Source organism: Falco peregrinus, chromosome 18 (assembly GCF_023634155.1).
Source record: "Falco peregrinus isolate bFalPer1 chromosome 18, bFalPer1.pri, whole genome shotgun sequence".
NCBI lineage: Eukaryota > Metazoa > Chordata > Aves > Falconiformes > Falconidae > Falco > Falco peregrinus.
The window spans coordinates 1,741,147-2,020,311 of NC_073738.1; the positions used below are offsets into that span (position 1 = coordinate 1,741,147).

Below are 279,165 nucleotides of genomic sequence, written 5' to 3' on the forward strand. Positions count from 1 at the left end.
CAGCACCCTGCCACGCGGAGTGGAAAACTGCCGACCATTTCCCACTGGATTTATCTGAAAAAAGAGCCCTGCATGTTCCAAAAGCCGTCGGCCAGCTCGTCTCCCACCTGCACAAAGCATCTCTGGGCTGGCTGGAGGCACCCGCGGGCTCCCCGGGGGTGTCCGAGCACCTGCTCCACACCCCAAGCATCCTCAGCAGGATGCTCCCCCCGTGCATTCAGTGCAAGGGCTGCAGTGATGTTCCCAGCCCTGCGCTGGTATCGGTGCCTGGTGATGATGGGGGGCTGCCACCCGGCAAGCCAGACCGGCACGTCGCGCTCTGGGCTCCCCAAAACTGGTGGCTCTGAGGGTGGAGCGACTTTGGTAAAACACGGAGCACGCGTGGGTGTGGGAAACCATTGTGTTCGCTGGCACCGGAGAGCTGCGGTGGTGGGATTCTGCATTGGTGCCATCTCTTGCCGTAGGGTCGAGCTCAGCGTGGCAGGATGAGGGCGAAAGGCTGCGAGTCCCCGCACAGCCGTGTCCCCTGCCCCGGCTGTGGCTGCGACGAGCGGAGCGGGGTACAGGGGAAAGCTGTGACCAGAGAGCCCAAAGCTCTGTAAGTCCCTGCGCCAGAGCCCGTCCCTGCTCAGTGCATCTGTAATTGTGCTGAGTCCGGCTCAGCACCCCCGCAGCACCCCCAGCTCCTGGGTGCTCACGGCAGGGAGGCTGCGCATCCGCTATCTGGACTCGGCTGTGGCAGGAGAGCCCCGTGTCCTGCTGGGTGAGGGTACAGGGGTGATGCCGCCGTAGCCGCGCAGCACCCGGGTTTCCCACTGGGGTGAGGGATGCTCCTGGCCGCAGGCAGCGCGGGACCCTCCAGCCGCCGCACGGACCATGTGCTGCCACCACGTGCGAAGCCACCTGCTCCGCTGGCAGCAGCACCTCAGTGGCGTCAGGGAGGAGAGCTGCAAAATCCAGGTCCCCTCGGCTGGCAAGTTTTTATTCCAGAGTGGTGACACCAGCTCAAGGGCCCTGCTGAGCCCCCATCCCCCTGTGCCACCCCCACGGGTGGGAAACTGCCGCGTTCGGCAAGTGCCGGCGGTGCCAGACAGGAACCGGGAGCCACCGCAGCCCCGAGCGGGGGGGTGCCGAGGCCACAGCATCACCTCCGAGGCTAGAAAATCAAACTGCTGGTTGTTTTTTTCCACCACCCCCACCAAGGCTGCAGGAAAACCCGGGTTTCTCCTCTCCCCATGGGGCCGCAGCACTCTGGGGGCAGCCGGGCATGTCCCCCGGCTCGCCTCGGGTGCCCATCGCCAAAAAGATGCTACATCCCAAACCCCGGCGCTGGGAGAAGAGCCCCAGCTCCTGCTCCCAGGAATAGTTCTGCACGGCCCCGCTATCCTCGGGCGCCGGGGTGGCACATATGGCTGATGACACACTGCTGTCACCTCCGGCTCCCCCGAGGAGGAACCGGGTGCTTGTCACCCACCGAGCGCCATGCACCCACGCAGTCTCGCCGAGCCACCGTGGCGGGGGAAGAATGCTGGCAGGAGGAGACGCGGCAGGCTCTGGAAAAATGAAGCAGCAAAAAAAAAAAAAAAAAAAAAAAAGTAAGAAAAACAAAAATAAAGCTTTATTTTTTAATTTTTTTTTTTAAGAAGGTAAATAAATCAGTCCTACCGATTCGTTAGTAATCGATCCTTTCCAAATGATATTACCGAGGGGGCGCGGGGTCGGTGTCACGGTGGGATAAAGGCATCGCGGTGGGGATGCAGGTGAGCGTGGAAGCACCGGGTCCTTCACCGGGTGCGACTGACAAACCGACAAAATGAAGTTAATAAAGGAACTGGCTTTGGAGCTGGAATTTCAGGATCACATTAAACACGCACTTTGCAGTTCTAGTGCTGAAATGGCACTGGGAGGAAGGAGGAAAAAAAAAAATCAAATCAATTATTTATTCCGTTAATTAAATCTGCCAAGCAGTGAAACCAGCTCTTAAAAAATAAAACAAGTCTATAAAATCGGTACTTGGCGCTCCTTCTGCAGCCGGCAGAAGGACCAAGGGTGACGGGCACGGGCTGCGGAGCGGGTCCCACTCCCCACTTGGCACGGGCGAAGCCTGCCCCGCTGCAGTCGCTCTCCACAACCGGTTCCTTGAAACAAAATAATAAAAAAAAAAACCCAACCCCAAAAAGCCCCAAAACAAACAGGACAGACACAAGGTTTGTTTCCACTACTGTCTCAGTGTACTTTATTCTCCTGCTGTCTACAGCTGAACAGCCACACAGGACAGAAACAGGTAGCACTGAGGAATGATCAGATTTCTTCCCTCCACGCCCCCTCCCCAACTTCAGGAATGGCTTTTTCTTTTTTTTATATTTTTTTTTTTTAGGAAATCCCACCCCACCTCGAGAAACAAAATAAAAAGAAAAGGCATTACTAGAAACGTGACCCAGGCGCCTCTCCCTAGTCCGTGCTCCAGAGCTGGCTGGCTCTCCCAGTTCACAGAGCTCCTCCTCTCCTCTAAACACCTGGGATTTTTTATTTTATTTTTTTTTTTTTGTACACTGGTTCAAAGTCGGCACTTCGACTGCAATCTGAACCCAGCACTGAAAGGCACATATCTGATACCCTGTACAAGAGCTATTGTGGATGCTGCAGTGCAGATGGGCAACGAAAGTGGATTCCATTTGTCATGGATCCTAGGATCAGACCGGGAAAAGGAAATCGGGGAATAAAGCAGATCCTTGCCTGCTTTTTAGAAAAGGAAAAAAAAAAAAGAAAAAAAAAAAAAAAGAAAAAAAAAAAGAAAAATGGAAAAAAAATACTGGCTAAGGTTTTCTACTCTCCCTCCCACAAGCAGCTTTTAAAAATGCCCATGTTAAACTGCAGATTCAAATGCTGGTAATATCAACAGCTGCATTAATAAAAATGAAATGAAAAATAGTCTCAAAACCCTGCACCACCTCCGTTTTTTCTTGGCTTATTGCTGACAATCTAGGATAAGCAAGGGACCGTTCCTCAAAAGCAAAAGTCTCATTTAAGAGGAAATGAGAGATTCTGATCCTTCATGTGAAAATAAAGACGTTGCATGACTGGGGAAGCAGCAAACAGCCAATTAATTTCCGAGTTGCCCATCAGACTGTTACTACTCTATTGAAAAATAATAATAAAAAAAAATTAATGGGTTCCCCTTTTACTGGAAAGACCAAGAATACAAAAAGGAAGTATTGGGGAATGTTTGACACCATTTTATTAATCTTCAACTGCAGTGGAAAAATATAACCTTTTACAAGTGCCGTCTTGTGTAAGCTCAAGTCAGTATATATATATTTTATATAAATTTATTTTTTCCTTTTTTTTTGTTTTTGAAGTGCAGCAAGAGACCAATACCACATTAAATTTGATCAAATAAAGAGCACAAAAGGCCAAGCAGTTTCCAAATGGCATTTTATCAGATTTTGTTTGAACATTGAATTTATCCTCATTTTGCAATCCAAAATATTACCTGAAGTTTTATTTTGTTTTTCAACTCTTTGGCACAATTTTTGTGGGTGTTCGGGCTGCTACAGTACAAGTCAGGAGAGATCTTTCCCTTTGCGTTCTCACTGCCAATTCGGAGCACTTAATGTTTGTTTGTGTTTGTTTGAAGCCTGAAATCTTGTTAGACAATTTATTTCTATTCCCTCTAACGCAAGAGTTTTGTTTTTCCCCCATTTCTACATTCACAGTTGAACAATATTAAGGAAGGAAAGGCGCTTTGATGAAACGAGATCATGAAAAGCGTCACTCAGAACGGGAGCTCTGAACATTCGTCAGTGTTTCCCTAAAATAAAAAGCCCTAAAGAGCGACTTTCCTTTTTTTTTTTTTTTTCTTCTTTTTTTTTTTCTCTTTTTTTTTTTTTTTTTCCTCTTTTCTTTTTTACATCTCTTACGCTGCATCAGTAGACTGAACTTCGGTTAGTTTATGAAATGCAACAGCTAACCCTTTTTTATTATTATTTTTTTTTTTTTTTTCTCGGGAAAAGATAAACTGCAATGACTTGAAGTTGAGAATGTGGATACCGCCTCATTCACACACACTCACTCCTAGACTGAAAATCCTTCACCCCCTCCTTTTATCCCATGCACCGACAGCATCGTGTGGCAAAGGTGACGGCAGGCGGCTGGAGACCCCGGCTCCGTCTCTCTCTCCAGCAGCCAACACCAGACCTCAGCCCAAGAGCACCACAGCTGAACCCAGTTTTCCTCTCCTCCAAACCGGCCGCTCCCCCCTTCTGCGCCGGCCACGACGGAGAAGCCAGTCCTGGTCTGTCGGAAGAAGAGACTCGCTCGTGACTCGGCCAGGGATCGCTCGCTCCCTCTTCCCGACGGTGGCCGACGGCAGGTTCCCTGCGCAGGTCAGTGCTGCTGCTGGGGCTGTGGCGGGATTTTCAATGTGGTGTGTTTCAAGCCTCACTCACTCATCCTCTCATTCCCAAACATTCAGCATCCGTGCACACTCCTCACTTCCGGGTTTTTTCAAAAGATTGGAGATTTCCAGTGGGGGTCTCGGGTGTCATCCCAATGGTAACAGATCTGCAAGCAGAAAGGGCTCATCAAACAAGAACCCCAACACCAGGAAAGCCCACGCTGGGGAGGTCGGACTAGCAGAGAGTGGGGAAAAATTGACTTTGCAGAAGAGAAAGAACAGGGGCACCGAGGAGTTTCTCGGGAGGGGGCGAGGAAGCTAGAGCAGACACACCATCACACTCCCCCCCCCCCCCCCACCATCTGCTCTTTTCAAAGGGCGCTTCGGCAGAACCACAGAGCATCTCAGGTGGGAAGGGACCCCTAAGGACCACCCTGCCTCCGCCCAGGGCTGGCTCGAACTAAACCGTAAGGCTGAGAGCATCACCCCGGCGCTCCCTGGACTGCAGGTAGGACCGAGGAGCCGAGGCTTGGACTCCAGCGTGCCTGGAGGAGCGCAGGACGCGCAAGGGCGACGCACCACCCGGTGCCAGCCGCCCTCCCCTGGGCTGCCCAAAGCCAAGCGCCTTCGCCGCCTCCCTGGGGCTGGTGTTTGTTCTGATCGACGGGGCTTGTTTACAGCAAAATAAACCCGACCCAACCTTCTAGAGAACAAGGCTTTTGTGCGGCGGCTCTCCTAGGCTCAGGAGTTTAGCCGATTTTATAATTACGCCACATGAAAAGGTGGGTGGGTGTGTAAAAAGAGGTGGGTGTCATCCCTTACCAAGCTTGATTCTTCAGTTTTCTCAGTTCTTTAGTTGCCCAGGTAGCAAGGGTTTTTGTTTTGTTCGTCTTGGATCTTCTTCCTTCAGTTAGCAGTTCATGTATCATGGGTCTAGCTTCTACTAATTTCAGTACATCTTTTCCAAACGCTGTACACAAATCCCTGAAGAAGAAAGAGAGGCTTTGAGGCTGAGCACCACAAACAGATGTGCCAGCACCACTCCGATCGGCTCTTGCTAGCAAAAAGAAATCTGACTCACAGCTAATGTCCTTTTTAAAATGCTGCATATGGTCACTAATTTCAGCAGGAGGAGAGCTGAACAGTTCTCTGAAATTGTGACTAACCGGAGACATTCAATCTCCTGTCCAAAGACCGATGTCCCCAGTGTTGCCCGTCAGCTCTTCCTAAATTCAATAGAAAAGATTAAAACACCCTGACCCGAGTTCCTCCGCACCCAGGGCATCGAGGGTGGGGTGTTTTGTTTTTAAGCCCAGGTCATCCTGGAAAAACCCTAGATCTGGCCGGGATTCCTGGAACACACGTCCAACTTTCACTCCTACCTACTGGTTCTCACCCTGTCAGCTGAAGGACCCTCACCCTGCGTGACCGCTTCACACCTTGGGTTAAACATCCAACACCAGACGGTAAAAAAACTCCAACCTGATGTTAAACGCTTCAGACAGTCATAAAAACGCAGCCTCAAACATTTAAGGCAGTTGTACAAAGATTTTTTTTTTTTATCTACCTAACGAGCCTGCTGTCGGTTGAAATCAGATCAGGATGCTTACCCTATGAGTCCGGCAGCACACGCCACTACTCCGTCGGTGTGATCCTCATCTCCAGCGATGTGGTCGATGTAAGACAGAATAAATTCTACTCTGGGCTGCACCAGCATCACGTCCGCTGAAAGCAAAGAGCTTTGTCAGAGCGGGGTGAAACACGGCTCATGCCCTTCAAAAGGGACCCCAGCCCACCCCTGGGCAGGCAGGATCGGACCCTAGGCAGGCTCTTGGAGACGGGGAGGGGAAAAACTGCCAGAGGAAGAGGAATCGTAAGCGAAGGGCTCTAAACCCACTCCCTGCTCACAGCAGCGGAACATTCACACCCACACGGATGGGAATACACGAGGATGTGCCCATGGACGTGACAACAACCGTGAAGCAGCTCGTCCAAGCAGAGTTCTTCCTACCTCCCTTTGTCATTTTGGGCACAGAGCCGACACGGCAGCACAGGCTACTCACGATGGACGTTTTCTTGGTCTCCTTTCAGTCCCTGGATGATGCCGGTGTAAGCTTCCAGGCAGCCCTCCCTCAACTCGTTCAGGTAATCCACCATGTCGTAGTCGGACTGGGAAGGCAACGGGAGAGCATCCTGCAGCAACGCCCCGGCGGCGCAGGCACAGCCCTCCCTCGTCCGGGATTTTCACGGAGCGTGCCCCGGCGGCTTACCTTATCGACCTGCGCCTGGGAGGCCTGCTGCAGGGTGTTCAGCACGACGTCTAGGTACTTCTTAAATTCTCCTCCGATGGCAAGGGCGATATCGCCAAACACCGAGAGGATCTGAGGCTTCACAGACCGATGAACGTTTTCGTTCTGGAAGAGATTTCAGCGCCCTCCAGTTGGACTTCTTTTGAAGCGGGAGGGGGGGAAGCTAATACATCAAGACACGGACTTGAAGTGTAAATCCTTACCCCCAATAAATCTGGATTCCATTCAAATAGTAAGCAAAAAAGTTGTCAAACACAAGATCTTCAGAGCATGCCTAACACTTCTGCTTCTCCCACCTCCCACTTTCTTCTCAGCGTGCAAGCCAACTGTTACTAACTGGCTAATGAGAAGGTAAACACTCACCCCCAAGTTCTCCAGGAGCAGCTGCATAACCTCGTCGCAAAAAGGCAAGATGTTGGATTGCAGGGCTCGGCACAAGTCACCCACCAGGCCCACCGCAGCCAGACAAACCTGCAAACAGAACAGCAAGAGAGACACCCACCCAGTGAGTCAGGCCTCCACGCTCCATCCTCAACAGCTTATTAAAGCACCAAGCAATGGTGCAGCCATCGCACCACCAAGAACAACCACCCTCATCTCATCTAGCTGACGAGTCCCTGCTTCGTTTGTGTCACACAGCTGCAAAGAGCTTCAGCCAAGGGGGAGGGCAGGAGATCCAGCCGCCAAAGCGACAGGTCCCCGCTCTGAACAAACGCTGCCAAACGCAGCAGCCGGGCGGTCTGAACACCCACCCCTCGCCGAGTGCCGTGCCTTGGCCTTCTAAAGGAACCACAGCACCGGCAGCCACCTCTTCCCTCACCGAGGCCAACTAATATGCAGCCACCGTGAAAACCGAGGTGTCACGACGAAAGCCTTCCACTAATTAAACAGAGCAGAGACTGAATTTGCGCATGTGGCCAGTAATTAGAGAAAAGTCTAGGGGGCTCCGGGTTTGGTTTCATCACCAGAAGCTGTGGTGTCTCACGGATGCACCTGCTGAACCCAGCACCTGGGAGCAGAGAAGGATTTAGATGTTGTGAGCACGGGGCTGCCTGGTTTGACCTCTACCTGGTACTCGGCATAGTTCTTCAGTCCGATGCCAAGGAACGGTTTGAAGGCATCCATGTACTTCAGAAACTCTCCACCTAAGACTGTGCAGGGAAAATATTCTAGTTAGAAGAAAATCCCGACCTGTGACATATTTGCTGGAGTTCCACAGGACAGAAGCCCACCATTCCATCCCACCCAAACCCGGTACCCGCACCATCCACAGAAGCACAAGAAATTAATTCTCCACTAGACATCACGCGATGACTGAGCGTTAGTGAAACGTGTCCATCTGGACTAAACGTTTGAGATGAAATTGCTCGATTCCTTGCAGGCCTCTGAAGGCAGACACCCCCCTCCTGCGCTCAGAAAGGACGTTGAGATCTTCCCAGCTGTGCAGACCCGGGAGAGGGATGTGGCAGCACACTTCTGACAGCGCCCGGCATGGTTACGTTGCACCCAGCTGAAAACTCTACGCCTTTTCACACGGCTTTATGGCCACAGCATCTAACATCTTCCTTCTGGAAAGAGCTGCTCGACCTCGTTAGAGCCGCGCAGGTCACGCCCGGCGCTCTGCGGGATGTTTCCATTTAGGCAATATCCAAAGTAAAATACTTCAGCTCCCCTCCGCCAGCTCCTACCTCCTCAAGTCACTTGCATTGCCAAGACCACGCACGCAGCCTTACCTATCCCAAAGCGAAAAGGCTTGTGTCCCAAGAGGATACACAACTTTCACATTTACTTGCTGGTGGGCTCACAACGATCCCACCCAGCCTCCTCATTCCCTTCCCAGCTTCCTCAGGCAATCCCCCTGAAGGCTGCCCGGGTACCCACCACGGGCTGGCTCTCCGGCACGTGCTACTGTTGGCAGGAGCCAACTCCAAAATGCCAAAATTAAGCTCTGCCACAATTACAAGGTGCTCCGTGTCCTCAGCAATCAGGCACGGAATTGTCCAAGGCCAGGCTGGATGCGGCTTGGAGAAACCTGGTCTAGCAGCAGGTGCCCCTGCCCAGGGCAGGGGGCTGGAAGCAGGTGGGCTTTAAGGTCCCTTCTGCCCCCAACCATCCTGCGATTCTACCAGAAACGGGTCCTGTCACCTGCCCAGAGCCCCGCAGGCTAGCCAGGGTAACAGCCTCAGGAAAAAAGGAGGATTCAAAGCAGCATCTCTACAAACTCATCTCCCTGAAGGCCATTTCCAAATCACGCACGGCTTTCATCGGACAAGGCAGGAGCGTCAGGCAACGAGCTGACGTACAGCCTTCCAGCGGCGCCTCAGCTTTCACACGTGCGTCCCTAGAGCTCCGGATGACGCCACTGCCACCAGCCTCTAAACCTGAACCACCGAGCTCAAACTGCCTGGACCACCACAGCCCAAACTGGACTTCCTTTGCCTAGCCCAACCCACTCCAACGCCCACCACTGCTGCTGTGACTTCTTCTAGGCAAGAACGACGACTATAAATCCACCGCTGACCAAACTGCCGTGGGTCACAGGCAGCGGCGAGCACTAATCGTTAAGATAACGTTGAATCCGTCCTGCAGCACCACGAGGAGACCAGGTCCCCGTCGGGCTTGGCCCTGCGCAGTGTTTTTTCCTGGCAGAATTTGCATCGTAGCTACATCATGAACCACAACCGACCCATCCGATCACCGACCGCAGCCTAGCCCAGCCAGCCAGCCTCGGCTCCACAGACGTGGCGAGACGTGTGGTCACAACTGTTCCTCAAGGAAAACCAGGATAATGTTTTTCAACGTGTTTTCAAGCGGAGAAGGCAGCGAGGCAGCTCTGCCTCGCCCCGCGGCACAATACTGACCTTCCACCAGGGTGCTGACTGCCATCAAGGCATCCTCCTGCACGCCCCCCGAGCCCGCTGTGCTCTGGAACATTCTCAGCAGAGATGCCATCACCACATCCGAGATCTGCAAAGCATCCTGGTGCTGGACCTTCCGGAGGACATTCTAAGTGGGAAAGGAGAAAAAAAAAAAAAAAAAAAAAAAGTATTGTCATCGCTTCCATCTATGCGAGGCTGGCTCACGCCTTTACATCCCCTGCGCTAGCTCCGAACACTCGTGACCACGTCGGGCTGCTAAAAGCGAAGCTGCTGTTTGAACTCTGTGGCTGCAAAAATATGCTTTGTCAGTGCAAGCGCAGAGTCCCATTCATTTTAGCCGCATTCAATTTTCCAGCTACAGAACAAGCTGAATCCACCTTTCCTGCTGCATAGGCTATTCTCCAGGCTTTCCATTTCTAAGCTGGCATTAAATGCGACCAGCCCAAATTTGGCCCCATTAAAAAAAAAAAAAAAAAAAAAAAAGCCCTTTTCCATCGCAGCAACGTGACTGCGATCTCCGGCTGCCAAGTATGGGTTGCACATAAGCTTTGCTTCTAAACCACGGAATTAAAACTTCAGAAATGCTGCTTGTTCAACTCCGACATAAGCGTGTCCTTACCGCTAACTGCAGTCAAACCTCTCCCAGCCAGGATGAATGGAGAATAAATTAACATACTACCAACGCAAAATACGTTTACAGGAACATGTTTAGCACCGAAAAGCAAAACTGATTTCTGGAGAGAGCAGAGGCAGTTCTTACACTTAGACACAAGCAGAGCAGGCTGGTGAGCCCACATGTGCTCTCTGTTACAGAGCAGAAGGACCACAGCAGCATCCCCAGGTGAGTTTATCCCGAGCTTAACCTACGCTCTGCTCCCACGGCACAGCTCTGACCATCCCCTTCCAGCATGTGAACTAGAGAACACAGCTCTGACGGATCCCGATTTCAAATAAATTTGCATTTCCTATGAAACGAGAAAGACTGATTGCTTAACCTGCGGAGGAAAATAATGATTTCAAGTCTGCTTCTTCGAACTGAGTCACTCCGAAGAGATTGACTTTGACTGTTTAAATAATTGGTCTTGATTTTCTCATTCCTTTTAAAGATTAACAAATGTTTTTCCTCTGGTGGATGTTCAGAATTTTATTTCCAGCAGAAGAGGAAAAAGTTATGTAACAAAATAGTATATTTGACTATGTAACACCAAAAAGAGTCTCTCTGCTGGCTTCCGCCGAGTGGTACTTAAGGATCTGCTGCAACTAATGGAAATACTGACGGTTCGGATTTTGCAATAATGAAAAACCACAACGTTTACAAATTAGAACTAGCAGTTTAATTCCACCTGTCCTACGCTTCCGACAGGCAAACAACGCCGTCCTGAAAGGATCAGTGATCACGCTGGGCCAAAAGGAGATTCCAGTATGGAAGCCTCCGTGTTAAAGCCCATGGAAAGGCAGATTATTCCCATCTACCCATTATTTGATAAATTATCCCCAAAACTGGCGAGTGGAAGGAACTGCTGATGCCGTGGGCTTTTGAATGAGGAGGATGGAGTTACCGGTGTCTCAAAACAACCTGGAGACAACCCCCCGGAGACCTCCTAACCTCGCTGAAGAGGACAGGAAGCAAACCCAGATACAAACCGGCTGTTGTCACCTGTGGGCGAGGAAAAGGCTCTTGCGCCTGGGCTACGAGGAACGGCAGGGAACCGCAGCGAACAGGCACCCCCACCCCACCCCCAAAGGGATAAATCTGATAGAGGGAAGTGCTCTGCCCTGCTTTTATTTCAGGTTACACAGCGCTCCGGTTACACCTCCAGAAGAAAACACTCCTTTCTTCCCCGAGCTGCGCTGACGCTGAACCTGCGTCTTATCAGAGTTTTAAAGCTCGTCACCGTTAATAAGCTAGGCATGACAGCACAGGAGCACCCCTCCTGCAGCGCAGACAGGAAAGCCTCAGCATCAGACACCACGTGAGTTCAGAAAAGGCGAGCTGAGGACTCGCCTGAGCAGTTTGGGGGGCCAAAACCCCCCAAAGTGGCTGTTTTGTAGGAGTAAGGGGAGGAACTGCAATGCACTGGCACTCCGAGTCACAGGGGCCCTTCATTACCAGATGTTTAATTTCAAGGGCACTCAGTGCATTTTAATTAGTGCCGTTTTAAATAAGAACACCAACCACAAGAGGCAGATGAACAAATTAAAGCCATTATGGAGTTTTTTCGTCTGTGCCAACCAAAGTGATTGTTCAGCCTGTAGCCACCTAAGAGCCAATCTGAAGGCATATACAATCTCTACCATGCTGCATATGGTGTTCTTTATCCATATTGCCCTAAATTTCCCGAGTCCTGTTCCACTGAAGCCTTCTGAACCTTGCATCACCTCCTACACATCAGCTGGGACACAAGATCCAATTTTCTTACGCAGAGCTCGTCAACAGGACCACGACTGCGTCCCCAGGGGCATAGAAACGTCTCGAAAAAAATCACCTCTCGCCCATACCCACGAGTGCAGGAGATGGGAACTTACCTGTAGAGTAGCACAAAGAAGAGACTGAAGATCATTGAACTGGATTCTGTCAGAAGTGCTCTGGATATGAGACTGAAAAAGAACAAAATGCCGCACGTGAAAAGCCTGCACCATGGTCCGTGCAAGCCCAGCAGATTTTGATGGCACTAAGAGTTCCAGAGATTCAATTCTGAATGTTTCTTCCAATTTAAGACAAGAAGTGCTGTTCGGAAACTTATCTACCTATCGATATAAAAAAACCAAAATACCACCTTATACCATACTATACGCAGTCAGCACCAAAACTTTTTTTTTTTTTTTTTTTTTTTTTTTTTAACCCCCCTACACCAGATAAAGCCACCACCACACCTGAGTTTCCTCAACCTCCTCACCGTAACGGGGGTTTACAACCCCGTTGCCTTACCTCCATCTGCAGCACTTGCTGAAGTCGTTCCATAATGACCAGAGTTGTCTTTTGGACAGCAGGGTAACAGTCCTTGGCACTGTTTTTCACTATTTCCATCAGAGATTCATATGCAGAACTCCTCAAGTTATTCTGGTGTCCATCAGGCCTGTAACAGAAGGAATACATTTGCAGCTCCCAGTGCTCAAGCTTGCTTAGAAACAGAGATTTTATTTTTTTTTTAGTAAATCGGTAACAGCTAGATTTTAGTGTTGTGACAAGCAGAAGCACTTGCACGCCTGTATTCCAAGACTTGAAAGTAAATGAAATTTGTGAAGCCACTTTTGGAACATTTTTTTTTTTTTTTTCCATTTGCTGTTAATAATGACTTCCAGGATCTTCAGGCATCGGCAGCAAGTGCAGGAAGAGAAAAAAAAAAGCCTCAAAGCCACCTCTCCCCCGCCTGGGAGGAGATGGTCTCGGGAGGTGAGCAGCATACATTACACACCGCCATCCCTCCCAGCCGTCAGCGAGGGTGTCAAATTTGAAATAAAGACAGCTGAAATCTGCGCTAAGATGACTGATGGGCTTCAGAGCCTTGAGCTAGACACCACGCTGCTGGTCGGATGTAAATTAGACGGGAAGAGTTTAGACTTTGAACCGTTCAGACAGGGACACCGCGTAAGGAGAAGGAGTCCTGCAGCAAAAGGCTTCAACAGGCGCCTGGACTGATCCAAGGATTGAACTCCGAGCTGTCAAGATGTATCCTGCCTCGAAGGTCGCATAAAACTTCAGTATTACCTTTAGTTTTTGCAGCTGCAGAACTGAGATAAGTATTTTGCCTCATCTCTTTACGCTTCAGTTTAGTTGGGCAAAGGAGGGTACCCAGCCTAACCGGGTCCTCATCTCCTCCGGGAGCAGCCGGTGCTGATGGGGTGGATGTGACGCTACAGCAACAGCCACGGCGCGGAGCAAGCACAGTAAAACAACTGGACGATACGGTTTGGATCGTCCTAATTATGTCTTGCTGCAATTCTGATTATCCAGCGGCCTCCTAAGCCAACCTGGAAGAGGCTCTGACTAAATGTGCGTAGCCTTCAACTGTGCTCAGAGGCTTCGAAGTGCAACAGGGAAGGGGCACTCCTGGAGAAACCCCGGACCTATTAAAGCAGGTAGGGACAAACCACCGAGAACTCATCCCGTGTGAACGGCTCCCTTCCCAGGGATTAGCATTCAATATGCCACATGATCCCAAAAAAGCCCGGTTCTGATAAAACACCATTCAGATCTAAGCTGCAAGAGCACCAAGAGCCTGAAGTAATAATAATAACAATTAAAAAAAAATAAATAAAAGCATCTTTGCAGAGCTGAAGCCAGGCAGTTTTGTATTACCTATCTGCAGTCTCCAGAAGTTTCTGAACTATTAGCTCAAACGAAGAGGATAAGCAATAGGTTGCTGGTTCTTCCTGATCATCAGCTACATCTGCAGCTTCATAGGCAGCTTCAGCAAGACTAGAGAACGCCTGAAACACAGAAGCACCGTCGCGATTACCCAGCTGAGTTCACCCCAAAAACACACGATCCAGCCGCTTTCTAACAAAACCACCCCAAAGAAACCCCCCAAACACACGCAGGCTTAACAGCTCCCGTCACCAACAGCTAACTGCCCAGGGCACAGGACTTGGTGCAACGGTGGCCAAATTTTCCCAGATTTCCGAGGTAACGTTAACGGCGAGGCAGCGTTCCTGGTCTCGATAACTGGTAGCTGCCAGGATCAAACGGGGTCAGGGGCAGACTGACTGGACCTCACGGGGTACGGACAGCAGACCCTACCCCCTCCCCAGCATCATCACCCTCCCAAGTTAAAATCCCGGTTTGGACAGGGCTGCGGATTGCTCCGCTTCCCGACTGCGGAGCACTCGTAACTGCTCGGAGACAGCTCAGAGGAGCTGAAAGCCTCCTGACTTTCATTTCAGTCTAAAAAACACATCGCAGTCGTCCTCTTCAGAAGACAAAAGCCACAGCTACGTGGACTTTTGCCAGGATCGACGGATTGGGGAAAAGCTTCTGCGCTGACTAGAAGCCTTCAAACCTCTGGAATATGAAGAGAACAAATTCTCTCATTTCTCAAACTTGTTTTGACACGCAAATACTCATCTCTAGCTCAATTCTTACTGAGCAGCTCTCGTAAAAGGCAGTAAGGGACACAGCCTCTTCACAGCGAAAAATCAGCTCTGCTACTCGGTAGTAGACGTGTATCGTGATGACGATGGGAGTGAAGTTAGCAACCCAGCCCGAGGGACTGCAGCTCTCCAAGTGTACCAAACCAAACCCTCCTGCTCCTCAGCTCGGCCCTGGAACCACTGCAGACACGGGCTTTGGTGATGGAAAACGAGGTGTCTCGTCTCTCCCTTAAGATGAAGCGAACAACCCAGCCGCCCCCAAGAAAAAAAGCTAAACCCCAGCGTGCCTGTTCTGAACAGCCATCGCACCAGTTCGCATAGAATTCTCAAACTGAGGGCAGCTTCTACGCCCAGCGAACATGAGCAGTTTCCTCCTTAAAAAAAAATTAAAAATCCGTTTTTCCCCTTTACTCTTTCCTACCAGAGCCACAAAGCAGCCCCCAGATAATTCACTGTTAACCACACTTGCGCGTGCTGGGTGACCGAGCCATGAGTCACCTCTGCCATCCATTTCAGCGTGCATTACACATCCGCGTGTGTATTCACGGATGGGAAGATGAGCTGCATTCCCCTCGGTGCTCGAAACTTCTCTCGGGTCCAGCAGCCGCCTTACCCAGCAGACGTTGGAGGCCACCCTGGGCTCCGCGCTCAGACCCTCCATCAGACACTGCAGCAGTGGAGCGAGGTAAATGTCATTGATGGCAGCTTCGGGAAGCATCTCACAAATCCTGCCCACGGTCCAAGCAGTCGTGTCTCGAACCACAACGCTGGGGTCCTTCATTAATTCTATTAAAGTCGGCATTGCCTGGAACGGAACCGCAGACAGGAGAAAGATGAGATCACGCGCGATATCTGGAAATATGAATTTGCTGCTGTTTCTGGGTTTAGCATATCCCCTTTGAGCTACCGACGGATGGGACAGTCTTGATCCAGTTGAGCTGTTGTTCTGGTATTTTAAGATTCATCAGGTTATTTCCCAGGGGTAAGACTTGAGAACTGAGGCACACGGAGTCAGGCATCCCGTCGCTGCGGATCAGAGCTCCATAACCAAACCACCCACCCTAAGCCTGCCAAATCTCTCTAAAGCATGATCAAAAGGTGGATCCTTTTGCTTTCCATTAAGAACAGCAACGTGCAAAGCAGGCGCCCTCCAAAGAAAGCAGAAAGTTTTCGCTCTACAAGCCTCCAAGGGAACGCAATAAATCTTACCTGTATGACTAGTGGTTTGAGCTGGTTAGGCTCTGGTCCTTCCAAAATGCACCCAAAAGCCATCACAGCCGCATCTCTGTATCGCCAATCTGGATTTTTAATGTGTTCTTTAATAAAGGGCAGCACGTGAGGAACAATGTCGTCTTCGCAGCAGGTCGCCAGAAGCATGAGGCAGACACCCGCCGCTTTGCAGGGATTCCAGTCGTCATCATCGTCGTTTTCATCCTAGGAGGAGAGCACCCCTGGTCAGTCTTGGGGAAAATATCCCTTCCCAATCACAGGCAGCAGCATCCTGCTGGATCTACTGCTCCCTTATTACCAAGTGCTATATTTAGAAATTAATTCCGGTCTGGAAGTGCTAGCTACATCTCCGGCAACCCGAGTTACTCGCATCAGCCACACCTCATCCAGCCCGGCGTGAGGCTGCTCGCGCTTTTGTGACGCACCGACGCACCTACAGCAGCCTCATGCATCTTCCAGATCTGCTCCTCTCCCATCGAGGTTGGGATTTTGTTCCTTTGATCCATGCCACCGCCTGGCGCAGCAGCCCACTGTACCGGTTAAATAGCTCATTTCCCCGGGTGTTAGCTCAGCCACTTACCAAATTCCTTTTGAAGCTGTGTACCTGCCTTCTCTTATCTGTTTTATCTTTCCCCTTTTAACAAGCACTTCAGAACCTCCTGCAATTTAATCTCCGCATCCGAGCGGACAGGGAAACAATTCCCTGGACTCTAAACAACAAAAACAGGGAAACAATTCCCTGGATTCACTGAGAGGACCGTGCGTTTTCCCAGTTCATTGCAAGAAGACAAATGAACTCCATCCTGTATGGCTTAATTAACAGTTTTATTTTATAATTAGACCTGCTGTAGCAAGCGATTCCATTAATTTTGATTAGACTGTGAAACACAGTCCAAATAAGTCCCTGTGAAGGGTTTAACGGGCACTAAATAAACACGGGCCTCACCGTTCAAGAAGTAAAGCCAAAGAATTCCAGAAATTGGATCTCAAATGACGCAGAGAGTGCACGTCGGTTTTAATTTCACAAAGGTTTCATTAGGAATACAGATAACTACCAAACCCCTCCGGAAACCATAAATACAAGCATTTGTTAACAGTATTCAGCACGAAAACGACCCTGCCCGCAGTCTCAGCCCTAAAAAACGATGCATCGCTCGGTCGGTGGTGCGTGATGTGATGCCTTGGGGCAGACTGAGGACCACCACTACAGATGCTCTTCAAAAACGACCCAAGGGGACCTAAAGCACCTTTGGGACCAAGGAGTCACCTATGCAAGGGAGCAACGGCCTCCACTGACAATTTCTTCCTCCGCGCAACAGCAGCATCGCTGCCCCAGAACTTGCCAGCAGGCGCAGGAGGTGGTTTTGGTGGACACGCAGTGGGGATTTCGCAACTCACCTGTTTCGTTAACGTTTGTGTTAGAATCGGGACCAAATACTGTAGCGCTCCCTTCGCGTAAAATTTGCTAGTGTGCTCTGGAGGCCTTCCTTGCTCTGCTGCCTAGAAATAAAAGGTTACAAAATGATGCTCAGTGGCTACATAGGCCCGAGGTCTGAATTACCAACTCCAGTAGATGCAAATTTGTCTTCTGCACACTTTCCTCCCCAGCACAAACCTTACATTATCGTAAGACACGGGAACCTCAAGGACACCCTGCACCCATGCCAGTTAGATATTCCATCAGCAAGTTCAATTTGGCATTCCATACACGTAGAGAGCCCCTCCTCACATGGTACAAATATAAATATTTTCAGTTTGAAGTTATGTATAATTAACAAATGACCCCAAGCAGAAGCAGCAAAAGGTTTGCAGCACATAAACTAGACCTACGTGCTGCCGCCTGTCCTTTTATCCTTGCTATCCTTACTCTTTTGGGCATTCAACATAAATATATATTTAGCCCCTTTTAAAGATGGATATGATTCATCTAGAGCCCTTCAAAGTTTAAGCTATTATTGATCTCTACAGCTAATTTATGCAAACAGCATCTGCATGCAGAACAAGACCCCAAATTCCTCTCCAGCCCCATCCATTGTATGGGATGATTACTTTCATCCTATAATTTTATACTTATAAATAATGTATTATCTAGAATGCGATCAATCTTTTTGCGCACTGGAGTAGGACCAAGTCCCTCGTGCCTGTAACAGACCCCGTATTTCTTACATGTTGGTGTAACAGAGTCTGCCAGGCCTCCAGGAGAGCAGGTAGCTCAAGGAACGCTCTCCGTTCTGTGCGGTACGTATATCTCCATTCAAGATGCTGTCTTAATGAAGCAACAGCTCAAAGATCTTCAGGATACCGAGAACCTTCTGGTATTATACTATGCCTAGTACACACGCTTAATGCACGTTTGGGTTAACCTCACAGAAGCAGCTCGAGTTGACTTTTGAAGGCTAAAATGGAATCAGGTAGCTGTCAGGTACCGTTTGCAGAAAGCTAGCACTCGGGTGTCACAGCGTGTTCTCATCAAACCTGTCAGAGAAGCTTTATCTCCAGTAGTTTCAATTCCCAGCTAGGCTGGCAGTAAAACCGTTTTGCTCACTTAAAAAGGCAGCTCGTAATCTAGTGAGCAAAAGGGGCTGTATTCAAGCTACACGAAGAACTTTGTCAGGCTGCAGAGCCTACAGAATAAAGAGTCCTTCAAGGGAACGCCAAATGGCAGCCCCTGCGCAACGTTGGCTACGAGCTTTGTGTCTTGTCACCCCCAGCAGAACCCTGGCTCCGACAGCCGCCGGGACCCTGGTGAGCAGCTACAAACCCAGGCGGGTGGGCTTCCCGCAGCTGGGGGCTCAGCTTCTGTCACAGCCATGCGTCACGTCGCATCGGAGTGGCGCACGGTGCCCCGTCACGGACCCAGGCGTGCCGCACGGGGGGCTCTGATGGGCTCTCCCACACCATTCCACTTGGGAGAGCAGCAGGACTTCTGCATGTGGCTCGGCATTCCCAAAGAGAAGCTCACGGGCGTTTGGAGCTCACCTCAGACGCCTCTATAGCCAGGTCCATCTCCTCATCGCAGACGTTTGACCAGAACTCTATCCCCTGGAGAGCCACCTCATCTATGTCACTTTTCATTGCTTCGATAGTTATCTTGAGAAACACGAAAGCAAGGAGGGGGAAGAGAAGGACATTGAACAAGTTATTTCTCCTGAAACACGTGCCCCAACTGACAGGAGATTCAAGATTGCCTAAAATTGGATGCCACGTTAGTTATTGTTCCAAAAACAATCTCCTCATCTCGAGGTTTACCAGCCACCAGCACCCCAGGAGGGCTGCAGAGCCAGTCAAGCAACCTGCACCGTCCTGACTTTGGGAGTCTCAAGTCTGAAACCCCGATGTTGGTTTTATGGATTTTGCTAGGAGAGGGATTCACAGCGTGCAGTCGCAGCCGAAGAAAGAAGAACAAACCAGGATCGAAAGAAACTTTTCCTCTGACATTAGGACAAAGGAGTACGGGGAGATCAGGCAACCGCACACGAGAAACCCGAATACTCACAGCAAAAAGCGCAGGACCCATGTACGTCTCCATATACTGATAATAAAGGGACATTATCTTCACCAAATTCTGTAAGGCAGCCACTCGTACCTGCCAGAGTAGAAAATGGATCAAAGACGTGACCTTTCCGAGCGCTTTCAAAACCAAGCAGCTGAATAACCCAGCCTTCCTGCTGATTTAGTTTCCTCCTTACCTAGTAAGGTCTTTCATACGTGACTTAAACCCTCCTAGTAGTTTACTGCTTCTAACTTTACAACCCATTTTGTTTGAGCACTTACATGTGCACCAACGGTTTAACAGAATTACTGTTTATTTCAGGTAACGCTTTTCAACTGTTTGTTGATGCTGGAGGTTCTAGCCTGGATCCCCAGAAAGCTGCAGCGGCAAATCAAGCATTTAATTTCACTCACCCTCGTATCTGGACACTGCGTTGCTTCACAGACTACTTGCATAATAAAGTGCCTTTCAGACTAGAAGAAGAAATAAAAGAACGTTAGAACTGCCTTACAAAAATCATTAGAAGTCTTTGCAAGTCCTCCTGTGGAGGGTGGACTTTGAGCCTGGACTAAGACAATCGCTCATGCAGCATTTCTAAAGATCAAGGAACGGTACAGGTACTATTCACTGCAGTATTTTAAATAATTTCTTCTCCAAGAGGAGAATCCCAAGCTTCCATTTTAAAAAGCCTTAGATAGATACAGCAGACCTAAAGACACCAGCTTTTTGGGGGGAGAAGAGAAAGCCCTGCTGTTTCCTGAAGTATTTCAGGAATTGTTCAAGAAACCTCAAAGCTCAGTCAGGACATAAATTCCTTGCGGGGCCGTACCTGGATACTTGCATTTGGGTAGGAAGGAACAGACTTGGGCCCAGGTTCTTTACGGTCCTGCAGCCCCACAGAAATCCACTCCGAATGGATCGTGCACCTCCCACCTCAAACTCTGAAAGACTCTAGCGGATCCCCATCAACCTCCACTGAACAGTTGACCAGGGAAAGGTGTCATTAAAAGACCTTCTTAGCTGAAGGCTCAACATTAATTCCATCTTCCCCACGCTCTCCCTGGTAGAGACCCAGAGGATAGACTTAATCCAAGAAAAAAAAAAAAAAAAAAAAATCTATTGATTTGTCTGTTCTGAAAAGACCCTGGTTCTGAGGCCCCTGCTCTGAAGACTCTTGCAGGCCTTCCTCCCCCAGCGATTTTCAGAGGCAAAGTTAAATCTGGATTGCTGCCACACCACTCGAAAGAAAGTGCTGATCCAAGCTTGTGCTCTTACAGCAGCATTAGGGTTGAGTTTGATTAGGAAGCAGAGCGTCTCATAGGCTAAACTCTAAGGTCAGTTCAAATTTAACCAAAAAAAACCAAAAAACCCCAACTCAACGACGCTCCCTTTCCATTGATGAATCTCTGAAGATTCCCACAGCATTTCTTCACCACCACAAGAACATCCCGGCTTTACAGAAATGAATCCAAGTCTCAGTTGCAACAGAATTATGCATCAAAACTCAGCGTGGTGCATGATTTCTCATCATAGACCGTGGATTCAACCCTGGAGTTTTAGGTCAAGAATCGGGACCCCCTCACCTCTTTGTCAAAGTTTGCTTTGGTGAATTCCAAAGAGTTCAGGAGTGCGTTAGTAGCTGCTAGCTTCACATTGTTGCTGGGCTCTTCCTTTCTCATTCCCTGGATGATGGCTGTCAGGATCTCATTGGATTTGTCCTGAAGCTGCTCTGGATCCTAAAAGAAGCGTTGATCGAGTTATTTGCCAGCTGAATAGCCTTCTCCACATTTTAAAGCACTAAGTTGGATCCTGAAATCTACAAGTCGAAGTTTTAAGACGTTAAGGCCAAGAAGCTCTTTGTTCACTGGCAGGACCAGAAGACAACTGCAAGGAATTCGTACACCATTCCACCTCTACAGGTTCTGGGACAGGGAAGAGGAGACTGAACTGAGCGCAAACACTCCAGACACTCAAGGTGTCCATGCCAAATCAATGCCACTGTCCCAAATAACAGCCAACAAGCTCTAGACTGCTTGACTTCATTCCATCAGGAAGGTAAAACACACGTGACTGATTTCCAGCTCCTTTATACGCTGGGCAGAAGCCCATGCCAGCAGTTGTGGTTGAGATTTTTATTGGTAAAGTTGCCAATTTTTTTAGATCTAGGGCAAAACCACATTGCTGGGACCAGCAGCAAGGACAGGGAACTGTTAAGCATGTATGGCTTCAAGAATAAAGCTGGGAACATAAGACTAAAGATTAATTTTTCTTGGTGGTGAATTTAAAGACCGCGAGATGCCCAAATAACAGTGTTGTTACATCAGGATTTATGCAGCAGTAGGTTCCCAAACTCCCGTCACAAACTGTATCACAACGTGACTAACAAACGACAAAGCTCCAAGAGATCTTGGTTACAAAACACCCAACCAGCAAGCCAGGGTATCCAAAACTCTGGAGGCCAAGGATACAAACCACCCGAAGAAACACGGAACACGCGCTCACGCCTTGCCCAGACTGGCTACAAACAACCTGGAGCTCTCCCCACACACAGCTGGGGAGCTCCTCTTTTATTCCATCCGCCCTTCCACGAAGCAACCACCCCCTCCCCTCAGTAAAACCAGTCCCCTGCAGCCTGATGAAAGCACCAAACCGAATGTTTCTCTTTCTACCTCACTACGCCGGAGGTTCAACCAGCGACACATACGTTCTCCCAGGCATTCAGTGGCACCAACAAAGCAGCAGCCACTTCTGTTTTCCAGTGGTCAGGCAGCGCACAGGGTTTTTGCACGGAATCTACACAAGACACTTGATGCAACTCAGGGCGATGCTGCAAGCTACGCTGATAGAACCGCGAGACCTTTTGCAGAAGGTGCCTCAGAGCTCAACATTCCTGCCCGCGCATCAAAAATTCCTAAATTACGAATAGAGGGAGTCCCCACGCAAGACGAGGGGAGCTGTCGGGCTTCCCCAACACAAAAAGGAATCAAATGATTATCACTCATCACATTTGACACAAGTGGACGTTCAGCTGAAGTTTTACAACAGCAGCCCTCATCGTCACACGGCCGCAGCGACGTATAGATTTAAATCTGCACCTTATGGAAGGTGACCTGGATTTCAGCTGCGAAAGCGGGTCAGTCCGTTCAGACACCATCCCCGCGCGTTTACTGCCCATCGCTCTGCCAGCACAGAGGCATCCTCCGGAGAAACATTAAAGGACAGCCAGAGGGAAGCATCAGAGCCTACGGGGCGTAGAGGTGGGAGAAAGGGAAGGCTGGAAGAGAGAACTGTGCTGGGGAGAGGCTGGGCCAGCACTTAAAACGTGCTCAGGATAATACTTAAAACGTGCCCACCATAACACGTAAAATGTACTCACGATATCCTGACAGATGTATCCAATGGCCTCCAACGTCGACTCTTTCATGTGCTCCGTACTGTGCTGGTTCGTAACGTTCGCTACCAACTGGGGAATGAGTTCAGGCCACTGATTCATGGGGATCTCTGCGCAGGCGATGCCGGCCACACACTGCGAGGCTGAGCTGGGCCGGTACGTTTCTGTCCCCAACGTTTGCAAAACCTGCGGGACAGATCAGCAGGCAACGGTTTGATGTCAGTGACCGAAGGGAAACGGGCGCTGCCTCCCCACCGAAGCCTTCGCTCGGTGTTACCCAAACATGACCCCTCCCCAGTAAAGCAATTTGGTTTTCTGCTTTCTCCTGCTGCAAACACAGCCGTGACCACGGGCAAATCATCTCTGAAATGAACGTGGCCACGGCTGCCCCTTTCAGGAAGCCAGATACAGCTGTGCCATCACACGTCCTTCTACCACATCCTTTAAATCCCGGACACAATGCTACACGCCGTAGCGCACAACGATGACTCACCCAACAATTCCTCCCTGCTCATACTACAAAGCAAAATTGCGAAAGCTAAACAAACTATGGTTTAAAAATCCCCCTCCTCAAATACCGGGCTGTTTATGCCAAGATAATCTGAATAGGGCTGAATAATTTCCTTTCATTTTAATAGCAATCAATTAGAAGAATGGTATTTTTTGGGGGTATTCTTCAATAACTGTTACTTAAAAATATGGAGGGGCGTGCATTTTTCAGCACTGCCAGTTATACGCCTTCATTTTCCATATATCCACTTAAATACCGTACTCCTATTGTTTCTTGACAGAAAACAGTAATGAACTGGTTTTGTTAGCACCAGTACCCACCACCACAGCTCCCATTCACAGTGTAAGTTGCCCCTTCGCTATCACCACCATGCTTGCCCCACCTCCTTCTGCTAGCTGCAGATTCTATCAACAGAAAAAATATATGTAAAGTGTGCAGCCAACTCATATCTCTTTACAGAATGCTGCACACCTTTGCTCCCCACCAGCCAAAACCCAGCAAGGCACCACTTCTGCCATCGCAAATCCTGAACGTCAGCTATCCAACAGCACAGGATTCATCAGGCAAATTCCCCAGCTGCGTGAAAATTCAAGAATATCATTTCCCCTTTACAACTTGCAAATGTTTGACCCTATTCTACTCGTAGAATTTGCTAGGTCTCATGTAAACACGTGTGTTCGGACACAGAGCACGCCTCAATGACGTTAACGTGGATTGTGAAACAGCTGGGGAAGCTGTTTGAGTGTAGGAAGAAGCCAACCCCAGCCCAGCTGCCATCACCCCATGGGGAAGCCGTGCCCATCAGCTCCCACAGCTGCACAACTATTCGGAGGCTCCTTGTAAAAGCCTTTATAGGTGTGGACTGAAAAGCAGCAGCCTCGTACCCGCTGCCATGCTTTTACCCCGATACATGCACAGAGGAAACAAGCCACGAGCACCAAAGCGCCCAAGCAAGTGCAGGTGATGCTGCTTGTGTCAGAAAAGGGAGCAGCCAGCAGAAGACCCCTCGGGTGGGAAAGGATGGGCGCGACGTTCATCGCTCACCGCCCCCCCGTGAGCAAGCGACAGGCGAAGAACCTGAAATCACAAAACTTACGTAGTTCTTTACTTCCCTGCGGGCGTTGGCGTCGATGGCGAGCCATCTCTGTTGGTACTGAGCCTTGATGTCGGGGTCCTTGGATGTCAGGGAGTTCTTGATCTGCAAGCCGGCCGCCACGCGGGCAACCTGGCTGTTGCCGGGATTTGCCAGCACTCTGGACAGTTCCACCAGGAAGGTCGGCTGGGGAGAGAGCAGGGCTCAGCGCCCACCCCCCTGTCCCACCCGCAAGGGGACAACCCCCTCCCCAGCCACCCATCGAAGAGCCCGTGACCCACGGGGAGCTCCTTCTCCACCAGCCCGACAGCAAAGCGCCGCCGCCGCGCAAGGATGGCGGCTCTATCCCAAGATTACGGGCGTTAAGCTCCTAATTAGAACCGCTGGAAGGCAACGTAAGTAGGCACTGACTTTGCTGGGTCTTTTTTAGCTTATTCGAGAGACTGTTACCTTCCGTGCTCCTGCCTGCTTTAAGGATTCCTTTAAATAAACTGCTGGGGTCATATGCCAAGATATGTATTTTCTGGATGGATATCAAGCGTGGCAAAGGGTAACTCTCTGCCACCTACTTCCTCGCTTCACAGCGAACACCCAAACCACCATCCAAGTGAAGTCAGATGCTCCTCTGGCGTGTTACAAATAGGTTTGCAGGATGACAAACTCCCTTTTCTGCATTCAGAGGTGCACAGACATAGATGAAGACGGCTCCCCGCAAAAAACGGGTCCACAGGGATAAAAATACCTGACATCCATGCCACTTGCTTTTGGTGCGAGCTAGTGAGAAATGCCTCCGCATTTAAACCCCTTCCCGATTTGACAGCTTTACATTTCAGAGGCTTCCGCTGGGTACAAGGCACAGCTAAAGTTTCAGCAGCGAAGCATTTCCATTTCGCTGGCCCTGGGAAGCGTCTTGCCGAATAAGAAAACCTTTCTAGGAAATAGTGGAAACAGCTGCACCGCTTTCAAAGCCATCTCACACCAAGCAGGAACACAGTTTTCCTGAAAACGTTTAACATATAGTCAGACGTAACCCACGTCTATAGCCTCTGTAACAACTTCAGACACATAACAAAGCTTTTAGGGCACCAAAAAGCCCTTCCTAAAGCTAACTCCAAGCCTTTCCTAAAGCTAACTCCAAGCCCTTCCTAAAGCTAATTTAACTTTCAAAAGCCCAGCACCCTGCACTCTGCGTATTTTGGAAAAGCTGGGCTTGATCATTGAAAAAAATTTTTACTTGGGCTATCCATTGCTCTTCAACATGGAAATTGCAGAATTTGGAAACAAAAATTGCAGGACCACTTGAAGTGATGGGTGTAGGCTGTTAAAGACACTGATATTTTAATGCAATAGATAAAACCCTACAAATATACCACATGAAGCCACTTCCCAGCCATCAGGATTGCTCACGTTTTATACACCGATTTTAATGAAAGTGGGGAACCATTCAAAAAAAGTTCACAGGACAAGATAAAAATGTTGCTGCCACCTTTGAGAAGAAAACTGTACTAAAACGCAAAGGTGAAGAAGCGTCCTTGGATTTCTCACTCATAAATTAGCAATAAATAAATTAAAAAAAAAAAAAAAAAAAAAAAAGAGTGTCTTTTCATGGAGCTTTAAGAATAATTTTAGCTAAAACAAGAGAAGCACCACATTAAGGCTTCCAGCCTTGAGACTCAAAGCAGATGCAGATGCGTACGACCTCAGCTCCCACACCCACAGAAGTGTCAATGAAAATCTCAGAAAAGGGTCTAAATTAACAACGGGGAGGAGGAGGAGGATGACGAGGAAGAACAAGCTGCTCTGCAGACGCACCTCCATCAGCTGGGAGGTCGCTCACAGGCCTGGGCGCAGAACCTCTGGCTTGACCCCGTACCTCCTACCCCTTCCCACCCACCACAGACCCGGGGGGGGGTGGGGGGTGGGGGTGGGGAGCAGCCCCCAGCCCCACACCCTGACCCTCCTGCCTCATCCTCCTGCAGCGCCAAGCCCCTGAGCACCCCTGCCACCTGCGGGGAGCCCCTCAGCCCCTGCCCTTCCCGAGGTGGGACCGTCCCACATCCCACCAGGTCACATGCAGGTCCCAGCACAAGTTCCGCTGGCTGCCCCGACCTGCCTCTCGCCAGGCTGCAAGTCTAAATGAAATTAGTGCATCCTTCCTGCAGAAATTAGTGCATCCCTCGACTCAGGATGATGAGCAGCCCGAGCACATCGCCCCGAAACTTCACATGCACAGATCCAGGGGGCTTGTTGGGGGGGGGTGGGGGGGGTGGGGTGGGAATTGTGAGATGTAAGAAGCAGCAATTTAGGGAATTTTGACTCAAACCCCAGGTTTAGCACAAAGGCTCCATCAAACCTGATACCAGGGGACATGGCACACCCCTGAAAGCGGAGCAATAGGAATAAAGGCGCCGTGACCCCCCCCAGCCCCGCGGAGGATGCCCGTGCTGCTGGCCATGGAAAGGTGAGTGGGAGACCCCCATGTCCCCTGCACCAAACCCAGCCCTGGGGCAGCTGCAGCACCATCACACCTTGACTAAGCAAAAATCTCCCTGGATCCCTGCGAGCTCAGCGCCACCACCACCCCCACCCCCCCAAACCCCGGGGGCACCGGGGGGAATGGGTTGGTTCCCCCCCCATTATTTTTTTTTTTTTTTGCTTTTTGGGGTTTTTAATTTTTTTTTTCATTTTTTTTTTCAATTTTATTTTAAAGCGGGTGACGAGGAGCACCGCATGCCCAGCGGCTGCCCAGCAGGACCCCCGCCTCGGGCTGCGCGCCCCCCCCCCCTTCCCCTCCCCGCCCGCCGCCCCTGACCTCCCCTGACCCCCCCCCCCTCCCCGGGCCGGCGGGGCTCCGGGGCCACCCCCACCCCCCAGCGGCTCCGGGGGGAGGCAGCCGAGCCCGGGAGCGGGGCCGGGGGGCGGCAGGGCCGGGGGGCGCGGCAGGGCCGGGCGGCGCCCGGGGCAGCGATGGCCGCGGCCGCACATGGCCCGCGGCCGCTCCCGCAGCCGGCACCGCCCACCCGCCCGCCCGGCGCCGCGTTCCTATTGGCTGGGAGGGGAGGAGGACGCGTTGCTATTGGCCAGGCGCGGCGGCCGGGCGCGGGCAGGGTAGGCTGCGCTCCATGGCGGTTCGGCCTGGCCGGGCGGGGCGGGGGGGGGGGAGGGGGAGGGGAGCGCCCGCCACCGGCCCCGGCCCCTGCCCCAGCCCCGCCGTCCCCGGCCCGGCCCCACCGCCCCCGGCCGCTCACCAGGTTCTCGATGGCCGCCTGCTCCAGGAACTTCTGCGCCGCCTCGAGCTCGGATCGGTCTGCGGTGGGGGGGGGGGGAGGGGAACCGGCGTCAGTCAGCGGGAGCGCAGGGCCCGGCCCTCAGGCCCCAACGGTAGCACCGCGGCCCGGCCCGCTCCCCACTCCGGCCCCGGTCCCTCCCGCCCCCGGCCCGGCCGCCCCGCCGCCTCCCCGCCGCCCACGCCCTGCCGGGGCCTCAACCGCCGCCTCAGGGGTACGCGGCCCCCGCCCCGCCCGGTCTGGCCTACCCGCCCCCCTCCGCCGGCCGCCGCCGCGCCCTACCCGGCGAGACCGTCTTCTCCAGGATGGTGATGAGCTCCATGGCGGCGGCGTGGCGGCTCCGGCGCCGGCGGCGGGAGGCGGGAGGGAGGGGAAGGGAGGGGGGGGGGGGGAGCGGGGCGGGCCGGAGGAGGGGAGGGAGGGGAAGGGAAGAAAGCCGGGCCTGCCCTGCAGACGCGGGAGGGGTGCGCGGCAGCGGCCTGGCGGGGCGGGGGCGGCGGCGGCGGCGGCTCCTGCTGCTGCGGGTGGCGGAGGGAGAAAAAGGGGCCGCGCGAACTAGGAGGGCGCGCGCGCGCACACCGAGCGGGGCGGACGGCGGAGGGATACCATCCGCTGCCCGCCGCCCCGCGCCGCCGCGCTCATTGGCTGACGGCACCTAGAGCCGCTCGCTCTGATTGGTGGATAGGACCGGGGAGCGGCTATTGGCGGGGAGCGGAGGAGGAAGGACGGGGATGGGGCTTCCGGCGGCGCGCGCGGTGATTGGGCGGTGCCGGGAAGGGCGCCCCGGCGGCGGCCACGTGGGGGCCGCGCTGCGGGCGGGGGCGGCCCCGGGCCCCGGGCCTGGGCACCGCGCTGTCCCCCCATCCCACTCCCCCGGCCCGCCGCGGGGGGGCCGCGTGCTGGGCCCTAGCCGGGAGCGTGGAGCCCCGGGAGGGACCCGGCCCTGCCGGGTTTAACGCTCCGCCGTGTAACGGAGCGGGGGGGGAGTAACGGCGTCCCGCAGGAACCGGCGCTGCGCGGTGGGGACGGGACACCGGTGACAGCTTCCGCCCCCCCTGCGAGGCCCCGGTGGCTGCGGCGGTACCGCCGGCAGCGTCCCGCGTTTGTGTGTATGCGGGGACCCCCTGGGGCGGCGGGGACCCCCGGCTCCCCCGGTCTGGCCCGAGCAAAGGGGGGCGCACAGCTGCACCCCCGGGGCTGGGGAGGCTGGAGCCAAAGCCAGAGGGTGGGGGGGTGGCTGTTGAGTGAAAACTTGGGGGGCAAATAAAGGAAAAATGAAAAACTGGGGGGCTGGGGGGGAAGGAAAAAGGAAAAGCTTGGGGGGGAGGGGGGGAAAGGGGGGGGGGCAGAACAAAAGTGTAGCTGAATAATTAAAGGCACGTAAAGACAGTCTGTGTGAGTGGCAGGGCTCTAGCTTGCTCATCAGGAGAAAGCAATTAGTAACACAATCAGGCTGCTTTGTGGGACTAAATGAATACCAGGGCCACGGGGGAAGGGAATGACCTGGCAGGCCCGGGTGGGGGCCAGCAGCTGGGGGGCCGGGGGGCTCCGCTCTCCTGGGCAGCCACGCTTCCCCGATTCCTCATCATGGTTCCCTGGGAAAGGGCCGCACTCCAGAAAGGGGATGGGGTCAAATGCAGCTGCCTCCGAGCAGGGAAATGTGGGGAAGGGGGGACGAGGACGTGTAGCTGGCGGCAGCTGTAGAAAACTGAGTTACAAATACTTGGGAATAGTTGATGTTACCGGTGTCACGGCCTGTCCTGCCGGCCGTGTTCTGCACCGTGTGGCACACGCGGAGCCAATCCTGCGGCCCAAGTTTCTGTTACAAACAACCGCATTTATCAACCGGCTGTGAGAAGGGTCCAAGACACGAGAAAAGTACCGGACGCGTGAGCACCACGGCACCTGCCAGCCTCCAGGTGCTCCGTGACCTTCTCCAGCCCAGGACACGCAGAGCTGGAGCAGCTTCCAGAGGCCGGCGTCGCCACCGTTGCCTCTCCCTGTGGGCTGAAGTCCTGGGCAGGCTTCCCTCTCCACCTGGAAGATGGGGAAAAGCAGTCGTAACTCCTCCTGGATGGCTCCAGGTCTCCCTGTCTGCTGCTGCTCCCCCCCCCCCAAACACAAGCTGCTGCTGCAGAGCCAGGCAACTGCTGGCTCTCGAGGACTAGTCCTAGGAAACGGGCTTACCCATGGCCACACAACACAAAAAATTCATTGTTCCCCTAAAAAAAAATTCCGGTTACAGGGACAGATGAGCACTGTGGTGCTCAGGAGACCCAGCTGCTGTCCCTACCTTTGCCAGCTGCCTGCAGGAGAACTGGGAAAACTGATTTTGTCTGTCTGTGCCCCGAGCCTCAGATTATAAAACAGGGACATACCCGGATCAGCGTCTTTTGTAAAGCGCTTTGCGATCTCGGGGTGAGGAGCACCTAGCATCGCGCTGGCAGGTTTAATGCAGTTACAAGCTGGGCTAAAAAACGGCTGCACGTAGGGATGTGATGTCTGTTTGCCCTGCTCCATCACCTCGTTGCGTGTTCTTGGGGCGTTTCGGCCATTCCAGCTGGAAAAACAAGGCTGAAACCGACCGACCTCGTGAAGGTGGATGGGGACTGATGCGCTGGGGGCTACAAAGCTTGGAGATCTCCGTGGTGAGACGGGGAGGGAGTGCGGGATGCGGAGGCATGGCCAGGAGGAGAAGGGTGCTGCTCCATGGGAAACCTGCACCAGCAGGGAAGTCAGGCCGGGCAGCGTTGTAAACGCTTCACATCACTGACTCGTTTAAGACCAATTTCTATTTACAGCTTGACTCGACGGAACAGAACGGGCGCGTTATTCAGCCCGAAGGAATGGAGCTCGCTTTGCCTGCAGCCTCTTCCCCGCTCTGTAGACAGCGCGCCTCTGCCAGCAGATCAAAGCCAGCTCATTGAGCAGCATTTGGGTTGCAATGGGGTGACATTCCCTCTCTTGCAGCTGTTCCCCAGAGGGAAGGAGGGACAAGGCAGGAGCCTCGTGCAGCTGCAGCTTGCTGCTGGGGTTAGCTGAACGCCGTCCTGCTTCTCCGTTCCCCTCCCCACCCCTGAGCTCCAGGACACGACCCAGAAGCGTCCGGTGCTTCACCCAACGCACTTCCACTGACCGTTACAACCCTTCCACGTTGCTGACCAGGATGACTTTCCTTAGGGGACTGCTCCCAGAGGAAAGCCAAGGATGGAGAGAAGGATTAAAGAATTTTGTACAAATCTGGCCTCAATAGCAACAAAAGCCTGAAAACCCAGTGTAAAATCAGGGTAAGTGACTGTGGAATCGGTTCCCCCTGGTAGTGCTCGGGCTGGAGCTGTAAACTCGAGCTAGATGCGCTGATTGTCTCACTGCCGTAAATGGCACACTCAGCATTCACATTACAGAGGCTTGTATCATCTCCTGCCTTCAGAAAGTGCCTACAGAAACGGGGAGAGAAATGCTGAAAAGCTGCTGACTCTAGAGACGGGGTACTTGGTGTTATTTCAGTAAATGCAAATGGTTAGAACCAGAACTAGGTGGCCAGGTCTCCCCGAGTCTACCGAGGATGCTCGGTACCTTCAGGTTTCTCAGCAAATCCTACGTCAGTTCCAAGGGACAGGAGCTAGTTGTGATTCTGTGTATATCCAGAGCTTGGACTTCAGTGGAAACCACCCTAAATCAAGCAGAGTTTAGGTGATGCCAGGTTTAAGAAAGGAATCCAGAATCAGATTGTCTACACGAACAACCACGTGGAGTGAAAGGACGAGGCATGCGCCAGGTGCAGCCCTTCCTCTGTGGGGAGCAACATTAAAGGCTGCGTTAACGCTCCACGTTTCTCTACCCCCAAAGAGAGCAGCGTGGTGGATTTCTGTGTGCTCCATCTCACCCTGCTGGAGCAGCCCCAAGGCTGGCTTGCGTGCTGCATGGAGAAGATGCATTTTCCTAAGTCAGGTGATGAAATCCAGTTTTGAAAAAAAAAAAAACAAACCAACCCCAAAAACCTGGATGAAATCCAGCCGGCACAGATGACTAAGTTACACAAGGCTGAGCAGAGACACTCACCTGGTTTTCCTTGCTTACAGGGAATGATTTCAAAGCACTTTGGTTACGTTCAGCCTTAAAATAACCTCACTTTTCTTTCTTGGTTTGGATTCCTGCAAAAGAAAAAGTTAATGAGTCCACAACATCAACCTAGTGAAAAAGATTACAGCGGAGCACAGCACGCCGTCCTCTTTGGCTCCGAGTTTTGGCACATACGTGTATTTTCCCCACACATTTTCACTTGAACATGAGTAATTTTAACCTGAAACCGCAAATTTAGCACAGTGAGTTGAGCTCTCCCATAATGAAAGTCTGGAAGAGCCCAACCGGAGCTCACCGAGCCAGCCACTGCTCAGCCTGATTTTGGATGGTTTGATCCTGCTTGGACCTTCCTTCACCAGGGTGGAAGGATGCTCGTGTTGACATCGTCACCGAGGGATGAGCCACGTGCCATCCTCCTCCACTAACCAGAATCCCTGTGGTCACAGAAGAGGGTTTTGCTCACGTTGGTATCAATCCTACAGCTGCTGTGAGCTTTGTTCCGCTCCTGGTGGCCGAGGCTCATTTATCTGTCACCTGCCACGGAGCATTTTTACTCGTGCAGGTATTTTGCGTTGCTTAAGGTACCTTTAACAGAACCTGGGTGTAAAGTCTCTGAAACACAGCGATAGAATGGCTAAGCACAGCGACAGTCGGTGGTGGGTAACACCGAGACCTCACTGCACCTCATGACCCTGCACAGAAACAAGTAGGTACATGTTAGAGAAGGATTTGGCAAGTAAAGTTTAGGGGTTTGCTCATTTTTTGACTGGTTTCTTTTTGCTGTACACCATTTAGCTTTACTGTAATTTAAAATATGGAGCACATTCTAAATACAAATGTATTTGGAAAAAGTCTGGCATTTGGGCAAGCAAATATGTCCTTCCAGATGCTGCAGTTCCACTTACGCTAGATAAAATTTTGGTCCGAAATCTGGGTATTTTTGGAGAGTAAACTGGATTCCGAAACTTTCTTTCCCAGCTAATTCCACATCTGCCTAGCAAGCTCATGCCTTTTTCCCTGACAGATTAAATATTATTCTATCCTGCGTGTAAGAGTCTTGCAAATATCAAAGCAATGACTATATATAGGAATGTATGTTTTTGTTATTGCAAAACTTGCCTTTTCCGAATTGCTTCGGAGAGTTCACACATGCAGTTGTTATTTTTTAAATGGAGGCGACACTTGCCGAGCAAACCCGGCTGTGTCAGTGGCAGGACTGGATCTGGCGTCAGTGACGGCAGGGCAGGAGGCCACTCGTCCTCCACCCACTGTAAGCATTCCTAAAACCAATTCAAAAAACTCCATTTCCAGTTGACGTGAAGCTCAGCGTTCTGGTGTCGTGGGGCCAAACGCAGCATGGGTGCCTGACCGTACCGGCTCAGTACCGAACTGGCTTTGTACCAGCTTCCAGCCACAACCAACATCAACTAGATTTTAACTACTTGCATGATTTTTACTGCCCCTAAGGAAAGCGAACACACGAATGTGCTGAGATTTCCTTAAAACTCAGGTTCAATTATCTAAAGCTGATGGGATAGAAAAAAACCGGACACATCTCAAACGGCAGATCTGCCTAGGCAAGGCGGCTACATCTAACCGTGACCGATAAAAGGCGATTAGGGAGGCTTTTTTAAAAAAGGACAGGTAAAAAACAAACTATCCCCCAACAGTCTGCAGCAGGGAGTTTTTTCAGAAATGATCTTAAAATACAGATTAACCCTTTAATCTCAAGGCTGAAGGAACATTACACAAATCGCTCACGCATCCTCTGCTTGAGGACAAGTAATTTAAATGGCTTTGATATATTTTTCTTCATAAACTACTGCCTCGGTTCACATGTGAGTGGGAAGCAGCCCCTGCAGCAAGGGCAGACCTGAAATTCAAGTGAGCAGCTTTGGCACAGCACTAAGGCAGCTCGCTAGGCAGAAGCCTGACTTCAAACACGGATTGATACAGCTGAGTTGCACCATTCCACCTGAGCAGGGATCGAGCTCCTACTTCTTTAAAAGAGGCATCTTTACGGCAAGGTAGCACCTTGGGCACAGCACGGCCAAGCCGTCTGCACCAGAAATCAACAGCGAGGTCTGCAAGAAGTGCTGTTCCCGTACATCTACCTGAAACTGTAAAGAGAAGGGCAAGGCAACAGCAACACACGCCATTTATTGTGGAACAACTCTTCCGCCTCCTAGGCGGGGGGGATGCTCACTGATGAAAGCTTTTTGTGGTTTTGTTGGAGGAGGGATAGGGAGGCAGACAGGCAGCCAAAGGACAAGGTTACTTGTAAATGCCAAGCCTGGAGCCAGGTAGTAGCGCTGTTATCAGAAAGGTAAGTTAAAGCAGCAACAAATCATAAAGTATCTCAAGTTGGAAGGGACCCTTAAGGATCATCGAGCCCAACTCCCCGCTCCTCGCAGGACTGCCTAAAAGGAAACCATGTGATGAAAAGCATCATCCAGACAGTCCTTGAACTCTGACAGGCTTGGTGCCCCAACCGCCTCCCTGGGAGCCTGTTCCAGGGACTAGAAAGAATACGTCAGGGTTTCTTCAGATGTGTTTCACCTGCACAGATACAGCAGAGTCCTCGTTAAGAGCCGGCTTCTGTATCCTTTCAGGTATCCCTGATGCAGGTGCAGTGTCCAGCACACAACTGCCCCAGTGAATACACTCAGTTCTTACGGGCAATATCCTCACTAATCATCATGTGAGCCCCGTTTCATCTCTTTCCTCATCCACAATAACTCTTGCTGTTCTTGTCCTGACCCTCTCCTGAGCATCAGTTTGTCTCCAATGGAAAAAAAAAAAAATTATTTCCTATTAAGTGGACAAATCCCAAACTTACTTTCACGAAGAATTAAAATCTACTTTCTTTGCATGCAGAAGAGACTAGGACTAGTCAGTCTGCCGAGACTATTCAGTTTGCTCAGTGACCACAAGCTTGTTATTTTTGTCACTCTCCTTCAACTGCTTGCATGTCATTTGCATTGTTTAAAGTCAAAACAAGATCACCTCAACTTGCAGCTACAGTACTTCTCATTTCATACATCACCAGTCATGCTGGAATCACAACTTTGCATGTTATTTTGTCAATGTGCAAGAAGCAGAAGAGAAACCAGCTTACTCTTCCGAAATTACATTGGATCTGCAGTGCTGACAGCAGGAAAAAACAGCAGTCAAGTTAACAGATATGACTCGGGACAAACAGAATTCCTGTTTCGATCTCGTTTCTGACCATGTAGCCACACTAGCCCAAGGGATACCAACCAGTGCGATAATATTCAGGAGCACTGCACCTCCACTTACTATAAACCTGCCCAAACTTGCCCATTTCTGGTGTGTAGCCCTGCCCTGGCTCGTCGTGGTTGGCATCAGCAGCATTTGCACAATACTATTCCCTCTTGCAGAGTCCCTCAACTTTTCAAGTGTTTAACAGAAATTTGTTTACTCACAGGGTTTCCCCCCCCACTTTCCTTTCCCTTCCTTTCCAAATTCTGCCCTGGTTAGTTCTTTAGCGCTTGACTACAATCTTTATTCAGATTACACAAGATCTACTTACGATCAGTACGGTATGTGCTCATTCAGCTGCCCTAAGACCTAGCACTGATAGCAGAAGAGGAGAAGGCTGAGAACAAGGGTTTCCTTGGGGCTGTTAAAGACACCATCGACATGTGACCTCCGCTGTTCCCTCAGAGGTTTAGGTCCTTTGAAAGCAGCAACACTCTTTCAGGCTTCAAACAGAACACAAGATCAGGACATGAATTTCACATTGACATTTTTATTAACGCCAACTGTTTTAATTTTTTTTTTTTTTTTTTTTAAACAATAGCACAAAAATGTTTCAGGGAAGCAGTCTGACAGTTAGTCTGATGACCTTCTGAAATACAGTTAAGCCACACCAAATACGAATTCCTGTTAAAGGAAAAAAAAATAAAATATATGGAACTCCAACCTTTGTATTAGAGGGTGTTGTGTCTGGTTAGTAGACCACGCTGCTTTGTGAAGTAAATGATGGCACACAGCTTAGACTTCATCATCACGCCAGTCATCACTAATTTAAGGCTTCTGAATCAAATTACCATCAACATCACAGAAAGGAACGAAAAGCTAGTGTTGCTACGGCCATGAGGAGATTGAACAAGCTGGATCTTTTAGACAAGTAACGGTGTCTTGAACAGAAGAGACCTGCCCTAACAGCAGCCAGGAGAACCAGTCACACAGTAATCATCTCCTCATTTGCATGCATTTTGAGGGTGCAATTTAGTAAGAAAAAAAAAAATTGCATGTATCTTTCTCTTATTTAATGTGGCTATGAAAGATGTTTCCTTACAATTCCGTTATCTCTAAGAAGGACATCAGCAAGTAGAACCAAGGAGAAAAACCGAAGAGCAACAGAACATTTTTCTTTTTGCTGAGAGGTAACACAAAAGGGAGGGAACCTACTATCCTTGGATTGGGGGGGGGTTGCAGGAACATCTCCCCAAAACCTCGCACTTCGAATGATGCACAGACTCTATGTTATACCAGCTACCTGCCTTTCCAACTGACCTGTTCCACACAACGCTCAGAGGCATTAACCCATTCCTGCCCCAGATTCTCCACAAAATTCCACTGACCTAGAAACCACTGGTTTCCTTTTTTTGGGGAGGGCTGGGGGAGGGTGTAAAAAACAGAACATCTGTCAATAAGAGTGTCAGGAGGGGGGTGTTAAATATTTTAACCACTGACAAGGCTTGAGGAAGTTTCACAGTTTTGTTATGCTCTATTTTATTACTATCATATTTACAGATTTTTTTCTCTCTTTTTTTTCTGTTTTTTGCTGAATTGCTGATAATTTTAATAGAATTTAAATCTGGAGTGTGAGCAGGAACCAGTTAACTACATTCATTGTCCAATCCCCATTGGTTTGAGAAAAAGACTCCAAATTCTTGGCATATGAATCAGCTGTTGGGTAGCTCCTCCCTCTCCCCATGAGGCGGCAGCAGGACTGCAGCAGTGGCATGCACAGATTCACACCATGGCTGGTGGGGCCTTGCGCTGCAGAAAATATTGGTGGATGTTCTCGGCGTCCCGCTTCAGCCAAGCTGCATTCAGCAGAATATTTTCACAGCACTGCTGGACAGTGCGTTCTGCCGATGGAGCTGGGTGACTCTCAAAGAAGGCCTGTATAAAAAGCACACAACCATCCATAAGGGTATAAACAGGCATAGACAGAATTACAGCTTTTAAGTCCCCAAATTCCCTAGGTCATATAGAAATGCTTTGGTGAATTACGTTCCTTATCTGACTCTAGCTCATGCTATCTGTTCCCACCACCATCACAGGCTCTGAAAGATTTGCAAGGTGCTTGCCGAGTTGGCAAGACGTGTAATCCCAAGTTGGGAACAGCAAAATGCCTCCGTTTCTCTGCTAAAGGAAAGCCACGGTAGCATTTCTACAAACCAGCCCAAACGCTGCCTCCTGTCCCATCTTGTCCTTGCTGCCAGGGACAGCAAGCAGCACTGGGAGAGATGAATTCAGTCCCTCACAGGGAGGCAAACAAACGAGCAGCAAATCAAGTGTGTATTTCTGGATACTTGGAAGAAGACACTAACGGAAGCCCAAGGCCATTTTGCAAAAGCATTTGTCCAGGTATCAGATTTCTTAGCATTCTACCTCGGCCTCTTGCCAAGCTGCATAATGACCTCCAAGCACCGGCAGCACTCAAGAGTTTTGCTGAATAGTCTCACATTTCTTCCTCCAGAATCAACAGTATTGATCCCTGCGAAGAAACTGCACCAGAGGCTGCCGTGACTCTGCACTTTACAACTGGGGAAAGGGTAGAGTAAAGCTGGCACAGCCGAGACTCATCCCCTACTTCCCTCAAGCAGGCTTTTCCCAGTATTTGGCAGATCACCTCACACTAATGCACACTACAAGGTGACATCGAGACTCAGACACAGTAAGTACTCTAGCTAAAAGCTAGGTGTACCATCTCAAGAAGTTCTCTTGGAAAGTACTTATGATTTAGTTATGGATGATTGTTCTGGTAAATGTTTTGTAGTGTTCTCTAAGAAAAAAAAAAGTATAGTGCAAGATTTCTCTGTAAAATCACTTATGCTACTGAATCGTTTCTAACAAGACATCACTAGATGATAAAAAACAATAGATAGAGCTCATGGCTCAGCCTATCTTTGAAATAAGAATTCCTCCTGAGCATTTCCCTAACCAGAAAGTGGTAATTAAGTTTCACTTAAGAAAGTGGTATTTTTAAGTTTCTTCTTCCAAGAAGGAGTCTCTGTAGAAGTGCGGGCAATGACTAAATAAAATCTACACACATTCTCAAAACTCTACCAAGACCAGTGCCTGCACTCCCAGGTCAGAGGGGATGCTCGACTCCGGTGATGAAATCGCATCACCTTGAGCCACCAACTTCAAGACAGGCTCTCTGCAAACCCATTAATTTGCCTTGTGTCAAAGCCTTGCTCTTAGTACACAGAACAAATGACCACATAAAATGTGGACCTCTGGTACGGAATTTAGCCAAAATCCGCCACGTTCATTCCCCCAGGGTGTCCCTGGGTGCTAGCGCCGACAGCCCCAAATGTGCCCTGTCAGTCTGGGGAGAAAGAAAGTGGTGCTGTAAGGCTCAGCTTACTATGGAAGTTGTAACTGCTATCAATTTTGCTACATTTATCTTTAAAGGCTGTCTTTTGGGGAGTCTCAACACCACCGCTACAGACTGTGCTGGATTTTATTAAAGTTTAAAATGACTGTTTAAAACTAACGAAACTGATATCACTAGAAGCTGCACATTACTTTGTGAAAATGCTAATTTAAGGTATTTCAGTAAAATAACTCAACCTAAAGCAGTGCAACTAGAGGACTAGGCAACAGTCAAAAGAGTCAGAGACAGAGCCATACTTCAAAACCAAAAACCGCACAGAAACTCATGGCCCTTCCATCAGGTGCTCACAGTCTAGAGCACACAGTGGTTGTCAGAGATGAGGTTAATTGCTTCTTTAATTGAAATTTCTTACCTTAACTTCTGCAGCCATTTTATCATTTGCAAATCCATCCACTGTTAGCTGAAGGAAAAAAAATATTGACGAAGGGTAAGCATTTAGCATTTCAAATGTAACAGTTTAGTTTTGATCATGTAGGTGAATGGGACTTTTCTCACAGCTGTACATACCTTTATTAGTCTGGATATTAAGAATCCACCTTGGTATCGATTATAAAGTTCCTCCCAATTGTCCCTAACAAATTTCCAAGCAGCTTTCCTCCCCTGCTTGCTGCCTCCAGCTACTCCACCAATAACAGATACCGTGTCCTGGGGACGTACCTCTTCCTGAAGAGGAAAATGTAGACAAGCATTCAAGACTGTTACAACAAATACAGCATGTTGTCTTTATGCATTTCTGCACCTAATCTGTCAACAATAGCTTTTCTTTTCCTCACATACTTTTAAGATACAGCTCAGATTTAATCGTTAAGACTATTTCTGCTATTCTAGCACATTATATGCACACAGGGCTCTATCCCCGAGTGCTCTGAACGCACTTATTCTCCCAAGGTAAGGAAGCAGCAGCTTTTCCAATAACTTACTGAAAGTGCAAAGGTGAGAACTTTTTGAATCAGTTCTGGCTGAGAGATGGCTCCAAGAACTCGTTCAATTCTGTTCTTCTCCTCCTGCATATCTGCTTGCTTGTGAAGCTTCAAAGCCAAAGTGAATAATATTAGTGCATGGTATTAAACGCTGACTTCTTAACCTAGCACTACTGACCTTGCTGTATATGCTAGAGCTGCTAGGTTAGCCTTCAAGCCTAGGACGTGACAAATTGAACTTGTTCATGAATCATCCTGCACAGCTAACCGCGTTACGGACCTCATTACACGTACATCATCAGGAAGTACCATTAGTAATAAACTGATCTTCACCGCTGTTTATGTAAGGTCAAGTAGGACCGTGCCTCCGAGGAATGAAAAATAATCCTAAAATGAGAGATGCCACTAGGTGGCAATTTCACACTACACATGGACCAAGGAACAACGTAAAGAAGCCCTAGTGTTCACATCTTCTGCAAAACATTGGATTGAGCCTGCTTGCAGATAAACTACACCTTAAAGGAACTTGCAGGGTGGACTATTTAGCTTTTCATGGCATAAGCTGGCAGTGTTAACAACAGAGCGCGCACTCACCTTCAGCATAGTGTCTAAAGTAGTACTATCTCCATGCTTCAAAATAGTTACATATACCTAAGACAGAGCATAAACAAGGAAGGTCCTTCAAAAAAACCACACTTCTAGAAACGCAACAATCAATTTCTACATATTTGGGTTAGATTTCAGACAAGTGAGCAGATCTGGAAGACACCAGCACTGATCCCTTTATGTTTTGAGACTGGATTTGAGAGATGCATCAACTCCTTTACCTCTTCCCCAGTTTCAGCAAAATTTTGGTAATGTCAACCACAGCAAAACACCAGAACAAGAAATCTTTGTGCCACGCAACACCTAGCTAGTAAGTACTTCACATACACTCCATCCACATCCACCATAGTTAGAGTTTGTGCTCTGCAGGACCAAGCTGACGCCTGCAGAGCTCTCCCACAATCCCTGCAGTTTACCACGGTGCTTTTAAACCTGGAGGATGTAAGCTGGTCATGGATGGATGTAAATGATTAGAAGTCAGCTCGGGTTTGGCACTGCACTTCAAGTAGTCTTCAAAACCCCAAAAGCAACATCATCTAGAGACCAGAGTTGTTCTGTGGCAGTCAGCATGGGTACAACTGAACTTGTTAGTCATAACTAAGTATTGGCCAGGTCAGATGAGGCTTACTTGCTTCAAGAAACACAGGGATGTTTCTACCATGCTCCACAGTATCACTTGCTTCATAACTGGACTTATCCAAGCTCCCACCACCTCTGCCAAAACCAGCTGGTCTCATACCTTGGCACTGGTTTCCTCTAGCTTCCCTATTCTTAGAAAGAGGGGTTCAATGGACTCTTGGAAAGAAAAAAAGAGTTTGATGCACACAGTGCCAAGTGGGGGACAGTCTTTTCGGAATTAAAATTTACAATAACCTACAGGACTCCTCAGATCAGCGGACAGAATATGTTTTCCTTCTACATGGTCCTTAAATCGGCGTCGAGCTTCTTCTAACGTTGCCTTGTGCCCAGCTTTTCCTAGTTTGCCCAGGACCAGACCCCTCAGAAGGGCATCTAGATGACCTAATGAGTGAGTAGGAGGAAAAAAAAAAAAATTATTTGGAGACACAATTCAACAATTAAGTGCTCTTCCACCTAGAGTGATCAGGGCAGAGGTGTATAACAATCCTTCCACATGCTTGAGGATATCTAAAGGCCTTTTCTCACTCTCATTGGTGCCAGCTGGAGAATACATTGATATTTTTATTTTACGGTGAGAGTCAGGATATGATTCCAGCCCAAACACAACAGGCTAGGCCTGTAACCTGAGCCAAGTCAGTAATATTAACCTTTTGCATCTACAACAGGGCTGACTAGGACAAGTAAACATGCACGTACATGGCTTTCCATCCTTGTAGTCTAAGAAGTTTCATGCACTCCAACAGATGCAAAGCTAAAGCAAAGAATTTTTATCAGTCAGTGATCAGGTAGGGAAATGTTTTACCATTTTAACTTCTGCCTGATAACAGAGGTTTGTTTTGGGGCTTTGTGTTCGAAAGTTTTTAAGTATAAAAATACCCCTGCACGCCTACTTCAGACTCCTCTTCCTCCCTTCTCTCCCCTTTCCCAAAATCTTGATGGCTTATTTACACATGAGTTTTCGAAAACCACTACAGGATTTCACAGCAGAAGTTTCCTACCCTCTCCAGGTTTGGGGTCCCATCCCAGTCTCTCCCCTATTGGTGAAAAGACATCTTTCACGAACACCTGGATTTCCTCATAGAAGTCTGTGTGGGACAAGAGAGTTGAGAGAATTCCCAGGTTACAGCTGAGGTCGCTCCACACAGTATAATTGGGCTCATTCACAAAAGCTTCCATGACTTTTAGAACCTCTACAGTGCTAATGATTCCAGCTCGGGCCTGGGAGAGGAAAAGACACAGATTAATCTTACTACCAAATAGAATTAAGACATTTAATAGCTCATCACATTATTTTACAGTCTTCCCTGTTCAGTTTGCACAGCCTGCATATAAACTCTATTTTCCCTGTCGTGGGGTTCTGTGGAGGTGAGTTAACGCTAGTCAAAGCACCTTAGCCGTCTGCTCCATGGCACACAATGCTTTTTATACACAGGTAAGCACTTTACAAGGAGACAGCTATGTCATTATAAGGACATTTTGCAAACAAGAAACAGACAAGGAGATTAAGTCACTTAAAACTGCAGCAATGCTTGCAAGAAAAAGCAAACCCCCAGAGTTATTCTCAGCCAGATACTACACCCACCAAAACCTTATTTTAACTAAACACTGTAAAGATTTAGAGATTTAGGGTTTGCTCTTTGCTAAATGGAGAGTATAAAACTGCAGAAGTCATTTTTGCTTGCTGCTTCCCATTAATTGATAGTAGTACTGCCTTTCCACCTCTGCCAGAAAAATTTTGTATTAACTGCTCCACAGCATCATAAAAAACACTTCTATGCTTAATGCAGTTGATAACACCGACAGTATCGGTTGATAACACCTACAGTAGGTATTCTCCAACCAGAATGCTTAGGCTTTTGTTAATCTGGAACCAGACCAGTAATTTACGATACCGAAAATGTGGTGAAGATCAGTTGTCACTAGCTAAGCTATATTCACTTGTGATAAAAACATGATTAAAACTGACACTGCCCCGATCCTCATTCCTAGGGTGATGGCTCCCAACTTGTAATATTCTTGCCCATTGCTCTTGACTTACTGAATTTCCTGTTTTCTCCAGCGTTTGTATTATTCTGGCAAATTAGGAGTCTAACACAATATACCTGCATGTATTATTTGCTCGTTTTTCTGTCCGATTAGTCTTGCAGTGTTTGGGAAATGACTTAGGGTACAGTTTCAAACCCCTTCAACTAAGCCACGACAAGAGTTACAACCTTTAAAGCTAGAGAGGCAGGGTATCAAACCCACATTTTGTAGTTTCCATATACTTGCCAACTAGCAAGAATAAGAAAGTACAATCTGAACTACAGAGTACAGTAACTAATTGTTCAGAGCTAGCAACACTTTGCTTTTTAAAAGTAAGAAACCCCAACAGCCACCTCCTCCAGTGGAGGACAGTTACAACAAGCCCAATGGAATAAAGCACACGGTGCTGATAGCATTTGATAAGTGTCATTGAGGGGATCATTAAAATATCCTTATTTTGACGAGGTGCAAGAAAGCAAGTTCTCAAAACAATTTTGTCAAAACCCCTATAGTATAATACACCCCTACAGAGAACAGTGCAGCAGGAGTTATAGGCAGACTGCTTCCATAGGATTTAAGTCTTGTAATACAAGTTAGAACTTGTCAAGCTAATTAATAGCTAGATGTATGCAGTAATCCCAATGGCACTTTGCCTCCAGAAACTGAGACTGACTCTTCAGACACCAATTTCTGCGGTTACTGTAGCTTTCATTACCAGGCAAACAGCAAAGAGTTGCTTACCAGAGAGAACAGATCGTTCTGCAGGCCAAGCCTGTCCACAGGGGGTAGGGAGAGGTCTTTGATCGCTGGTATTAAACTCTCCAGCATGTCAGGGCTATACTGAGTACGGTAAAACCCTACAGTTCCAAGGTTTAACTGAAAAGTACCAAAAGGGTAAACAATTAAAGGTAAAGAACAAATAAGGAAATGCTTTTTCATTTTTTGTACCACTAGAAATTTCTCAAAGCACTGGAGGTCAGAGAAGTCAGTCATTATCATTTACATAAAAAGAAAAAACGAATCATAACTAAAGGAGAAAGACTATAAAGATTGCAAAGAGGAAATGCTCACTAAGAGGTACAGAAGGTGAGAGAACGCTGGCATAAGGAAACAGAGGCTAGAGTTAAAAGTAGGAGCAAGGAGAAAAAAGGGGTAAATCCTAACTGACCTAAGGGTAATCATGCACCAGGAAGATAAAATGCAGGAGACTGCAGGTGCCAGAATCTTAACTTTCATAACCTCTCTCCCACAGCCTGCTCCATTCGATTTTGACAGAACCTTTTTCTTAAGAAAGGAGAAGCACCTCTGCCCAAGGTAAACGCAATTCAAGGCCAGTAAGCTCAACAACCTACACTAGCTACATGCTACTGCCTACTAGCATTTAAGTGTAGATGGTCAAATAGTGTGGCTGGCTGAACAACAGTACCTGGCATAAACCAAACACACTGCTGAGCTCATCAGGAAGTCACTCCCTGTGCTGCTGCTATGATTTTGAGCAGTCCAACTGCCAGTCCTCAGGTCTATGGCACTGAAAAACCTCACAGACTGATGACTTTGCAGCCAGCAGTCCCACAAATTCACCTTGGACTGAGCTGAACTGTTGCCTTCGCAGGCAGAAATACCAAACTTTACCCTCATTCAGACAGGGCATTTTCAGAATTGTTCATTTCATGCCCCTCTATTACCAGGGAGGACCCAGACAGAGAGAATATCCAGGCACAACAGCTGGAATCCCCACATTAGTTAAACGAGAAGATTCGATTAATATACAGAGAGACTAACTCTTATTTCATGGAGTCACCTCTCGGCATACAGTTCCAGCTTAGAAATTACTCTCAACCTCAGTAGTTCACACAGCAATAGTCCCAGCCAGTTACCATCTTTCAGTTTTTAAATTCAGGTTGACTGGTGTCTGCACAGGACCTCAACAATAAATTTTTTGCCTACAGATTTATACTTGTCTGGCAATAGCCAGTAGAAAACCTTAACCTACATATAATGAAAGATAAACAGGCCTATTTTTGCTCAGGATGGACTTTAACTAAACTGTGGTTACTATGGGATACCAAAAAAGCCACCACATTTCAACTCAAAAGCTGCCTCTAATTGCACACTGTTTTTCTGGGCTCGGACTCCTAAAAGGTTCAAGTTTACATTGTCTAGACTACTCTTGGAAGGCAAAGGATTACACTAAGCAAGCATTGCAAAGAGGAGCCAATATTCAATAGCATCACAGAGAGGCCCCTCCGTAAGAAATACAAGACTGCACGGGGATGGGAGGGGGGTGGGCCATGGGGGGAAAAACTAAAAAGGAAAAGAGGAAAATGAAACGCAAGGGAATGTTACAGTGACAATCAAATGTATTCCCAGTAACATGTTCTCCTTTGTGACAACTCACCTTCACCCACTGGTCTGGTTTGATGTCTTTCAAAACCAGGGTGAGCTCTGGTTTGTCCATCAATATTTGCATTTTGGCACAGGTGGGGTCATCACTTGTACAAATACTTATGGGAACCATCCACATGGGGAAATCCTCCCCTAAAAGAAGAAACAATAAAAAGGAAGGCCTAAGGAAAAAAAAAGTATGCACATAACACTGAGAAACTTTGCCTGGTGTTCAAACAAGTTTCAGCAGCAGTTTAAGCAAGGCTACTTAAATTTACATCTAAAAAGGCACACATCTGAAGGAAAATGGCAGTTCTAGAGTTAAAAACCAAGAATCTCTAAATCACTTTTCAAGCCAAAACATTTTCGTTTCTAAAAGCATGGAAGGTGGGTGGAATCTGCATCTTAAGACAGAGCTGGCTTCCATATGAGGCATTTTTATTTCAGCACTGCTATAAACCCAGCAGCTTACATTGCTCCTCAAATGGCAGCACTGGCTTTAAACTGGACATCAGAAGAGAAGCATCTCAGGATGAAAACTGAACCAAAGATTGCAGAGGATGCCATTCTCCCACGCGAAGAGAACACAGAAACCACATGTGTGAGAGCATTCAACCTTAGATTTTCTAAAGGTTTAACAAATACTTAAACACCTGAGCCTAAGCAGAGCACCTGCCTGCTCTGCAGTACAGCTGTTTCATCTCTCAAAATTGCTGCTGTTGCATAAAAAGTAATACACACTCCATTCCTGGTCTTAGCATTCATCTTACCAGTATATGGTCCACTGGCACAGAATTTCTTCTGAACTAACTTCAACACTTTGTCATCTTCTTGCTGAGGACGGACAAAAAGAGAGAAAAAAGAAAGAGAGAAAGGAATTATCAGAACATCTAATCTCAGCTTCTGTATATCACAATACATTCATGTGCCCTCTGTTAAGCCGAGTAACTTGTACTCTCCTCCAGAAAAAGGAGCTACCTCAAGAATAATTCAAATGCATTAATCACTGTTACATGCCCTATTTCTCACTTGAATTTGTTGTCTGACTTCAGCCTCCAGCCAGTAATCCTCACTCACCCTGCAATCCTGTAGAATAAGCATAATTAAACTGGACGGAGAATCAAAACATGTGGCATGGGGAGCTATGTCAGATATTCCCTCCCCCCAACACACATTTCACACACAAAGAGCAAACGGGCTATGTCAGCAAACTCAAAGCACACGATCTAGAGCGCTTGTGGAATAACTCCATATCACTTTGCGCGGTTCCTCAAGCAAGCTGCACTTCTCCCCCCTTCAGAAACAGCATCGTCACTAAACAAAGCAACCCACTGTACTGCCTCCTGATCAAAAAGAATCTTTTAAATAATTGGATACTACTAAATTGGATCCCGTAACACAGTTAAAGGCAGAACTTTTGATGTCATGTCCTGGAAAAGACACAGTTATATTTACCTGCTCGGCTTCCACATAAATGAGCGGAAATCCCATTTGTTTGGTCCATGTATTCATCACAGCAGCAATAGGTTTACCACTCGCCTTTTCCAGGCTTTCCCAGAGATCCTCTGCAGGAGAAAAGTCTGACTAAGGACTCCCAGAGTCTTGACATGTCAGACGCGATTAAGGACACTACATGGGCACCAGAGGGTGGGAGGCTGTATTGTTACTCCAGTTTGCCCTTCACATTTTGGGTTGTGTTTTTATGGGATTGTAACAGATAACAGGCAAGAAAAAGAGTTGGAACTGCTCATAGGGGAGAAAGGGGAGAAGAAAGCTTCTTTACTAACAAAACCCGCAATCAATAAACATTGTGATACAGTATAATGAAAGTGAACATTAAATAATCAAAATGGTAAATAGAAGAATCTTTTTCCTTAAGTTTTTCATATGTTATGCCCAAGGAGCTGACTGAACCACATGGACTGTTTTGGCTGATAGAGCAGAGTGTTCCACATTTATGCCTGATAGGCAAAAAAGGTTTAAGTAAAGAAAGCGCTGTGAGATGTTAGACAAGACTTTGAACTGTTTAATCACACATGCGATCAATACTGCAACAGGAAGCTTGCAAGAGGCTTACTTGGCAAATCAACATACTCTATTTCTAAATTAGATTACTACGCAGACATGGTTATCAACGGTAAAAGCAGTCCTTTCAGATTACCTCAGCCACATACTCCTGAGACAGAGAACCCCTAGAGGATGCTGAATTCTGGCTGTGCAGGGGACACATTGTATGAAACTGGAAACAAGCCAATTCTTTCCTTGCACCTCAGTTATCTCAGATGGAAAAACAGCTGTTTAACAATCCATCACTTCAGCACTAAAGAGTTTGTCCCTGGAAATCACTTTTCTTAAAAGCATATAATAACCACCAGTTACCTGTAGCGGCATTCTTCTGCTGGTATTTCGTTAAATATAAATTCATTCCTTTCCGGAAGTCCTGGGAACATACAATTGAACATGTAATAGCACCAAAACAGAGGTCTTTTCTATCGTCCCTCCACACTGCATTTATATTCAAGAATCTGCCAGGGTGCCTTAGGATCAATATGTACATCTGTAACTCCTTCCACATTTTCCCCAGTACCTAATTTCTCCTAGGTAAGTTCAAATAGAGCCCAAATGCAAATTGGAGAAAAGTTTTCAAAACAGAGAATAAACAGGTTTCATTTCTTTTTAAAAGTAGTCTTTTTAACTGTAAAAAGATGTGACAATCTACATTCGGCTTTTTAACAACAATCTTTTTACCTCGTCACCAATGTAGTCATGCAGCATTCGGATTACAGATGCACCCTTGCTGTAAGAAATAGCGTCGAATATTTCATCTACTTCGGAGGGATGGCCAACACTAACCTGTGGTAAACAGGATAATTAACAGTGAGAACCATTTAAGCTGCCATAAGATTTTGATTTTGCTCGTTCTAGTGTTGAAGTTCTTTCACTGAAGAAAGCGCATGCATATCCATCACTAAATTGTCTTCGTGGAATCTCTGCACCCAGTCAATTAATCTTATTCACATATGGCTGGGTTAGGACCGGTTTATAGGTCAAACATACTTCCACCTTCTCTTCATCACCTAACTACTGCTTGTCTCTAAAGCTGTAAGCCCAGCTAGATCCTATTGATTTCTGAACGGTCTGCATCACACTCACAGTTCTGGGAGCACAACGCAGAAAACACCTAAGGTGGCCTCAGACGGAAACCAGTACAAGCCCAGCAAGGTTTGGTAGCTCAGGCTCTGGGCTATGCTGCACTTTGGTTTATGTTGCTGAGCGCTGAAGTCAGTCAGTTGCTACACTTCACTGTGCTCAAGGGCCAGAAAACTACCCACTTTGATCAGAAACCAAACCAAAACACAAATAATGATGACTTTTGATCACAACCTTGCCCTTTCAAGTCAGTAGAGCAGAAAAACTCCAGAAGGAGCCATCATTAGATCCTCAAACCTCACTTCTGAAATACTAATTCAAGTAGAGGAAAATCCAGAAAGTGTAAATGCAACCTTAGGTTTTCCTTTACATCATGAATGACTCCAAAGTTTCCTTTTTTTCTTAATAGGAAAAAACCTTACACACAGCTAACAGAAAAAAAAAAAAAAAGGAGACAATCAATAGCAAAACCAGAACTAACTTCAATAGGATGACTGTTGTCTAAGGCATCAAGCTCTTGAGCTCGTGTATAATCAGCAGAAACAAACTGAGTCCAGATATCGTATTCTGGGAAACAGTGATCTACACATAGGTACTCAATCCAGGAGGCAAATCCTTCATTCAGCCAAAGATGGGTCCACCATTCCTGGAAAGATAAGAAAGCAGAATAAAGAACAAAATTCCAACAGTTTCATTTAATTAATGATACATTTGCACCAAAGAGAAGCTGGTAACGGCCTAGTTTAGTACAAATCAGAGAAACAGGCAACACCTGTAAGCACAAATTCCTCTCTATAAAGAAGTCATGGGCCTAAGAAGAATAATCAGCACCCAGTGACTGCATTCCCCTTGTCTTAAGTTTTAGAAACTCCGCATGGAGGAGAACTGCATCAGGTAGAAAGGAAATTCCTGGCGACTAGACTAGAGGTCTGAGCAGAGCCACTGAGGGAACAGCCATGAACGTTACCTAGATTAGGGAAAAGTGTCAGTGACATGCAAGGCTACAGTTCAGTCCAGCAGCAACTGTGGGCAACACAGCAACAGTCTCTTTCCCAAACTGAACAGCAGCACCTGCTATTTTGTTTGGTTTGAGGTTTCTTTTTTCACTAAAGAGTATGCTTACATAAAGACAAAAACCTGGCATCTGAACAAGTGTTCTAGATTACGGAAACCTGAAGTCTAGTAAACAGTTAAAAGTTTTTTCTCACCAGCCAGAGGTGGGCTTGTTTTTTTTAAGATAAGAATGTCACACTGACATTGAAATTCTTCCTTTCACTTCTAATATTTAATGAAGTAGGAGAGGTAAGGAAACGAGCTATGGATACTGAGGACGAAAACACCCTTTTCCGTAACTGCACCTACCATTCTTTAAATGTGAATGGGGTGGTTAACTCAGAAGCATGGCTATGACGATATAGGCCCTTTAAGCAGATGAAACCAAATATGATGCAGCATCAGTCCAGTAAGCTGCCCCACAAAGTACTGTTCCTACTATGAATGAAACATTTACCCCAGGGAGGGCGGAATTTCCATGAGGAAAGCTCTGCACAGATAAGCCCCACTTCAGGGTGGAGACTATCCAATTTTCTTCAAGATTTCTGATTGCATCTGTTTCCAAAACAAGGTTCCAATACTTGCAAATTGGTACCAAAGGATTAATACAATTGCAAAACAGATTCTTGGGCAATTAGGATGGACCTCGACATCTTTTCACCTCCCCACTTTTCTCCCGTATTCCTCTGGCAACCTAACTTTTCATATTTCACAGTTGCATCAAAAATTCTCAGAAGAAAATTTTTGGAAGACTTAGAACTTCAAAAGGAAAATAAAAAGCTAATTCCATATAAATTTTAGACATTCTTTAGCTTACTAACACAGTTCTCAACGGTCAAAAGGACCACGAATGGTTCATGGGTCACTAATGGTCTCTAAGGCACTTGCTGGCATCCTACAGTGCTCTCTAGTCACATGATGCTGGCTCTCTTTGCTTCCAGCTGCTCAACTGTACTAAAAGCTAAAAATACACTAATAATACCTTTGTGTTTAAATATTGTGTTGCTCTCACATGGAAGCTACTTGTGCTACCACATACAGGAATGGACACAGTTGACTAGATTTTAAGAGGCATGGTGCTATAGCAAAATTTGACAAACTTTGCTTAGCGTTGTAATTAGTATTTACACTGTGTTCTTTCTTCCATCCAATCACACTTAATTTTAAGCAGCCAAAAAGCCAGAACAATGCAGATCTGGGGCTCCAGAGGCCATGCTTTTTTTTTACTAAACACACTGGTTTCTTGCAATACAAGAAAATACCTAACCTGTGAAATATTTGGATTCAAGCATCTGTTTGCAGGGTTTTGGCAAAAGGAATGTCCGATCTAATTAACAGAGTAAGCTGAAGCCATTTGTTAACAGCAGAAGCTCTGACAGATAAAAGTTTCAGATTTTAGCACTAAACAGAATTTATTTAAAGATTTCAGTCCTGCTGTCTCACATACACTTTTATCCCCACCAAAATGACTTAAATATCAAACTATTCAGACAGCTAGATCCAAAGAAATTCATATGAGTTCCTACTGAGCAACTTTTCAGCTACTGGCCCAGAACAATTTGCCATGTTGGTACTGGTACTGTTACACCTGCTTGGTATAAAAGCCTGATGAATGAATCATGCCTACCTGAAAGGAAAAGAGTGGATTATTCCTTCTAAGTAATCTAACTAGCCAAAATCCTTTCCATGGAACACCTGCTCAACTCTAACTAGGGTTATACTCAAACAACCAAACATTACTTCACACAGAAAATATCTAGGAATACTTCTAAAGAACATACTAGTAAAGAAGGAAGTGGTAATAAAGCACTGTTTAAATATTTATGTATTTTTATGTTAAAGATAGCATGCCTGCTACTAAGGGGCACTTAAACACACACATGATATGAAGCACATGTCAAAGAAAACCAGGCAAACTTTTAATGGTTAGATACCATGGTCACAAGGTTTCCAAACCACTGATGAGCAAGTTCATGTCCCACCACCAGAGCAACCCACTGGCGAGATGAAGAACAGGAATTTTTGGGGTCAATGAGCAATGCAGTCTCCCTGTATTTAAGAGAGAAAAATAACTGAACAGAGCGGTACATGCCTAAGGAAAAAAACACAATCAAAAGTAGGTTAAGTTACCTAAGCAAGCTAAAAAGTGATCAGTACAACTGAAAAAAACCAAAAGCTATTTCAGTTTAGACATTACATTATTTGGTAAGTTCCACAGCTGTTGGAAGGCTTTGGAGCAATAATTCCTTACGGCATGCAAGAAGACAAGTGCAAAAACCCAGGCAGGAACAAGAAAGTTTATCCTTTATTTATAAAATAGCTCACCTACATAATCTAGGAACCTTAACTGTAACTCCCTTTGCACTGCACGATGTATGCACAGCAAGTCTTCTCTGCCTCCCTCATCCCCAAAGGAATTCCAACTCTTCCAAGTGCACAAGCAGCCGCGCTACACTCGCCACTGCAGATGTGCAAGGTTCTCCACACAGGGCACACATCCACACACGCAAGTGCTCCCTAGGTCAGGCCCACAACCTTCCGCTACAGAGACCCCTGTCACGATCAGGACTTAGTGGGTCAGTCAGAAAGAACTTCTGGACTGCTGCAACTCAAAAGGGGAAAAAAAATGTCTCAAAACATGGATGGTGCCTGCAGATTATGCCAACCTTCTGTCCCCAAAGGGATAAAGCAAGCGTGCCAAGCTAAGCATAGGGGGGGGGGGGGGGGGGGGGGGGGGGGGAGGAAAATTAACAGCGCAATTAAGAAAGGCTTCCAAAAATTCTACTCATCAAGGACAAATATTTTTTTTTTCCACAGGGAGTAAAATATCAGATTTCATCAGGATTGCAATAAGCAGACAAGTAGATTTGAAACCTAGGCTCAAATTTCCATTTCATTTTTTTAAGGCCAAATTTAGCAGAAGAAATTCAAACTATTTCAGGATTTAAAGTCCAAAGCTTGCAAGACCAACGTTGTACAAAATGAAGGAAAATCATTCTAACAATGAGCACAGATAATGTAATAATATCAAGCAAAAGTACAAAAGCTTGATCAGATGAAGAAAAAAATAACTGAAAAGGAAGGCAAGTTAATATTTTTGATTTACTCACATCCACATGGTTATACTGTGGCTGCTATATTTACCAACTTGCCTACAACATTAAAATAAGAAACTCTTTCGCTGTGTCAGTAAGTTAATAACTTCTACGGGGGAAAAAGGGACCAAGAAAATTCTCTTGTAGAACAGGCACTGCTGCCAGACACTTAAAAAAATCTCACGCTCTTGGACAGTAGTCGTAATAGCTCATTCTTGCCCTCCTAAGATTTGTACAATAACGCACGCTGCTGCAGAAGTCAAAATTATCCAAACCGAAGCAAGAGTTGAAGGTATTTACTCAGTCTTATTTGGGATGATACCCAGTAATTACAGCTCCCTAAAACTAATCCAATTACTTCCAAGAATTAGTGAACAAAGAGGGGGAAAGACAGTATTTTAACAGCATACCTATAAGTAACAAGGCCCCAGTTCTCCATGGCACCTTTATAAAATAAATACAAAGGTTTATTGATATTGATACACACCTCTTCCTAAATGTTTAAAATTCAAATAAAATACAGTTCATCAACAAAGTGAGTTACTTTACCAGCAGCAAAGTCTGCAATAGCTATGAGATCAATTTTAGGAAGAGGGTAAGGAACATTGAAGTAGTCCTTATAAAAAGGCAGAGTTTTAGCAGCAACCTGTAAGAAATAAGAGGAAAAATGTTAACTTGGAACAACTGACAAAACTTGAAAATTTATGACTGACACGAGCCTAAGAAAGCTGCATACACAGGATTTCTTCCGGAAGTCCCATTCCCAGCATCCAGAGCACAAGTCCGGAAGACTCCCATGCTCTTTTTCTCCCAGGCTGTAGCCTACCCTTCAGTACTTCTCATCGTCTTTGGACCAAAGTCTACATCACCAAAGCACAACTGACTTAAACCATATTATTTTTGTTACTATAGACATCAGTTTGTCCACAGCTGAAATTCTGTTTCATAGCAAGCCCAGTCTCTCCGAGCCATTAAAGCAAAAAACCAACCAGTCCCACAAGCTTTGCATGGATTTAAGGTGACTGCAGAGTGGAGAGCACCATGTCCAGCTGTCAGAGATCACTACAGCCATAATGAAGTGACACTGAGTGCATTTACCTCTAACGCAAACTTTCCTTGTTCTGCTTTGCCAACAGGAGTGTAAACGCGCACTAAGACTCCGTCGAGGGACCTGGCCTCTACAAAGTCATATTCTCCCACCACAAATGCTACGAGATACGTTGACATTACAGGGGTGCGAGCAAACTTCACTTCCACCAGATTTTCATCGTCTGGGTACGGCTTCCGGTCAATGACATTCTTTTAACATGAAAGGGAATTTGTTAGTTTCATGGAAGTGAAACTGCATTACGTAATACATTTGGCTAACTAGTCCATCATTATGAGTCACGCATTTAAAATGAAAGGACTTCTTTTACCATTTTAAAACACGGATCACAATGTAGTTCCCCTCCTAACTAAAAATGCTCTGTCACGCATGGAGGTGCACTTTTCTAAGTTATATTCCGTTACTGCAAAAGCATCTGAACACATCAGCTATCGACTACTGTCCTCCAAAGAGAGTATTACCCACACCCCAACAAGGCACCAGGCTTTCACTTTAAATTCTGAAACAGAAACCATAACCACGTGGTCAGTGGACAAGGCTAGACTTTACAGGTAACTATGAAAGTTAGCTACTAGAATTAATTAAATAAATACATAAATTTTTAAAAGGCTCTTTTTAAACAGACTTGTTCTTCCTCAGTAACATTACACTAGAAATATGTGCACCATATATAAAGTAGCAACCTGAAAATGCCCACTTGCATTTGTGGCAGAGGTACTTAGACTTGCACATTTTATCCCAGTTCTGCTCAGAAATTCTCTAGAGCAGAAAAAAAGCTTATTTATCTCAAGTGCTTATGTAGCTATAACAGCTATGTAAACACAAAGGCTTATTTTTTTTCCAGTCACTCTTAATCAAGCAGCACGTGGCTTGACATATGCTAAGACTTTTTTTTTTTTTTTAAACCACCACCATGGTTTGTACAACCTGTTTAGGTTTTGTGCTAACATCTGACAAAACGATTTCATATTTTTAAAAGTTTTTCAATTTATTGCAGCTTAGTAATAACTAACAAGACAGCCTATATTCCTAATTCTGTCTGTTACCGAGACACACTATTAACTACTAAACAATCAGCTCATGTTACTGTGGTTTTATTTAAAACACTGTTCACTTGCACATCAAAAACTTACCATATTTGACAAAGCTACTCTGTCTTTAGGAACCACCAAAGAAATATCAAAAGTTGCCTTAATAGCAGGCTCATCCCAGCAAGGGAAAGCTCTGCGAGCATCAGTAGCCTGAAGGAAATAAAAGCATTAAAGAAAGAAATCACAAGAGATTGTGGCAATAAAACACACACAAAAATTCAGCATATTTTACAGGCAAGGAGTTGGGGTGAACGATGGCTAGTGACTGGTACAGTTGCTTCACTGACACTCTTGACCTCCATCAGAGCATTTTAGTCTTACTTATTTCACTCTTGGTTAGGAAAAAAAAAAAAAGCAGATGAAAAGCACTCTGTGCTCTGATGGAATTCTACAGTCTGAGCAAAATTTAGCAGAGTCATGACAGGGGCAAAGCTCAGTCATGTGAAAGCAGAGAGGGCACCCAGGCGTTCACAGACCATACAACACAAGACCACCTATTTACATTCCGTCAGTAGACTGCACCCAAGAAATGTTCTATTTGTACTAGGCAAGTACTCCATGTTTTTATGTAACCAGGCAGATAACTATGAAATTACAATATGGTATAAAATTCTGTCATTAGGTCCAGGCTTTACATAATACTCGAGACAGAATCTGGCTCACATTTTGGATGTCATTAAGACACTGCGATAAAGGCAGAGTGCCCTACTGAAAAAATTAATATACTTCACAAGGGAAAGTTATACAGAGGTATTTGACCACATCTAAATAAACAGCTGTTCTTAAACATTGCAACTATTGTATATACATGATGCATCACACATCACCATGATTCTTGGTCAGAATTTACTGACCTTGAAGTTGCAATGTAAAGGCTGCTTTTAGTATTACCCATCCACACCAACAGCAAGAAGCAAAAAAATATGGATTTTTGAAATTCACCCAGAGGGTATAGCTAAAGCTAGGAAATTGTGTCTTTGCTTCTTGTAAGCGTAACTCCTGTATTAAGGATGGCATTCCCTGAAAACAAAAATATAGCCCATACCTCAAACTGCGTGACAGCAGCATAGCGTGTGTCTCCAGTAGGGGTGGTATATTTACTTCGGTAAAAACCTTTCATTTTATCATTCAGCTCCCCTACAAAGTCTATCTTTAGCGTCCCTGTCCCTGTAATAGAAACAGATGGGACATTGTTATTTGCACGTGCCAGACAGAACATTTATTTGGTCTGGACCTTCAGGTCAGGCTACTCAGCTGGCCCACTGCCCTTCTGAAATAAGATGTCCCTTCAACTCACCTCGCCAGCCCCCCTCAAACCCCTTCACACTCCTCACACAAAATAAGCTCCAGCGGAGCAACGCAGGCAAAGCCAGACTCACCACAGTGTTTTAGCCTTGATCGGAGATCAGGGCTGCTGCAGTACTCATTCTCATCTTCTAAACACAATGCAATAACTGGGAGAGACCTACCTTAAGCTATTTGAGAAGTCTGATTCTACAATCCTTACCTTTGAGTAAGGTTTGCAAAAATATATCAGATGGCTACTATGTAAGAACAGCATCCTATGAAATCTACTACAAAAGCCAAGATGGAGCACTGGCTGCATTCAAGCCCCTAAGTCAATTAGTCTCAGGATTTATTCTGCCCTCCATGTCTCAGTGCAAAAGGGGAAACCCAATCTTGATCAGAGAGGCAGGATGCCAATATTCCACAGAATTAAACACGGAAGTTTTATCACCCTAGAGTCTTTATATTTGTATTTGTCAACATGAAATAAAACCGCTTTATTCAAACTGAGGAGATGAGTTTCCATAACAAACTCAGAGCAAAAACCTGTAGCAGTTTGCAAAGAATTAGTACATTCACACCTAGGAAAACATTGCAGTAATTCAGATTAGCTCATTCTTGGTAAGAGGAAAACAGATCATCAGTAGCTAACATAAACAGCTTCTGAACCTAACTCCCAAGAGCAGGTAAATAATTAGAGTCACTTCAGGTGCTGGAAGGAAACATCACCATTAGGGAAACAACATTTTCAATTCCAGAGGCTCACACAAAGTGCCTTATAGTGGACAGACTCCCTAGGGAGCACTACATTTGCAGCCAGAAACTTCAGGGAAGACAGAGCTGTCCTACCCTCCAGCTTTTTCAAATGCAAACATCTTAAACACATGGTGGAAGCCAGCAGAAAGCAGGAAAATAGCTCTTACCTTTCTGAAGAGTACTGGGAAAGGAGAGAGTAACCTTTTCATCTTCATTTTGATAGTTGAACCCTGTGGCATGTACCTCTGAAACAGAAACACAGACTACTTTGTTCAAAATAAGCCACAGAGATGTTTTTGTAACTCATGAACATTTAAAATTAACTGACTTAGCTGAATCTAACAACATGCTGTAGTTACTGAATAAATCAATGAAGATTTTGAATAACACAGAATGATATAAATGCAAAAGAAACACGACCCATTGCCAGAGTTCCATGTTCTGTTATCTTGCTTCAGACAAATCAATCTACCACATTTACACCAGATGATACAGCCAGACTCAAAGCACCACCTCCATGCTCCCTCCACCTCCACCGCACCTCCCGTCCATCAGAATGCTGCACTCGCACGTGGCAGGGAAGTCATCTGCTGCACTCAGTAATGAAAACTGTACTGTTAAACTGTAAGTTTACTGTAAGAACAATGTCCTGTACAACACCAGCAACGCTGGTAACAACTCCTACAATCCTGACAAATGGTAAAGTATTGCACAAAACTCCCCCTTAATATTAAATGCTTACATCAGTGCAGCAGGATTGTTATTGATTAGTCCAAACAGGATACTTATGATTTAACTAATTTGTGGATCTCACTTTGAAAAGCACACTAATATCCACAGCAAGGTGGGTTTGTTTGGTTTTAACCACAAAGAAAAACACAAAGTTGATTTTTTATTTAAAATTTGTCCTCAAAACCAGGGACCTACCTTGAAGTTCATATACCATTCCCCAAGAGCATCTAAAATCAACCAGAATATTAAGCAGTATGGCATTTACACAGCATTGGATCTATTTGTAGATGCAAACATCCGAACTAGGAGGCCAAGCTAGATAGATGAGGGGAGGGAACTGGTACACAGGAATTAAACTGTCCTACAGCCTAGAGTAAGTGGAGCCAAGGGGAACACCCGGTGTTGCTTCTTCCTTCCCAATTCATCCAGCCCCACTCGCCGCATCCGAGGTGATGCACATCCATGCTCCTTCAACCAAAAGAAATATCTAAAATAGCTACGTAGGACCTCACTTTGCAACTTCTGCTACCTATGCCACTCTATACTCTACCACCACAACAACCAACTATTTTTAAGAAATGCAAATCCACACCAAAACAAACAAGCAATGCTTTCTACCACATGTCAGCATCCTGCACTACCAAACTTGGTACACCTGGACACAACAATTCATTTTCCGCTGCAGACATACTGATGAATAATTCTAGATTTATAAATACAAGAAACGTTTGGCAGTTCAGTATCATTTTGAAAGACACAGGAAATGCATTCCCAGTACCAGCTACCTGTCCCATCCCACTTACACCACGCAAATCGAAGGGAACACACACCTAGGATATGGAAATGCTAGCAAGAGTCTAGCAACCTTTTTGGGTGCTTTCAAAATTGACCCATGAAGAAAGATTCAGTAAATAGTCTCAGTTATCTACTGAACAAGACACTAGTTTCAAATGTCACAGAAAAAAGGACAAAAAAGAATAATGGAAAGTGCTGCGATACAGAGATAAACGTCTTAAAAGAGAAATGTACCACTATGTCAACTTCTTTATTACCAGGAATTCTGAATGACAAAGTTTATTTGAAGCAACAATTTAATTTACAGAATGACCCGCCTTCCACACTGAAGTATCATGACAAGAATCCAGGTATTCTGTTTCAGAGGCAGCCTAAGCACACTCACAGGATGTTCAGCTAACTTGTTGCATATGCAACAAAAGTAACTGGAAACAATTTGGTGTTTTTTTTAATAAAATTTAAAATGCTATTTATTCTGGAATAGTATGATTTCAGCCTTCAGTCAGACTAAATACCAACCTCTGCTCACAGAGAACATAAATGCAAAAACTGCATGAATGCATTAGTCTTAACTACTGGTTTCACAGTGCTCTGCTCAGCATTTAATCAGAGTTAACCACCATGCTAGGGTATGCAATACATAAATCCTTACAATAAAACAATTCTAGCTGGGGGCAGGGAGGGAAACATACAGAAACAAATTGAAGAAAAAAACCAACTTTACAGGATCAAGTAGAACTTTAGACTACTGGTCTGTACTGAGAAGTTCCAAGGATTTAAAAAAATAAGAGAGATGAGATAGACCATTTAAACAGAATACACGCCAAGGATATCAGAGTGCCAGCAAGTGTTGGACAACAAGCAACACAAAGTAAAGGTTTAGTTTTCTTCTTATAACTCTGGGGAATACTGAGGCAGAAAAGGAGATGTTATAAGAAAGCTCGAGAGAAGATATTCAGGGGAGCAATGTTAACGTACAACATATGAGCCTGAAAGCGGGCTTCCCAGCAACAGAGAGCAGGGTTGATTGCCGACTACATCGTTTGGATCCAATGAATTTTGACCCTGGCTATCTTTAGAGTTCAACAGACAGCAAACCTGTTGTTCTGCAACAGCATGTGAGTGACCTCGGTCTGAGGGAAGGACGGGCTGAATACCTGTCAGAAATTTATGTTAGCCTGCCTGGGAGGAATCCCACTGCTGGACAACCTGCAGATGCTGAGCTGTCAGCCTGTGGTCAGAGGCTAAATGAAAACCTGAGAAATGTCTGATAAAGATCAGTACAAGAATGCAGAAACACTTCCCCCCACGTACTTTAAAATGACCACAGCAAACCAAAACCATTTTTATCTTTTTACAACTTCTAATGGAAACAGCCTGATACCAAAGACAAACACCACCATGACTTCAAGATCATAGTTCTAACCTACTGAAACTGAGAAATACAGAAGAATGCATGTTATGCAGATCTTCTGCCAAAGGTTGACAATGAATATCAAATTTCGCCCTCCGCCTCTCCCAAATGTGAAGTCCTCCTAAGTGTATTTGAATTTGTAGCTCTGCTACTTTATAACCTTTTTAACTTGTACTAGGAAAACCATAGGAAAGATACTGGTAAATGTTACCAGTGCTAGAAGGAGGTGAAGACTTTCAGGTGTTTTCTTCCTCTGCTTGCAACAGCCTGAGAAAACATATTACCACATTGCAGAAAGCAACCTTGTTTCCAAAGAGCTTCTCAACCTTAATTTGACAGTGTTAGATCCCAATTACGCTAACATTAGAAACAAGGTTTAAGCAAGTTACAACTTAAATAGGCTGGAAGCAGCCATCTCAAGAGCAATGCTGTGCTTCCCAGCACATGCTCATCACAATCTCCACTAAAGGAGGCCGAAGAGTCTGGTCTTAGCCCGTGACTGCCCCACTTGCCGCGACAGCTAGCTTCTGAGGCACCTTCAAAGCAACGGCAAGAGCACACCTCAGACAAAAGGTAACAACTCATTTACAGCTTCACAAGACGTGTACTCACTGGGGACTTGGTGTCTAGAAGAGTGTCTTTCCATGCTCATCTCCAGCAATTTTTTGCAATTCTAAAAGCAGCTGCTTATATATCAATTTCCAAAACAGCAGAATATAAATGAAAGAGTCAAAGTTATATTATTTTTTTTAACTGACTATTCAGTGCCAATAATTTAATCCAGACCAAAAGAACCATGGAAAGCCATCAACAATACTTTTTGTTAGAGCTTAAGAGAACTGCTTATAACAAAGATGTAATTGCAGTAAAAGGCTGTCTGAATTCCTAACAGCATTGAATACAAAAGCTCCTGAAGAGAACAACACAATTTTGGCAGCCTACTAACTTTGGAGATTTTGGCACTGCAAGGTTGGAAGTTAATCACTAGCACATTAGTACGCAGTCTGGACCAAGTCGCACGAGAAAATAAAAAGCTGCTAGTGCTCCATGTCTTTGGGAAAAAAAATGCACAAAAATCAGATCTAGCAAGCCTCCCAAACTCAGAGCACTGCATATCAAACTTTACAACAGCATTTTAACTAAATTACAGTCCTTCTACAGAGTACTACTTGAAATTGCACAATAATCAGACTGATACATCAATTAATGATCCAAATTTCTGTATTACATGCTTATGAGCGTGGATCCTAGCCAGAGGTTTTAGGAGTTGTCAGATGTGCATGTATTTCAAAGTAAAGACAAAGCCCAATGCAAGAAATGGAATTTTTTTCAAGTAGCCCTCATTCCGTGGCATGGAGAAGTCACAGGCAATTAAGGTATGGTGGCTCAATGAACTTGCATTCATCAACTGAGCTGCAGTGACTGTGTGCACTCTGCCTGCTCTATCTGCAAATGAAACACGTTAGCTTAAAACACCTACACGTTGATATAGCAATACCTTGTCCTCCTTCAGCATTAGCCACTGAACTATGCTGATGAAATTCCTGAGAATGCTAATGCTTTCGAGCCCTTTCACATCTTTTCATGTGTTTCAAACCAGCAGTTGTAAAATCCTTTAAAGAAGTCAGAAGTGCTCTCACACATCAGATATTCCCAACCTGTCCATGCCAAGGCAGCCCAGGCCTCCTTAAAAAAACGTACTGTCAAAAAATCTGTCACATCAAGTCCTCTCCAGAAGAAAGGATGAGGACGAGCTTTTCTACAACAAAGAAAGGTTTCACAACTGACTTAAATCTAGTCTGCTACAGGCACAGACAGTAGTCTCATTTTTCACATCTGGCCCCAGCTGCATGTCCCCATTCCCTTCCTTCCATTGGCACTCAGATACAATCATCAGGATCAGGAAGATTATCACTCTCCAAGCTGCTGCCTTCTTCCCCCCCACCCTTGTAGAGGCAGTTTTCAGCCCGTGCAGTTTCCTGATCCACATGGCTGCTCAATAGTGAAAATGTGAATGCCAACAGGAGGAAGGGAGGGAGGACACGCGTCATTGTCCCTTTCCATGGCAGCATGATTTCAGACTGCCTGACGATCACCGTGGAATGGGAGTGCTCCCAGGCCAAGGGAAAGCACTGCTTAGACACACTTTGGTCACACTGCTTAGCTTTCCATAAGCATTACTGACCTTTTCTTGTTGTTTTTAAGCATCAGTGAGACTCTGGTATAACTAGCATCCAGCACTACCATCCAAGCATGTCCCTACCATACTATGAAGGAAAAGACTAAAATAATGAGTTCCGGCCTTAAAATCTTTTAAAGGTTGAAGTACAGATCAAAGTTCACTCGACTACATATGCTAAACAAACACCACTATGGTTGCTTGTAATTTTCTATGCAAAATTGCCAATCACAACCCTCCAAGCAACTCTAAATTTAAAGAAGCTGCTTCAGATCCCCCAGTATCTGAAAAGCTTCCCAAACTAAAGACAATGTAATTCACTGATTATGACTCTATCACTATTTCACAGGTCCTTAAAAGAGAAATTTACAGGAAGCTCAAACTACTTAGCATTCAGAAAGCACGAAACTCAATCCCCTAAAACTGAATTTAAGAACCAACTCGCTTAGGAATGCCTTTTCAGTTCTTCATTTAGCTGAGCAAAGTCAACTACTTGGACAAAACATAGTAGAGCACGTGCACACCTAAACACTAAGGCTGCACTCAAAACATTTGACTACAAATGCTTAAAAACTAGCTGGAAAAAACAAAAACAATTGCTCATTATAATTAGAGGGAGGAGTCAGGCATAAACGCAGCAACGGAAAACTCAGCCTTTTGAGTAGCTTTGTTCCATTACAGCATACCTGGCACAAACAGCAAATCCACAACCTCCAGTTACAACCACTACACCAGTTTTACAACGAAAAAGAGAATCTTTCTACTCCAAATCACTGCGTAAGCAATCTCTCCTAGTTTATTATTCACTATTATTTAATTGTGAATTACGCAGCAAATTTTTCTTTACTTTGACTTTAAAACTTCAGAGATCCTCCCTCAGCTTCCTGTCAAATATTGGGCAATAATCTGATTTCCTGGCAAATCTGCATTAAAATTCCAAATACCAAGTTCTACCCTCTGTTGTATCCATCTTTAGAAGAGTGAATGTGAGGGGAGGGAAAACACAGCCCACAGTTTTAGCTAAGATTTCTGTTGTACAAGCCACAGCGCAGTAGGCACTCAAGACTAACAAGAATTACTAGGAAAAGAACAAACTATCTGCACAAAAGTCAACAAATTACTCCATAAACAAGGTGAAAGGTATCTGTTGAACAAGGAGGTCTCTTTTACACAGCTGCTTTTTGGAACAGAACTACACTTGAAAGAACGTAAGTGACCGATTATCTTTTGTCTCACATTTACAGACAAGTGTGAGGCAAATTCTTCCTCACTGAGGTACAGAACTAAAAGAGGTAACGATTCTTCACCAGAGCCTTTAAAGGAGAAAGCATCACTCACTTCTCACCCGTTTTCAAAGATACTATATCGGTAATTGGTACGAGGCTCACCTAAGTAACTAAATCCAAGTGATCTGGCCGATATTTCTGTTAGTTCATTGGGCTGTGTTTCGTGCTCTGTTTTTGAGACCAGTTATACAATTACCATCCAAAAGCTGTGCACAATAGAAGCATTAGTAAGACTGACTTGATCTGTATCAACAGGTGCCAGCAAATAGTCTGCCAATTTCATGCAATTTTACTTCCAAAGCCATTATACTAGTTGGCAGTTTACCAAACTGAAAGATGTTTTAACCCCATGAAGCCTGAGTATAATTATAATAAACACGCAACAAAACTGTGCCTCAAGTATTTACAACACAACAGTTGAGAGGTGAATGTCTATACTATAGCCAGAGTGCTGTACTCGTGTTCCTCTGTGTCCAGAGTGCCACATTCACAGCTATCTGAAAAATCTGAATGAAGGAATTTAAGCCACAGAAACTCAGTTCCCATGTACTTGGTTTTAAGTCTCCATGAAGCTTTACTATTAATTAATTTATTATTAATTTACTATTTGAGGTTACAAGGAGAGTATATCACTGTTAAAGAATAGAAAAACAGACCCCTATGACAGGGAAATTAGCTCTGAAAACAAAGATAACACACTGAAATAGAGATTATCTCTATTTTATTTATTTTTCCTGATTTGACTTGAAAGAGACTGTATTCCTAGGTACCTTTTCCATTTATTTTCATTTTTTCAATGTCAATGACAAAATAAAAAATTAATAGGTGGTTTGGGCCTATGGCACAGTAGTAGATGGCACAGACTCCAAGCACACTCTGCTATTAGCATAACTCTCGTTATCGCCTCATTACTCAGTATAAGAAATAGCTCCAAAGAGCGCTTAGCAACACAGTGCATCCAATCAACTAAAGATCACTAACGGCAGCAGGACTGGAGCACCAGGGTACAACCCAGGAGCCCGAATCCAGCACATAGGAAACAGCGCTCTATTCTTTCACTATCGAAAGTCGGTGGCCAGGCTCCAGGCTCTTGGGTAATTCTCTTCTCTGCCGCCCTCTCTCGCTGCGACTGCGCTTCCTGCAGTGAGCTCTACTTTTCCACAACACACCCACCGAACGCTGCTTCCTTAGGACAGAGCTCCCCAACCATCCAAGCACCGCTCAGCTGCTCTCAACTGCACTTAAGCAGCCCCCTGGTTTCTTTAATACTAAATTAAAAGTAAAAGAGGTCAAACCAATTTAAATGCCAAGACTCACTGCAGGTGTTCCACTTGTCACATAAGAATCTATTAGCCGTAGGAGAACGTCACTGCAAAAAGAACTGAAATTGTCCCTACCAAAGAAAATAAAGATTATTTTTTTTCTTCTTCAGGTGTTCAAACACAGCCCTTGTCTCAAACTTTACTCAGTTGTTACATAAGCATACTAGAGGAGTCTGAAGCCAATCAAAGGAACGCTTTTCTCCTATCATCAAGATCACGCTTTTAATTCACAATCATGGTTTTAAAGTGCTCCATGACATCACTGTGGCATTTTCCGCACAGAAAGGGAAGCTCCGCAGAGCCTTTTGTCATCTGAAGGACTTAAGAAACAGTCATATGCAGCAGACCAAATAGCTACTGTACTTGAAATAGCAAAGGCTCCATAAAAACCAGAAAGGATTTGCACATTATTAGACCATTACTCTGTTTCAGGAGCTTATTTTTCATGCCTCAACCACTTCATGCTTCAGCTGCTAAAACTTTTTTTGTATCTGCCAGACCTCCTCAAAATATAAATGGAGAAGATGTCAATGACTGTAACTATGTGTTACGAACAGGTACTGCTTCTTCAATTTCTCCAGTAACTTTCACCCTTTGACTGAACTGGATCCAAGTCGTCTCCTCTACACAATCACCTTTTTCAGTGGTGCCCTACACTCTGAACATCTTGCTACATGTCAATTGTCTTCTGTACTTTTGCAAATCCTTCCCTCTCAGTGAGTATTTCCTACTGCAGGCCATTACTGATGCATTCCTTATCTAAGCCCTTGTCACAGATTTTGTCAATATTACAAAGTCCATAGGTACAGATCATGTTCTCCCAGAGTTATCTGGTATCAAGATAATCATGTAAAAACAGTCAGACATCCTTATGCCTACAACGCTCAGGCATGATGGAGTAGAACACAGACTTCATGGAACCTTCAGGTGACTTTTTAAAATCTAATGAAAATGGTAGTGATGAGAAGAGCATGAAGGTTAGTTTTGGCTTCTAGGGGTAGGTTAGCTTACCACACTATTATGTAATTTTGCAATCAAAGTTGTTAACTGTTGGCAACAGCACCTCATGTCAGAAATGAAGCGGATTAACACATAAAAACTCCAACAAAAAAGCAATCCTACCTTCATCTCCTTCTGGCGCATAGGAAGCTGTAATAATGTCAATGTCAGCACAGTTCATCACAATTTGGTTGGTTGCCTGTTTCACCTGGAAGAGAAATTTGACAAGCATTAAGAAGAAATAGTGTTCCCTACCCCCTTGAGCTCCCTTCCCACCTCCCTTTAATCTGAAGAGCCCTCCACCATCAAGTGTTTGCAATAAAATTTAGGCCTCAAGAGCGGTAAAAAAAGAAAACTATATTCCACCGACTGCTCTCGTTTGTTCCGAACACGCATACTTGAATCATGTTCAAGTCATCTAGGCCTACTTATCAACACTGTAAATTATTTAAGGGAATGAACTGCCTGTTAAAAATTGGTATGAAAGCTTGACAATAGGGCCCTTGTACATGCCTGGGAATCCAAGACCAATAAAAATAGAGAGCCTGTAAGCTTCCTTTTTGAGATGACCTACAGGAGACTATAGTAAAAGCCTCTGAATGCAAACTTGCATCATTCAGAGATGATCAGAAATACAGCCTATGGTACTGTGTTCTAAACTGTCGACTCTATAAGAACTTCTTAGGTTAAAAACATCTGCCAAGAAATTTGCCTTTACATTTTCCTGAAAGCTTTCCTTCTGCCAGCTCTTGGCTACACACACTTTGCTTTATTTAACAAGTGGCCAGCTCCCAGCGTAGTAATAAACTGTCTCGCTGTGCCAGATTTCTATTTGGATGCAAGCGCTTGAATACAGAGGAATTCAAATTAAATATCAATTAATTACAAAGGGGTAAAATATTTGGGAATTAAACTAGGAATTATTTAGAAACTTATGGCTGAAACCACTAGAATCATCACACTGGATTGAGCTGGTAATCCTGCTAGTCCAGGATACAATTTTTGGCAGTAGACAACACCAGTTCCTTAAATAAAGGAGCAAGAATTTCTATAACAGCCAACTGAAGTTTAACATATGCACAAAGGAACTGCTTCCTACCCCAGACAGTAAGTTCCTTAGAGTAGAAAGACATATCCCTTCCTTGGTTTTTCACTATTGTAAGTTTAAAATGCTTTATTAATGCCCGTACCCATCACTATCCATGTTTGAACACAGTAGCAGCCAACCGGACCTCTCTGTGATGGAAACTGGCTCCCACAAATGAAGAGCTTTGCCCTGTCACACAATCAGCAAATTGCTCTGCATGCGTGCAACAGCTCACCATTCAAACATCTGAATGTAAATGCATTTATCACAAGTAAAGCCAAAATAATAAGCTAAAGTGTCATAGTTGAAGTGGATACTTATCCCTCCACCATAAAGGAGCCAGTATCTACGCCAGATGAGTAAATGGAAGCAGATATTCAGTCCTAAGCCGTTCTGCCTAGGCTTGCTGAAGGAATGGTTCCTTAGTCATTGTGTACATAAAAGCCAAACTGAAGTCCAGTCAGTGATAAGAGAGGCTTAAGAAATTTAAATGTACAACTTAATAGGCTTACCCACATCATAAGAACAGTGCATCTAGTCTAATAATCTGTTAACCAAAGGGCTAATACCAGATACTCCAAGGAAAGCCAACCCCCATGGTGGATGGCTAACAAGACAAACCTAACTCAGAAGTTTCATTCTAACCTCAGCCACCAACTTCACTTCTGAAGCAAATCCTTAAACAGAACTGTTTGTATAATAAATATTAGGTAAGGGCTTATACTTTTTGACAAGCATAACTATTAGTGAACCTTTCCAAATCCTGCCTGTCAGTCACCCTGCAGCAGGGTGTCTTACAGACCAGTACAGAAGAGCTGCCTTGTTTTCACCACGTTGCCTCTTTATAGTAATAAAACCAAAACAATGTTACCTAATAAATTTAACCTGATTCTAAAAACAACATGCTTGCAAAGCATAAAAGAAGCAAGTGTAACAGCAGGAGTGACACAGGTTAGATTTCTAGTAAAAGATTCACAATCTGAAAAAATATTTTTTTTCCCCCCTCTAATCTGGTGTGCATGAAACTAAAGGATTACAACATTTCCCAAAACCTAAGATCAAAGCCCAGCAGTTTTCATCACAATATTAGGGTTTGGGGTTTTTCAAGGTCTTCTAAAACACAGAAAAATCAGAACGAGAAAGGCTTTTTATAAATGTCTCAGAGACCTTTATTCAATCTACAAATCCAAATCTCTCTGGATTAAGAATTCAAGATGCATAAAGAACTGTCCAAATTGCAGACAATACTGGGTTTAACAATAGGATTGGTCTTTAAAAAACAACCTCTTCTGAGGACAGAAGAATTTTCGGCACTGTGCCTGCAAAATAAGAAAGTTTAGGTTTAAGCAGGGACAACTTCAGAGGCTCCTTAGAAAGGCAATTACCTATTTTTAGATTTTTTTTCCCTACCTGCTACAAATATCAAGCTGGCTTTACAAAACAGAGCAACAAACTAGAAAACATTTAAAAGGCCTGAGTGAACCAGTAGCCTTAAAACTGCTTATCCTCCAACTCCCAAAAAACAAAGGGCAAAATTCAGTGTGCAGATATGACTACTGACAGTGTACTGGCACACCACACTTAAGAGGCTCTCAATTTAATTCAGTGTGGAAAAAAAGAAAAAAAGTGTTTTCATGTTGGTACATAGGCTCTAGCATGAGCCTCCTTCCTCTGATCCACTAAAAGTAATGACGGTGCAGATACACCTGTAAGAACAAAACCAAAACAAAACTATAAACCAGCCAGCACACTTAACTTAAAACCATTTTATCTCACAAGAACTGACAGCCTCATGCTTACAAGACCACGTACATCATGAAGATGCATGTGTGTGTTTTACTGTAAGCGATACCTTGAAACTGCTTTTACATTGCTGCTAATACTATGTTTTGGAAGACAGATATTCCGCTCATGCAGTGCTTTTCATGAATGCAATCATATTAAAAGGCAAAAAAGCATCTCACTGCATAAGGTATGACCAACTACATACAAAGTTGTCAATATGCAAACTGTCACCCTGCTTCACCTTGCTCTATAATATAATAAATTTACTCTTCGACAAGAGGTGGTTAATCAAGGCCACAGCAAGCTACAAATGACCACAATGAAAGTAGTTTTGCCATAAGGCTGACACGCTTAAATCAGCAGATGAACTAAGACCAATATCCGGAATGAAGGAACGTTTCAAAACTTTAAACCTGCTGCTTTTAATGAAACTCTGGTAACATTAATGAGAATTCAAATACCTATTAGATTAGCCAGACATAGATACTACAAGCAGGTCTGCCCTGTAATAAAACTGCAGACCTTGAAGATGTTTTAACTGTGTCAGTAACCTGCCGTTAGACAAGACAACACACACTTCCCCACGCCCTACGTATCCACATTTGTGCTCAGCACTTGTTTCTGGGAAGGAAAAAATCTCACCCAATAGGGGATAACAGCTTAAGTTCCTGCAAGAAGTTTTCCAAGGTAACATCATTTGACAGAAGAGCTAAAAAGGCTAATTATTTGGCTCTGCCAAATAGGACTCAAAGATGATGTAAAGCTTTTGATTTTCACCAGTTATCACAGCAGGAAAGGACTTGATGGAAAAAGCTTTATAGGATGTTAGAAACAAGAATTTGAAGAGCTTCAGTAGAATGTCAGCCTACCTGAAATACAGAATGAGGTGCACCAAAAGACATCTCCTATAGTCAAAACTAATTCTCTAGAGCCATTTATAAGACTAGATATTCAAAATCTTGTCACTCGGCTTCAGAGTCCTTTTCTAAATGTGGCATTATAACAAGAATGTATGCGTTTAGCATTTTTTACTCCACACAACTAAAATTACCTCAGTTATGTCCTAGGATGTATCTTTTTAAGAATTCAAAACTTCAGTGAGAAAAGGAATAAGGAGTTTTATTAATCTGCACCTTGAGCAAATTATGGTAACCAAGCAGCAAAATTACCAATGCCACGACTAATTGGCCCACTGGAAAAAAATCGCTTCATTCCAAAGAGCATGCAGCTAACATTCATAGGCAGCAGTCACACATACTTCAGAGGTGTCAAATTCACACAGACAAGCAAATCCCTTCGTAACTATGATCAATGCAATCATCTCAGCCTTATGAATTACAGAACTGCAAGAAGCCTTTCTGTGGGGGAGAAGAGCAAAGGCATCCCTATTTTTTTCAAACTGGTGGCATAAGGATACACCAAGAGAGCCCTAAGCTCCTGATTTTGAAGTGCCAGGCTTGGACACTCAGCATGCACCTTTAACACTCAAATTCAGATTTAATTTCATGTGCTGAAAATGTAAGTTGCAATGGTGGATAACATGACCATGTAGTTACACTAGATGACTTCACCCTCCACGCAGGAGATACTGAGCACAAATACTACACCCATTAAGCTTAATTTTTCAAGCTTTACATGCAAGAGTGTCACAATTAACCTTTAACTGGCATGCAGCAGGATCAGAAGACTACATATTCTTCAGTCTAGCAGATACTGCATAATTAACCTATAAAAAGCAACAGATACAGGTTAAACATTGCTAAATATAACAGAGTATCCTTCAGACATTAAAGAGACTGCAAAAAGATATTTAAAACAGCCATTTACATCAGGTTGTAAATTCTTTAACGATAGGTTGCTTTGCAACCAAGGAACACCTCACTGTAGGGTTCAATGAAAGAAATGAATCACCCCACCAACACTCTCCAAAGAAGGTAGTTTACCTAGAGGTAAATACCAGGAAGTTAGAAGACAGCCATGCACCTTCCTGAAACTCTGCAGCACTACACCCTGTGCTGGACAGGTGATCGTTTGGAGCCGCAACAGCGCTAAAAACATTCATTTAGAAGCTTAAAAGAACCGTTGAACTTTGGGAGCCAAATGATTGTTTCTGTTGCTAGTTACTCATGTTTGCCTTTCCAGTACGATGCTGAAGAACATGAACAGCCCCACATCCCCTCTTTGTTCCAGCCCTCCATTAGGCCTCCCAGGAGTCAAAAACAGAATGGAAAAAAAGTTGACCTAGACACTGAGTAATATGAGTGCACTGCACTGATAACCAGACCCTGAGAATCCGGGTTATAATAATTAAATCTCAAGCTAACAGAAGAATAAAGTGGATGAACTATTTAAAAAAAAAAAAATCTGAATTGTGCTCATTCAGAAACATACACACACACCCAACAAATCAACAGTTTTAAATGCTAGAATATGACATAACTGGCAGAGTGAACACAGGATTGTGAGCAGGCAACTCTTTCAGCTCCCGATCTGCTACTGACATGTAGTATCCAATTCTCCCACAACCACGTTTTGTCCTAGTTGTGATAAGGGTTCTTTGTGAAATAGTTCATTTAAGGACTTTTGGGGTTTTTATCGTGAAAAATGGCAGTTATATACTATCAGTTTGCATGATTGTTACACAACTCTACAGACTTCAAAAATATTTATATGACAATTATTTACATCATTTAAAAGTCTTGAGTAACTGGACCAAACTTAATACGCAGGTTACCAGATACATAACAAGCGTGGTTTCAAAAGGCTCTGAAATTGCACTATTAAGACAGAAGATTCAGTATCGTTCCTTTATCAAGGAACAACAAATACTAAACAGAGGGGCCAATTCCCTAACCTGAAAACCAGAAGTGCCACAATAAACTACAAACACGTAACATTTCTTTTTAAGGCTTTGAAATCAACCTGGTCACTGCTGACACCGAAGCAACAGCCTCGTCTCTTGAATCATAAATGGTTTTATCCTCTGAAGCTTATTTGAAGCTGCTATATAAGCATAATATTCTTTATTGTGGCATAAAGACAAAATGTTTTGTTAAGTTATTTATACTTACAAAAGCCAACACAAGTGTACTGCCCCAAAGGCAAGACTAGAAGGTTCCTTAAAATTTCTTCAGGCCTTGGTGCTCAAGTCAAAAGACTCACCAAAATTCTACACAGAGGGCTGCCTAATCCTATTTAATGGCTGAGAGTGAGAAACACAAACTGACTGATCAAGGGTTTATTTGCAATACCTTGACTAAATATCACAGCCTTCGCTAACTCCAGTTTGCTATTAAAGATGCAAAATAAGAAAGCAAACAAATACTTTTGATGTACATAATGAAAAGTTTTCCTAATTCTGTGATTAATCATTATTTATTCCGGTGTCAGAGTTCAAGTACTCACACCACAGGTCAGAAAGCATCACTGATTTAAGTACTTGGTGCGGATTATCGCTTGCCCAGCCATTATTATACTGGAATGGAGCAGAGGGACTAATAATTCTTGATTGGTTATAAAAAGCAATACCTGGATCTTCCAGAGGAGGCAGTGCATGCATTTCCCTACCCAAAATCTGGAAAATTCAAATTGTCTTAAAATAAAATCACTTTCACCTTGATGACTGTACAATGCATGCCAAAGCTCTCACATGTGCTGAAAACAGAATGCCTCTGATGAGCTGCACTCCACCTTATTACAAGGTGCTAGCAGAAATGGCCAACAGGTCCTTAATTAACCAACCGGATCTAAAAGCACACAAATGATTTATTTTCTGGATTTAATTCCAGCTCAATAAGAACATGCTAACATTTACTAGTTTTCTGCTAGATAAGCCATTCCCTTGTCCAAAAAGTATCCTGTCTACCTAGTACTGTAGGTGAGCTGGTTATTCTTCTCTCCATTAAGGTGCAGAATAGCCACCCTCTAATTTTCTGGAATGTGCCTTTAGCATGCTTTGGACACTGGCAGCCACAGTAAACTTCTCCAGAAACTCGAGACAAGCATGAGAACACTCACCCCACACACCTTCCTGCACCTCTCCTGTACTTGCTTGCATGCAGCTGGGATGTGGCCTCATGATTTTTCAGTCTATGGTTGGTAGAAGTTATTTAAAAACAAAGATAGATACTTTAGATATGTTTTAAAAACCTCGCCCTACATTTTTTTGAATTCTCTCTACCCTGGGAACATCAGATCAGCTCACCACGATGTGAACAAGAGTTTTTTACAACCTTGAACCTGACAGATCAGTGTTCTTCCTTAACACATGCCCTCAGCTGGTAGGAAAGTCCAGGATTTCGCATTGTCAGGTGGTATCCATTGCTCTAGGAATTCATTGAGCAATCCCCTGAACAGCAAACAATATTAAAAACACCTCCACAGGACTAGTATCTGCAAACCGAGTACCAGCTCCACAAGAAGCCTCCAAATGCTCGTTGTTGCTCGATTTAACCTAAGTTTTCAAGGCTGCTGTTCAATACTACTCTCTCCTCAGCAGCAATGCTGGCTTAAAAAGCCACCGCTCCCCTCCCCCCGAGTGTTATTTTTAACCTGGATGATTTCAGTGATCCCATTTACAGCACAGCCCCACAGCTGTAACAGGACTGAGGACCAGCAGCTTGGGTGCGAAGACAGGAATAGGTGGCTAGGATTAATGGAAGAGATTGGGAATTTCTCAAGCTAGCATTTTCAGCCAGGCTGATGCACTGTCAGGCTGAGACCCCAAAGACAGCAGCAGCCCGAGGACTTGAGCTACAACAAAATCCACAAGGCAATTTACGTTTTCAGTATTTCTTCCACATGACACAAACTTACTCATCTCGGTCATCTTCCTCCAGGTCCCAAAAGTCACAAGGTTCACTATCATCCACAGCCTTTTGCCCTCCCCAGCTTCCACAGACACCAGATGCCCAGTGAGGGACTCACTGCTGTCTGCTCCTGTGCTTCAGATTCAGCAGTGTTAGCACCCTGATCTTACCTCATTTTCAAAGCAGGTTTTAACCACCTCTTTAGACCAGAATTTCAATCTGTACACATCTCAGCATTCAAAATCTCCCTCAAACATTTTTGAGCTCTCAATACAGTCATCCCATTTTAAGGAAGAAGCCCAGTAAGCCCTTACAATTCCCTATCTCTTTCAAACCACGGCACAACGAAAACCGTGAAAGCAAATTTAGGAGATCTTGGCAGAGCAGCCTGAGAATGACTATGGGACTTCAGGGCTTTCATCAAACATTCTGGCTTTGAAGCACGAACATGGGGAAGCTTTTGCCTTTCGGAAAGGGCAGAAGACCTGGTGTTTTAAGTTTGTACACCCCTTAGCAGTGGGAAGGGTGTGCAACACTCCAAGAGCCTCTTGCTTCACTGATTTGAAGCTTTTCATGACACTGAGGCCTACCAGCTTACGGTACTACACCGGGGGGAGTCCTCATTTAATTGTATTTGGGGTAGTTTGCCTTTCCAGCAAAATCCCGAGCCGCCTGAGTGGCTGGGTATGGATAAAAGCAGCATGCTGGAAGCTGGAATCAGGAACAGGCTGCTCGCTGGGGCTCTGGGGGAAGCCGGGGATCCCAACGAGGCAGCTACCCGTGCCTCCAGACGGCTCCGTGCTTAACCTACATACAGACTTCGGCTAACGGGGCCGTCCGGGCGGGGGGCGGCCCGGGCACCGCCGGCGCAGCCCCAGGGGGAGCGGCGGGGCCCGCGGCGGCGGGGCGAGGCCCCCGGCCCTTCCCAGGCCGCTCCCGCGGCTCCTGGGGGCCGGAGCGGGGCAGGGCGCGGCCCGCGAGCTGCCCTCTCCCCCTCCCCACCGCCCGGCCCCGGCCCGGGGGGGATGTATACGTACAGATGTATAGCCTGAATGGGAAGGGAGGGCGGAGACCGCGGCGGGGGGGGGGCGCCCGGCCCCCAGCGGCCTCCCTGCACCTGCCTGGCCGGCTCCACCGCGCCGAGGGCCGGGCCCCGGCGGGCTGGCGTGGGCGAGGGGCGCTCAGGGCCTGGCGGACAGGAGGGGACGGGGAATGAGGGGGATCGGGCTCCCTCGGGGGGCGGGCTCGGCGGCGGGCGGCGCGGGCTGAGGGAAGGGGCTCCCTCAGTGTGTGTGTGTGTGGGGGGGCCTCAGTGTGTGTGGGGGGGGGTGGGGGGGTGGTCCCTCAGTGTGTGTGTGGGGGGGTGGGGGGGTGGTCCCTCAGTGTGTGTGTGTGGGGGGGGGGGTCCCTCAGTGTGTGTGTGGGGGGGGGGGGGTCCCTCAGTGTGTGTGTGGGGGGGGGGGGTCCCTCAGTGTGTGTGTGTGGGGGGGGGGTCCCTCAGTGTGTGTGGGGGGGGGGGTCCCTCAGTGTGTGTGGGGGGGGGGGTCCCTCAGTGTGTGTGTGGGGGGGGGGGTCCCTCAGTGTGTGTGTGTGGGGGGGGGGGTGGTCCCTCAGTGTGTGTGTGTGGGGGGGTCCCTCAGTGTGTGTGTGTGTGGGGGGGGGGTCCCTCAGTGTGTGTGTGGGGGGGGGGTCCCTCAGTGTGTGTGTGGGGGTGTGGGGGTGGTCCCTCAGTGTGTGTGTGGGGGGGGGGGGTCCCTCAGTGTGTGTGTGTGGGGGGGGTCCCTCAGTGTGTGTGTGGGGGGGGGGGTCCCTCAGTGTGTGTGTGGGGGGGGGGGGTCCCTCAGTGTGTGTGTGTGTGTGGGGGTGGTCCCTCAGTGTGTGTGTGTGTGTGGGGGGGTCCCTCAGTGTGTGTGTGTGTGGGGGGTGTCCCTCAGTGTGTGTGGGGGGGGGGGTCCCTCAGTGTGTGTGGGGGGGGGGGTCCCTCAGTGTGTGGGGGGGGGGGGGTCCCTCAGTGTGTGTGGGGGGGGGGGGTCCCTCAGTGGGGGCGGGTGGGGTGGGGGGGGAGGCTCTCAGTGTGTGTGTGTGTGGGGGGGGGCTCCCTCGGGGGGATGGGGGGCTCCACTCGGGGGGGGCGGCTCCCTCGGGGCGGGGGGGGGGGGGGGGGGGGGGGGCGGGGAGGAGGGCTCCCTCAGGGCCCGGCGGCGAGCGGAGCGGGCTGAGGTAAGGGGCTCCCTCAGGGCCCGGCGGCGCTCCCTCAGGGCCCGGCGGCGGGCGGCGCGGGCTGAGGGGCCGGGCCGGGGCCCTACCTGCACGGCGGCCTCCAGCTTGCCCTCGAAGGTGAAGTCGATGAGGTCGGGCTTGAGGCAGAGTCCGTAGTTGAGGGGGGACACGTCGGCGGGCAGCCGCTCGAAGGGCCGCTTCTCCGGCATGGCGAGGCGGCGGCAGGGGGTGCGGGGCTGCGCCCCCCCGCGGCGGGGCGGCGGGGGAGGGAGCGGCGAGGGGCGGGAGCGGGAAGGTTTCCTGCCGGCGGCGCGGCGGCCCTGCACCGGCACACCGAGAGAGCGGGCGGGCGGGCGAGCGGCGGCAGCGGCGGCGGAGGAGGAGGAGGAGGGAGGGGCGGGGGCGCGCGCGCGCTCCCGGCACGAGGTGGCCGGTGAGGGGAGGGGGGGGGGGGGAGTGAGAGAGAGGAGGAACGGCGCGTGCGCGTGCGCGCGGCGGCGGCGCCACGCGGCCGCGCACGTAGAAAGCGGCGCGAGCGCGTTGCGTAAGCGGCGCGGGGGACTGCGCGTGCGCCCCGCCCCGCCCCGCCCCGCGCGGCCGGTGGTGCGGGGAGCGGGGAGAGCGCGGCGCCTGGGCGCGTGCACCGAACGGGGCCCCGGGGCGGCGGGGGGGCGGGCGGGGCTGGTGTCATTGAGAGGGTGTCGTGTCATACCGTGCGCTCCAGTAACGGGGCACCCCGGTAACGGGTACCCCAGCTGGGGGAGGTCTTGGCACCCGCACCCCAGTAACGGGGCACCAGGCCTGGGAGGTCACAGCAGGGTGCACCCCGGTAATGGGGGCTCCTGGTGCACGTGTTGCAGAGGAGGTGGGCACGGTGTACCGGGCCACGGGGGGCTGGCACCGTGCACCCCCGTAACGGGGCCCCTCTGCCCGGGGGGGGCTGGCACGGTGCACCCCGTTAACGGGAGCTCGCAGTGCACCCCATTAAGGTGCTCCGCAGGGGGCAAGAAGCTGGGGGGGGCTCCCGGTGCCCCACGGTGGGGGGGTCCATCCCGGAGCCAGGACCCTCGCTCAGGCCTGGGGCACAGCGGGGCAGCCCCCCCCCCCCGGGCCTCACACAGCACCCATGGGTGCAGCTGGGGCTGGGAGGCCCTCGGAGGCTGCTTGGCCCCGTGTCCTCCGGGATACGCCATTGCCACTGGGTGCCATCGTGCCGGTGGCAGCTCCGGCGGTGCCAGGGCCGCACGTGCGGAATTCCGGCACATCCCAGGCGCTGCCGCTGGCTCCCGGCCACCCCTGGTGCGGGGGACTGTGGGCGGGGGGGGTGTCTGTCTCTTCACCCCGATAACAAGCAACATGATGAGGAAACGGCCTCGCATCACACCGCGGGAGGTTTATATCAGATATTAGGAAAAAAATATTACTTTTTTTTCATGGAAAGGACTGCCAAGCCCTGGCACCAGCTGCCCAGGGAGGCAGTGGAGTCGCCATCCCTGGAGGTGTTTAAAAACCGGGTGGATGCGGAGCGGAGCGCCGCGGTTTGGGAATGGGCTGGGCAGTGCTGGGAGAGTAGTTGGACTTGATGATCTCCAAGGTCTTTCCCAACCTAAACAGCTCTCTCATTCTGTATGGTTGGTTTTTTTAATTTTCCCTAGTGCTGAGCACCTGGCAAGTACCCTGTGTGCGCACCGGGTTTTTCCCAGCTTGCCCATCACCCTGTCCCATCCTGGGAGCACCCGCTGGGCACTGTGCAGCATCTGGCCCTTGGATCTGGAGGACACGGGTCACTTTCTCCCTGGCTTCGGTCACATCTGCGCTCCCCAGCTCCAGGTAAGGCAGCCGCTGCGCACGGAGCGTGGGGTATCGCTAACCTCCAGCCTTAAAAAATCATGGGATCAGCTGAAACCTCCCAGAATTTGCAGTAAAGATACAACAACGTGCGGATGTGGAGTAGAGACAAGGTGTCCTCTACTCCAGGCTTGCTTCACCTGCCCGGACAGCTGCGTGGCGTTGCTTTTCTCCCTACTCCAGGCTAACAGCCACCTTCCTCCTCCTCCCCGTGCACGAACTGCAGCACCAAGGTGCAACCTGGGTGTTGTGGGGCTCCCAGTAGAACCTTCCTGGCCAGGCTGGTGTTCTCCTCAGCCAAAAAACCTTGGAAGCGCATGAGCAGGATGAGGTTTCTCTGCCATTTCCCATGGCCAAGCAGCCCACCCTGGGGTCCCCTGGGGTCCCCGTGCTGCAGAGCATCACTGAGGCTTGTGGAAGATGCTATGTAAGGAATCTGTCTTAAAAAGTGATGTACACAATACAGCCAGAGTATTTACAGGGTAATAGATGTCCCAAGTGGGTGATGTCAGATGGCTGTTTGGGTTTGTGACAAACACCAGCAGGAAGTTTAAAAATGCTTCATAAAGACTTTATATGGGGGAAAAGAAAAAAAAAGGGCGAAAAAAACTGAATTCCTCTGGAAGAGGGGAGCTGGCGGCCACAGTGGCTTTCCCTGCATCCAGCCCTGCTCTCTGCCCTGGGATCTGCCATGGCAATGTGAGATCCCGCAACTCAGTTGCTGCCTCCTGCCTGGCTCTGTGGTGCCGGGCACGGACCTGGCTCAATCCCGGACCCCTGAAGGGACGCACCCTGCATCCATGTGTGCCACAGCCTCCCTCGTTTCAAGAAGGACATGCAGCTCGCAGAGGCAGGAAGGATCATTCATCACCTTCCACCGCTACAGGCTGTGATTGCTCCTTTTTTTTTTCTCCCCCCTGCCCCAACTCCCCGAAGAGATTTTATTTTTTCTAAAAGTGGTACCTTGCTGTTTAGAACACAAGTTAGCGCCAAGCGAGAGAGGGATTTGCTGAGACCCAGAACAGCGCAGAGAAAGTACAGACCGCTCTTAGCGCGTTGTTATAAAAACCAAATGGGTGATGAGCCTGGGTTCAGCTGGGGCTTCTGCGGGGCCGCATTGTGCTGGAGAGCCCGGAGGAGAGAAAGGGAGACAAGGAAACAGCCAGAGCCACGCGGGGGGTTCAGGCAGCTGCCGCCCTCCCCTTGCTCCTGCCGCTGTCCCCTCCCAGTGCCTTGGTAGGGCACGAAGCCCCGTGGGGCACACAGACCAGCCGTGGGGTGTTGGCTCTGCGGGGGAACACGTCGGTGCTGGGACGTAGGGATGGAGAAAGTTTTGTGGTTGCTGCGGCGAGCTCACGCCTGCGATGCTGGTGGGATGCTAGGGCGAAAGTCCCGTCACCCCGCAGCGAGGGAAGGTCTAAAACGGGGACCCCACGGTTCAGCCCACACTGGGGGGACCCTCCGTGCGTGGTTTGCAGCCAGGTTAGATGGGGCAGAGCTCAGCCCGGCCGTGCCACCCTGGGGATACTCTGAAGCCACCGTGGCAAGAAGCCCAGCCACGCTGGGAGCCCTGCTGGAGCAAAAAGCCGTTCACCTCCTGCCTTGCTCCCGCTTTCCATGCCCGGGCACAGCTAGTGGCCACGGGGGGCTCTCCCCAGCAGAGCCACCGGGCGGGCAGCAAGGTCAGGGGCAGGATAAACCTATTCCTGGAGCAGAGCTGCTCGCAGTGCAGGAGGGTGACCAGGGGATTGTCTCCTCTGAGCTTTAATTCCCGTCCCCGCTGGCTGTATGGGGTGCTGGGTGCCCTCCTGGTGTGTGCCCGGTGCTGGGGGCAGCGAGCGGGCTCGGTGGTCCCACCGGCCGCAAGGGCTGGCGCTTGGCAAAACGCTCCGGGTGCCTTCTGCGGCTGCTGGTCCGCGCTTGAGATATTGTTAGATGACAGATGCTGCTGTCAGCAAGAATCCAGCAAGAAAGAAAGGAAGAAAGGGGGAGCCTCCACCGAGAAAGCCGGGGGGAAGCCACCTCCTCCGCCGTGTCCTGATCAAACCGGGTTCTCCTGCAGTGCCAGACTGGGGAGGGCCTGGGGACACATGGATGGGGTGGGAGCCAGGAGCTGTAATTAGCCCAGAGACTCTGCAGCCACCAACCGCTGCCAGTGCACCATTTTAATTAGGAAAACAAGGCGGGGGGGGGGAAGGAGGGGGGAAGAAAAGAAAAAGAATGGTCCCCGGAGAGGCTTTTCTTCTCTCTTTTGCTGGAGTTTTTGCCGGGAGTGGGAGCAGCCGGAGGGCACCGGCTAATCCTGCCTCACAGGTCTGGGCCGGCGGCTTAGGGCAGGAATCTCTGGTATTCGGGAGCACAAGGGACAACAGCACTGGAAGCTGCAAAGTGGCTCCTGGGGCCTCTTGCTCTGCTGTTCCCAGGAGGTTGGGAAGTGTTTTACATCATTTCCCCCTCTCGCTGCATGGGGATGCGTGCGTGCAGGGCTGCCCATCGCCCTCCTGCCTCGCCACCTGCCTGGGGTGCATTGCACCAGGATGGAGGCAAATGTGGCCGAGCCCCTGCCTGGGGCTGGCAGGGACAGCTCAGCTTTGGGCGGGTGCTGAGCACATCCCACTTCTGCTGCTGCTCACTCCAAATCCCAGCCCTGGTCCTGCTCTCCCATGAGGCAAATCCCTGCGCGATGGTTTTGCAAAGGGAAGGTCACACGTGGGTTGGTGGCACCGTCATGTGGCATCTCCAGAGGTCACTGCTGCTGGGCGAGCCCTGGCCTGAACCGCAGTGGCAGGGATGCTCCGGGGCCGTGGTCCCCAGCAGCCCCCCCACGGTGAGGATGTGGCCCCCTGAAACGGCTGCCCATGGTGGCTAAACCAGCTGAGATGGCATCGCAGGGCAGCTCAGCAGCTGGGAAAGCCAGCTGGGCTGGGAAAATCCAGTCCCACGAGTCCTGAGCCGTGGGAAAGTGCCAGGGCCATGGGGTGCTGGGGCTGGTGACTCAGCCCCAACTGCCCTGGGACCAGCTCGGTGGCCCTGGGGCTTCAGCCCTGTTTTTCAGCAGGGAAACAGGCTCCAGTGCTCCTGCCAGGGGTGCAGCGGGGAGGATCCCCCCTCTCCCATTTTGGCCCCCTTCTGAGCATCACAGCAGACTTCCAGAGCCACCGCCACTGCTGCAGATGCAACCGCCCCCCCTCCATGTGCCCGGCTCCCCCTGTACCCCCCAGCACAGCTCCGAAGGGCCGCTCCCGGCTCTCCACACTGCCTCCAGCACAGATAACAGCGTGGGCTGGGATCAACGGTCTCAGGCGCAGCAGAGCCGTCACTACACATTAACCAGCTGTCCGATGGAGCAACGCTTCCCCATCGCCAAGATCAACAGTCCCCACAGCAAACTGGGAGCCCAGCCAGGTGCCGCCAGCCCAGCCCAGAGCCTCCCAACAAGCCCCCCACTCCCCTGGGGCCACCCCGGGCTTTGCACCCTCATGTGGGTTTGTCTTTGGGTCAGCAAGATGGACCAAGGCCTCATCCTGCAGCTGTGGGCAGGTGCTGAGCATCCCTGGGGGTGGCCTTGGGGCTGCCCGAGCCGGAATTTCAAGGGAAAGGGTTTTGGGGATGAGCGTGGGTTGGTTTAGGTTGGCTTGAGGGAGTCAGTGCTGCACCCCCAGAGCTGCTGCAGCGTGGTATGGGGGGGCTGTCCCATGGGGCCTCAGAGCCCCCCAAGCCCCCTGAGCCCCCCACCCACAGCCCCCAGTGCTGCTGCAGTGCCAAGGCATCAGGCCCCCATTGCTGCTGTGCCCAGAGCCAAGCTGGGCTCCTAGAGGGCCCTGCAGGTCCCCGAGGGGGCTGGGGGGCTCTGCAAGCCCCCGGGTGGTGCTGAGGGAGATGCACAGGTCCCCGGGGGGGCCCTGCAGGCTCCCGGGTTGGGGGGTGCGCAGGCCCCAAGGGAGGCCCTGCAGGTCCGCGGGGCGGCTGGGGAGCTCTGCAGGTCCCCGGGGGGACTGGGGGTCCTGACATCCGCCGGGCGATGCGGAGGGTCCCTCGCCTGCCACGTCCCCCACCCCCTTTCCCGGCGCACGCCGCAGGCCACCCCTCCCCCCCCCCCCGCACACTGCACCACGCACCGCGGGCCCCGCGCCGCGCGCTGGGGCGGAGCCTCCCCCGGCCCCGCCCCCTCCGCAGCCGGTGGAATTTTCCACCCGGCGCCGCGGGCTCCCGCTCGGCCCCCCCTTGAGCGCGCGGGCCCCCCGGGCCCCGCCCCTCCCCGCCCCTGTCCCGGCGGGCAGCGCGGCTGAAAGATGGCGGCCGCCATGAAGGCGGGCCTGGGTCGGCTGGGCCTGCGGGTGTGTTGGCAGGTGGGGACCGGGAACGGGGCTGGGGGACCGGCGGGGGGGCCGAGGGGGGCGGCCTGGGGCGGCCGAAGAGCCACGGGATGAGGGATGTGGGGGGCACAGGGCCGAAAGAATATGGGGCGGGCCATGGGACGAGGAGGGCTACAAGTAATGGCGTTAGGTGCGTTTACAGCTGCTCTGTGTCTGGGAGGTGCGAAGAGCAATAAAGATGCTGGTGGTGTTTCCTGGCCGTTGAGCTAACACCCCCGCTTTGTTATTTTTCTTCCTTAGGCTGCGGAGTCTGTGCTCCGTCCTGCTGGAGCAGCTTCGGCCTGTCTTGTTGTCCCAGTGAGAACGAAGAAGCGATATTTTGTCCCCGAATGGGCCAGAGAACCGTCCCCTAAAGCGAAAGAGAAGAGACTCAAGGCTTTGGCGAAAGTACTTCCTGAGGAACGTGTAGAACGGACTTTCTACCTGGCTTCCACAGGTGGTAGAAAGGCTGCTTTGGTCTCTTCTCAAGGGCAAAACTAGTGCCAAGTAGCAGCATGGAGCAGTTAGCCTAAGCGGTGTGGCCATGGTGACAGAGTGCCTTTCTGCAGTAGACTGAATTACACACTGCCTCCTGGTAGGGCTAGTAGCTGCCCTGCTTTACCTCAGAAGTGTGTCAAGCTGTTGGCCCCTGCGTCCCTGGGGACAAGGAGTAGCAAGGGGGGGGTCACGTTCCCCGCTGCTGAATGTGTTTAATCCTCCTATCCTGGGCTGTGTGGAAGGGGAGAGCAGATAGCAGACACCTGTCACTGCTGACAAGCTGTGTTAGACCAACAATTGTGTGCTCAAATTTCATCTTACAAACATTATCAGGGTAGAATCCTGCTGCTCCAGCCCCCAGAAGTCAGGGTGCTGCTTCTTTGTTTCTTTTGTGTTGCTGTTTCTGAGCCCCCTCCTGAGCTTTCTTCTCTCTCATGCAGCTGATATTATAGACCCGTACATCCCTCCTGAGGGCGATGCCCGCTTGACCTCCCTATCCAAAGATGGGCTTAAGCAAAAGATGGAGAAGATGAAGCAGACCGCTGTCTCCCAGCTAGCGTACGTACCTTCTTTTTAATTAGTCTGTGGTGCAGAAGTTTTGCTCGGTTCTGTCAGGCAGTGGTGAGGTGGTGTGTTTTGTTCTCTACCCACTTCTTCCATTGTTGCTGTTGTACCACTTCATGGGGAATCCCAGATGTGAGAATGACCGCGAGGCACCTGTACTGGCACAAACGGATACAGCGTGCAGTCATTTCCTTGAGGATTCTTTGGGTTTGTGGCACTATGTGTTGTGAGCACCGAGCGGTTATGTCTTAGTGGGGAGTTTCCTGTCTCGGTTGCTCCCTGGTAAAAGCTGGCCTTGAAGATTACTGTCATCATCTGAAACGTACAAGATGGTTCCAAGTTGTTCTCTACTCACTGTAGAGCTTTTCTTGTCTTTTCAGTCTGCGGAAGATAAAAGATCATGATCCAGATTTCAGCACTAAAACCTTCCCAGAGAAGGCACAGGAGATATTTATTGAAGCTCACAATTGCCTGGCAAAGTAAGACCTCTTCTCTGATGTGGTTATATGGGGCCTGCTTCCGTTTGCTGATACGCTCTGGTTTCTTCCTTGTCTTTCTAATCCTTATACCTCCCCTGCAACAAGTACTTTATTTTCTTCTGCCCCCATCTCTGTGAAGAGTAGCGTGTTGGAGGTTTGATTAGTTCCCACTCTTGATAATGAAAAGCAGGTTGCAGAAAATTCGTCTTGGCTCGACCTGCAGAGGAGATGAGCTGTTGCAGCACTGGTGTTATCAGCGGGTGAGTGGGTGGTTGGTGCTGTTCAGGATCATGCTGCAGGGGATTGTTTGGGTATGAAATGATATTCCACTGGCTTGCTCCACTTTCCAGTAATAGAACAGATTTCAAAACTGCATCACTCTTGGTTACAATTCCAAACATCAGTAAAACATTTAGGTCACAAACTGGCTTCTCAAGGATGTTGTGTCTTTCCCTGAAGTCTTGTCAACTAGCTTGCATTCGTGTTTTGATTTTGTGCCGAGATCACAGCTGAGAATTGCACTTTTTCTGTTTTGCCAGTAGATTGTGTGTCTTCTGGGGAAGCAGGAATTTGTGAGTAAGCCTCTTCGCAACATCTGTATTCAAGTAACTGGATGTGTTTCACTTGCAGTTTTAACAAGCAGAAACTTCACTCCCTGGTGACAGAGCGCTGCTACCCAGTAAGTGTTTATCTGGACCTAGCGTGTCCTTGATCTCTTCCATGTTCTTTAAGGCTCTCTAAACCTGATTATCTCTCTTTTTATCTGGATATGATAAAGACAGAGCTGGGAGGGAAAGCACAAGCCTAAGTAATAGCTAGCGAATACATGCTTCGTGGTATATAGTAGTTTGCTTATCATTCAAGTCACATCCTATTTAAGTTGGTGCTTATTTTTTGTCTTTATAGGAAATGGTCCGTGGGAACAGGTACAAGACCATCCGGTGGAGTTTTGTGGAGTCACTGGAGCCTCCAAGGGTGGTTCATATTCGATGTGACAGCATCGTGAATCGAGGCAACCTGTACGGCCAGGTGACAGTGCGGATGCACACGCGGCAGGTACGTCCCCTTGTGCCCCTTGCATTTCCCAGCTGACTCCAACCTGCTGCCAGCCCAACATAGATTCTTGGCTCTTTTTACAGATTTTGGCAATCTATGACCGCTTTGGGCGGCTGATGTATGGTGGGGAGCAGGTGCCCAAGGACGTTTTGGAGTATGTCGTGTTTGAGAAATACTTGGTCAACCCATACGGCACATGGAGGATGCACGGCAAGATTGTTCCGGAGTGGGCTCCACCGAAGGGCCCCATTATTAAGGTAATGCCACCAGGAAAAGACACCAGCATGGCCTGTGGCTGTGAAACACAGGTCCCTAGTTAATTCTGGACAAAACCAAAGCTGAGCTTCCTGCAATGGGAAGGTGGTGGATTAATCTGCAAGCAGATGTATTTATTCATGGGGTGTTATCAGCCTCTAGCACCTGGAAGCTGTAGCAGGAGGCTGGGGGTATTTTATATGTATGTGATAATTTAGGGGGTAACTGCTCCCTGTACACAGCCTGGCAAAGTGCTGCAGGTGCTCTGTCTTCCTGTGTTACTAAAAACAGCTCCTAGAGAGGAAGGAGGTGAGAACTGTAGTGTAGTACGAGGCCTGTCATCTCATTCCCCCGCTGTGTCCTCCCCCGTGCTGCCGCCATCTGGTCATCTTCCTGTGCAAGGCCTTTGCACTGCCAGATCCCCTGCTCACCCTTTCTCATGCTCTGTAACGCAAAAAATTCCTGTTACAGCAGTTCAGAGCTGCTCGTGTGTCATGCTGATTCTGTTCCGTGCTTTTTCAGACGGTGATGATTCCTGGCCCAACCTTGAATCCCTCACAAGAGTATGAAGAAATGAAGTGAGAATTGCCAGAGCCTGTGCAGACAGCCTCGAGTGAAGAAGTGGAGAATGTCTGCGGAGGTAGCGGGTTGGATACGGCTGTGCCTTTCCAGTGAGCAGTCAACAAATGAAGTGGCTTCAGAAATGAATTCAAGTCCCTGAGAAGTTGTCGTTAAAGGAGCAAGAGGGGCTTGGAAGGGGAGTTCAGAGCTCTGGGAAGAGCTTTACTCTGTCCAAGAAGACTTAGTGTGCTGCAGCTTAACTCCCTTGTTTCTGTAAAGACAAGAAGTCTGTTCTCTTTGGGACTGCTCTCTAGGCTAACCTCTGTCCTGAACTTGCATTGTGCGAGCCCTTGGCAGCAGAAGTCTGTCCAGACATAAAATATTTGGCACTTCCATGGGAAATGCCAGAGACCTGGTGGGCTTTCGTTAAAACTTGCAGCAGTAGGTGTTGGCACTTTCTTTTCCTGTCCTCTTTCCCTCTTTGTACTGATTCCCAGGCTTCTTTTTTTTTAAACAGAAAAAAGGGAAGAGCAACCAGCACACTTTAAATCAAATTCTCTTGGGTGGGAACTGCAATTGGACTCCTGCTGAATGGGTGCTTGTTAGTGGCCATGCTCCCCAAAGGGGCTGCAGCACAGCACCAATAATTCAATAATAAAACGTTTACTCCTAAGGTCAGCGTTTTGTGTCAACCACTGCCTTTTTGAAAGGCAGCATTTCTCGTAGCTGATGGGGTTTGGTGCCTTCCTTATAGATGCTCATGAATGCAGCGATGGCGTGGTGTTAGTGAGTGGCTGGCACCATCCTGTGGACATGATGACACTAGCATCAGGTCCCCTGGTTTTGGTGGCTGTGTGGGTCGAGGAAAACATGTACGCAGAGGTTTACCTTTTTCTGGGACTGGGAGTAAGCCAGTGAGTGCTGATCTGTTACTGCTCTGTGTTGCTCAGTATTTAGTTCTAGTCACAGAGCACCATATTCAATAGGCGTCGCATAACAAAGCTTTTTCTTTTTCAACTTTGGCTTGCTTTTTAACCAGTCATTTTCCAGAGATTGTAAGAGTTAAGTAAGTTTTCTTTTTCTTCTTCCTTGACAGAGATTTTACAGGGTGTGCTGTAAAAGGGTTATGGCTCCTTATGCTTGCAGAGTTGTTCAGTGTTTCTTGTGATGTTCTTTTGAAAGGGCAGAATATCATCTTCATGCTCTGTTAGGAGAGGAGCCAGCGATGGAATCCCTTTCATCTTTTTGGAAATCAGAGGGGTGTCACAATCTGTCTGCCTTTCCTGAAAGAACCTACTATATTGAGCCTTCTGCCTACGCTTCATTCATGAGCTGAAGAGAGATGCTCCAGCATGTGCGAGCAGGGCTAGGAGCTAAAATAAATTAGTGTGAGCTGCCTGGTTTGTGTCTGGTGTGACTCAGGCAGCTCACAAGCAGGTATGGACGCGACTCCTCAACCAGCACCTACAGACAAGGTTCTTCAGCTTTGGCTCTGAATGAAAAGAGCGTGTTTTCCGGTGGAGTGACCGGCTTTGCTGGGAGAACGGCCTTTCCTGCCAGTCTAGCAGCATTTGGCTCCCCATCTCCTCTGCCAATATTCAGACCGTTGCATCTAAACCACTACTGTTCCTGGGTTTCCTTTACAGCCTCGCTGCTTTCTGTTGCACCTCTTCCTTGAGCATGTTTAGTATCTTACCCACACCCCATAAATCAGCCACTAAGCATGCGCTCTGTAGATAACACTTTTTATTTTCTGTATGTACATTTACTTACACGATTGGATGGTCGTTTGACGTTCAGCGCTGAAGACCACAGACAACAGCAACACCACTTTCTAAGGAGAGTGGAAGTAAGGGACAAAAGAACGGCAGGACAAGCATGAGCCCCAGCCTTGCGTGGAGATCAGAGGGAGAGCCAAAACCTTCACTTCAGCTGTCTCTTTATTTGCTTCCATCTAAGTGGAGCAGAGGGACAAATCTGGGGAGACTGGAGGCTTTGTTGTTTCCCAGCCGCTGCCTTCCTGATCCTGAGGCTTTCCCCATGCGTGTGGCTGCATCCCTTCCCTCCTGCATTTGTGAGTGGGCAGGCTGGAGTAATGGCAAACCTGGGAGCCTTGTCTGATGCTCTGGAGGTCGTAGTGCCTCCATGGGCTCCGCACCTTCTCTGTCGTACAGGAGTCTCTTTGCATCTGCCTCAAAGGAATGGGTCTTGCCAACACAGGGAGAAGTGGAAATGTGGGACGGCAAAAGGCATCCAGCTCTTCTACAGATGGGCTGTAAAAGCGAAGGCTTGCTAGTGCCGGTGGAAATGCTGATGGGGAAAACTCTCCTGTGATGGGAAGGGGAGCCCTGGGCGTGTTTGCACACGTGCACACACAGGATGAGTGAAGAAGCCAGTAACGACAAAGTGCTTTGAAAAGTTAGTGGCATTGTTAGTTAAGACAAACATGTTAACAGCTGAGTTGCTGCAAGAATTAGAAGTGTAGCAGTGCTGTAAAGTTAGAGGAGAGGTTAGTATCAGGAATACCCATCTCAGCCTTTGTGGATGTGGAGGTTTGTAAAAGCAGAGCAGCGGGGTGGCCTGAAGTTTGGGTTTATCCCACCCGGGTCAAGCGATAGGCAAAGGCGTCTGGGAACAGAGATGGTGCTGGGCATCGCCAAAGCGCGGCGTGCAAGCGCTGGGCTGGTGGCGCTGGACCAGAACAGCAGACAGGTTTGCTTGGTGTGTGTGGAAGTCTTGTGGCTGGCTCGGTGACTTCAGAGGACTTTTAAAGGTAAATGACTTTAAGGAAGCAAAATGTGGGGCTGGCTGGGAACAACAGGTCTTTATCCCAGGCTTCAGAACTTGCCTGGACCTAGCAGCGCTTACAGAAACCACCCTGGCTTAAAATAGAGGTGACAGCAGTGCTGGGGGACATCAGCTGGGCTGCGGGAACCCTGGAAAGCTGTTTTCCTCCCCAGCTGCATTGTTTTGCTGCCCTGGTTTGACTCCCTTTGTTTCAGGGTCCAGCTTGCTGAGACTGTGGGGCTGCGTATTTCGGGGTGCCAAGCAAGCCCCTCCTCGCTGTAAACCTCCCCATGTGGTAGGAGGCTGTTGAGCTGCTGGGGAGCTCGTGGGTGAGGGTCTGTAGCCACCAAGCCGCAGCTTTGTGTCCGCTGTGCTGGTGGCAGCGAGCGAGGCTGGCGCCAGGGCTGTTCCGATGTATTTGGGTGCTGGGCTTGGACCGAGGGGACCCTGTGCTGGGCCAGGTGCCTGTAGGTGAAGGACGGATGGTGTTTGCAGGCTGCTGCCCGGCCTGAGTGTCGATGAAGGCAGATGTTAACTGTCCCCTCGCTGCGTTGGTCCCCAGGCCTGGCTGGCTGGTGGCCACTGCTGGAGCCCGCTGGGAGCGTGGCCATGCTGCTGGCTTTGGTGGCCACTTCTGTCCCCACTCAGGGAGGCACCAGCCTTCAGCTCAGGGCTTTCCATTTGTGAAAGCCGCGTCTGCAGCTGGCTGGTGGTCAGGTGGAGGGAGCTACTCGTGGTCCCATGGGCAAACGGCGGGTTTGGTTTCACTCACCCCCCTGCCTCCGTCCCGGGGGCTCATCCTGGCTCTGCCCTGCCTGCAGAGGGTCGGAGTGGGATCCACGCTCTCCACCTCCCACGGACACCTCGGAGGTTTTCCTTGTGTCTGTGCTGGTCTTGTCAGATGCTGATGGAGCCTCTTCTGCTTCCCAGGGACAAACCTGGGCTATGCTGGCGTCTGGGCTGAGGCTGCTGCCCACCGTGGGAGCTGCACTTGCTCCCCGAGGCAGTGGCTCTGCCCTGCGGCCCTGCGGGGGCTGGATGCCTGGCAGGATGCGACACAGGGGCTTGTGCTCAGCCTTGCCATCAGATATGCCCTTGGGTTTTTTCAGCAGGGCTGTTGGAGACACGGCACTAGCTCCTGCTACCAGCTTTGACTTTCCCGTTGCAGCGGGAGATGCTCTGTGCTCTCCCTGTGGGTGCATCCCTGGCTGGAAGCTTTCCTTCTCAGACGTGGTAGGCTCTGCTGCTTCCCAGGGACAAATATCAGATTTGCTGTCTGTGCTGCTGGACTTCTTGGGCAGCTCTTTCTCTGTAGAAGACTTTGGGGAGAATTCCTTTGTGCCCACACTCTCCCATGGACAGATGACCTCGTGCTCACTGCTCCCCTTCTCTGGTGGTTTGGAGGCACCTGCTTTTTGTGGTGGGAGGCTTGCCTTGCCCGGGACTGCTCCTTTCGCGAGCAGAGGTGCAGCCACCTCCCCGGAACAGATTTCTGCTTTATCGGTGGCTTCAGCTTCCTGCGCCTCCCAAGGACAGACCTCTGCCTTCAGGCTCTCCACGCTTTGGGATTTCTTTGAAGGTGATTTGGTCATGTCTGGGCTCCCAGCGCGGGGTTTTGCTGGGGGCTGCTCCGTGCCCAGGCTCTCCCAGGGACAGATTTCTGCTTTATCGGTGGCTTCGAGCTCCTGAGCCTCCCAAGGACAGACCTCTGCCTTCAGGCTCTCCACGCTCTGGGATTTCTTTGAAGGCGATTTGGGCAGATCTGGACTCCTAGCGCGGGGTTTTGCTGGGGGCTGCTCCGTGCCCAGGCTCTCCCAGGGACAGATGGATTCACGGTCTGCGCTTGATTTCTCCTTCTTTCCAGTTATTTTCTCTCTCATCTCTTTGAATAGGTCTTGACTTGTGGAAGGGCTTTTGCTGACTGCGGAGAGACCATCTCTGCCCTGTCTTGGTTTCTCTTTACTTGATGGTGGGACAGCCACCTCCCAGGGACAGATTTCTGCTTTATCGGTGGCTTCGAGCTCCTGAGCCTCCCAAGGACAGACCTCTGCCTTCAGGCTCTCCACGCTCTGGGATTTCTTTGAAGGCGATTTGGGCAGATCTGGGCTCCTGGCGTGGGGTTTTGCTGGGGGCTGCTCCGTGCACAGGCTCTCCCAGGGACAGATTTCTGCTTTATCGGTGGCTTCGAGCTCCTGCACCTCCCAAGGACAGACCTCTGCCTTCAGGCTCTCCACACTCTGGGATTTCTTTGAAGGCGATTTGGGCAGATCTGGGCTCCGGGCGCGGGGTTTTGCTGGGGGCTGCTCTGTGCTCAGGCTCTCCCAGGGACAAACGGCCTCTCGCTCGCTGCTGCCCTTCTCCAGGGATCTCTCCGGGCTGGCTAACGCTGCCTGACGTGTGATGCGCTTTTCCCCCTTTGAACTCCCCCCAGCACCCGGCTTTGCCTTTGGCTGAGCAGAGGGAGGTGCAGCCACCTCCCAGGGACAGATTTCTGCTTTATCGGTGGCTTCAGCTTCCTGCGCCTCCCAAGGACAGACCTCTGCCTTCAGGCTCTCCACGCTCTGGGATTTCTTTGAAGGCAATTTGGTCATGTCTGGGCTCCCAGTGCGGGGTTTTGCTGGGGGCTGCTCCATGCCTATGCTCTCCCAGGGACAGATGGACTCACGGTCTGCGCTTGATTTCTCCTTTTTTCCGATTATTTTCTCTCTCATCTCTTTCAATAGGTCTTGACTTGTGGAAGGGCTTTTGCTGACTGCGGAGAGACCATCTCTGCCCTGTCTTGGTTTCTCTTTACTTGATGGTGGGACAGCCACCTCCCAGGGACAGATTTCTGCTTTATCGGTGGCTTCGAGCTCCTGAGCCTCCCAAGGACAGACCTCTGCCTTCAGGCTCTCCACGCTCTGGGATTTCTTTGAAGGCGATTTGGGCAGATCTGGGCTCCTGGCGTGGGGTTTTGCTGGGGGCTGCTCCGTGCACAGGCTCTCCCAGGGACAGATTTCTGCTTTATCGGTGGCTTCGAGCTCCTGCACCTCCCAAGGACAGACCTCTGCCTTCAGGCTCTCCACACTCTGGGATTTCTTTGAAGGCGATTTGGGCAGATCTGGGCTCCGGGCGCGGGGTTTTGCTGGGGGCTGCTCTGTGCTCAGGCTCTCCCAGGGACAAACGGCCTCTCGCTCGCTGCTGCCCTTCTCCAGGGATCTCTCCGGGCTGGCTAACGCTGCCTGACGTGTGATGCGCTTTTCCCCCTTTGAACTCCCCCCAGCACCCAGCTTTGCCTTTGGCTGAGCAGAGGGAGGTGCAGCCACCTCCCAGGGACAGATTTCTGCTTTATCGGTGGCTTCAGCTTCCTGCGCCTCCCAAGGACAGACCTCTGCCTTCAGGCTCTCCACGCTCTGGGATTTCTTTGAAGGCAATTTGGTCATGTCTGGGCTCCCAGTGCGGGGTTTTGCTGGGGGCTGCTCCATGCCTATGCTCTCCCAGGGACAGATGGACTCACGGTCTGCGCTTGATTTCTCCTTTTTTCCGATTATTTTCTCTCTCATCTCTTTCAATAGGTCTTGACTTGTGGAAGGGCTTTTGCTGACTGCGGAGAGACCATCTCTGCCCTGTCTTGGTTTCTCTTTACTTGATGGTGGGACAGCCACCTCCCAGGGACAGATTTCTGCTTTATCGGTGGCTTCGAGCTCCTGAGCCTCCCAAGGACAGACCTCTGCCTTCAGGCTCTCCACGCTCTGGGATTTCTTTGAAGGCAATTTGGTCATGTCTGGGCTCCCAGCGCGGGGTTTTGCTGGGGGCTGCTCCGTGCCCAGGCTCTCCCAGGGACAGACCTCGTCCTTAATGCTCTCCACACTCTGGGATTTCTTGGACTCGGTTTTTGTGCTCTCCAGGCTTTTGCTAATGAGCTTTCCTAAGATCCCTGTGTCCCTGCACACTGGTTGATGGTCCTTGGTGTCCGTCAGCTTTGCTTTGGTATCTGCAAGTCCTCTTGATCCTGGTTTGTTTTCCCCTTTGGAAATCCCACATATGTCCTGACTCGGTCTATCCTTCCTCAGCGGAGCTGCAGGCTCTTCCCAGGGGCATATTTCTGTTGTAGCGCGTGGCTCATCCTCTGCTTCCCATGGACAAATGTTGGCCTTTTTGCTATCGATAGTTCCTGCTTGCTCGGATGATGTTTTGGGCAGAGCTGGGTGTTTTGCTGTGAGCCCCGTGCCTAGCTGCTCTGCACCTTCCCCAGGGCAGGGGGGTCCCCGCTGGCCGCTCTCCTTGGCCGTGGCTGCAGCCGTCTCTCCCGTGCTCCTCGGGGCTGCTTTGTCTGCGGAAATCCCGTTTTTCGCTTGGGAAATCTCACCATCACCCAACTTTCCTGCATTGGGTAAGGCTGTTCCTTTTTCTCTAGGACAAACTTCTGCATCGCTGTCAGCTGCTGCCACTTCCCAGGGACAAACCGAAGCCCGTGTTGGGCTCCTCGAGGTCACTTCTGGCAGCTCGGAGCTTCTGGGCGCGGGTTTCGGTGGAGGTCCCTTGCTGCTGGCGCTGCCCCAGGGCTGGCCGGCTGCTCGCAGGCTGCTCCCACTGTCCTGCGCTCTCGGCAAACCCAGGGATTTTGGTCTGACACTTTTCACCCGCTTGGCCGGCTGCTGCCTCTCTCGCTGCTGCTCAGCCCCCTCCGCGTCCCAGGGGCAGATTTCTGCTCTGATGGTCCTTCCCTGTTCCCCCGTCTCCCATGGGCAGACCACGCTGCCTGCTTTCTCCAAAGCCGCTTGTGGCAGCTCCGAGGTTTTTGCTGGCTTTTCCGTGCCCAGCTTTTCCCCCTGGTGCCGGGGGTCCCCCTCGCTGCTGCCCTTCCTCAGGGCTCTGCCCGGGTCCCAGCGCTCCCCCTCGCTCCCCTCCCAGGGGCCAGTGTCTATTTTAACGGTGGAATCTGCCTGGGTGTCCTCAGGACGGACCCCTGCCTGCCTGCCCACCATGCTGCCACGTTTCTCTGCTGCAGCCAGGGCCACCTCCACGCTCCGGCTCCTTGCAGGGACCCTCTCAGCATCCTGGGCCCCCCTGGCAATGAGGGGCTCGGGCTGGCTGCCCCCCTTCTCCAATGCCTTGGCCAGGCTCTCCTTGCCCAGTGGGATGCCGATGTCCTCCCGGGAAGCAATCGCCTGCTGGTGCAGCAAAGCTCCTTTTCTTGGTGGGACACCTGGAGCTCCCTGGGGACAAACCTCAGCCCCTGGCTTCTCAGGGGATGGGCAGGGGCTGCTTGCGGCAGGTTTTGCATGTGGCCACTCCACCTCTGTGTGGTCCCAGGGGTGGATGGACCTGCTGGCCCCCCCTTCTTTTGGTGCCATCAGTCTCACGATGGCTGCAGGACTGTCCTTGCCCAGCTCTGCCGTGGGATCCTCGGCCCCTTGCTGGGGATGGGTCTGTGCCCTCCCGCTGCCGGCCACCACCGGGGTTTCTCGGGGGTGTTCAGCTCCTTGGTGGCCAGCGCTGGGTGGGACCTTGTGCACTCCCAAAGATGGCTCCAGACCCCCACCGGCATCTGCCTCCCCCCAGGGAGCGCTGGGCTCTTCTGCCAGTGTCCCCCCATCCCCTGACCCTGGGGCTGGGCTGTCCCACTGTCCTGCCCCACCATCCCCTGAGCCCGCGGCTTCCCGAGCAGTGCCAGCGTTGTTGTTGTGCTGGCAGGGGACCACAGCCCCCTGCCGTGAGTGGGCAGGGGGCTCGCTGCCGGGCCTCTGCCGGCTCCACTCAGGGCTTTTTGCGGCGGGGTCTTGGCTGATCCCCCCAAGGGACACAACTGCTGTCTCTGCTAGGTTGGGCCTCTCCCTCCTGCTGCCCCTCTTCCTGAGGCTCCCCTCGCCCTCCCTCTTCCCCTTCAAGATGCTTTTCCCCCTGGAGCGGTTGAAGGCTTTGATGGCGAGTCCCAGACCCCGGATGGAGGACTTCTGGGAGGACAGCTTGAAGCTGGGGGGGGTGGCTGGTGTGTCACCGGGGGTCCCTGACTCTGCTGCTTCGGCAGCTTTTTCCCTTCGGCTCAGGATCTCCTCCTGGACCAGCTCCCAGGGGCAGACCTGGGCCGGGATGGAGGCTGCGGTCAGCAGCCTGCCCTTCCCCCCCTGGGGGGATGTGCACCTCGGATCTTCCTCCGCCACCCCCACCGGTGTTCCCTCCGGTTCTCCCGCCTGTGCCAGGGGTTCCGTGGGTGGCTCTGGGCTGTCCCCAGCTGGTGTGGCACGTTGCCCCAGGCTCTGGTAGCGGATGGGTGGTGGTGGGGGGGTCCTTCTCACAGCCACGCGCACCCGCCCTGGGAAGTGGGAGCTGTCGACGCTGATGCTCTTGATGGGTGCGTAGGTGACGTGTTTCTGCACCTTGCCAGGGGGGGACGTGTCCTCCTGGGAGCCCCCCTCGGTGGGGCTGGAGCCGCCTGGCAGGGAGGCACTGGGGCTTTGGGGCTTCCTGGCTTCCTCGGGGGGTCCCTGGCACGTGGGGTGCCCCGAGGCTGGGGCGGAGGGGGGGCCGGTTGGCGTGCCACTCCTCCCGTGCGGCTTGGCTGGCGGCAAGCAGGGCCTCGTCCCACGCACCGGCAACGACGCTGAGCGACTTCTGCAAGGGGGCTGCGCGGGGCAGGGGGGGCTGCCCGTGCCCTGCCAGGTTGTGGGCACTAGCTGACTTGCACACAAGTGGGGGTGGCGTCGAGGGACTCGCTGTCGGATTGCTCCAAGGCTGTCACTGCCATCATCTTCCTCCCCCCCGCCGGCTCCCCGGGGTGGCTGGAGGTGGGCGAGCCTCCCCAGGGCACCTGCGTGGGACCCTCGGTGCTGTGCGACTTGCGCAGGGCAGTGGCACGGCGCCGGGAGCCATCATCCCGCATCCGCAGGCTGGCCCCGCCGGCGTCGGGGAGCCGCTTGGCCGAGGAGCCGCGGTGTGTCGGGGTGACCCCACGCTCCCTGCTGCTGCCCCGGTGTGCCACCGCCTCGGGCAGCTCGGCGACGCGGCGCAGGATGGAGCGGCCCAGGCTGCGGCGAGAGCTGCGCTTCTTGGGGAGGTGGGGGTTGTTGGCTGCCATCCTCCACGTCTTGTGGGCCTCCAGCTGCATGTAGAGCTTCTTCAGCTCCTCCTGCGTGCCGCGGGCGGGGGGACGCGGCGGAGAGAGGGGAGAGAGGAGAGCACGTACAATGGCACCGCACGGGGGCTGCGGCTGGGGCGACCCCGCAAAACCCCAGCTTGGCCCCCTGGGCCGGGCTGTCCCCGTGTCCCCAAAGCCCCAGCGTTGCCCGTCCCTCCGGCCCGGGGGGAGCAGCAGTTTTCCCCCGCCTGTGGCAGGTGGCGGTTTGCCCTGCACCCCCTTTGCGCCCCCCCCCCCCCCCTTCTGCTTTGCATCAGGAGAAAGATCGCAAAAGGCACCTCTTACTCTGCGCGGGGCTGCATAGCTAGCGTCAAAAGAAGGTCCTGAGTGTGCCACCCACCCGAATGTCATCGGGGTCGAGACTGTGCTCGCTCCAGGCGGACGCGATGCTGCTGTTCAGGCAGGAGCCCGAGTGCCGCATGTCCAGCTCGTCCTCGTAGACCTCGGCCGCAATCTCCTCCCGCAGCGGTGAGCCGGCGTGCAGGAACTGGGGGAGGCAAGGGGGGAGCTCGCTGAGGGGGTCCCCAAAATGCCGGGGAGCCCCGTCTCCCCGAGTCCCCGGGCCGGGCGTTACCTTTGGGATGAAGAGCAGCACCAGCGTCATGGTGATGGTGCCGTGGGTGTGAGCGAAGAAGAGCAGCAGGGTCCAGTCGGGGTGCAGCGAGGGAGCCATGATGAACCTGGAAGGGGTGAGGAGGGCAGCGCCAGGTCCCACCGAGCCGCCCGCAGCCCCCCCTGCCCAGGGACCCACGCAGGGATTTGTGTCCCCCCAGCCCAGGGACCCACGCAGGGATTTGTGTTCCCCCAGCCCATGGACCCACGCAGGGATTTGTCCCCCTAGCCCAGGGACCCACGCAGGGATTTGTGTCCCCCCTGCCCAGGGACCCACGCAGGGATTTGCCGCTGCATCGCCGGGGGTGGGAGCGGGGGTTCCGGGCACCCTGGGGGTGCTGTGCCCTACCTGACCACGTGGAAGGCAGCCGAGATCATGAGCTCGTTGTGGAGCGCGATGCCCATGTAGCGAGGCTCGTGGAAGGCGGAGGGCACGGCGCGCGTGGCGTAGCACAGAAAACTGCCCCACAGCAGGAACAGCATTTCGGCTGGGGGAGAGAAACCGGGGAGCGATGCTGAGCATCCACCCCCATCACCCTGCTGCCATCACCATGTGTTCTTGGGTGGCACCGCTGGATGCTGAGCTGCAGGGAGGGTGCTGCTGCCTGCCAGGATGGGCACGTTCAGCTTGGCTGCCATCGGCACGTGCTGTGGCTGGAGCCAGGACTGGTGCAGAGCATCTTCCAGCACGGCCACTGGCACCCACTGCCTGCACAGGGTGATTCACCCTGCACCAGGGTGAGCCCTGGGGACGCTCAGGGGAGAGGGTGGGGAGCAGCTCAGGTGCCCCAGCCCTGCTTGCAGGCTCCAGGCAGATTAAATAGACAAGGAAACGAAGACAGCACATGCCACATTTACAGGACGGGGTCCTGGGGCTGTGAGGACCCCTCCAGGATGCCACGGGGGCTGGTCTCACCGATCACCATCATGTAGTCCCAGCGGTCGTGGCTGCAGATGTAGAAGTGAAGCCCGTGGGTGGTCTGGGTGCGGATCACCAGCGGGATGTTCTTGTCGGCGTTTTCCAGCATCCCGATGGTCCAGGCCGCCAGGAACCACAGCACCAGGAGCAGGATCAGCCCCAGCATCTTCAGCACCCGCCCACTCGACATGTAGTGCACCCGCTGAGCCGTGCGGGACAGGAACACCTTCAGCACCCTGCGAGGCGTGGAGGGGTGAGCCCCCAGCCCGTCCCCACCGCGCGGGTCCCAAGCACCCATCCCCCCCATCCCGGGTACCTGTACAGCTTGAGGGTGATGGTGCCATAGACGATGGTGAAGCCAAGCATGCGTACCCAGCGCAGGACGATGCAGCGGAAGATGCTCGGCTTGAAGTACAGGATGAACACCTGGGGTGGTGGGAGAGGGGGGTTGGTGGGGGGCAGGGGGCCGGGTCCTGCCTGCCGGCGGTGGGGGTGGGGGGGCAGCACAAGCCAAAGGCTCAGAAATCACCCGCTTTCGGGGCAGCCCCACTGCTGCTCTTCCCCCTTGGATCTACAGCATCCGCCCCAGCGGGAGGGAGAGGGGATTTGAGCAGGGATTAATTCCTGCAGCCAGCAGGAGAAAAGGGATTTGGTTTCCCGAGAAGGTTCATACCGCAGCTGCCCGGGGCCGTGCCAGCAAAATTAACAATTAGGTGGAGTTGTGCCCGTGCCCTGCTCAGGGCCAGCTCGACGCCCTCCCCCGGGGGGCAGCCGGCCAGGGCCAGGCTGCACAAGCTCTTAAACCCCAGCCCCGAGGTTTTCAGCCCTGGGGGCAGCTGGATACTCACCGGGAAGTAGAGGAGGAGGGAGCCAAAGAGGATGGTCTCCAGGAGGACAACTCCTGATGCCCGGATCCTCTGCGGGGACAGAGGCGTCAGGGTGCAGCCAGGAGCCTCGGCTGGTGCCCGGCAGGGATGGAGCCAGGGCACGAGGATGCCCCGGAGCGTGCCAGGCTGTGACATCCCCCTGAGTCCCCCTGAGACCCTGGGGTTTGGGCTGGGAGGGGAGCAGGGCAGGGGGGCGGCGGGCAGCGGGGATGCCGGGGATGCCTTGCCTTGCTCCGTCGGAAGTGGTAGGAGACGAGCATGCTGAGGAAGACGGCCAGCATGCAGCAGGCCTGGCAGGACAGGACAGCCGCCCGCAGCGCCCAGTCCTCCTGGATCAGGCAGGGCACATCGTCCTCACAGGTGGCACATCCCTGGCGGCAGGGCCGGCACGCCAGCCGGGACCCCCCGTCTGCCCCCGCCATGCCTGGGGACAGAGCAGCGGCCAGGTGAAATCACCACATCCCGGGGCTCGGCAGCACTTTCCCAAAGCCCGCCCCCCACAGCCCCCAACCCCAGCGCTGTAGCCATGTGCCACTGGATGAAACAGGGACCCCAGGGCTGGGTATGGCACCCACCTGCCCGGGCACCGCTGGCCACTCCGCCAGCCCCGTAGAAGCCCGGCTTGCACCGGCACAGGTACCTCCCGAGGACGAAGCCACGGCTCTCCTGGGGGACACACTGAAGGAGACAGGCTGAGATGCACGGAAGAGCGAGGGCTCATCCTGCACCCCATATGTTCCCCCCAGCCCCATGTCCCCCCTGCACCCAGGGCTCCAGCAGCCCCCAGCCTGTGGGTACCCGACTCCACACCATCCTCCCCCATGCCCAGGAGGAATCAGTGGTTAAACATTTCAGAATTAAAAACCAAAGCTTGGCCCCCAAATCCCTCCCTAAAACCTAAATGGACACCTAATGCAGCAAAGCGCACTAATCCTGCCCAGCCATGACGGCAGCGGCAGGCAGGGCATGGCCACCCTAATCCCCCGTGGCCAGATCCTGCCCCGCATGGGCCGGGCTGGCAGCTTTTCTGGGTATTGTTGTTTTCTGGAGAGATTCCCGGTGGCAAAGCCCGTCCATCCAGAGGGCATCACCCGTGGGAAAGGGAAGCTGGTGACACCTTTCTCCCTTGGGGACAGCTTTTTGCCAGCGGGGTGGGACCCTGACCCACACTGAGCTGGGGGGCTGAGGGGGTTGGGGATGCTGCCGGTTATGCCAAGCCTTGAAATGAGCTCAGGCATCACTGGGTGGGCACCGCCGAGGGGGGACTGGGGGCTGTTGGTGGGGGTGCTGTGCCCACCGGCTGCCAGGCTCCGGAGCCCGGCTGTCCCTGCGGTGCCCGGGCAGGGAGCAGCCGGGTCACACGCTGCCGCTGGCAGTGGGGAAGGAAGATTTGCACAATAAACCCCTCGGCTGCGGCACCCAGAGCAGCTGAACCAAGCAGATGGATCAGCCAGGAGAGGATAAAGCTCAGCCCAGAGGGAGGGATACGTGGCAGGGACAGCCTGGCCAGGGGGACAGGGATGGTCCCCAGCCCTGCGGTACAGGGTGCTGGGTGCCAATACCTGGGTGCTGTTGAGGTCACAGCGGTGGGTGTCCGCGAACCAGCCCGGGCCGCTGGCGCACTGGTCGATGGCCACATCCCGCAGCTCGATGTCGACCCGCACAACGCCCCTGCAGAGGGATGGGGTCAGCCCAGGGGGCTGTGTGGGGCATCCCCCCTGCCCCCCCCTCCCCACGCCCCCCACCCAGGGTGGCCGTGCCCCACCGCTGCCTCTGGGACAGACAGCAGGGGAAGGGGCAGCCGCGGGGGTGGCTGGTGTGCTGGTGCCTGGGCTACTGGGACAATGCGAGGTGCCAGCAACGTCCCTGGACCCCCGGGCAGGGGTGTCCCCCCCTTGCAGCCGTGTCTGGGGGGGCTGGAGCTGGGGCAGGGGTTTAATGCAACAAACTGGGAAATAGGAGCTGGAGTGGCCCCTGTGTGCCACCCCTCACCCTGAGGGACCCATCCTCTCCCCTGGGTGCTCCAAGGGGGACACAGCTTGGACATGGGACCGTGTCCCCGCTCTGGGACTAAACCCAGTTGCCCCCTTCCCTCCCCAGTGCCTCCCACCCCAGCTCACACAGGGGGTGCTGGGGTGCAGCTGGGACCCACCAGTCCAGGGAGACCCCCAGCCCAGCTCCCCCCGCTCCAGTGCGGCTGTGACAGGGGGCTCTGGGGGTGTCAGCCCGGGGTGGGCAGCGCGGGCACAGCCGAGGGGGGACAGGGGGCAGCTCCATGCCTGTGGATGTGCAGATACCCCCACGCGCACACGCACGGGGGATGCAGGCAGGGTGCTGACACACACCCCGCACCCTGGGGTGATGCCACCAGCTACCCCCCCAGCACGCACCCAGGGCACCCCCCAACCCTCTCTTACACCCCCCCCACAGCCCCTCCGGGTACCACTTACTTGAATTCGGGGCTGAGATCTGGCTTGAGCCCGTAGAAAGCGGAGGAGAGCGTGACCACCCAGGCAGGCAAGAACCTGCCGTCCCGGCACTCGAGGAACGGTGGGGACCACCGCACGTGGCCCGGCTCCCCCACGTAGCTGTCCCCCTGCTGCCATTTGGGGGTCTCCATGCTGCGCAGGTCATTGCTGAGCACGCGCTTGCGGAGAGGGGGGGGTTCGCTGGGACTTGAGGGCGTTGAACCACTCGTTGTCCCAGCTGAGGTTGCCGAGGCTGGGGGCGGCAGCGGAGACGTCCTGCAGCAGGATTTCACTGTCCCCCTTGGTGGCCTGCAGCATCAGCCGGGGCTTGGCGGCCAGCGGGTGGGCGTCGAGGGCGAGCACCGCCCGGCGCACCCATGGGTGCCCCTCGGCCAGGCTGCGCACCAGTGCCTGGTACCACTCCACGTCCTCGGCCACGCTGGCCTCGCGGATGTCGTTGGTCTGGAAGAGCATGTTGAGGAAGTTGGCGGCGTGGGCCAGCGCCTCCGGGGCAGCACGCAGGGCGGCACGCAGCGCCGGGGGGGGGCCGAGCCCCGCTGCCCCCGCGGGGACCCCCCGGCTGCAGTTGGCCTGGGCCAGCCGTTGCGCATCGCCCGTCTGCAGGAAAGCCAGCGCCGCCGCCGAGCCCTCGGGGTCCCCTGGCGCTCCCGGCTCCGCTGTGGGCACCCCGGAGGGTGACGGGGTTGGGGACCATCCTGCCGGCCGGGGGGGTCTCTCCGGTGGGCGCTGGGCCCCCCCCAGGATGGTGCCGTGGATCAGCACCATGCGCAAGCACCAGAGCAGCAGCCACCGCCATGGCCCCATGGCGGGGGCTCAGTCGAGCCCCCCGGCCCCCCGCGGTGCCACCGGCCGGCCCGGGAGGGGCATGGTGGGCACAGCGCCCGAGCCGGCCGGGAGCCCGCTCTGCTCCGTGGGGCCAGACTCGTGCTCTGCCGCCTGTTTTCCTCCGTGGGCGATGCCGGAGCAGACGTCAGCGGCTCCCAAACGTGTTCAGCTGCTGGCGCTGCCCGCCTGGAGCCCCCCCGCATCCACCCCCGCGCTGCCGCCTGGGCAGGTCGCGCTGCCGGGGAGCCCCCCACCCTGAGCCCCGCGGGGACCCCCCGCACCCAGGCTGGCCATGATGCAAGCACATCCTGATGGGAAGCCATGGCAACGCAGCCGGGAATTTTCCTCCCGGCATCCCCCTCCCCGCGGCCCCCTCAGCAGCTGGGGGGGCGAGGGGGGGGAAGGTCACCCGCTGGGTCCCCATATGGTCCCGGGCTTCAGTCCCCGGCCCCCCCAGCCTTAGGATGGCGATGGGGGGGGGGGGGTGTTGGCATACATGCGGGATGTCCCTGTGGGGATTGAGGGTGGGGAGTGTGGTACGGGGGGTGGGCACGGTGCCCCCCGGCGGGGCCTGATGCCCACCCCCCACTCCCAAACTGGGGGACGGTGTGCTGGGTGCCATGCAGCACTGGCTCGATTACAGAGGGGAAACTGAGGCACGGGAGGCTGCTCAGCCCCCCCCCCCCCCCAGCGACCTCCCTCCTTGCCAGCACCCAGGTGGGGGTGGGGGGAGCTGGGCACCCCGCTCCTCCCGTGGGGTGCACTGCCTGCCAGAGCCGTGCAAGAGCCGTGCAAGAGCCGTGCTGCAACCGTGCGAGAGCTGTGCAAGGCCGTGCAGGCCCGCAGTACGAAGGTGCTGGGTGCCCGTGCCTCAGTTTCCCCTACTGCACCCCGCTCTCCGCGGGATGGGGGCAGGGGGCTGCTCCAGGCACGCCGGACCCCTCGTGCTCCCCCGGCCCGCCGGTGGGTGCCGGGGCAGAGAGCGGGACCCCGCGGCCGCGCTCCACCTTGGGGTTGGGGGGGGGGGGGGGGGGGCAGCGGGCAGCCTCAAGACGGGGGCGTGACCTCGGCTACCGGAGGGCGTGGTATCGGCGATCGGGGGCGGGGCCGGGCGGCGGCGGAAGTGGGGGGGCGTGGCGGCGCGCGGCCGGGGCCGCGGCGGAGGGAGGGCGGGGGGCCGCGGCGGCGGGGCCCGGTGCGGCCCGGGCCCGGGGAGCCATGCGGCGGCCGTAGCTATGCAGCGCGCCGAGCTGCGCGAAGGGGAGGCGGCGGCGGCCGCCGCGGCCTCTTACCGGGTGCTCAGCCGCCTGCTGGGCTATGGGGCCGGCCCGGAGGCGGGCGCGGCGGGCGGCGCCGTTACCGGCACGGCGGGCGCGGGGCTGCCGGGCCCCGGCGGCGGGCGGCCGGCGGCGGCGGCGCTGCCGGGCGGCGGGGCTTTGCGGGCCCCGCGGCCGCCGCCGCAGCTGATGGTGTTCCGCAACGCGGCGGAGGGGCGGCCCGGCGAGGAGGGCGGCCCGGCGGCGGGCGGCGGCGGCGGGGGGCCCGGCGGGAGGCGGCGGCGAGCTGCTGTGCCCGCGGCACCGCTGCGCGCTGGAGCCCAAAGCGGCGGCCAGGTGGGGGGGCGGCCCCGCCGGGGGGGCTGGAGCTGCAGCTGGCGGCGCTGGGGCTGCGGCCGCCCGGGCTGGGGGCGAAGGGGCCGGCGGGCTGCCCATGCCCCTGCCTGGGCCCGCCGCCGCCCGCCGGCCCCGCCGCCGAGGAGACCAGCGACGCGCTGCTGGTGCTGGAGGCGCTGGAGCCCGACGAGGCCGGGAGCTGCTCGGAGGAGGAGCCGGGGTCCCCCGGCCGCGGGGCTGCCCGCGCCGCCGGGAGAGGGGCCGGCGCCCCCCCCGCCCCCCGCCGGCCCCGGGGGCCCCGGCGCCAGGAAGGGCTCGCTCCGGGTCCGCCTCAGCCGCCTCTTCCGCACCAAGAGCTGCAGCGGCGGCTCGGCCGGGGATGCCGCCGGCGGGAGCGAGGCCCGGCGCCCCGGGGAGCTGCCCGCCTCGGCCGGCAGCCTGACCGACGTCTGCGGGGCCCGCGGCCGCGAGCAGGAGGCGGGCAGGTACGGGGGGGCCCGGGGCTGGGCAGGGCCGGGGGGGGGGGTTCGCCCCAAGGGCTGAGCTGAGTTGGGGATCCCCGGTTCTGAAGGCTGAGCTGGGCTGGGGGGGGGGTCGCCGGCCCGGGGAGCTGAGCTGGGTTGGGGGAGGTCACCCCAGAGGCTGAGCTGGGTAGGGGGTTCCAGGGGCTGGGCTGGGGGGATACATGGTTCCAGGGGCTGAGCTGGGCTGGGGGGGGTCCCCGGTTCCAGGCGCTGGGCTGGGGGGGGTCGCCCCAAGGGCTGAGCTGGGCTGGGGGGGTGTCACCGGCCCCAGGCACTGAGCTGGGCTGGGGGGTGTCCCCGGCCCTAAAGGCTGAGCTGGGCTGGGGGGGGGTCCCTGGCCTGGGGGCGTTCCAGGGTGGCAGGACAGGCGCTGCAGGGAGCCGGGGGACCCCCGGGTTGATGGCAGCACAGGATGGCAGTGCAGTGAGGCTGGTGGCCCGGCGCAGGTGCCGTCCCCCCCTGGGCACCGCGGCCGTCCCTCGGCTCCGAGCTGGGCTTGGGCCACTTCCAGCAGCTGCCGAGGCCTCGTCTTGTGCACGGGGTGGGCGAGCGCAGCTGGAGCCTGGCGGAGGCACATGCAGCTCCTGGCAAAGCGGATGGTGGAAAACCATCCGGGAGCAGGCCCGGTGGGGCGGCCGGAGCCCCGGGATGCCACGGCACCGGCCGAGCGAGGAAGTGCTGTGCCCCTCCGGTGACGCTGTGCCCAGAGCTGAGGGGCTGGTGTTTCCTCTCACCCTCCTGCACCGCGCAGAATGGTTTCCTGTGGCTCACGAGCATCACGGTTGGGCTCCGGCGTCGGTGGTGGCGGTGGGTGCTGCCGTGGTGGCTCTGCTGTCCCCCTGTGCCGTGGCCGGAGGGAATGCTGGCAGCCCGAGGTTGGCTGGGTTGTGCGTTAGGCTGGAGGGACAAATTGTGGGATCCCGGGTACCCCCTTGTTCCTCAGCCCCGCTCCGTTGGCTCCGGCACGCCTTGCCTGCTCCAGCCTCGTGTTTCAGCGGGAGACACGAGCTGCTTGATGCCGGCTGCGGAGGGTGAAGGGCTGAGCTGTACCCGGCTCTGGTTGGGGTGGGTGTCCCATGCTCCAGAAACCACTTTCTGTAGCATTTCCAGCAGCAGAACTGGAATTCTTCATGGAGGAGGCAGGGACAGCCCGCCCGGCAGCAGCATTAAATAATTGAATGGAGCCTTGAGTGTGACGGCAGGGTACTTCCCCTGCGGGGTTAATTAACCTCCTGTGAGGCTGTCGGGGATGTTGCCTCCTTAGTGCAGCTGCAGACCTGTTGATGGGCTGAACAGAAAACTTTCTCCAGGCTTGCTCTGAAGATGTTGGCCTTGGGTCAGGTGTGACCCACTGGGCACTTTGGCAGCCCAAAAGGCAACCGGGCTGTAGCAGAGGCCAAAGTGACCTCCCCTTGGAAGCAGAGGATGGGTTCCGAGATGGGCCAGCCACGGCTCCGGGTGTCAGCTCCCAGCCCTGCAGCTGCTCGGGGTGTTTGAGCCCTCCCTCGAGCTGCTGTGCCCGCGAGGAGCCCCGCTTTTGCATGTGGGGTAGGGAAACCATTTTATACAACGGCTTCGTTCCCCACAAATGACTAAATGGGCCTCAAACAGTAGCGAGCCGCGTTGCCTGTAATGACATAATGTTTTGCTAATGGGCTCGTGGTTTATTCCGTCCTTACGCTTGAGGAGCGCCCGGGACCTCCCAGCGCTGGCGTTGGTGCGGAGCTGGCACCGGTGCCCCGGCCGGTTGGGAGTGGAGCAGGACCCATCACCATCGGGGTCCCCCCTCCGCTCGGGGAGTGTCGTGGTCACTTCTTGCTCTGGCATCGTGCAACTCTGCAGCGCTAATTAGGCGATATTTTAACAAAGGTTACTTCAAGGTGCCTGATGCAGCAACTCTAGCGGTTCAGGGATGACTTCCCCGCTTCCAGTTCCAGCGGTCCCTCTCCTGCTGGCGAGGGCTGGCTTGTTTGAGCCGGGCTTTTTGCGCCCGTGGAACGCAGCTGCTGGTGTGCTGGCATCTCTCCAGCACCTCGGTGGGATGGTGTCTGCTGGCTCCGAGGTCTGGCCCCGCTCTCGCCAGCCAGGACGTGTGGTTTGGGATGCTGGGATGCTCGCGGTCTCCTGAGGAGGGTAGACACAGTTTAGGGAAGCTGGGCTTGCTGGGAAGCGAATTTTCGGCCTCGGCAGATGGTGATTTTCTTTTCCTCCCCTCCCCGTTGCCCTGGTCCCTCGGTTTGGAGGTGTGTAGTGCAGCGACTTGATTTCCCGCTGTGGTTTTTGCCAGACTTTATACTGTGCTGCTGCGTGCTGTCTGCTGCTTTGCACCCGTCTTCACGGCTTGACTGAGGGGGGGACACAGACGATGACCTTCCCTGGGTTCTGCAAAGAGCTGGAGGTTGTTGCCTCCCAATGCATGGCCCCCATTAATATAGGATGGGCCTGGCGTTCATTGTGAGTCGCTGCTGCCATCGCTTGTGGCTGATGAGGTGGGCTCAGAGCGATTTTTGGGTTAATTCACAGCTCTGCTTGCTATCGGGCTCTTATTCCTGACTTGCAAGTCTCTCTGCAGGCTGCTGGTGAAGTGCTCCCTTCATCTGCGATGGGCGATACCTAGTCAGGCTCTTCCTTTAAACATCCACAAGGAGCCGAATTCCTGGTATTTGGAGTTGCTGCCTGGGCTTCCCATGGTGGTGCTGGTCCCCGAGGCAGCATCGGTGCACCACTGGCTCCCGCCTGCAGCAGCAGTTGGGAAAGAAACCAGCCCCATTACCTAAAATGAATAGCGGGGCTCTGCTGAGCTGCAGAAACTCAGTGTGGAGATACCAACGTGTGGCTTCTCAGCCAGGACTTGGGTGTTCAGTAAAGACTCTGTCGGTGAAACAACTTTCTGGAAGCAGTTTGGCCGTCAAGGTAGCTGGAGGGAAAGGGGACGGGGTGAGGCTCTGCAGATGGGTGGGCGCAGGGACATCTCGGCGCCGGCCAGCATCTGCTGCGCATCCCTCGCTGGGTACCCAAGTCTGGTAAGTTAGTTGTGGTGGTGACCTTGGGTTTTTTAACATGTCTCCACGTTATTACATGTATAAAGTAGCACAGAGCCAGCCCGGGTGGCCAGGTAAGATTTGCCGTAGTGATAACGAGGCAGTGCCTTGGAATGAGCAAAGGCAGCACCGTGGGAAATGCCGGCCGCTATTACAGAACTGGTGGGTAACTGACCCTAAAAATCCTTATTTGCCGGAGCTCGAGGGGTTTCCCAGTTCTGTGTGCACAAATCTGTGCAGAATCTGACCACGGCGTTCACGGCAACGTCCACCTTTGGCTTTCTCCAGCTCTGCAGGGCTGTGCTGATCCAAGGCAGCGGCACTCGGGTACCGGTCACATGTAATTGCTTCTCTGTGGGTTTCGGCGTCGTTTGGATACTGCTGAACTTGAGGGCAGGAGGAGGAAGTTTGGAAGTATGTTGTTTTGGTGGAGGCTGAGTTGGGAGGTGGAGGATTCAGTCCACGTGAATAGTTTCTTGTTCTCTCCCTGCTGCTGATGTGAGCTTGCAAGAGATGAGAAATCTCCAAAATCAATGACTGTAAAATGTTGGCATAAAACATAGCTGTTTTGGTAACAGCAAAATGCCAGCAGTGCTCCTTTCCATCTGGCTTAGTGGGTGGGAACAGAGCTGTTACTATAATGTTAGTTGATATTAGTCCAGAAGTGTAATTTTGTGTATGTGTGGCTGATAATTGGTGAATTGCTCTCCTTTGGGGAAAAAATCCGGCCCTCAAATAGGTGCGAGAGCCTTAAAATGAAAACGCTTCCAGACATTTTCATGGGGTTTTATCTATCGTGATGATGAGTGTTCCTTAGTATTTTTATTTGAAAACTTACAGTATTCAGCCTTTCTTCACAGCTGTGCGACCCAGGGATGTGTCTGGACGCAGACACGAGAAGCATTTGGTCTGTGCTGGGAGGAGAGGAGGGTGCACCCGTCTGCTCTGCGCTGCCAGGGCTCGTCGTGCACAGCCACATGAGCCCGGAGCTTGGGTTTCTCCTCCCTGTGGGGCCGCTGAGTTGCATCTGCTCCGTGCAGCCCTTCCAGGCGGGCGGCAGATCCTTGCTCCGAGCTGGTTTTACCCGAAATTTTGTCCGGCTTTCGCAGGAGGCTGTGAGCAGAGCTGGGGTCTGAAGCGCAAGGCAGGCTTCGGGGGCAGGTTCAGGGGCAGCCGCGTGCTGGGGCGCGAGGAGACATCCGAGAGGAACAGAGCCAGCCCCTGACAGCCTGCTGGGTGGTGTGTCCTGGCGGTGGGCAGAGCTGGTCTCTGAGCTCTAGGTCTTGGTGGTGCAGTTGCTGGGCTGGATGCCATGGGACCAGTTTCCCTGGCCAGCGCAGTGCGGTTGTGTTATTGAACTTGGAGTAACCCTGGCTCTCCCAGTACAGACCTACAGGTTGCCCAGTGCCGGGATGGGCGTTGCACGATACGCTGTGGGTGCTGGAAGGACCTGCCTTTGTCGAACCTGCGGCTCGTGAGGGCTGTGCTTGTGCTCAACTTTGTTCTTGTGCTCCTCTCTTCGGCGGGAGCGAGTTTCTGGCACCGGGAACACGTTTCTCGCCTCGCCTCAACCGCGGATTCAAGTCCTGAGGGTGCCATACTCTGTGCCTCAGTTTACCAGCGTTTCCTCTGCCTAAATCTGGATAAAGCCCTTTAGCATCGCAGTAGGAAGGTGCTGGAAGGAGTGCTTTTGTGTGGGGAGAGCACAGGGCTGGCTACAGTGTTGTTATAAAACTGCAGGTTTGGAAAACGAGCTTCACGGGAATTGCTGGTATTCCTGGGGCCTCAGAGGTGTGTTTTGAGCTGGTTCCATCCATCTCGGTGCTCTGGGTTTAGCTCGCCTGCCCTGCACCTGCATTTTGAATGCCTTTGGGGACACGGCATCCTCCGAGCGACGCGCTCGCTCCAGGCACAGCCCCTCATTGCGCAGGGACCGAACCTGTTTGTCGAAGGCGTTTGGCAATGCCTGATCCGGAGGAATAGCGTGATGCCTGTTGTGAAACAGCTTCTTGGCTCCGCTCACCATACTTGCTTGGGGTTTTCTTTCCAATGACTTTATTAATTACCTAGTTAGAGATTTGCTTCGTAGCAGGACGGAGACCTAGCTTTACTGGTTGGCTGCCCTACTTAAGCCAAAGCGCTGCTCTAGGAGTTGAATAAACACGCAGCGCTGAGCCGTCTCAAGGTTCTGTAAAGAATGGTGAAGGTTCCTCTGGTCTGAGAAGGTCAAGCTGCTTTCTGGTGGGATGCCTGGCGTCTCCTCACCTCTACTAACGATGTCTTTCTTATTTCCGATAGGAAACACAGACTGACAAGAACTCAAAGTGCCTTTTCCCCGGTTGTGTTCAGCCCCCTCTTCACAGGTAAGGATTTGCAGGGTTTGCAAGGTTTGCAGCGTGGCGTTTCATTTTGCTATGAAAAGAGCAGCATGTGCTCGATGGTGGATGCTGAATGTTGCCTCCACGTGCAACCCGGGATCTCTGTGAGGTGTCCCTCTGCCCTGCTCGCCCTCAAACCCTGCCCAAGAGGAGCTGTAAAGAACGTGGCTGTTGCAAGTCAGCGTTTTGCAATGCGTCCTGTTGAAACGCCGGGTCGAGCCGGGCTCTGGGAGGTGATGGTCCCTTTCTCCACGCAGGGCTGTTTGCAGCCAAGTGGTTTGGAAAATCCCCTGTAGAGCAAGTGCAGTTGGGCGCTTCCATCCTGCGGTTTGAGGGGGGCTGAGGGCAAGCCCAGCTTCCCTCCTGGATGGCACGGCAGCATCAGCAGCTCTGCTGCACGACAAGCTCTGGGAATTGAAACCTCTTTGGGGGGAGCATTACCTTCTGCTGCATGTGTCTCCCTGCGTCCTGCTGGTTTCTGACCTTCCCTTTTCTGCTGGAGGGAGGGGGAAGTTGGCTGGTCGGTGAGTGGGGTGAGGGGGGAGTCCTGCTCTGCTGGCAGCTGAAAGCTGTCCTGCTGAAAAAGCTCCCAGTCACAGTCATGTGCCTCTTCTGGTGTGGGCTCGTAGCCAAAACAGCGCTAGCCACAGGGCCAGGGGCTTCCTCGGGAGAACCGCGTCTCAAAACATGAGTAGGAATCTAAAGTCACAAGTGAGTATTTCTCAGCTGCGTGTGGTTTTACGTGGCGTGTTGGGAAGGTCACGTTCGAAGTAAGTTCACGCTGAGGGTCTTGCTGCGGAGCAAGGGGACCAAGATGTGACGTGTAGCAGCAGCCGCCAAGGGGACCAAGATGTGACGTGTAGCAGCAGCCGCCCTCGGAGAAGCCGGCGGGTAGGGCTGGAAGCCACCTCTTGCGGCTCGGTCGGTGCGTGGCAGGAGGCTGGAGGGCTCAGGGCAGGGGCTGGTGCGTGGTTTGTGTTCCCAGGGAGGGCGAAACCCGCTGTGGAGAGCAGTGGTGAAGCCGTGCTGGGAACCGCTTGGAATTGCAGAGAAGTGACCTTCGAGGCAGAGCATGTGTCTGACTTGCCCAAAACTAGTAACTGGAAGCTTCTGATCCGCTCCTGCGGGTTCTCGTGGCTCGTTCAGCTCTTGCAGAGCGGAGTCACTTGGGGGTGACTCAGCCGTGGTGGTGGCGCCTGTTCTCTCCTCCGCTCCCGCATCCCCCCCAGCCGATGCCTGGATCGCGGGGCGGCACACGAGGGACGTGCTCCTTGTGTGATGTGGCTTCCTCTGAAGTGTCGTGTGCGTTTATTTAGCAAATCGAAGCTGCTGAAAGCAAAAGCTGCTTCTGCTGCTTTGTCAGCTGTTGCTAGGGGAAGTTGTGGGTGTAAAAACCGTAATTCTGCGTGCGGGTGGTAGGGGTGCATGGATGTGTGCGCAGAGCTGCTTTTCCTCCAAACGAACAACACAGGAGAACCTGGAGTTGGCAAATTTTTGCTCTAAATTTGTGATGTTGATCCGATTAATTGTTAGCTTATCCTATTAGCTGTTTTTAGAATTACTGACAGCAATTTTTGCCCGTTGGTGGGACAGTGGCAATGCCCCTCATAGTAGTTTTTCCTTTGCAGAAGATGGTGGAAGCATCTCCAAAGTGAATATCTGGATCTGAATTGCTTTGGTTTGTTGTTGACTTCAGGTTTACACCGCTGAGCTCTCGGTTTCTTTCGCAGCTGCTCTGTAGGGGATTTTCTGAGACTGGGACCGCCAAAGTGGGACAGAATTCGAACGCTGGGCCCAACTTGGATGATTTTTTTTTGGTGATTTGCTTTCAGCTTAGTGTGTGGGATGAGGGAAGGGCTTCGGGGAGGCTGTGCTCCCCTTTCCTGACCTCTCCTTGGGCACCTCTTGGAAACGCTGGCTCCGTAATCCCGCCGCAGCCCCTGCTGCGTTTGGCAGGATTTGCAAGCGGAATCAGTGCAGCCCCTGTTAGTCTGGTTACCCTTCGGTTTTGTTTGTACAAGGTGAACGCGGGCCAGCCGCTTCGTTTTGAAGGTGTGGAAATGAAAGAGTTGGCTGTGTGCACCCGTGTGTGCTCACACCCTTCAGTCCCCCGGGGAGAAGGCACCTCGGATAATAACCCACCCTAAATACTCCTCTTAGCATCGCTTATTAATAGACGGGACTTTTAAAAACGGGGGGGGGGGGGGAAGCTGAGTCAATGTTGTCCTGTGTTATGGACGGTAAATACATTGCCAGGCGCTTGCCAAGAGGCGGGCGACGCTGCGGACGGTATCTGGAGCAGAAGAGGAGTTCCCTGCCCACAGGAATTGAAATCTAAGGCAGCCAGATTTCGTTGTCCTTGAGACTGTGGTTCGGATGGTTGGGATAACTTGGTTTCAGTGGCGGTGGTTCATCAGAGCCTGGTTAGACTGAATTTTATTTTTTTTTGGGGGGGGGGGGGGGGGGGGGGGGGGAACATGCCATGGCTGCGGTAGCACCACTTAGGGGTGTCTTTAGGATTTAGGTGTTTTCCTTCAGACTCTCTATCAGTCCGTTATCAAGGCTGATGCTTTGACCTTGATTTGATGGCTTTGTTTCTCTGCCGTGATTTTAGACTAATTTTAAGCTTTTCTGGTTTTCAGTTAGACCTCCTAGTTTGTGTCATTGTTTTCCCCGGTCTCCTGGATCCAAAGCTTTGGGGCTTCAGTGAATTCCAGGGATTTAATGTAAAAGCCTGTCCAGCTCCCTGGTATTAATTTTAAGAGCTGGGACCGTCCCAGCCTTTGGGGTAGAAGGTATTTGTCTGATCAGCCAAGGCACTTGTAGGGCAGCTGAGATCAGCACTAACAGGAGAGGTACCTTGGCGGGTGCCACGCAGACCTGTGCAACCGTTCCCCAAGCAAAGTGCGGGCGCTGGAAAGGTCTCTGCTGCTGCCGGACTCGGACTGGGATCGGGCCCGCGTACGGGTGTCGTTCCCTTCTGCCTGACCTTCGGGCTGCGGTAGCAGAGCTGAGCAGTGTCTCTGAAGCGATGCGGCAGGGCGACTCGATTTGAAAACTGCCAACAGGATCATCTTCCCAACCCTGCGGAGGTCACTGCCCCTTCCCCTCTCCCCCCACTCCCCACGCTGAGCCTCTGCGTGCCCCGGCGGAGGTGCAGTACTAACGGTCTTGCTCCACCAACCTTCAGGTGAAACAGTGTCACTAGTGGACGTGGACATCTCTCAGCGAGGACTGACCTCCCCTCACCCTCCGACTCCACCGCCTCCGCCGCGAAGAAGCCTCAGCCTGCTAGGTACCGTCCCGGAGAGCATCCTTTGCCGCGTGTCCCTCCGGGAGCGTAGCGGCTGCCGATGTGCCCGCGCAGGGATGGCGGAGGAGCGTCCTGAGGGTCGCTGGCGGCGGGCTCGCTGCCTGCTCGTCTGACCCCGTAACGTGCCTGCTCACCCTTCCCTGGCAATAGGATTTTTTTGCTGTTGGCTGAAAGCTTCTCTTAGCTCAGCCAGGAAGGGAGGGTGCTGGTGGAGCGATGCGAGGTGGGAGGGAAAGTGCTGGTTTTGTAGCATTTCTGCTGCTTTTGGAAACTTTCCGCCCCTTCCTACCCGTCACCCAGCGGGGCTGGTTCCTTGCTGTGCTCTCCAGTCGGTGGAAGTGGAGGTTCCCCGGGTTGTTGCTGCACGAGGAGCCTGGCTTAGCTGCTCTGCACCCTCCGCTGGAGGAGGCTCCCCTGCACAGGAGCAGCTCAGGATGGGTGAAGTCAGCCTGAGCCAGCAGCACCTTGCCCTGCACATCCCGTGTGCTGAGCCTGTGACGTCTCCTGTTAACGCCTGTCTTGTGCTGCAAGCTGCATGCGAGGAGCTGGCTGGGCTGGAAAACAGTCTCCTTCAGTCCAGGAGCACGTGTGGGCGTGCATGTGTGTGTGCGAGGCTCCGAGCTGGTGGGAAGCAGCAGCAGCAGCAGCCCCTGCGCTCAGGAGCGGGAGGAGGATGGTGAGCTGCGGGTGGGAAGCTCCATCTTCACCTCTCCAGGCGGTGCTGAGGGCCGGTTTGCTGGAGCCGTGTTGTCAGGCGCAGAGCTCGCTCGCTTTCCTGTTTTCTGAATCTCTCTTGCCTCTGTTCTCTCCTAGATGATATCAGTGGGACGCTGCCTGCATCTGTCCTAGTGGGTCCAATGGGTTCCTCCTTGCAGTCTTTCCCTCTGCCTCCGCCTCCTCCGCCCCATGCCCCAGGTCAGCTTAGCTCTAGCAGCAAGGCTCTGGCTTCCCCTTCAGGGGTCTGGACGTTGGGGGGTTTCTTGGTAAACTTGAAGGCAGCGCTTCAGGCTTCAACAGCCACGGTGCCGCCTGCATCGCCTGCTCAGTCCTACGCCGCCGAGTGCGCAGGCACTGTGGTGTCCAGGCTCTGGTTTCTGTGGCGTTGGCTCTTGTTGCCCGCGGTAGTTTTGCTGAAGCTCGTGATTGCAGCAGCTTTATCCCCAGTTCAGCATCTCCCGTTTTCTCGGGTTCCTCCGGGGGGTTTGGCCGAAGCGCAGCCCACCCCGCTTTGTGCCGTGTCACCTAACGAGAGGCGGCGATGTCGGAAGGTGGGAACAGGGGTCAGGGCAGGAGCCCCAGCTTTGGCAGCCAGCCTAACGGCACACCAGGATGCTTCCTGCGCCCCGACCCTCTTGCTTTCGGTTTCCTTCAGGACCCCGGGGGCTTTAACTGCCCCCTTTTTCAGGATGCGCGCTCGTTCCTTCCAGTCTGTGCCACCTGGCACATCATCCCTTGCCTTCCCTCCGAGCTAGCATAAGGAAAATAGCAGGTGAAGGCACCGAGTCACCTTGGAAGGGCCAGGTAGTGACTCCCGCTGTGTCCTTCACCAGGACATCGTCCTCGCGTCGGTCAGCCCAGCTCCCTCCTCCACGCTGCAGCTCTGCCCCTCCTGCCCTCCAGAGCTGTGCGAGGGGGACAGGGCGACCGGTCCTGGGGGGGGGTGAGCTCCCCACGGGTGACCGTGGCCTGGGCGCTCTCTCCCTCTGCAGACGCCTTCCCACGGATTGTCCCGCTGAGGCCGATGGAGGCGATGCCCGGCCAGCCCGCCCCGCACCTGCAGTGTCCCCTCTACCGCCCGGACTCCAGCAGCTTCGCGGCCAGCTTGCGGGAGCTGGAGAAGGTAACGGCGCCGTGGGCTGGTGGCAGCAGCCGGGAGGGAAAGGCTGTGTGTCTCGGCTCTGGTTTTTGGGGGCATCATCCCTTTTACAGACTTAGGAGTGTAAGATTAGGATGGGACTGAAAAAAAAAAAAAAAGCCTCCTGCCTTTCCCCCGGTGAGGCCTTTGAGTCTAGACGAGCACTTTGCTGTGCATGGAAGGGGTGGTGTGGTCTCGTCTGGTCTTTCCCCACTTCTGGGTGGTAAGGGATGTGATGGTGTCCAGGAGCAACGAGTCCTGACCACCCATACTCCTGGGCAGGTATCACCAGGCACTTCCATTTTGACATTTAAAGGGGATTAACAACAAGAACAAATCATACTGCGTTTGGATGCTGATAAAATCTTCCTTGCTAGCTTCTGCTGACGTTCTGGCTGTCTCCTTTGCTAGTGCGGGTGGTACTGGGGACCGATGAACTGGGAGGATGCAGAGATGAAGCTGAAGGGGAAGCCGGACGGATCCTTTCTGGTCCGAGACAGTTCTGACCCCCGTTACATCCTGAGCCTCAGCTTTCGGTCGCAGGGCATCACCCATCACACCAGGATGGAGCACTACAGAGGTAAGAGCCACGGGTGGTTCTGGGGGTGGCGGAGGCCTGCGGCTGGGGACCAGTCTGATCTCAAGGTCCCAAGAACGGCGCTCGGGGCACAGGGCTGGCAGGAGAAGGGGGAGCAGCAGCAGCATGTCCTCGCTCTTGTGGTGAGGTTCCGCAAGAGGCCTTAGAAGCTGCATTTGACTTTGCTTCTTATGCCTCAAGCAGCGACTGTCCTTATTAACTCTGAAAAATTGGGGAATACAATTCCCTGCGCCTGTCCTCAGGCCTTGCTTTGGAAAACTGGATCCCATGTCGTTGGGATCCGATGTCACTGAGATGGGATGTGCAGCAGGAGCCATCGCTCGTGGCTGTCTGTGCTTCCCAAAGCAGAGCTTGTTTCCCCGTGAAATGAGAAATGATCTCCTGACATTGTGGCTCGTCACCTCGCCTTGCTCTCCCGCTGCTCGAGGGATGCTCGGCGGTGGTACTGGCTGCAGTCGGTCCCAGGCTGAGCCTTTAGCTCCACCGTGGTGGGTTTTTATTCCGAGAACTCTTGGTGTGCTGTTTGTGCCCTTTCTTCCTGCTGCGCTCACCCTCCTGCGTCGGGCTGCTTCTCACCTCGCCCACGCGCTTTGTCTGCTCGTCTTCACATGTGGTTTTCTGCATTGAGCTGTCGTACAGACACCTGACCTCAGGCCGAGGGAAATGCCCGAGGGGCTCAATGCACAGGGGGAATCTGCCCTGTAACCAGTGGGCAAGCTTTAATAACAGCTGCCTATAGCGCCTTGTCATTAAATGGCCCTGCAAATAATGGGTTCTGAGGCTTCCCAGCCAACCTGCTGCAGAAAACAGTGGTTTGCAACCTTTCAGAGCAAAGCTTCTCTTTTTCTCCTTTTTGCCCTTGCCCCGGGGATGCCACTCTTGTCGTCTTCCACCGCTGCTAGCAAAACCTGGCAGCACTTCTGGTCTTGAGCCCCTCTGATGGGAAGATGCCCCAGCAGTAATTCTCGCCCATCTAGAGCCAGTTCCCCTGTCCCTGACCATTGCGTAAGGAGGATTTTCATCACCCTGTCTTTATAGAAATTACAAGAAGCTCTTGCAGCTGGAGGAGATGTGAGGCTGCCTGTACAGTGGGTGCTTTTTCATAATTGATCTTTGGAGCAAACTTCTTTTGCTGCTGCTCTGCTTTCTTATTTTGGGGCTGGGATACATCCGTTCTCGGAGCTGCCTTAGCCCGGTGTCCTTCCCTTCCCTCAGGCTGCCCTCGCTGCACGGGTGAAGGTTGGTGCTGCCACCTTCCCTAGAGCAGCGCTCCCAGCCGGGGCACTGCATCAAGGATTTCAGGTTTGGGTGCAGCGCTTCGGTCTGTGTCGGCAGCCCTGTGCCCACCCCCCGCCCCCCAGGACTGGCTGCCTTGTGCTGAATGTGCTGCGGCACCACGGAAAACTGCAGACCTGAGCACTTCGATAAACCCGTGAAGGTGACAAATGGTGAGGCTGGGGGAACAGGGAAGAGAGAAATGCTTGACCTTCAGGTCTCAGGTAGATCAGATGAAGAAACCAGATTTTCTTTGTCTCTTTTTTCAGGTGGGCTGGGGAGGCTGGTTTATACTTTGTCCTTTGCATCTACTGGCCACTTTTAAGGGCTCATTCAGATCCAAGATTCCCAGGAAGGATTACTTATTTTTCTGCTTGTTGATCCTGGATGTTTAGCAGGCTGGCCCAGGGCAGGGATGAGAGGCATCTTTTCCCAGTAGAGCCTACCCGACCTAACTGTGGGGGAAGAAGGAGATGTGTTATAAATTTTGTGGGCTGGATGGAGCCCCTCTCCACCCTGTAGAAAGCCGCGAGTGCTGGATTCCCTGCGGAGTTGCTTCCTCTGGTTTTTCTGTAACAGGATGGTGCTGGGGGAGCTGCTCCTCCAAAAATGTCCTTGGTCTGTACTATGTAACTGGCTACCTCAGATGTGGCTGCCCCTTCTCCCGAGCACAAGTTCTTTACGTGGATACAGGGTGTTTGCAAAGTTACTCCGCCGCCGTTCTCGCTCTGGGTTCCGGCGCTGGTGCGGATCGGTGGTGTCACACACCTCCTGCCTGGCTCCTGCTGGGCTCCATCCACAACAGAGCCCTTGTTTTCCCCTTTTTTTCCTCTTCCCCGTGAAGCTCCGCTCCGTGTCAGCTCTACTGGGGCGCTGGCAGACCCGCGGACAGAAGGGGAGGTACGGCGGGGCTGTGGGCAGCGCTTTGGCACGGGGAGGGGGATAAGCGGCTGCGTTTTGTTGCAAGGAGGGAGCGTCTGGGAGGGATGGTGAGACTGGGCTGCTCTGAGGCTTAAGCTTAACCTATTTAGAGATCCGTACAGAGGCTGGAGGGCCCACTTTCCCCGTGCCGCCTGTCTCCAGTTTCAGTGTTTGCCGCTTGAGCTCAAGGCATACGCCGTGTCGGGTGGCAGCACGGGGAGGACGGTATCGCTGTGTCTTGACCCCGGCTCTGGCTTGATGGTAATTTGAATTAAGGTGTTTGGAACAGCTGGCAAGAACGTGAAGCTGCTCCCGGGTCCGCTTTGAAATAAGCGATCGCTGACAGCCGGAGAGCTGGCAGAAGAGGGCCGCAGCACCCGGGTCGCTGGTTTTGCACCCCTCTGTGCACAGGCTTTGCCGTGACGCACTGGCTTTCTTTGGGAGTGCTGGTGGTGGGATACTGTGGAGGAGCAGGGGCATCTGCTAATGCCCTGTTAAAGGATTTTTTTTTTTTTTTTTTGGTAGTTGTTTTAGTAGTTGAAGTTTTAGGCGCAGCTGTCACTGCAGGCTGTCCACAAGTTCCAGCAAGCCTGGCTTGCGGCCGTGCGTGAGTTCCAGCGCTCACCTTGTCATCTCTCTCTGCGTATCCTCAGCTCTTGGAGAGCACTGGATCCAGTGGGACAGCGTCCTTGCAAGCTGGTGCCACTGGTGTTTCCTCTTAGTGCCCTGCCTTGTCCCAGCTCTACGGGAAGCAGCCAGCCTGGGGCATCCACCTGGCCTTTGAGAACATCGGGCTCGTGACTCAATGTCTCCTCGTGCCACTGGCGCTCCTATAACGTGAAACCTTTTCTGTTCTGTTGGAAGGGACCTTCAGCCTGTGGTGCCATCCCAAGTTTGAAGACCGCTGCCAGTCTGTGGTGGAGTTCATAAAGAGAGCAATCATGCACTCCAAAAACGGGAAGTTTCTCTACTTCCTCCGATCCAGGGTTCCAGGTGAGTCTCCTGTGCTGAGCCTGGGGGCTGCTTTGCTCTGTGATTACTGCCGGTCTGTCCTAGAGAGCCCGTCTCGGGTGGCTTTGGTCTGCTGCACTCAGTGCCCTGCTCTGCATCCTCGCCTGCTGACTTCTCAGAAGGCTCCTGAGGAGCAGACCCCTCGCTTGGCAGCTGCGCCGCTTGCTCGTGGTGCTAAGGTGACTTCCCCAACCTTTCTTTTCAGCGGTATGGAAACGTGGTACCGTCTCGCACTGTGACAAATGGAGCTGGAGACTGGAAAACTACTCCCTCCACAAGCAATTATTTGGCTACTAAAACTCTTGCTGTCTTCCCTCCCCCAGTCTCAGCGGCGCTGCCCTTACAAACCGCTCCATGCTTTGTAGTTTCCCAGCTCCCCCTTAGCTGAGACCCACCGGGGGCTGTCGAGGAGACGCGTTAAGCTGAGCGTGTGGGAGCATTTCCAAGCGTGAGCTCAAAGTGAGCCTCAAGCAACAGATACTGTAGATTCAGGGTCCCTTGGGGGGGACTGTGATGCCGGAGCCCATCGACAGGCAGGTGCTTGCAAACGAGGAGGGGAGTGTTAGTGAAGCTTTGTTGAAGCGTGTTTGATTGCGTGCTGTTGGGATTGCAGAGGGCTTGTTTCCCCATCCGTCAGGCTCTGGTTCCTTAAATGGGCTCACATCTCCCTCCTGCTAAATCCGGGCAGGCGACAGGACCGGTATCTTCTGTATTTGTTTATTTTTCTGGTTTTCACTCCTCTGTCCTGGTGTACCAGAAAGCTAGCCAAAAAATCCAACGTGAAAAGAAGGGAAGAGTCTGTGCCAAATTGGCAGACGTGCCCCTGACTTGTGAGAGAGCAACAGTGGGGGACAGGATTGGGAGGGCGGGGTGAGCGGCGATGCTCTGAACGGAACAGAGCAGGAGCGGGGATGCTGCTGCGGTGAGGCGGGGTGGCGGCAGCGGAGCAAAGAGGGGCAGGACTGAGAAGCGTGGGAGGATTGCTGCAGTGCATCTGCAAGTGAAATTACAGTATATTTGCTCCCTATCCGTATTGCCATCGTGCCTGCAGGCCCTGCTGGTGACTGTAACGTCTCCATGGCACCGCAGCATGGACAGGATTCGGCCCGAAGAGTTTTGGGTCTAGAAGAGGCTGGAGGGGAGGAGGGATGGGATGTTGCCTCCTCAGGATTCCTGGCGGGGCTGGAGTCGCAGCCCGGAGCTGTTCGGTGTTGCCCTCTGCTGCCAGTAGCTGATTTATAACGTGGCCATGCTTTGGGGAGGAGAGGGATGTAAAGCCAGCTTTGTAATGTATCCTACCTTCAAAAAACACTTTCAGCTTCAAGATCCTTTACCTTTCAGATCCTGAGATCGCTTCCCCCTGAGAGCAGGGCTTCGAGGGCTTAGGACTCCAAGCAAATACCTTAGAAAGGACTTGCTATAGGAAAATATCGTGGAAAAAGAAAATAATCCCCCCCCAGACGGTGCAGTGCACCTGCTGAGGAGTCCCTTGCTGCCTGGTCCCCGCTCTGAGCCGCCAGCCAGCCGTGCTGCTGGCTCTGGGTCCAGCACCTCTCCATCGGGGTCCAGCACCTCTCCATCGGGGTGCAGCATTGGACCTGGGCGCTTCTTAAAGAGTCGCTGCGCCTTGATCCTGGAAAAACCAAGTCTCGCAGTGACGCCTGATCTTCAGCGGGAGAACACTGAGGATCTGCATCTCCCCAGTGTGCTCGTTAGTGCTGTTCTCCTGCTGAAATGTTAACGGCTGCTCGGAGGAGGGGGCTGTTTCCAGCTCGCGTCTGGCTCCTGGCAGCGAGGCATGTGGCTAGCACAGCGTGCGGAGCTCGTGCTGCGTCCCTGTAGCTGCTGGCTGAGCTCCCAGAGGCTAATTCCTTTTTGGTAGGAGAATAAGGATGGGGTGGGAGGGGGGAGAACCCAGCCTTCAATTGATTGCTGTTCTTTGCTTTCTCAAAAGCTGGCTCACAGCTTCCTGAGCTGCCTGGAGCAGTTTTGAGCCCATCTTAGTGTGAAGAGCTTTCCCTTTTCTCCTTTCACTCCATTGCCCTCAGAGACAAGCCAGCAGGAGGGGGTTAGAGTGTAACTAGCTTTGAATCCTTCTGTAAAGACAGATAAAACCTTGTGCTGTGAATGAACCCAGCTCCCAAAGATCCTTCCTGGTGCTCCCGCTGACCTCCGGGTTCTGTGGGCTCGATTGTTGCTCTTAACTTTGGGGGAGGAGGAGGTTTTTGGGGGGGGTGGCGGGATGCAGCTCGCTTCCAGCCCTGCGAAGCTGCTCCTTGCGTGGGGCGCTGGCTCGAGCGAAGCTGCCGCCGCCTCCGCCTTTGTGCCCAGCCTCGTGACCCCAAGAATGAGCAACTCTGGCGTGGCTTGAGCTGACCAAATCCCCCAGCTTTTTAATGCCTTGCTAGAACTACCCGAAGGATTGTGCAGAGCAAAGCCTACGTGCCGGTCAGGCTGCCTGCCTTCTCCTCTGGTTTTCATCTGCGTCCTTTGGAAACCCTGTCACTTCTCAGTATAAAGCGATGCTTCGTCTACTAGCCCTGGGCGAAGGGGGGTGGTTAGGAGCTTGCGGGGTCCCGGGATCTGCTTTTCCACGGGCATCCCGTGACATCAGAACTGTTGTGGCCTTGCGAGGAAGGCTGGAGATACCTTGCAGCCAAAGGGGCATCACCCCTGGAAGGTTTGACTCCCCAGTCCCAAGCAGGGGGCTCCTGGGCAGATGCGCTGTCAGCCGCAGCCTTGCAGAGAGCTCCGGTTCCCAAGCACCAGCTTTTCCTTTCTGGATCAGTAGTTGGTTCCTTTCTAATATCACCCTTGTCTCAAAGACTGCTTTTCCCTCCCTCCCCCCCCCCCAGGTCTGCCTCCAACGCCTGTCCAGCTCCTGTATCCAGTCTCCAGGTTCAGCAACGTCAAATCCCTTCAGCACCTTTGCCGCTTTCGGATCAGGCAGCTGGTCCGAATAGATCACATCCCCGAGCTGCCGCTGCCCAAGTAAGTCTGGAGGGCTGGCCGGGGGGCAAGGCTCCTCGGTTTCCCCGCTGTGACAGCATCTGCGTCCGCAGCAGGGGCTCTGGGAGGGAATGGTTGACACCTCTTCAGCCTTGGGACAACCAGATAAATGTCCCGTGGTGCGTAGGGATGCGTGCGGGAGTGGCTCGGGTGTGGGGTTACCTGCCGGGTACCGCAGCCTTGGGGTGCAGGCTGCTGTTCCTGCGGGAGGTGGGGGAGGTTCTGGTCGTCCTTTGTGGAGTCTGGCATGGCTGTGGCTCAGGGTTAAAGGTCCTGCCCGTTCCTTCCCCAGGCCCCTGATCTCCTACATCCGCAAGTTCTACTACTACGACCCGCAGGAGGAGGTGTACCTGTCGCTGAAGGAAGCTCAGCTCATCTCCAAACAGAAGCAGGAGACTGAATCCTCCACGTAGCGAGGCTGCCTCACCCATCTTGTTGCTGTCACTGATGGTACGTGCGCGCCCTGGTCCGTCCCCCCATCCCATGGGGTCAAACGTAAGTCGTGCGGTTCCCCCTCATTGCAAAAAAACCCACAAAACCCTCCCGACGGAATCGTGGCTATTCACTCCATGGTCTCTTACCGTTGCCCAGCTTTCCCTGGGGAGGGCAACAAGGCTTCTGGTACTTCCTTGTGCCTATTTGTGCCCACACAAGCCTGTGCTCGCTCTCCTGCCAAAGCAGCTGCAGTCTGGGGCAGATCCTGCCACATCAAGCGGGGTGTTTGATCCCCGTCCCCTCTCTCTTCCCCACCAGGAGTTTGATTGTTGCCATCCTGTAGCCCAAGTCAGGCTGTGGTGGGGAGGAGGCACGCGACGGTGAAGCCTGCTTCTGCGGTGCCGCTTCTGCTCTCAAGCTCTTTTGTACAGAGAAGAGGGTTCAAGACTCCTAAGAAGCACAGCGGGACGGGAGCAGGAGCCTCAGCTCCTGGCTGAGGGAGAGGGGTCTCGGAGGCAGCTGAGCCCGGCTCGCGGACTCCTTGCAGATCAAAGAATGTCATGGCACTATTTACAATTTTTTGAAAGTTTTATTTTTGATGTCGTCTACTTTTTTTTTTTATTATTATTATTATTTTCAGCATGAGAAATACTGTCTTATGATCAGCTGAATTTTATGATCCTCCCTTGGAAACTTCAAGGTGGGGAGATAGAAAGAGAGAAGGGGACTCTCTAGGAAGATCCGCCCCAGGCGTTACGGCGAGACTGTTCGTCGGTCCTCACCAAGAGGAGATGCAGCTGGAGAGCTGCTTTGGAGGCAGGCTGAGCCGGAATGAGATGCAGCTCTGTGGAATAACCTGGGGAGCATGGAGCTCTGCGCAGCAGGCAGCTGCACAGCTCCTCTGCTCTCTAGGGTTTGGAAGAAGAGGGCCAAACCTAGTCTTGGGCAGCTGAGCTTTGCAACTGGATTTGCAGGGTGACCCTATATGCTTTTTAAGTTGGGCCCGAGGAAGAAAGAGTATATCAGCCGTTTGGATGTCTCCGAGCCTTCTGCCAAAGGGGAATGGTTGCTGCTGCGCTGGGGAGCAAGGGCTGCTCCTTCTCGTTCCCTTAGCAAACACTGGAAGATTTCGCTGAAACCCCGTGAGAAGTGGCAGGCAAGTGGCAGAGCTGCTGCTGTGGCCGTGGCAGCAGTCCACGGACCAAAGGGACTTGCTACAGGGATCTCAGTCTTGCAGAGCCGTGGGACGTGCACTTTTAGCCTTTCTCTGGCTGTCTCCAGAAGCTGTGAATGAAGTGGCTTTCTGTCGAGCTGCGAAGGACCTTGATCAGGAGCTGCTGGGGCATTAAGAGAAATCTCTAGGATGACTCGGAGCAAGGAGCAGGTAACTGGGAGTTCTCCCGGAACAGTATCTGATCTCTGAGCTTGCCTGCTGCTTCCTCCTCTCCCTGGGCTGTCCGTGGAACCACAGCAGTTCAGAAACGGTAAAGCCAAGAGAGGTGGCAGCTCTCGCTGTGTTTCTGGGCTTGGCACAGGCTGAAATACCCTCCCTGCCCCCTCAAATCCTGGTCTGCCGTTCCATCCGCTGCAGCCAACTGCAAAGAGTTTGCATTTCATGAAGTTTTAAAGTTCTCCTGAAGCGGTGCTGAGAAGAAGTCTGGAGAAGCACCTTTCCTCCTGTATTTAAACAAGCAAATGTTCCCATGCCCTCGACCCGAGGGAAGGAAACGCTCCATCCTGCAGCAGCAGGGTCTGAAGATGCGACGTGTGGTCCAGGTCTGCGGATCTGAGCTCCGTGCCCTGTCAGCCGGCTGCCGTCGCGTGGGAGCTGTGAGGACTTCGGTCTTGCCCTGCCGAGTGATCTGTGTCCTTGAATTAGACACAGCCTTGTGGATCTTACAGCAGCTTGGAAAAATTCCGGTTGTCTGCCTCTGCCAAGCGTTGCTACAACGGGTGCTACACGAATCCTGCCCTCCCTGTCATCGCTGTCACCTCTGGCCTCAGTTTTGGTCTTGGAGAAAAAGTACGGTTTTTTTAAAAAGGATTTGGCTTCCAGAGAAAACTAATAATTAAGCTTCAAAATCTGTAGAAATACCTCATGGGACACTACTCGCTACTGACTTTGTGTTGCGTTGTTGGGGCAGTGGTTATCGGGACGGGGGAGCTGCCCCAAGACGTGCTGAACAGCATATCCTGACCCTCGGGGAGGGGGGAGCTAATTGAGTCCACGGCTACCGCGTCCCCTCTGTGCGGGGACCAGCATCCTCCGCCGCGTCCCCTCTGTGCGGGGACCAGCATCCTCCGCCGCGTCCCCTCTGTGCGGGGACCAGCATCCTCCGCCGCGTCCCCTCTGTGCGGGGACCAGCATCCTCCGCCGCGTCCCCTCCCCTGGGCTGCAGCCCTGCAGCTCACACCGTTATCAGCGGAGCCTGCGAATTGACGCAAGGGCTTTGGCTAAAGCGCACAGCACGTCGGGCAAACGTTGGCGGAGGGAAAAGCCTCTGTGTTTGTGCAGGTGAGACTCCAGTGTCCGCGCCCCTGGCCCTGCTGCATCTTGGCTGGCCGTGTGCTGAAGATCCGAATTTTCCAACTGATCCATATGCTGGAAAGGAAAACCTTCCTAAGAGCCAAGCCTGGTCTGATGCTTGAAGTGTCCCAGCTCCGTGCCAGCCAAGAATGGTGCGCCTGGTGCACGTGAATCCTGCCAAGCTTCTCTCCAAAAAGAGACCCTAGAGGCGAGGAAACGATGACGTGGGCCGAGGTGTGTGAGATGGGGGACCCGTGAGCCTCCCCTTGCCGAAGCTGGGGAGAAGCTGGTCCTCTCCCTGCGTGACGGTGGCGGCAGTGTTTTCACTCCGTTCGGGGTGCGGGCTGGGTTTGGGAAGGGAAAGCAGCCGAGCTGGGGAGCAGAGCAGGGAAAACTCATGCTGGTCAGGCATCAGGAATCGCCGCAGAGCCCGTCCTGCCCATGCCTGGGGTGAAAACGCACAACCCTGCTCCGCGGTGGGTCAGGAGAGCCGTCCTGCGCTGCTCCATCCCCTGCCCCGCCGGGGGGCTCCCCGTGGGGGTGGGTGGGATGGCTCTGCAGCCTTTGGAGCTATTGAAGGAGCAGCCAGACTTTAGGGGCAATACTTGAATTACGTGTGTTTGGTCGGCTGTCCCTGTCCTTGGGAGGACTTCTCCCCACAGCCTGCCGGTGCTTCTGCTGTTACTTGAACCATGTGCACGGGGGAAGGGGGGGGGGAAGCAGACCCCCCAGGTGGAGGCCAGCCCCAAGGCTTTGGATCTGTCCGTGGCAGCTGAAATGACGGGGGGAATGTGCTTTGGGATGTTGGATAGGGAATGGTGGGACACCAGCGTGTCCTGCTGATGTTCCTGGGGTCGGCTCTAGCTGCACGAGACCCTCCTATGGATCCGCACGCACGGGGAGGGGGGGGGGGGGGTCTGCTTGGCCATGAAGGTGGCAGATGCTCTCGAGCATTCCCTGGGCTCTGCTCCACCTCTCCTTGCTCCGAGGCAGGCAGGAGAGCTGGAGCGTGGGCAGCACCAGCCCGCTGCCGGTGGCTGGTAGCGCTGGATAAGATCCCAAGGTTAACTGTAGTTAACAGCCTCCTCTTGAAATCCGTTTAAAATAAAGCTGTTCCTCGAGTTCCTTCCCATCTAGGTGTAATAAGGGGAGGGGGGGACCTGCTCTGCCGTTTGGGCATGGCAAAAGGTTCGGAGGTTTTGTTCCGAGGCTGGATGAGAGTGGAGCAAGCGGAGCGGTCTCTGCCGAGGAGGTGATGGTCTTCGTGGACGTGGGTGACCTCTCCGAGAGGTCCTGCAAATCCCCAGCCCCGTTTGTATCCTGCCTGGAATGGTTTCGGGGCTTGGTTCTGGAGGCTGCGCTCATCCTGCTGATTTGGAAGAAAATTTTATAGCCTCCTTTGTCCAACCTTGAATTCTGCAGAGGTTGTTGCCGTCCTTCTCCCTCGATCAGGGATCGGCGGCAGCCGAACAACGAAATGGACCGTGAAAACTACCAAAGTGCAGAAAGTGCCCATGGAAAAGCTCATTTTCCAGCCGGAGATGGTGGGGTTTTTTTAGCTGGATGGGTGCAGCCTTCAGCCGTGTAGTGTAGCTGGTATCAGGTTGGCAAGATCCCCCAGCACCATTTGCTCCGGGGGGTGGGGGTGGCTCCCACCCCTCTCCCTGCAGCATTTCGGGGTGGGGGCTCGCTCCTGCACTGTGACGCTCAGATAAGCCGGGATGATTTTCTTGCGTGGAAGTTTTCAGCTTGGGCTTGACCTCATTGGGGCCAGAAGAAGAGGGGGGGGGGGGGGGGTGGAAATCATCCTGAGGGTGGGAACCACCCGAGGGAATCGGTGGTTTTGGAAGTACCAGGCACGTGGCACTTACATACCTGGCCAGTTTTTCAACCCTAAAAGTGTTTTTCATAGGGACCTGCGTTACCGGGCTGTGGGCACAGGGCTGTGCCCTGGCCGGGCAGGCTCTGCTGCAGGTGATGGATGGGGCTGATGATTTTTGGGAGCATTTTGGGGAGGAAAGGGCTGGAAAGCAGGTTTGGCAAAAGGAAGGATTCTCCTGCTTCCAGCAGAAGGGCAGCTGGCCGCTGGCCTTTGTTCTTCGCAGTTAAGATCAGCCCGTGGGGTTGATTTTATCCTTAAAATTGACCATCAGGTCCGAGCCTGCCTGTTGGGAGGGCTTGTGGGGGGCCCAGCCCCCTGCCCGAGCTCCCTCGGCTTTCAGGGATGGGGGGATTTATCAGCATGCTCAGAGCAGCCCCCGTGGCGCTCCCACCCTGGCCCCTCGCTCCCCATCCAGAGTCTTCCAGGTGGGATGGGGCAGGCGGGACCCCCCCCCCCCCCCCCCCAAGCATTCCCTGGGACGGGGGGTCCCAGTGGCGCTGCCTCCCACCGTGCCTCCAGCTGAAAAGCACAACCGGTGCCCAGAAACACATCAGCCCACCGGGGTGAGCCGCCGGTGCCCCCCAGGGTGCTCCCCCCACCCTTAGCCGGGGCTTTACTCTGAAAATGGGGGGTGGGCAGCGAGTAGGGCTGGGTCCAGGCTTGCCTTTAGGGAAGGAAGGAGCAGACAGCAGCAGCTCCGAGCACAGGACCTCGCGCTGCTCATCGCCAGGACTGTCCAACCACCCTTTGGTAGAAACGCAGCTTTGCTTAATTTAATTTTTTTTTTTTTTTTTTTTTGGTGTGTGCTTAATTTATTAAAATAGTTGCTGTATAATTTATTTTCATAAACTATATTAAAAAGTTACTAAATGGTAAAAACAGACTTGCAGGCCAATCTTTCAGAAGAAAAAAAAAAATGTTTTTGATATAAACGCAACAAATGCACTTTTGGGTGTGTTTGGTTATTTTTGGGGAGGGGGAGGGGGGAGCCTGGCTGTACCTGGGGGTTTGTCTGTATATATTGTATTAATAGGCATGTTTGGCCTCTCGTGCGGAGACATTAGTAACTGCTGCAGGTCCTGTTGGGGAAGCTGGTGTGAAGTTCCTGGTTTGGTTTTTGCTTTCTTTTTTTTTTTTTTTTTTTTTTTTTTTTTTTTAATTTGTCAGTGAGGACTGACAGAATTCTGTGTGTTTGTAACTCATTTCTATTGTCATATGGACTGATGGGTTTTGGGGGGGTTTTTTGGTTGGTTTTTTTTGGGTTGTTTTTTTTTTTGGGGGGGGGGTGTGGGGGTGTGGGAAGGTGAGATAGCAGGGGTTTGAAATAAAATAATTGGAAATTGTTATATGTGCTGTGTGTTGTCTTGAGTCCGCAGGCACTGAGTCGTGTCCGTCTCCGTCTCCCCCCCCCCCCCCCAGTCTCCACTTTGCTCCCCGGCTTCCAGCATCCCTGTGGGGTGGGGGCTTGGCTCTAGCATCCCCCCGACTCCACCTTCTCCCCCTTCCCCAGCTGCGGGAGCCACATGCGGCGCTTCCCCCCACTCCCCTGTGCCGAGGCGCTTTGAACGCCCCCGAGTTTGGCAGATCAAAGAGTGTGGAGCGACAGAATGGGGCTGAGGCGGGTGGCACGAAGCCCCCCCGGGCTGGCGGGGGGGGGGGGGGGGGGGGGCTCACAGCCCTGGGGAGCCTGCATCCTTCCTCCTCCTCCATCACTGGGCATGGGGAGGGGGTTTTGGGGTGCAGCAGGGAAGGGGACCCCTGGTCTTCCCAGCATGATGCTGGCCCCAGGGGTGGGGTGGGGGTCTGCCCCACTGCCCCGGCCATGGGCACGGTCCCCAGGCCAGGCTCTGCGGGGGGACAAAGGCCCCATTGACAGGGCCAGACGGCCTCTCCCGGCGTGAGCAGACATCTGGGGCCGCTTTGCATTTTTTCTCAGCTGGTCCAAACCGGGGGGCTGCGGCCAGGATGCCGGCGGCCCCCTCCATCGCCCACCCGCAGCCCGTGACCCCCGCGGGCAGGATGCTGTGGCCGGGGAGGGTTTGGGGTCCCCCCAGCCCCGAGGAGGGCTGTGTTGGGGGCTGCGATGGGCAGGGATGGCTGTACCCCACAACTCGCCCTCGACTGGGAGGGGGCTGTGGGCGGCCACGTGCCCGGGGCAGGGGTGGGCACCCCCTCGGTGCCCCCCGCGGCCCCATAAAGCCCCTTTTGTCCGGCCGCCTCCGAGCCACCCTGGAAAAGCCCCAACATGGCTGCGCTGCGCAGAGCTTATTTTTAACATCTCATTAGCATCAGAAAGCAGCAAATTTCCCCCGGCCCCCAGCGAGGTTCAGAGCCCCCAGACAAAAGCCGCTTTCTTCCCGCTCGGGCTCCCCACTCACCTCCCCCCCCACCTCCCAGCCCCTTGGGGTGCTGCTGTGGCCCCCGGCACCCCCATGTGTCCCCCCCCAGCCTCGATGGGTCTCCAGGGCCAGCGGGGTGCGGTGGCCCCGGGGTGGGGGTTCAGGCAAGGTGGGGAGACCTGGGGGGTCGAGCATCGCTGGCTCCTGGTGCTGCTCACCCTGTGCCGGGTCTGCGCCTGGCGGGGTCCCCAGCCAAAAAAATCGCATGGGGGGTGTCACTGCGCGCCCACCCTGAACCCCCTCCTTGGCCAGCCCTGCCCGAACCGTGAGGCTGGAGGTGGGGTACGGGATGTCCTGTACCCCCAGTATGGCACCAGCTTGGGGCTGGGACCTGTGGAAGGGAGGGGGTGGGTGCTGTGCCCCTCCTCATCCTTGCTCGTCCCAATGCATTGGGGGAGGCGTGGGATGTGCGAGGGAAACTGAGGCACAGCCTGGGGTGGTGTGAGGGAAACTGAGGCACGGTCCAGGGCTGTGCGAAAGGGGCCGAGGCAGAGCGTGAGCCCGTGCCCGGGGAGCCGAGGGCAGGCGCAGGGCCTGGCAGTGCCCCAGCGGGTCACCGGGCCATGCCGGGCCTGGCACCGGCGCTGCCTCCGAGCTAATATTTACCCAGGCTGGAGGGCTTGGCTGCGGGGAAATGCCACAGCTGGGCCAGGGGCCGTGAGCTGCTACGGGCGGGGGTCAGCCAGTGCCACCCACCCGCTGCCCCGGCACCACCCCAGCCTGGGCACAGCCAGCAGCCCTGGCACCCCTGGGACCTCTGTGCCCCCCGGCAGCCCCCGGGAGAGGGGAGTGGGGTGAGTGGCAGGGGGGAGGGTCGGGGGAGGAGGGTGGTTGGGTGGTGAGGAGGGGGTGGGATGGAGGGGAGAGTGGGTGGATGGACGGATGGATGGGTGGGTAGGGGTTGGGGGGACAGAGGATGGAGGGAGGGAGGGGAGGATGGATGGGAGGATGGGTGGAGGGGGGGATGGATGAGGGATGGATGGAGGGGTGGATGGAGGGAGGGGAGATGGAGGGGAGGATGGAGGGATGGATGAGGGATGGATGGAGGGGGGGATGGAGGGAGGGGAGATGGAGGGGAGGATGGAGGGATGGAGGGGAGGATGGAGGGGTGGATGAGGGATGGATGGAGGGGGGGGTGGAGGGAGGGGAGATGGAGGGGAGGATGGAGGGATGGATGAGGGATGGATGGAGGGGGGGATGGAGGGAGGGGGGATGGAGGGAGGGGAGATGGAGGGGAGGATGGAGGGATGGAGGGGAGGATGGATGGAGGGATGGGGAGCTGGACGGACAGAGGATGTCTGGATGGGCAGGAGGATGGAAGGGTGAATGGGGATGGATGGAAAGATGGAGGAAGGAGGGATGGGAGGATGCGTGGAGGCTGGATGGAGGGAGGCTGGATGGAGGGAGGCATGGAGGGGCTGACGGCTGCAGGGGAGGCTGGATGGAGAGATGGACGGGGAGGAGGGTGGGGGGCTCCGGGGCGGGCGGCTAGGGGCTGGCCGGAGGGGTGAGGAGTGGAGGGGGGGCTGGAGGGAGGCGGGGGCAGGGGGAGGCCGGGGGGCTGCCGGGGGGGCTGCCGGGGGGGCCCGGGTGGGGCCGGGCGCGGCCCCCTCCCGCCGCCGCTCACATGACGCCGCTCCCGGGATGCGCCGGGCGGCGCCGGGCGTGGGCGGTGGCGAGAGGCGGCGGCGGCGGCAGCGGGGCCGCACCGGGGCGCGCCGGCTCCGCCACCGGCACCGGCACCGGCACCGGCCCATGGCCCGCGGCCGGCCCGCCGCGCCGGCGCCCTGAGCGGCCCCATGGAGCAGGTAGGAGCCGCCGGGACCGGGGCCGGGACCGGGGCTGGGACCGGGGCCGGGACAGCTCCAGCACCCGTGGATGCCCGAGGCTGGGGAAAGGCTCCTCCGGGGACCCCCGGCCGCCCCCCCCGGCAGGGGACCTCGCCTGCCCCCCCGCGCTCCCCACCTGCTGCTCAGGGACCCCTTTTTGCCTTCCCGGCTGCCCTCCGCCCTTCCCCAGGCCCCCCAGCTGCTGCCTTGGCATCCCCCCCACACACCTCTGCCTCTAAGCTCCACATCCCCCCCCCCCACGTCCCCAGCACCGCCAGCGCCCCACCCCAGCATCACCAGCAGCTGCCCCCTGATCACCATCCTGGCACCCCCAGCATCACCCACCTGCTTCAACCCTCCCTCCCACCGGGATGCGCAGCCCTGGGGCTGAGCCCCTGCCCACCCTGGTCCCCCACATCCCATCCCTGCCCCACTGACAGCGCTCCCACCACCCATGGCATGTGCGTGGGCTCCCTGCGTGGGCACCCATGGGTGCTCACCCTGCCCAGGTGCCCACCGCCGCCATGGTTTCTAGCCCCTCGCCCAAGGTGGAGGGGATGGGTGGCTGGGAGGGGACAGTCCCCACACTGCCACAGGTTTCTGTCCCAGCCTGAGGTGTGTCTCGCCCCGCGGGCTATCAGCAGCGTGATTTGGGGAAGGGGGTTCTGCTTGGGAAGGGGGCTGGAGCCTCTGTGGGGTGTCTGCTGTGGGGTGTGGAAAAAGCCCGGGGCGAGGGGGGGGGGGGCTGGGCTGAGGCTGTGTCTGTTGGTCCTTCCTCTGGCCCCCCATCTTACCACTCGCCAGCCAGCGCCTCTGGGAGCCATCCTGGTTGCCGTGCCCAGGCCCTCCCTGCTGCCCACCCAGGGGCTCTCGGTGCCTCCCCCCCCCCCATGTGGCTCTGCATGGATGGTGCTTCCCCAGCTCTGCTCCCTGGGATGGGGGGTTGTTCCCCCTCTGAGCATCTCCCCCCACCACTGTGCACCCAGGCGAGTGGACCAGCACCCTTCCCGCAGCCTCTGCCTCTCCTGTTCACCCCCCCGCCCCATCCTGGCTTGGCCCAGATGCGAGTGCAGGATTTAATGCCTCGTGTGTGTGTGTGTGTCCCCGGGCACAAGGGTCTGGGGCTGCACCAGGGACCAGGGCAGACCCACCGCTTTGGGCGTAACGCGTCCCCAGCACGCAGCGAGGCTTCACCGCACGTTGGGGGCCGCGTGCTTGCAAATCCCCCCCCCCCCCCCAGCTCCCCAGCTCGGGGAAGGGCCGGGAGCGGCAGCGTGGGTGAACACGCGTCGGTGCCTCCGCCAGCCCCGCCGGACCCCCGGGAGCTCACGCGCATCCGCCCCACCGAAGCGATGAAAACCAACGTGGGGGCTGCACGTGACGTGCTGACATCCCCATCCACGGGCTGCGACCTGGGTCCAGCATCCTCCCTGGGGCTGCGAGCGTCGGTCCCTCCGCACCCAAAGCCCCCGCCGCCCGCCGTGTGTCTCGGGGGCTGCCTTTCCCGCTGGAAAAATCCCCTCTCGCGCAGATCCAGCTGCAATGCAGAGGAGCTCCCGAGCAGCCCGCATGCCTTCCCCACCGCCCTCGTTGGCGGCGATGCCTTCGGAGGAGCTGATGATAATTTTAGGCTGTGAGCGGCAGCAGGTTGGCATGTGCCTGCCGGCACCCGGGCAGCGCGGGCAGGATCTGGCAGAGATGCCCTGCGACAGGCCATGGCAGCCAGGGATGCACAGAGCGAGGGGTCCCCTGGGTACCCCGATTCCCAGCAGGATTTCAGCCCCTCCCTGATGCGGGATGAGCATGTGAGTCCGCACCGGCCCCCCGCGCCCCCCCTGCCGTGCTGCCCTGCTTTGCTCTGCCTCGCTGCTGGGTTTCTTGGCTGATCCCATCCCACATCCCCCTGGTCTTGCTCGTGTTTATCCCCACCAGCGGTCTGGACGTGGGAAGGAGGGGTTGGGGCCGTAACCCTTTCGTCTCTCTGCCGCTGGCTCAAAATGGCTTCGCGAGGCGAGGCGGTGGCTGCCGAGAGGGGAAAGCAGCTCTTGGCCTGCAGGCGTCTGCCTGGGGCTGGGAGGGTGCTGAGCGCCGCGTCTGCACCCGCCTTTGCCACCCATGCCACGGCGAGCGGGGTCCGCGTGAGACCCCACCCCAATGGGGCACCCTGGATGTCCCTGTCCCCAGCTGGCATGGGCAGGGCATGATCCTGCTCTGGCATTGGGGGCTGTGGCTGGGCGATGCTGCTGCCGAGCGCCCTGCTTTTGCTTTTCTTCCTTGTAATTCATAGGATTAGGTTAAAACCCATCGCCCAGCCGGGATTCCCCTCTGGCTCCCTTTGTCTGCGGAAGCGGCTCCGCAGGGAGCGGCAGCCCAGGCGGGCGGGGGGCTCCTGCTCCCCCAGCTCCGGCTGCCCGGGATTGGGGTCAGGGCTGGGGGCCGGGGGGGCTGAGATGTGGTGGGACATGATGGATCCGCTCTGCTAAACCGGGCGGCTGGCTTGGCGGCGGGAGCTGGGATGGTGATTTTTGGGTGGTTATGGAATGGGGTGTGGGATGCGCGGTGATGGCAGCTCGGGGACGCCCTGCCAGGGCGGTGGGTGCCATCCTGTCCCTGCACATGGGGATGGGGAGCTGGGTGTCCCCGGGGGGGCTGCAGATGGGGTCTTGGTGCTGGGGTGGGGCTGGGGGAGACAAAGAGGGCTCAGAGGAGGGAGGGAGCATCGGCTGGCTGGGTGCATGGTGGCACCCTGCTCCTTGGGGACCCCCGTGGAAAAGCTGCCCCAGGAGGGGGGCTGGGGTTTGGGAGCTCTCCTTGAGCCCCCCCCCCCCCCAGACTGTGCGCCCCAGAACGGGGGTCACCCCTCGCTGGGGATGGCTGCTTCTCCCTGACCTCACATGAGGGTCCATCCCTGTCCCTGGAACTTGCACAGAGGGAGGGGTCAGGGCCACCACAGCCAGCTTGGGTCGTGTCACCTCCCTGGTGGGGGTGGCTCTGGGGAGGTCGCTTGGGGACCCCAGGGTCCTGGTATCCATGGCTGGTTCCTGCCAGCAATGGCTTTCTGCACCAGGCTCCTGGCAGGCCCAGGGGGAGGGTTGTGGGCAGGATGTCACCTTGCGTCCCCTTGTGAGGGGACACAACAAGGACCCCCAAGACCAGCTGGAGAGCAGGAGCGGGTGGCCGGTGGGCACAGCCGGAGGAGGCTTCTGCTCCTTCCCATTGATCCACCACCAGGAAAGGCTGGATGTTGGTGGGGCGGCCCTTGGTGCCAGACCCACTGGATGGGACGTTTCCTGGAAAGTGTCTGTGGCGAGAGGAGCCGGCCGGGATGGCGAGTCCTGCCAGAACCGGGCAGGCAGAGGGCAGCCGGCCAGCGCATCCCGGCAGGACGCGGGTGGGAGGTGGCCCGTGCAGCGGGGCTGGGGACAGAGGGACCCGCCGCAGGGCCAGGGGGTGCTAAGCGTGGGTGGAGGGTGGCCGGAGACGGGGTGCGGGCGTCCGGCTGCGCCCTCGCGGGGAGGAAACATCCCGTCACTCACATCCGACTGTTTGTTCCCTCCAGCTGCTGGGACGGCTCCCGAGGCCGGGGCAGGGGACAGCGGTGGTGGCAGCACTCGCGGGGGTCCCCTTTGGGTGCTGGCACCCACGTGTTTCCAAAGTGCAAGATCCCCCCCATCCCACACCCCTGCTGCTGCGGGTGCTGTACCCCAGGGCGGTGGGTGCTGTACCCCAGGGTGGCAGTTTCAGCATCCTGGGATGGCAGACTGTACCGTCCGACTGCGGTTGTGTGTCAGCGGCTGTGTGGGAAGCGAGCGGCTGTGCGGGAGCTGCCAGCCCAGCGGGACGTGCCCGTAAGCAGGATCAGGCCCTGCAGCTTCGCTCCAGCCCTGAGTTCCTGGCGCTTCCGTGGCAGTGGCTGACGGCTCGGTCATTTATTTTTCCTGGTGGCGCTGAGGTTTCTCCAGGCGCCCAGAGGAAGTCGTTGTTGACACAGACTTTCTTAATTGTGTCACGGAAAACTTGCGCTTGCTGGCTGGGTCCGCGCTGTGCGGCACGGGCTGGCATCACCGCGGTGGCATAGGGTGGCATCACTGGGGTGGCACAGGGCGGCATGGGCTGGCATCACTGTGGTGGCATGGGCTGGCATCCCTGGGGTGGCACGGGGTGGCGTGGGCTGGCATCACTGGGGTGGCACGGGGTGGCACCAAGGGAATGGTGGGGACCGGGGGTGAGGATGGTGATGCCATCGGTGGAGGAGCCATCTCAGGGTGCCATGATGTGGCATGGGTGTCCCTTGCCTAATCCTGGTCCCTGGGTGTCCCTTGCCTGGTCCTGATCCCTGGACGTCCCATCCTGGTTCCGGAGTGTTCCATGCCTGGTCCCAGTCCCTGGGTGTCCCTTGCCCGGTCCTAGTCCCTGGGTGTCCCAGCCCTGTTCCCGGGTGTCCCATCCTGGTCCCTGGGTGTCCCTTGCCCATCCCAGTCCCTGGGTGTCCCATCCCGGTCCCTGGGTGTTCCCTTCCCATCCCTGAGTGTCCCTTGCCCGGTCCTGGTCCCTGGGTGTCCCACCCCGGTCCCTGGGTGTCCCTTGCCTGGCCCTGTTTTCCCGGGTGTTCCATCCCAGCCCCTGGGTGTCCCTTGCCCATCTCTGAGTGTCCCTTGCCTAGTCCTGATCCCTGGGTGTCCCATCCCTGTCCCTGGGTGTCCCATGCCTGGTCCCAGTCCCTGGGTGTCCCTGCCCATCCCTGAGTGTCCCTTGCCTAGTCCTGATCCCTGGGTGTCCCATCCCTGTCCCTCAGTGTCCCATGCCTGGTCCTGATCCCTGGGTGTCCCCTGGCCATCCCTGGGTGTCCCTTGCTTGGTCCTGATCCCTGGGTGTCCCCTGCCCATCCCCGAGTGTCCCTCTGTGCCCTGTCCCAAACCCCCTTGGGTTCAGCCCCCACTTGGGTCCAGCGCACCTGGCTGTCCCCGCGTCCCCATGTCCCTGTGGCTGTCATTGCTCCCTGCTTTCCTGCGCCGCCTCCTGCTTTCCCATCACGTGCGGCTCCGTCCCCCCCCCGGCGCTGCCCGCTGCCCCCCAGGGCTGGCGCTGGGTCCCGGCTGTGCCCACCACGCGTCTTGCGGCCAAGTCCAGGGTGACTCAAGGCTCGCGCCGCAGCATCGCGGCTGCTGGCCGCCGCCGAAACGCCTTTTGAGGTGCCGTTTGCACCCTGAGACTCAGGTGTGGGAGTTAATTGACTCGGCGGCTGCTTAATGACTGCTTCAGGGTGCTCTTCTGCGGGCCAGGCCCTGTCCGGCTGTCCCCGTCCCAGACTCTGTCCGTCTGTCCTGCTGTTTCCCGTCTTCGCCGTTTCCTTTCCCCGTGGGTCTGTGTCAGCCTTTGTCCCTCCGTCAGCCCCAACCCGGCTGTTTCCGTCCCCGTGCCTGCCGGTGCCAGTCCCCATCGCTCCTGTCCCCTGTCCTGGCGTTTCCTGTCCGTGTGTCCTTCCGTCCTCCTCCCACATCGCCTGGCCTTGGCCTGGCCCTGCCGGTCCCTGTCCGGCTGTCCTGTCATCCCTCTGCCCCCCCTGCTCTGTCCTCTTCCTGGTCCCTGTCCCTCTGTCCCAGCTTATCCTGTCCTGGGTGTCCCCTGTTCTGGTCCCTGGGTGTCCCCTGCCTGGTCCTGATCCCTGGGACTCCCCTACCCATCCCTGTTCTGGTCCCTGGGTGTCCCCTGCCCATCCCTGGGTGTCCCCTGCCTGGTCCTGATCCCTGGGACTCCCCTACCCATCCCTGTTCTGGTCCCTGGGTGTCCCCTGCCCATCCCTGGGTGTCCCCTGCCTGGTCCTGATCCCTGGGACTCCCCTACCCATCCCTGTTCTGGTCCCTGGGTGTCCCCTGCCCATCCCTGGGTGTCCCTTGCCTTGTCCTGATCCCTGGGACTCCCCTACCCATCCCTGTTCTGGTCCCTGGGTGTCCCCTGCCCATCCCTGGGTGTCCCTTGCCTGGTCCTGATCCCTGGGACTCCCCTACCCATCCCTGTTCTGGTCCCTGGGTGTCCCCTGCCCATCCCTGGGTGTCCCTTGCCTTGTCCTGATCCCTGGGACTCCCCTACCCATCCCTGTTCTGGTCCCTGGGTGTCCCCTGCCCATCCCTGGGTGTCCCTTGCCTGGTCCTGATCCCTGGGACTCCCCTACCCATCCCTGTTCTGGTCCCTGGGTGTCCCCTGCCCATCCCTGGGTGTCCCTTGCCTGGTCCTGATCCCTGGGACTCCCCTACCCATCCCTGTTCCTGGTCCCTGGGTGTCCCTTGCCTAATCCCGGTCCCTGGGTGTCCCATCCTGCTCCCTGAGTGTCCCATGCCTGGTCCCAGTCCCTGGGTGTCCCTTGCCCGGTCCCGGTCCCTGGGTGTCCCGGCCCTGTTCCCGGGTGTCCCATCCCGGTCCCTGGGTGTTCCCTTCCCATCCCTGAGTGTCCCTTGCCCGGCCCCGGTCCCTGGGTGTCCCACCCGGTCCCTGGGTGTCCCTTGCCCATCCCTGGTGTCCCTTGCCTGTTCCTAATCCCTGGGTGTCCCCCCCCTGCCCATCCCTGAGTGTCCCTTGCCCAGTCCGGGTCCCTGGGTGTCCTCCCGGCCCTGTTCCCGGGTGTCCCGTCCCAGTCCCTGGGTGTCCCTTGCCCATCCCTGGTGTCCCTTGCCTGGTCCTGATCCCGGGGTGTCCCCCCCTGCCCATCCCGGGGTGTCCCCCCCTGCCCATCCCGGGGTGTCCCCCCCTGCCCATCCCGGGGTGTCCCTTGCCCGGTCCCAGTCCCTGGGTGTCCCTTGCCCGGCCCTGTTCCCAGGTGTCCCATCCCAGTCCCTGGGTGTCCCATCCCAGTCCCTGGGTGTCCCTTGCCCGGTCCCGGTCCCCGGGTGTCCCGTCCCAGTCCCTGGGTGTCCCTCGCCCATCCCTGTCCCCGGCTGTCCCCTGCCCATCCCGCTCCCCGGCGCTCCCATCCCGGCTGTGCCTGCCCTGCTCCCCGTCCGGGCGCTCCCGCAGCGCCGGTTCCCGCCGCGCTGTCCCGGGGCCGGGCCCGCCCCGCTCGGTGCCGCGGTCCCTCCCGCCGGGGCGGGCCGTGCCGTGCCGTGCCCCGCCCGCTCCCGCCCGCCGCCGCGGCCGCCCGGAGGAGGCGGAGCCGCAACCGGGGCCGGGGCCGCGGCCGGCCCAGCCCGAACCGAGCCGAGCCGAGCCCTGCCGGACCGGACCGTGCGGGGCCGGGCTGGGCCAGACCGGACGGGACCGCGTCTTCCCGGGCCGTGCTGAGCCGGGTCGGGCCGAGCCGTGCTGAGCCCAGCCGAGCCGAGCCGTGCTGAGCCGGGCCGGACCGAGCGAGGCCGGCCGCCGCGCCCCGATGAATGGGATCGCCTTCTGCCTGGTCGGGATCCCGCCGCCCGCCCCCGCGGTGAGCGGCGCTGGGTGATACTGGGTGGACTGGGGAGGCGGTGGGCTGCGGGGGTAGGGGCTGGGGGTGCGGGGCTGGGTGCTGGGCGATGCCCGGGCACCCAGGGGATGGGGTGGGGGCAGAGCCAGCGCCCTGGGGCTGGGTGGTGGGGCAGGGGCAGCGGGGCAGGGGGCTCCAGCCACCCGCCCAGGGCTGTGTGCCACGGGCAATGCTGGCCGCGGTGGCTCGTCCCCGGTGCCCGGCCAGCACGGCGGCACGGCAGGGCGGTGGGGCTGAGGCGGCTGGATCCGGCCAGGGGGGCTGAAGGCGAGGCCCTGGGGCTGAGCTCCCCCTTCCCTGGGACAAGACCCGCAAGTGCCCACGCGTGTTTCCTCCAGACCCCCAGCCGGGCTGTCTCCTTGTGGGTCCGGCTGCTCCGTCCTTGCCAGCTCCACCCCGGCCAGCTCTGGCACTGGGCAGGCAGCAGCCCCCCCCCCCCCCCCCCCAACACCCCCCCCAGCCCCTCTGGGTCATGTCCTGCTCCCCCAGCTCGGACAGCCCCCCTGGCCGCGCAGGTATTTGCAGCACCGCTGAGCCACGCTGCCCGTGTTCCTCCCATGCCGTGGCCACCAGCATCACCCAGCAGCGCCGCACTGGAGGGCACTGGGGCCATTCCCGTCTCCCCTGGGAGCAGCATGGTGCCAAGGGAGGCCAGCCGAGCCGCCGGCTAAAACCCCCGTTTCCTGCCCGTTTTGTGCCAGATCCCAGCGAAGGCGTGGGGTGGGGATGGGGATGGTGCTGGGGGGGCTGGTGGTGGAGGGGGCACCAGGGTAGCGCCCAGGCGGGGGTGCAGGCCACGGTGTCCGGCTGGCGCAACGCTTGCTAATTTGAGCAGAGGTTGCACGTCCTCACCCCAGAGCTGAATTCGGCCTCTGTTCCTCAGTTCCTGGTTATTTGAACTCGGCTTCCTCAGCCCGGCGATGGGGCTAATAACCATCCTCAAAGGATTAATTGGGGTGTGCGAAATGGTTCAGATATGAGGAGTGCTGCTCGTTGCAGCGGCTGAGCATTAATCATGGTTTCTCTTCAGATTCCTCCCTGCTTACTCCGTACCGCTGGGTGCTGGCATTCGGATTTTTGGGGGCGGGGGATCAAATCAAGTCTCTTGAAATCGGCTGCATTTTGGGGTGAAACGTGCCCTCCGGGGGGGGCAGCAGCAGCAGCCAGAGCGTGGGGGCTTTGCTCAGTGCCCACCTTTGCCCCCGGCTCCCTGTGTGACTGGGGGCACTGGGCGACTTGGGGGGGGGATGTTATTTAACCGCCACAGCCTCCCCCTGCGCATCTGGGAAGGACGGCAGTGAGGAAAGCGCTTTGCAATCCTCCAGCAAGGATTTTGTGCTGCGTAAGCAGAAATCCTGCCCGACAGCCACCCCCGGGGCTGCGTGGCAGGGGCTGCCCCCCACCAGCCCCAAGCCTTTGCCCGGCGGCTGCTGCCCTCGTCCCGGTGTGGCTGCTGCCTCCGTCCCTATTTACTGGCACTGCTCGGCACACTGAGTTTCTTAATGTCTTTTTTTTTTTTTTTTTTTTTTTTTTTTTTTCTTTCTTTCTTTCTGAACCCTGAACTTGAAAGACAGGAAAAGCCTGTGCTCGGGGCTGCTGCCGCAATCCTGCCTTACAAGCGCGAAACCTGGCACTGGCGCCGGGTTGGGGCACGCGGCGCGATGCCATGCCGGGGTCTGGCTGGCCACATTGGGCTTCTTGGAGCCACGGGTCCCCAGCCACGCGGAGGGCCCTAACCTTGCCACCACTGTGGTTTTAACCTTGACGTGCATCATGCGCTGCACCCAGCCGGCACCTCTGGCACCGGTGCCTCGCCCCGCGGGGGGACTGCCGGGTGATGTGTGGTGTCCTAAACCCACCCCAGGGCTGGCAGCGCTGCCCGGGCGCCGTCATCTGCAGCATCGACTGCCAAGGAACCGCCGCTGGGCGTTTTTAGGGCTTGGGGACTGTGGTCTGCAGGGGTTTGACGTTGCAAGTCTGGCAGAGGGGACACGTGGTGACAGCTCTTGGTTTGGGGTCAGAGCATGGGGGCTGGCTCGCGGCATGTGGGTGCTGTGACCAGCTCCCGGGAGCGCTCGGAGCCGGTGCCTGGGACCTCTCCTCGGTTCATGCAGAGCCACTGGTTGGGAGAAAGCACGGAGGGATGGGGTGTTGTGCTGGGAAGCTGCTGAGCCCTGGGGATGGCCTTTTATTCTCATTAAAGGGGGAAAAAAAAAGATTAGGTTTCAAGTCGGTGCCGTCCCATTAATAAACCAAGTTTGTCTTCAGCAGGCAGCAAGACCTGATTTAAAAGGAATGGAGATAGATGACCTATTTTAAGCTCTCAAGTTGGAAAATATCGACCTGGCTGCCTCCGGGCCGTGAGCGGTGGGGCCGGCTGCGCGAGCTGTGCCGTGCTGTGCCGTGCTGCCTGCTCCCAAAACCTGTCCAGCTTTCCAGGAGCCGGCCCGGCTTGGGACGCCCCAGGTTGCAAACCAGGGTGGCTGCTTTAAACCTGCCGCCGACCTCCTGGCTGTGGCCCAGACATCTCCAGCACTGGCTCAGAGCACCTGAAGTGGCTGACTCCTTTTCCGCGGCTGCTTATCCCCAGGATTTCATTAAATCTTCCCTAATTGCCTTCTGGGGCCGTGCCGCAGCGAGCACACCTCCGCCGACGCGGCTGCGTATGTTGCAAGACCCGCGGCGGCGTGGTCCAGCAGGTTGGTGCTGCCGCCTCGGTGGGAACCGGCCGTGTGCCCGGTGGGTTTGGTCTCCACCGTACGCAGCCCGGGGGGTCCCCAGCCCCTGGAGCAAGTTGAGTTTTCTGAGGTGGGAGGATGCTGGGATGGGGGGGTCGGTCCCACTCCGCAGCCATGCTGGGAAAATGGGAGCTGGAGAGCAAAGCTGGAGCTGGGTCCTCTCCAGGGAAAAGGGGGGTTGAGAATCGTCGCGAAGTGGCCAAACGGTGGTGACCGTGGGGACCCATCCTGCTCTCACGCCAGGATGGGACCCAGTGGGGTCCCCAGGCCTGTGCCTGCAAGTGCTTTGCTCGCTCAAGACCAGCCCCCCTTGCAGCAGGAGGCAGCCGGGGCTGCCGTGAGCTGTGCCTGGCTGGGACAGGCAATGGGTTCCTGCCATAATGCCAGAGCCCAGCCGCTGGCACAGCCCGGCGGTGCTGGATCCCCCTACGATGGGCAGCCAGGCAGGTGCCGGCGCTCTGTGGCCCCCCCTATGCCCTGCCATCCACCGGGCAGGACTGGCTCTGCCATCAAACACCCGCTGTCAGTGGCACCCCCGGGGCAGAACCCACAGACCCGCGGGGTGCAGGCGTGGGGGTGCCCGTGGTTGCTGTGCCCCCCCTACCCACCAGCCACCCCGATGGCAACAGTGGGTCCCTTGATGGGGCCGAGCGCGTGGGGCAGCCCCGGGGCGGGTGGGATGGAGCCCGGTGGCTCTGGGGGACAATCGCGCTATTGTGGCACATAGTGGGCTCTTTTTGTGCCGTGCGAGGCGGGGGGCCGGGCTGTGGTGCCAGCGCTTTCGGGGTGAAACGTGGTCCCTGCCGGGGCTGGCGGTGACTGGTGTGGCACCAGTGGTGGGACACTGATGTCCCTGGGGGGGGGGGGGGAGGGGTGATGGAGAGGAGATGGGCTGGGTCTTTGGCTTATGGATGCATGTGGGCTGTGGAAAAATGTTAGGCTGCTCCTAATCTCAGGAAAATGTCATCGGGTGTCGGTGCTGGGGCTGCAGTGGGGCAGGAGGTGCTGCAGGAGCATGGCTGTCACCAAAGCTGTGTCCCCAAAGCTGCCTCCTGTCCTTGCTGTGGCTGGAGGGAGGTTCAGGACCCTGCTCGGCTCTTTATTTCGCCCATCCAGTGAGGGATGCAGGATTCGGTGCTTCTCCTGTGCATCCCCTCATCCGAGCATCGCCCACCCCTGCGCTCCGTCTGGCCCTAGGCCACAGGCAGCACCCCTGGAAGGGGCGAGGGGTTCCCCCCATGTGTGCAAGGGGTGCACGGCTGTGGCCCCCACCCCGGGCCCCCGGGCTTGAGTGGGACAGAGGCTGGAAGAAGCAGGCAGCCTTCCCCTGACCTCCCCGGGTAGGATTTTCCGCCGTAGAGAAGCGGGAGCAGAGCGCAAGGTGCCTCTCGGAGCCGCCAGAGGAAATGGCTCATTGTTAGCCCTGCTGAAAAAAAAGAAACCCAAAAAATTGCAATAATGAGGCCAGCTTCTATTTGAGGGTTTCCATGGGAAAAACAGGAAACAGAATCCTGTTACTTTTCTAGGGCTTGCTGCCGATAACACCGTTTTTAGGACGGGACAGAGAATGAGGAGGAGGAGCTGGGGATGAAGGCAGCACCGGCGGTGAGCCCTCTCCATCCCTCATCCTCGTGGGATGGGAGATAAAACTCCTCCTTGGTGTTGGGCCGGCTCGGTGTCCAGCATGGGGACCACTGGCCATGTCCCCACTGAGCTCCAGTGCATGTCGCCAGCCCTTGTCCCTGCCTCAGCACCACTTGCCCCGTGTTAAGGACGATCCCTGTGGGCTGGGGGTGCGGAGGACCTGGGGTTGGGGGCACGGAGGGGGTGGCTGGGGGCTGCCCTGAGGGAAGACACCGCAGGGACAGTGGCACCGTCGGTGCCATAGGGAGCTGCTGCGTTAATGGGGGATGTGGTGTTGCCAAATCTGCCTCCGGCTGGCAGAGCTGCCCTGGGAAGCTGTGAACATCCCCGGCACTGCGGGTCTGCGCCCTGTGGGTGCCCCCGCTCTGGGGCTGGAGGTGCTGTGGTGGCTTTCGCAGGTAGAGCATGGTGCTGGGCGTTCGGGAGGGCCATATCCTGCCCCAGCATCATGATGTGGGGCGGTGAGTGGAGGTGGCACATGAGCCGGCAGCGTGGGCAGCTCCACGTGTACGTGCTTGCATCGATGCGGTGGCATCAGCCGGCGTCGTGGCTGCTGTCATGGCTGTGAACGGGGACGATGCTGCCCCAGGAGCACAGCCAGGGATGCCAGCAGTGGTGAGGACCAGCCGGAGAGCCACGGCGGCACCAGGGCTGGCAGCCTCGCAAGGAGAGGTCAGGAAAGGGGATGAGGCTCTCTGGCCGCATTCCCAAATTTCTCTCGACGTGGCACCAGGGACTCCTTGGCCGGGTGAGCCGGAGCTCCCTGGAGGTGCCGCTTTGAGACACGGCCCTGCAGATGCGGGGCTGGCATCCCCAGTGTGAAGGCTGCCAGAAGGGAGCTGGCTTTGGTCACCATCCAGCCGGGGGGGGACACACGAAGCCCAGCGGGGACCCAGCATGGGCTGACGACCGGGCTGTGAAGGAGTTGCTGTCAAGATAAAAGTTTGTGTTGGGAAGGAACAAGGCGATTTCCTTCCCCGTGTTAACACCCAAACCGGAGCGGGAGGAATGTCAGAGAGCCAGTTTGTGGCTCCTCTGGCCTCCTCACTGCTCCGCTTCTCTTTGGCACTTGGCTCGGTGTCACCTGGACAGTGTCACCTCCATCCCAGCTGCTTTGGATGATGGGGATTCAGGTGGGGGGTCCCCAGCCGGGGCAGGTAGCTCTGGCATGGGGTGGGATTTGGGAGCATCCCTGGCAGAGCCCACCCAGCCGCTCGGTGCTGCCAGCCCAGCACCTCCCATGGGACTTGTCCTGTGCCGTCCCCAGCGCTGGCTGTGAGGACGGGGAACCCCACGCCTCTGCTCGAGCTGTGGGTCCCCACTGACTCTCTCTGGTGTCCCTGGGGGGGTCCGTGGGGGTTTTCCAGAGTGCAGCCGGTGCAGTGGGTGCTTGGGTGCTGCGCACCGCCGAGTAGTTGTGAGACCAGTGGGAAAAGAGGAGACTTGAGCATCTTTGTGGATGCTCAGAGCAAACCCAGCTGGCATCCCCCCGTCCTGACAGCCGAAAGCCATCCCCGGGATTCCCACCTGGCCTACGGACCAGACCGTGCATCCATCCCAGTAAGTCCCTGCCCAGGCTGGGATGTGGCATGGGGGCTGCTGGGGGGGTGGTGGTGGTTCCGTGTTGCTGCCTCCTGTTCCCAGCACTGCTGCTCCTGTGTGGGGTGCGCATCTGCTCCCAGTGGCTCCCAGTTCTCTCCTGCGTGGGGTGCGCATCCGCTCCCAGTGGCTCCCAGTTTGCCTCCTCCCGCTCCCTGGGGGACGCAGCCGTGCCGTGCTGGGGCAGGGGGTGTCCCAGGGGACCGGGGAGCGTGCGCTGGCTGTGTGCAAGCAAGCAAGCAAGCATGTCCCCCAAATCCCCGCTGAGCTGCAAAGCTCCTCAGCCCTGGGTTGGGTTAAAGAGAATTAAAATGCTTTCTCCTGCGGAGCCGTAATCCCGCAGGCTGGGGCGCGGCCAGGCGGGCTGCCCGGCTGCTCCTGGCGTGGTCACCTGGGGGCTGCCCCCCCTTCTTCTGTCACCACGTCCCCCAGGCCAGGTCCCGCTGCTGGAGCATCCCCGTGTTCCTGGTGTGTGGGGGGGGCTGCAGGCACCCCCTGCTCCTAAGAACGCGTAGGTCCCTGCTCCCTTTGGGGGTGCTGCCCTCCCAGATGCTGCCTGGGCTGGCTGGGACCGAGGGGAGCGGGTGGGACCCCCGTCCCCCCCCTTTCCTTCCAGGACCTGCCGCAGGTGGGAGCGAGCAACAGCTTTGCTGTGTAAAGGGCTGGAAACGGGTTATTGTCTCAACATGGCTTTCCCCTCCCCAAAAATCCTATTAAAACCTCATTTTTCTGACCCTAATCTCAGCTCGCCGTTCAGGAGGGATTAGTGTTTGCCCCCCCTTCAGCCCTTGGCCCTGAGCGCTGCTGGCTCCGTGCTGGAGAAACCTCCTTCCCGCATGGAAAGCGATGCCGGAGGAGGGCGGTGGGGCCGAGCCCAGCACGCCATGGTGGCAGCAGGACGGGCAGCTGCCTGTCCCTCTGTCCTCTGTTCCTGCCTGCAGCGTGACGTTACCCCCGCTGCGTGCCAGGGGTTGCGCTGGCCGCGCTGGCAGGGACCCATGGCCGCAGCTGGTGGGGCCAGGGAACGGCCCGGGGGTGTCACCCCCCAGCTGGGACCGCTGGCTCCATCCTGGGGGTGTCACCAGGCTGTGAGCAGCAGCCGTGGGGCAGGGGGGTGCTGAATAGAGACCCCCAGTGCAGGCAGCGCTGCCTGGGGTGTTGGGCGGGGGTTGTGCAGGGGGGCTGGGGTTGGCGTGGCTGTTCCGTGCCTCAGTTTCCCCGGCGGTTTGGCGGGGGGCAGGGAGGCGATGCCGGCAGAGGGCCCTGCAGCCCACCGCTGGTGTGGGCACATGTCCCCACGCCTGCCCCGGCACGCTGGCAGCGGCGGTGCACGCCGGGAGCGCGCTGCCTTCCCCCTTGCTCCTGTTTGGCTGCGTATTTAGGACACTCCTGTGCAAAACACAAGTATTTTGGAAGGCGTCCAGGCGCGCTCGCATTCCTCGGGGTGGAATCTGCCCCCGCGAACGCCGCCTGACCTTTCCCGCTTTGGGCTGCAGGAACAATCCTGGGGCCCGTCCTCCCTTTAAAACCCTCCTCCCGGGGGCTGGGGACCCCTTCCCCAACCAGCCCCCCTGACTGCTTGCTCAGCACTGCCTGGGAAAGGCGTGAGCGGAGATGGCAGGATCAGACCCGCCGTGCCCAGGGCGGCTGGCATCGCTCCAGCTGCCCCGGGACCCCCAGCCCACTGCGACAGGCTGCTCTTTGCCCCCTTTCAGCTGGAAAGTGAAGCCCCCCCCCCGGGTGCTGCTCGCACCGACAGCTGTGTCAGCCCCGTCCCGCTGTCCTGGCCGGGCAGCTCTGCCTGCTGGGACATGCCAGCAGCTCTGCCGGCTGCCTGTCCCCAGGCTGGGGACGGGGGCGTGGGGCTGCCCCCGGGGTGGCTCCCGTGGGAGACCCCCCAGCACATGCAGCCGGTGACGTCGGGGTGGCCCTGGGGGGTGGGAAGGCGATGGCAGGGATTTGGCTCCCACGTTTCCCCGTCCCAGTTTCTCCCTTGGCTGCCGGTGTGGTGTCATTGGGATGGTGTCGTGGGGTGAGCTGGGTCCCTGGGGACACGGCTGCCACCAAGCCAGTCCAGCCAGCCCCGCAGTGGGGCTTGGGGCAGGCGCTGGGGCTGTTTTGGGAAACAGCCATGGCACCTTGGCCAGGGTAGACGCTGGGGACGTGCTGGACACCAGAGCACCGGCAGCGTGCAGGGGGGCCCATGTGGCATCGCACCCCGGGGACCGTCCCCTGGTGCTGCCAGCCCAGCTGGTGGCTGCGGGAGGTGGGTGCACGGCATGGTGCTGCCAGGCTGGTCCTGCTGATGGGGTGGAGGGGGGCAGAGGAGAGGAGGGGGGCTGCGGGCCAGCGGGGCGGCCGGCCCCAAGGCTTCGGGCTGCAATCCCAGTAATGCCCGGCATTTCCCCGGCGCGGCCGCACGTGCCTCTCCTCGGCCTCCAGCACGGCAGGAATGTGGCGTGGGACCGGGGACAGGGTTGGGCAGTGTTGGGGGGAGGCAGGGCAGGGGGACGCTGCCCACCCACAGACCCTGCCTGGGTTGGGTGGCTGTGGGTGCTGGGCTCACCAAGATGCTGCTTTTTGCCTTATTCCTCTCACGTTTTGGTGGTGGAGAGCGGCTCGGGGGGCATGGAAGGGGTGCAGGGTGGGCTGGGGAAGGGGCATTTTTCCCCCTGGAGCAGTGGGGGTCCCCAGGCACCAGTGACGAGGGCGGTTTGCCATCCCAGCCTGTGGGCTCAGCACTGGGGAGGCAGGATTGAACCGTGGGGGGTGGTGGCTCTGTGTCTTGGGGACTTACAGGGACCTGCTGTGCCTGCAGCCCTGGGTATCCCCCGAAATGGGAGATGGGGCTGGGGGGGATTTTGGTTTGGCTGCTGTTGAGAAGTGTCCTTGGAGCCGTTGCCCTTTGTCACAGGCACTGAGCAGGGGGGTCGGGGGGCTGTGTTGGTCCCGGAGGGGCTGTGTCAGTCCCCAGGGGGCTGTGTTGGTCCCTGGGGGGCTGTGTCGGTCCCTGGGGGGTTGCATCAGCAGAGCCTGGGGCTGGATACGTGTCTCTGCTGCAGGGACTCTGCTGGGTGCTAGGGACGGAGAGGGGACCAGGGGCGTCTCGGAGCCCCCACTGGCTCCCCCCTTGCCGAGCCTGGCGGTGGCTCCCTGGCCGAGCAGGGGGGACACTTGCCACTCCCGCAGGCTGTCCCCCTCCCTGTCCCCGGCATCGCCCGGTGCCCTGTGGAGAGTGAGTGGAGGAAGGAAGGAAGGGGCCGGGAGGAGGGAGAGGAGGAAGCGGGGAGGGTGGGATGCTGCCCGGGGTGATGGAGGAAGAAGGGGGTGGATTAAAAAAAAAAAAGAAGAAAGAAAGAAAGAAAGAAAGAAAGAAAGACAGAAAGAAAAAAGGGGAAGTCTGGGCAAAGTGACTCTGCGGGCGGGGGGGCTGGCTCGGCGCGGGGGGGCCGGTGGGCTGGGCACACTGATCCCTGCCAGCAGCTGAGCCCCAGCCCGCCGGGGCGTGTGGCAGCCCGCCCTCGTCCATCCCCCCCTGCGTCCATCCCTCCATCCCTCCATCCCACCCTGCGCCCATCCCTGCCCCGCACGGGCGGCTGGGTGGGGGGCTGTGTTGGCAGCGGGGTGCGAGCCAGCGGCGTCGCCGGGCCGGGAGCACCGCACGGCACCCCAGCCATGCCGCCCCCCGCCGCCACCCCCCACCGCCACGCTGCCCAGCTGGGGGGCTGAAGGAGGCCCTGAGCCCATGGCCGCCGGCTGAGCCCCCACCTGCCGAAGCCTGGATTGCGGCCGCATGGTGGAGGAGAGCGTGAGCAGAGGGGAGCGGGGGGCTCGGCGGGTGCTGCGAGGTCCCCCCCGGCCCCCCGCAGCCCCCAGCCCCGTGGCGGTGGTGAGCAAGGGGTTGTGGAGCGTGGAGCGAGCCGGCAAGGGCTGGCGCTTCGAGCGTGCCGTGGGGGTGGACTGCAGCTCGCCCGAGCCCCGCTGCATCTGGCTGAGCAGCCTGCGCCGCCACGCTGCTGCCCCGGAGCCCCCAGCCCCCCGGCCCGGCCGTGTGCCCCCCCGCACCGACAAGTGCTGCCGGGTGAGAACCGCATGCAGGGGCCACCGGGTGTTGTGCCTTGTTTGGGGGGGGGGGGGGCTTTGCAGGGGAGGGCGAGGGATGGGGACTCCCCCGGTGCAGGGGGGCTGTGGTCTGGGGCTGTCACAGCTCCTGGGGTGCGTCCTTGTCCCCTCCTGTGCTGGGGTCGTGGTCTGGGGGTGGGGGTCCGGGCTCCTGCTGGTGGTTGCAAAGGCAGGGCTGGCAGCCGCCAGCAAGGACAGGGTTGTGCCGGGGTGTTTTGCTCACCGTGTCCGGGAGGGGGGACAGATCCTCCCCCCAGGGAGGGGGACACTAGTGGGAGCTACCCGTCCCATCATGTCGCCAAGGGGTAGTGAGGTGGCTCGGTGACAGTGGGGTACAGGGACCCGGTGACACCTTGCAGGGAGCAAGGGGCTCCCCCCATCCTCTTTGCCCGCAGCCCTGGTGGGATGGGGGCTTGGGGGAGCCGGGCTGGTGGGAGCACAGGAACGGCCAGGCTGAGGTTAAAATAAAGCCAAAAAGCTGGGAGGTAACTGGCCCCCTGTGGGGAGCAGGGACAGGCGCTGGGGACAAATGGCTGAGGTGACAAATCGGGTGCTGACCCTGCTGTCAGGAGCTGGAGCATCTGTGGGGCCATCAGCCAGCGTGGGGGATGTCCGAGCCCGCAGCTGGGGACTTTGCAGCCCAAAACACTCCAAGCCAGGGTTGGGTGAAGAGGGAAACTGAGGCACGGTGGTCTGGGATGGTTTGCTCTGCCCAGCCCTTTGCAGGGTCTCTGTAGCGGGACAAGGGGGGGGGTGTGTGTGCCAGGATCCGGAGGGGGAGGGACACCACGTTGAGGCTGTAAAAATCCCAAAGGACACTTAACCAGGGCAAGGCGAACGCATGTCCTTGGCAGCGGGGTCAGGGTGCTGGGTCCCTGCAGGATGGGAGCGTTCCCAAGCGATCCCTCCTCCGCCGTGCGTTACGGGACCTTGGGATGGAGATGGGATGCAGCCTGAGGGGGGCTGTTTGGAATCTCCTTTTGCTGGGATGGAAGGCTGGATTCAGGCTTGGGGACCACTTGCAATGGTCACACCACACCTGGGGACGTGTCCCTGTGTCACAGGCGTGCCGGAGCCTGTGACACAGGGACACGTCCCCATCCCTGCGTGTCGGTGCTGCTGGTGGTGTTTCCACCGATCTTACCCCTCTCCAAGGCTTGTCTGTGCCGGTTAAAATCAGCAGGGCACATTCAGCTGTCAGCTTAAAAATAATCCAGACACAATGGAGGGCGCAGATGGGGACAGGCGCTGGCGTCGGGATGCTCATGGCCCCAGGGCGAAGGGATGGGGTTCCCCATGGGAGCGTGGGGTGCCCGTTGCCATCTGGTTCTGGGGCGTGCATGGTGCAGGGAGGGCTTTGTGGGGAGCTTTGCCCCCCCGTATGGTGCTGGTAGTGGGGTTTTCTGGTTCCCCTGGGCCGGTGTTGGGAGCATTGCAGCTCTGGGTTTTTTGGGGGGTTATCTATAGTGTCTGTGAGCGCCCAAAGTCCTTGTATCCCCACTCTGGTTTGCTCTGGTGGTCGTGGAGTGGGTCTGCAGGTGCTGTGCGGTGATGGAGTGGGTCTGCAGGTGCTGTGCCAACGTGATGCCTCCTGGGCTGCAGTGCCAGAGCCATGCCCTCACCGCGGGGACCCTGTTCCCAGGCGGATGGGACCCCCAGCCCCACCTGCAGCCGGGCACCATGCAGGACGTGCCGGCGCAGGGGGTGCAGCCTGGCCCCCCTGAGCTGCCATCAGATTTCCCCACCGGCAGCGAAAAGGCCCACTCAGCAAGGCGCAGACAAAGGCTTTTTGTGCCTCATCCCTTTGTGCGTCCCTCTGCCCTCCCCGCTCCCCATCCATCGCTTCCATCCAGACAGTGCCTGAATTTTTAACACCCTCGCCCCAGGATGGGCTGACTCCAGCTGCTGGGGCAGGATCCCAGCAGATCCCCTCCTGCCCGCTGCCACTGCCCTGCCTGTCTCTACCAGCTCCCAGGTTGCCATTTTTTTGTTTTTGGCAGAGCTCGGTGCTGCTGGGGCATGGGGCTTGGGCCACAGGGCTGCTCCTGCCTCAGCAGGGCTGGCAGATGTGCAGCCAGATGTGCAGCCACAGCCGAGCAGCGACATCCCTCGCTAAACGCTTCCGAACTCAGCCAAGGTGTCAGGATTCCTGCTGCTTCCCCACGCTCCCTGTGCCAGGCGAGATGCCAGCGGCCGCTCGGGCTCTGCCACGGCCCCGTTTCCCCTCCCTACACCAGCACTGGGGGCTGCGGGATGGAGCCGTGTCCCTCTTGGTCCCATCGGCCGCTCCGGGCAGTGTCCCTTGCCAGAGCCCAGTGTGGTGCCAGGTCCCTGCCCTGTCTTGGGAAGCATCACTCATCCAGCCACCTCCCGGGCGGCTCTTTCCGGCTTGCCCGAGGTTATTACCGCAGCGTCATCGGAAGGGGACCTTTTGTCCCTGACTCCCCGGTCCCCCCCATCTCCTCCTGCCACACTGCCTCCTGGGTCCCATCCAGACCTCCAGGCACAGCTCATTCCCACCCCTCACCCCCCCCCCCCCTTTTTTTTTAAATTTCCTTTCCCTGCATCTTCTCCCACAAGGTCCCATGCGAGGAGTCTTGGGGGATGCTGGTGGGGTGGTCTAGGGGGACTGGAATTTGTTGCCGTAGGGTCCAGAGGGGGATTCCTAGGAGTGGAGTAGGTTTTTGGGCAGATCTCAGCCCCCAGCATGGGGCTTCAGATGGGCAGGCAGGGGGGGGCTGCCTGCCTGCACCCCCTGCCCCCCCAGAACTGACATCCTCCTCATCCCCCACAGCCGACACCAGGCCGGAGAGATGGGGCGTCCCCGAATGCCAACGTGCCCCCAGAGGGGCCCTTCCCCTGGGTGGGCCCGAAGACGGTGGTGCTGCGGAAGAGCTCGCAGGGGGGGTTTGGTTTCACCCTCCGCCACTTTATCGTCTACCCCCCGGAGTCAGCCGTGCACTCCACCGCCAAGGTACAGCTGGGACCCGGGGGGGGGGGGCCATGGGGACCCCCGGGGCTGCTGCAGTGGGACACCGAGGTGCTGTGGTTGGATGCAGGATGGTGGGGTTGGGCAGGGGGGATCCAGGGAGCGGACCATCCATCACCTGTTTTGTTGGGTACTTGGGTCTGCCCCCACCCATGGGTGGCCCAGCGATGGAGGACCCCACAGAGCTGCTGGGAGACGTGCCCTGAGCCAGCAGCGAGCCAGCAGCGCCTTTGGAGATGTCCCAGAGCCTTTTGGTGGGGACACGGCTGTCTGTGGCAATGGGGAGAATCCCTCAGCGCCGAACGAGAGCTCCAGCATCCCCGGGAATGGCAGGAAAAGGAAAAGGCACTGCATAACCCTGAGACCTGGGAGAGGCTTGGCACAGTGGGATGTTGCTCGAGCTGAAGCGAACCGCGCAGAGCCACCGGGAAGCTGAGCCTGGGAGAGGGTCTTTCAGAGGATGCTGTTTGAGCCCTTCATCGCAACTGTCCTCCTCCTTCTCTGACCAGCATCAGCTCATCCCCTCCCGGCAGATCCTCACCCAGCGAGGGGCACATGCCCAGCCCCGCCGGTGCTCACCGCCTCTAGCGCAGCACATTTTTGGCTCCCAGTGTCCTGGCTGGTGGCGGGAGGCTTTGGGCTGGATCTGCCCCGGGATGCGGTGGCTGCGATCACATCTTGGCTCAGCAGCGGCCTGGACCCTGCCCAGGTGCTGCCTTTTGGGGGGAAACAACCCCGTGTTGGCCATCGCCTCCAGCACCCACTGAGCCGTCCGGAAGCTCCGGTCCAGGTAGCACCTTTCCCTTCCAGGATGCAAAACCCAGCAGATTCCAGCACGGACCGTGCCCCCTGCACCCAAGGTGACGAGCCAGCTCCTGCTGTGCCAGCTCCAAGCCCCCAGGCTTTGAAATCCCCCTCTCACCCCGTTTTCTGCAGCGGCAGCTTTGTGCAGATGAAGGGAGAAGTGTCTGTGAGGCGTGTGGTCCATCGCAGCCCATTCCCGGCTCCGCAGTGGGCAGACCTGGGTGCTCCCATCACCCCTGGAGCTTCACAGCTGCCCATGGCCCCAGCTGCCCCACGGGCTGGCGTTGGCTGCCCCGCAGCTCCTGGTGCCCCACGGCTCCAGCGTTGGCTGCCCCGCGGCTCCTGGTGCCCCACGGCTCCAGCGTTGGCTGCCTCCTCCCCAGCAGGCTGGGAACTGCAGTGGGAAGTGAGTCACAGGGTGGAGAGAAGCAACTTGCTGGAGTCCCCGCTCAGTGTCACGGCACTTTTCCCAGGCTCCTGATTCTGCTTCCCCAGATCCTTCCTGCCTGCACTTCCCTGCCCACACCGGGAACACGGACCTGACCTGTCTGACTTAACTCTGCAAAGGAGCTTTCATCTGGGGATGGTCCGAAGCTGCTCCGAACCCACTCGCTTCCATGTCTCCACTGTCTTCCTATGGCATCCTCCAAGAACAAGGGACCGATCCTGCCCTGCGATGCTGGGCACCAGGGTTGAGCCTCATCCTCTAAGAACAAGGGACCGATCCTGCCCTGCGATGCTGGGCACCAGGGTTGAGCCTCATCCTCTAAGAACAAGGGACCGATCCTGCTCTGCAATGCTGGGCACCAGGGCTGAGCCTCATCCTCCAAGAACAAGGGACTGATCCTGCCCCGTGATGCTGGGCACCAGGGCTGAGCCTCATCCTCCAAGAACAAGGGACCGATCCTGACCCATGATGCTGGGCAGCAGGGCTGAGCCTCATCCTCCAAGAACAAGGGACCAATCCTGCCCTGCGATGCTGGGCACCAGGGCTGAGCCCCGCCAGGGCGGGGAACACATGGGGCTGCGTGGGAAGGAGCCAGATCAGCGCCGGGAGGTGGAGATGCTGATGGAAAGAGGCTGGGAATAGCTCCCGGCACTCACCGGAGCGAAGCCGGCACTCCCGGGCCGGCGGGGCAGGGTGCGGTGCGGCTGGCTCAGCACCCGCGGGTGCCGGCGGGCAGCCAGGTCCGGGGGCTGAGTTTCGGTGGGGTTGACTCAGCAAGGGAAGGTGACGGCAGAGCTGCTTTCACCATGCCGGGCTTTGGCACCGCCGCACCCAGCCTTGGCCTCAGCCCTGGGAGCGCGGCCGCTGGGTTGGCCCGAGGGCCGGGAAGGGCTCCGAGGTGCCACAGGGCGAGGAGGGGCAGGGACGGGGTGACTCTGTGCCTTTAGGGGCCCTCGGTGGCCCCACGCTCCTGCCGTGGCACCGTGGCAGCCACTCGGTGCACAGGCAACGGTGCTGGCCGTGTGCCGACGCCACGGGATGTGGCATTTCCTTCCCACCGTGCGATGGGCGCTGTGGAGAGATGCCACCAGCCCCCTCATCCTCCTCACTGGGAATGTCCCCCTGTCACACCAGGATGGAGACTGGTCCCTTCCCAGAACCCTAGGGGGACCTGCTTGCCCTGGGGACGTCAGGGCTGTGTCCCCGCTGCCCTGCACCGGCTGGAGCCGAGCACGGAGACGGCAGCATCTGGCACTCGCCAAGTGAGGAATCCCCTTCCCGGTGCCTGGGTCCCTGCCTGGGACACGGGCAGGGGGCAGAGCCACCCGGGGGTGGCGGCGCTGGGGGCTCGGCAGTGTGGGTGCAGCCCCACGTGGGTGCCAGCACCCTGTGCCCTGCCTTGGCTTGGGCACCCCCCTGGGCTCTGCAGGGGGGTCCCTGCAGTTCCCACCCCAAGAGACAGATCCGTGTGGCTCCCAGGGCTGTCCCCTGCCCAGGGCTGGGAAGGGGGTGCTGGGACCCCTCCGCCACCCCCCCTGCAATGCGCACCACAGCCCTGCCAGCCTGCCCCGTGCAGCAGGAGGCTGCAGAGGTGCCCCCGCTCCCAGGGACACGCTCCCCGCTGCCGAATAATTGCAGGGCTAAATATAGCCCCGCTGGCGGCTGGTGCCCCTTCGAGGACGCCTGCGCAAAGCTGTCCCCTTCCCAGGGGTCCCTGCCACTGGGACCCGCTGCCTGGGTGCTGCCTGGGTGCCAGCAGACCCCTCCGTCCCTCCCCTGGGACCCCCCCTGTGGAGGCTCAGGCTCTCCCTGGCCAGGCTTGGTGACCCAGGAGAAGGGTGAGATGCCACCACAGGGGCGGCTGGGCACCTTCCTGCTCCCCTGCCCCAAAAGCAGCCGCTTTCCCCAGCAGCTGGGGACCGGGGGGGCTGCGGTGGGTGTCTCTCCCTGCCCACCAGGCTGCAAGGGTGGCACAGCCAGATCCGGTGTCAGGAGGTAATTTTAGCCGGGGGCGGCGGAGGACAGAGGGACACGCAGGTCCCACAAGGGGCTTCATGGGGCTGGCACCCCTCCGATCCGCTCCCGGTCCCCTGCCACGGCTGCCCAAATAAATGTTTTTCTCTTCTTTTGGCAGGAGGAGGAGAACGGGAACCGAGCAGGTGAGCACTGGTGCTGTGCCGCCGTGGGGACCCATGGGGACCCCCCTGGGATCGGTGGGCACAGGAGTCTGGGGGACTCGCGGCTGTCACAGGTCACTGTGGGTGTTGTGGCTGGGGGACACAGCCTGCCGTCTCCGCTGGCTGGCACCGCAGCCCTGATATCGGCTGGCGTGGTGCTTCGGTGGCAGCGCGGTGGCACTTGGCACGGCAGGTGGGCTTGTTGTCCCCAAAGCCCTTGGCAGGTTTGCTGGACCTCACACCCAAGGGGGGAGTCTGTCCCATCGCTGGAGGGGCTGTGGCATGGCCAGCACTGGCCCCCCGCGGCGGGTGGCTCGGCTGAGCGCGGGGTCTTTGGGGACAGGGACATGGCCCTGCTGTCCTCCCGGAGGCTGGTGACGTGAGTGAATGTGAAGGTGTCAGAACGGATCGGCACGCTGGCAGGGTGACACGGCGCCGGGGCTGTGCTCCCCAGGCAGCGGTGGCCAGACCTGCCACCCAGAGCCCAGCGGGGCTGGGGGGACACTGCCCTCACTCCGGGTGGTCCTGGGGGGCATTCAGCATCCCGTGCTGGCACCATCCCTCTGCCACCCCCCCGGCCCCCCTTGCCCTCTGGTTTCTTGCAGCACCCGATGGCTTTTGCTCTTGCAAAGAGCGTGGCCACGGCTGGGGGAGCTGGGGGCTGGGGGGCTGCCCTGAGAGCAGGGCTGTGCCCCGGGCAGGATGTGTGCTCTGCAGGTGCAGGCTGGGCTGCCGCGCCTGGGCTTGGGGTGGCGAGAGGGTCCCCACGAGGGGGTCACCGCAAGGGGCCAGGCATGCTTCTTGCTGTGGGACGGGTCCGGCTGTGCCAGTGGCTCCCTGACACCCTGTCCCTGGGGAGCAGGTCCCCCCCGGAGCCGCCTGGAGCCCATGGACACCATCTTTGTGAAGAACGTGCGGGAGGACGGGCCGGCACACCAGGCTGGGCTGCGCACTGGTGAGTGGGGGCACTGGGGCAGCTGGGCTGGCGGGGTCTCGGAGCTGGAGATGGCTCCAGACCGCTCATGGGACGCACGTGATGCTCTGCCGGGGACTTTTTTGCTTATTTTGCTCTTTTTCTTGCATTCCTTCTTTTTTCTCCCCCTTCCCTCTGCTCCCTGGCTCTGTGAGGGCTCTGCTCTCCTGTCCCTGGCCTGGGATGCTCAGAGCAGCATTGGGGTCCCCGTGGGTCGGGCTGGCTTTGCGACACACAGGACCTGGCTCTGCCCCTGGCAAAAGCCCTGGCCAAGCTCAAACCCAGCTGTGAGCGACCGTGGGGACAGCCAAGTGCCACCACCTCCCCCCTCGCATGCGGTGACACTTGTCTTCTCCCCCTGCTCTGCAGGAGACCGCCTGGTCAAGGTGAACGGGGAGAGCATCATCGGGAAAACCTACTCGCAGGTCATTGCGCTGATCCAGAACAGGTGAGTTCCCTTCCTGGGGCTGGAAGGAGCACAGGGACAGTAGAGCTGGGGAGGTGACGTGGAGGGGACACGTCGCAGCGGGTGCTGTCCCCCTGGGTGTCACTGGGGTTGGCAGGAGCTGCGAGCCACTCGGGCACTCGCAGGCAGCGGTGCTGCAGGAGACCAGGGACAGGCAGCAGTGTGCTGGGACCATCATGTGGGTTGGGGACATTCATCTTCTCGGGGGGGATCTGGCAGAGGGTGACATTGGCCTCGCTGGGGGCAGGTGGGGACCGACCGTGGCCAGCCTGACCCTTCTGTTCCCTCTCCCCACAGCGACGATGTGCTGGAGCTCTCCATCATGCCCAAGGACGAGGACATCCTCCAGCTGGTGAGTTTGCCAGGCGGGTGCGAGGGACCAGGCTGATTCCAGGACTTGGGTTCCCCACCAAGGCTCCCCCGGGCTGTGCCAGCATTCCTGCCCTGCCAGACCTGAGGGGCCAGTCTGTTCCTGCCCCTGCTCCTCCTGTGCCTTGGGTAGGGGTGGCCAAGTGCCCTTATCTTGCTGGGGACCCCCACCAGCATCCCTGGAGGAGCATAAATGGAGGTACCAGGGGGTCCAGGTCAGGAAGGATGGGGAACGTGGCCCCTGGTTGTTTTTTTGGGGGGGGCATCCTTGGGCGTAGCTGGAGGGCCAGTTGCTCTGGCTCTCAGGGTCTGGCTTGTCCTTGGAGCACCCCAGGTGGCTCTGCCGTTGGTGGACTGGGGTCTGGGGGCAGCGATGGCCCCGGCAGGGTGGCCCAAGCTGAGGGGTGTCCGTGGGGCTTTGCCTGGTGCTTCCCCGGTCCCAGCTGCCTTCCAGGGCTCTCCCGGTGGTGCCGCTGCTGGAGCTACCGGCACCTACCCCCGGCTTGGCTATAAGCTGGCACCGCTGCTTGGCCCCAGCCTGGGTGACCCGCTGCCATGGGGCTGGGGGGTCTTACAGCCCTGGCAAGGGTGGGGTGTCTCATGTCTGTACCTGCCCCGGGCTCTGAGGATCCCCCGGGCGTGGAGTCGGAGGTGCCTGTGAAAAGTGAGAAGGGAGAGCGGTGCGGCCAGCTGTGCGGCCAGCTGTGCCGGGGCATTTCAGGAAGGAGGGGAGGGCGGCCGGGCGCTGCAGGGCACTGGGGAGAGCAGAGGGGCTGGTGCTGGTGCTCAGTTGCTCAATGCTGGGGAGGGGGGGGGGCAGAGGAAAGTGGGACCCGGGGGGGCTGCAGCCAGCCCTGCCCAGCTCGCCCTGGCAGGGAGGTTTGCTCGTGGGTTGGGAGGAGCGGGAAGCATCTCTGCGGTGGCAACGGGGGGTTGCAGCTCTGGCCCCCCCACGCTGACCCCCCCCCGTCCCCGTCCCCCCACAGGCATATTCGCAGGATGCCTACCTGAAGGGCAATGAGCCGTACTCCGGTGGGGCGCAGAGCATCCCTGAGCCCCCTCCTATCTGCTACCCGCGGAAGACGTACCCCTTCCAGGCGCGGGGGTGCAGAGCCCCCTCCGGGCCAGCCGCCGGACACTCGTGCCCACCGCCCCGCTGCTGCGGGCCCCTCGTCCCCGCTTGGCACCGCCACGCTTGCCAGCACCCGGAGCGAGGTGGGCGGCAGCCCTGCGCACCGCCCTGACGAGCCGCAGCCTGGGGTTCCCCCACCGCACCCCACCGCACCCCACGGGCACCCCGGCTCCTTCTCCTGCACCAGCTGCCCCAGCAACGTCGCATCGTCTCTGCCTGACCGCTATGGGATGCCCCCCGCCGCCGCCTCCTGCTACGGAGTCCCCAGGCACCTCCCGGAGCACCGGACTCACTGTGGCTTCAAGGAGGGCGTTGGGGGGCTGGTGGGGGCTGGGCGCTCCCCCCGGGAGGTGCCGGGCAGCCAGCGGGTGCCGGGCCGGCAGGAGTGCCAGCAGGCTCTGTCCCGCTGGTTTTGCAGCCAGGAGCCGCGGCGGAGCGCCTCGGAGGAGCGGCGGCACGCCATGCCGCCCCGCTACCGCAGCGTGTCCCAGGACCGGCTGGGGGTCTCGGCAGCGGCCCCCGGGGCTGGCCCCACAGCGCATCGCATGACACCCTGCTGCAGCCCTCCCGCGAGGGCTGGGCGCCCCGCGCCCGCTCCGATCACTACCTGGGGCGCTACGGGCGCTCCATGGAGGCGCTGGAGCCCAGCGCCTTGCTCTCGCCCCACCTCGACCGCTCCGCATGGCCACCTGAGAGGGTCTGCCGGGCCACCGTCGCTGCCGTCGGGCAACCCATCCCGCATGCCTCCTTTGCGCCTTCCTCCTCCTCCTCCTCCTCCTCCCGGGAGCCAGCACCGGTGCAGAAGCACCCGTCGCAGCCCAACCTGCAGAGCGCGGATGATTCGGGCTACATCGGCTACCGGAGCTACAGCCCATCCTTCCAGCGCCGCACCGGGCTGCTGCACGCCCTCTCCTTCCGTGACCCAGCCTTCGGTGGGCTGCCCACCTTCAGCATCTCGCAGCGGTCCGCAGCCCCACTGCCAGAGAGCGTGGTCCCTGCCGTCCCACCACCCACCGGCCCCCCGCCGGTCCCCACCGTGCCCAGGGAGCAGCGGCCAGAGAGCAGCCGGGTGCCCGAGCAGCCAGAGGAGCGGAGGGAAGAGGTGGTTTTGCGGCAGAAGCCACCCACGGGCCGCAAGATGCCACCCCCGCTGCGGCAGATGAACTTTGTCTTCCCCGAGGGGGTGAAGGAGACGGACATTTGCGACCCCCCATCGGCCAGCGGCAAAGGGGACAGGCCGGCAGGCGAGCGGCCAGGCCGGCGTGTGGCTCCCTTGGCAGCCCCTGAAGACTCGCTGGCATCGATCCCCTTCATCGGTGAGTCGGTGGGGGGTGGCTGCCCCCGGGACAGGGCGTTAGCAAGTCCCGTGCCAGGGTGGGCACATGTGGGGGACAGGGTGAATTGCACAATTCCAGAGCATCCATCCGTGGATGTGCGCCAGCAGCACCCGCAGTGCCCAGCACCCTGCCGTGCCCAGCACCCCACAGTGTCCAACATCCTTCTGGGCACGCTGTCCCCGAGCAGGGCCACAGGCGCTGACGATGGGGTGCCAGGGTTCGGGCTCGAGTAGCCTCATCCTTCTGCTGACCTGCACCCCCTGCCCAGCCCCTGGTACCTCTTACTGGGCACAGCTGGGTGCGAACTGGAGCCCTGACAGGGATGTGTCTGGGATGACCCTCCCCTGTCTCACTTGGGACCTCCCCGCCCAGCCACGTCTGCCCCTGGGGACCCAGATGGGTCTGGGGGGAGCTGCCAGCTCTGTCCCCTCCCGCACCGCAGGCTGCCCCGTGCCTGCTCCCAGGAAGGGACCCTGGGGCCAGATGGGGAGGGAGGGGACGGGGTGGGGATGGGGGAGCCACAGGGTTGCTCTGCACGAGGGTCCGGGTGCACTGGTGGCCCCTGGCTTTGCTGGGGGTGCGAGCATGTCCCCCCACCAACAAACCCACCAGCTGCCAGAAGTGCTGGGGGGGTTCCAGCAGGGACATCCCCAGCCCCGTCCTGCCCCAACCCCTCCTGTAACTGCCCCACCCATCTCGCAGATGAACCCACCCAGCCCCAGCATTGACCTGAAGGCCAAGCACGTCCCCGCCTCCTCGGTGGTCTCCAGTGCCATGAACTCCGCACCTGCCGTCGCCACCAGCCCCTCCTCGCCCACCTTTGCCTTTGCCCTGAACCGGCACTACTCCCAGGACTGCAGTAAGTGCTGGGGAGGGGGGAGAATGGTCCTGGGGGCCACAGTGGGCAGAAGGATGGGGAGGAGCAGCCCCCCACCCTGGAGCTGTGCCTCAAGCCCAGTGGGCTGAGCAGCATGTGCTTCGCCCTTCGCCCCCTCGCAGGCAGCATCAAGGCCGGCCGTCGCTCGTCCTACCTCCTGGCCATCACCACCGAGCGCTCCAAGTCCTGCGACGATGGTCTGAATGCATTTCGGGATGAGGGGAAGATCCTAAGGTAGGGCTGGACCCCCCCCCCCTTCCCAGTGCTGCCGCCGTCTGGCTCCCATCGCCTCCCCAGCGTCCCACTCACGGGGGCTGCTCTCCCCCCAGGAGGATGCCCAGCCGGGTCCCCAGCCTCCGCATGCTGAGGAGCTTCTTCACCGATGGGGTGAGTGCTGTGTGGGGGTGAGGGTTGGGGGTCCCGGGGGTGCCCCCTGCCTGGGCATCTCTATAGGAGGGTAGCCCAGGGCTGCTCTGCCTGGTGGAGCAGGGGGTGCCGATGGCATCACCCCAACAGTGCCCGCCGGTCCTCCCGCAGTCTCTGGACAGCCTTGGCACGTCCGAAGACGCCCGCTCCAAAAGACACTCAACCTCCGACCTCTCGGACGTCCCGTTCAGCGCCGTGAGGAAGGAGGGCTGGCTCCACTGCAAGCAGATCCTCACCAAAAAGGGGAAGGTAGGCGGGTGCCCCCCCTCCCCGCGCCCAGCCGGCGATGCAGGGGAGACTCCCCGCCGCGAGCATCCCTGAGGTCCGTGCGCCATCCCTTCTCCCCGCAGAAGGTCGGTGGAGGCATCCGGCAGTGGAAGCGCGTCTTCGCCGTGCTGCGCACTCACTCGCTGTACCTGTGCAAGGACAGGCGGGAGGCGGTGACCTGCGCCCCGGCCCCAGGTGAGGAGGAGCCGCCGATCAGCATCCAAGCGTGCCTGGTGGACATCTCCTACAGCGAGACCAAGAGGAAGCACGTCTTCCGCCTGACGACCGCTGACTTCTGTGAATATCTCTTTCAGGCAGAGGATCGGGAAGACATGCTGGCCTGGATCAAAGTCATCAGGGAGAACAGCAAGGCTGAGGGCGAGGTGAGAGCCACATGGGGCTCCTGGCTGCCTCTGGCTCTCCCGGCACTAACCGCCTCGGCTCTCTCCGGCTCTTTGCCTTGTGCTGCTTCCCCAGGCCACGGCCAGCCCCTGCGCGGCCGGCTGCTGTGGGGCTCGCCCGGCCCGTGCCGTGCTCCCAGGGGTGCATGGGGGCTTGTGGGCACCGCGGTGTCCAAGAAGAGCGCGGCTCCGCTGGCCTCGGCCAGGGCAGGGTGCGCCGGGATGCTTGGTGGAGATGGTGTGGCTCCCCGTGCGCCGCAGCAGCGCGTCCAGGCAGGGTCGGTGCCGGATCCGCCGGCAGCATTTGGTCGTGTAGTGGGAGAGGAGCACGCGTGGCTCTGCCGTGCTGTGTCGTGGCTCTTGCCGTGGCGTGTTGTGGTTCCTGTTGTGGAGAGAGATCTGGCAGGGAGCTCCCTGCCGGCGCTGGGCATGGTGCCCGTGCGGTGCTGCCGGCTGCCGGGGCTGGTGCTGGGTCGGGGCTGAGCCCGCGCTGGGCAGCCATGGTCTGTGCAATGGGTCGGTCGGGTCTGAGATGGGGAGAGCTGCTCCGTGGGGCTGCGGGCTCCAGCCGAGAATTGTCGTGGGGCTGGATGTGCCGATGCTGGGCTGGCTGCGTGCCGTCTCCCGGTGGTGCCGGGATGGCCTCAGTGTGGTTGCGGTGATCGTGCCAGGGTTGTGGCAGGCTCCGTCCCTGGAGGGTGCGTTGAGCTCGGAGTGGTCTCTGGTTCTCTGTGGCACAGCCCCGCTCTGCAGGGTGCAGGGGGCTCGGTGGGGCTGGCAGTGCCAGCACAGGGAAGGTACTGCCAGGTCAGAACATGTGGAGCCATCTGGGTACCTGCCGGGGCCGCGGTGCTGCCAGGCAGGACCCTGTGGGCAGCATCCCGCAGGGATGGATGCGTGTCTTTGGACACTGCATGGTGCAGCGGGTGCGCCTGGTGTGGGCAGATCGAGGTGTGTGTGCCACGGAGGGATGCGCCTGTCCCTGAGCCTCTGCGTCCGGCTCGGACCCCGCGTGCCGCCCCGCACCGCAGCACGGAGCACCGGAGACCCCAACGGGGCGGCGAGCACTGGCGGGCACCAGCCGTTTCGGGGCAGTGGGGACCCGATCCTGCCCCTTGCCTGGTCCTGCCTGGCCCTATGTGGTGCCCGGCAGAGCGTGGACTCGCCCGGGGCCTCCAGTGGACGCGCTGCTCAAGCTCTCCCTTCCCCTCTTCTCTCTGCCTCCCCAGGACCCCGGTTTTGCCAGCCAGGCGCTTATCAACAAGAAGTTAAACGACTACCGGAAAGTGAGGTACGGACCCCGGGGCGGTGGGCGCTGAGACCCCACGTGCTTTAGTCATCTCAGTTTCACGGTGATGGAGCCAAGCCGGTGCCTCCCTTGATGGGGCAGTGCCGGAGGTGCCGGTGGCACCCGGCATCACTCAGGGTGCCAGCAGGGTCCGGTTTGGCCAAACTGGTACCAAGCAAAGGCTTAAAGCGGCTCAGTGCTCCCCAGGGGTTCCCGTAGGATTCAGGCAGCCTGGAAGAGGTTTGCCGGGAGGTTTTGCGCCGGGCTGGTGCCCTGCCTGAGCCCCCCGCTCTCCCCCGCAGCCCCGCGGGCACCAAGCCCGATTCCTCACCCAAGGGCCCTCGTGGGCTGGGGATCCGAGCCGAGTTCCTGAAGCAGACGGGAACCAGCGCACCCCGGTCCCCCAGGCAGGATGCAGCCGTCACAAAAGGTAGGTCCTACCCCTGCGGTGGGGGGCACCCCTGCAGGGCAAACACCCCTGGGGGCTTTGCAAGGAGGGGGTGCCTCGCCCCAGGGCTGCCATCGTGCTCGTCCCCATAGGGCAGCAGGGATGCTCTTCCCATTTATCCCGGCTCGTTAGCAAGTGATCTTGTGGGTTTTTCTCCCCAGATGAGAGCAGCTCCAAAAAGCCCCATGGGGCATCAACATCATGAAGAAGAACAAGAAATCTGCCCCCGGGCTTTTGGCGTGAGGCTGGAGGACTGCCAGCCTGCCCCGGACAATAAGGTATGGCCGCACCGGCAGTGCCAGCCCTCGGGGACCCTGTGCAGCCCTGACACCTCCGTCACCTCCTCCCTGTCCCTGCAGAACGTCCCGTTGATCGTCGAAGCTTGCTGCAAGGTGGTGGAGGACCGAGGGCTGGAGTACATGGGCATCTACCGCGTGCCCGGGAACAACGCCGTGGTGTCCAGCCTGCAGGAGCAGCTCAACAAGGGAGCCACGGAGATCAACCTGCAGGATGAGGTGAGGGCAGGGCAGGCTTCATGTCCTTGTCCCCGTCCCTATCCCTACACCTCTGGGATGCTCTTGGGGCTGTTGTCCTGGTCCATGGCTCTGTCTCCATCCCTGTCTCCAACATCATCCTTGTCTCCAACGTGGTCATCCCTGTCTCCCATCACCATCCCTGTCTCCATCACCATCCCTGTCTCCATCGCCGTGACCGTCCCTGGGGTGGCAGGGCCGCCTAGTGGTCGGTGGCAGCAGTGTCGGTGGCACCTTGGGGACACATTTGTCCCCTCACATCTCGCCACGGTGCTGCAGTGGCACAGGGCTTTCCCTGCCAGACGCAGACTGGGGAAAGTTGTCCTGCCATCCTCACAGTCGTGGTGGTGCTGGCTGGTGTCCCCCCTGGTGCTGGTGGCCTGGGGCTCCCCCGGCTTGGGGACATTCTCCTGCTGGCTCCTGCCTTGCCTGGCGTGGTCCCTCTGAGCAGCCCCTTCTTTCCCCCGCAGCGCTGGCAGGATCTGAACGTCATTAGCAGCCTGCTGAAATCCTTCTTCCGAAAGCTGCCCGAGCCCCTCTTCACTGACGGTGAGTCGCTGCACCCCGGCCGGCGGAGCCCCCAGAGTGGCCGCAGGTGACCCTGTGCCGATGGCCGCGTGTTGATGGGTGGTACCCGGCTGCCTGGCAGCCCCAGAGCCCATACCCCGCCCCCCCCTCCATGTTGGGGACAGGTCCCCAGACCCTGCGACCCCTCCTTGTCCCTCCTTTGCCCATCTGTGCCCCACCCCAGTGGGGGCCCACCAGCACCCAGCCCTGTCCCCAGCATCTCCAGCTGGTCCAGCCAGGGGTCCCTGGCCCTGGGGGGTTCCTCTCCCCTCTGCCAGCTCTGATCCCCCCCACCCCGTGTCTCGCTTTCAGATAAGTACAATGACTTTATCGAGGCCAACCGGATAGAGGATGCCAGCGAGAGGATGAGGACGCTGCGGAAGCTGGTAGGGAGATGGGGTGGGGTGGGGGGCACAGCCGTGGACCCCCACCCTGGGGGCTGTGCAGGTGGGAAAGGTGGGGAGGGTAAGCAAAGAGGTGACCCAGTGCCTCCCCACAGATCCGGGACCTGCCAGGTCACTACTACGAGACACTCAAATTCCTGGTGGGTCACCTGAAGACCATCGCTGACCACTCGGAGAAGAACAAGGTACCGTCCACCCACCCTGGGCACCCAGCCCCGGGCACCAGTCCCAGTGCCAGGCAGGCTCTCCGGGACCCCCGGCCCACCTCGAGCCCCCCAGCTTGGGCTGAGCTGCAGCTGACGGCGGGGTGGGAAGGGAGATGGTGCCCGATGGAGCGGTGGATGGTGAGGGGTGGCCACAGGCAGGCACTGACCCCGGCTCCGGTTGCAGATGGAGCCCCGAAACCTGGCGCTGGTGTTCGGCCCCACACTGGTGCGGACGTCCGAGGACAACATGACCGACATGGTGACGCACATGCCTGACCGCTACAAAATTGTGGAGACCCTCATCCAGCACGTAAGCGGCATCGGTGGGTGGGTGGGCAGCGGTGTGGCCGGGGGAAGGGGCTGATCCGGCCACACCGACCTCCCACCGCTCCTCGCCGGTCCCTAACCCCTCTGCCATCTCCCCCGCAGTCGGACTGGTTCTTCAGTGACAAGGAGGACAAGGGTGAGAAGGTGAGTCCTGTCCCCGTGGGGGACACACTGTGGGACAGGGGGGGTGCAGACCCCTGGCTGGGAGCAGGGGTGCTGTCGACAGCCACCTGACCACCGTGCCCCCTCCCCTTGCAGACCCCCGTGGATGAGAAGGAGGCGCAGTCTGTGCCCAACATCGAGTACCTGCTCCCCAACATTGGCAGGACCGCGGCGCCCGGTGATGCCACAGGTGAGGAGCAGTGTCGACGGCAACGGTCCCTCTGGTCGTGGCACCGGGGCACCCCAGGGCGACGCTCCATCCGCTCCATCCCCCCGTGCCTGCACCGCCGTGGGCACCAGCCTGGCTCGCCGCGGCCACGGCAAACCCCTGCGTGCTGGAGCGGGACATCCCGGCACCCTCCTCACTGGAAAGCGGGGACACCCCCTCTGAGGGTGCCAGTGTAGCCCCCTCCCCACCCTCTCCCGTCACCCTTCTCTCCGGTGGCTGCTCCTCATCCCTCTGCAAACCCAGCCGGCTGCGGCACACTGGCGGCCCGTGGGACCCCTGCCCGCGCCCGCTCCCCCGCCCCAGCCCACGCTGCCAACTCAGAGACCGGGAGACTTTGATGTTCGACTGATTTCTTACGTTCTTTCCTTGAACTTCTCTGTGCTGTCCTCTTCCTCCTCCTCCTCCTCTTCCTCCTCCAGCGGACCTCCTCGAGAGCTAGAGCGGGTACAGTGTTGATGCTGGGTGCATTGCTCACGCACTAACTCCTCGGGGTGACCACGAGAGAGCGGGAGCAGGGGGGTGGCGGGAGGGAAGGGGACCCTGTCCTGCTTGGCCACTGTCCCCAGGGTTCCCAGCTTGAGGAGGGGCTGCCGAGCCCCTGGGGAGCCCCAGATCCTTGAACCCTGGTTTGCCCACATCGTTGCCCGGTGCCTGCGGTGGCACTGGGGCTGCAGTTGGCATCCTTTGGCAGGGATGGGTGCGGGGTGTCCCGGGACCGGCGCGCTCTGACGCCGGGGTATGGTGGTCCCCGTGCCCCAGGGAGGGTCAGCACCCCCTTTCTGCCTCCCCCTCTCTCGTCGTCAGTGGCTGCTAACCCCATCCCGGGGCGTGCGGGGCGGGAGAGGGTGCCTGTTGTCTTGTCTTTGTCCTTCACACCTGGGCAGCGGGGCCAGCGCTGCCTGTCACCCCTGTGTCCCCACTTGCCCTCTAACCCCCCGTGGAGCCAGGGCAGCCCCATGGCCTGGCACAGCCCCTCTGGCACAGCCCGGCCCAGCCCCCACTCCCAGGCTGGATGTAGTATCAAGCCGGATCCCCATGCCCTGTCCCAGTGCCGTGGTGGTGGCGGTGGCAGTGCCGTGCCCAGTGCCCAGCCCCAGTCCCCTCCGTGCCCTGTGGCCGTGGGAGGGTTGGGGTCCTGCCAGTGGGGTCCTGACTGTGTTTCCCACTTGTGTGTGCCTGTGTCCCTCCTCCCCCTTATCCCCACTCCTCACCTTGGGGCTCTGCAGCCAGCGAGCAGTGCCAGGGACCCCTGTGCACCACCGGACACCCCCCCCCAACCCCCCAAAGCCTCCCAGCCCCTCCTGCAGCTGCCAGCACACCAACCTGCTCGGTGTTGGCATCCCTGCCAGGGGCCAGCCACTCTGATTGCCCCGCTCTGTTCCTCTCCTGGTTTGGGGGAACGGAGCAGCATCCCCCAGCTCTACCCACCAACCCCCCTCCCCAGCACGCACCCACCCCCGTGACCTGGCTAACCCCCTCCTCTCCATTCTGCTTTACAGGCTCAACCCGCAGCGGCTCCGCCAAACCAAAGGTAAGAGGGTCCCGGGCTGGGGGCTGGCGGGGTGGGATGCGATGGCTGGGGCACAGTGCCTGGCCCGAACCCCGGCACCGCCATCCCTGACCCCGGTGTCACCGTATTCCCAGGGCACGTGGCCGTCGCGAAAGGCACCGCCGCACCGGGAGCTCCTCGCCATCCCCTTTGTGTCGGCCGCTGCCCGCAAGAGGAAGAAGAGGAGAGAGGCCGAGGGTGTCGGGAGCAGCACCGATGACGATGCAGAGCGCAGGGACACCCCGGGCCGGGAGCAGGAGGATGAGGGGACCGTGGCTGCCCTGCCAGGACCCAGCAAAGCCCCCCGCGGCACCGGCACCAAGGCGGCAGACCCCAGCCCAGCTAGGATGGAGCGGGAGAGCTCCCTGGAGCCTGGGGGTGCTGGGGCTGAGCTGGCGCCGGACGCCCGCTCCATCGTGTCGGGCTACTCCACGCTGTCCACCATGGACCGCAGCCTCTGCTCCGAGGTGCAGTCGGTGGCCGGGAGCCGCGGGGAGGAGGCGGACGACGAGCGCAGCGAGCTCAGCCACATGGAGACGGACACGGAGAGCCGGGAGGGTCCTCGGCCGGGGCAGGTGGATGGGGGGACAGGGGATGGGGATAAGGCCCCCCTCGGCCGCCCCTCGTTCAACTCCCACCGCCTGATCCAGTGCGACACGCTGGCCCGGAGGAAGCTGGGGCGGCCGCGGCCGGCCAGCGAGACCCCGGCACCCACCGGGGAGAAGCCGGGCTGGGCCCCCCCTGGGCGCCCCTCGCTGCGGGAGCAGCTCCGGCAGCACCTGCGGGTCTCTGCTGACGACATGGGGGTCCACCTGCGCCGAGCCCACTCCCCCGAAACCCGCCGCAAGAAGAGCAGCTGGCGCCGGCACACGGTGGTGGTGCCGGGGGGCCTCAAGGACCTCAACTTCAACGAGTGGAAGGAGCCGCGGGGGCTGGAGGTGGCCCCGGGACCCTGCCGTGACAAGGACTCGGGGCTCAGCAGCCTGGAGTCCACCAAAGCCCGGCCACCGGCACCCACCACGGCACAGCCTGGCACGGGGCCGGGCACCAAGACCCCCCCGGGCAGCCCCGGCCCCCCAGCCCCCCTGCGCTTCCCCCAGTGTCTCTGACCTCCCAGGATGTGCTCGCCGCGGCTCCCCCCTCCCCAGCCAGTGTTTAATTTAAGGACTCGCCTTCGTTCTCGTATTTAATTGTGCTCTGGACAAGCTGCTGTTATTTAACAAGTCCCTGTGGCCCCCCCTACGCCGCAGTGGGGGGACAAGGCCACCCTGTCCTCCTTGCTCTGGGGACCAGTAGGGTCCCACGGTGGTCCCATGCCGCAGCCTGGCCCCATCCCACGGTACCCTGGCCCACGGGCAGTGCCAGGAGGGTTGAGGGGGGGGTCATGGGGACTGTCCCCACCCAGGGTAGTGGTGGCCCCAGCCGCAGCCGTGCGAAGTGCGGGCGCTTCCCTGGGTGCTGCGGCTGCCCTCGCCGGGGATGTTCCCTGTGCTGGGGACCTTGGGGACCTCAGTGCTGTTGCCCTGGCGTGGCCGTGCTCTGTGCCGCGCGTGCCGGGCTCTGTGCCAGCTGGCCTGGCCGTTGGCACGATGGACGGGGTCCCCACGGGGTGGGTGTTTGCACCCGAGCGATGCTGGCGTAAAGGGGCACCCTGCGGCGGGGGGACGCCGCTGTCCCCCACACCCCCACGAGCTGCAGCCACCATCTGGCAGCAGCTGGGGAGCTGGCGTGTGGCACGGCATGGCATGGTATGGCACAGCACGGCACGGTGCAGCCCCCTCCCCAGCCCCGCTCCCCTTCCTACCCCTCCATCCCAGAAGCACTTTAGGAAGGGGACGCGGTGCAGCCACCGGAGGGGACGCGGCGGGGGGGATGTGGGGACCCCCAGCCTCACCCTGCTGGCACACAGGTGCCACAGGCTTGGGCAGCCACTGCGGGGTTGGGGGGGGTTGTCAAGTCACGTCACTGTTTCTTCTCCGTGTCGTTCTCATCCATTATGCAAATATTTGCTGTAAAGTTTTTTTTTTTTGTTGTTGGTTTTTTTTTTTTTTTTGTAAATATCGTCTCTGACTGTGTAACATATTCCAAAGGATTTATAAGGATTTTTTAAGAAGTTTTGCTCAGCTGAAAGGCCAGCCCCGAGCAGGGGATGTGCTGAACCAGTGTTGAATTTTTAAACCCTCCTGCATGTGCCCCCCCCGGCGTGTTGTACGAGTCGGCCGTGGAGCCGGTATATGCAAAACTGAAAAAAAAAAAAAAAAAAAAAAAAATCCAACAAGCCCCCCCTGCTTTGCCCCTTCCAGTCCTGGTCTATATATTGGAAATAAACTGGTTATTCAAGGAGGTGGTTTGCTGCTGTTATTGCTTCCCCTGCTCGGGGTGTGTGTGTGTGTGTGTGTCAGTACACGGATCCCTGTTTCCCTGCGCTGCAGGTCCTGGAGCACCAGCAGCACCTGGGGCAGGATTTATCCTGGCTTTTCCATGAGCCTGGGGGGAAGGAGCTGCCCCCCCTGCACCCATAACCCTCCCCAGGGGATGTGGCACCGGGGTGGTCTTGGGACCAGGGATGTCCCACCCCATCACCGGCACAGCGACACAACAAGAGACCAAACCTGGGGGGAAAAAAGTGCCAGAGAGAAAAAAAAAAAAGTAATTTTATTAAAGCCAGACACTCTGATAGAAAAGAAAAGTAATAAAGGGAAAAGAAAAAATAAAAAGCAACCCTTTGTCATCAGAGTTTGCAAGTTACAATGGTCACGTTGCGCACAGAACTACCCATGGCACCCACAGCGACACAGGGACAGCGATGGGCACAGGGTGGGGGCGGCGGGGGGCCAGCCCCCCCCCCCCAGCCCCCGCCTCTGCCCTGTGCAAGGCCTTTTTTTTTTTTTTAAATTATTTTTTTCTTTTAAAACAGTTCACAAGAAAATTCATGCTAAGAGACACACAACGTCGTAGAAACCCCAAAACAGCCTCTAAAGAGTATTAGGAATTTTTGTTTTCTTTTTTTTTCTATTTTTTTTTTCCTTTTAAAAGTCTTAGCCTTTTTTAAACAACATCCAGACGAGTAAAGCGGGGTGCGCATGCAGCGGGCGCCTCCGACACATGCACGATGCAGGCAGCGCTTTTTTTTTGGGATCGTTTTTGCAACATTTTCCTTTTTTTTGTCCTTTTTTTTATTTATTTATTTGATTATTTTTTTTCCTGGTTTAAACCAGAATCAAGTTTTTGCTTGTTTGTTTGTTTTTAAATTTTTTTTTTTTTTTTTTTTTTGTCCTCTTGCTTCAGCGAAGGCACCAGGGTCGGTGCTCACGGACGTTTGCACGATGCCATGAAAGGACGGACGCACACGCACGCAGAGACACACGCTCACAGAGAAACCAGCCTGATGGGCAGCAGGGCGGGGGGTGGGGGTGGGGGCGGGGAGCAATGGGTGCAAGCTAGCACCTTGCACCCCCTCCCCCAGCGCCGAGCACCCCTCCGCCCAGCACCATGCACCCCATCACCCAGTGGTCTGGAGGTGGGGGGGGCCCCCAGCATGGCACCCACCAGCAGTGATGCCTGCGAGGGGGCTCCCGGGGCAATAGCATGGACCCCCACACACCCCGAGCTTGCTCCCAGCGGGATGGGTGTCCCAGCACACCCATGGGTGCTACGGGGATGGGGCTGCACTAACTATAGCCCCCCTGACCCCTTTGCACCCGCATGTCCCCAGGGGTCCGGTGGCACCTGTCCCCCTCACACCCCCGGGACAGCAAGGTGGGGGGGGGGGGCTGTCTGCAGGTTCCCCCCCATGGGTGCTGGCAGGACAGAGGGTGCCATGTCCAGCCCCGTGGGAGCACCGGGACGGGGAGGGGGTGGGGGGTTGGGAGGGGGGGGTAAGGCTGGGAGAGAGAGGGTACCCCCCCCCCCCCCCCCTCCCGGGGCCATAAGAAGCTGCGGCTTTGCTACAGTGTTTCACTTTGGTACCAAGAAAAAATAATTAAAAATTAAATAAAACGCATCAAGTGACTGCTATTGCTGCCGGGAGGTGGGTGCTATCCTGACCCCAGGGCTGTCACCCATGGGTGTCAGTGGCCCCGGGGGGCACCCGGCCCCTTCCACCCCCTGCTCCGGCGGGGGATGGGGATGGGATAAGGAAGGTGCTGGACGGATGATGCGAGCTCAGCACGAGGGCTAACAAGCCGCAGGGAACCGACCCTCTCAAAATCACAAGGACCTATAGTCTAACCAGGGAAGAAAATCCACCCCCTAATATACCAGACGTGAAGAGATTTATTTCTTTTCTTTTCTTTTTAAATATTTTTATATATATTTATATTACGTATATTATATATATATAATATGTAAATATATTTTTTAAAACAATATAAAATGTTAAGACACTTCACTTAAATGTAAAGAGTTGCTTTTTGCAATCCAAAGAAATTGCATCATGATTATTATTTTTTTTTTGTGTTTTTTTTTTTTCCTCTTTGTTATTCAAAAAAGGCTCGTTCTTCTGTACAAAAATCATTGATATACAAAAAAAAGAGAGGGGGGGGGCAAAGAAGAAAAAGAATTTGAAAAAAAAAACCAACCAAAAACCAACCCAAGGACGAACTAGCCAACGAAAGGAGTGATTCGATCTCGTGTTGCACTGCGGCTGGTCTGCGCCGGCAGCAGCGCTGGGTACAGGCGCCCGCAGCGCACACGCACACACACGCACACGCACACCCAGCTCAGGTGGGCATCCGCACCCTGGGGACACCCCCCCAGGTCCCCCAGGTTGGAGGAGGCTGTTCCCCCAGGGATGGACCACGGGGCGCTGGCTGCGGCGTGGGGTCCCCAGCCGGCACCTCTGCCGGAGCAGGGGGGTCCGGGGATCTGTCCTGCCTGCTTGTCCCCAAGGGCGCGTGGCACTCGGGAAGGGGACAGGGGTCTGGCAGGGTGTCCCTGTGCTGTCGGACACCCCCCCAGCATCACAGCATCCCTCTGCCCCAGCCATCGCGCCCGGAGACCATGTAAAGTGCTACGTTCCGACCCCGGGTCGACGGGCAGCCCGACTCAACCCGTCTCTACCCCCTCCCCATTTTACACCCTCAGCCTTCAGCCCCTCTGGCACGCCCGGACACCCCGTGGCACCGGTCTCGGGTCCCCCTCCCGCCAGCCTTCGTATCGCACCCCATCCCCGGGGACAGCTGGGGCTGGGGGCTGGCGGGACACCCCCTTGGCACGGCACCGACCCCTCGGCCAGCGAAGGATGCAGCCCGGCCACGGTGCCGCCCAGCACCCACCGCCAGGACCTGGCTGGAGCGCTGAGCATCCTCTCCTCCGGGCGGGTGGGTGTCGTGGCTGCCGGGATGCTCAGCGGCGGGCGAGCGGTCGGGTCTGGGGGTGTCGGGGGCATCTTCAGCAGCCGCTGTTTCCCACCTTTCTGTGGTGGAAGGGGTGCTGCTGGTGCAGGCAGCGGGGTCCGGCACTGCCCCGTGTCCTCCTTGCTCGAAGCTGGTGAAACTGGTGGAGTGAAGCTCTGAGAGCTCTTAAATAAACAGAAAATGGCAGGGTGCGAGAGGGAGGGAGGGAGAAAACCCAAACCAACAGCAACCCACGAAACGAAAAGGAGAAAGTCAAGGAAAAGGGAGGAGAGAGGGAGAGAGAGAGAGAGAGAGAAACAGAAAGTGGCTGGTTGGCCATTGCGGAGCGAGATGGGAGACAGAAGTCGGGCCGTGGCGGAGCTGAGGCGAGACACAAGTCGGGCCGTGGTGGAGCGGAGGCGAGACACGAGGTCGGCCACATTGGAGCAAGACATTGAAAAAACAGAAAGAGAGGGACGGGTGGCGATCCCTTCAGGTGCCTCAAGAAGACAAGTCCCGGGGAGGAGGAGCCCAAGGAAGAGAGAAGCCCGGCCCCAGGAGCAGGAGAGCGGCTGGGTGGAGCTGGCAAGGATGCTCAGAATGAGATGGAGGAGTTCCTTGCCCCAAAGGAAGTCAATACGGGGATGGATGTTCTGCCAGATGCGGGTTTTTCTGAGACCGTGGGGGAAGTCTCACTAGCCTCTTTAGATGGTCTAGCGGCCTAGAAAGAAAAGCAAGATTCAAGGAGGAGGAGGAGGAGGAGAAAGGGGAGGGAAGTCAAACAGTTTCTTAAAGAAAAGAGAAAAGAAAGGCGAAAAAGAAAGAAGGGGGGAAAAAAAAAAAGGGAGAAAAAACCAAAAGGAAACAACCAAGAACCAAACAGGAGTTTGTTCAGAAGCAGCATTGAGTTAGGCCTGAGGTCAAGCAGCTGGAAAAGGTCCACCACAAAGAGCAGGAGATGAGCTGGTCCCACGCGTTACTGGATGGGAAGGGGATGTCCCCAAGAGGAGGAGGAGAGCGACAAGAGAGACGGATGGACAGACAGACGGAGACGTGGACAGACAGACAGATACGGAGGCGGGGGGGTGGAGGGGGGAGGGGAGAAAGGTGGGGAGGGGGACAAGAAGGGCAGCGTTAGACGGGGCACGCACGCCACGCGGCACAGTGCCCGGCGCCGGGGCTGCCACCGAGGTGCCGTCCAGCTGAGCCGGGCAGAGCCTCGGCAGCCCCGCGGCACCCCCGGCTCCTCCGAGAGGTGACAGTGCCCACCCCGGCCCCCTGTGCCCACCGTGCTGGCGTCATCACCACCAGCACTGACATGATCCAACCCTCCTCATGCAAAAGCTGGTCCAAAGGGAGCCAGGGCGCCGGGAAGGAAGGGTGCTCACAAACCCTCCCGGAATGGGAGTGGGCTCCACCAGCCCTGCCTTGTCCCCGCTGGAAGGTGGGTGGACTGCTGGGGTCAGGGGGGGTGGCCAAATCCTGCATAAGGAGGGCAGCGAGGACAAAAATGCCACAGAAAACTCTTGGTCCGGCCACCCCAGTGAGGCCACCGGTGGGTGCTAGGGGCCAGGTGACCAATGCTGTGCCCCACGGTGGGGGCGAGGGGCATGGTGACGCTGGACAGCCAGGGTTGTGCCGGTGTGTGGCCTCCAGGGAAGGGGACTTGGTGGCCTCCCTGGTGTGCCTGGGGTCAGGAGATGCTGCCTGGCCCCTCGGGGCTCCTGTAACAGCCCTTTTGGCCAGTGTTTCTCTGCTCCCCAGCCCATGGGACAGCCCTGGATGGGGGGCAGAGGGAACCCCCCTGTCTCTCCCCGAGTCTGTGGGGGTGTGGGTGTGAAAACCCACGTGCACCCATGTATGCTGGGGGAGGGGGTGGCAGGTAGACCCCTGACCTCAAGGATGGACCTTGCCTGGGGAAATCTTGCCCACCCTGGGACCATCTCAGATGCGGTCACGACAAAGAGCACCTGCGTGGCTCCGACCTGGCAGTGGGGCAGTCAAGGGGGGGGGGGGCGGGGGGGCTGAGCCCTCTTGCTGGAGCCAGGGGGGAGCAAGGTGCCCGTTTTGCTCATGCGCCATTTGCCTAAATTGCATGAAATCCCCCCTCCAAACCCAACTCCAGGTAGGTGGGAAAAACCTTTGTTTTATCTGACAAGGTTTATGGATCCAACAGAATGAGCAAAATCAGGGTTTTTTGGATGGTTCGGTAACGCCAGGCGCAGGGAAGGGGATTGACACACAGAGCAGGGAGCGGGGAGGAGGGAATGGGGTGAACCTGCTCATGGTGCTGCTGCCCACCGCGGGGGCAGGAGGTGGCAGGGGAGGGCTGGGAGGGGGAGAGGAGAGGCGAGGGGGGGTGGAGGGCAGCGGGCTGGCCGTGGTTACTTTGCCCGTGACCTGAGCAAGCCGGAGAGCCAGGGCCAGCACCACGCTGTCAGCAAGGACAGAGGGAAGGGAGCCCCGCTGCCTGCGGCAGGAGTGGTCCCAGGGGATGGGAAAGGGATGGGTGCTGGGCTGGGGCAGGGGACACACACCATCCCATCCCATCCCATCCCATCCCATCCCATCCCATCCCATCCCATCCCATCCCATCCCATCCCATCCCATCCCAAAGCACCCCTCTTCTAGCTGCTGTGGCCCCCCTACCCTCTCCCCATGCTGCTGGGTGACCCGGTAGATCACCCTGCCTGTGACACCCCCCTCCCGGAACGAGCTGCTTCTGCAGATGCGGTGCCGCGGTGCATGGAGGGTCCTGGCTCTCCAAAACCTCCCGGGATGGGTTGGGTAGCCCCAGCCCCGGGTAAGTGAAGCCCCTTGGGGCCCCCGTGCCAAGCACACGGCGCTGCAGTGCTCATCCCCACGGCCAAGACGTTCTGCAAGGAGGCCTGGGGGGGTCCCTCGGGGAGAGGGGACCAACGCTGGGGCTCAGCCCTGTCCCTCAGGGCAGCAGTGGCAGACGGGGCTGGAGGACAAATGCTTCCAGCTTCAGCCTCACACCACACTGGGGATGAGTTTGCCACTCTCAGCACAAAGTCATGTCCCCATCCCCAGCAGCCAGCTGTGGAAACCACCGTGCTGGGCACAGACTGGAGTAAGACCCCCCTCCTGCACCCCAACAGCTGGGTCCCTGCACCCCCAGCCCCACCAGGCTCAGCAAAGAAAGGCACTGAGAAAGCCCAGCCCCTGAAAGCAGCACCCGTAGGGTCTCCCCTGCCCACCACCCACACCCTGGCCCCGTAGGAGGCAGTGAGGGAGATGCCAGGGCTGTGGGCAGCCTTTGGCTGGCTCTGCTGCCAGGAGAGCCGGCTGGGACGGTGCTAGCGATAGACTACCTGCTGCTGGCCCTGGATCCGCATGTACTCCATCCGCTGCTTTATGTGCTTGCTTTTGTCGGGACTGCCCTGCTGCTGGCTCTGCTTCAGCCGGGATGCCGGGTTCACCACCTTCATGGCTGGGATGGAAACGCCACCGCTCTGTCAGGACAGAGAATTTTGGGGAAGGGGTTAAAACCAGCAGATGAAAGCCCACACCGGCCCCGTTGGCAGCGCATCGGATGCCTGGAGCTGTGCCGAGCCCCTGCGGCACCACCATGCCATCCCTGCCCGGACCAGCCCGTGGTGGCAAACCCAGGCAAGGACGAGGTCACCAGCTCTGTGTGCCAAAGGAGCTGTCACCGGGCAATGCTTTGGCGAGCTCAGAAACCAGCCAGGACTTACTGAGTGCCACCACTGCAAGGCAAAGAGGGAGTTTGGGGCAGACACGGCAAACACCAGGAGACCAAGGGCAGGAGGAGAGCATCCCCACCAGGGCAGGGCTGCACGGCCAAGAGAAAGGAAAAGAGGCGACGGCAGGCAGAAGCAAACTCCAGGTGGAAACGGCGGCAGTGGGAATACAGAGGGTTTTATTAACTAGCTGTGTAGAGATGGAGATACAAAGACTTGCAAGAGCTGCAGCGAGGGAAGCGGTACCTGTACACACATCCCCTGGCACTGTGGGTCCCTAAAGCGGTGCCCGGCACGCGTCCCCCCGCTGCCCGGGGCACCCTGGATCCTCTCCCTGCCATCACTGCTGCCTCCTGCCTGCCCCATACCAAGTCCGGACCAGTTGCCGCAGGCAGAAAAACCGGCAGCACCGACGCTGCCCCAGAGATGTGCAATTGCTGCCCAGATTGCACCTCCGACGAGAGAAGGCCAACGGGTTATTGTAGCGATGGCTATGTGGCTCTCCGTGCTGCCTGTCCTGCCTGCCCTGCCCTGTGACCCTCGGTGGGCACACGGATGGGACGTGGGGACTCCTGTACCCCACAGCACACAGAAATCCAGCCCCTGCCTGCGCCGCACCTTCCCCGGCGCCCCAGCATCCCTGGCACAAGCAGGCACTGGATCCCAGCCTTCGCAACCAACTCGCAGCATCCTTGAAAGGCGGCACAAGACCTGCCCTCTCCCGCCTCGGCTTTCAGCACCGACCGAGCTGCGCAGCCTCTCCTGCTGAACCCCGAGCTGAGCTTTGCTTTCTGCGCACCCGTGCACGTGCCACAAATCCATCCCGCAGCTCCTGCTCCTAGCTTGCCAGGCTCCAGTGGTGCAGCGGGAGCCAGCAACGGGAGAAATGGCAGCGACACCCACTTGTCGGCCCATTCACCCAGCGAGAGCACCGCGGCGGTGCTGAGAAGCGGGGCTGAGATAATTGCTGCAAATGAAAAAGGAGATTTATTCCCCAGTGCTGAGCGTTAATAAAGGAGCAGGCTGACATCGGAGCGGCTGGGGGCGTTTTCTCCCCTCTTTTCCCAGCTATTCAGCCAGCCGAGCGGCTGCCACAGATTCCGGCAGAAACCAATTTGGATGGCTTCGGGGAGCCCGCGCTGTGATTTAATTAGGAGAAACAGCTGCCACGCTCAAACCACAGTTCGTTACAAAAGTGCTTATGCAAAACGAGGGACGCTGCTTCGTCACCCAGCACACCCAGCCCTCGCCGGCCCCGTGGGATGCTCATCACTGGCCCTGTACTCATCACCAGCAGCATGCTCAGCCCCCAAACCTGCCAGGGTAGAAGATACCAGCTTAGCTGGGATCTAATTCGGTGCTAGGGCACAGCAAGGGATGGCACTGGGTGGCACCAGCACCGGCGAGGGGCAGACGGCAGCTCTGCCTTGGCACCAACCTGCCTTTCCGCTGCCGACTGCTGCCTGCAGTCTCGCTCCTGCTTGCCTGCGCTTCCCAAACCCCTTCAAGCCACAGGGAGAAACGGAGATTTGTTTTCCACCTTGGCTATGCCTGGAGGTAGAGTCACAGAGAGGGAGCAGGTAGAGGTGGAGGAAGAGAGACATCAGAGTGAGTCCGGGGCAGAGCACAGCAAGAGGGATAATAGAAAATAAACCTGCGGAGTGTCGAGGGAGAGCTGCGGCTTGGGTAGCAGAGGTGGCTTGGTCTTGCTTGGAGATGGACTCTCACGAGCATCATCTTTGGCCTGACTGAGGTCCAGGGCAGTCCCGTCATCACAGCGACTGTGTCTGAGATCCCTCAGACCTTCCTTGGTCTCCTTGCCAGCATCCTTGGATCCCGCTTGTCCTAGCAGTTCTTTAGGGAATACAAATTCAACCAAGGGATGGCTGCTGATCTCGCTGATGGTTATTTCCAGCTCACGGATAGTTTCTTCCAGGCTGTCCAGTCTTTGGTACGTGCCTTCGTAAATCTCCTTGCTGCACGGAGCCATGGAGCGGCGAGGGGACACCTGCCCTTTGCAGAGCCCTTCCGCTGCCTTCCCCCCAACCCCGGCGTCCTCCGTGCCACCTCCTCCCCCGGCAGCAGGAGCTGCGCAGTGGTTTGGCCTCCAGAAAGCAGCAACCTGCTCCTGGGGATGCTCAGCCCAGGACTGTCCGCTTCCCTGCGGGGCTGGATCCCTGCCTGGAAAAGCTCTGGGATTTGGCACTGGTGAGCTGTCCTCCCTCCAGGCTTGTCTGCAAGCCCCAGCAGAATGCCCAGGAGGGAGTGATGCCTCCTGCGTGCTCCGCCTGGTTCCTCCTTGGGGGTCCCCATCATTGGGAAGCTGGGGGACGGCACTGGGCGTTCTGCCACCGGTGGAGGGGAGCGCTGCCTCTCCAGATCCAGGACCCCTGGCTTCCCCCCGGGGACGAGGAGGCTGTGCAGCCAAGGGACCTCGGTGAGATGTCTTGCTGCCACCTTCTCGCCTGCTGGCAGCGTTCGGAGCAGTGTCCCCTCCTCCTCCCGCCACAGGCTGGCTCGGTTTGTGCCCTGAGATAGGTGGTACCTTGCTGGCTACTAGAGGGAACCTCCGAGTCTCTCCTGCTGCATGGGCATGGCCCTGAGATGGGCTGTTCAGGGGGTGTGGGGCTGGGGCTGGAGGGTACCCCGCTGCGGACGGGGACTTTTCAGAGATGCCAGGAGACACAGGGCATTTCCTTCCCACCTCGGGTACACGCTCCCCTCCCGCTCCTCCGCTCTGGGGGTCCCCGTGCTCCGAGCAGCCAGTTGCCACCCACACCTCCGGTTCAGCTTCGGGGGACGGCGGTTCAGACACCCACTCGGTGAGCACAATCTGCGGGAGGGAGAAAGCCCTGCTCCCCGGGGCTGCCAGGGCTGGCGGCTCCTAGGTAGAGAATTCAGACAGATTAAGAGCCAGGGGAGAGCAGGAGCTGCCGGGGGGCACTATGTGCCTGCACACACTACTGGGGTCCCCCATTGCTGGTGCCTCTGGGCATCGTAGCGCTGCAGGGAGGTGCTCAGCCAGGAAGGGGGATGCTCAGCTCCCTCCTGCCCAGCCCTGACGTCCCATCGGTACCCGCAGCATGGACAGGGACCGGTTTTCTACTGCGCTGAAGGCAACCTGGGTCTAGGAGACTTTGGAAATAACTTGCCTGGACTTATTAGCAAAAATGATTTGGTGTTGCTGCACCTCCCGAACGCCTTTGGAAACCTGACTGCCACCATCCGCCTCGGATTTCTCCCATGCTGGTGCAAACTGGTATGGCACTGGTGCAGGAGCAGAGCCTGCTCAGCCCCGCAGGACACCACAGCTCCCAGCGGAGTTGAAGGCAAGGGACGAGGCATCGCAAACAAGCTGCCAAGGGGCATCAGACCTTAAAAGCCCTGAGTAGCGAGAAGACACCTAGAAAATATGTCCTTCATCCCCCACCTCTCTGTTCCTGTCCCAGGGGAAGCGCAATGAGCTGTGCAATGCCCAGGGAACCAGAGCTGGCCATGCCCTCCACGGAGGGGAGGGAAGGTGAGCTGGAGAGATGCTCTGGCAGAAAAGTTGCCCCCCTGCAGCTGCAGCCATGGGGATGCTGCTGGCACCCGAGCCCTGTGCTGGCCAAGGGGGCTGCCACCTCTGCAGGGGCTTCACGTGCAGCCGTCCCTGGCTCCCTGCCCTCACGGCAGAGCAGGGTGGCATGGCGGTTATGCCACACTGCCAGCTGGCACAGGATGGGCAGCAGGGACATGTGCCCTGGCTCGGTGTGTCTCACTCGTGCCCCAGCCCTGGGGGTCTGAGTAGCACCCACAGCAGAGAGGGAAGGAGACACAAGTGCTGGGATGACTACAGAGCTCTGGGTCTGGAGCTGGACCCATCCGACCTCTGGGGACAGGGGTCCTTGCCTGCAGGGACAAGAGATGCTGCTCTGGGGCAGCCATGGTGCTGGGTCTTCAGGAGAAGGGAGGGTCCCAGCGGGACCCCTGCAATGTCCCCAGACCCTCACCAGCAGCTGAGCCGCCCTGGATGTGGCAGAGCTCCCCTCACTAGATGCTTCCTGGTGAGGGGCTCAGCAGCACCCCCCATCCTGCTCTTTGCCCCCTTGTTCCCCTGGCATCCCCTGCTCCATCCCATCCACTCTTCAGGCACCTTCCTTCCCTCCTGCTCTCTCCACTCCCAGCGCCCAGGGCAGGATGGAGGGCAGGACAGCTGGGAGGGAGCCAGGAGGGGTGATGGGGCCAAGCCCAAAGCAAGTCCCAGCAGCCACAAGCTTCTGGTCCAGTCCTTCACCTTCCACCCATATCATGCACGGGGAACGAGGTGTCCCTGCACAGGGCACGACATGCATCACCCCCCACTGCCCCTTCCAGTGACACCCCCCCTCAGGCACCCAGTGCACTATGAGAGTGGCGAGGCCCCTCCGTGCCCTGCCTGGTGCAGTGCTGGGGTGGCCCCTTCTTTCCTTCCATCCATGTGGGTGCAGGATCTGGCCCTGATGGAACTGCAGCAGCCCCATGCTGCTGTTGCATGGGTTAGTGCTCAGTCCTGTGCCATGTCAGTGCCGCACGCGCAGTGGCGGTGAGCGAGGGAGTGGAGAGAAGCCATTAGTTTGTTAAATCAGAGAAAGAAGCAGAAGTGAGTTAAAAAGAAGCAGGAGAGGAGGTGGTTAAAGTGCAGCCCGTCGGCAGGATCGGTGCTCAGAGCGAGCTGTTACCTTCCATCCTTCGGCTGCAACGGAGGCTCCGTTGGGCCACGAGTCTACGTGCCCAGGGGAGACGGCAGCCGTGAGCGGATCGTAACGGAGCTTGGGAAGGAAAGGGGAGGCAGAGCTTCTCTGAAACACCTGGGGAGTCAAACACGGGCGGGTTGGAGGAGGGAGGCTTGTGGGGAACAACGACGCAGCCCATGCCTGCAAGGATGCTTGCTATGGTCACGCCAGCACTGGGGCTCGGCAGCGAGCGAAACATGGGCTGTTCTCATCAGCCAGGGGCAGCCCCGTCCTCTGCTGCCAGCAGCGTCGCCGGTGCCCTGCCTCCTGGGGAAACCAGTCAAGGAAAAGCCATCTGTTACCCACTTGGGCACCTCGACCATAGCAAACAGGGCAAGGATGTGGGGCACTGCCAGCCTGGGGGAGTTCAGAGCCTGGGGACGGCGTCTCGGGTGGGATCTCTGCAGAGCGCCCTGTGCACAAACCCCAACGAACCTCCAGCTGAAGCTGCGTAGCATTAAAAACCAAATGAGTTTGGCTTAAAGCTCAAGACAGGGTAGAAGCGCTGAAGACAGGTGGTGAACGAGGCATGCAGCACCTGGACCCAGAAGGGGTCCGGCAGGGTGCAACAGCTCCATCCTGCCCGTCCCACAGCACCGCGCTCCTGCTGGGAAACAGGTGAGGAGGGGGAAGCCCACTGCTGTGCCGACGTGTGGGATGTCACTCCCCAGACCCAATCCCAAGGTGTTCCCCACAGCTGCCCGGAGCTGGGCACAGCCACGTGTGAGCGGACAGGGCAGGGTGGGCATCGCCTGCAATGCGGATAAGCTGGGGCATCCCGCAGCCCCTCCCGCGCTCACCTCCAGCTCCGCAATGATGCGGTCCTCGTCGTCGTCGTCTTTGATGGCAGAGGCGATGATGGGGGGGGTGGACGCTGGCCTGACCACCTCCGACACTGTCCTTCTCAGCTTCACCTGGGGCTTCTGGGTTTCCAGCTCCTCCGACTCGGCCTTCTGCCAGGGGGGAGCAGGGTGGTGAGGGGTGGGGGGCACTGGGGGCCAGGCAGGGCTGGTCCTGCTGACGGTGACCCCCTCAGCCCAGCCCCGCAGCCATCCTGTGGCCCCGCTCCCTACCTTCATAAAACCGGGCTCCTTCTTGCTGGTGACGATGACTTCGCCGCTGCGGGTTGTGGTCAGCCCGTGGGACGAGGGGAAGCTGCGGCGCGGAGGGGGAGGCGGTGGTGATTTGGAGGGTTTCTCGGTCCGGTACCGCGGCACCGTCAGTTCGTCTGGGCACAAACGATGCTGTGAGGGCACGAGACCTTTCCCTGCCCCTCTAATACAACACCCGAGGCTCTCCCACTGCCTCCCCAGCTGTAAACCTCCCCTTGCGGCAGCACGGCTCAGCCCAGGGAGACCCACCAGCGATGGCACGGCCAGGGCACCCCCAGCCCTGGGATCCAGAGGTGGACCCCTGCCCTCCCCACGCCGTACCTGAGCCCCTGCGGCCATTGGGGTCCCCCTTGCCCCCCGACTTCGGTGCATGCTGCGGCTTGGAGGGTTTGTGCTCAGGCGTGGAGGCGGTGCTGCCGCTGCCCGTGGTTTGCTTGTGCTTGGCAGCGAACTCCAGGTCCGGGATGGCCTTCATCAGCTCGGCTTGCGTCTCCTCCAGGAGGCGGTTGATGTCCTTGGCACTGTACTGGGTCAGCGCTGCCCGCTTCTCCTCCCAGTCCCGCTCGGCAGCCTGCGGACGGCAGGCAGCGCCCGCTGCACCCCCAGCCGCACGCAGCTTCTCCTGCCCTTGCAGGCAGGATGTGACCCACAGCCCTGCTGCCCCCCCCCAGCCTCCCCCGGGGAGGAGCAGGGAGGCCAGTGCTGCCCCCATCCCCAAGCTGCCCCCCCGGCAGCATGCAATTGGGGGTGCTCCCAAGGCTGCATCACCTGGCAACCCCGCCCCCCCTCCAGACAACCCACCGGCTGCAAACGCAGCAAAGAGGAGCAGGATGGACCCAGCTCCTGTTCCCAGTTTCAGCTGGGAGACATAGGGGCAGACCCCCTAGAAAAGCTCTCCCCATTCCAGGCTCTCACCTCCACAGATACAGCTTTATCCGCACTCTTCTTGCTGGGGGTCTCCGGGCCCGTCTGGGTCTTGGCGGGTACCATCTCCGGAGCTCGGGAAGGGTTATTGCTCTTGGAGGGGTGGGTCTGGGTCTGAGGGGGGCTGTGCCCAAAGCTGGGCATGCCCAGGGTCTCGGTGGCAGCCGTCAGGTGGTGGAGGCTCACTGGGGGGCTGGTGGGCATCTCCAAATCCAGCCCTTTACTGAAGTCTGTCTCGGGGGCCACCTTCTTGGGGGACTGGCTGAGGTTGCTGGGGGAGGTCCACATGCCCTCGTCCACTTGCCTGCCAGGGACAGAGCAAAGGTGCTGGGTGGCTGCACGGTATGGGGGGGTTACGGCCCCCTCTCCAAGCCCCGTCACAAAAAGCTTATTCTCCCGCAACACCGCGTTATACGGCTGAAGGTTTAGATTCTCTGATGTCTAGGAAGGGGTTGGAGTTGATGCTACAGCCTGTCTTGGGGGAGCACATGAATGAGCTCCTCTACCTGGCTGTCCGCTTTCATGAAGCTTATAGGAAATCGGATCCCTCCGAATACTGCCCCTCCGTCGGGTCTGCCTGGCATTGCCCTTTGGATTCAGGAGTTATTAGGGCTGGGAAATGACAGGTAGGCAGATTCAGACACCGCGTGATCACACAAGCTCATTTCCCGTAGAAAACCAGGCTACAAGGAGCCAGAGGCAAGCCCGGCCGGGCGCTCCCCCCGCAGTGTGGCCGAGCCGTAAGCCGTCCCCAAAGGTCTCCTAATAGGAAGAGGCAGGTGGGCTCAGCCGGGGGGCACGGCCCAGCCTGCCACCATCATTACACACGGAAGATGATATTTCTCCAGCTGAATGTTTTTCCGCTCCTCAGGAAAGAGATTTCTGATCAAGCTCTCCTTTCTATCTGGATATACAAAGACCTTTTTTCCAAGGTGATAAGGGAAAGTCAGTTTGGAAAGGGGTTCCCACACACACACTGCGAAGGACCGAGGGCATTTTTTAATGCTTTAATAGAAAAATGAGTCTGTTTTTCAACAGCCCTTGGGATTTGCATCCATAAGGCACACGTGCCAGGGGCACAGGGACAACTGAAGGGACAAACTGTGTCCTCCAAAGTGCTCAGGGGACTGGGCTGGGGGCTTGGTGCTCACCTGCGGATCTGGGTGAGGGTGTCCGTCACCGTCTTGCAGCGCTTGAGCAGGCCATCGAGGCGGTTCGGCTCCTCCTTGAGGAACTTGACGGCTTCCACCTCCACCCGCAGCACCACCCGCATCTTGCTCTGCAGGCTGGGGAACTGGGCTGGGGTGGGAGAGGTGGGGGTCACCAGGGTGCCCCTCCCGGTGCCCAGCTGGCAGTGCCAGGGCACCCCGCGCCCACCAAAACCACCGCAGAATCATAGAATGGTTTGGGTTGGAAGGGACCTTAAAGACCATCTGGCCATGGGCAGGGACACCTGCTGCTCGACCAGGGTGCTCCAAGATTTGTCCAACCTGGACTTAGACACTTCCAGGGATGGGGCATCCACAGCTTATTGGGGCAGCCTGTGCCAGCACCTCACCACCCTCACAGTGAAGAATTTCTTCCTAATATCTAATCTGCCCTTTTCTAGTTTAAAACCATTACCCCTTGTCCTGTCACTACAAGCCCTACTGAAAAGTCTGTCACCATCTTTCTTACAAGCCCCCTTAGGTACTGGAAGGTGCTCTAAGGTGCCCCCAGAGCCTTCTCCAGGTTGAACAACCCCAACTCTCTCAGCCTGTCCTCACAGGAGAGCCCTCTGACCATCTTCATGGCCATCATACCCATGGCAAGGGTGCCCTGCCAAACGGAGCAGGATGAATCCTGGGGAGCCTGGGCTAGCATCTCCTCGGCTCCCCGTACCCATCATCCCTTCTCCATCCACCTGCAGGCACCAATTTTCGCCCCTGCAGGTGTCCCCTCCACATCTGTGGGTGCCAAACACTGCTGTGGAGCTGGGTCTTTGGTACCCAGGACATCGGGGACGTGGTGGCAGGGGCTGATGTGGAGCAGGTTGCTCCTGGCTCCCTGCCCGGTACTCTGCTCGCCCTCCCGGCTGCGCAGCATCAGCCTGACTTTATGGAAATGCTGTGGGAAAGTGGAGCTGCTCCTGCCTCTGCCCCCCGGCCCTCCCCACAGCCCCCCCATGGCCCCTCTTCTTGCCACCTCAGCAACTGCTGCCACATCACCGTTTATTGTCTGCCTTGGCTCTGGCAGGCAGGAGCTCTGCCACTTCGAATTGAGGTGCTGGCCGTCTGCGGGAGGCAGGATGGGGGCAGCCCAGGGATGGGAGGCTGCAGGAGCAGTAAAATCACAGGCAGCACGCATGGGGGTGGGCAAGCACAAGGTCCTGCAGGACAGAGGCAGGCAGCAGCTCCGAGCAATGGTGAGATGTCAGGGGGACTCAGGCAGGGGCTGCAGGACGGAATTGGACAGCTAGCAGAGCAACGGGCAGGCAACAGGCGTGCGGAGTGCAGCCCTCACCCCCGCAGCAGCCCAAAGCCTGCAGGACGCACACCCCACCAAGAACCGGGGGAACCTGCCCTGAGGATGCAGGCGAACACACCAGTAGGTGCAAACACACAAACCCAGAGGGAATGGGCAACCTGGAGCATCCCACGTGTAAGGATGGAGCAAGGAGATGCAGACAAAGCTCTGCTTGCTGCCCACCCTGGCCCCAGCCACATCCTCACCCTTGAGGTCTGTCAGTGTCTCCCCCAGCTGCTTGAGCACCACCGCCTTCTCCTCCAGCTCCTGCACAGGGATGAGCCGGTGGTTGTGGGCCAAATCCTTCTGGATCTTCTCCACCGACTTCTCCAGGTCACTGTGAGCACAGAGGCAGGGCAGGGGTGTCACTGCTGCTCCAGGATGCTGGGGAGCCCCAGGGGTGGCCAGCTTTGCAGGTCCTCACGCAGCAGAGGGGAGAGGACAGCTGGGCTGGGGACCCCTCCTCATGCTAGTCATGCTGTCAAGGATGTGACCTGGCACCGTGCAGAGCTGATGATTTACACCCATGGAGGATCTGGCCCATTGAGGCCAGTGGGCAAGGACCCCCCTCCCCAGTTGCGTGCCCAGCTCTGCCGCCAGCCCTGGCTCACTTGAGCTGCTGGGTGATCAGCTCCTCCTCGTTGAGGTAACGGAGCCGTTCCTCTTCCACCAAGCTGCGCTGGCGCTGCAGCGGGTCCTCGTGCTTGCGCATGGTGTCCGTCACCCGCACACTGATCTCCGTCTCTGTCCGCCGCAGCATCGTCTTCACCATCTCCTGGTTCTGCAGCTGCAGGGATGAGGAGGGGGGATTCAGGCTGGGCAAGATCCCCCCGCGATGGATAACCAACCCCATGCAAAATCACCAGGAAAGGGCGATTTGTCCATGCCAAGAAGAGCTGGGCCAGGTTGGGGACCCCCCTGCCGCCACCCCCGGGACCCACCTGCAGCTTCTTGAGCTGCTGCAGCTGGTTGCGGAGGTCGCTGGTGTTCTGCTGCAGGTCGTGGAGGTGCAGCTGCATGTGCAAGCGGGTGATGGCGGTGGGCTGCCCCGCCGGCGTGCTGGTGGCGGAGGGCGGTGGGGGTGCAGGCACTGGTGTCCCCATGCCACTGCGGCTGGTCGCTGCGGGGAGGGCAAGCAGAGGCTGCTGAGGGAAGGTATCCCACCCCGGGGGAGGCTGCAGGCTCCGCTCCTCTGCTTTTCCCAGGAAAGACCTCTCTTTCCCTACCCCCTGCTTCAGTCCAGCCGTTCTGGGGTGGTCTCCAAAACTACCCCATCCACAGCACCCCCAGGCTGGCTCCACAGAAAGGCCACCCCAGAGCTGCCCCTTAGCATCACGGGGCGGGGGGGTCCCGCTGGTTGTTGGCAGGTGGTGGGGGCTGCAGACCCCTGCTCCTGCACCCACCCTAGGACTCCCAGCAGCTGCGGGGCAGGGGGAGGGGGTGCTGCAGGGTGAGGGGCTGGCTCTCCAGTCACTTACACGCTGATGGGGGGGTCCCACCGTTGGTGGCTTCTGTCTTCTCGCTGCAATGAAAGAGAGGAGCGAGGGTGGACCAGGCGCCTCCATCCTCACCGGCTCAGGGGGCTGCAGGGGCATGGGGGGGGGGCTGGCATCCCCTGGGAGGGGAGCAGGAGCCCCCAGCCTCACAGCAAGCAGCCCAGCTGGAGGCATCCCCCTCCCCGCAACAGATCCGGGGTCCCACGCCTGCTGTCCCGCTCCATACCTGGGGGTCTCAGCCTCGGAGCCACGGAGCAGCGCGCTCTGCACCAGCCCCGTCAGGCTGGCGATCTGCTTCTCCATCGCCTCCATCCGCTCCCTGCCGTGGGGAAGGGAGAGAGGCCAGGTCAGGAGGTGGCTCCGGCACCACCAACACGCTCAGGGTCATCCTGCCCTGCACCCACCGGGTCCCTGCATGTCCCCGGAGGGACACTGGGGAGGTGGCAGCGCTGCTGTCACCAGCAACATCCACCTCCTTCGTTCCCTCTCCTTGCCTCCAGCTCCGCCGCATCGCTCCCCTCAGCACAATTCGGTGCTTCACTGCCCATCCCAGCACCGCTGCAGCGGTGGTGATGGGGCCAAGCCTTCCTCTGCTCTTCCTCTCCCTCCCCAGCTGCACCGAGGGGCGACCACCAGAGCAGCAAAGCTCATATCTGTGGGGGGTTCCCCTGTGCCCCATCTCACCTCGTTTCGGTGTCCTTGGCTGGTCCAGGGGAGCCGAACCCCGAGAGCGGGCGGTCGCCGGGGCCGGGGAAGAGCTCCGGTGGGCCGGAGGAGCTGGGGTTGCGCGGCTTGTTGACGGGGCTGTCCATGAAGACGGAGGAGCAGGAGTCCTTGCGGAAGGACTGACGGACGGGTGAGGAGCGGCTGGGGGGTCCCGAGTAGGGGCTGTGCGGGCTCTGCCCCGGCTGCACGTCCATGAGCCGGCCATCAGCCATCTTCTGGGGGGAGGAGGGGGGCATGCGGAAACCCAGGCCAGGTCCGTACGTCTCGCTGTAAATGGGCGCGTTGGGCTTGTACAGGCTGTCCTCCAGCTCCGTCTGCAAGGCGGCCGCCGAGTAGGTGCTGAGGGAACGAACGGAGCCCCGCTTGTACAGCCCCCCCGAGTAGCCGAAGGGGTCTCCCATGCCAGCCAGGGACTGGGTGGAGGTGATGCTGAGCCGCCCCTCATGCACCATGCCGTAGGGATCGGCGTACAGCCCCTCGTTCTTCACCAGCACTACGTTCTTCCCAGCCAGGTCCTCATCCGGCTTCACGTCCCGGCGCTCCAGGATGGCGCTGGGGCTGGGCGAGACGCCCTGGGCGGGCGGCAGGTTGGAGAGACGCTCGCTGTGGTGGACGGGGCTGCCGGCGTAGGAGGGCGGGCGACCCCCGCTGTAGGACATGCGGGAGCGGGACGGGGAGGAGGACTGGAGCACCGGCGGAGGGGAGCCGGAGGTGAGGTGGGAAGCCGGGGACATGTTGTTCAGCCGGCGGGTGGGAGATGACTCCCTGGAGGTGTACACCATCTCCCGCTGCGGAAAGGGGCAGGGGGTGTCAGCACCACGTCCCTGCGGGCTGGCCCCCTGCCCTCGCCCTGCCCTGCTGGGACCCTGCCTCGCTGCACCCCTCCGACCACCCGGATCTCCAGCTCCTGCACCTTCACCTGGCCTTGGCAAACAGCAGCTCCCTCACTCCCACCCAGGAGTGGGATGATTTATTCTGATGAATCCCCTAATTATCATGTTTATTACCCTACTGTCAGGCTTCAAACATCCATTCTCTTAAAGTAACACTTAACAACGCTGGAACCTGGCAAGACAAATCGCAGCCATTACTCCTTCCACAAACACACGCAATTACCAGTCCCTGTCTCCATCACTTTCTCTCTTTACTGGTCCCAGCCCGCCGGGTGCACCCACGCTGCGGGCTCTCCCCGCAACACCCCATTGTTCCCCCTTACCCTCAGGTCCCCGTTGGTGATGTGCGAGGCTGGGAAGGAGGCGTAGAGCGGCTCTTTCCGGTAGATTTTAATGATGCTTCTGTCCTGGATGTCGCTGCAAGGAGAGGCAGAGCCGTGAGCATCCTGGAGAGGCAGCCACCGAGCCCCCAGCAAGTCCCAGCCACCGGACTGCACCCGTGCCCATCCTTCTGCTTTCATCCCACTAATTTGTGATGCCCTTCAAGAAAGGACAATCAACCTGCGGTGGATTTCTGAGCCCCCCCCCGCATCCTCACCGGACATCCTCCAGCTCATAGAAGACATTGCGCGACTCGTCCTTGATGAGGATGGCAGTGTTGGGGGACTTCAGCATCCCCATGGTGAGCTTCTGGGGGAACATGTGGACAATGAGGGCGTGCAGGGTGTCCATGCTGCTGATCTCGTGGGTGATGTGGACGCGCCTCGTCTCATCCCCAAACTGCAGGAAAAGGACCCCTGGAAGGAGAGGGAGCAGAAAGCGGTGAGGTGTGCCTGCATCCCTTCGCCACGCAGCGCCGAAGACGTGCCGGGACCAGTGATGCTTGCCATGTGCGCCCAGCCAAGGGCTTGGGGACCTCTGGTCACCCTGGAGCAGCGAGGCCGAAGGCAGCTCATCCCCCTCAGCCACCCTTCACGGCGTGTGGTGCCCCCCATTCCTCCTGGGGTTGGTTATTTGGGCAGATACAAACCGATCCCACTGCTGGCACATGCCAGCACCTGCCCGCAGCAGCAGGCAGAGGGGTTTGGGGGTGGCCGGGCACGTTCGTGCTGCCCGTCCCGGGGGCATGGGGTCCCGAGGGTACCTGGCGACCGCAGCTTCGTCTGGCTGGTGGAGCGGGACAAGGGCAAGCTCTGCCGGAATCGGTTCATCCTGTTGAACCCCAGGGGCAGCTCCGCTTCCGACATGGTTTCCAGGGATTCGGCCGAGGCGAAGGAGAGTTTGGCTTGATCGGCCAAGCCAGGCTGGGAGCCCTGGGAGTGTCGGGAGCTCCTCGTCTGGAAGGGGAGAGGAGAGAGGTCAGGGGAGAGCGGCGTTGGGTACCCCAGCCCCGTTGTGCTGCTCCTGCCTTTCCTCCGGAGCCCGGTGCCAGGATGGAGAGGCTCGGGTGAGGCTGAGCCGCATCCAGGGATGCTCAGTCCTGGATCCCTGGCTGAGTCAGCACACTGTGGTCCGGATACAGCACCAGCTCCAGGCTTCCTCCACCTCCCGCTCTAGGCAGGTACAATCCTGTACGGTCCCCTTGCCTCCTGCAATTGCTCGCTCACGTTTTCCGTGTCAGGCTGGCAGCACGCTGCATTTCCAAGCCTCCCAGCATCGTTCCAGGCACCTTTGAATCCCCCCCACCAGCAACCTACTGGAAATCAAACCAGCACTAGCTAGCTGGTGACAGAGCCAGGGCTCACATGCAAGCACTGGAATAACCTTAGCAATTACAGGAGGTTACACATCCATTACACCAATGAACCAGCTCCCGGGAAACATAAATGCCTGGCTTATTCTGGAAGCAAAGCAGCGGCAAGGTTTATGGCTGCCTGAGCCAAGGGGAAAGTAATGGGTTTGGGTTTAGAGCAGTAAAAATGTAATATGCCAGGAGTCCAATCTCACACGGCCAAGTGTGTAGCCACTGCGTAAAAAGTTCAAGCTACAGACACAGGATTTATGCACAAACATCTCCAAACTGGCAGCTGGACCCCCCTGCCACAGGTACCCGCGAATGCTGCCCGCCGATACTCGGGAATACTCGATTTTCCAGACTCATGTTTAACGTTGGCAAATCAAACGGGGAGAACAAACAGCTCCTGGGGTGTGGAAAAGGCGGCATGGAAGGGACAACAGCTCTATTTTAACACCAAAAAGAAAAATCAATATGAAATGATAACAGCCATCATCATGATTCAAATTAGACATTAATTGGAAGATTTAATTAATCCTGCGGGGCGGGGTTTTCTAGCACTTGAAATGTTCTCGCTCTAGCTAATTGCTGGAAAATTGACTGCTTCGTTTTGTTGTTGTTGTTTTAGCACAAAGCATGCTGGCAGCGCAGATGCTTAAAGTCTTACATCAAGAAAGGGAAGCGGGGCTGGACTGAAGCTGGGCCAGCGCAGCCACCAGCGCCGGCCGCGGGGGGCCAGGGGGGCTTTGCAGCAGGTGAGGGAGCTGCAGTGAGCAGGTGATGGAGGGACTTGGTCTCCTCTCCCCCCTGTTCATGGCGCGCAGGTTTTGGGGGGTCCCCCTCTTTGCACAGCCCTGGGAAAGCTTGAGGGCTGGTGGTCCCCCATCTCCAGCTGCCGTGCCGCCCCCCAGCTCCCGATGCAGGATGGCTCCTTGGCCAGAGGGAAGCGCAGGGATGGGGCAGGATACGACCCACGCTGCCAGCGCTGCACCTCAGCCTGGCTTTGCCCTCCCAGCAGCCCCTTCCTCGTGCTCTGTACCAGCGGGGTCTCACCGTGCCCCGGCCCCATCCATCCCTCCCTGCTCCCCCGAGCCAGAGTCCACATCTGGCTGGACCTTAACAGCTGTTGAGCTTTCAGGTGGGATGACAAAAGGTGCTGGCTCATCCCCCTCCCCAGGGCGTGTTTTGTCTGGAGACAATAATCATAAGAAAAATTGATTTAGCTGAGGGGGGGTGGATTTCTGCCTCCCCCTCCTCGTGGCATGATGGGGCGGCTGAGACGGCGTTGCCATGTAGCATCCTTGTTGCTAAGGGCTGTGCCAGTGTGCGTGCTTCAGTGCATCACTCCAGCACACCTGGTCCCTACAGCCCCTATAGCACAACACCCCAGCCCCTACAGCATGACACCCCCATGCACAGCAGCCCCTACAGTCCCTACAGCACGACACCCCCATGCACAGCGGCCCCTACAGCACGACACCCCCATGCACAGCGGTCCCTACAGCCCCTACAGCATGACACCCCCATGCACAGCGGTCCCTACAGCACGACACCCCCATGCACAGCGGTCCCTACAGCCCCTACAGCACGACACCCCCATGCACAGCGGTCCCTACAGCCCCTACAGCACGACACCCCCGTGCACAGTGGTCCCTACAGCCCCTACAGCACGACACCCCCATGCACAGCGGCCCCTACAGCACGACACCCCCATGCACAGCGGTCCCTACAGCCCCTACAGCACGACACCCCCATGCACAGCGGTCCCTACAGCACGACACCCCCATGCACAGCGGTCCCTACAGCCCCTACAGCACGACACCCCCATGCACAGCGGTCCCTACAGCACGACACCCCCATGCACAGTGGTCCCTACAGCCCCTACAGCACGACACCCCCATGCACAGCGGTCCCTACAGCCCCTACAGCACGACACCCCCATGCACAGCAGCCCCTACAGCCCCTACAGCATGACACCCCCGTGCACAGTGGTCCCTACAGCCCCTACAGCACGACACCCCCATGCACAGCAGCCCCTACAGCACGACACCCCCATGCACAGCGGTCCCTACAGCCCCTACAGCACGACACCCCCATGCACAGCGGTCCCTACAGCACGACACCCCCATGCACAGCGGTCCCTACAGCCCCTACAGCACGACACCCCCGTGCACAGTGGTCCCTACAGCCCCTACAGCACGACACCCCCATGCACAGCGGCCCCTACAGCCCCTACAGCATGACACCCCCATGCACAGCGGTCCCTACAGCCCCTACAGCACGACACCCCCATGCACAGCGGTCCCTACAGCCCCTACAGCACGACAACCCCATGCACAGCGGCCCCTACAGCACGACACCCCCATGCACAGTGGTCCCTACAGCCCCTACAGCACGACACCCCCATGCACAGTGGTCCCTACAGCCCCTACAGCCCCTACAGCACAACGCCCCCATGCACAGCAGCCCCTATAGCACGACACCCCCATGCACAGCAGCCCCTCCAGCCCCTATAGCACGACACCCCCATGCACAGCAGCCCCTACAGCCCCTATAGCACGACACCCCCGTGCACAGCTGTCCCTATAGTAGCCTGCAGGATGGCTGTGGGAGCAGGGCAGTGGGGAGCGCTGCCCTGCTCCAGGTGAGCCCAGACCCCTCCCATCTTTTGCCTCTGCCCCAGGGTTGCAGGTGACCTGAAGTAATTAAGTTTACCTGATGGAGCTAATTATGGTATCAATCAAAAAAAAAAAAAAAAAAAAAAAAGAGGGAAAAAAGGGCAAGATGGAAATTAATGGATTTTTAGCCTGGAAGGGACAGTTCTGGGCTGACGCTCAGCACAATGTGCTCTCCCAGCCCGAGCAGGGATGCAGCAGCCCCACAAAGCCCTGGCTGGCCCCAGGGGAAGCGCTGTACCCCCCTCCCCAGCACCCCCCGCTGCAGGGCACCTCCATGGGCACGGGACCCTCCGTGGCTGGGCACAGGACCCCTGCCTACCCCAGCCAAGGCAGGATGATGGCGAGCTGGAAAGGACGGACCCTGGGGGGGGGGGGGGACACAGGACGGGACTCCAAGCGCTATGGGGCAGGGGGGTCTGTGCCATTGCTTGCCTGTGGCATTTTGGCCACACCGGCTTTGCCGGGGGGTGCAGCTGGGTGCCCACGGAGCGTTGCCACGGCGGGGAGCCAGGATGCCCAGCGAGGGGGGGGGAGCGCGGCGGCTGCACCGTGCAGCCCATTAATGAGCTGATTCCGAGGGAATTGTTTTTTATTGCTCTGCCTCACTAATGACTTACGCTGCTATAAGATAATAGGTTAACTGACAACTCAGCTCCCCCGCATCCTGCCTCCTGCCCCTGCCAGCGGCTGGTAGCCCTGGGGCAGCTCCGCTTGCCCCTCAGCCCCATTCACAGCACCTGCAGCCTTGCTGGAGCAGGTGGGACCTGGTCACCGAGGCCACGGCTCACCCCAAGCATGTCAGGACCTGACACACTCACGTAGCTTCATCCATCACCATGGAGTTTAAAAGGGGTGCTCAGCTCCCTGCTTTGCCACAGATGCTTGGGGCGGGGGGGCAATCCTGCTTTGCTGGGTGCCACCACGGGATGAGCAGTGCCTGGACCTGTCTGTGCCAGTGCCTACACTGACAGGGTGGATGTCCCCTGGTGTCACGGGGGAATATGTCACCTCATTGAGCGCTGTCCATCCAGGGGAGGGGGAAATGTGGGGCTGCAGGTGCTTCCCTGGTCCTGGGGGCACGCAAGGCTCTGGGGCTCCCCAGGTGCTGGCCAGGACCCGTGCTCAGGATGCGTGGGCTGAGCTTTCAATCTGATGCAGGATATAAATAAACATCAAACCCTCGCCGCCATCTCTGGAAAGGAAAGGGTGTTCTCTGCCTGGCCCAGACCGTACCACGCACCGCAGCCCAGGAGGATATCAAAGGCTGCAACAGGCAAGTACTGAGCAGACAATAACGATCCTAAAATCCTCCTGTTTCGGGAGCACCCTCCATCCCAAACGCCTCACCTTCCCGCCTGCCTGCTGCATATTAAAGCCCCACGGCCAGCCCGTGGCGAGGGGTGATGCTGGCACCTATCCAGGGCACTGCTCTGCACGCTGCTGTGACCACGCAGATCCCACCCCGCACAGCTCCCAGCTGGGGAAGGCTCTTGGGGTGCAGGATAAATCCCAGCGCTTTGCAGGGAGGTGGCCAGCAAAAAAGGGTGTTTTGCCTCCTGCTTCTCAGCTGCACCCCCCGGCAGGGGCAGTTTTGCCCAAGCCCAGACCCCCCCCACAAAGGGCTCCTGCAACTTCAGAAGAGCCCAGCACCCCCTGTGGGCACCGAGATCTTTCCCCGTGGCATCTGAAACCCACCCACGGTGGCAGTGAGGAGCTGGAGGGGAGGGGACGCAGCTCTCCCGCTTGCTGTCCCTGCACCGCAGCGATGCCACGCTGGGAGATGACCCATTTCTTGCTGGGCCAGCATCACAGCACAGGGTTAATACTGTGCTGGGCTGATTCCTGCCCCAGCAGCTGTACTGGGAGCATCGCGGGGCTGGCTCAGCAGCAGCACCCCCAAGCCCACGGTCCCAACACCTGCCCCGCACCACGGCTGGCAGCGTGGGAAGCAGCGGGTTCAGGGGCAGAGCACAAAGGGAAGGCGCAGGAATGTGGCTGCCCAGAAACAAAACAAAAGCTGCTCAAGGCCAGGGGGCAGCGGGGCAGGAGCTCCGGCCCCAGCTGGCACCGCTGGCAGGGAAGGCGTCTAGCAGCCCCCTTTGGGAGCGCAGAGCTGCGGCGAATGTGGTGACGGGCACCAAGGTCAGGGTGTCTGCAGCCCACCCTGGGGACAAAACTTGCTTGTGCTATCTGCCGGGGAGCAGTTTCAAACCCCCTGGGAGCCTTCTGCATGCTACAGCCACGGAAATCTCGCTGGCGGAGAAGCATCAGCAAAACTTTGCACCTTGGGAGTGCACCACGGGTGCGATCTGGGTGATGCTCCCCGTGCAAACGCACCCGGCTCCCCCCAAGCCCCTCCTGGGGAAGGCAGCGGAGCCAGGCTGCGAACGGCACTGGGAACCCCCCTGACACCAGTGGGGCCAGGAGCATCCCCAGCCCCGCCCCCCCCCCCCCCCCCGTGCCTCCCGGGGAATCTTATATAAAAGAGGTGGGATGGAGAATGGAGGGAGACTTGGGGGCTTTGTCTTTTATCTCCCCAGAGCTAAAAAAAGATACAATTAAGCGATTCTTTTAGCTCCTAAAACTCCCAACAATCCCTTTACTGTCAGTGCAGAAGCAGCTTCATTATATCTGCCTGGCTAGATAAGGATGCTTCTCTCCTCTCCCCTCCCTTCTTGTCCTCATCCCCCCCTCCCCTCCTTCCACACCCCTCTCCTATTTACCCTCCCCAGCTTGCAGGGCTGAATGTGCAGAGCTGGAGGGAAGGAAGGAAGGAGCCAAGGAGCCAGTAGTGTTTGGGGGATGCGGGTGAGGAGTGGGATTGTCTCTCTGGACCTGGCAGTGATGGGCACCCCTGTTATCCCGCTGGAATGGGGGCGAGCAGCCGAGCTGCTGGGTGTGGATGGAGAGCAGAGGTGGCTGCAGGGAAGAGGGAGGGAGTTGAGCAGAGGGACCAGGGGCACAAAGGAGCGTGGCAGAAGGAGTTTGGAGGGAGCGGAGCTGGGGCAGAGAAGCAGCTCTGGACCTCCCGCAGGGCACTTCAAAGAAGCTAGGAGGGGGAAAAAAAAAAAAAACCAACCAAAAAAACAAGAAAGAATGCGTGGGGAAAGGATCCTGCTCCAGGATGGAGCAGGGCACTCTGCAGCTGTTCCCATGCAAAACTCAAAGCCACCGGAGCTCATTAGTATTTCCACTCACTCGCTAAGACAGGCAGCAACCCTGACCCGGCGAAGGGACCCTCGGAGACGGAGCAAAGGGTTTGTCACAGCGGAGGCAGCTGAGCCTCTGCCAGCCCCTCGTTCCTACCCACAGTGGGCTCCGAAGGTGGTGCTGGACTCGACCCGAGAAGAAAGCAGCCATCTCAGGCCCGTTTCTGCTTGGCCCCTCTGTACATCACACCCCGCCAGCGCTCAGTAACCTGTGGTGCTCCGGGGTGCTTCAGCCATGGTAAGAATATTATTTGCAACAAGGACAACGGGCAGCAGAAGGGGGTGCCTGAGCACCCTGCTGAGACGTGCGCAGGGCACACGGCTCCTCTTCCCTCAACCCAGCACCCAGCCCAGCTCAGCCCCAGCCCCGCAGCCCCTCTCCCCCTCAAAAACCAGCTGGGAGAGCCAGAACCCAGCCCACAAGCGCCGATACAGACCTGTAGTCGCAGCTGGGATGGATAAGCCCTTGCTGTCCTAATGCCACAGGCAGCGTCTGGCCCCGAGCTCAGCCTCTCCCCACGAGCCCGTTGTCACCAGGCAAAGCAGCCAGGGCTGTGCCGGACAGCTGTTGCGGGGCTGGGTCCAGCAGCAGCCCCCGGACCCCCCCCCAGCTCACGCTCCATCCTGCCCCATTGGCAGGGATGATGCACTGGAGTGTGTCCGGGCTGGCCGGGCATCGCCCTTGCACGGGTGGATGGAGCCCTGCAAAGGTCCTGGGCAACCGCACGGCTCTGCCACGCTGCCACCTTGCCAGCCCCTGCCTGTTTGCATCTCCTCTGCCATGCCACATGATGGGGATAAAGGCGAGGGCCCCCTAAAATCCACCCCAGGCAGCTTGGGAAACAGCTGGCATGGTGCTGGCGAGCCCAGCCCTGGCAAAGCAACGCAACCGCTTATTTACCAAGTACATAAACCCCCGGCTCCAGCCCCTGGTTGGACACTGATCTGGATTAATTCCTCATAATCCCCCTCTCACCATTTAATCCAGCATCTGACTACAGGTCCCATCTGGTGGTGTGCTGAGCTCTTGGGATGGGCACTGGAGCTCAGCACCCTGATGGTCCGGGCTGTGCTGGGGCTGGGGAGACCCCAGCAGCCTCCAGCTGCAATGCTGGGAGTGGGGAAGGATGTTTTGGCATCACTGCTGTGCAGATGCTCGAGTTGTTGCTGAGCTGTGCTGGGAGTCACCCCGTGCTCTTGCTGTGGGACCAGGGTGAGCCACTGCACCTTCCTGTGCCATCTCCTGGCACAGCATCCCTTGGAGCCGGCATTGGGAAAGAGCCACGGGAGAGGGTAACGGGACCCCTCATGTGAGGTCCCACCTGATGCTTCTTGGACCCTTGCTCTCCATCAGTCTTCTCCATCCCTGCCTGTCTCCCTACCTATAAAAAAATATTTCTATATAAAATAATAAAAATATCTATTTCTCTCAGGCATTACCTGCATCTCTACCCCTGCCCGTGTCCACATTCCCTCATGCTGGTGCTCCAGGCCTCCTGTCCTGAATTCCCAGACTTTGGCTCACTGGAGCTAGCAGGGACCATCCCTCCTGGCAGCGTGAGGACTGCAACACTGCAGCACACCCCAGGGCCACCCTCCTCCAGGGCCAGCTGCCAACAGCTGTAGGGGACAGTCAATATTTACAAGCCAGAGCTGAAGGGGAGCATCTCGGAAAGCCTGGCCCAGCCCAGTGCTCCCAGTCTGCACCATTCCCAAGGTAAATGGATCTCAGAAACAAAGGGATGCGGGGGAAAAACAGTCAACATGGTCCCTTTGCCTCCTCACAGCTGGAAAAGCCTTTCAATGGACATTGCAGTGTGACCCCCATCCCCAAACACACAGGCTCAGTGCTGCTTCACCGGGCTGCTCAGGGACACAGCCGAGCCTCCTCCATCCCAGCCGAGCCTCCTCCATCCATCTGTTAGAGATCTGTGTCTGTGTTAGGGGAGCTTGACTGGGAAAGCCTCTCCCTGCACAGCGGGGAGATGCCTGTGGAGATGCTTTCAATGCCCAGAGGAAGGGGCTGGGGCCCCTGGCCCCCCTGGGACCCCCCCTGGGTGAGGGGTCCCTTAGGATGTGCTGGGAAGTGGGGCTGGAGCCTTGGCCACTCGCCTGCGCTGCCAGCGAGGGTCAGTGGCGAATAAAGCCGTTAGCAAAGCTGGGAGAAAAACAACATCTGTCCCTCCTGCAGCTCTGCTTCTGTCAACATTTCCAAGGAAAATTTTAATTGAAATTTGAAACTTTTTTTTTTTTTTGAAGCAGCTCTGAGAGCTGTGAGAGAAGCAGGGGAGGGAGGGAGGGATTTCCAGGTATTTGTCCTGCAATGTCACACCCCACCCAACCCCCCACCCCATTTCTCTGCCTGCCTGCCCCCATCACAACATCACTGGGGGGCTCCAGCCAGGCCAGCCTGGTCCCATCTGTTTGCCTGGGGGTCATTCAGCCCAGCTCTCAGTACAGTGGTACCTGCCCATCCCTCTCTCCGAGATGCTGGGCTGAGAGCCCACCACCTCGGGCCCCTCCTGGGCCCCAGTGATGGCTGGAGGGGCTCCTGTGGAACGGAGGGCACATGTCAGTGCCCCAGGGTGTGGGACAGTGGATCTTTGCCAAATGAACTCCAGTTTGGACAACCCCTCTGAGACTCCTCAGTTCACATCAGGAGTGACCCAATGTGGCACTGACTCCCCTGCAAACAAACAGCTGCCAGTACATCGCAAACTGTTCCATTCATTCATTCATTCATTCCTAACAAACTCTGCTCATCCTTAATTATTGATGCTCCCGGAGAGTGAGTCAGCGAAGAGCTGCCGGCTGTTTTGTAAGAGGAGCAGAGCCCAGGTAACAGGACACATCCCCAGCAGACAACATCTCACCTCGGGTCTGGCTGCTTATCACTCCTGGGGAGCATCCCCAACTAGAACACAGCATCTCTGACCGGGATACAGCATCCCTCACCAGGATGCAGCATCCCTAACCAGGATGCAGCATCCCCGACTAGAACGCAGCATCTCCAACTGGGATACAGCATCCCTGACCAAGATACGGCTTCCCCAGCACCTGGGCATCACCTCACCAGCCCCCCCAGCCCAGGTATCAGCTCTCAACTTTCAAACCAGTTTCAGAGAGGGCAGCCCAGCTGCCCCAGTACCACACACACTGAGTTCCTCCTGCACACCCCAGCTCAGGCACTTGATCCCAGCCAGCGGGGGCCGAGCAGATGCAGCTGAACCCTTCTGCATCCTTGTGCAGCGTTTCACACCAGCTCCACCAGCCAGGAACGCTGAGCTTCAGCAAAGCCTCCATGCAGGGAGGGACTTCCAGCAGCCCAGCTCCTGCATCCTGACATGGAGGAGCCAGGAGATGCCCAGCTGGGAAGAAAAGGAGGAAAGACTGGAGGTAACTGGGGCTGCAGCAGCAAAGGTGGAAGAAATGAGAGGTGCAGGGTGCTCTGAGCATCACATGAAGGGATATACTAGGGATATATCCGAGTCTCCCCCATCCAAGGGGGTTGTAGCCTATCCATCCCCTTCCACCAGCACCCACCCCTCGCACCCCGCCTGTGTCTCGCTGCCAAATTAAAAGCGTACCGCTCATGGCAGCAATAATTCATCCAACGTCTAATGCTCAACATTTTGTCAGGATTATCCCGATTAACCCAGAATTAATCCTGATCTCAATGTTAACAGGATTAGCGTTAAAATCGGATTAGTTTTTTAAACCGGACCCCTTGACTAAAGAAAGGGACCTTCCCCACCAGATGTGCACAGCCTGCTACCGGTGGCCAGCTGTGAGCGGGAGCCGGGCAGGAGCTCGCTGCCCTGCCATGGTATGATCCCTACAGCAGCATCTCCGTGACACCAGCATCACCAGCATCCGTGGCGCCTGCCCTGCACAGCCCACCAGCCACCCTCTGAAGGTGACAAGCAGGAGCCCGACGCTCGGATGTCCCATTTCCAAGCAGAAAACACCGTTTTGCCCTCGGACATGTCCCAGTTGGCTCCACAGGGAACACAGGGGGGCTGCTGGCCCCCTCTCTGCATTTTTTCCCCTTTTCCACTGGCACCAACAGCCTCCTGCCTTTGCCTGCCTGATGAATATTTAAAAGCCTGGATCCTCTGCAGCCTCATGAATATTGACGGATGCTGGTGGCCCTCCAGGGTGGCAGTGTCCCTCGGTCCCTCTCCCAGCATGGGCAGCCAGGTGGGCATCAGCACCTGCCTGGCAGAGGGGATCAGGATGCCCGCATGGGAGATGGCAGCTCCAAAGGGCTGTCCCCACCGCGCTGTGAATCCAGCCATGCTGAGGACCCTGCTGTGTTCAGTCCCCAAAATACTCACTTTCTTCCCAAAAGCGCAGGGGTGGAGCAGTCACATCACTAGCAGTGGGGCAGCAGGAGGTCCTGGTGCCCCGGGCAGGGCTGGAGCTGGGACCAGCCCCGGGTGAGGGGACACGTCATGCCCACTCATCCTCATCTCCCGGTGCTGGATGCAACCTTGGCTCCCCTGGGGAGGGTGTAATCATTAACCTCCCAGCAAAGGCAGCTGTGCTTTTGTTCCTGGAGTTGTTTTTCCCCCCGTGCCTCAAACAGGCACCTCCAGCCTGGCATCTGTGGGGAGAGGAGCATCCCTGCCATGAGATCCCAGGCAAACAGGCAGGGAGGGTCCAGAAACAGGCCTGATCCAGCACCTCCCTGAGACAGGAGATGGATTTTGTAGGGATATGTGGGTGGCGATACTCTTGGGGGTGAGGGTGCCAGTCCTGCCTCCATCCCTGCTACCTCGACCCCACGTGGACGTTCACCCCAACCATCCCCTTCCTCGCCGGGGCTGAGCGGCAGCCGCGTTCAATCCCTGTTTTCTGGCGATGCTGCCTTGTGTGACAGCATCTTCCAAAAATAAGCAAATTACTGCATCCTTCAGGGATGCTGGCGGATGGGAAGCAAAGCCAAGTGCGAGAGAGCAGCAGAAAGGGGACGGAGGGGAGAAGGGACAAGCCCTTGCTGGGTATCGCAGGGCTGCAGGGAGGGAGTACGGGCTGCAAACCAGTGGGGACACGGGGTAGCTGCATTAGTGACAGGGACTTCACAGTGACAGGTGACAAGGCTCAGCTCTCTGGTATCTGAAGCATGATTTGCTTTAACAGCTGTGCATGGGGAGGCCGTGCTCCGGGTAACATGTGCAGGCGCCTGTCGGGGAAAAAGGCACGAAGGGGCTGATTTAAAGTGCAAAAACAACAAAAAAAGAACTCCCAACTTCAGCAGCAACAGCCGGAGGAAAACAGCCACAACATGGGACGCCAGCCCAGACCTTGCTGCAGGTCCTGCTGATGCATCTCTCAGGTGAGTCACCTAGTCCCACCGTGCCTCAGTTTCCCCATCCTTACACCAAGGATGCTACTCTCACCACTGCTGCGGTAATAAAAATACTGACACCACCCAGGACCAAGAGATAACCAAACCCTGGAAGGCAGCTCCCGCGGACAGGTCAGAAAACCAGTGAGTGCTCCAAGAGCAGAACGGCGGGAGGAGGTGGGAGCCGGTGCTCAGCAGCTGCTCCCCACTCCTGGGTCCACCCCAATGCCCTCCTCCAGCAAGCAATAAAATATTACGCAGCAAACGCCTGTCCCCGAGGATCAGGCGGATGCCAAGGCCACCGGGAGGGCGCAGGGAGGAGGGCTGGTGCAGGAGCCGCAGGATTACAGGAGCTAAGCCTGCCTGGCATTTGCTCGTCTCCTGCAAGTAAATACCGCTGCCTGCCTATAATACCGGCTGGGCAAACGCCTCGACTCCCCGGCTGGCCGATGGAAATGGGAAAAATGGTGCCCAGCCCCGTGCCGCAGCCCTGCTGGGGCGAAGGACGCAGTGCCACAGCCCAGAGCCCTGGTCAAACCACCAGCCACTGCTGGAGCCAGAGCTGTGTGCTCCAGCACAGCCCCAGACACTTGTTCTAAAGACAAATGTCTCCTGTCCCCCTCGCTTTCTCCCTTCCACATCCCAGTCATTTTTCTCCCCAGAAGCTTTTGCTTTAGTCCCTTTGATGTTTCTCTAAAGTCCTGGCACCAAAGGACTTTACCTTTGGTTCTTCCTTTGGTTCTTCCCATTCCTCTCCCAGCCCAGGAGTGACAGCAAGGAGCCAGCCCACCCTTCTGTTAGCACAGCTGGAGCCCCCAGCCCTTGGCACTGCCTTGCTGCAGGGAAGCCCCCTCCCCGCTGCATCCCTGGGGATGTGCCCCCCCCCACCCCCGCCAGATCCAGGGATGCGTCCCTGGAGCCCCCCAAACCCTGCAAACCACAGGGCTGAGATGCTGCCACACAGGAGAGGCTGACAACCCAGAAAGATGGGTTTGGGTGACCCCAAAACGGGAGGATGGTGGCTGTGAGCTGCGACGCGGTTTAGGTGGTGGAAAGGCAGGTGGGTGTCAGGCTGTCCTGGCTGAGGGACTCGGGCATCTGCCTGGGGACTCGGGGACTGGCAGCAGCGTGACGATAGCCATGGAGCAGCTGGATCGATGGCTCCGTGTGAGCACATTGCCTGACCCAGCTGCTGGGAAGGGACATTCATGAGCCGAGCGTGGCTGGCTCAATCTAGGAGCGAGTGCAGGAATCCCAGGGATGCGCTGGGGCACGGGGCAGGAGGACGGAGCGGCTGTGGCAGGACCTGCAGACACCAGGGGATGTGGAGGATGAAATGGCTGGGGACAGCGCGATATCCTGAACCCCTCTCTGCAATGACAGCATCACCACACAAGTGCATCTGCTCATCTCCAGCACCGTGGCCAACAAACACAGCAATGCAGGGCCCCCCCCCCCCCCCTAAAGCCCATGCCTGGAGAGCCCCCGACCGCAGCCAGAACCCCCTATTGCCTGTCCACAGGGAGATGAGGGATGCCAGGGCAAGAGGAGAGCAGGTCCTGCCCTGGGGGCCCATCACCAGCAGCAGCAGCAGCGTTCCACATCCCTGGGAATTTGGCACAGCCCTTCCCACCATCTGATCCCCTCCATCCCACACCAGCTGGGGCTCTGGCCACAGCCCCCCCACACTTTGGCTGAGGGATGGAGAAGGGCTGGCTGCACACCCCTAGCAGCGCAGGACAGCAGCTGGACACAGCCAGGGAACCTAAAAGGTCATGAAAGTTTTATTCTGGGGAGACAGCAGGGGAGGTGGGAGCAGCTTTCCCAGCTGAATGCCAAGCCTGCAGCTACAGAAGACCCCAGGGGACACAGGTGGCTGCGGTGGCCTCAAGGAAGCCCCCAGCACCTGCTTGGCAGGATCAGCCTCCCCACAGGGCTCTCCTGGTGACAAGCCATCCCCAGCTGCCTCTGGCTCATGCCCCACTGGGTATCGGGGTCAGGCAGCTGGAAGCTGGAGGGTGATTTAACCCGTAATGCAATTCCCACAGCCAGGAAAGATGCTCCTGCCTGCGATGCAAAGTACTTCCAGGCTCAGAAGAATATGTAGTTATAGAAAACGCACCACCTCTGTGGCTGCAAACCCCCTGCCGCTGCTGAGGAGGACCCCTCTGGGGTGGGTGGAGCCCTGAAGTTCACCCCCGTTTTATTTCTTACTCACAAAAAATGGAAAAAAATAAAATAATCGAGGCTTTTGTGCCTTCCCCACTCCACCAGTCCCAGGAATGTCCCCGAGAGCACATGGCTGAAACCAGCCGGTGAGAGCTCAAGACAGCTGAATATTTGGGGAGCCGCTGCTCACACGCGTTTTACGCTGCAAGTACTTCAAGAATGAAAACTCGGGACAAGTGCACATATTATGCATTTTACGACTCCTCCGCTCTCTGCTGCCAACCAAGGAAAGTGCCTGTTTTTTCCACAGGAAGAGCAAACCCACTGGGGATGACACGCCAAGGTCATCCAGCAACATGCCTGACCTTGAAGTGTTGCCACCGCATCCCTGGGCGAGGAGGAGGGAGGAAGGGGAGCTGGGATGACATGCGTACTTCACCCTGCCAGACAATAGTGCAACTGTTTGCAAGGTGCTGGCAGGAATCGCCAGGCAGGCACTGACCCTCGGCGCTGCCAGGAGGCTCCCGTCAGGGTCCCTTTTGTGTAACCTGGAAAAGGTGGGTTCAGGCACGAGGATCCTGGTGCAATAAAGCAACCACTAATGATTTCTCCGTTCTGCCGCTCCGGCAGCAGCCGCCTGACGAAGCAGCTGGTACCATCATGCCAAAGCACCAGGGCAGAGGATGGAGACAGAGATGTGATGGCCAACGCAGGACAGAGCTGCCCCTTCCCCTCCTGCGGGGCTCAGCACCACCAGCCAAACAAAAAACTTTGCGGCCTGGTCTCCACATCCCTCAACACACCAAACACAAACTGGTTTTGGGGGGTCTGGCATGGCATTTGCACTGGAGAGCCTGTTCCTCCTCCCTCCCTGCCAACACCACCTCCTGCAAGGGGCAAGCACAGCACCCCCGGCCCGAGATCCCCGAGCTCCTCTCCTGCCTGACAGCGTGGGATCAGCCTGGGCTCCCCAGGGAACGAGGGGCTTGGGAGAGGGAGATGAGGAGCCTGGAGGGGGAAGCAACGCTGGGCAAAGGGTCAAGTCGGAGAAGTGACCGACGGCCTGTGGGATGGGAAGCACAGCAAGTCCCAGCAGGGCCACCTTCCCAGAGACTGGAAATCAGAGCAACCCTCGTATCCCTGCCTGGGAGCAGGCACCTGGATGCAGCTCCACAGGTAAGACTTCCAAGCCCACCTAGAACAGGCTCTTTCCTGTCCTTTTCCCAGAATTAAGGTCCCTGTTGCAATGAAATAAATCACTCTAAATAAATCACACAGCAGGACTGAGCTGTGGGGTGACAGTGGTTGAAACGAGGGCAGGACACAGATTCATTCCACTCGGAGAACAGGTTTGTATCTGACAACGACTCGACCGAAAAGCATTAAGATCCTTCTCACAAGCTTAAACTGCTGCTGAGCTGAGAACAAACTACTGTGGCACAGGAATCCTCAACAAAAAAAAAATCCCGAGCTCCCACCCCCCTACACAGACACAGAGATGAGGCAAGGGTGGCAAAGTGCATGCATTTCAAACAGAAGCATGAAAAATCAGAAATACTGACCTTAAAGCTCCAGTAGTTGGGTTGCTAACAAAAAATAAAACAACAAAAGAAAACAAAAAATACCATTAAGATTCTGGTTTGACTTTTGCTTTCCTTTTGAGAATTGTTGACTTTAAACTGCGATATTAAACCTGCTCTCGTTTCTGCTTAATGTCCCCTCCCAATGGGTCGCTTAAGTTTCATGCTGCGAAGGGCTGGCGAAGGGGAAGCAGGATCATGCAGGCGGGCAGGGATGGCGATGGGTGCTCAGCGCAGACTGGGGTGCAAAGTAACTCAAGGGAGTAGCGGGATGGCAGCCCAGCATCGCTACCGGAGTCACCGGTATGCCCACACTGTCCTGGCCCGTGCTGGTCAGGCTGCTGCCCTGGGAATCAGTGCTGGAAGCCGGAATATTTTTCATTTTTAAAGGGATCTTGCCATCTCCCCTCTTGGTCCCCGCTACCTCCCTCTGTTGCTTCTTCACAGTGTTTCCACCGGTGTCAAGCTGATGTGCTACAGCGAATGACAGGAGCTGGCATCGCTTGCAGCCCAGCCAGCCAGAGAGCTCGAGAGCTTCCTTCTCCCAAGCCACGCACTGCTAATCACCAGTGGGAGATTGCCCCACAAGTCCTGAGGATGCTCAGAGCTGCGGCTCACTGCGATCCCCACCAGCAGGTATATTGGAGGCAGCGGAGCGGTGAGTGGCTTAGAGACTCAGGACCTTTCCCAGGGCAGCAGTGGGCTTGGACAGCTGGGACGGGGCCGCAGGAGCCCAACAAGTGCTCAGAGGGACTCAGGACCCCACTGGGATGGAGCACCCCAGCACATCGCACCGCCGGATGGGGACAGGCGAGCTCCCCACCGCTGCGGGCAAAGCAAAGCGCTACGGAGCACGGCATGCACCTGGCACAGCAGCACGGCAAGCAGCTCCATCCCACCCCGCAGCCGGTCCCCCAGCACCCACACAGCCCAGCCCCAGCACAGCACCCTGGCTCCAGCAGCACCCAGAGGCAGCGCTGGAGGAGGTGGTGTGCGCAGCAGGAGGGACGTTGGATCTAGTGACAAGAAGGGTGATCCACCTTGCTGGAAGGGGAAGCATTTCAGTATCGCTGAGATGTGCGGATCATGGATGGGGTGGGAGAAACGGGTGCAAAGCAGCTTTTGTCCCAGTGGTCTTGTTACTGGGATCGAAGGTCTTGACCACCCTTTTCTCCCCTCTCACACCCACCTACCGCCTTGCTTTTTTACAGCATTTATTTCTCCACCGCTATCACCGTGGCTGCAAACCTAGTTTATTACTTAGAGGATGCTGGGTTTAATCATTATTTTAAATAGAAAGTAAGCTCCCACACCAAGCTCCCAGTCCCCACCAGTCCGTGCGATGCCCCAGTAGCTGCCAAGAAGCCTCCTATTGCAATGCTCAGGGAGCAGAAGAAGAAGTTGCAATAAGTTTAGACCATCACGGAGTATTTATCCAAGGACTTTAAATATCCGCTTAGCAGATGTGCTGCTGGGATATTAACCCTTCGGCTGACAGGGTAAATAGAGGTCTGATCTATGTGTATAAACACAAATTCACTTTTTAGACTCGTCTCAAGCATCAGCAGGATGCTCTCGTTCCAATTCAAGATGCAGTTCACGTGAACATCCCATAGGACATCAGGAGACCCAAACCAAGCTCTGCCTCAACCAAACCGAAACTTTTAAAAGGGATTTAAGTCAAACGAGCACAGCGTTTTCATGCAGACAAGCCTCAAGGCACAAAGGTCTTTTCCAAGGGCACACCATGACTCAGAGGCAGAACCAGAAATAGAAGCCCAGAGCTGTGATTACCAGGCACTATTAGATAACAACCAGCAGGATCCAAGCCTATCCCGGGCACGTCAAGCTTTTCCAAAACACCAGGAGCTTGACAGTGAGAAACCGCCTCAGAACGCCTTTTGGTACTAAATGAAGCCATCCATCGCACCCAGTAATTAATACATCAGCTGCACCAGCCGCTCTGCGCTCGGCGAGCTGCCGGGGCGAGGTGCTGGGCACAAGGCAAGGCAGGGCACAAACCCCCCAGTGCCAGGGCACAACCCCCCCAGTGCCAGGGCACAGCCCAAGCTGTACCACTGCCGTGGGTCAAGCCAAAGCATCTCATCCCAGGTAGATGTGAGGATGCTGTGTGCTCCTCCTCGGCTCGAGGAGCCGCAGGAAAGCACAGCTCATCCCGCTGTCTCCCAGAGGTGAGCAGGATTGCATCAGCTCCTGAAGGGTTTGACATGCCATGCCGCACGCTGCGGAGTTGGAGACGTCTCTTAAGCTGCGCAGGGTTTTGTAACCGCGCTTCTGCTCAGCAGCCCTCATCCAAACTCCCCAAGGCCAGGCTCTGCTCCTGCTCCCAGGAACGTCTGTGTGAGGGACCCTTCATAAATCACAGCCCGTTCCAAAGGGACAGGAGGAAATCCTCCATCCCCTCGCCTTGCCAGCACCCCCACCGCCGCCTCCATCAGCTGCTTCTCCCCACCAGTACATCCAGGCAAGGAAGGGGGCCAGAGACCCCTGCCCAGGGGGGCCCGCCGGAGGTCCCTGGAGGCATGGATGTACTGCCTTCACACCGAGGGGATGCTCACCCCCCTCTCCATTCATTTGTGCTTGAATGGCTGCAATGGGCCTCCACAATGGGATCGGATATTTTAGCCAAATACTCCATAGAGTTGTAGCCAAACCAGTCTGTCCCAGTCCCCAAAGGGCCTTGAACCTGTCTGTGCCAGGAGATGACGTTCCTGACTTTTTTCCTTCTGTGATTTTTTTTTTTCTTCCACGCTCTTTATTTTGCTGTTGAAGAGTCTCAGTAATTTTCCTCAGACCCTGATATTACTGATCCTATCTCATGCCAGCCCTTGGTATGTATTTTATTTATTATTTTAGGATGACTGGACAGGCTTATCACAAAGTCCATAAATTACATCCCCACTGCACACAACCACTCCACATCAAACTGGCGATGAGCTTGTCTGAACCCCAAGTGCCATGGGAGGGAATCAAGAATCTTCTGGAAGTGATTTGGGCTGTTTAATGGGACCTGGAGCATGCACCAGGGTGGCACAGCACCCACCCTCTCCCAGGTCCCTGGATCTGGCCCCTGAACAGCCCCTTTTCCAGCAGCCCCAGGAGCGGTGCGGGACCCCCCCCAAGCCAAGCTCTGCCTGGGGCTGGCCAGGCGGTGGGCAGGATGGGGGATGCGCTGCCTGCCCTGCCTGTATCCCGCCGGGAGGCAGGACTGCCCAGAGCCGACAATCTGGTGCTGTCTGCCAGGGCCAAGTGGGCGATGGACACCCCCACGCAGACCTTTCGGGGGGGCTCCATCTGTCCTCGCAGGCACTGCTGCCGCACCGGCGCTTTGCCCAGCACGTCCTGCCGTTTGCTTGTCCTCCACCCACCCCAAATCCCCCTCAGAGCAGAGAGGACGTGTTCCCGCAGCTCAGGTACCCCGCCATGGGCACAGGCTGTGCCCAAGGAGATGGCAGTGACAGGGGACCAGGGCAGCACTAGCAGCCACAGCCCTCAGCGCAGCCACCCCCCAGCAGCTGCCCCAAAGGCAGGGGACAGAGCAGGGACAGCCCCAGCGCTGTGCTCAGCACCCCTGCCAGCACCACGGCAGCCGGCCAGGCTGGCAAGGGTGGATTTGCGCAAGGAGAAGGGAAGAGGAGAGGGCCAAGGTAGAATTAACATATCGCTGGCTCTTCAGAAGCATCAAAGGGAGATAATGGTCTGAGAGAGGATTTGAAGCGACAGCCTTGTTACAACCGATAAAACAGGCAGCTCGCTTGCAGCAGAGCTGTGCAGAAGGTATGAAGAATTACAAAGGCTGAGATTATAATTACAATGAAAGTCATGTCTGTGATGCTGCAAAATGATGGACTAACTAGGACTGCCCCCCACACCCTCCTCCGAAGCACAAGCGTGTGCACAGGCGTGCACCGAGGAGCTGGAGTGCTTGTGCAAGTGCAAAAGGGGGGTTGAGATGCTCCTGTGAACCCACAGCCGTGAGGGGACCCGTGCATGCACAAATGCTTGGAGGGATGCACACACATACACACATGTACATGCTGCAGCAGAGGGGAAAACCAGCACTGGGGGAATGGAGTGAAGAACATTTTGAAGTTTGAAAAAGAAAAAAAAAAAAAAATCTTTGTGATTGTCCCAGGAGAAGACAGGAGGTAAATGAAATCCAAGTGAGTCACTGCCTTGACCAAGGCAGACTTCCCCTGGTTAGCAATTATAGCACAAATCTGTTAGTGATTAACAAGGCAGGACCAAATGCGTCCCTCCAAAATGGGCAGCAGCAGCAGCCCCAGCACGCTCCACCGAAGGGAGGGACAGAGGCAGCTTCATTGGCTTTTTAATTAACTCATTTTCAGGAGTTCCACTTTCTGATAGAGTCCCCCTCCGGCACAATGTCTTGACAAACAAAAATCTCCTTGAAAAATAACAGTAAAGTGAATTTAATCTGTTTCCCCTTATTAAGGGTTTTTTTAATGCTTTTCAGTACGAGAGAAACTGGATTAAAGTGGAAATAGCAACATGACAAGATAGAGAGGCGAATGCAAACAGTAGCCAGACAGAGTGAAGAGCGACACCGACACTGTGCACCGCAGGTCCTGTCATCTGAGGTCTCGCAGTTATTGTGGAAGGACCTCTCAAAGCTGAGCATCCCAGCGTGCGGGAGACAGGCCAAGGCAAGACAAGACAAGATGCAGGGGCACTGGGGTGAGTTGCCACCAGACCTGGGCTCCTAAGGGGCCTCAGCGAGCCACCCAAGCCAGAGCCCATGGCGCAAAGGGCACCAAGACGCTTGTTTTGCCGCTCCTCTTTCAGGCACCGGCATCTTTAGGCAGTGACTTGGGTTTGACTACACCTCTCTCCACCCCCCCGCCCAAAGAGGCTCTGATGGCCACCAAGAGATGTTACAGACATGCCATAGCAGGTTGTCACAGCGACTGGATGGCAAGCATCACCCACAGGACGGTGGCCCAGATGCACTGCTCAAAGTTTGCTGCAGGACCACAGCGTCCCACGTACCAGCCCCCTCCCCAGGTGAGATCCATCAGCTCTCCAGCAGCAATCACAGCCTTGACCGACCATGCAGTGCCTCCGGGGCAGCCCAGGTGATGCTACCGAGCACAAATGCTTTTGGACATCAGTGATTTGCCCTCCTGACACTTCCTCAAGCCCTCTCCTTTCCTGAGGCCAATACAAAGCACACCAGCAACATCTGTTTATAGCAATGCATCCCCAAGTAGCGACGCATCAGGACAAACGCTCTGCTGAGGATCAGCCATGCAAAAGCTGGCTTGGGCTTTGAACATCTCCCTGCTGTGGCCTCCACGTTCAAGGACAGGGACTCCTCTGGCGCTGCAGGTTCCCCTGGGGTCTGGACTTGGTGCTCAGCACATCCCCAGCCTGCTCATGATGGGATGGGGATGGGGGTGTCTCTGCCCCATCGTTGTCCGACACCGGCAGCAGCTGTGCACACCAGCACAGGGGCCAAGGTCTCCATCCTGCTCCTGGGGCATGGCGGGGGGGGCGGGGGTGGGCAGCCAGGGAGCAGGGCCAAAGGTTTTGGGGGGGAAGGCAGGAAAACCAGGCAGAAGTTGGGCAGATCAGATTGCAGAGTAGCTATGGCAACGGCACGGCGTAGGTGGACCAACACAATAGGGACGTGCAAGGTAAACCCGGCGGCAAGCAGGCAGCAAGCAGGCAGCAAGCATCCATCCGCTCCCCCCCGCACAGACCCCCAAAAGCTTTGGGGGGACCTGCTCCCCCCCTCCCCCAACAGGTGCCTCCAAACCCAGGGAAGCTCATCCCTGCAGGTAAATCCCAGAGAAAACCCACACCAAGGGCGAGGAGGGACAAATCCTGCCCAGGGTCCCCTGGACCTCTAGGACCCGCAAAGCAGCACTGCAACCATCACCCCGTGGGGTCCAGCAGCCACATCCCCCCCATGCCGCAAGCCCTGCCTCCCACCACATGGTCCCCAGCAAGTACCAGCACCTCAGGGTACAGCACAGGTGCTGCTCCCACCCTGGCCAGCCAGCAGCAGAGCTTTTTTTTTTTTGGGGGGGGGGGGGGGGGGCTGGGCACAGAGGGCACCGGCACGCAGCTGGTGATGGAGACTGACCTGTTCTCCTGCACTCCCTGCCTACTGCTGCCAGCACCGCCGGAGCCAGGGCTGCATTAGCAGCAGGGACAGGAGCTGCCTCTCTGGCTGCTGCAGCTTTTTGGTGTTCTCCCTCCTCACCCCGCTCAGTGCCAGCCCAGCACCATGACACCGGGGCAAGCAGCAGCCCATAGCCGCCTCACAAGGATCCTCCAGGCTGCCAGCAAAAAAAGAGCCGAATTTGGGTTAGGAACAGCAGGAAACTTTGGGCAGCAGGGCAGGGGTGGATGCGCACCTTCACATCGTGGCATCTGTTTGTGCCGGAGAGGCAGGAATACGCACAGCCCTTCGCCGACAGCAGCGCTGGCACTGTGCTCCCCTGAACCGCGGTGAGGGTGCCAAGGGAATGGAGTTGGATCCAATTCCTGGTGGGCATCCACTGGGTATCCCCCCGCTGGACCACACCACAGGCTCGTGGATGCCCTCCCTAGGGATGCCATCAGTGTCACCAGTGCGGCCGTATTTATTACCCACTTCTCAGGGACTTCAAGACCTGCTCCACCCCTAAAGCCAAGGAGAAGTGGGGTGACCTACAGAGCTTTGCATGACTCCCAGCTCCCGGGGACCTGATTCCCAGGCAAACCGTGGGCCAGGTCTCTTTTAATCAGCCAGGAATTGCTCCCGGTAGGGGAAAAACAAGAGAATCGATAGAGACAGCTCTGGCTGCAGTCATAGGGACACACACACACACACGCTCGTTCACGTTACTCCCGACAGCCACGCACGCTCTCCTCCACCATTACAGCAGTTTGCAACGGTTCACAACACGCTCTACCTCTGGAGACCAGGATGAGACCCTGGGCAAAGCACCAACAGGCCCCACTTCTAGCTCCCACGAGCTCCCAGTGACCAGCTCACTCTGGGCAACGTCCACAATCCACCATCACCACTGGTTTTACAAAAAGCAGAGTGTCCTGGTCCCCAGTGCCTGTGCTGGCACCCCCAGCCCGGTCAGGCACCCTGTGAGGACAAGACGATGCCAAACTCATGCCAAGGCCATGGGCACTCTCCATGTGCCCGGCTCCAGCACCTCTTGGAAACGGGGGTGGGGGGGGTGGGGGGTGTAGGTGGGGGATGGGGGGGCTGAAGGGAGATGGTATCAAGCGGCTCCTCCCATGGTGGAGGTCCTGGAGGTCCAGGCTGGGGGGTCCTAGCGATGCCGGCAGGACCCCTACGGGAAGGATGCTGGACTGAGTGCACCGGAGGCAAGACAAGCCCCTGCATGGCGCAGGGATGCTGCGTGCCCAGGCCACCATCTGCCCCTCGCCGGCTGCCCGCAGCGCAGCCCGAGAAGGGCAGAGGGGATGGGTGTCCCCTGCGCAGGGGACACGGGTGACAACGCAGGGCTACCCTGTGAGGAAGGGGGCTGCACAGAAGGGCTGCCACCGGCACCACCGGGGGCTTTGCACAGCCCCATGTGCAGCCGGGGGGTGCAGGGTAAGCCCCCCCGCCCCCGGTGGTGCACCAAAGGGCAACGCAGGGACTGTGGCACCCACAAAGCGCCACCCGCGAGCCGGGAGACCCCCGGGAAAAGGGAACGGCGCGGGGCTGGAGGGAAAGGGGGGCTGCCCCCTCCCTGGGGCTGAGCCCCGCGGCCAGAGGATGGGCGCGGGCGGGGGCATGGGTTGGTGACGGGGTGAGGGACCGGGGGGACCGGGATCTCGGGGAGGGGGGAGGGGGATGCTGGGATGGGCGGGAGCGGCAGCGGGATGTCTGGGGAAGGGGAGGTCGGGCCGCCGCAGCACGGGGAGGGCGGACACCGGGATGCAGGAGGGGACCGCGACACCGGACCCGCACCCCACCGGAGGGATGCGCCCCGCGCCGCCCCGCCGGACCCCGCGCGACCCGGTACCTGCGGCAGGTGAGCCCGGGCCGGGATCCGCAGCGCCGACGAGCTCGGCTCGGCTCGGCTCCGCTCGGCTCGGCTCGGGGGCGGGCGGTGCCGCGGCCGCTGCGCGCAGCGCGGAGCGGAGCCACCACCTCCCGCCGCTGCGGCCGCCGCCGGCCCCGCGCGCCCGCCCTGATAGGGGCGCGGTCGCCATGGCAACGGCGACTCCACCTGCCGCCGCGCTGCGCCGGGCCGCTGGGGGGCGCTGCCGAGGGGGGCGCGAGGCGGGGGCTGCAACGGGAGGCGGGGGCGGTGCTGGGGGGTGGGGGGTGCCATGGGGCAGGGGGTGCCATGGGGCAGGGGTGGGTGCTGGGGGTGCAATGGGCCAGGGGTGGGTGCTGGGGAGAACTGGGGGTGCAATGGGACAGGAGTGGGTGCTAGGGGTGCAGTGGGGTAGGGGTGGGTGCTGGGGGTGCAATGGGACAGAGGTGGGTGCTAGGGGTGCAGTGGGGTAAGGGTGGGTGCTGGGGAGAACTGGGGGTGCAACGGGACAGGAGTGGGTGCTAGGGGTGCAGTGGGGTAGGGGTGGGTGCTGGGGGTGCAATGGGACAGAGGTGGGTGCTAGGGGTGCAGTGGGGTAAGGGTGGGTGCTGGGGAGAACTGGGGGTGCAATGGGACAGGAGTGGGTGCTGGGGTTCAACAGGACAGAGATGGGTGCTGGGGGTGCAATGGGGCAGTTGGAACAGGGGTGCGTGCTTGGGGACTGTGGGGGCAGGGGTGGGGGCAGCCCCCCAGACCCAGCAACCTGGCAGCATTTTTACCCCCATGCACCCTGGGAGGGTGGGCTGTGGACAGGCTGGGGGGTGGCCATGGGCAGCACCGTGCATGCATGCAGCCCGCATGCACACCCCCTGTAAGACCCTGCTGCAGCACAGGGTGCCGCTGGGGTCCCCCCACCCCATGCCAGCACCCCTGGGGGGGCTCTGCAGCCCATGCAGGAGCTGCAGGAGCCCCAGTGCCATCCTGTGCACAGCACCCGGGGTGCCCACCCGCAAGGCTTTGTCAGTGCCCCCGGCATCCCAACTTCCCCAGGAGATTTTCTTTCCTCCAGTTATGCAGAAATGCATTGGCGCACGCTTCCCAAAAGGCTTGACAACTGCAAGGCTAATAAAAATCACCAGGATTTGTTAATATTCGCTTTAATCAGTGGGAGCCGGGTCCCAGCATCTGCAGGCAGGAGCGGGGGCTGCAGCAGCCCCGTGATGCTGCACCCAGGCATCCCGCCTGCCCCCCCCCCCGGTCCCTGCTGCGTACCTGGCCCGAACCCCAGGAGCTGCTGCACTGACAGCGCTATCAAGAAGGGCAAAGTACTCTTGAGAATAACCCATGCAAAAAAATTACTGCTCCCCCTGCCCTGCCCTGCCTGCCTGCGGCCCTGGCCCCACAAACCCCCAGCCCCACATTTCAGCCCCCCCACACCTCCAGGTCCCCGATGTGGCAGCACACCCTGCTGCGGAGCGGGGAAGCAGCCAAGACCCCCTGTTTTATTCAGGGAAACTGAGGCACAAAGCCAATTGCAGCAAACCAGCACCTCCCCAGCCTGCCTGCACCCCTGCCTGCAGCATCACTCCTGCCCTACACAGCACCGATGCACCCAGTAGCGATGCTGCAGGGCAGCCTTGGCGAGGCAAGAAAGAGCAAGGGCTGGGCTTTGGGGGTACGTACATCTGTGCTGGCTGTTATTTATTTATTCCAAAGTCGGATTTATTCTGGGCAGCTGCAAATCTGCTGCTGTCAGGCAGCCACCAACACGTTAACACTCAGCTCGAGCCTTTTCCTTTTCCTTTTTTTCTTTTTTTTTTTTTTTTTTCCCCTGCAGCAGAACTGGACAAGCTTCAATCCGAGCTTTTATATACTTTTATTTAGACCTGAAAGAGGCACGGTTCTGCTCCAGCTCCGCTGCGGTATTTAACCCCATGCTGCAGGTTACGAGCTGCAAGGTGCCTGAGCAGACAGGGCTGAATTGCAATACAGCTGCCATGCATAGGTGGTCACGGGCAAGGGAGGGTTGGTAATCCCTTATTTTCTGGGGTTTATAATTTGTCTGTGTAAAACCGCGCGTTCCCAGTTGGTAACGCACCCTCTGAGTCCCGTGCGGAAAAGCATATCCAAAAGGAATGTGGATAACAGTGAGAAATAGGGAGGGGTGATGGGGTCACCCCCTTACACCATCATATAATTATTTTTCTAATATTATTTTTTTACTTCTGTACGTTCATCACTGGGCACCACGGGGGGGCCCCTGGCTGAATCGCACATCCTAGAGCACCAATGCACACAGAGATGAGAAACCTGCCCATGCCATCCCTCTCCAGCTGGATTTACCCCCCCCGAGGGCAGGATTTACCCCAAAAGCAGACCCAAAGCCTAGCAGCCGATGTGCTCCATCAGCCACCTCGTCCCGATTCCCATTCCTCTCTTTATTGTTAACATGCCCATTTAGCGTGTTCTCCCATCTGGGTTTTAAATTAGCTAGCTGCCGCCTTGGACTTCTCCGCAGATTTGCTAGCAGTCTGTTGGGTGTTGGTACAATTATTTGCTTGGGTTTTTTGTTTTTTTTTTTTCCTGCTCTGTTATATATACATATGATTAAAATTAATATTGCGCTCACTTTCCAGTTCCTATGCATGAGTACAATGGCGTTTTGCTGCAGGCTTTGCCACGCTGAAAGGGATGTTGACATTTATGAAATGTTTCTATTCACCTCTGATTTTGCAAACTCTCTCATATGTAATTTAAAAAAAAATATAAAATAAAATAGCGAAGCCTGTGATCTGAAATACATGCCAGGCTCCCCTAGAATAGCAAAACGAGTTTCAAACATTTCAGGCAGGCCCAGAGTGTTGTATCCCAATGTCATTTAAAGGTTGACACCTGGGGTTTCCTGTGTTTCTAGTTTCATTTTCTCCCCATTATTATTTACCACCTGCAGGGAGAAGGAAAAAGGAGAAAAAAAAAAAAAGAAGAAAAATAGGTTTTGGGTTGGTTGTTTTTTTTTTTCTTTCCCCACCAGTTGCAAACGGGAGATGCTTGGGGCTGATGGATGGAGCTGTGCCCCTGCCCAGCACCTTGCCTGGGGCAGGGAGGGGGGAGCCAGCCCAGGGCTGTGACCTTCACCCCTCGCCAGCGAGCCCCAAAAAACCTGGCTGGGTTTGGAGCGGTGCCAGTAGATGCCTGGACCCCTCTCTGGTCCTACTGGGCACCCACAGCCCTGCGGGTGATAATTCCAGAACCCAGATCATCTTTCCTTCACCTTATAAAAACCCTCCAAAGCTCATCAGACCCCGAGTCAACACAAGCTGGATTTTTTATAGCTGCAGCTTATAAAAAAAAAAAAAAAAAAAAAGTCTTTAAATCATTGCAATAATAGGAGAAAGATTCCTAGTTATTTACTGAGAAATATCGCTCTGCGGCTAGAAATGTCAGGGCTCCGTCTCACAAGTGGCAACACGGATGGGGACCGTGCACCCTGCGCAGCACCTGGGCTGACGGCGATGGCAAAGCCACCATCCATAATTAGCCCTTAGCCAAAATCTGGATGCTCAGCTGGTGCAAATCCCCGCAGCTGTGCAGGATTTGGCCGCTCCTCTTTGCATCCAGCCACGAGCTTTTTGCAAGGAGAGGGGCTGCAGAGCAGGGGGGGACCCCTGGTGCTCCCCAAAGCAGCCCCGATGGGTGAGGGGGGGTGCAAGGCGGGCAGCAGCTCAGAGGAGGCAGCGATGATGATGATGATGATGCCGCCTCGGCGCGGGCGGCATGCCGGGGGCCTGCTGGGTTTCCTTACAAAGCTGGATTTCTTTCTGCTGCGCTAGGGCTGGGAGCCGTCGCCTCCGTCCCTCGGGGAGGCGTCTAGTTGGAGATGATATAAGATTTCTTTCCAGCCACTTCCTCCGGCTCCTCCGCGCTCACCCTCCCCTGTGCCTTTTTATAAAAAGTGTCACTTGAGGTGAGGATTTATTGCCGCCCTAACAGCATCACCGGGGCATCGCCGTCGCCTGGGGGAGGGGGTGGGCTCCTCAGCACCCTGGGGTGCTGCCTGGCCCTGGGGGGCACCCCGTGGTACGAGGGATGGACGTTGCCCCTGGGGACCTTTCGGCCCATGGGCTCTGCTGCTTTCGGTGAGGGTGCTCAGATGTGTCACTTGCTGTCCCACTCCGAGGACCAGCTGGTCCCTGGGGTAGGATTGAGACCTGGGAACAGGCCACCAAAGGCCACCTCTGCCTGGACGTGGGTACTAAACCCCAGGCATACCTTGCCGCATCCCACACGGCACAGCAGCACACGCCTGTGCCGTCCTGCCCCCCAGCCCCCCAGGCTCACCAGACTGCCTGGCACCTTGCTGGGCAGTGGGGGGAGAAGATATTCTGCCCCAGGAGCTGCACCGGCCCCCCCTGGCTGAGAGAGCATCCCCATCCTGGTGATTGGGCTGCTTGGGTCAGGGCTGGCTGTGGGTTTTCACCAATGTCCTCGGTTTGGGGGGGTCCAGGACGCAGAGGAGAGTGCTGGGGCTGGGCAGGCAGGGGGGATTTAAGCCTGTGTTCACACCAGCAGCCTGCCCAAAACACCATTAATGCTAAATCCTCACCCCAGACGCACGGGGACAGGCTGTGCCGGGGCACCAGGGGCTGGCACTGGGATGTGCCGCAGAGCCAGCCTGGGGGTGAGGGCGGGCTGGGGCAAAGCTTTGCCTGGGCAAACTACTTATTTAGGCTTTTTGTGCCATGTGAGCTAAGGCAGGGAGCAACTGCCTCAGGGCTGGGGGGCTGCAGAGGTGCGGCGTGGGGCGGACGAGGCTTGCGGAGCCGTGCAGCGCCAGGCATGCAGCAGGGTTTGCAGACACCAGTCCATGGGTCAGTCTGTCCCTCTCCCAGCAAGGCTGGGGTTTGCAGCCCAGCCAAAACCTGCAGAGCGCTAAGCTGAGTGTCACCCCCCCATGGGGCAAATCCACAGGCCAGCTGCCCCTCATGGCCATCACATCACCCCTCTGCATGTCCTTTGTATGGAGGAACATCCCTCTCCTCCCTATGGCTGCCACCAGCCAGCAGGAGCCAACCCACCCCTATGGCAGGGTACATTCACATGGGACCCCCCAGCTCTGGCGATACAGGGGGTGCTCTCCCCTGGGGCTGGGGGATGCTCCCCACCAGGGATGGGGGATGCTCTTCCTCAGACCTGGAGGATGCTCCCTGCCAGGGCTGCTGCAAGCAGCCACCCGTTTTGTGCACCATCCGAGCCCCCCGTGAGGCTCTTCTCCTCCAGAAAGCCCCAAAGGGTGAGATGGGGTCCCCATGTCCCCCTGCTACCCCGAGAAGACGCCCCTTACCTGGTCCCGCATGCGCTCCTGCTGCCCGCGGAGCGCCAGCGCATGCTGTGGGTACTTGTTCTTTAGATGGTCCATGAAGGCATCCCGTTTGCGCTCCATCTCCGACTTCTGGAGGCCAGTGAGGGCTTCCAGGCTCTGGGCAGCGATGACAGTGTGCCGGCGCTCCGAGGTGTGCACCAGCCCTACGTTGGAGAAGCGCCGGGTGCCGTTGCCCAAGGTCCGGTACTCCCGTGGGTACTCGGCATCATCTGCCGAGATCATGTGGGTGCTTGTCCTCTCGGGATCTGCACGGGGGGGAGAGCAGAGCGGCGTCAGGGCCAGCCCCGCTGCTGTGGGGCACAGGTGGGGTGCTAAGATTTGGGGATGGGGAGGGGGTTTTAAGCTGGAATTGATAGCTGAGCCTAGCTGGGAGCAGGGTCACCCCTCAACGGGGTACAACCGGGGGGCTGGTGGGTGCAGGGTTTAGCATCCTGCGATGGCAGCGGTGTCCCCGCTCCCGGGCAAGGGGCTGGCAGTGGCAGGAGATGGATGGGGCAGGGGGCAGAGGGAGGGACAAAGGGGCTGGGATGTCACCGAGACCACGATGTTCAGGCTGAAACATGAATAAAACAGCGTTGGGTCATTAAAATGACACAGACAAGACACAGGAGATGGACACCGCTCCGGAGCACAGACAGACAGGGAGACACGGACACACGGACAAATCAAAAAGAAAATGAAATGCTGGCCAAGGTGGGGGGAGGCTCATGTCTGCCCGTCAAGACCCTCGCCGGAGGGCTCAGCCCCCCGCCCCGCAGCTGCTGCTCCCAGGGATCAGTCCAGCCTGTGGGCACCAAACCCAGCACCACCACCGGGCACCGCAGGGATGCTCTGCCCCATCCCAGCCCTCTCGTAGAGCTCACCCCATCCCGGGCAGGCAGAGCAGGCAGCGAGCGCAGGCAGGGGGCAGGTAGGCAGTCCTGTGTGCGGTGAGGCGAAAGGGACTTGTCCCTTTTGCTAATAATTCATTAACTTCATGTGGTGATTTTAATTTCCAGGGAAGTTGTGCCGAGTGTGCACAATGCGAGTGGTAATGAATGCCTGGAAGTCCCTGCACGCTGCCAGCGCCTGGCACCTCCTCGGTGGCTGCAGGATGAGGCCACCCCCCAGCCCGCAGCCCCTACCCAGCCCCCACGCCCACCGCAAAGCAACCCCAGGGCACCGGCCCCCACCCCAAGAAGCCACTTCTGAGGGTCTCACGCAGCCTGAGCCCATGTCACACAGCCCTGCTGGTCCCAGCCGCCACCACCGTGCCTGCACCGAGGCCACGAGCCGCCACTAACTAGTTTGGCAACTGCAGCATGTGTGTTGGAGGGATTCACCGCGTTCAGGCTTCCCTTTTTCGCTCACCATTTAACCTTGATTCATTATTCATCTCCCTCCTTGTCCTTTTTTTCCCCCCCTCCCTTCTTTCCCAAGCTCCTGTTAAGCAAGTCGCAGAGGGTTTTTTCCTTTCCCTTAATTATTTATCAGCCCAACATATTAGCTTTATATCAACCGATTGTGTTATTAATGTAGGACAGGACTCCAGCGTGTGCTACAGACACAACTCCTCTGCTCAAGGTCATACAAGGGGGTTTGCTCCAAGCCAGGCGGGGACACCACGCACCCAGCAAGTGCCACGGGGACATCCTTACCCCCGCCAAAGCTCCGTCCCCGCTTCCCTCCTCCAAAAAACAACCGGTCCAGCTCCTGTCCCCCACTGCTCCATCACCAAATGCAACCTTACCCAGGGGACCGTCACCCCCTTATGCAGAAGACGGCGGCAGAATTTGAGCAAGAGCTGAAGCTCCTGGTCCCTCCCCACCCTGCCGCTTCGCTCAGCTGGGTCCCCGTGCCACCGCTGCACAGGGGAGGTCAAGGTGGCACATCTGCCACGTGCAAAACACCCAGAGATCCCCCAGGGAAAGCAGCACAGGAGAGATGCCAGAGGGGACACCTCGGTCCTTCTGCCAGCAGGGAAGGCAGTGTGGTGCAGGGCTGAGAGCATCATCTTGGGGTCCCCGGGCACCACTGGCTGAGGAGCCTCTGCTCAACTCCAGCACTGGTGGGAAACGCAGACGGAGCAATTTCTCCTGTACCACCCTGCTGAGCCCCAGCAGCTGCCTTCCCACCTCTCTTTTCATGTAACGCTCCCTGTAACACACGTTTCTCACCGAGGGCTTGCTGCCAGCAGGCAGAAATCCCCTTCCTGCCCTCAGCCGGTTGCTCAAGCACTTGCTCTACAACAGCAAAGCAGCAGAGATGTGCTGGGGGGGCACACATCCAGCACCCAGCACCCATCCCAGCATTGGGCGCCCATTGGCAGTGCCCTAGAGCATCCTTGGGAGCGGGCAGGGAGCTCTCAGCTTGGACTGGGGGCAGCAGGACCCCTGGCATCCCCCTGGCACAGGCAATGTGCCAGCGTGGCCCGTCCCCACCAAACCAGCCCCTCTGCAGTGCTGGATCCAGAGTGCCACCGGGACCCCCAGGCCTTATCACGTCCCATCGGAATGGCAAGTCTGGGAAAGCTGTGAAAGAGGGATGAAGAGGACCCTGAAAGCCTCCAGCTGCAGCAGGGGCAAGGCTGGGAGGAAGGAGCTGCAGCTCCTCTCTCTCGCTGGGGAGAGCAGCAGCGCTGCGGCCTTGAGCCGGAGCAAGGTGCACGGATGGGGGCCGGAGGGCTGCAAGAGGGGCTGGTTCCCTGCAGCTGCCTCCTCGGTGCCACCACCAACCCCGGGTTTATCAGCCCTGGGATGAGTCCACATTCCCGGCTCCTTCCCACCCTCCTCCTCCTCCTCTTGCTGCCGAGCCACACATCAGCATGCAGCTCCCTGCTCCCTAATTACATGCTCCGGGAGCGGAACGCGCCAGCTCACTGTCTCTCTGCCGACTACTAAAAAGGATGATTTGAAAAGCCCTGCACAATCTGCACAGGGGCAGAGCAAAGCTGGATGCCATCGGGGGCTCTTCCAGCCCCGGCTGCGCTGCATCCGCTCCCGCACCCCTTGCTGGGCTCTGGAGCAAGCCGGGGGGAAGCAGCGCCGGCATCACAAACCCCGTGATCCATGAATCCCACGAAGGCGAGAGGAGGAAAAGCCACCACAGACACACGTGTACCTGTCCCCACATCAGCCACCTTTCCCCTCCAGATATCCCAGCCTGGAGCGGGCAGAGACAATTTGATACAGGAACCGCCAACAACTGGGGGGTCCTTTGGAAAGAGACCTTAAAGCACCCAGGGTCATGCCTCCCTGGCGCTACGCCCGGGAAAAGGGTGTTAATCCTTCCCTCCTGGCTTCAGCCCAAGGGCATCATCACATCCTGCCCCCCAAAATCCCCCCTCCCCAAGTTATTGCTCTTCCTCCCAGGCAGGGCCTGTGCAGGGATGCTGGAGCAGTGGTACCCACACGGGCTGCCCCGCTGCCAGTGGCAGCAGATCCCGGGAAAGTGCTTCCCAGGGCTGCTTCCAAGTAGGTCACTGGGGTGGGAGAGCCAATGGCCGCATCCTGCCTGGGGTGCCCATCTTGGCACTGCCCCAGCCCAGCCAAACGGGGTGCCCCTCTGGGACGTGTCCCCCGCACAGGGACCATCCCATCACTTACCCGGGGGCGCAGGACAGCTTCCACCGCGGCTGGCAGACTGCTCCAGTGGGGAGGGGGAGGCAGCCCCCAGGTCTCCAGGGGCTGGAGGCGGCTCCTTGGCCGGGTGCAGGGCCGCTACGACAGCCAAAATCCCACGGTAAATCCTGGCAAGCCCCTCTCCGAGCAGCGGGAAGTGAAAGGAACGAGGCTCTCTTTGCCGATTCATCCAGCCATCTTTACCTGCCAGCAGAGGTGTCACCCGCGCCAGGGTCACAGCCCAGGCTCCTAGCAGGATGCGGCCATCGCCTCCTTCCTGGGAAAGCAGCGGCACCAGCACCCAACCGTGCTTTGAGTGATGCTCTTCCAGGCGGGTGCTTTGCAGCCCAAGTATCAGCTTCCCACCAGCTCCCTGCTCCCTCTCCGGGAGCCGGGGGTGGGGGAGGCCCCCAAAAACCTGCCCCGTGCTGGGGGTGCTGCCCCCCGAGAGCCACGCCGGGTCAGAGCGGCCGCAGGGCCGGCGGCATAGTCTGCTCGGATCCCCCCCTCCGGCAGCTTCGTAGGGTTTTATCATAAAAAGGATCTTTCAAACACAGTTTATTACTGCAGTTTCATAAATCTTCATGAGGCAGCAAGGCTCACGCGGGTCGTGAAAGCAATGGCAGTTAGCGGAGCATGAAAAATAGTCCAAGAAAGCAATTGTACAAAAAGGGGCGAGGGGAGGGGACGGGGGGAGTACATTTGGGGAGAAAGGGAGGCGAAAGAATAGAAGCCCCTCGGAGCGATGCGCCTCCCCCGCACCCAGCCATTAAGGCAGTGGGAAGAGCAGGATGCTCTCGCCTTCCTCCCAGAGGCTGCGGCTGCCGCACTGCCAGCCCGCTGCCTGCACAGCACCCACAGAGGCTGCCCAGCACCCAGAGCCCTGCTCGGCACTAACCCCTTCCCTGCCACACCACAGAAGCGATAGCTGGGCAGCGCAGGGAGAGCCCACACGGCTCCTGCTGTGCTTAACTCCTGTCGTGCTGCACAGCTGACATCGGTGGGGGACCCCAGAAATCCCCCACCCCTGCCCGAGCCGGGACCTGCTGGGGCAAAGGGGCCTTCAGAGGCATTGCTGCCTGGGGGGTCCCTGTCCTTGGCTCAACCACACTCTATTTGTACTAATTTCGGGATGGGGGGCATGGTGGTCAAGCGACCTGCCCCAGGTTCCCATCTCACCCCCACGATGGGGCCAGCAAACACCGGCAAGAGGCACTGGGAGCTGCACAGCCACCAGTGTTCTACTGAAGCCGTGCCCAGCAGCAGCGGCAAGGCAGCCGGCACACTGTGGGGGGACCCATGCACCCCCTGCCCACACCACCGCCACGTGCCAAACGGGTTCGACCATCACCAGTGCTTTACACAGCCAGATCTGTTCGTTTAAAATCAAATGCACCCCTGTTTTGGCCCCAGCCCATGGGCGGCCGATGTCCCTGTCCCATGGGAATGCCGGCAGTGGGACAGACCCAGCGTTGCCAATGCGAGGGCACTGCACGCCCTCCTCATCCCTCGCACAGGGAGCAACACGGGGAGCGAAAGCTGGCGGGTGGCCGGGCAGAAGCTTCCCCGCCATCCCATCCTCTTGCTCCCAGGCTGATGAAGACTGGGCACCATATTGCTGGGAAAAGCCGGGTGACGCCAAAGCTGCCCACGAGGGACCATTAACATCAGTCCTGGGACAAATCGCCCCCATGCCCGCGCTGTGCCTGGCAGCCCCTGGGAGGTGGGGGCTGTGGCTCCCCCATCTCCGCTCCCCATCCCTGAGCATCCCTCCCTGCAGCACCATCCTGCTGTTTAGCCTGGGCTCAGCAGCAGGCAGCGGGCTCCCCGCCGTGCCTTTCACTCCCAAATTCAAGTGGAACCGAGGAAAATAAAACACCACCCGCCGACCGCCTCATTGGGAACTTCCCAGCTGGGCTAGCGCAGACCCCACAGCCCCACAGCCAGGACACTGCTTGGCTCCTCGATGGCGGGCAGGGGCACGGTGCCCACGCACGATGCCAGTCTGGATGCGACCCTGCAGACCCAGCTCTGTTTGTCCCCAGCCTCTATGTGCCCTGGACCCTGCCTGCACCCCGCTAGTGCCAGCCCTGCCAATGCTGCTGGAGCTGCGCAGGGACAAGGAGCTGCGCGGGGACAAGCCATGCAATGCTTTGGTGCACACTGGTTGCTCCCCGGCTGGAGCTTGGGGAGGTCCAGCTGGCATCTCTCTGCCACACTGCCCTGACAAGCAGGTCCTTTACTTTGGGAGCAGAGAAACAACCCGATAAATTCCCATGTCATTGTCAAAACCCAAACTGAAGGAGAAATCCCATCTGGCCAGCCCTGTAAAAAGCAGCAGTTGCTTCCCACCTCGCCGGGTGTTATCACACCCACGCGTGCACAGGGAAATGGGAGATGAGTTCACCTCCTAACTCCCATGGACAGCAGTACCAAAAGCAGAGCCAGCACGCCCGACTGCTCGTTTTGTGCTCAGGATCGGGACCAACACCTTCCTGCCCAGAGCTCCATCCCCACATCCCTCCTTTGAGACAGGACACATGCGCCAGGCTGGCTCCCATGCTGTCACCCAGGGAAGGGGGACTCGACACCCTGGGAGCTCCTCCAGCCTTGCCCACCTCAGCCTGCAGCTGCCCTGGGGGTTGCTTTTGCAGGCAGGGCTCCCTGCCACCACGCTGCCTGTCCCCTGCCCGCTCGCAGCGTGGTCATCCCACTGCAGCAGCAGCTGAAAAGCACGAACTGGCCCCTGTCCCTCCTCCTCCTCGCACCATCTCCTCTGCTCAGCATCTTCTGCCAGCCCCAACTGGGCGCCATCCCTACCCTCAGCTGAGTGCTTCCTTGCAGGAGGGCAGGGACCAGAGGGGACAGCACCAAGGCAGCCCCGTCCCAGCTCTCTCGCATGGTGGCTGTCTGGCAGATGGCCCTGAGGGTCAGGAGATGGCTGTGGTGCTGAAGAGCAAAGGCCCGGTGGGGTGGGCTCTGCTGACAATGCTATCGGGGGGTCCGTAAGTGCACAAGCCTTGTGTGACTGATCATACGGTGGCTACACGGCTCTGCTTCCACCTTGCAGCGCTGAGCTCAGCAGCTGGCAAATCTACAAATGCCAGGGCGAGCTCCGGGATAGAGCAGAGCCGGGTCACTCCAAACACACGTGGTGGCACAGATGTGACCTGACCTGTGCCATGGGCCCAGCAAGCAGAGCTTGGCAGCATCAGGCATCACTCAGGATGCAGCCGGGGGCTGGGAATGCCCTCGTCATCCTGCGGGAAGGGCATCCCCAGTGAAGGTTCCTCCCCACCTGTCCTGGCCCCCTCGGACACCCCAGCGGTGGGAAGCATGAATCCCTACTGCAGTGGGAGGCAGAAAGGACCTGCCCTCACTTAGGCAAAAGAAAGGAAGATGGGTAGAGGGTGAAGCGGCGTGTGAATGATGCCTCACGGCTGGGAGAGCTGGGGCAAATCTTTCCCCTGCCATCAGCTTCATCCCCAACCTTTGGCAGGAAGCCGATGACAGTGGCATCCTCTGCACGTGGAGAGCATCCCTGCCCAGGGCAGAGCCAGGCAGAGCCTCCCCACCGGGGACCAGAGGAGAAAGGAGCCCCGTGTGTCCTGGCAAGAGGCCGCATCCTCAGCTGGCGGGGATGGCACAGTGGCTGGGGAGATGCCAGCAGCTCCGGGACGCCAGATAAAAATAAAGAAGAGGGGAGGATTGAAGGGACCAGGCTCTTCACAGCATAAACACAAGCCACATTGTGGTCTCGTCTCCCACCCACGCAGCAGCAGCAATTCGAGGCGGCGCAGCCGGCAGCCTGGCAACTGGGATGGGATTAGCCCAGGCTGTGCCAGGCAGGTCCAAGGCTGGGGATCCCCCTTAACCCTGAATGGGAGAGGGAAACTGAGGCACGGGGCTGGGGGAGGAAAGGCTCTGCCCCGGAGGAAGGTACGTGCAGACAGCACGAGTCTGAGGGTGCTGCAGATGGGGATGCTGAGGCGTGAGGAGGTCAAACCCAGGGTTGGAGCAGCAGGAAAGCACCAGCAGAGCCACATGCCACCGCCGTGTCCAGCACAGTGCCCTGGCTGGATCAGTATTTACAGTCTCCTGAAAGGACCCAGAGTTTTCCCAGCATCTTGGCAGTACCTGCTGACTCCCACGGCCTCACCGAGACAGGCGAGTGCAGCGTCTGCCTCCACGTGGGGTGTGCATGGACACGGGGCAGTGACTCACCCGCAGTCATGCAGCGAAGCAGAGCCAAGTCTCCCTGCGAAGCCGGGTCCCCCCTTTTGTTCAGCCTGGGGGGCAAAGCCTTGGGATGAGCCCAAGGCAACAGTGGGCCCTGGAACCCTGCAGCCCCCATCACGTGCAGAGCTGCCGTCTCCATCCATCCCTTCTTCCCCTGCAGGCAGGTGAATTCATGCTGCTCTGAGAACCCTCCCTGCCCCACGGGTCCTTCTGGAGGATTCCCACACTGACCAGTGCCACAGCTCCCAAACGGCCCCAGAGACAACGCCGTCCCCACCGCGCTCCTGCAAAGCCGGGTCTCAGCACGGCTCCCAGCACTCCCGCCTTGAGCTGCTCGAGCAAATTGCTCTGGAAATCAATTCCAATCTATCAGGCATCAGGAAAGCGATAAACTGCCCTCTCAAGACATCAAATCGATGGTTCCTCTTAGCCCAGAGCAGAGGGAGGGACGTGGGGAGAGTCAGCAGGAGGACAGAGAGCACGGCGGGGTGATGGTGATGATGGGGGGCTGGGTCTGGTTCAAAGGAAACGGCCCCAAAACCAGCTCTCCATGTGGCAGAGGGCAGGGAAGATGTGTGTCCGCATGCTGTGCAAAACTGCTCGGGAAAGCGGCTGCCGGTGCCCTGGGAGCAGGAGGCTCCTGCTCCAGCCTTCACCCATCACCTGCAGCTGCGTGGGTTTGCTCGGTTGGAGGCAGGAATTCATCCGAGCCCACGAGCTGGGCTTTGGGTTCGTTTCTTATTCTCATCTCTCTGCAAGCAGAGCAAGAGGGCAGAGGCGTGGGGAGTAGCCATGAGGGGGGCTGGCAGAGAGGAGGAGGAAAGTGAGCTGGAGGGGACACACATTGAGGTCAAGACCCAACTCCTGCCAGGATTATTTCTTCCTCTAATGAGCCCCTGAGCGAAGTCACTCAACAGAGCAAGGCCACCACTGTCGCTTCCATGACCGGAGAAAGGCGAAGGAGCAGCGGGTCTGGCAGTGGGAGAGGGGCTTTGTCGGTAGGACCCTCCAGCCTGGTGGGGTGAAAGCCCAGAGCTGGGCACGAGGCTACATCCCACTCCTGGGGACGGCCACGAGGGATGCACGCCAGCAGCCCCGGCTTGGAAACACGGGCAAGCGTTGCTTCGGAGAGCTGGAGATCAAAGGCAGAGACAAAACGCAACAAGTCGATGGAGAGGAAGGCTGCAGGACGAGACACAAAGCTCCCACGCAGGGGAAAGATGCGGGCAGAGCAGCCCAGGGCCAGGCTGGCAGAGCAGGCAATGCTCCTGCCCGGCGTGCGGCGATGCACCGCGCCAGCCCTGCGGTTTGGCGAAATGCACTTGGTGCAATTTTTCAAGCAAGCTAATCACTTCCTCTCATCTCCTGCCATTAGTGCAGCCATGCTAACCGCTCGCTCGCCGGCGGGAGGCCGAAACCGCCTGACAGGAGCTTTGACTACATGCTGCAACCTCGTCAAAAGCAAATTCATCTGTAAGAGCACGGCAGGGCTGAGGGAGGGAACCACCCCTCCAGCATCCCTGCTGGGAGAGGGGCTTGAAGAAAGCCACTAAGGCAAGAATTCAAGCCAAACCTATGGCTTTTCCAGCCCTTGCCCTGCAGCTCAGGGTTACAGCCTCCAGCTGGAGTCACCGAAGTGCTCAGCTCCAGGAGAAAGCACCTGGGAGGGGGATTTTCCCCGGCTCGGCATGTCGGGGGCTGCAGCGATGCCGGCTGCTGCAGGGAGAGCCACCCTCAGCCCATCTCTGCCTTGGCACGGGGGGAGCCAACTCTTCTGAAGACTTGGCTCCTGCTGCCATCGCGAGGTACTTGGACACAGCCTGGAGCTCAGCAGGTCTGGCCACAGCACCAAGCCCTGCTCCCGCAGCCTCTGGGCAGGAATTGGGGGGGCAGTGCCTTTTTGGGTGACTCCTGCCAGGAGATGGGGTGATGCTTTGCTCTGGCGGCTGCGGGGGAGAGGCTGGAAGAAGCTGTTTTGGTGTTATGGAGGGGGTCAGGAGCCCAGGAACACTCCGAATGGGGTATGGAGAACAGACCCTATTTATAAGCGCACAGGTAGCATGTAGGCGTTTGGTCACAGCCTGCTGTGCCAGCCTGGTTAGTCACAGCTAGTTAAAAATCAAAAATACTGGGGAAAAAATTGCTCAGATTTGCGTCTAAAGCCTCTTACAATGCAGGAAAACGCACTCACAATTGGAAAACATGGTGGTAAGATCAGACGGGGCTTCACTGTCAGCTGATCAGAGACCCCGGGTGCACAGACCGTGGCACAGGGGTGCTGCTGGGACGTGTCCCTCCACATCTGCAGGCGTGAGGACACCGAGGTGCCCAGCCCCCGCAGGGCTCCCCGGCTGGCACCGCATCCCCCAGTACACCCCAGCTCAGAGTGGGATGCTGTGGGTGACACCAGGCCAAGGCCACCGCACCGTCCCCAGAGGCAGATGCCGTCCCCCTGCCTGTTCCTGCTGGCGCTGAGCAAACCCTCGTGCCCCCTCCTGCCCTTCCTAACCCCCACACCGGGGCACGTCGGAGGGAGAGCTCAGCCCCTCCGCCCCGCAGCCCTTCCACCAGCGCCAGTCAGAAGCGGTGCAGGCAACGAGGTTTATTCAAGCAAAAGGAGGGCAGCAGCAGCTGCCTGCAGCCCTGCCCGCCTCCTCCCACCAGCGCCGAGCATCCACCCCAGCCCTCGCCATCGCTTCCCGGGGAAAAGCCCACCTGCGTAGGGCTGGGACCATCCCCAAGGGACCAGCATCCCCCGGTGGCTCCGGAGCCTGCATCCCCCCCGTGTCCCCCCCCAAGTCCATACCCATGAGCAACGGAGAGAGCCTGTAGTCCCCGGGCTCGGCAGGTCTCTGCTGCTCCGGCAGCCTCGGCACCGCTCTGGGGGAAGCGCCAAAGGGATGCTTTGCCCAGCGAGGAAGCATGGTGGTACCCAGGCAGCCGAGAGGAACTGGGAGACAGCTCGGAGCACGGCTCCAAAATCTGTGTGACAAACACATGCATCTTATTGCATATGTTTAAACCAAATGAAAGATGGTTTTACTAATCACTTGGTATTTAAAGCAACATGCCGTCTCTGTCAAGTTAAATCTAAGGAGACGTATCAAGTTGCGTTAGCTGTTTATGTTAATTAAATACAGAACCAGTTCATTATTAAACATGTATGCAGCGCAAGTGAGCAGCTAGGTGGATTGTTACCGACCTTATTACACGGCAGTGACCTCCAGGAAGCCTGCGCGCAGCAATCGGTCGGCGCTCAACCGTGCGGCAACTGTCCCCTTACATCCAGCGCCGAATCCTCCGCACGGGAAAGCAGAGCCGGAGCGGTGCCGGTGCCCGGGCGGGCGGATGGATGCAGAAGATCCCGAGCCAGCAGCCTGCTGCCCCCCGGTTCCCTGTGGCTGCTGGTCCCCCGCTCTGTGCCCGGGTTAGCGAGGGGCGCACGGCCGGCGGGTGGGCAGCAGGGCTGTCTCCATGGCTGACATTCACCGCCACAGTTCCCCTGCCAGCGGCCATCGCATCCTCCCGGCTCCAAGCCAGCACTTTCGCTCACATCCTTTCCCTGCCCTGGCAACTTTTCCCCCCCTGCCCAGTTTTATTCCTCCGCTCTGCGCGGATGTCTGTCTCTCTTGCTTTCTTTTCTGGCTCAGGCTTTTCAGAGCTCCCAGTGGGTCTCTGGGTATTTTTTTTTTTTTCTTCCTCTTGAAATGTCACTGTGCCCCCTCAAACACATCACATGGGCTGGGAGCCAGGAGCCAGTGCACAGCCATGCACAGCCATCACTGCCTGCAGCTTGCCGCGCTGCCCCCTCCCTGCCCTGCCAAACCAAGGACCAACCAGCAACGTGCCACCGGCTATCGGCGTGCCACAGGCTGCCGGTGCCACTCACTGAGCCCTTCCCATGCTCCCAACCCCCCCCGGCCCTGGGTGCAAGCCTGGAGGGTGTACATGTACAGGGCACCAGGACCACGTGGTGCTGGGGACATGAGAGCACATTTGCCTCCCCGATGCCACCAAGCTGCCCAGCTCTGGGCACGGCCACCCTGAGTCCCACTCTGTCTGCAAGGGCGGCCCACAGCTGCTCCTGTGCCAGCCCTGGGGGGCTCAGGTGAAGGAAAACCCGAAGCTGCCGCCCAGGGCTCACAGAAGAACCCCTCTGCAAAAGTCTTGTCCCCAGGACACGACGCTGGATCTGGCCCTTGACGATGCCGTGACCTGACTTGGCTCAAAAGAGGTCTTGTACGGCTTGGAGTGACCCTTCTCAAAGCTGCCCAGAAATCCCCGTGGCCAGGCTGGCCCTGGCGGGGGCTGCCCAGGTTGCCCCCAGGGAGGGAGGAACAGGAATGAAGACCTGAAAGATGCTGGAGACACAAGCCAGCTGCTCTTCATCCATCCAAGCTAATGAAGACAGTTGCTGTGCCCATGGTTTTACATGTCTCTTCCCCCAAAGTCCTGGGGAGATGCTGACCCAGCCACGGGTACCCCAAAACTCAGACATAGCACAACCCACGGCAGTCCTGCAGGACCACGACGCCCCGGCACAGCCCTGACCTGTCCTGCAAGGATCCTCTTCAGCTGAGCTGCCACCGCACAGCACCCAAACGCCCATGCAATGCAATTAAGAGCAAACTCCAGCAGCCCCGCGGGCAGCAGCAATGCCAGCTGCACCCCAAAACCACCTGCACATGCATTTGTGGGGACACTTACACCCTGGTGTCCAGTCACAATTACTGGAGAGCCAAGAGCTGCCTTTCTACCTGCCAAAAGTATTAAATATCCAGCTGAAAGCACGGTGGCCTCTGCATTGCTCTGAGAATCCAAACTTGCCCAGATTTAAAAACCCACCGAAGGGCTCTTTGCTCGTCAACTAGATGGAAGCCAATTAAACCACCTTGTTTGGAGAGAAATGGCTCACCTGCTCAGGCGATGGCTCTCTGCTGCCTGTGTGCTGCCTGCACGCTGCCTGCCTATCCAGGGAGTTCCTCCCGACACCCGCAGCAGAGCAATTCCAGCTTGTGGCAGCGTGTGCTCTGCCCAGCACCGGTCCCTCGTGCCATGGAGCCCCCCCTGCCTCAGTCCTTCCCACTTTTCTAGGTCTCTCCCCTCTATTCCAGTGCTGGCTTTGCAAACTCACCTCTTTTTTAATCTGTCCCCCATTCCCAGTGTTTCTCTCCAGCCAGCTCATCCTGGTGTCCTAAGAGTTATCTCAGGGACTTGCAACCACTCAAGCCTTGACACCGCAGCCCGGACAGCCCTGGGTGGGAAGGGCTGTTGGGCTCAGGAAACCTCACTCCAAAGACCCACAGGTAGGCTTGATTCCCATTTTGCAGATGGGGAAACTGAGGCACAGATGGAGATGGGGGGACAGAAGTGCTCCTGACTCAGAGCCCCACAGTGGCAGGGCAAGAAGGGAGAAACTCCAGAGCCCTGAGCTCCTGACTGGAGCCCTTCCAGGCTCTCCAACAGCCGCAGCCATGAGTCACGGCTGGCACAGGCAGGCAAGGATTCATTGCATGCTCTGCCATGACGACCCCCCCCAGAAAATGACGCTTCTTTTTGCTGAGCACTTCTGGAGAGCGCTGAGCTGGCTCCCGCACACCGCACACACACAGGGTGAGCTTTTTCCCCCTCCCTCCCTTAGCCTGGGGCCAAGGGCATCTCTCCTTCTGCATTTATATCGTGACTATATTACCTGTAGCCTGTGCGCTATGTGAATCGGTGCACCTTGCACTGGGCCAACACCATGGGGAAGAGGTAGGATTGCTCCAAAGAGCTTTAAGTCGATGCGGGCAATGCAGCTGGGAGGAGAGAGGTGAGGAGACATGACCAAGGCCAAAGGGCAGGTCAGTGGCAGGGCTGGGAAGCTCGCCAAGCCATGACAGGACCCAGAGCGGCAGGGAAGATGCGCTGTGCTCCCTGCCACAGGGACAGTACAGGGCTGCTAGAGCTAAAGCTGAAGGTTTGGAAACACAAGGAGCATCTAGTGATGGGAGGATGCTATGCTGGAAAAAAAGCAAACATGATTACCGCTGGCAGCAAGGATTAATTGTCCTTCCTGCTGATCCCTGAAACCTGGCTCACTCCCGCAGTCCCGCTGCAGGGAGGGCCAGAGGATGGGGTGACCTTTCAATTCTGATTGCTCTGCCGATGACGAGTAAATAAGCATTATTGCAGTTTAAGAGCTGCTCGGAAGGGCTCGCCTGCACAGCCATCGCTGTCTCACATCCCTCGCCCTGAGGGGCACATCCATTCACATGAGGGGGTCCTGGGTCCCGCAGCCCAGCATGGGGCATGCAGGTGATGCTGAGCATCCTGGGGGGCAGAGGAGCACATCCCCATCACACAGGGCACTAAGGTGCCGCAGGATGGGGGCAGGAGCCAGAGGCAGCACCGAGCACCCAGGTTTATCCCAGGACCCTTCCACCACCTCCCTTACTGCAGGGACGGCGGGTGCCAGGCACCATCCCAGGTCCCAGCAGCATCCCCTGTGCCTGGCACTGGGGCAGCAACACCACAGGGATGGTCCTGCTGTCGCCGTGGGCAGGGGCACCTTTACACTTGCACCCCAAAAGCCCACCTAGGCTTGCTCAGTAACAAACTCCAGCTTTTAAGTCCGAAGGTAGGTCTTCCCACTTTGGGGCTTTCCAAGGCTATGACTTGCCTGCAGCGCAAACCTGAGCTGGCAGGGTGGTGGCAAGAGTCACTTGTGCACGCAAAAAATCCCATTGCTAGGTGACACCTTGTCCTCACCCGGGCCGGGATCAGCCGGGCAGAGCAGCTGTGTGTCAGCCAGGCAATTCCCAGTGAGAGGCTGGTAAAAGCAGCTAACACGTCGGAGTAAGACATTGCATTTACACCTGCAACACCAGACATGGTTTTGCTCTCAGCAGCTGCTCAAGGAGCTGTTTCCAGACAGCACCAGCGCCTGACCTGCCTGCAGGGGAGAAGGATGCCTGGTGCCCTGCTCCGTGCCCCCTTGCCCCCTTCCCCTTGCTGGGCAGCACTTTCCCCTCCCCACACACCCGCCAATTCCTCCCCGCTACCTCTCCATGCTCCTGCTTCAGCTGTAAGCCCTTCAGACATACAACGGCTTCTCACAACACCTGCCTAAAGCCCCCAGCACAATGAAGCCTCGCTCTTTGCCGTTACAATCCCAACAGTGGGACAGTCATCGGGTGGGAATTATGGCTGCTTTCCCCCCCCCCCGCCCCAAGCCGGGACAGACAGCACAGCTTTGTGTCTGCTCGCAGCCAGGCTCAGGGCACGCAGTCTATACAGCAATATTCACGCATGCAGTGCCCTAACACGCCGCACACAGTAGGTCTATTGTACATCATTCAGATGCCAAGCCATCGGGGGCTAACGGAGCACTCCGCTCCTGGGGCGAGCAATGCTGCTCGGGAGCCGGCAGCAACACCGAGTTCCAGCGCTGGAAAGAGGAGCGGGGACCTGCCGTGCCGAGTGGCCAAGGATGCTCAGAGAGGCAAGGAAGAGTTAAGCAGGAGTGGGTCTTGCAAGAAAACCAGCTGTGCTGCGGGTAGTTCAATCTGCCTGTGCGATGGACGCTCAGCATCACCTGCACGCCCTGTGCTGGGCTGCAGGACCCAGGACACCCCCCCCCCCCCCCCCCCCCGTGTGAATGGATGTGCTCTTTCCCCATGGCTGGGGCGAACAAGATGCAGGATTTGGGCTTTTTGGTCTGCCCATCCTCACGAGCAGGGGCACGGCCAGCCAGCCAGCCTTTTCCTGCTTGCAGCCAGGCGTCTGAAGTACCAGGGGGATCAGGAGAAGGAGCCTCTGCTAACAGCACCCACCCAAGCACGACACCGAGCTGCTGCAGCGGAGACCTGATGGGAAATCAGTGTCTCATCAGGAAACGCTTTCCCGTGCTCGAGTTCCCCACCTCACCTGACAACGCTCGTTGCTGGGCCAGAAAAGGGCACATCAGGACACGAGCTCTGCCTCAAATCAGAGGGGTGGGATGGCTGGCAGCTGAGGGGACTGTCTGTGGGTCAGACTTTATCCCAATCCTCCAGGTGCTGCAAGCGGGAATAGGACTCTCGCCCAGGCACGACAGAGCACTGGCCTCAGGGTAGCTTAGAGCTCAGTGGACAGAAAAGCCTTTTCCATTTCAGAGGCTGGTGGTTGTACCGTGCTGGCAGACGTATCTGCTACTATCAGAAATGGGGAGGAAACCAGATTAAGGGAAAAAAAAAAAAAAAATCCATTGGAGACCTTTTGACATCACACAGCTCAATGCATTTCACAGCTGAAGGGCCACGGAGCGTAATTTCTTATTAAACTCAGCCAACTGATGGCTGATAAGTTCTCGAGTAATAAAAACTCCTTAAACCCCAGCACGAACCCAGAGGTGTCAAGGCAGCTCAGAAGATGGCTCAGCCTCCTCGGAGGAGTGAAGGGAACGGATCTGCGGGAGAGAAACCAGGGCCACGTGGCCGTGCCGCCTGCCGAGGCTGCGGCAACATCTGCCGAGGCTGGCATCGCCCGGATCCCGGCCGGGATCTGCCAAGTGGTGGCAGGTGGAGCCGAAGGGAGAACTTGGCACTGGGAGGGCCCCGCCAGCCTCCCACGGGGACCAGTGCCACCGCGCATTCGGGGCTCGGCTCCACTCACAGCCCAAGCTGTTCCCGCGGCCGCCCCGGCACCCGCTCGGCAAGCCCGTGGGGCTGGGGCTTTGCTCCCCAGCTGGTGAGGAAGCCAAAACCTGCCTGGAGAAGCGGCAAGCGAGAATTTGTTCCCCAAATGGCACAACCCGAGCGATGCCTGGCAGCGCAGCCCGGCCCCGAGCTGCTGCAGCAACACCTCCCGGGGCCAGGCTGGCGCCCGCAGCACCCAGCTCCCACCCGGCGCCGTGGCACAGCACCAAGTCCTTCAGCATCCTTCTCCCTTTGCTCACTTGCTGAGCGCAGATGCAGCAAATCCCACTCCCCAGGGCAGGATTCGGAGCTGAGCTTTGTCCCACCCCAGCTGGGGGGGGGGGCGTTACAGGAGATGGGGAGATGTGCCCTGTTCCTGCTTTAAAATAGCTGCCACCCCGAAACACGAAGGCACATACACCAGGACCAGCTGCAGCAGTGGCTGATGCAGGGCCAGGTCCTGGGCCAGGTCCCTGGAAGGAGCTTTCGGCTTTAGCTCTGCAGACAGAAAGCAACCCTCCTGCGCGGCAAGAGCAGCGCTGGGTTTGGGGGGGCCACAGGCTCCCCCCTCCCCAGCACCGCTTGAGGTGGGGCAGCTTTCCCAAGTGCCACTGACGAGGTTCAGAGCTCCTCAAACCTTTTGGCATTGCCAAGCTGTGCTGCTGGCAAACCATTCCTGTCCTGTGCTTCCAGTGCTTGGGGGCAGAACAAGGGGGGGAGGGTGTGGAAATCAGGGGGGTTGCACCAGCCCCTGGGAGCTGCACCCATTGGGACCGGCCAACGATGCTGCTGCCCACCCACCTGGGGAGCCAAACCTCTCCAGGACTGCCGTGCCAGAAGGGAAGCAGTCACCCAGCTTAAATCCAGAGAAAAAATAAAGGGGTTTTTAACAATTACTTTGCAGGGCATAGAAAAAAAAATAAAAATGCAAGCAAGCACCCCTGGCATGGGGGCTTAGCGATCCCAGGGCTGCCCAGGCTTTTTGGCAGCTCCCAGCTCCTCATCCCACAGCAGCATCACACCCTTGACACCCCCACGCCGGGTCCCCCATTACCTGGAGACCACTGGTCCCCCATCGATCTTTCTTTAAAGGCGGCCCTGGTTTACTTTGATTTAAATCAAAGCGCTGTTAGCTACAATGCTATTACCACTGCCAAAAACAGTAACTAAATGGCATTTCCCCACCGCTCCATTTATATTTCTGTGCTCTTTACCCATTTGTAAACTGCAGGAGGGAACAATTTAAGGCATCTGAGTGAAATGCTTAAATTAACAATTTACAAATAGCTTAATTGAGGTCCTGGTCTCTCTCTTCCCAAGCAGAAGCTGCTAAATGATTCTGAATCATTCCTATTTATTGGTTCTTGTGCTGTGAATTACAGGCCCTGGACTACGATAAAGGCTTTAATACCTTGGCGCAGGCTGGGGGTACCCATCACGCCGAGCATGGCTAGTGACAGCCAGAGCCACGGACGGGAGCACAGAAACCAGAAATCTCGACAAGAAACAGGCGAGTGATGCTGGAGCAAAGGGTGGTTGGGAGAATTGCCTCGAGCCGAGGGATGCTACAGGGCATGCAGCCATCCCGGGGGGTTTACACAGCTCTGAATAAGGGGCTGAGGGGGTTGCACAGATCAAATTCTGGGGAGCAGTTGGTGCTGGGATGCAGTTTGGAGGATGGGGAAGTTCAGCCCTGTGGTTGGTGGGTGCCAGGGAGAGGCACCCCTGTTCTGCCCCCCGTGCGGCTCAGCCACCCTCCGTTACGGCAAGGAGCTGGGGGGGTCGCGCACCACACGACGGAACAGCCGGTTGAATACAACAGCCCATTCCCCAGCAGCAGCCTCCAGCCCTCCTGCCACCACCACCGCCATCCTGGGATGCTCCTCCCCCATCCCACCCTACTCCTCACCATCCCACCCTTCCCAAAGGCTGGATCCCAACAGGGGAGGAGAGCGGCCATGCCAGCAAGGGTGGGGGGGTGGGGATCTGTTCTGCCCGCAGCCTCGCACTTGTTAAACCTCTTGCTGGCAGCCAAGGACACTCACGTCTGCATCAAACTACTCAGCTCCCAGTCTAATTCTGGCACATCAGACAGTAATTATAGGTACATCACCAGCGCTGACAAGTCTGGAGCTCGTCAGCCCGGCACCTGTCAGCACTGCGCTGCAGACACCCCACTGGGAGCCCAGAGGGGCCACATCCTCTCCCACCCACCTCCAGCTCTATTTTGGGGATCACTCTGCACTGCCTGGCCCCCCAGCACCCCCCGTTACACCAGGGCTCATCTTGCCACCGCCAGCTCCATCCCTCTCTGGGTGCTGTTTGGAAAGAGGGGGGGGAATGTCATCACCTGTGGGTCTCCACAGCCCCAGACCATGCTTAGGAGGCTGCTCTTGCATCTGCTGGGTTTGACACTGGGATTTCACTGGTGCTGAGGGAAGAACAGGCATCTGCCACTTGCCCCCAGCACCCAGGAGAAGGCTGCCCACAGCCCACGCACTGATCCTGGCAACATCCCCTGACCACAAAGGGCAGCAAGGCAGACCTTTGCCTGGTGTAAATCACCGTGGCTTGGCTTACCACAGTGGCTCTGCCCTGATTTACACCAGGGAAGGATCTCGGTGCATCTGTTTCCATCACACTTATTAAAGCAGGCAGGAAACCAGAGGTGAGAGCATCCCCAGCTGCCGGCGAGCCAGAGCGGTGGCCGGGCAGCAACCAGGGCCAAGAGCCGGTAAGGCTCCAGCCCAGGAGCCTGGGAAGCCCAGACAGCACGAGTGAGGAGGAGGAGGAGGTGGGGGGGGGGGGGGAAGCAGGTTGGCTGTTTGCTGATTTTAAAAGGGAGGAAGAAGATGCATGTAGGGGAGAAGCAATAATTTTAATTAAAAGGCAAATGACTGCATTGAAAATTGACTTGAAGCACGGAGATATTAAAAAGCTGTTGGCTCTGAATTATTCCTCCCAGGGCTGCTTGACAGGGAGAAGCGTTTAGGTAACACAAGCTGGTTTAGCGTCCTGACCTGGGGAGCCTGGCTGGGGGAGAGGCGAGTGGGAACCGCTGGGCAGCCCCTTCCCCCGTCCCAGGGGGACACGATGGCAGCTGGGAGCCCCTGCCCTCCGGTCTGTCTGACCCAGCACCATCCCTGCCAGCAGCTACTGCCCCTTCACCTGGGCAAGCAACAAGCCCAGCATCCCGGCTGCACGGCTCAGCCCCGTCACAGATGATCCCCCACTTCTCCCCGCTCAGTCCCAGGGCTCAGCTCTACCTAATAAGTCCCTGTTGCATCCTGTTGGATTGCAACAAGACTTAGGACACAAAAGCCAAACCTCCACGCTACTGAGACAGCTCAAAAACCTCCACAGTTGCCTCCAGGGTTACCCTGAACCCGGTCACTGCCGGAACCTGAATGGGATGAAAGAACGGTGCTGATTTCCGTCGCTGAGCCACAGGTCTGTTAGCCTAAGCAGGTGCTAGCAACCTTTCAGAAGGGGTCAAAACCACCTTTTTTCCATGGGAGACAAGCTTATTAACTGGCATCATTACACGGCTGCGGGATGACCTTATAACTGTCTGTATGTTCCCCTCCGTGAGGATGCAGCCTCTGGGAGCGGGGGCTCTTTAATCTTGTTCAGACAAAGGCAGAACAAGATCTGATAGCTGGAAGCTGAAGCGTCAGAAACGCAGACAAGAGAAGGCAAATGTGCTGAACGAGGCTGGGGAGAGCCTGCGCCGAGCCGGGTGGCTTCTCCATCATTTCCCACCTTTGCACCGAGGCAGGGTGTCCTTCCGAAAGATAAATGCCCACTCAGCCAGGAGTTATGTCTTGACGCAGGAGTTGACGCAGAAATTACTGCTGAGACCTGACAGCCTCTGTCAGGCGGCTGGGGTCAAACTAGGTGATCAGAAGGGTCTTTTCTGCTCTTGAAAAGACCCCACGAACCCATCAAATGCCACAAATCCTACCCATCGCCTTCACCCCCCTCCCCTCAACCTTCTTTCGTGTACTAGTTTTAACACCTCCAAGTGCTGCTCAAGCCATGCAAGAACTTAAATCCCAGCACAGCATCACCTTTACGCTACTTCCCTCCCCAGTACGCTGCGGTCCAGCATCAGCAGGACCTGCAGCCCTCCCCGGGCACACCAGTGATGGAAACCACTAGTGCTGGCTGTGCCTCCAGCCCGGAGAGCCAACTCCCAGCTCCAGAAAAGAGCGACAGGAGCCACGGCCAGGAGCACAGCCTCCAAGCCTTCCTTCCCACACGGCCCCAAGGAAAGAGCCGTGCAATCTGCTCTCCAGCTGAGGGGCAAGCATGCACGCCATTTGGAGCCAGGAACTTAATTGCATGTGTAATTCTGGGACGGCAAACAAGCTAGAGCAGTGATCGGCGCCCGGGGCAGATCCCCATATGGATGCACGGCCTGACCGTGGGCTGCTGTCTTCATCCTGCTTCCCCACTCCCATTTCGGGATAATGTGTTCATTACAACCCAACAAGGCATTTGCAGGAAACTCAATTAAATTACAGCGCACTGTTCCAGCCCCTTGCTTTTACACCGAGCGGGTTCTCATGTCGGGAAGCCTGGCACACCCCACATATTACAAGCTTGATTTCCTCCACCTCCAGGCTGTCCTCCCCGGCACAGCCCTGGGACTCCAGCTGCCTTACAGCCACACACATGCCTTAAGACAGGTAGACACGCTGGCGCAGGACAGGAGGCCACCAAAAGCCCAGATAAATAAGCCTAAAGCAGAAGGAAACAGGATGCTGCACGACGCCTGTGGCTCTCAGCCCTGGGGAACGGCTACGGGATGGACTCTTGGAAAGCACAGATGTTGTTGGAGGAAAAGGAGGGATTTTTTTCTGAAGGCAGGTGGTTTCCCAGTCGCCTGGACCAGGACTGAGTGGTGCTGCTGCTCTTGGGATTATTTTAGCTCGGAGCTGCCACCCTGATTGACTGGCGCGCTTCTCAGCCTCCGCAAAAAGAAATGCTGAAATCTTCACTGAGGCACTGGAACCATCTCTGGCAATGTGAACACCCAGCCCATTAGAGGCCGACAGATGCCACAGAAATAAAATCTATTATTATGACAGACCCAGCAGGGGTTGCTACTGAACAGATTCTACCACATTTCCCCTCTTACAGCTTTTCTAAACCAGCCACACTTCCACAGCCGGCTCCTAGATGAAGCACCTGCCTCTCCCCCTAACCCCAGAAAGCAAAAATCTTCCTCTCATTCCCCTTTGAAAGCTTTCCCCTCCCATCCCCAACAAGGAAAATCCCAAACCTTTCAAGCTCCAGCACTTGGTGGGGGGAGAGCTGGTCCCTCCAAGAGCATCAGCAATGCCTCCGGCTGCAGACACCATCCCCAGCCTCAAAAAAACCCTCCCTCCCCTGCAAAGAGGGTGGGAGCCAATGCCTTAACCATCAATGCAAACCAGAAAGCAGGCAGCACCCTCCTATAAATACCAGGGGAAACGAGCTACAGGTGCTGCCCTCACCCACCACGGTCCCTGCACCCGGGAGAGGGTCGGGGAAGGGGTGAACATCAAACATGAAACAAGCAGGGTGGGAGCACGCTGCTGGCCCCCAGCCCCGGTACTGACCTGGAGACTTTAAACAAAGGGAACAGAGTCCTGGCTTCTTCCCTCCTGCAATTCGATCGAGCCCTGGTTAGGGACAGGAAAGGAGGAGATTCATGAATGAACACGATCCAGGTGGGAAAGTTTGCCGGGGATGGAGGGAAATAAACAAATAAATCAGAGCAAGCAAACACATAATAAATCTGAAACAAAAGAGCAGCAGCAGAAAGCATCTGAGAATGAAACGCAGCGCGGCGAGCGATGGGGAGCCAGGCTGTGCCCCACCGTGGGGGCACGAGAGCAGCAGCCCCCTCCTGCCCCACGCCCACGGTGCCAGGCATGGCCCCCCTGTGCACGGGGGGGTTGCTCCCACACGTAGGGGTTTTGAACCCCCAAATGCCATTTTGAACCCCAAAATGCCCCAGTCTGCAGCTGCTGCGGGGTCTGGCTGAGGGCACCCTGCCCAGCTCAGCCTCCAGTCCAAGCACTGGATGATTGCTGGGAAGAGGAGTTACAGCCATGGCAGAGCAAGGGAGAATCGGAGCAGATCGGCTCCTTGTGGGTTTTTTCCTGGGAAATACACAGACTGGACCTTTCTACAATAAGTGAAGCTGCATAACTGTGTTGTGCCCTGATTTGTGCAGCAGCACAGCCTGTCCTGGGGACCTGCCAGCTCCCTGCCTGGGCAGCGTCGGCTCCAAAAATCCCAGCACCACGAAGCACCTTCCTCGCCCCAGCTCTGGGGCTTGAACCACCTCACGGGTGCAGGCCAGTCTCATGCTGACATGCCCCCCATAAGTGAGCACGATGCTGATAACTGCGATGGGTGAATATGGGGAGGGGAGAGGTGCTGCACAGGGCTCCCCCACCCCCTGCCCCACGAGTCCAGACCCCCCGAGCATCCCGCCTGCAGGCAGTGGAGCCCAGGCAGTGCCTGGCTCCCAGCAAAACAGCCCAGAGCTGCTTTGAGCCTTTGTTTTTAGGGACATGGGGTGGTTTTTCTCCTCCTCCATGCAAGCCCCTGTGCCTGGAGGAGCGGGGTGACAAGGGCAGGGGCAGGCAGGGGACAGCCGAGACCTCAGCACCCACAAGGACCTCTTTCTTTGCTGGCGAGCGGGCAAAGCTGCACCCGGCGCCGAGAGGCAGCTCGGCTCATCCATCACGCCCACGGCCGTGGGACATCTGTCCCCTCGTCCCAAGCCCGGCTCTGCTCCGGGTGTCCTCGCTCGGGTGTCATTTCTTCCATCGCTGCCCTTGGGGTTCAGCTACAGGGTAAGACCAGGCAGTGTGCGGGGGCTCCGTGGGGCCCCCCTTGCCCAGCTAGGAGGAGGAGGAGGAAAGCAGGGTGACAAATGCCGTTTCCAACCCCTGCCTGGCTGCAACCCCAATAAACTCAGCACCCCTGCGAACGCTGCTGGAGCGCTGCTGTGCTGCAGGGATGCTCCCAGGGCTCGGCCGAGCCCAGTGTCCCTGGCTTTGCAGTGGGTTTTCACCCTCAGACCCAAGTGGGGGGGATTTCAGTTGCAATGTGGAGCCCCCCCCCACCCCCTACTGCTGCCGGGACTGGCCAGGGCCACCTGCACCCCACGGAGCAGGGTGCGGAGTCAAAGGCTGGTGGTTCAGGAATGAATTTCACACTCCAAGTGAGTAAATAATCTTAAAGGCGTAATGGGAGAGAAACAAGAAGGACGAAATAAAAGTGGAAAATCCTTCCTAAATGTGCTTTGTTCATTTGTTTTGATAATTGCAGCTCAGGTTTAATTATTTATGCCATATTTTGTAATGTGCCAGGAAACACTGAAGTGAATTTGTTGCTGTTAGCGGCTGCAGCACCTGGCAGCCCTCAGCAAGGGCAGGGTGCTCAGCCGCAGGTGCCCAGAGGGACCCAGCGACCCCAGCCAGCCCTGCCAGCCTCCTGACACCAGCAGCAGAGCCTGAGGACAGGAGGTGACTTGCCTAACCTGGCACAAGGAGGGATGCTCCTGCTCCCAAAGGTCCTACCTGCAGGAACATCCTCCCCCTCCCTGGTTTGCAATGAGCCCTGAGTGCCAAAATACAGCTTTCCTAGTGGAAATCAGAAAAAGGAGGGGCACAAATGTGGCTCCTCGGACACATTTTCCACGGAGAAGGACTGAGCTCTTCAATCTCGTCCTCAGGATTTTCTTGGTGTTGGGCAAGGCAAAGGCTGGGGGTGTTGGCAGCGGGCGGCGCTGCCCGTGCTGCTGAGCCCCCCGGGCTGAGTCCCCAGCAGCCACAGGTCCCAGCTCCTGGTTTTGGTCCCTGCTTCACCCTACGTGACCTTGGGCCAAGGACTTGCCCTAGGAGCACCTTGGCTTTCCCCACGTGTGGAAGGGAGATAACAGACTTGCTTTTCTGAAGAGCTGGGACTGACAGCTGAGAAGAGCTAATTATTATCTGCGGAGCAGCACAACCTCCCCGGAGTTATTCTGGCTGAGATACCAAGTCATGGGGCAGCTGAGCAATTCGCTCAAGGTCTTGCCGCATCCCGAGGACAGAGATCCCTGCAACGCCCAGACCGAAGCCATTCTGCCCTGAGCCACCCACATCTGCTGGTTCCCCAGGGCTCTGAGCAGAAGGGGTTTGCACTTGCTTTTGCACCCTCATGCAAGCCTCAAGCCAGCGGCACGGGTCCCCATCCAAGAGCTCTAGTGGCCACCTGGCCCTGAGGGACCTCATGCATGGAGAAGATGCTGCTTCACATCACTGAGCCTGGCAGCTCACACCAGGGGGAACAAACCGGAGGCACAGATGGAGCCCGGAGCCCAGTGGAGCAGCCTGGCCAAGCCCTGCCCGTGCCACCGGCCGTTCCCCAGGGCAGGTTCAGCACGGCAGGAGCGGGGCTTTGCTTTCTGCAGGGGAGGAAGAGGAGGGCAGGGAGAGGAGTGGGGAAGGTGCCATCTCCGTGTCCTTGAGTGTCCTTTAAAGGCTTTGCTTTGCACGCAGTGCAGTGGATGAGGAAGGACTGAAAATCCCAAACTGCTCTCCTCTTTGATTCCCCTCACCACAGAGAGAGTTGAAAGGAAGCCGCGAAGGCAAGAGAAAGGAGGAGGTGTGCGGGAAGGGAGGAGGGAGGAACGGAGCAGGTATGAGGAGAAGACGACACTGCTGGTCCCCTTCGTCCTGCTGAGCCCTGGAAATCAGGTCCCTTTTGAGGTGATAAGGACTCCCTGGGAGCCTCCCACGCTTGCCCAGGGCTTGGCAGCTCCAGGTGAGGCGAGGGCAGAGGATGCTCTGAACAGCCGCGCACTGATGTCTCTTCCCCAAAGCATACCCACACCTTGGCATCACCAAAAAATCCCAAGGGAACACCTTGACCAAGCTGGCTGGCCACCCCTGAGTGCTCCCAGAAGCAGCTGGAGGAGGATGGAAAGGCGGATGGCCACCCTGCATGCGCCCAGCCAGGCACGCTCCACACATGGCAGCACAGCCTTCAGCCTCACCATCATCCCCTACAGCCCAGGGGGCAGGGGCAATGCCACAGGCTGGCACGGGGAGGTGAGCTGGCAGGCCTGGAAACACGAAGCTACTCTGTGTTTGGTCTGGGCAATGTGTTTTTAATGAGCCATATAATGTTTTTCAAATTACGCTGGAATCATTAATCCTCCTGAAATGAGACAGATTCTGCAGCCCGCAGGCAGCGTCAGGGCTGCCTGTTGCACAGCCGAGCAGGCAGGCACTGCTGCTGCTCCACTGCTTTCTGGTGGCAGCGGGGCTGCCGAGATGTGACACCCACAGCCCTGTCCCCCACTGCTACGAGGGACCCTGCGCGGGGCTGGCCGGACCCCCGTGCCACGGGCGCTTGGTGCAGCACACACAGGGCGGTCGGCCGGAGGAGGATCACGGCTCTGCAGCTCCCACTGCAGCTCCTCTCCGCTCCATGCTCCTTGGTGACGCCCCTGATCCGCGCTGGATCCAGCCAGCACCAGGCTCGTGCTCCTCCTTGCCCCCCAGCACGCACCCGCTGCCCCTCACGGGCACAAGTTGCTGGTCCCCTGGGCTGGAGGTCCCTCCCTAGTAGAGATGCTCCACAGGGGCAAAAATGATCTGGGAAGCAAGAAATTATCTGGGAAGCAAAAATGATCAAAACCAGCCCAGCAGCACCTGGGAGGAGGTTGTGTCACCCAGATCCATCCTGCCCTCCTCTCTCCTGAAAGTCTTCCACAACTGGGAGCTGCCCGCATCCAGCGCTGCCCTTCCAAGAGGCAGAGCAGCCTGGGATGGTCTCATCCATGTGATGCGGGAAGAGGAGCAAATGAGGGCTCCTTGGGCCTCCCCTGGGGTGGGTCTAGCAGGTCCCACCACAAATGGGATGTTGAAGCCAGAAAAAGGCACGTGCTGGCCAAAGCGGAGCTGGCCACAGCGGGCTCAGCCAACGGCTGCCTCAGCGCCTCCAGCCCTGCCTGCCTCCCCATGCGCTTTCCCAGAGATCCAGCTCTAATTGCGGGAGGGAGGTGCTGTATTTTTCCATGCATGAAGATCCAAAGTGACACTTTTTCCCTTGTCTTTTCGGAGCGCGAGAGAGCTGGTTCATTAACATAAAACCACCGAGCCAAATAAAAACCCGGAGTGCCGTGACAGCATCCCTCCAAATAACACGGGAGAGGAGAGTTTATTCATCTCCAGCTCTGCCCTTGCCAAGCGCCATGGCAGCCGCAGAAGGAAAGTCAACTGACAGGTGGTTGTTTCACACCCTATTACTGTGCCACTCAGCTCGGCCGAGCCGCCTCCGAGCCGCTGACAGATGGATGGGATTGCAAACCCCAGCTCCAGCCCGCAGAGCCGGCAGCGAGCGAGGGGATGCTCGGGAAGAGCAGCGTGACTCCAGCCCCTTGGTAAAGCTGGCAGAGGGGTCGCCAAGCCCAGATGTTGGGCAACTGGAGCTGGGGGTTCTCTCTAAGGCAGCTTTGTCTCCAGGTACCCAAAAATGCGGGGATCTGATGCACAGGGGTTCACTGTGAGCTCCCAGACAAAGCAGGAGATGGGCAAAGGCAGTGCCATGAGGCTGACACAGGCTCGCAAGATGCATATGCTTCATGCACACAGATTCTGTAGGAATTTGGCTTCTGAAATATGCCAGTGCTTTTAGAAGTGTGCATGGCCTGCAGTGCCACGCCTGGTAGCCAGCTGGAGATCTGTGCCAGAGCAAAAACTCAAACCTAGGGCATCCTGGCTGCCGACGATGACGCAGCCCCCAGGCCAGGTCCCTGTGCAGCCCCTTCCTCCCCACACGGCATTGATTCACCTCTCCATTTTCATCTCCTTTGCCTCCCTCCTCCTCTGCCTGCACTATGGAACTTGTGAAGGACCGGGGGATCCTCCACTGGGAAGTACATCCCCCTGAAATCCCAGCCCAGCCCTCCAGCCCTCCCCCTCGCTCCCACAGCAAGCCGCCAGCTCCCTCCGAGCTCAGCCGGGTACAGGATCCCAGCCTCCGTCATTCTGTGCTTTTTCAGCTCAAAATATCCCATTCAAAAGAAAACCACAAAAAAACCCAGACCAGGTGCCACAACCACTTTTCAAAACCATCTCTGGGAGTCAAGCTGCTGGGCTAGGAGTTACAGCGTTCCTTCCCCACTTTGGGTGTCCCTGCCTCTCACGGGTAATTAAGCCAATTAACGAGAGCCACTGACCATAAGATTTTGTTGCCCATAATCCCAGGGTGCTCACAGGGAAAACGTCGGGCACTTTGGGATAGCGGAGACTGGGGAAAATTCTGGCAGGTCAAAAGCCAAACGCTGCTTGCCATCGTCGCGGCTGCAGCGAGATGGGTAAGAGCTCGGGGGGCAGCGAGAGCTGGGGGGGGGGGGGGGGGGGGGCTGCCCCACAGCCACTCCCGGGGGGCTGCAGCCCCGGTGGGAGAGCCACAGCTCAGGGCAGGCAGGAGGATGCTCAGGCTGGCAGCAGGACGGGAGCCATAAATCTGGGCAGCTCCTGAAACATGGAGGCTTTTAACAGGCGGTAATTGAAATATATAAACTTGAGGTGGAGGAGATCCAACAGCGGCAGCCGAGGCAGCTGGAGCAGAGGGCAGAGAAGCGCTCACGGGCGAGGGGGAGCAGTGCTAGGAGCCCCCCCCCCCCCATGGCCCACCCTGTTTCACATGTCCCTTTCCAAGGTCTGAGCCCTGAGACGGTACGGGGTGACCTGAGCAAGGGGCTACGGGGGCGGGATGGGGAGAGAAGCTGCTCCTTGACTCTCCTTTCCCAGTTATGTGGGAACACTGGTTCCCAGTTTGGGGCTGGGATGCAGATGCTACATTTCCCAGCCTGGAGCTATTAGCTACGCTAGAAGCCCAAATGCATCATCTTCCTTCGCCCTCCTCCCTTTGCAATCAGAACATTTCAGCATGGGGGGGGGGGGGGAAACAAACAAACCATGAGTGTTTGTCACCCCCCCTCCTTCCTCTTCCTCCCGCCCCCACTCAGCCCTCTCCATCAGTCTTTCTGTTGGAGATGAATTTTCAAAAAAAAAAAAAAAAAATTCTTCATTTGCATTTATTCTGAAAGTGGAAACCATGCAGGGGGAGGGAAAAAATAAAAACAGCTGACAGCAAAGTTTTATTATCCCCATTGGGCGGCGAGGAGCAAATCAGTAATTTTTTAACAAGCATTTAAGCTCCTTTGCCGAGTGTCTCTTTGAGCCTTGGTGCACCTGCAGCCTGGCACAGCCAGGAGGGGGGTTAATGAGGACCTTTGATGGGAAGCAAGCACAGCTGATGGGTGACAGCACGCGCTCTCCCATCTCAAGCTGAAGACCCTTGCGGTGATGAGCTGGGACCTCCCCGGATCCACACGCGTTGCTGTGGCTGCTGGAGATGGAGCCTGGCTGGTGGGTGAGACCTACTTGCATGGACCCATCGTGGGCTCCAGACCTGCCCAGATCATGCCAACGGGATCGCTCGCTGCTTCTTGAATCCAATAATTCTGCAAAGCTTGGCCAGGCAGCCCCCACACTCCACCCTGGGGACCTCAGACCAGGAATCTCTCACCTCACCCACCTGGAGACATTCTAATAATAATAATAATAGTTAAAAAACTTGACCACAGCTGCTGGGAAGGAGCCAACTGAGCAAAGCCCTGGTGATGGAAGAACTTCACAGCCACAGAATTGGCACAAAAGGGAGTCTCCATCCTTCTTGTACCTCCCCCCAACTCCTGGCCAGCCCCACGCCAGCGCAGCCCCCCAGGACTGTGGGTGCTGGCCCCCACCACGCTGCTTTGTGGGAGGTCCAGCACCTCCAAGCCAAGAGCTGCAGGGCTGCAGCAAGTGGCAATTTGTGCTTCACAAATTGCAACTGGTAGCAAGCTGGGGACGCTACCCCACCACCAAGGATGCTACCCCGTGTAACGGAGGCACTCGACCCCTTCACCAGACTAGCAGGGGTCTGGTACAGACCCCAGAGGAGGTACAGGCTGGAGCGCAGCCGGGCCAAGAACCCCTCCAGCAAACCCACAAAGGAGCAAAGTGACCCGGTAAGCTTGGACCATCGATCATGCCATTAACACATGAATAGCGGGTGGTTTTTCCAAGACTCATTTATCAAGGAATAAAGCAAGTTGTGGGCGCGAGGAGTCCTGTGCATACCTTTCCCATTGCATGCAACCTGCCTGCCAGCCAAACCCTTTATCCCACACGTGTGACAGCCCCAGCGAGCCCCTGGGATCTCTCCCTGCTCAGCTGTGTGGTGGTGATCTCTGGGACACCTCCCAGGGTGGCTCCTCAAGGCACAGACACCTTTCTACTAAGGGCAGACCTTTGGATGAGTCCAATGCGAGTTTTCTCGAAATGGCAACTGGGCAGCACACCAGTGACTCTCTCCTTGAGCTGGGATGCCTCTCAGGGTCTGAGGTTCCTTACCCAGGACCAAGAGATCCTTCCTCACCCAAGGTGGAGAGACCCTTTATTTAGAACAGATCCTCATTAAGTGACTGATAACACACGAAATTAATACGAATGAAATCCACGCAGCTAATTCCTTTAGAAATAAAAAGAGATTCAGATTGGACCTAGCTGCACCTAAGCTCCACCAGGAGTTCGGAAAGCGAGGGGATCCACTCTGAACCTCGTGGCTCAGCGGGACAATCTCCTTACTCTTTATCTTGTTAGACACAAACTGTTGTCCAAGTCTGAGACTCAGGTTGGAGGTAGCCGCAATTAAGCTCCATCAGGAAAGGGGGGGTCCGCTCTGAAAGGGGGTCCAGTCTCCTTTACCCCCCTGCATCTCCGGTCTCTGTGTAAATCATCCTAACTTGATTTTAACTCCATTTTCTTTTGTGTGTCTCTTCCACGTAGTAAGTGGTAGAGGGAACCTTTGCCATCGAACTTTGTCAGTCGCGCTTTTATAAATCCGTATGAAAACCACTATTGCTAATATCATTAGTGGTAATTCCTGAAGCGATCCCAAAGCACTCACTCGCAACACCCCAGCACTGGGGGCAGAGCAAAATGCTGGAGAAGTGACACCCACCACCCCCCAGAAACGGGGGTCGCGGCACAGCACCTTTCCTCCCCATTTGCACACTGCAGCTTCCCAGCACCCAGCTCCAGCCACCCCACTGCACCCTCCAGCCTCTCCCAACCCCACCACCCCCACCCCCCCCGGCCTGCAGTCCCCCTCCTTCCTCCCCAACATGCCTGGAAAGAAAAATCTTAACAGCGGGACCCTCAAGGGACTCATCCACACTCGCAGCACCCTGGGGACACCCGTACCTGTTCACCTCTTCTTCCAACCCCAAGACAGACCGCAGCCAGCCTGGTCCTGTCCCCCTCCCCAGGCACCGAGCCCCAGCTGCGTGGGGATGCTCCCTGCAGCCCCGGGCCACACTGTGGGACACGGCTCACACGTGTCCGTGCGTGCCAGGCGTGTCCCTGGGGTGCAGAGGCAGCCACCGTGCACCCCGGCTGGGATCGATGTGTGGCAACCAGGAGAATCAATTTCTATAATTAAACTCCGCACTGTTGAGCCGTGTCCCTCCCGCCCTGCTCCCTCCAGCAGATGTGGCCATGGGGTCTCCCAGCCCCACGGGGTCCGGGCAGCACCCACCTGGGTCCCTCCAACAGCGAGGGGCACCCAGGGCCCCCCAGCCCCCCCCAGCAAGGCTTCAGTACGGAGAATTTCTTGGTGGAAAAAGCAAGCAGAGGCAGGCACGGTGGGTGTTTCCCACCCGGCTGGGCCTTTGCTGCAAGGCTGATGCTGTGAGCAGCGGGGAAGGGAAGGAGGGAGAAGGGGAGAGGACAATGTGGGCAGACTGACATGCCCCCCCCCCCACCAGGAGGTGTCCAGCCAGGATGGAGCAGGTTGATGCCTCAGGCTCACACCCACCCCAGCACAGCACAGCGCTGCCTTTATCCCTGTTTCCCTGAAGGGAAAAAAACACATTTTTGGGGATCTATGCGACCTTCCTGCGTGGGGAACCGGGACTGAGCCTGGCACCGATGCTAGCCCCCTCCCCCCGCACCAACCCCACCACCTCCCAGTCCAGTGCAATTGCCACGCCAGTTCTCAGCAACGTGTCCGTCCCCCACCCAGAGCCACTCAGGCTGCCCCCCACCCTCTCCCATTCCAGCCCACCTCCCTAGGAGGGGAACGAGCATCTCCCAGACCACGAGCAGGACATTCCAGAAAAAACAAACGGGGTAGGGTAGGCATCCCTCCCTGACCATCCTGCTGGGAGAGGAGGGACGGTTCCTGACAAAGACTAAAGCTCCCTTTGCACAAAGACACCAACCCTTTGGCAGCCCTGCCAGGGCCTGGGGCTCCTCAATCGCTCCCCCCCCACCCTCCTGGACTGCCCCTGGGGGGAGGGGTGGCAGGGGGGATTGTAGCCCACCAGCAGCTCCCTTGGGGAACAAGGCGCCTGTCAGAAGGAGCACAGAGCCATTTCCACAGGCGTGTGATCACTGGCAGCTTCAGGGGCAGTCTGGTGGGAAATAATTAGCACATCGAAAATTTATTCCTCATTAAAATAAGGAAAGAACCACCGCTGAGCTCGAGCGACCATGTGGTTTCAAGCAGCTTCGGTGGGGGCAATGCCCTGAACCCCAGGCTGGGTTTGTCGGGGTAGGGGGGGTCCTGCACAGCAGCCTCACACCAGCAGTGCTGTGAAAGCCAGAGAGAAACCAGAGGGACTGAAAAGCATCCCCATCCCCAGGATCCAGGTGCTGGCAGAGCCTGAGCGAGTTCGAGGTCCCTGGGGCTGACCCAGCTGTCGGGAAGGGCTGAATTCCCTGCCTGATGCCAGGGTAGGGGACCCCCACCCCCTGCCTGGACCGGCTGGGCAGAGGGACCCCTTCCCATCTCCATCCCTCAGTGAGATGTGGCTGGATACGACCCCCTCCCACCCCCTGAGCCACCTGTGAAGGGGCCCAGGTCCCGAGGGCCCTGTGGCTGCTGCCAGCATCATTCCCAGGGCCAGGCACAGACAAAACCAACTTCCCCGGGAGTTGGGTGCTGGCACCCAGGCAGCAGCGGGTGGGTGGGCACGGGGGCTAAAGCATCGCCACTCCCCAGCCTGCCTCGGCACAGCCAGGGTGAAAACAGAGAACAAAGAGGGGAGAGGCTGCGGGATGAAGGCTGGGTGCTCCCCGTGGCGAGGGCAGAGAAAGGGACCCCCACCCATGGGCAGCACAGCCCCAACAGTGTCCCCGTCACCCACCGGGGCTGGCACGGGGCAGGGCAGTGCTGGCAGCTGCAGCACAGCGTGCACCCCCCTGCACACCCACACGTGCACCCACCCACCCCTGCTCCTGGGTGCACACACCATGGGGGGAGCAGACCCCCCTGTGGCTCTCCTGTGCCCCCCAAATACGCGGGGAGCGGCCGTGGCACAGGGCAGAGGGAGGGCAGGCAGCCTTTGGAGTTATTTTAAGTTTTCCTCCCCGACACCTCCCCCCACGCCCATGCCCAGCCCGGGATGCACCAGATTTTTTTCCTCCTCCTGCAAGGATGCTGAAAATATCTCACCAGGGGCGACCTGCAGCCCCGTGGCTCGTCCTGCCCTTTGTGTCTCAGCAGCGGTGGCAGGGAGTGGGGAGGAAAAAGGGGAGAGAGCAGGTAGGAGAGCAGCCCACGTCCTCCCTCCTCCTCACCCATCTGTCTCCCCAAGCTCGTAGAGAAAGGAAATCCAGAGCCTGGCAGCATCCAGCCCGGCTCGGTCAGCAAAACATCATGTTTAATGCACGACGCTGCAACAACGGAGCCGAAACAGCCATAGGCACAATAACGGATTTCTCTGAGCATCCCCCGTGAGCCCCCGCCCCCGAACACCCCATCGCTCCAGCTCCCCGCACCGGTGTTTCTAGGACAGTGTCTCTCCAGCTACTTTATCCCTTCGGAGCAAAGCAACCCCAACAACAAACAACCCTGAGAAGCAGCATCACCACCAGCGCCGGCTCAGCATCCCCCAGCCCAGCGGTCCCCCTGTGCGGGGGGAGGCACCGCACCCCCGGTGCAGGCAGCCGAGCCCAACACACACCCCTCCGGATCATCACAACCCCTCGCATACCCTTCCTGGGTGTCAGCTCACAACCAGCAAACTCCAGCGCCGGGGAGCAGCGATTTCCCCCCCGCCTCTCCCCCCGGGCATCAGCAACACTGCCCCGGCGACGTGGAGGGAGGAGGAAATAAAACCACACAAATAAAAAAAATACCTGCTACTTAAGAATGGATGCACATAGTGAGAGTGACATGCCTTGAGAGGGTGTATTCCCCATTTCTGCTCTGCTTGCTCGCTTTCTTTTCTTTCCTTTCTCTCTGCGAGGGGCTCAGGCCCAGCCAAGCATGGGAGACGGAGGCAGGAGTGCGAGCGAGCGGGCGCGCGGGTGCGAGCGCGCGCCGGGGTGTGTTGCGCGTGGGAGCGCGCAGCTCGGCGATGTACAAAGGAACAAATGGGAAAAACACATTAGCTCATGATAGATTAACGTGCGGGGAGACGGCTCCCCCTCTCCGCTCCCTCTTAAAGGCCCCTACGTTTTATTCCGCGATAGGTGGCTAGCCCAAATGCCAGGAGCAAAGCAGGTGGCACACAGTTGCCACCACAGTTGCCACCGTGTGCCGTCACCTGCTGACAGCAGAAGAGGCAGCCGGGCCCAGGGGGGATGCACGGGGGAGGCAGCCCCAGGTGATGTGCAGGAGGAACGTTCGTAAGACACCACATATTTTCAAAAGGGACAGCAAAATAAGCATTTGCACATCGCCTGGGAGAGGGGTGGGGTGGGTGGCATCCTGCCACGGTCCTGTGTGGGTAGTGGTATTGCTTCTGCTGTAAAGGTGGGTTGGGGGAAATGAAGCAAAAAGGGTGATGGAGATGCTGCCAGCAGAGTTGTGACCGTACCTGGCCCTGTGGGACCGGCAGCTCCCAGCTAACACAGCAACGTGGCTTGTCCATCATTTGGCAACTGTGAATTCCCTGCACAAGCAGCCAGCAAAGACCCTCCGCAGCAGAGCGCCGATGGCACCAGGGCACCGAGGCTCAGTCCCCGCCTGGCAGTGCCCACCGCGGTGGGGACCCAGCCACGGGCTCCCAGCGTTCATGGTCCAGGGAGAGAGCAGCCCCCCCAGTGCGATGGGTACACAAAGGTGCCACGCTGGCGCCTCAGCTGGTTGGCACCTCCTTGCCAAGAGAAACAAACCTGCGGTCTGCCAGGGGGAAAGGGGAGGGACAGGGCAGGAAAAAATAAATAAGCAGCCGCTTTGTTTTGCGCAGTTTCCCAGGACCAGCAAGGAGGGCTAACAGGCTTTCACCCCCTCCCTCAGCACCAGTGCTGCTCCGTCGCTGTGTGACAGGGGCTGCAGCACCAGCCAGCACCCCCCCAGCGAGGGGAAGGGGAGGTGGAGGAGAAGCCAGCTCACCCCGACCCCCCGCAGCCCCCACGCTGCCCGCAGCACTGCATTAGCTGGAGAGCCGCTGCCCAGCGGCACGGGGGAGTGCGGCAACGCTGGCTCCATTAGAGAACATCCGTGGGGCGAAAGCCTTTTCCAGTGCCAGCCAAGTGCATCTTGATGGGTTTGACATGCTCCTGACAGCCAGGACGCCCAAGCACACGTGGCCGGGGGGCCCAGGGCATCCCAGGGCTGGCACGAGCTGTGCACGGGGATGGGACCCGCTGCAATGTGCTGCCTGTCCCTGCTCGGTGATGTACCCCAGCAGGCTGTCCCGGGCTCCCAGGCAGCCCCATCATCTCACAATGCACCCCAGCACCGCTTTGCACCAGTGCAACCGTATCTTGCAGCAGTGGGAGAGGGGGAGAAGGGGGGCTCTGCCTGCTGGGGGTAGCCAGGCTAGAGAGAGAAAAAAGATGAATGAAAATTGGGAATGCAAAGAGCTGCTGTTAAACCTGGGAGCACTTCAGAGATGTAATAAGAGGTGAAGTGTTTATAACACAGACTGAAATCCTCCAATCTGTGTCTTGCTGGTAGGCAGATTAGAGGAGCTAAAGTTCCCCCCGGCATTAAAACTCTCTCATTTAACACCAAATCCTAATCTGCTGCTCTCTAGGAGGTGCCACAGGTAAAGTCTGAGCCTCTCCGTGCCAGAGGGGAGCGCGGCCACCCCATGGGGCCATCCCACACCCAGGCACTTCCCCAGCCAAGCGAGATAACCCATGTGGGACAGATCCTGCCCTCCCCGTGGGCTCTGGGGTCTCCCACAGCAGACCCCACACCACTGCCCGGTGTGAATCCAGGGGGAGATTTAATTTGTATGGAGTATCGGGTGGGAAATTCAAGGATCGAAGTGTAAACTGCTCCATCCTGGCAGTGGGACCTGCCTTGGCCACCAAGGAGCAGATCAGAGACATTTTGGAGCACCTGGGATGGAAAAAAACCCGAGCAGCTGGGAAGGGCCAGGAAAACCCAACACAAACCCAGTGAAGCCCCAGACGCTCAGCACCAGCGAGAGCAAACCTGAGCCCAGCACCGCGGCCGCACCGCGGGGCGATGCCGGCTGACAGCTCCCCAACTCCGCAGCTCGCGGAGAGGCAGAGGTTTTGATCACAGCAGATCCAAGTGAGGCGGTGAAATGTCTCTAAATGAGCTGAAATGCGGTCTAATCGGCACATCTATTTTCTAACAAGTTACATATTCCCTTCAGAGCTCCAGTCATTTCAAAAACACATTAAGGAGAAATATTTGAAAGCTAAAATGTATTAAACAAGCACTTCATCCTCATCAGCAGAGAGGTTATGGACCTTTGCTGGTCTCCTTCCAATAACCTTGCATGCAAGATACCATGAGGCAATCTCCTGTTTTCAAAAACCCATTATAAACACGTGTGCGAGAGGCCGGTCCTGGGGACAGGGTTGGGGTGGCATCACCCCCGGGCACCTTTGCAGGGGCAGGATGGTGTGGTGGTGTCCCTCAGGAGCATCCCTACAGCAGCCAGCACCGCGGGCAGGGGGCACAAGCCAGCCCCCCTGCCCGAAATCATGGGAGTGACCTGAAAACATCCAAGGTTTCTTGGAAGAAGGCCAACAAGAGCACAAGTCTATTTATTTCTTTTTTCTGAGGCTTTGCAAAAGGGGAAGGGAGAGGGAAGGTCCTGCAGCCACGAGAGAGGGAGTTTAATTTGAAAAGGAGAAGAGATTTGGCATATAACCACACGGTGCTGGGAGCTGGCACTTCGGCAAAAGAGCCAGCATCTTGGATCCATGCGGGATCTGTGGGAATGGGATCCCACTCTCCCTAGAATGCTCTCAACACCAACCCTGCTGCAGAGACCTGCAGCCTTTCTCCTTCCGACTAAAAGAGGGAAAAGGAAGAAAAGAGGCTCCTAAACCTTCTCCCATTCTCCCCAGCTGGGCTGCAGCCTCACAGCAGCATGGTCACCATTTCATCACCATTTCTCCCCCCCGCTCCCAACCCCCCCAGCCCTGCAGAAGGGGCTCGACGTCCCCTCACCGCTTGGCTGGATGGGAGGAACAGGAAAGCCAAGCCTCAGCTCTCGATTTTTTACCATACCTATATTTTTTTTGTCTGACTTGCACTTAAAAAGTCCTTTGAAGCACCTGCTGCAGGATGAGATTTGGGTGCTCCTTGCCTTTCATTAGCCCTCCCCACGAACCAAGCCATCTCCATCCTCTCTCTTCTGCTGGGCTGGTCAGATCAGAGCACCCCTGAGGATCCAGCACCCCCAGAATTGTAATACCACGATGCTAATAGGATGCTCTTATTAGCCCTCCAACACCCCTCCTCTTGGTCTGAGCAAACTCCCCCAGTAATGAGCACGCAGCCATCAAAAAGGGGTTTCCTCTTACCAGTCTGACTGCCACCCACTGCACTGGGGAGCCACATCCCCCATTAACAGGGTGCTTCACAGCAGGCAGGGCCAAACCTGCCCCCCTCAGCGTGGTTTCGACACAAATAAAATGAGCCTCAGCTTGTCTGTGCCCCATCCTTCAAATCCACCAGCACCACCCAAGGGGAGGAAACGAGAACCTGGAAGAGGCTGTAAATGGGAGCATTGATATGAGCATCCCCTGAGCGCCCTGAGCTCTTGCCAGCCTCGAAGGGGAGGGTTGCTCTGAGGTTGTCCCCCACATTAAAAGTGGCTATTGATGCTGTGCGTGGCAGCTCAGTCCAAAAAAACCACAGCTGTAAGCAGGGACATGTTCAGGCTCCGTACGTACAGATCCGGTGGGTGAAAGCCTGTCCATCCCACGTGCGATCCCTGCTGAGTCACCCCAAAAGCAGGAGAGGGGGCAAACCAAATCCGAGATGTCCCAGGCTCAGCCCTGCCCTCCAGCACCGGCCCCCTCCCCTCGCCGCCTCGCCTGGGAGCCTTCAAAGCAAAGCCTGAGCATCTGAAGCACCAGAGTCTGCCTTGCTCATATTTTTAATATAGCTTCACACGGAGCCATCCCACACACATCTGTCCCCATCGGCACAGGCTCACATTCACCCGCGTGCCCAGCCCCTCGCCCACGCTGGCCGCACAGCCACACGTTTCCATTTATAATGCACCCAGTCACGCACAAGCCCTCGCATCCTCAGCCCGCCACACACAGGCTTGGGCATGTGCCTTTTCCATCCCCCCCTCTCCCTCCAGACACATGCCATCTTCTTCCAAAATCCACCTGGAAAGCTTAAGAAAGCCTTCACGTTCCCTTCAAGCACCATTTGTATTGCCACCACCCAGCCCCTTTCCTCCTAAAATATTATTCTCTGCAGGGCCCTGCCTGCAATGCCCAGATTTCCCACTCCTGAGCAGCCCCAGTACGGGCAGGGAATAGCAGACCTGCACCTATAATTCTATAGCCCCTCTATAAGGTCCCTGTTATCCCTTGTCCAAATGTAAATCCAGGAAAACAGGCACAAAGCAGGGGGAAGGGACTTTGCCACGTCCCTCTGATGCCACCCGAGGGTCCCTGCTCTGTCCCAGCTGCCTCAGCCCATGGAAATCTCCCTCTGGGAGTGCAGCGAAGAGGCTGGAATACTCCAGAAATGAGCTGGACAAGCAATAAAAGATATCTAGAAGTGGGAGAATAATGCAAAAACGGAACAAATTCCCCAGCCTGCCCCATGCAGGGATAAAACCAGGAGGAGCGGGCTGCCCAGTTTCACAGTGACGGGTGAGGGCTTGATAACAATTAAATAATACAGGTATTGGCAGATGTTTATAAGCAAAGCCACCAGCAGCAGATAGATTTTATTGTCTCAGAAAGGGACCCTTTGCTGCCTCTGCGTCCCTTCCCATCTGGAGCGCACAAGGAAGCTGATGGTCCCTCTCGGAGCCTGTCCACACCTGATTTCCACTGGGAACCAGTTCACGAAGCTCACATGTGCTCAGCAAGCTCCAGAGATTGAGGGATCCTCATCCCCCAGCCCTCCTGCAACAAAGCCAAGTGTGCCGAGGGGGATGACCACCCCATCCTCCAGAGACAGGTGGTGGAAGGAGGTGACAACCTTCAACCACAGCGGCTCGGAGGGAAAGGGGCTGAACCTGCAGAAGCTCAAATATCAAAAGAGAAAAGGTGCCTTGGTCAGGGAGCTGGGACGCTCAGCTTGTTTCTTAGGAAAGGAAAAATAACTTCAGATCCCGAGGTCCGAGGCAGATCCTCACCCACCCGTGGTCACACTGACGTTGAGGCTCCCCGGCAGCGGCACACGGGTGTCATTGCACACCTATACCCATCGCTGCGGATCGGGATCGTGTGTCTGAATCCCCAGGGATGGACCCTGGTCTGGTGAGTGTCGTATATAGCTACCCAGCGCCGTCACACCGTTAAAGTCAGCCGGCAGCTGGAGCCAAGGCTCTGGGAGCCAGACCTGGGTCAGGGAGGGGATGTTGCATCTTGCGTGCTCCGGGATGCCGGGTGGCAGAGGCCACGCAGGCGTGATGCTTCTGGGGTGACATGCTCCAGCAGCAGCTCCCTGTCGCTGCCATTATCCGCTGCTTTCCTCTGGGCATCGGGAAGAGGAAAAGTCTCCATGGCAACCAAGGACAGATGTGACCACCACTTGCAATCCTGCTCCACAGCCAGCATGTTTTGGGGCTGAACAAGGCACCCATGTACCACACACACTGCAAACCATCTGCGAGGAGACCTGCTTTCTGCCACCCGGGCAAGGATGGGTGACCTTCAACCACCCAAATTTTATGGCAGGGCACCTGGGCAAGGTCACACTGGGAAACTGGGGCTGGACCCCTGCTCCTAACCCCCAGCCCAGTCTCTCCAGCTCAGCCGGGGGCTAGGGCTGCCCACTCCCCCATGGGTTTGACAGGCAGGCTGCAAGGAGGGTGGTGGGATGTGCCGTGAATGACACCCAATTTTTGCAGGTTGTGGCCAGCTTCCTGGGCTAGCGTTAACGAGGAGGCGCTATCTTTCATCAGCCAGTAACCAGGTTTCTTTCCGCAAGTGCTGTGTGGGCAAAGAATTGTTGATGCATAATGTATGGACGTCTGAGCAGGAGGGGGATGGAGGGAGGAGGATGAACAAGAAAGGGAAAGGGGCGGAAGGAAAACAGCTTGAGAGAGTCAGGTCACCTCCGTCTTCACCCCAGATCTGGCATCTTTCTCTGCTCCACGCAGACCCTTTGCTCCCTAAAGCCTCACAAAGCCCCCTGCCCTCCTCAGCGCTGCTCCACGGGACCTTCGGCCACACCGTTAGATGGGGCCAGCCCCCCAGCAGTGCTGCTCCTTGGGGGCTGGTGGCACGGCAGCCCGCGGCCACAGGCCAGACCCATGCACAGGACATCCCCATGAGACCCCCAAGCCTCCCCGCTCCCCACGGAGCCATCCCAGCAGCCACCCTACACAGGCGAAGAAAAAGCAGATGCTTTACAGGGTTTGATTTCTCCCTGCAGCTTTAAGAGGATTTTCTCATTAGAAGGGGCAGCTTGGCTGATTGCAGAGATGACCGATATTTCCACTAACCAGGCAAGAAATCCGGCACTGACCCCCAGCCACGGTGGCCTGGGGGAGGACAGGCTGGGGTTCAGCACACTCAGCTGATCCAATCCACCTTTAATTGCTCAGGATACCACCAGCCCTGCCCTCTAGCAGACCCCCTGGCAGCCCCACTTAGGGGGCAGTAGCAGGGTCTTCCATTGAATAGAGAGGAGAAAAAAAAACCACCAAAGTCCCCTGTACCAAACTGGCCATGGCCTTGGGATGATGTTGGGGATGTAGCAGCAGCCAAGAAGTCAGTGATGGCTTGAAAACCCACCCAGGTCACAGCGTGGGACATCCCCGTGCCTGGGACCTGCCAGCAGAGCCACACAGAACCCTTGTCTCAGCCAGGACAGCAAGAAGGACGTGTTGGTATGGATGATGGAAATCAGTTCACCAGTATCTCACCAGTCACCAGAGTTTAGTGAAGGTTGTGGGAAACAGAAGCCATCAAGGAAGCCCGTAGAAGGGCTCCCTCCCGCCGCCGAGGTTTCTCCAAAGCCTCGGGGTAGCTCAGGAGAAATCCAAGGTGTTTGCCGTGGAGTTCACCAACAGCACTAGAAAGAGGAGTTATGAGGAGCTGCTCACGGGCAGATGCTGACAGTGAAAAGGGAAGGAGACGTGCTGGGGCAAGCGGGGAGAGGTCACAGAAAGCCACCCAAGCAAAAAGCAGCGGCTGAATTCTTCCTTTTGTGCTGGGAGGAGGAAGGGCAGCAGAGAGGAGCAAAGGGAAGAGCAACGCGGCAAAACCATCAGGTCTGAAGGGTCACAGCCACCGCAGCATCCAGCATGGGGGGGCTCGGGGCAGAACGGTCAAGGTCAAGGGAGACAGAAGTAGAGGAGATCCCAGTGATGGGCTTGAGAGGGGACTGGGAAGAGTGGAGTTTGGGCAAAAACCTGTGCCAAAAAAAAAAGAAGAAAAAAAAGGAAGAAAAAAGGGGGGGGGGGGGGGTGTTTGTTAAGATTAAGGTGCTGCAGAAGGGGAAACGTGAGGAGGGCGCTGAGTCACGGCTGACACCTCGCTCGCCGGTGGATGCCACAGCCTGAGAGAGCAGCAAAGCAGCGCTGCCTGCAGCAGCCAGAGGAGAAAGGAAAAAGGGTAGGGGAGAGGGCTGGCAGGCAGGGATTAAATATTATTTACCGTGACTGTGCTCGAGTTGATGGCGAGACAGCCACCAGGAGACAGCACAGAGGCAATCCTGAGTCATTAGCAAAGATGTAGTGAGGCTCCCAGACCCCGGCTGCTCCTCCCAGTGCCCCGAAGTAAAAGCATGCAACGGAGAAAGGATCGACTCAGAGCCGGCAATAACTTGGATTTCTCCAGGTCCTCGCTCTCCTGAAGCGGAATTGTCTCTACTTCAAGCGAGACGGTCCTTGGGCAGCCCGTGGCATCCCTGGCAGCACCTCGGTTGTGAGGAGGGGGCTGCCCTGGGTGGGAGGGCGCCTGCGGATCCCACACTGCACAGGGCAGCCACGCTGGGAAAGCTGGGGAGGTGGAAATGTCTAAAAAGAGCGAGTTTGAAGGCTATTTCTGCAGCAGAAGGAACCAGAAATCTGGGTCAGAAGGGATGGAAGACACGTCAGTGGCTCACTAGATGAGAAAGATGTGTTTCTCCAGACGTGGAGGACGAGGTCCCCGATTCCAGCAGCTCCACCGTGCCCCAGCGCAGGGCTCAGGGTGCCAGGGGTGCCCCCAGCCGGGGCTCAGGGCTGGGGTGCCACTGCCAGCAACGCCCCAGGACTGCAAAGCTCACAAACAGCAGGGTTGAGGAGGTTACAGGGATCTGCCTTTTCCATACGGGTTAACAGAGACAGGTCGATTCTGCCCAAAGCCACACGGACAGTCAATACCGAAGCATGCCTGAAGTCCGTTTTTCCCCTGGCACCGTGCTGTGCTCGCCCCGGGAGGGCGAGGCGATGGGCAGCAGGTTGGGATGACACGTTCCCCAGCAATCGATAAGCAACAGGAGCGTTGTATGAGTTTTCTTCTCGCTTCCCACTGACTCACTGATCTGGACTTGGCAATTCAAATATTGTTGATTGTCTCTCCTGCCATACAAAGAGAAGGTTTTTGGCAGAGATTTCTGGAAAACTTGGGTACATCCCAATACAAATAAGGAAAACTTTTCAAAAGTCAAAAATGCACAGGATGGGAAAAAGCTTTTCCTGAAAAGCTAAAGCTAGCTGACTGCATCTCTCCTCTTGCCTACGAAAGTGGCAGCATCTTCCTTTGCTCCTGGTACTTTCTCCATTTGATTTAAACAGTAAAATACCCTCCTTCCCAGCTTTCTTGCCCTGATCTCCTTCAGCTAGAGAGAAACTCCCTTGAATTTGCAAGAGGACAAGGCACGCAAGGCCACTTGGGTGGGGGATCCGTTTCAAAGAGGAGCTTGCAAGTAACTGGTGAGCCCCAAGGAAACCAGCTCCCATAGACTTTCTCGTCCCTTGTTTTCCTGAAATGCAGCAGCAGCTGCCAGCAGACTGTACCTTTAAATCAGAGACAGGCTGATCCCCAGGATAGCAGCTGGAAAGGGCATATCCATAGCTCCGACAGGGATAAGAGCCTCTGCAGTCCCTGGGAATTAGCAAACATGGGTTGATGGAGTGGAGCCTGTAGCCTGCGTGGCTGCAGGTATTTAAGAGGCTGCGAAGATGATGGTCAGCCCCACGCGCTGGAGGGATGCAGAACAGGAGTCAAACGCACAATGCAGAGGGAGCTGCAGAGGACCAGCAAGCTCAGCTCACCCAGCACCAGGACTGATGTGACAGGACTCGGGCACGGCGTGGACCGCGACCAGGAGGGCGCAGCCTGCACAGAGGGAAGGACTCACTCCTTCCTCCTGCCAGAGCTCAGCACCTTGTGCTGGGCAGCATCAGCTGGGTCAGAAGGAACGGCGCTAGAAGACTAAACCAAAACACACCCCAAAAAAGTGTGGGAATGCTGCAGCAGGGCAGGAGCACAGACTCTCGAATCCTCCTGACCCTGCCTGCTCCCTGCATGCATCTAAGCCCAAAGGACTTCCTGATATGATGCTATTTAGGATAGAAACGCCAATCACATTTCCCTTCAATGTGATCTTATCAGGGTTGGGCTTGCCAGCCAGAGCTAATTAAATCCTGGATGCAGTCACTGCTTCAATGAAAGTTTCTTCCCTGCAATAGCAAAGCCAAGGATGAAGACAGCCTGTGCTTTGATGTATCTAGCGAGAACATCTGCCACAGCCAACCCACGGTGGTCCTACCTGCTCCACGGCTGCATGCACAGGTCCAGATGAGAGCCCCCTTCCCTGGCTCTGCCCAGGCTTAACATCCCTGCTGTTTGCAAGAGGCAGATAACACGCACCAGGGGCCCCACACAGGAGCCAGCTGTGATTCCCAGGGTGGGAGGTGTTGCCTTGCTTCAGCATCAAGTCCTGCCTGGGGTTACAAGGGTGACGATGCTGCCAGTGGGCGCCAGGTCCACTGCAAGCCCTCAGGGGAGCCCCAGGGCTTTGCATTATGTGCTTTATTGCTATGTTAGTGCAGCAGGAGGCATTGCAGAAACAACCTAGAGCCCAAAAAGCAACGGCTGTGTTGAGAGATTACAGTCCAGCTACAGCACAAAGTTACCTTGAAGACCGTAGATTGTGTTTGCATAGCCAGGCACTGTGGTCAGAGCTGCAAAAGCAACTTTACTTTAACTTCTACCTTGCAGGGGCTGGCAGAAGGCAGCCAGGGAGGGCAGCTCTTACCCCTTAACCCACCTCTGGCCAGGAGGCAAAGTCATCAGACACCTTCCAGCAGCTGATGAACAAAGGAAAACGAGAAAGAAAGAGAGGAGGTGGGAGGACCAGCAAAGCCCCCAGCATTTCTGGCACACTGGTCCCCATGAAGGTTTTGTGGCTCTGTTGAGGAGCCACAAGGGCTGTATGGCACGGGGCGGGGGGGGGGGGTATCCCCCAGCCATGCCCCCAGGCAGCACATGGCCCAGTTTCCATCACCCACAGGCAATGGGAGGAAATCACCCAGGCTGCTGCAAGGAATGCTTTATTAGGAGATCGCTACCACAGGACGGGAATACTAAAGCGCCGTTTGAAATCCAGGGATGCTCTGGTACAACAACACGATTGCTCTCTTCTGGTTTCCTCCAGCTAATCCCACCTGCTCCTCATGTGGCATCTGCTTTAAGGAAACTTCAAAAGGCATCACAGCTTTAAAATGTTGGGGAAACCTTCCTAATCTACCTTCCACATCACTAAGTCCTCATAGTCCTAAGAGGCCCTCGCAGGCATTAACCCAGTAGCCAGAGTCTATCCCCTCAGTACAAGGAATAGAACGATGCTTTACAGCTAAGCAGAGGCTGTTCGTACAGTTAAAGCACTGGCAGAAAACCTGATAGCCAGGGATCTAGTCCCATCTGCTTCCTCCGGGACTCTTCATCTCTATTTTTGGGCAATCCACACTTGCCTGCCTCTAAGGGAAGGTGGGTGGTGGGGAGGCTATCACAAGCTGTTGTGCTTTGCGGGACTTTTTTTAGCATTCTTATGAAAGCTGGGTACCAGTTTGCAGAGTAAATTGGATAGCCTCGTCATCCCGAGACACGTCCATTCAGTAGAGCCTGTGTGAGCTCTGGCAACCACAGCCTGGGCTGCTCAGGAACTGCTGGGGACAGGGGCTGAGGAGCATCACGGACATGCAGGGCTGGACACCCATGGGTACTGCAGACCAGAGCAGCGTATGATGCACAGGGCAGGGCAGGGAGAAACTGGGACCTGCCAGACCCTTATGGCTGGGCAGGTTTTGTCTGGCTCCATCCACAATGTCAGTCTCTGACACCAGCACCTGGCAAGTTGTCTGTGAAAAGCTCGGAGTCAAGCAGGGAAAGAACAAGGAGATGAGAGAGAGAAAAAAAAAAAAATGTGCTTACACGCTCCTGCCCCTAATTCAACCTGTCTAGAAACCAGCTCTCCAATAAGCCTGTTCAATACCACTTGAGTCCAGAAGATGCAGCAAATAAATCATATTCCTGGGATGGAACAGGCTGCAGCCGGAGTGCGGCCGTGTGAGCGCAGGGGATGCTCACCGGGCACGGAGGAGGCAGCACAGGGAGGTTGCCCCACTGCACGAGGCTTGCACACCCACGTCCTGGTATTTTTGGCACCAACCTCACCCACGCAGGCACCGCAGCTGGCAATCCGGGTGGCTGGTTGCTTCTTCGTCCGTCAGCCCGCGGGGCTGAAGGCTATCATTAGCCAGGGACAAGGGAAGGAGCCGGAGCCGTCCTTCCTTTCCCACATAGGTGCCTTCCTTTTTGCAAACATTGCCCATCGGGGAAGAAAGTGGGATGAAAACAGCTCCTGAGGGAGAGCGGGCAGCTGGAGATGACAGGAGAGGAAGGAGGAAGCAGGGGGAGGAATCCCGAAATGCCTCGCTACTGAGTTCACACCGAGTGGAATCGCTGGCGATTTCGTAAGAATGAAAACAATTTGGGCAAATCTTGAGGAGGGGAGGGGGAAAAAAAAAAAAAAATCCCATCAGCATGGTCGGGGGCAGGAGGGGAGAAGTGATGGCAGGGGCACCGTGCACAGAGCGAGGGGTCCCACAGCGGTGCCTGCAGGCAGGAGAAGAGGTGGGGGCTGGGGGGCCAAGCCCACCACGATGCTCAGCAACACTTTTCAGCTCCACAGCCCACCTGTATCCCAATATCCGCCAGGCCCTGCAAGGTGAGCATCCACCCCGTGCAGCCGGGCACGGAGCGGCTCCCTGCCTCCGTCAAAGGTGCTAATAGCTGCCGCAAGCCAGTGCGGACCCAGAGGCAATCCCAGACCTCATTCCAGCCAAGCCACCTGCCAAGTATTTTTTTTTTTCCAGGCTCAGTGGAAGGAAAAACGAAGCCCATCCACTACACAGAGTGGCTACACACGACAGAAGTTACTGCCTAAACCTTTAGCTGGCAAAGTCTGAGGATTTCCCCCTGGAGCGGCGAACGTGCTCGCAGAGCCCGGGGAAAGGCAGGATCAGCATCGCTCTCCCAGCCCGGCCCCCATCGCGCTGAGCTGGTGTTAACGATCACGCAACCAAGGTCTACAAAGAAGCAGAGGGATGGTGTTTATTGAGCCCAGAACTCGCTGGAATGACAGATTTAGGGTATTCCGCACAAAAACCGGGCCTGTTTGATGGTTGCTTCTGTTGCCCTGGAGACCCAAACAGCCCTCAACGTTATTTATGCTTTTTCAATGACCAAGACAGCACCAGGATGCTACGGCTCATTGATTTCCCTAATGAAAATCTTGGTGAACCATAATGTTGGGCCACAAAATAGTGGTGGATCTCACAAGCCAAAGAAAAGTCAGCGTGGACTGCTGTTACACTCAGATGGATCAAAATCAGAATCTTCCCCATCCGCCAGTGGAGCCAGGGAAATAACCACACAGCCCCCACGGAGGGCCAGCATCCACCTCCACTGGTGCAAGGACTCCAGCATCTCCTAAGCTTTCCCAAGTGATTTTTTTTTTTCCCCCCATTCATGGTGCAAATTGCAGAAAAACCAAGAGTTCCCATGGCTCCACCTGATGCTTTGATAAAATGCCTGAAGTACAGGGTATAAAGATCCCAAATCCCAGCAAAACAAGCTCATCGTCACAGGGATGCAGGGAGAAGGGGTGGGGATGCCAACCCTCTTAAATATCAATAATTACCATGCCTGAAAAACACACATTTTATACATATATTTAAGAAGCCTAGAAGAATAGAAGGGTGGGTGTGGAAAAACTCCAAATTTCTTCTCCCAGATTATCAGCAAACTGCCTCCTGCAAAGCTGACAGTCAGAAACAAAACAGTCATTACACTACAGACGGCTGACGGGAGGGAAGAGATCTGTCAGGCAGGTTTGCGCTTAAATATCAGACATGCAAATTGGAGCTGCAGCCTAACGAAGAGCAGAGCCAGGGGTCGGCGCTGGGAAGGTGGGGGAGGCAGCGGGAGCCAGGTGGCTCCAGGGAAGCCACAGCCAGAGGAGGATGCGACGGGATGGTAAAAGCAGGCAGAAAGGAACTGGGAAGATGGGGGAAATGGGTAACTGGGATGTGGGGAGTCACTGGGAATGGAGAGATGCTGGATAAAGCAGGTGGAATGCAGGCAGCTGTTATTCTCAGGTTTTCTGAGGCTGACATCAGGCCGAGCGTGCGGCCAAGACCTCAGTGGACAGGTACGCCTGGCTGGGCAGGACACACTCTCCAGGGTGGCTTTGAGCAGCTGCTTTTTTGGGAGAGGAGCAGGAGCTGCCGCCGGCCGGGGCTGTGGAGGGGGAGGCAGCCCAGGACCCTGCCAGGTTTGGTGGCAGCGGAGGTGTTCGTCCGTCCCTCTGAGATGTGCCCATCTCCAGGCAGCATCAGATGTGCCAAGGACTCCATCCCAGGGGATGGGAGGGATGAAGGTGGCAGCAACTGGCAAACTGCCTTCCTCACTGGGTCTTCCTCAGCCAGGAGTCACTAGAAAACACACTGGTGCAGCACATCCACACCAGGACACCACAGGGAGTGACCTCTTTGCCAGCAAGTCCTGAGCCTGGTTACAGGCAGATGTGGCACATCTGTCTGCAGCAGAGACCAGCCCCACCTTCAGCACCTCTGCACTTTCCATCACTATTGGCACAAACCTCCCAGGCAACCCCGGGGGTAGCCTAGGCAGGTCACAACTTCCAGAAAAAAACTAAAAAAACATCCACACTCCGCTTGCAAGCGGGAGCCGATGCTGTCACAGCTTCACCCATTGAAGCTGCCTGAGCAAACCCCATCCCACAGCGCTGGCACCCATGGGAGATGGGGAGGCAGCAGGCAAGCTGATGGCACCCGGGTTTGTTTTGTCTGAACGAGAGGAGACAGAGGAAGACGTGATGAAAGTCCTCAAAGACATAAAGGGCAGCAGCAGAGGACAGGAATAATCTGTTCTTTGTGTCTGCTGTGGAAAGGACAAAAAATAATGGGCTTAAACTGCAGCAAGGGAGATTTTGACTAGATGGTAAGAAAAACTTTCTAATAATAAGGACTATTAGAGCCCTGCGACAGGCAGCCTGGGGAGGCAGTGGTATCTCCATCACTGGGAGGCTTTTAAGAACAAGCCAGACAAATATCTGTCAGAAATTACATAGGAACAGTTGATCCTGCCTTGGGGCAGAGGATAAATTAAATTACCTTTTAAGGTCCCCTCCAGCTCTCCCTTCCTGCAATTCCTTGTTAGGCACGTCACCGAAGGCTATATGCCTTTAAGCAGAAAGCATCTCCCTAAGAAAACAAGCACATCTATCATCGGAAAAGTGCTGTCATTAGCAAAGCAGAGGTGAAGACCCACCAACCCAGGCACAAAGATGCAGGATTGATGGGCTCAATGAGCAGCAGGTCCCATCCGTGTGTCCATCCCCCCGCCCCATGATGGGGGGCCAGCTCCCTGCGAAGGTGTCTGGGAGGAGAAACCCTTGGCGAAGGCAAGATCCTTGGGCAGCAAAGTGTGGAGGCAAAGGAGCCCTCCAGGTGGAAAGGACAAAATATTTCCGAGAAGGCAGGGAGGGAAAGCAGTACAAGGCGAGATTGGTTTTGCAGTGTTTTTTGGTCCATTTTTTAGGATGTTTTGGAAGCGTTTGGTTCCCACTGGCTTGAGCGATGCCACTGCTGAGCTCTGCCCCAGCACACCAGGAGTACCCAGAGCTACAGATGAGCTCCATCCATCCCAGGAGATGCCCCCACATGCAGCAGAGAGGCTGCCTGGAAACCAGCAGGACTGATTTGCAGTTTAGAGCATCAGATCGTGCTAACGGTGACAGGATTTCCCTTCCCTTTCAAAGACGATCTCTTTCTTCACATCAGCTGTTTAACATAAACCCAACAAGCCAGCCAGACCCGTCTCCTGCCTCCTGTGACCTTTATTCCCCACTGAGCCGCTTGTCAGCTGTTTACTCATGGGGTGCATCACTCTATCGAGGAGCGTTATCTCACCGGGGCTGAGGGAAGAGCTGCCTGACCCTCCCGGGGGGGCAGGACACACTCCCCACGGCCGGGCAACGTGGGATGTATCTGCCCAGGGTCCAGGTTGGCTGTTTGTTTGGCCATTTCGGAGTGGTTTATGGCCAGGCTGCAGACAGCCGGGCTGCAGCCAGCCCCTCTCCCCCAGCCCGGGGCGGGGGGACACACCACGCCGACGGGGCTCAGCGCCTTGCCGATGCCATCATACAATAAATCTGCAGCATTCTCTGGAGACAGCAATCCCAGACACAGGAGAGGTTTGGCACAGCTTCCTGGGAGACCTGCTAATGAGTCTGGAGCCTGACGAGCCCCCCCCCGGGAGCCTGAGAGGGAAGGGGACAGTGGCTTAGCTGCAGCCCAGCAAGCCCCTGGTAGAGCTAACCACTCACTTGGGTACCTCTCATCCCAGGCCGGCACACCGACCTCCTCCTAGGCCTGAGATGGGAGGCAAAAAACCAGCATTGAACAGGAACTCCATCCTGGCCACAGAGGCTCCCGTGTGTCCCTGCCCTAACCAAAGGGGCTATAGTTTTTTCCCCAGCACCTCCAGCCTCTCTAAGGAAACGCTGATGCCTCAAACCAGGTGGGATTCCAGCTCCAGGACAAAAGACAAACCTACCCAGGACCTTCATGGGTCTTATCAGCTTCTGTCCCTGCCAGAAACATGTCAAACTGGGGATATCCGTGTATTTACACACAGGTGTTGCTGCAGGGAGCAGCTTGCACGCACCAAACTCAAACATGCAAGCACACTGGAGTGCTCCCACCAAGCAGCACTCACACACGCTCCCAGGTTGTGGGGTGGCTACTGCTGCTGCTGGAGTCCCTCTGCCTCTGGAGGGTGATGCTGTGAATGAGAATCAGGTGCAGGCAGGGCCATGGGGAAAGGCAGGTACCCAGTCGCTATAGAAACGGGCTGCAGGAGGATGGAGAAGAGGGAGATGGGGTGCAGAGCCCCACCAAGCTGCTTCCCCAGGCAACATAAGCTTCCCTTGGCCCTGAGCTGACAGCCCCCACCAGCCATGCTGGTTCCAAACCCTACAGCTTACTGGAACCAGCTTTCCCTGCCCAGGGATGGGGACCAGGCACGGGGGTGGTGCTCCCCAGTGAGTTATTCAGCCTCTCCAAACCCCATGCCCTGACCTCAGTAGCAGAGAAAAGTGGCCTTTCCCTGCCAGGGAGCTCAGACTACAAATTCCTCGATATTTGCTCAAGAGGGGTATGTGGCAAGGGGGTGGCAGCGCTGCCCAAGCTGCACGTTGCATGACTTCAGGCAGTGTTAGAGGGACACACAGCCCACCAGCCCCAGCCTTTTCCTCCCCAGTTAGAACCTGGGATACAGCCAGGAAGACACAAAACATCCAGCCCAGGGTCCGGAGCAGCTCAGTGAGCCCAGAGAAAGGCAATGCAACGAGCACAGCCCCTGCTCATCCAGACAGCTCAGAGCATTTCACAAACCCTCCTGAGCAAAGCCAGGAGCAGGGTGATGGTGTTATCACTGTTTTAAAGGAGGGAAAGGGGTGAGGAGGCTTCTGGAGCAGGTGGCAAACAGTAGCCAGCTCCTAGCCCATGGCCCTCCTCCCCTTGGCTGCCCAGTCTGAGCTCTTGCAGCCCTACATATGCGATCAAATCACCGTGACCTACAAATTAGCTTCTAGACCCATTTTATGCTAAATGGTGTAGGAATACAACAGACTCTGGCAAGACTTCAAATTAAGACTGCCAATTAATGCTCCTCTTGGGGCTAATTAAATATTACTTTCCATAGCACTTTTTCCCCTCCCCTAAATACTTCGCCAACTACTTCCAGAGCCAGCACAACGCAGCTGCCTGGGGCAGATGGCAGCAGCCGCAGTGGGGGGACCCTCCCTGGTGTCCCCCCCCCCGGTCCCCGGGCAGGCGCCTCTCTGCATCCACGCAGCCTTTCAAGTTCTGACATGGACTGAAGCAATTTGATTTTCGGAGCGATCTTTGGGTAAACCAGCCTTGCAGATATTTCAGTTGATGGTTGCCTGAAGTCAAGAGCCTGCAATTCCTTCTACTTTGACCGTGATGCCTGTAAGGATGGGAATTGTACCGGCAGGGAGATGACAGGGAGTGATGGGTGGCAGATTCACCTGTCCAGATCAGCAGGTGACAACAGGTCTCTGCTGTGACAAAGCAGCAATGCCTGCAGCTTTAACCCTGCCACGAGCCACACGTCCAGCAACAACCTCGTCCTCTCCCCAGAGTCTCTCTGACCCAATTTTAGGGTCTCTGGAAGGCCAAGGGCACACACGCCATGCAGCAAGAGGAGACCTCGGGGGACCCACCTCACAGCAGCATCAGCAATTCCCCTTCACGCCAGCCTCCTGCCGGTGAGGACAAAACTTGAGAAATCTGAGAAAAACAAAGCTTAGTAAGAACACGGCTGTCCAAACAGCCTTCCTCCTTGCTCTCAGCAAGATGCCAAATGCTGCTGGCACCTCCCAAAACCAGGGAGCTGCAGCACTGGGAGAGGAGCTGCCGGGAGCTTGCAGGAGGGTCGATAGCTGTGAGCGCCTCAAAACATTTTGCAGATAACAAAATGGAAGCTGGCAGAGGAAAAGCTGCATCTCCTGGGCTGCTCAGCCAGCTGAAAAACACCGAAGGTTGGGTTTGCCAAAGATAACAGAGGCACCACGTGCCTGCAGACAACCATGGGCCATCACCGCTCCGGTCCTGGCGTTACACCCAGGAGCAGAATCATCCAGCCTCACCCAAAACATGGCAGCATCCCCAGCTAAAAAAAAAAAAAAGAAGCAGCAGCATCCCCAGCTAAACGTGCCCAACACACACCTGAGTCTGCAGGAAGCCTGAAACCATTGCTCCACATCCAGAGGTTTGGGGGTTGGTTTTTGGTTGGTTTTTTTTTTTTAGTTTTATGGGGCTTTTTTAAAGCCTGTTTCTGATTTCAAACGCTGCCACAGTACTGCAGAGTCAGGAGAAGCAGGGGGGTGTGCTTCCCCGAGCTTCTGCGTTCCCCAAATTCAGCTTTGGAAACTAAAGAGCTCCCAGGACCTCCGGGCAGGCAGGGGATGGGCACTGGCAGCAGGCAGCACGTGCAGGAAGCCTCCTTGCCCCCAGCCCTGCGGGCAAACAGGGGGCACAGCCCCCCGAGCTGGCAGCGAAGGCTGCTGGCCGGTGCAAAGTCACCGAGAGAAATTTCAAAAGGGGAAGGGGGGGGGGGGGGGGGGGGGGGAGCGGGGAACAGGGAAAAAGGAAGAAAGAACGAGAGATGAGAAAACATCTCTGCTGGTACAGCCGGCCCCGAGCCCCAGGAGAGCATCAGCTACTGGGCTTCTCCTCCCGTTTCCATAGCAACACAATTTGGTGCTCTTTAGAAGAGCTCGCTCCCCCCTCTCCCCCTAGTTAATTTTATTTCGTGTTTTGAAATAAAAGTGGTTGATACGGCTTTTGTCTCAGGAGCCTCAAGGGTGAGGGGAGAAAAGGGAGAATATCAGCAGATCTGGAGGGGCTTGCAGAGGGGGAAGGAGAGACCGAGACCCCCCCAAACCCCCAAATCAGCCATCCTAGACGCTGGGTCCATCAAGTGTTCCTGAGCTAAGGCACATGGGGATGCTGTCTGTGAAACACAGGGTGGTCTCCTCCCTTAGAGGTGGTGGGCTGAAGGTGGGTGCCAGCCCCATCACTCCCTCCCTGACCTTGGCAGACACCCCAGGACCGTGATTTGCCTCGCGGGAGCTGGATGCCACCCCTCTCCTTTTGCCCACCCTGTCCATCCCCGCAGGGCAAACCCACCTCTGGCTGTGCCGATGTGACGCTCACCCCCAGCGCCCACCCCCAGGGACCCAGGACAACGCACCAAGGCCAGCCACAACACAGCATCAATATGGTGATAGGCACTTTTTATATATAAATATAGAGAGAGCACTTCGTGCATGCAACAAAAGAATGCAGCAGCTACCACCCTGAGCCCCTCTGCCCCAAAATTCCTCCTTTTCCCACTCACACCCCCGCTGGGAGCAGGGAAGGGGCTGGAAGACCCAGAGCCAGCCCAGACCATCCCCTTCACCTTTACGAGGGTTTTTCCCCTACATCGGACACATTCATCAGGGCTGCCCATCCCCAACATTCACCCACAGGACCGGGACCTGCTGAGACCCATGGATGCAGAGCCACGGCCACTCGGAGCAGGATGTGCGCTCAGCCCAAGGCTGCCGCTCAGCTCCTCGTAAGCATTCGGGCTAATGAGCTCAAATGCATCTGTTCGTTGCTAACATGTAGGGCTGTTTGGGAATGTTTTGATTAAATATTTTTCATAGAAAATTCCAGCTGGTTGAGATCGAACTCGTTTGCCCGAAATAATTGGTGTGGAGAAGTTTTCCAGTTAAAGGAAAAGGGCTAAGAAGAAATTAGTTGGAATTTTACTTCCTTTAAACTATAAGATGTTTTATTTCACTATTTAATTTATAGGGAAAGAATGTTAAGAGAGATCAAGTTGGTGTTTTGAAGTGGTAGGAAGTAAGATGTTTCAGTAATCAGACAGCTCTGTGGATTTTCCACTAGCTTTTAGTGAGGGAGGGAAAAATAAAAATAGTTTAAAAAACCAAACAAAACACCTTTTTATTCTGACCGAGAATGGGAAACCACTCTGAAATCTCAGCCCTTGTAGCAAAAAAGCTGCCCAGCTCCAGAAAGCATCGTGGTAACGACCAGGTCCCAGCCTGGATGAGGCTCTCGGCAATCCATATACCCCCCCGACCCCCACCACAGCCAAGCCCCTTCCACCTCCCCAAGGCAAAGGCACCGAGTGGGTGCTGCAGGTGACCGAGTGGGTTCACAGGAACCACCAGGTCCCAGAGGAAGGTTCAGGCTGGGTGAGGGGAGACGCTCCTGCTTGACCCCAAGCCCCCAGCCCACCTCAGCATGGACCAGGGCCCAATGGCAGGAGGGGAAGCAGCAGCTTCCCAGCCCACCCACCCAGCTCGGGATGGGGAAGAGGGCAGGATAGAGACCTTCTACCCCCCAGCATCCCTGACCTGCTCTGTCACCATGGCTCTGCTGCCAGGGGACACGGTCACCACCTCCCCAGGGGGCAAAACCCCCCAGCTCCCTGACTCCACATAGAGAGGGGGCAGGATGCTGCCCAGCCCACCCCTCCTCAGCACTGCACCCCCACGGCCTCTCCCCGAAAGCACAAGGGAGAAAGTGAGCAAAACCCACCCATTTGTGGGCGACAACCCCCTTACCCGTGGGAGCAGACCCCAGGAGCAGCAGCAGCACAGCCCTACCTGCACTCGCCGGGCAGATATTGCCACCGTGTGGGCTGGGCTCGCAAGCGCCAGCTGTAGCAGCTCAGGGAAATTAAGGAAAACTTAATTAGGTGCCTTCCATGCTAAAAAAATGCTTAAAAAAAAAATACCCTCGCTGTGGTGAGCCCCCCGCCCCCCGGGAGGTCATTGCTGTGCAGCCACCGCTGAGAGCAGCGCTGGCACTGCGAGGAGAAGCAGGAGGTGATGCAGTGAGGGCATCGTTGCCCAGTGGTTTGTGCACCCCAAGGGTTTGTGGCTGCTCCTACAGCAGCCCTGGAGGGTGACGGAGGGAACAAATCCATTATCAGCTGGTTTAATTGCCTTGTGCGGGGCCTTCAGCTCCCTTGGGAAATGGGTTGTGGGTGGGGAGGGCAGTGGGCAAGTTGAAAATTCCTGAGAGTAAAGGGGATGAAGGGTAAAGTGGAAAAGAAAGACGTGCTCAAGGTCCTGCAGAGGGTCTGGAGGGGCAGCTCTGCCTGCTGCCTCCCCTTCCGAGAGATCCTGGAGCCACCGCTCCCACCTCTGCTTGCTGGAGCTGGTGCTTCACCCACAGGGACCCCACAAGCACCTGTGCATGTGCTTGGGAAAGGGGGGGACAGGCCAAGGGATGCTTTCCCATACAACGAAGGACCCGTTGAAAACACCCTGCAGGTCTGGGTCCTCATAGCATGCCCGTAGGTAGCGCCCAGTGAGCAGGATGGATGCCTTGGAGCCAGAAATCCAGCAAAACCAGGAGCAAAAGTCAGTCCGGGCATTGGGGAGGTCACGCTCAGGCTCCTTCTTCTCCCAGATAGTTGTGTGGACCCATCCAGAGAGGAGGGGGACTAGGGAACCCCCCTTCCCTCTCCCAGGGAAGAGCTACTAGCCAAGAAATGCGGAAAACTGGGAGGCAGTGGGATAATCATCCTGCGGCGAGGGCTGCCACGGAGAACGACGGCCGCGGTCCCTCCCGGCTTTACAGCCCGTGGGAAGTATAAATAGCAGTCAAATCAAAAGCTGTTGCTACACGGGCAGATGGATTAAGCAGAGTCGGGGGATGTATATAAATATCTATACATACAGACCTGTGCGTACGTGTGTTCTCGGGTACACGGTCCCCACTGACGCTCCCAGATTGCACAGGGGACCGGGAAGGGACTTGGTGCTCCGACTCCATCCTGGGCGGCTGCCAGAAAACACTCAGGGGATGTGACTGCAGGACTGGGGCTTTGGGGGACTGGGGAACAGTAATAATAGTTTATTTATTTGCTTTTATAGCTTTTTCATTTAATAGTTTGTTTGGTTTATTTTTAAACACGAAAGCACTGAAATGGGGTGGGGGTGGGAGCAGGGCACTGGCTGTCCCCTGAGGAGATGCTAATGCGGAGGAGGAAAAGTCCCGGAGTGAGGTGGAAAGGGGAGTGTGGGGGAGGAAAGGGGGAGCTGGGGACTTCCAGGAGTAGGTGCAGCAGCAGTTTGGGGCTCCCCTCACGTGGATAGAGGTTGCACCTGAAGCAAACAGACAGGAAAGCTGTCCCTGCCAGCCAGCGGGGGAACGGGAAACATCCAAAAGCCACGGAGAGGATGCTCCAGAACCAACCCCAGGGTGATGCCGGGGTACCTGTGCCTTCAGACCCAGCTGCCTGCCCAGCCCTGGAGAGGAGCTGCACCACTTTCAAAAAAAAACCCCAAATCTCTTGCGTCTGAGGCATTTCATGAGCACCGTTTTTTACTGGTTTAATTATCTCAACAATCAATTTTCCACCAAAACAGCTGAAACGATGCACAGGCCTATGTGGACATGCAGAGGCAGAAATCAAAGCGCTGCCGTTGATTCCACTTCCCTGCGGCGGAAAGTGTCTGGGTAGGAGAAACCTCCCGGTCCCAGGAGGGGTCTCCCCCACGCTGGGGCTCCCGCTGGCACACAGGGCTGTGGCGAGGGGACACTGGGAGCGTGAACAGCCCCTCGGGCTGCAGACACAGCAGGCGCTGGGGTTTGCACCCTCATCCTGCACGCTGCTGGGCTGAGCCTGCGGCTGGGCACCCCCCCTTGTGGGAGCCAGACCCAGCACCCCTCGCATGAGCTTCTGCACCCCCTCCATCACCCTGAGCGATGGCTTTGCATGGTGCCTCGAGCCAACCCGGCTGCTTTGCTCCAACACGGCCCTTTTGCCACAGCAAACTCCGGCAGCGAGGCAGGGAAGATGCGAAACCATCCTCCACCCGCCTCCAGCACCTCGGGGGCCACTGGGTTTGCAACCAGAAGGGTGAAACGGTGCTCCAAGGCAGGGGTCTGCTATCAGCTCCCCCCAGCTCACAGCCCAGCCTGGCAAAGCACTGTGCAAGGAAGACCGGTACAAAACACTGGTGCATAAATGCAAACCAGCTTACTTGAGCCCAGGAGACGTCCAGCCTCGCGAGGACAACTCCACGCTAATGCTTCGGCATCAAATTCGACCGACGGCACCTTCTTTCTAGCGAGCTTTTGGTAGGCGTTTGACCCAACTCCAGTCAATCTAACATCGTTACACCGCAGTTAATGTCAGTTTGAAAGTGCTTTTATAGCTGAAACACTGCTGTACTTAATGTAAACACCGAGGTTATGAGGATTCTTGCATTGACACGGGGAGGTTGTACTGATTAGCTTAAATCACTGTCATGTGGTATTAGTTAAAAGGATGTAAAAAGCGGCATCTGAGGCCTTGTCTGCACTGCAGAGCAGGGCTCACCAGGGAGGGGGGCTTCTGCCACCACTGTGCCCTCGGGGACCCCGGAGTAGGTGCATGTACAGGGATAAACCGGGCTTTTTTTGCAGGGGGTGGGTTTGTTATGGTTTTGGTAACAAGCACACAGCAGCACCACCAACACACCCACAGCCCGTACGGGCACCTCAGGAGCTCTGGCACAGCAAAGACCCCCTGCCAGTGTGTGTGGGGGGGTCCCACCAGCGATGCCAGCCAGTCCTGCAAAGCATCCTGGCAGGATCTGCATCTTGCAAAGCATCCCGTCAGGACCCTGGTCCTGCAGTGCATGCATCTCCCTGGTCACCCTGCAGCAGGGGACAGGGATGTGCCCAAAGTCACCAGGGCAAACGATGGCACAGCAGAAGCACAAGCATGGTGCCCCAGGAGCGTGGCCACCCACCCCCCTGAGGGCCTGGGAGGTGCATCCCTCCACCCAGGGAGTGTTTTAGAAGGAAAAATCCTCCAGCACAAGCAGGGTCTTTGGGCCCCTCGGCCGGGCTTTGGCAGGCGACGGACAATAGGAAATGGGACTTCAGAGAAGTTTTCTGGTTGATCTGGATGGAGACAGGCTCAGACCCGCCACAGGAATGACCTCCTTGGAGCGAGGTGCAAGGGCTGCAATGGGAGGTCGCTGCTCTTTGCTGGCCGGTCCGTGCCTCCCCGGTCACCCTGGGAAGGTGGTGGAGCAGGGGGGAGCGCTGGAACCCACCCACCCCCTGCCTGCAGAGGACGAACCACCAAATTGCATCCCCACCCTCACTGCAAACATCAGCTCACCCCCCCTCCTGCCACCCCCACCCCCCCCATCCCCTCCTGGCCAGTGCATCTCCCAGATCCCCATCTTCACCTTGTCCACTGGGAGAAGCCACCAGCATCCTCCCACTGCTGGGGCTGGGTGAGTGGGGTTTTTTTGGTGGGTTTTGGGGTGGGTTTTTTTTTTTTGGAGAACATTTATAAAGATCTTATTGTTGAAAGGAAAAATGGGATCTCCTTTCCTTTTACCTTCCAGGGCAGTGCTAACCCCTCTCCCCTCGTACAAAACACACAGGAAAGGGGTTTCTTTTCTGCTTGATTAGATTCAAAGGGATCTTTGTCTGGGGGTAGGTAGAGAAAAGCCCTCCCCCACCTCCCTTTTGACCCTCAAGACTCTGTCTGGTTTTGTTTTAAACCAAGAGAGACAGAGCTACACCCTTGGGATGTTATAAATATATATACCGGGAGGATAGAGGGGGTGGCGTCATTCCATTTTCCTGGACGGCAGCTCCAATCCCACCGACCCCTCGTTTCTCCCGTCATGATGGGAGCACAAGCCCCGCTTTGCCTCCAGATACCCGGGGGGAGGGTCCCCGAAAGCAGCCCCCCCTGCCCCAAGCCTCTCCTCTCCTCCACGTGATTTAATTATTCCAAAAGGCTCCACCAGCAGGGTTGGGTCAGCACCCGGGGGGGTTGCAACCCTCTGAGGACGGGGGGGGCACCAGGAGGGTCCTGCTGCCTCCTGCCTGGGGGAGCTGCTCCCCCCACGGCCCTGGGACCCCTCACCCATCCCGAAAGCGATGAGGGGTCTCTGTGACAGCACATTAAATGATAGATATGCACACGCAGACATAGGGGCTCTGTGTGAGTAGCTGAGTACGTATGTGCATACGTATACGAACCCCCATAAAACAGGCGAGCGCAGCTGCACATATTACTGCCTACAAAAAAAAGTTTGTAATGCAGAAAACACGACGGGCTCCCCGAAATCTTTTATTCTTTTCTAGATTTTTCTCACATTTCAAAAAAAAAAAAAAAATTTAAAAAAAAAATCTATTTTGAAAACCGCATACCTCTCCTTATCTTTACTGGCAATTAATTTCAAGGAGGGGTGTTCAATTTTGGCAAGGACTCTAAACATGTTAATATTTGAAGAGGGGGAAAAAAGTATGACATTAATTATTCAGGTATTAGTAGGCATGCTGACAGCAGAGCCCAAATGATTTTCTGTCACAAACTGCTATTAACAGAAAATTTTTTTTTCCTCCTTCACGGAAGTATTTTACAAAGACTCAGCACCAGCATTTTTCCTGAAAGAGTAAATGCTGAAATTAGAGTTGTAGGAGCCGTAAGGATTAATAATGAAAATAATGGGCGCCAGAGCGCACAAGGGACACGGATCTCCCCTGTAATTGTGTGATTAAAAACCAAACGTACATTATTGTAAATCACGGCGGTGCACTGAAACCGCCCCCCTGGGGTCCCAACCTGCACCCTGCGGTCCTGCACCCCAGGGACCCTCATCCTGACCTGCACCCCCTGCGCTCGCACCCCAATGCACCCCGGGGGTCCTATCCAGCCTGCACTCACTATCCCTGCACCCACACTGTGCCCCCCATCCCCCAGCGCAGGCAGGGCTGGCGGAGGGGGGGGGGGGGGGGCAATGCTGAGCAGCCCATTACCAACTGAAAGGGGCTTTTCCCCCAGCCCCCCGCCCCGGGCAGCACAGCTGGATGAGCCACAGCTGGGGGGAGCACAGCTGGTCTGGCCCCGGGTTCACAGAGTTCAGGCTGCCAAGATTTTAGGGTGAGATAGCGAAAGCTGACACCCAGGGACACCCCCCCCCCCGGCTGGGCCAACAGCCAGCCCTGCAGCCCCCCCCCCCCAAACACACCACGTTAGGGAGCCCCATGGAGGGGGGGCAGCCAGGTGACACCCCCCTTCCAGCCAGCCCAGGGCCGCATCCTGCCCAGCCTCACTCCCCCGAGGATGCTGCTGGCCAGGCGGGGCTGAGCCGGGCAGGATTGATGCAGCTGGGGCTCCCCGGTCGCCTCCTTCTCCCCCAGCTCCCTTGGTGCCTTTTCCTCTTCTCAGTCCTAAAAAAAAAACGGAAATAAAGAAGAAAATGGGGGTGTCGTGGCATCATCCTGCCCCCTCGCCCCACAGCTCTGCCAGGACCTGTCCCCACTCAGGACACACATGGGGGCCCAGCTGCCACCCTCAAGTGACACAAGGTGTCCCTGGGTCAGTCTGGCGGGGGCAAGAAGCTTTCATGCATGATGATTTCCCTTTCAGGTCAGGGGATCCCATCTGGATAAATTCAGGGAAAAATGGGAATTAACAGGTGGGAAAAAATAATAACAAATATGCAAGAATGGGAGTTGGAGGGGCGGGGGGGGCTCCTCTTCAGCAAGGACCCTTCTGCAGGCACACAGAGGGACACGGAGCAGGAGAGAAGCAGCCCCATCACATTCCCGCATCCCAACCCCCCCCTGCTCCCCCCAGCCCCCCCCACCCCATCTGAGGTCCTTCACTTCCACACATATTTACGTATTTCTGTGTTGGGAACCGACGGGGACCACCTGAGTGTTGGCCCAACAGGGGGAACAGCAGCAAGGGGGGACAAATCCCCAGCACCCGCAGCTCAGAATAACCCTTTTTCCCAGAAAACCACCTTGGCTCAGGGTTTTCCAGCCTGAAAGCAGTTGGGGAAGGGTTGGGAAGGGGAGATGGCAGCATCCCACATCCCTGCCAGCCTCCCCACGCTCCCACTGGCCTTCAGGGAACGTGCTTCATCGGAGCGTCCTGCTCCCAAAATCCTGACCTCGGTGGCTTTGGATTCACTTTTTTTTCCTCGTTACTGATGTTTCTGTTTATGCAGCACTGGGAAAAGCAAACCCAGCATCTGCACATGAGATGCTAAGAATTCCATAAAAATACTCAGAGCTAAGCATATAAAATTATAAACCTAACAGCCACATTTTCATGATTTCCACCACCCCTTTTTTTTTTTCCACCCCAATGTAATCTCTAATGAGAAATTAAGGAAAAATATGAAAATAACCCTCAGCTTAGCCCTTAATTGCGAGATTTTTCTCGTGTCAGAAGCCACAGACAGCGGAACGTGGGCCTCAATGCTGGGATCCAGCACATTTCAGGGCACATCCCGATGGGTCACTTCTTTTTTTTTACGACACGCCGCTGACATGCAGGATCCCAAGTTTCCTACGCAACGTCTTCAGTTATTTGGGGGGGTGGGTTTAACCACTGTAACGAATGGTTAATTACAAGCAGTCGCCCAGGCGGTTGCTGGTATTTCCAGCTGATTAAAAGGGTGGATCAGCCCAGTGTGTAAAACTGTAGGAAAAAAAGGGAATTTCAGGTGAGCAGCCTGGTGTGCAGGACCCCAGCGTGCAGAGGGGCCAGATCCTGCTGGGGGAGAGGGAGCAGATCCCGGCATGCTGCGGGGCAACTGGGGTGAAACGGGGGTAAAATGGGTCAGACCACAAATAGTGCCCTGAGCCACCCACCCCCTACACCTCCTGGGACCCCCAAACCTCTCGTGAGGGAGAATCCCCTGGGGGCCAGCCCCGTTTTTTGGGACCCCCTGGCCCCCCTTTACCCACACCCCCAGCCTGGATGCAGCTGTATGGGGATCAGTCCAAACCCGGGATCTCGGGGCATGTGTCCCACCCCAGTCCAGGATGGGGGGCACCACAGCCCCCCACCAGCCCGAGCAGGGCCCCAAAACCTCTTTTTTTCTGACAAAAAACAGGCAAAAGCCTTCCCCCGGATTTTGGGGGGGGGGGGGGGGGGGGGAGGATGAGCATAGTTTCCCATATGGCCTCATTTAGGGTAATTTCTTTCGATTGCTAAAAGCATAAACTCCACCTATTGAGTCCGTAGATTTATATGGAACAGCTGAAGGATCCTCCAAAGCGCTTTGTGGGCTGGCTGGGAGGGCCGGCTCCCACCTTCCAGAAAGGTTGGTGGATAATTTATTTTTTTTCTTTTTTTTTTTTTTTAAGAGCAAACTCATTTTTTTGCCTTTTTTTTTTTCCCCCCCCCACTTTTTTTTTTTTTTTTTTTTTTTTTTTGAGGAGGGAGATATTGATAACATGGGAGTTAGAAAGAGCCTCATAACTCACAATAAACCCTTGTCCATTCTCTCTATTGACTACATGTAAACATGGTAAATGAAAGGCCTTTAGTGACACTTAATCCCTCACCCCCTCCCCACTTGCCCCCCCCCCCCCCTCCTCCCTGCCCCCAGCCCAGCCTGCCCTGGGAGGGGGTTACGCTGCTTTTTTTCTCACAGCTTGCTGTTTTACTGAGCCCCT

General features: G+C 56.7%; 7 protein-coding genes and 1 long non-coding RNA gene across 21 annotated transcripts; 4 read left to right on the forward strand and 4 right to left on the reverse strand.

Moving 5' to 3' along the window:
* Window positions 1–3,213: 3,213 nt before the first annotated feature.
* On the reverse strand, window positions 3,214–28,273 carry KPNB1 (karyopherin subunit beta 1). 2 transcript variants are annotated; one of them, XM_055789882.1, is made up of 22 exons: window positions 27,963–28,271; window positions 27,642–27,700; window positions 24,397–24,579; window positions 22,775–22,975; window positions 20,982–21,134; window positions 19,812–19,871; window positions 19,402–19,491; window positions 18,885–18,995; window positions 17,304–17,405; window positions 15,885–16,109; window positions 15,289–15,480; window positions 13,885–14,015; window positions 12,514–12,661; window positions 12,111–12,182; window positions 9,567–9,711; window positions 7,774–7,856; window positions 7,069–7,176; window positions 6,667–6,810; window positions 6,460–6,565; window positions 6,007–6,121; window positions 5,219–5,380; window positions 3,214–4,563 (listed from the first exon to the last, which is right to left on the reverse strand). In XM_055789882.1, coding segments are annotated over exons 1-22 (2,631 nt in total). In that variant the 5' UTR covers window positions 28,003–28,271; the 3' UTR covers window positions 3,214–4,562. The 2 variants fall into 2 exon arrangements, with proteins under 2 accessions (XP_055645857.1, XP_055645856.1); XM_055789881.1 differs by lacking the exon at window positions 3,214–4,563 and having other exon boundaries at window positions 5,215–5,380; window positions 27,963–28,273.
* A 7,242-nt stretch (window positions 28,274–35,515) lies between these two features.
* Window positions 35,516–75,568, reverse strand: NPEPPS (aminopeptidase puromycin sensitive). Its single transcript, XM_055789831.1, has 23 exons — window positions 75,253–75,568; window positions 65,390–65,474; window positions 56,707–56,784; window positions 55,542–55,663; window positions 54,539–54,646; window positions 53,396–53,596; window positions 52,847–52,943; window positions 52,708–52,741; window positions 51,137–51,251; window positions 48,631–48,795; window positions 47,748–47,852; window positions 47,379–47,439; window positions 46,455–46,564; window positions 45,770–45,833; window positions 45,013–45,152; window positions 43,356–43,490; window positions 41,588–41,807; window positions 40,828–40,970; window positions 39,939–39,995; window positions 39,345–39,452; window positions 38,932–39,087; window positions 38,777–38,824; window positions 35,516–36,920 (listed from the first exon to the last, which is right to left on the reverse strand). The coding sequence occupies exons 1-23, from the start codon at window positions 75,373–75,375 to the stop codon at window positions 36,768–36,770; spliced, it is 2,628 nt and encodes an 875-aa protein (XP_055645806.1). The 5' UTR covers window positions 75,376–75,568; the 3' UTR covers window positions 35,516–36,767.
* A 330-nt stretch (window positions 75,569–75,898) lies between these two features.
* Window positions 75,899–77,525, forward strand: LOC129782598 (uncharacterized). The gene is made up of 2 exons (XR_008744623.1): window positions 75,899–76,996; window positions 77,144–77,525. It is a non-coding gene; the product is annotated as an uncharacterized LOC129782598 (long non-coding RNA).
* Window positions 77,526–77,594: 69 nt separating this feature from the next.
* SRCIN1 (SRC kinase signaling inhibitor 1) lies at window positions 77,595–227,956 on the reverse strand. Of its 13 annotated transcripts, XR_008744618.1 has the most exons (22): window positions 227,615–227,956; window positions 227,219–227,394; window positions 216,536–216,819; window positions 203,138–203,161; window positions 187,579–187,771; window positions 187,033–187,231; window positions 186,758–186,851; window positions 185,500–186,329; window positions 185,042–185,134; window positions 184,798–184,841; window positions 184,261–184,439; window positions 183,931–184,106; window positions 183,526–183,656; window positions 181,966–182,113; window positions 180,806–181,118; window positions 180,212–180,461; window positions 179,852–180,006; window positions 179,579–179,731; window positions 175,679–176,908; window positions 173,635–173,775; window positions 171,155–171,278; window positions 77,595–77,623 (listed from the first exon to the last, which is right to left on the reverse strand). XR_008744618.1 is itself a non-coding variant. In XM_027785423.2 (21 exons), the coding sequence occupies exons 2-21, from the start codon at window positions 227,334–227,336 to the stop codon at window positions 169,975–169,977; spliced, it is 5,265 nt and encodes a 1,754-aa protein (XP_027641224.2). In that variant the 5' UTR covers window positions 227,337–227,394; window positions 227,615–227,956; the 3' UTR covers window positions 169,425–169,974. The 13 variants fall into 13 exon arrangements, 10 of the variants coding, with proteins under 10 accessions (XP_027641224.2, XP_055645726.1, XP_027641230.1 ...); XM_027785423.2 differs by lacking the exons at window positions 77,595–77,623; window positions 171,155–171,278 and adding an exon at window positions 169,425–170,484; XM_055789753.1 differs by lacking the exons at window positions 77,595–77,623; window positions 171,155–171,278 and adding an exon at window positions 170,366–171,020.
* Window positions 81,249–85,455, forward strand: MRPL45 (mitochondrial ribosomal protein L45). The gene is made up of 8 exons (XM_055789767.1): window positions 81,249–81,363; window positions 81,631–81,826; window positions 82,308–82,425; window positions 82,812–82,910; window positions 83,541–83,589; window positions 83,817–83,966; window positions 84,050–84,223; window positions 84,744–85,455. Exons 1-8 carry the CDS (start codon window positions 81,307–81,309, stop codon window positions 84,801–84,803), a joined length of 903 nt encoding a protein of 300 aa, XP_055645742.1. The 5' UTR covers window positions 81,249–81,306; the 3' UTR covers window positions 84,804–85,455.
* Window positions 86,511–100,602, reverse strand: GPR179 (G protein-coupled receptor 179). Its single transcript, XM_055789772.1, is given in 14 exon segments — window positions 86,511–94,033; window positions 94,035–94,244; window positions 94,246–94,677; window positions 95,027–95,173; window positions 95,261–95,366; window positions 95,648–95,786; window positions 96,215–96,453; window positions 96,534–96,643; window positions 97,066–97,134; window positions 97,332–97,528; window positions 97,680–97,782; window positions 98,667–98,775; window positions 99,555–99,769; window positions 99,771–100,602. Coding segments are annotated over 14 exon segments (8,403 nt in total). The 5' UTR covers window positions 100,398–100,602; the 3' UTR covers window positions 86,511–88,333.
* Window positions 101,570–124,708, forward strand: SOCS7 (suppressor of cytokine signaling 7). Its single transcript, XM_055789763.1, is given in 13 exon segments — window positions 101,570–101,962; window positions 101,964–102,029; window positions 102,031–102,314; window positions 102,316–102,516; window positions 107,895–107,959; window positions 111,165–111,269; window positions 112,101–112,202; window positions 112,997–113,127; window positions 113,554–113,722; window positions 116,801–116,929; window positions 119,803–119,938; window positions 120,249–120,406; window positions 120,710–124,708. Coding segments are annotated over 12 exon segments (1,818 nt in total). The 5' UTR covers window positions 101,570–101,653; the 3' UTR covers window positions 120,370–120,406; window positions 120,710–124,708.
* On the forward strand, window positions 135,904–167,082 carry ARHGAP23 (Rho GTPase activating protein 23). Its single transcript, XM_055789771.1, is given in 28 exon segments — window positions 135,904–136,442; window positions 149,379–149,558; window positions 152,960–152,984; window positions 153,865–153,957; window positions 154,345–154,423; window positions 154,739–154,793; window positions 155,797–155,934; window positions 155,937–156,128; window positions 156,293–156,463; window positions 156,466–157,266; window positions 157,982–158,138; window positions 158,279–158,390; window positions 158,486–158,543; window positions 158,694–158,831; window positions 158,933–159,232; window positions 160,480–160,541; window positions 160,841–160,958; window positions 161,155–161,206; window positions 161,209–161,264; window positions 161,346–161,501; window positions 161,990–162,068; window positions 162,399–162,472; window positions 162,586–162,675; window positions 162,881–163,006; window positions 163,126–163,167; window positions 163,282–163,375; window positions 164,914–164,945; window positions 165,059–167,082. Coding segments are annotated over 28 exon segments (4,545 nt in total). The 5' UTR covers window positions 135,904–136,391; the 3' UTR covers window positions 166,073–167,082.
* Window positions 227,957–279,165: the final 51,209 nt, after the last annotated feature.

Coding starts and splice junctions, on each gene's coding strand:
- MRPL45 (XM_055789767.1), top strand. CDS start 81,307: ATGGCGGCCGCCATGAAGGCGGGCCTGGGTCGGCTGGGCCTGCGGGTG. Junction 82,911..83,540: donor GCTCACAATTGCCTGGCAAA/GTAAGACCTCTT, acceptor TTTCACTTGCAG/TTTTAACAAGCAGAAACTTC. Junction 83,590..83,816: donor TGACAGAGCGCTGCTACCCA/GTAAGTGTTTAT, acceptor TTGTCTTTATAG/GAAATGGTCCGTGGGAACAG.
- KPNB1 (XM_055789881.1), bottom strand. CDS start 28,002: ATGGAGCTCATCACCATCCTGGAGAAGACGGTCTCGCCGG. Junction 18,996..19,401: donor TGGGTCCTGCGCTTTTTGCT/GTGAGTATTCGG, acceptor GTGTTTCTCAAG/ATAACTATCGAAGCAATGAA. Junction 9,712..12,110: donor TTCTTTGTGCTACTCTACAG/GTAAGTTCCCAT, acceptor TTTCCCACTTAG/AATGTCCTCCGGAAGGTCCA.
- NPEPPS (XM_055789831.1), bottom strand. CDS start 75,375: ATGCCGGAGAAGCGGCCCTTCGAGCGGCTGCCCGCCGACGTGTCCCCC. Junction 40,971..41,587: donor GGACCCCAAACCTGGAGAGG/GTAGGAAACTTC, acceptor CTCACTCATTAG/GTCATCTAGATGCCCTTCTG. Junction 39,088..39,344: donor TTCTCACCTTTGCACTTTCA/GTAAGTTATTGG, acceptor TTTCCTCTTCAG/GAAGAGGTACGTCCCCAGGA.
- SRCIN1 (XM_027785423.2), bottom strand. CDS start 227,336: ATGCTTCCTCGCTGGGCAAAGCATCCCTTTGGCGCTTCCCCCAGAGCG. Junction 186,330..186,757: donor TCACCAACGGGGACCTGAGG/GTAAGGGGGAAC, acceptor CCCTTTCCGCAG/CGGGAGATGGTGTACACCTC. Junction 184,440..184,797: donor TGGGACCCCCCCATCAGCGT/GTAAGTGACTGG, acceptor CCCTCCCCGCAG/CGACCAGCCGCAGTGGCATG.